The sequence below is a fragment of the Somniosus microcephalus genome, chromosome 14 (assembly GCF_052327205.1).
Source record: "Somniosus microcephalus isolate GS21.2 chromosome 14, FLI_Smic_1.0, whole genome shotgun sequence".
NCBI lineage: Eukaryota > Metazoa > Chordata > Chondrichthyes > Squaliformes > Somniosidae > Somniosus > Somniosus microcephalus.
This window is the reverse complement of record NC_141000.1, coordinates 41,279,191-41,567,548: the sequence shown is the minus strand read 5'-3', so window position 1 is coordinate 41,567,548 and position 288,358 is coordinate 41,279,191.

Here is a 288,358-nt window from a genome sequence, read left to right as displayed (position 1 = left end):
TAACTGCAAACTCCAAACTATAAACTCCAATCTCCAATCTCCTAACTCCTAACTCCAAACTCCAAACTCCAAACTCCAAACTACAAACTCCAATCTCCTAACTCCTAACTCCAAACTCCAACCTCCTAACTCCAAACTCCAAACTCCAAACTCTAAACTCCTAACTCCAAACTCCAAACTTCAAACTCCTAACTCCAAACTCCAAACTCCAATCTCCTAACTCCAAACTCCAAACTCCAAACTCCAATCTCCTAACCCCTAACTCCAAACTCCAAACTCCAATCTCCTAACTCCTAACTCCAAACTCCAAACTCCAAACTCCAACTCCAAACTCCTAACTCCTAACTCCAAACTCCAAACTCTAAACTCCAAACTCCAAACTCCAAACTCTTAACTCCAAACTCCAAACTCTAAACTCCAAACTCTAAACTCCAAACTCCAAACTCTAAACTCCAAACTCCAAACTCCTAACTCTAAACTACAAACTCCAAACTCCTAACTCTAAACTCCAAACTCCAAACTCCAAACTCCAATCTCCAACTCCTAACTCCAAACTCCAAACTCCAAACTCTAAACTCCAATCTCCTAACCCCTAACTCCAAACTCCAAACTCCTAACTCCAAACTCCAAACTCCAATCTCCAAACTCGTAACTCCAAACTCCAAACTCCAAACTCCAAACTCCAATCTCCTAACTCCTAACTCCAAACTCCAAACTCTAAACTCCAAACTCCAAACTCCAAACTCTGAACTCCATACTCCAAACTCTAAACTCCAAACTCTAAACTCCAAACTCCAAACTCTAAACTCCAAACTCCAAACTCCTAACTCTAAACTCTAAACTCCAAACTCCTAACTCTAAACTCCAAACTCCAAACTCCAAATTCTAAACTCTAAACTCCAAACTCCAAACTCTAAACTCTAAACTCCAAACTCCAAACTCCAAACTCTTATCTCCAAACTCTGAACTCCAAACTCCAAGCTCCTAACTCCAAACTCCAAACTCTAATCTCCAAACTCCAAACTCCAAACTCTAAACTCCAAACTCTAAACTCCAAACTCCAAACTCTAAACTCCAAACTCCAAACTCCAAACTCTAAACTCCAAACTCCAAACTCCTAACTCTAAACTCCAATCTCCTAACTCCTAACTCCTAACTCCAAACTCCAAACTCTAAACTCTAAACTCCAATCTGCTAACTCCAAACTCTAAACTCCAAACTCCAAACTCTAAACTCCAAACTCTGAACTCCTAACTCCTAACTCCAAACTCCAAACTCCAAACTCTAAACTCTAAACTCTAAACTCCAATCTGCTAACTCCAAACTCTAAACTCCAAACTCCAAACTCTAAACTCCAAACGCTAAACTCCAAACTCCAAACTCCAAACTTCAAACTCTAAACTCTAAACTCCGAACTCCAAACTCCAAACTCCTAACTCCAAACTCCAAACTCCAAACTCTTAATTCCTAACTCCAAACTCCAAACTCCAATCTCCTAACTCCTAACTCCAAACTCCAAACTCCTAACTCCAAACTCCAATCTCCAAACTCCAAACTCCAATCTCCTAACCCCTAACTCCAAACTCCAAACTCCTAACTCCAAACTCCACACTCCAAACTCCAAACTCCAGTCTCCAATCTCCTAACTCCTAACACCAAACTCCAAACTCCAAACTTCTAACTCCAAACTCCAAACTCCAATCTCCTAACTCCTAACTCCAAACTCCAACCTCCTAACTCCAAACTCCAAACTCCAAACTCCAAACTCTAAACTCCAATCTCCTAACTCCTAACTCCAAACTCCAAACTCCAAACTCCTAACTCCAAACTCCAAACTCCAAACTCCAAACACTTAATTCCTAACTCCAAACTCCAAACTCCAATCTCCTAAGTCCTAACTCCAAACTCCAAATTCCTAACTCCAAACTCCAATCTCCAAACTCCAAACTCCAATCTCCTAACCCCTAACTCCAAACTCCAAACTCCTAACTCCAAACTCCACACTCCAAAATCCAAACTCCAATCTCCAATCTCCTAACTCCTAACACCAATCTCCAAACTCCAAACTTCTAACTCAAAACTCCAATCTCCTAACTCCTAACTCCAAACTCCAACCTCCTAACTCCAAACTCCAAACTCCAAACTCCAAACTCCAATCTCCTAACTCCTAACTCCAAACTCCAAATTCCAAACTCCAAACTCTAAACTACAAACTCCAAACTCCAATCTCCTAACTCCTAACTCCAAACTCCAAACTCCAATCTCCTAACTCCTAACTGCAAACTCCAAACTCCGAACTCCAATCTCCAATCTCCTAACTCCTAACTCCAAACTTCAAACTCCTAACTCCAAACTCCAAACTCCAATCTCCTAACTCCTAACTCCAAACTCCAAACTCCAAACTCCAAACTCCTAACTCCAAACTCTAAACTCCAAACTCCAAAATCTGAACTCCAAACTCCAAACTCTAAACTCCACAATCTAAACTCCAAACTCCAAACTCTAAACTCCAATCTCCAAACTCCAAACTCCAAACTCCAAACTCCAATCTCCTAACTCCTAACTGCAAACTCCAAACTCCGAACTCCAATCTCCAATCTCCTAACTCCTAACTCCAAACTTCAAACTCCAAACTCCAAACTACAAACTCCAATCTCCTAACTCCTAACTCCAAACTCCAACCTCCTAACTCCAAACTCCAAACTCCAAACTCTAAACTCCTAACTCCAAACTCCAAACATCAAACTCCTAACTCCAAACTCCAAACTCCAATCTCCTAACTCCAAACTCCAAACTCCAAACTCCAAACTCCAATCTCCTAACCCCTAACTCCAAACTCCAAACTCCAATCTCCTAACTCCTAACTCCAAACTCCAAACTCCAAACTCCAACTCCAATCTCCTAACTCCTAACTCCAAACTCCAAACTCTAAACTCCAAACTCCAAACTCCAAACTCTGAACTCCAAACTCCAAACTCTAAACTCCAAACTCTAAACTCCAAACTCCAAACTCCTAACTCTAAACTCCAATCTCCTAACTCCTAACTCCTAACTCCAAACTCCAAACTCTAAACTCTAAACTCTGAACTCCAATCTGTTAACTTCAAACTCTAAACTCCAAACTCCAAACTCTAAACTCCAAACTCTAAACTCCTAACTCCTAACTCCAAACTCCAAACTCCAAACTCCAAACTCCAAACTCCAATCTCCTAACTCTAAACTCCAATCTCCTAACTCCTAACTCCTAACTCCAAACTCCAAACTCTAAACTCTAAACTCTAAACTCCAATCTGCTAACTCCAAACTCTAACCTCCAAACTCCAAACTCTAAACTCCAAACTCTAAACTCCTAACTCCTAACTCCAAACTCCAAACTCCAAACTCCAAACTCCTAACTCCTAAATCCAAACTCCAAACTCCAAACTCCAATCTCCTAACCCCTAACTCCAAACTCCAAACTCCTAACTCCAAACTCCAAACTCCAATCTCCTAACTCCGAACTCCAAACTCCAAACTCCAAACTCCTAACTCCTAACTCCAAACTCTAAACTCCAAACTCCAAACTCCAAACTCTGAACTCCTAACTCCAAACTCCAACCTCATAACTCCAAACTCCAAACTCCAAACTCCAATCTCCGAACTCCAAACTCCAAACTCCAACCTCATAACTCCAAACTCCAAACTCCAAACTCCAACCTCCAAACTCCAAACTCCAAACTCCTCACTCCTAACTCCAAACTCCTAACTCCAAACTCCAAACTCCTCACTCCAAACTCCAAACTCCAATCTCCTAACTCCTAACTCCAACCTCATAACTCCAAACTCCAAACTCCAAACTCCAATCTCCGAACTCCTAACTCCAAACTCCAACCTCATAACTCCAAACTCCAAACTCGAAACTCCAAACTCTAAATTCCTAACTCCAAACTCCAAACTCCTAACTCCAAACTCCAAACTCCAAACTCCAATCTCCTGACTCCTAACTCCAAACTCCAAACTCCAAACTCCAAACTCCTTACTCCAAACTCCAAACTCCAATCTCCTAACCCCTAACTCCAAACTCCAAACTCCAAACTCCAAACTCCAAACTCCAGTCTGCAATCTCCTAACTCCAAACTCCAAACTCCAAACTCCAAACTCCAATCTCCTAACTCCAAACTCCAACCTCCTAACTCCAAACTCTAAACTCTAAACTACTAACTCCAAACTCCAAACTCCAAACTCCAATCTCCAAACTCCAAACTCCAATCTCCTAACTCCTTACTCCAAACTCCAAACTCCAAACTCCAATCTCCTAAACCCTAACTCCAAACTCCAAACTCCAAACTCCTAACTGCAAACTCCAAACTATAAACTCCAATCTCCAATCTCCTAACTCCTAACTCCAAACTCCAAACTCCAAACTCCAAACTACAAACTCCAATCTCCTAACTCCTAACTCCAAACTCCAACCTCCTAACTCCAAACTCCAAACTCCAAACTCTAAACTCCTAACTCCAAACTCCAAACTTCAAACTCCTAACTCCAAACTCCAAACTCCAATCTCCTAACTCCAAACTCCAAACTCCAAACTCCAATCTCCTAACCCCTAACTCCAAACTCCAAACTCCAATCTCCTAACTCCTAACTCCAAACTCCAAACTCCAAACTCCAACTCCAATCTCCTAACTCCTAACTCCAAACTCCAAACTCTAAACTCCAAACTCCAAACTCCAAACTCTGAACTCCAAACTCCAAACTCTAAACTCCAACCTCTAAACTCCAAACTCCAAACTCTAAACTCCAAACTCCAAACTCCTAACTCTAAACTCCAAACTCCAAACTCCTAACTCTAAACTCCAAACTCCAAACTCCAAACTCCAATCTCCTAACTCCTAACTCCAAACTCCAAACTCCAAACTCTAAACTCCAATCTCCTAACCCCTAACTCCAAACTCCAAACTCCTAACTCCAAACTCCAAACTCCAATCTCCAAACTCGTAACTCCAAACTCCAAACTCCAATCTCCTAACTCCTAACTCCAAACTCCAAACTCTAAACTCCAAACTCCAAACTCTCAACTCCAAACTCCAAACTCTAAACTCCAAACTCTAAACTCCAAACTCCAAACTCTAAACTCCAAACTCCAAACTCCTAACTCTAAACTCTAAACTCCAAACTCCTAACTCTAAACTCCAAACTCCAAACTCCAAATTCTAAACTCTAAACTCCAAACTCCAAACTCTAAACTCTAAACTCCAAACTCCAAACTCCAAACTCTGAACTCCAAACTCCAAGCTCCTATCTCCAAACTCCAAACTGCAAACTCTAATCTCCAAACTCCAAACTCCAAACTCTAAACTCCAAACTCTAAACTCCAAACTCCAAACTCTAAACTCCAAACTCCAAACTCCAAACTCTAAACTCCAAACTCCAAACTCCTAACTCTAAACTCCAATCTCCTAACTCCTAACTCCTAACTCCAAACTCCAAACTCTAAACTCTAAACTCCAATCTGCTAACTCCAAACTCTAAACTCCAAACTCCAAACTCTAAACTCCAAACTCTAAACTCCTAACTCCTAACTCCAAACTCCAAACTCCAAACTCCTAACTCTAAACTCTAAACTCCAAACTCCTAACTCTAAACTCCAAACTCCAAACTCCAAATTCTAAACTCTAAACTCCAAACTCTAAACTCCAAACGCTAAACTCCAAACTCCAAATTCCAAACTTCAAACTCTAAACTCTAAACTCCTAACTCCAAACTCCAAACTCCAAACTCCTAACTCCAAACTCCAAACTCCAAACTCTTAATTCCTAACTCCAAACTCCAAACTCCAATCTCCTAACTCCTAACTCCAAACTCCAAACTCCTAACTCCAAACTCCAATCTCCAAACTCCAAACTCCAATCTCCTAACCCCTAACTCCAAACTCCAAACTCCTAACTCCAAACTCCACACTTCAAACTCCAAACTCCAATCTCCAATCTCCTAACTCCTAACACCAAACTCCAAACTCCAAACTTCTAACTCCAAACTCCAATCTCCTAACTCCTAACTCCAAACTCCAACCTCCTAACTCCAAACTCCAAACTCCAAACTCCAAACTCTAAACTCCAATCTCCTAACTCCTAACTCCAAACTCCAAACTCCAAACTCCTAACTCCAAACTCCAAACTCCAAACTCCAAACACTTAATTCCTAACTCCAAACTCCAAACTCCAATCTCCTAACTCCTAACTCCAAACTCCAAACTCCTAACTCCAAACTCCAATCTCCAAACTCCAAACTCCAATCTCCTAACCCCTAACTCCAAACTCCAAACTCCTAACTCCAAACTCCACACTCCAAAATCCAAACTCCAATCTCCAATCTCCTAACTCCTAACACCAATCTCCAAACTCCAAACTTCTAACTCAAAACTCCAATCTCCTAACTCCTAACTCCAAACTCCAACCTCCTAACTCCAAACTCCAAACTCCAAACTCCAAACTCCAATCTCCTAACTCCTAACTCCAAACTCCAAATTCCATACTCCAAACTCTAAACTACAAACTCCAAACTCCAATCTCCTAACTCCTAACTCCAAACTCCAAACTCCAATCTCCTAACCCCTAACTCCAAACTCCAAACTCCTAACTCCAAACTCCAAACTCCAATCTCCTAACTCCTAACTCCAAACTCCAAACTCCAAACTCCTAACTCCAAACTCTAAACTCCAAACTCCAAACTCTGAACTCCAAACTCCAAACTCTAAACTCCACAATCTAAACTCCAAACTCCAAACTCTAAACTCCAATCTCCAAACTCCAAACTCCAAACTCCAAACTCCAATCTCCTAACTCCTAACTGCAAACTCCAAACTCCGAACTCCAATCTCCAATCTCCTAACTCCTAACTCCAAACTCCAAACTCCAAACTCCAAACTACAAACTCCAATCTCCTAACTCCTAACTCCAAACTCCAACCTCCTAACTCCAAACTCCAAACTCCAAACTCTAAACTCCTAACTCCAAGCTCCAAACTTCAAACTCCTAACTCCAAACTCCAAACTCCAATCTCCTAACTCCAAACTCCAAACTCCAAACTCCAAGCTCCAATCTCCTAACCCCTAACTCCAAACTCCAACTCCAATCTCCTAACTCCTAATTCCAAACTCCAAACTCTAAACTCCAAACTCCAAACTCCAAACTCTGAACTCCAAACTCCAAACTCTAAACTCCAAACTCTAAACTCCAAACTCCAAACTCTAAACTCCAAACTCCAAACTCCTAACTCTAAACTCCAAACTCCAAACTCCTAACTCTAAACTCCAAACTCCAAACTCCAAACTCCAATCTCCTAACCCCTAACTCCAAACTCCAAACTCCTAACTCCAAACTCCAAACTCCAATCTCCAAACTCGTAACTCCAAACTCCAAACTCCAAACTCCAAACTCCAATCTCCTAACTCCTAACTCCAAACTCCAAACTCTAAACTCCAAACTCCAAACTCCAAATTCTAAACTCTAAACTCCAAACTCCAAACTCTAAACTCTAAACTCCAAACTCCAAACTCCAAACTCTTATCTCCAAACTCTGAACTCCAAACTCCAAGCTCCTAACTCCAAACTCCAAACTCCAAACTCTAATCTCCAAACTCCAAACTCCAAACTCTAAACTCCAAACTCTAAACTCCAAACTCCAAACTCTAAACTCCAAACTCCAAACTCCAAACCCTAAACTCCAAACTCCAAACTCCTAACTCTAAACTCCAATCTCCTAACTCCTAACTCCTAACTCCAAACTCCAAACTCTAAACTCTAAACTCCAATCTGCTAACTCCAAACTCTAAACTCCAAACTCCAAACTCTAAACTCCAAACTCTAAACTCCTAACTCCTAACTCCAAACTCCAAACTCCAAACTCTAAACTCTAAACTCTAAACTCCAATCTGCTAACTCCAAACTCTAAACTCCAAACTCCAAACTCTAAACTCCAAACGCTAAACTCCAAACTCCAAACTCCAAACTTCAAACTCTAAACTCTAAACTCCTAACTCCAAACTCCAAACTCCTAACTCCAAACTCCAAACTCCAAACTCTTAATTCCTAACTCCAAACTCCAAACTCCAATCTCCTAACTCCTAACTCCAAACTCCAAACTCCTAACTCCAAACTCCAATCTCCAAACTCCAAACTCCAATCTCCTAACCCCTAACTCCAAACTCCAAACTCCTAACTCCAAACTCCACACTCCAAACTCCAAACTCCAATCTCCAATCTCCTAACTCCTAACACCAAACTCCAAACTCCAAACTTCTAACTCCAAACTCCAAACTCCAATCTCCTAACTCCTAACTCCAAACTCCAACCTCCTAACTCCAAACTCCAAACTCCAAACTCCAAACTCTAAACTCCAATCTCCTAACTCCTAACTCCAAACTCCAAACTCCAAACTCCTAACTCCAAACTCCAAACTCCAAACTCCAAACACTTAATTCCTAACTCCAAACTCCAAACTCCAATCTCCTAACTCCTAACTCCAAACTCCAAACTCCTAACTCCAAACTCCAATCTCCAAACTCCAAACTCCAATCTCCTAACCCCTAACTCCAAACTCCAAACTCCTAACTCCAAACTCCACACTCCAAAATCCAAACTCCAATCTCCAAACTCCTAACTCCTAACACCAATCTCCAAACTCCAAACTTCTAACTCAAAACTCCAATCTCCCATCTCCTAACTCCAAACTCCAACCTCCTAACTCCAAACTCCAAACTCCAAACTCCAAACTCCAATCTCCTAACTCCTAACTCCAAACTCCAAATTCCAAACTCCAAACTCTAAACTACAAACTCCAAACTCCAATCTCCTAACTCCTAACTCCAAACTCCAAACTCCAATCTCCTAACCCCTAACTCCAAACTCCAAACTCCTAACTCCAAACTCCAAACTCCAATCTCCTAACTCCTAACTCCAAACTCCAAACTCCAAACTCCAAACTCCTAACTCCAAACTCTAAACTCCAAACTCCAAACTCTGAACTCCAAACTCCAAACTCTAAACTCCACAATCTAAACTCCAAACTCCAAACTCTAAACTCCAATCTCCAAACTCCAAACTCCAAACTCCAAACTCCAATCTCCTAACTCCTAACTGCAAACTCCAAACTCCGAACTCCAATCTCCAATCTCCTAACTCCTAACTCCAAACTTCAAACTCCAAACTCCAAACTACAAACTCCAATCTCCTAACTCCTAACTCCAACCTCCTAACTCCAAACTCCAAACTCCAAACTCTAAACTCCTAACTCCAAACTCCAAACATCAAACTCCTAACTCCAAACTCCAAACTCCAATCTCCTAACTCCAAACTCCAAACTCCAAACTCCAAACTCCAATCTCCTAACCCCTAACTCCAAACTCCAAACTCCAATCTCCTAACTCCTAACTCCAAACTCCAAACTCCAAACTCCAACTCCAATCTCCTAACTCCTAACTCCAAACTCCAAACTCTAAACTCCAAACTCCAAACTCCAAACTCTGAACTCCAAACTCCAAACTCTAAACTCCAAACTCTAAACTCCAAACTCCAAACTCCTAACTCTAAACTCCAATCTCCTAACTCCTAACTCCTAACTCCAAACTCCAAACTCTAAACTCTAAACTCTGAACTCCAATCTGCTAACTCCAAACTCTAAACTCCAAACTCCAAACTCTAAACTCCAAACTCTAAACTCCTAACTCCTAACTCCAAACTCCAAACTCCAAACTCCAAACTCCAAACTCCAATCTCCTAACTCTAAACTCCAATCTCCTAACTCCTAACTCCTAACTCCAAACTCCAAACTCTAAACTCTAAACTCTAAACTCCAATCTGCTAACTCCAAACTCTAAACTCCAAACTCCAAACTCTAAACTCCAAACTCTAAACTCCTAACTCCTAACTCCAAACTCCAAACTCCAAACTCCAAACTCCAATCTCCTAACTCCTAAATCCAAACTCCAAACTCCAAACTCCAATCTCCTAACCCCTAACTCCAAACTCCAAACTCCTAACTCCAAACTCCAAACTCCAATCTCCTAACTCCGAACTCCAAACTCCAAACTCCAAACTCCTAACTCCTAACTCCAAACTCTAAACTCCAAACTCCAAACTCCAAACTCTGAACTCCTAACTCCAAACTCCAACCTCATAACTCCAAACTCCAAACTCCAAACTCCAATCTCCGAACTCCAAACTCCAAACTCCAACCTCATAACTCCAAACTCCAAACTCCAAACTCCAACCTCCAAACTCCAAACTCCAAACTCCTCACTCCTAACTCCAAACTCCTAACTCCAAACTCCAAACTCCTCACTCCAAACTCCAAACTCCAATCTCCTAACTCCTAACTCCAACCTCATAACTCCAAACTCCAAACTCCAAACTCCAATCTCCGAACTCCTAACTCCAAGCTCCAACCTCATAACTCCAAACTCCAAACTCGAAACTCCTAACTCTAAATTCCTAACTCCAAACTCCAAACTCCTAACTCCAAACTCCAAACTCCAAACTCCAATCTCCTGACTCCTAACTCCAAACTCCAAACTCCAAACTCCAAACTCCTTACTCCAAACTCCAAACTCCAATCTCCTAACCCCTAACTCCAAACTCCAAACTCCAATCTCCTAACTCCAAACTCCAACCTCCTAACTCCAAACTCTAAACTCTAAACTACTAACTCCAAACTCCAAACTCCAAACTCCAATCTCCAAACTCCAAACTCCAATCTCCTAACTCCTTACTCCAAACTCCAAACTCCAAACTCCAAACTCCAATCTCCTAAACCCTAACTCCAAACTCCAAACTCCAAACTCCTAACTGCAAACTCCAAACTATAAACTCCAATCTCCAATCTCCTAACTCCAAACTCCAAACTCCAAACTCCAAACTCCAAACTCCAATCTCCTAACTCCTAACTCCAAACTCCAACCTCCTAACTCCAAACTCCAAACTCCAAACTCTAAACTCCTAACTCCAAACTCCAAACTTCAAACTCCTAACTCCAAACTCCAAACTCCAATCTCCTAACTCCAAACTCCAAACTCCAAACTCCAATCTCCTAACCCCTAACTCCAAACTCCAAACTCCAATCTCCTAACTCCTAACTCCAAACTCCAAACTCCAAACTCCAACTCCAATCTCCTAACTCCTAACTCCAAACTCCAAACTCTAAACTCCAAACTCCAAACTCCAAACTCTGAACTCCAAACTCCAAACTCTAAACTCCAAACTCCAAACTCCAAACTCCTTACTCCAAACTCCAAACTCCAATCTCCTAACCCCTAACTCCAAACTCCAAACTCCAAACTCCAAACTCCAAACTCCAGTCTGCAATCTCCTAACTCCAAACTCCAAACTCCTAACTCCAAACTCCAAACTCCAAACTCCAATCTCCTAACTCCAACCTCCTAACTCCAAACTCTAAACTCTAAACTACTAACTCCAAACTCCAAACTCCAAACTCCAATCTCCAAACTCCAAACTCCAATCTCCTAACTCCTTACTCCAAACTCCAAACTCCAAACTCCAAACTCCAATCTCCTAAACCCTAACTCCAAACTCCAAACTCCAAACTCCTAACTGCAAACTCCAAACTATAAACTCCAATCTCCAATCTCCTAACTCCTAACTCCAAACTCCAAACTCCAAACTCCAAACTACAAACTCCAATCTCCTAACTCCTAACTCCAAACTCCAACCTCCTAACTCCAAACTCCAAACTCCAAACTCTAAACTCCTAACTCCAAACTCCAAACTTCAAACTCCTAACTCCAAACTCCAAACTCCAATCTCCTAACTCCAAACTCCAAACTCCAAACTCCAATCTCCTAACCCCTAACTCCAAACTCCAAACTCCAATCTCCTAACTCCTAACTCCAAACTCCAAACTCCAAACTCCAACTCCAATCTCCTAACTCCTAACTCCAAACTCCAAACTCTAAACTCCAAACTCCAAACTCCAAACTCTGAACTCCAAACTCCAAACTCTAAACTCCAACCTCTAAACTCCAAACTCCAAACTCTAAACTCCAAACTCCAAACTCCTAACTCTAAACTCCAAACTCCAAACTCCTAACTCTAAACTCCAAACTCCAAACTCCAAACTCCAATCTCCTAACTCCTAACTCCAAACTCCAAACTCCAAACTCTAAGCTCCAATCTCCTAACCCCTAACTCCAAACTCCAAACTCCTAACTCCAAACTCCAAACTCCAATCTCCAAACTCGTAACTCCAAACTCCAAACTCCAATCTCCTAACTCCTAACTCCAAACTCCAAACTCTAAACTCCAAACTCCAAACTCTGAACTCCAAACTCCAAACTCTAAACTCCAAACTCTAAACTCCAAACTCCAAACTCTAAACTCCAAACTCCAAACTCCTAACTCTAAACTCTAAACTCCAAACTCCTAACTCTAAACTCCAAACTCCAAACTCCAAATTCTAAACTCTAAACTCCAAACTCCAAACTCTAAACTCTAAACTCCAAACTCCAAACTCCAAACTCTGAACTCCAAACTCCAAGCTCCTATCTCCAAACTCCAAACTCCAAACTCTAATCTCCAAACTCCAAACTCCAAACTCTAAACTCCAAACTCTAAACTCCAAACTCCAAACTCTAAACTCCAAACTCCAAACTCCAAACTCTAAACTCCAAACTCCAAACTCCTAACTCTAAACTCCAATCTCCTAACTCCTAACTCCTAACTCCAAACTCCAAACTCTAAACTCTAAACTCCAATCTGCTAACTCCAAACTCTAAACTCCAAACTCCAAACTCTAAACTCCAAACTCTAAACTCCTAACTCCTAACTCCAAACTCCAAACTCCAAACTCTAAACTCTAAACTCTAAACTCCAATCTGCTAACTCCAAACTCTAAACTCCAAACTCCAAACTCTAAACTCCAAACGCTAAACTCCAAACTCCAAACTCCAAACTTCAAACTCTAAACTCTAAACTCCTAACTCCAAACTCCAAACTCCAAACTCCTAACTCCAAACTCCAAACTCCAAACTCTTAATTCCTAACTCCAAACTCCAAACTCCAATCTCCTAACTCCTAACTCCAAACTCCAAACTCCTAACTCCAAACTCCAATCTCCAAACTCCAAACTCCAATCTCCTAACCCCTAACTCCAAACTCCAAACTCCTAACTCCAAACTCCACACTTCAAACTCCAAACTCCAATCTCCAATCTCCTAACTCCTAACACCAAACTCCAAACTCCAAACTTCTAACTCCAAACTCCAATCTCCTAACTCCTAACTCCAAACTCCAACCTCCTAACTCCAAACTCCAAACTCCAAACTCCAAACTCTAAACTCCAATCTCCTAACTCCTAACTCCAAACTCCAAACTCCAAACTCCAAACTCCAAACTCCAAACACTTAATTCCTAACTCCAAACTCCAAACTCCAATCTCCTAACTCCTAACTCCAAACTCCAAACTCCTAACTCCAAACTCCAATCTCCAAACTCCAAACTCCAATCTCCTAACCCCTAACTCCAAACTCCAAACTCCTAACTCCAAACTCCACACTCCAAAATCCAAACTCCAATCTCCAATCTCCTAACTCCTAACACCAATCTCCAAACTCCAAACTTCTAACTCAAAACTCCAATCTCCTAACTCCTAACTCCAAACTCCAACCTCCTAACTCCAAACTCCAAACTCCAAACTCCAAACTCCAATCTCCTAACTCCTAACTCCAAACTTCAAATTCCAAACTCCAAACTCTAAACTACAAACTCCAAACTCCAATCTCCTAACTCCTAACTCCAAACTCCAAACTCCAATCTCCTAACCCCTAACTCCAAACTCCAAACTCCTAACTCCAAACTCCAAACTCCAAACTCCAATCTCCTAACTCCTAACTCCAAACTCCAAACTCCAAACTCCTAACTCCAAACTCTAAACTCCAAACTCCAAACTCTGAACTCCAAACTCCAAACTCTAAACTCCACAATCTAAACTCCAAACTCCAAACTCTAAACTCCAATCTCCAAACTCCAAACTCCAAACTCCAAACTCCAATCTCCTAACTCCTAACTGCAAACTCCAAACTCCGAACTCCAATCTCCAATCTCCTAACTCCTAACTCCAAACTCCAAACTCCAAACTCCAAACTACAAACTCCAATCTCCTAACTCCTAACTCCAAACTCCAACCTCCTAACTCCAAACTCCAAACTCCAAACTCTAAACTCCTAATTCCAAACTCCAAACTTCAAACTCCTAACTCCAAACTCCAAACTCCAATCTCCTAACTCCAAACTCCAAACTCCAAACTCCAAACTCCAATCTCCTAACCCCTAACTCCAAACTCCAACTCCAATCTCCTAACTCCTAATTCCAAACTCCAAACTCTAAACTCCAAACTCCAAACTCCAAACTCTGAACTCCAAACTCCAAACTCTAAACTCCAAACTCTAAACTCCAAACTCCAAACTCTAAACTCCAAACTCCAAACTCCTAACTCTAAACTCCAAACTCCAAACTCCTAACTCTAAACTCCAAACTCCAAACTCCAAACTCCAATCTCCTAACCCCTAACTCCAAACTCCAAACTCCTAACTCCAAACTCCAAACTCCAATCTCCAAACTCGTAACTCCAAACTCCAAACTCCAAACTCCAAACTCCAATCTCCTAACTCCTAACTCCAAACTCCAAACTCTAAACTCCAAACTCCAAACTCCAAACTCTGAACTCCAAACTCCAAACTCTAAACTCCAAACTCTAAACTCCAAACTCCAAACTCTAAACTCCAAACTCCAAACTCCTAACTCTAAACTCTAAACTCCAAACTCCTAACTCTAAACTCCAAACTCCAAACTCCAAATTCTAAACTCAAAACTCCAAACTCCAAACTCTAAACTCTAAACTCCAAACTCCAAACTCCAAACTCTTATCTCCATACTCTGAACTCCAAACTCCAAACTCCTAACTCCAAACTCCAAACTCCAAACTCTAAACTCCAAACTCCAAACTCCAAACTCTAAACTCCAAACTCTAAACTCCAAACTCCAAACTCTAAACTCCAAACTCCAAACTCCAAACTCTAAACTCCAAACTCCAAACTCTTAACTCTAAACTGCAATCTCCTAACTCCTAACTCCTAACTCCAAACTCCAAACTCTAAACTCTAAACTCCAATCTGCTAACTCCAAACTCTAAACTCCAAACTCCAAACTCTAAACTCCAAACTCTAAACTCCTAACTCCTAACTCCAAACTCCAAACTCCAAACTCTAAACTCTAAACTCTAAACTCCAATCTGCTAACTCCAAACTCTAAACTCCAAACTCCAAACTCTAAACTCCAAACTCTAAACTCCAAACTCCAAACTCCAAACTTCAAACTCTAAACTCTAAACTCCTAACTCCAAACTCCAAACTTCAAACTCCTAACTCCAAACTCCAAACTCCAATCTCCTAACTCCAAACTCCAAACTCCAAACTCCAATCTCCTAACCCCTAACTCCAAACTCCAAACTCCAATCTCCTAACTCCTAACTCCAAACTCCAAACTCCAAACTCCAACTCCAATCTCCTAACTCCTAACTCCAACCTCATAACTCCAAACTCCAAACTCCAAACTCCAAACTCTGAACTCCAAACTCCAAACTCTAAACTCCAAACTCTAAACTCCAAACTCCAAACTCTAAACTCCAAACTCCAAACTCCTAACTCTAAACACCAAACTCCAAACTCCTAACTCTAAACTCCAAACTCCAAACTCCAAACTCCAATCTCCTAACTCCTAACTCCAAACTCCAAACTCCAAACTCTAAACTCCAATCTCCTAACCCCTAACTCCAAACTCCAAACTCCTAACTCCAAACTCCAAACTCCAATCTCCAAACTCGCAACTCCAAACTCCAAACTCCAAACTCCAAACTCCAATCTCCTAACTCCTAACTCCAAACTCCAAACTCTAAACTCCAAACTCCAAACTCCAAACTCTGAACTCCAAACTCCAAACTCTAAACTCCAAACTCTAAACTCCAAACTCCAAACTCTAAACTCCAAACTCCAAACTCCTAACTCTAAACTCTAAACTCCAAACTCCTAACTCTAAACTCCAAACTCCAAACTCCAAATTCTAAACTCTAAACTCCAAACTCCAAACTCTAAACTCTAAACTCCAAACTCCAAACTCCAAACTCTTATCTCCAAACTCTGAACTCCAAACTCCAAGCTCCTAACTCCAAACTCCAAACTCCAAACTCTAAGCTCCAAACTCCAAACTCCAAACTCTAAACTCCAAACTCTAAACTCCAAACTCCAAACTCTAAACTCCAAACTCCAAACTCCAAACTCTAAACTCCAAACTCCAAACTCCTAACTCTAAACTCCAATCTCCTAACTCCTAACTCCTAACTCCAAACTCCAAACTCTAAACTCTAAACTCCAATCTGCTAACTCCAAACTCTAAACTCCAAACTCCAAACTCTAAACTCCAAACTCTAAACTCCTAACTCCTAACTCCAAACTCCAAACTCCAAACTCCAAACTCTAAACTCCAAACGCTAAACTCCAAACTCCAAACTCCAAACTTCAAACTCTAAACTCTAAACTCCTAACTCCAAACTCCAAACTCCAAACTCCTAACTCCAAACTCCAAACTCCAAACTCCTAACTCCAAACTCCACACTCCAAAATCCAAACTCCAATCTCCAATCTCCTAACTCCTAACACCAATCTCCAAACTCCAAACTTCTAACTCAAAACTCCAATCTCCTAACTCCTAACTCCAAACTCCAAACTCCAAACTCCAATCTCCTAACTCCTAACTCCAAACTCCAAACTCCAATCTCCTAACCCCTAACTCCAAACTCCAAACTCCTAACTCCAAACTCCAAACTCCAATCTCCTAACTCCTAACTCCAAACTCCAAACTCCAAACTCCAAACACCTAACTCCAAACTCTAAACTCCAAACTCCAAACTCTGAACTCCAAACTCCAAACTCTAAACTCCACAATCTAAACTCCAAACTCCAAACACTAAACTCCAATCTCCAAACTCCAAACTCCAAACTCCAAACTCCAATCTCCTAACTCCTAACTGCAAACTCCAAACTCCGAACTCCAATCTCCAATCTCCTAACTCCTAACTCCAAACTCCAAACTCCAAACTCCAAACTACAAACTCCAATCTCCTAACTCCTAACTCCAAACTCCAACCTCCTAACTCCAAACTCCAAACTCCAAACTCTAAACTCCTAACTCCAAACTCCAAACTTCAAACTCCTAACTCCAAACTCCAAACTCCAATCTCCTAACTCCAAACTCCAAACTCCAAACTCCAAACTCCAATCTCCTAACCCCTAACTCCAAACTGCAACTCCAATCTCCTAACTCCTAACTCCAAACTCCAAACTCTAAACTCCAAACTCCAAACTCCAAACTCTGAACTCCAAACTCCAAACTCTAAACTCCAAACTCTAAACTCCAAACTCCAAACTCTAAACTCCAAACTCCAAACTCCTAACTCCAAACTCCTAACTCCAAACTCCAAACTCCAATCTCCTAACTCCTAACTCCAAACTCCAAACTCCAAACTCCAATCTCCTAACCCCTAACTCCAAACTCCAAACTCCTAACTCCAAACTCCAAACTCCAATCTCCTAACTCCAAACTCCAAACTCCAAACTCCAAACTCCAATCTCCTAACCCCTAACTCCAAACTCCAACTCCAATCTCCTAACTCCTAACTCCAAACTCCAAACTCTAAACTCCAAACTCCAAACTCTGAACTCCAAACTCCAAACTCTAAACTCCAAACTCTAAACTCCAAACTCCAAACTCTAAACTCCTAACTCCAAACTCCAAACTCCAAACTCCTAACTCCAAACTCCAAACTCCAATCTCCTAACTCCTAACTCCAAACTCCAAACACCAAACTCCAATCTCCTAACCCCTAACTCCAAACTCCAAACTCCTAACTCCAAACTCCAAACTCCAATCTCCTAACTCCTAACTCCAAACTCCAAACTCCAAACTCCAAACTCCTAACTCCAAACTCTAAACTCCAAACTCCAAACTCTGAACTCCAAACTCCAAACTCTAAACTCCACACTCTAAACTCCAAACTCCAAACTCTAAACTCCAATCTCCAAACTCCAAACTCCAATCTCCTAACTCCTTACTCCAAACTCCAAACTCCAAACTCCAAACTCCAATCTCCTAAACCCTAACTCCAAACTCCAAACTCCAAACTCCTAACTGCAAACTCCAAACTCCAAACTCCAATCTCCAATCTCCTAACTCCTAACTCCAAACTCCAAACTCCAAACTCCAAACTACAAACTCCAATCTCCTAACTCCTAACTCCAAACTCCAACCTCCTAACTCCAAACTCCAAACTCCAAACTCTAAACTCCTAACTCCAAACTCCAAACTTCAAACTCCTAACTCCAAACTACAAACTCCAATCTCCTAACTCCAAACTCCTAACTCCAAACTCCAAACTCCAAACTCTAAACTCCTAACTCCAAACTCCAACATCTTAACTCCAAACTGCAAACTCCAAACTCTAAACTCTAAACTCCAAACTCCAAACTCCAAACTCCAAACTCCTAACTCCAAACTCCAATCTCCTAACTCCTAACTCCAAACTCCAAACTCCTAACTCCAATCTCCTAACCCATAACTCCAAACTCCAAACTCCAAACTCCTAACTCCAACCTCCTAACTCCAAACTCCAAACTCCAAACTCCAAACTCCAAACTCCTAACTCCTAACTCCAAACTCCAACCTCCTAACTCCAAACGCCAAACTCCAAACTCTAAACTCCTAACTCCTAACTCCAAACTCCAACCTCCTAACTCCAAACTCCAAACTCCTAACTCCAAACTCCAAACTCCAAACTCTAAACTCCTAACTCCAAACTCCAAACTCCAATCTCCTAACTCCTAACTCCAAACTCCAAACTCCAAACTCCAAACTCCAGTCTCCAGTCTCCTAACTCCTAACTCCAAACTCCTAACTCCAAACTCCAAACTCCAACCTCCTAACTCCAAACTCCAAACTCCAAACTCTAAACTCCTAACTCCAAACTCCAAACTCCAATCTCCTAACTCCTAACTCCAAACTCCGAACTCCAAACTCCAAACTCCAAACTCCAATCTCCTAACTCCTAACTCCAAACTCCAACATCTTAACTCCAAACTGCAAACTCCAAACTCTAAACTCTAAACTCCAAACTCCAAACTCCTAACTCCAAACTCCAATCTCCTAACTCCTAACTCCAAACTCCAAACTCCTAACTCCAATCTCCTAACCCATAACTCCAAACTCCAAACTCCAAACTCGTAACTCCAACCTCCTAACTCCAAACTCCAAACTACAAACTCTAAACTCTAAACTCCTAACTCCAAACTCTAATCTCCTAACTCCTAACTCCAAACTCCAAACTCCTAACTCCAAACTCCAAACTCCAATCTCCAGTCTCCTAACTCCAAACTCCAAACTCCAAACTCCTAACTCCTAACTCCAAACTCCAAACTCCAATCTCCTAACTCCTAACTCCAAACTCTAAACTCCTAACTCCTAACTCCAAACTCCTAACTCCAAACTCCAAACTCTTAACTCCAAACTCCAAACTCCAATCTCCTAACTCCTACTCCAAACTCCAAACTCCTAACTCCAAACTCCAAACTCCAATCTCCAGTCTCCTAACTCCTAACTCCAAACTCCAATCTCCTAACTCCTAACTCCAAACTCCAACCTCCTAACTCCAAACTCCAAACTTCAAGCTCTAAACTCCTAACTCCTAACTCCAAACTCCAACCTCCTAACTCCAAACTCCAAACTCCTAACTCCAAACTCCAAACTCCAAACTCTAAACTCCTAACTCCAAACTCCAAACTCCAATCTCCTAACTCCTAACTCCAAACTCCAAACTCCAAACTCCAAACTCCAAACTCCAGTCTCCTAACTCCTAACTCCAAACTCCTAACTCCAAACTCCAAACTCCAACCTCCTAACTCCAAACTCCAAACTCCAAACTCTAAACTCCTAACTCCAAACTCCAAACTCCAATCTCCTAACTCCTAACTCCAAACTCCAAACTCCAAACTCCAAACTCCAATCTCCAGTCTCCTAACTCCAAACTCCAAACTCCAAACTCCAATCTCCTAACTCCAAACTCCAAACTCCAAACTCTTAACTCCAACCTCCAAACTCCTCACTCCTAACTCCAAACTTCAAACTCCAAACTCCAAACTCCAATCTCCTAACTCCTAACTCCAAACTCCAAACTCCTAACTCCAAACTCCAAACTCCAAACTCCAATCTCCAGTCTCCTAACTCCTAACTCCAAACTCCAAACTCCAAACTCCTAACTCCTAACTCGAAACTCCAACCTCCTAACTCCAAACTCCAAACTCCAAACTCCAAACTCCAATCTCCTAACTCCTTACTCCAAACTCCAAACTCCAAACTCCAAACTCCAATCTCCTAAACCCTAACTCCAAACTCCAAACTCCAAACTCCTAACTGCAAACTCCAAACTCCAAACTCCAATCTCCAATCTCCTAACTCCTAACTCCAAACTCCAAACTCCAAACTACAAACTCCAATCTCCTAACTCCTAACTCCAAACTCCAACCTCCTAACTCCAAACTCCAAACTCCAAACTCTAAACTCCTAACTCCAAACTCCAAACTCCAAACTCCTAACTCCAAACTCCAAACTCCAATCTCCTAACTCCTAACTCCAAACTCCAAACTCCAAACTCCAATCTCCTAACCCCTAACTCCAAACTCCAAACTCCTAACTCCAAACTCCAAACTCCAATCTCCTAACTCCTAACTCCAAACTCCAAACTCCAAACTCCAAACTCCTAACTCCAAACTCTAAACTCCAAACTCCAAACTCTGAACTCCAAACTCCAAACTCTAAACTCCACACTCTAAACTCCAAACTCCAAACTCTAAACTCCAATCTCCAAACTCCAAACTCCAATCTCCTAACTCCTTACTCCAAACTCCAAACTCCAAACTCCAATCTCCTAAACCCTAACTCCAAACTCCAAACTCCAAACTCCTAACTGCAAACTCCAAACTCCAAACTCCAATCTCCAATCTCCTAAATCCTAACTCCAAACTCCAAACTCCAAACTCCAAACTACAAACTCCAATCTCCTAACTCCTAACTCCAAACTCCAACCTCCTAACTCCAAACTCCAAACTCCAAACTCTAAACTCCTAACTCCAAACTCCAAACTTCAAACTCCTAACTCCAAACTACAAACTCCAATCTCCTAACTCCAAACTCCAAACTCCAAACTCCAAACTCCAATCTCCTAACCCCTAACTCCAAACTCCAAACTCCAATCTCCTAACTCCTAACTCCAAACTCCAAACTCCAAACTCCAACGCCAATCTCCTAACTCCTAACTCCAAACTCCAAACTCTGAACTCCAAACTACAAACTCTAAACTCCAAACTCTAAACTCCAAACTCCAAACTCTAAACTCCAAACTCCAAACTCCTAACTCTAAACTCCAAACTCCAAACTCCTAACTCTAAACTCCAAACTCCAAACTCCAAACTCCAATCTCCTAACTCCTAACTCCAAACTCCAAACTCCAAACTCCAAACTCCAATCTCCTAACACCTAACTCCAAACTCCAAACTCCTAACTCCAAACTCCAAACTCCAATCTCCAAACTCGTAACTCCAAACTCCAAACTCCAAACTCCAAACTCCAATCTCCTAACTCCTAACTCCAAACTCCAAACTCTAAACTCCAAACTCCAAACTCCAAACTCTGAACTCCAAACTCCAAACTCTAAACTCCAAACTCTAAACTCCAAACTCCAAACTCTAAACTCCAAACTCCAAACTCCTAACTCTATACTCCAAACTCCAAACTCCAAACTCTGAACTCCAAACTCCAAACTCTGAACTCCAAACTCCAAACTCTAAACTCCAAACTCTAAACTCCAAACTCCAAACTCTAAACTCCAAACTCCAAACTCCTAACTCTAAACTCTAAACTCCAAACTCCTAACTCTAAACTCCAAACTGCAAACTCCAAATTCTGAACTCTAAACTCCAAACTCCAAACTCTGAACTCTAAACTCCAAACTCCAAACTCCAAACTCTTATCTCCAAACTCTGAACTCCAAACTCCAAACTCCTAACACCAAACTCCAAACTCCAAACTCTAAACTCCAAACTCCAAACTCTAAACTCCAAACTCTAAACTCCAAACTCCAAACTCTAAACTCCAAACTCCAAACTCCAAACTCTAAACTCCAAACTCCAAACTCCTAACTCTAAACTCCAATCGCCTAACTCCTAACTCCTAACTCCAAACTCCAAACTCTAAACTCTAAACTACAATCTGCTAACTCCAAACTCTAAACTCCAAACTCCAAACTCTAAACTCCAAACTCTAAACTCCTAACTCCTAACTCCAAACTCCAATCTCCTAACCCCTAACTCCAAACTCCAAACTCTAAACTCTAAACTCCTAACTCCAAACTCCAATCTCCTAACTCCTAACTCCAAACTCCAAACTCCAAACTCCAAACTCCTAACTCCAAACTCTAAACTCCAAACTCCAAACTCTGAACTCCAAACTCCAAACTCTAAACTCCACACTCTAAACTCCAAACTCCAAACTCTAAACTCCAATCTCCAAACTCCAAACTCCAATCTCCTAACTCCTTACTCCAAACTCCAAACTCCAAACTCCAAACTCCAATCTCCTAAACCCTAACTCCAAACTCCAAACTCCAAACTCCTAACTGCAAACTCCAAACTCCAAACTCCAATCTCCAATCTCCTAACTCCTAACTCCAAACTCCAAACTCCAAACTCCAAACTACAAACTCCAATCTCCTAACTCCTAACTCCAAACTCCAACCTCCTAACTCCAAACTCCAAACTCCAAACTCTAAACTCCTAACTCCAAACTCCAAACTTCAAACTCCTAACTCCAAACTACAAACTCCAATCTCCTAACTCCAAACTCCTAACTCCAAACTCCAAACTCCAAACTCTAAACTCCTAACTCCAAACTCCAACATCTTAACTCCAAACTGCAAACTCCAAACTCTAAACTCTAAACTCCAAACTCCAAACTCCAAACTCCAAACTCCTAACTCCAAACTCCAATCTCCTAACTCCTAACTCCAAACTCCAAACTCCTAACTCCAATCTCCTAACCCATAACTCCAAACTCCAAACTCCAAACTCCTAACTCCAACCTCCTAACTCCAAACTCCAAACTCCAAACTCCAAACTCCAAACTCCTAACTCCTAACTCCAAACTCCAACCTCCTAACTCCAAACGCCAAACTCCAAACTCTAAACTCCTAACTCCTAACTCCAAACTCCAACCTCCTAACTCCAAACTCCAAACTCCTAACTCCAAACTCCAAACTCCAAACTCTAAACTCCTAACTCCAAACTCCAAACTCCAATCTCCTAACTCCTAACTCCAAACTCCAAACTCCAAACTCCAAACTCCAGTCTCCAGTCTCCTAACTCCTAACTCCAAACTCCTAACTCCAAACTCCAAACTCCAACCTCCTAACTCCAAACTCCAAACTCCAAACTCTAAACTCCTAACTCCAAACTCCAAACTCCAATCTCCTAACTCCTAACTCCAAACTCCGAACTCCAAACTCCAAACTCCAAACTCCAATCTCCTAACTCCTAACTCCAAACTCCAACATCTTAACTCCAAACTGCAAACTCCAAACTCTAAACTCTAAACTCCAAACTCCAAACTCCTAACTCCAAACTCCAATCTCCTAACTCCTAACTCCAAACTCCAAACTCCTAACTCCAATCTCCTAACCCATAACTCCAAACTCCAAACTCCAAACTCGTAACTCCAACCTCCTAACTCCAAACTCCAAACTACAAACTCTAAACTCTAAACTCCTAACTCCAAACTCTAATCTCCTAACTCCTAACTCCAAACTCCAAACTCCTAACTCCAAACTCCAAACTCCAATCTCCAGTCTCCTAACTCCAAACTCCAAACTCCAAACTCCTAACTCCTAACTCCAAACTCCAAACTCCAATCTCCTAACTCCTAACTCCAAACTCTAAACTCCTAACTCCTAACTCCAAACTCCTAACTCCAAACTCCAAACTCTTAACTCCAAACTCCAAACTCCAATCTCCTAACTCCTACTCCAAACTCCAAACTCCTAACTCCAAACTCCAAACTCCAATCTCCAGTCTCCTAACTCCTAACTCCAAACTCCAATCTCCTAACTCCTAACTCCAAACTCCAACCTCCTAACTCCAAACTCCAAACTTCAAGCTCTAAACTCCTAACTCCTAACTCCAAACTCCAACCTCCTAACTCCAAACTCCAAACTCCTAACTCCAAACTCCAAACTCCAAACTCTAAACTCCTAACTCCAAACTCCAAACTCCAATCTCCTAACTCCTAACTCCAAACTCCAAACTCCAAACTCCAAACTCCAAACTCCAGTCTCCTAACTCCTAACTCCAAACTCCTAACTCCAAACTCCAAACTCCAACCTCCTAACTCCAAACTCCAAACTCCAAACTCTAAACTCCTAACTCCAAACTCCAAACTCCAATCTCCTAACTCCTAACTCCAAACTCCAAACTCCAAACTCCAAACTCCAATCTCCAGTCTCCTAACTCCAAACTCCAAACTCCAAACTCCAATCTCCTAACTCCAAACTCCAAACTCCAAACTCTTAACTCCAACCTCCAAACTCCTCACTCCTAACTCCAAACTTCAAACTCCAAACTCCAAACTCCAATCTCCTAACTCCTAACTCCAAACTCCAAACTCCTAACTCCAAACTCCAAACTCCAAACTCCAATCTCCAGTCTCCTAACTCCTAACTCCAAACTCCAAACTCCAAACTCCTAACTCCTAACTCGAAACTCCAACCTCCTAACTCCAAACTCCAAACTCCAAACTCCAAACTCCAATCTCCTAACTCCTTACTCCAAACTCCAAACTCCAAACTCCAAACTCCAATCTCCTAAACCCTAACTCCAAACTCCAAACTCCAAACTCCTAACTGCAAACTCCAAACTCCAAACTCCAATCTCCAATCTCCTAACTCCTAACTCCAAACTCCAAACTCCAAACTACAAACTCCAATCTCCTAACTCCTAACTCCAAACTCCAACCTCCTAACTCCAAACTCCAAACTCCAAACTCTAAACTCCTAACTCCAAACTCCAAACTCCAAACTCCTAACTCCAAACTCCAAACTCCAATCTCCTAACTCCTAACTCCAAACTCCAAACTCCAAACTCCAATCTCCTAACCCCTAACTCCAAACTCCAAACTCCTAACTCCAAACTCCAAACTCCAATCTCCTAACTCCTAACTCCAAACTCCAAACTCCAAACTCCAAACTCCTAACTCCAAACTCTAAACTCCAAACTCCAAACTCTGAACTCCAAACTCCAAACTCTAAACTCCACACTCTAAACTCCAAACTCCAAACTCTAAACTCCAATCTCCAAACTCCAAACTCCAATCTCCTAACTCCTTACTCCAAACTCCAAACTCCAAACTCCAATCTCCTAAACCCTAACTCCAAACTCCAAACTCCAAACTCCTAACTGCAAACTCCAAACTCCAATCTCCAATCTCCTAAATCCTAACTCCAAACTCCAAACTCCAAACTCCAAACTACAAACTCCAATCTCCTAACTCCTAACTCCAAACTCCAACCTCCTAACTCCAAACTCCAAACTCCAAACTCTAAACTCCTAACTCCAAACTCCAAACTTCAAACTCCTAACTCCAAACTACAAACTCCAATCTCCTAACTCCAAACTCCAAACTCCAAACTCCAAACTCCAATCTCCTAACCCCTAACTCCAAACTCCAAACTCCAATCTCCTAACTCCTAACTCCAAACTCCAAACTCCAAACTCCAACGCCAATCTCCTAACTCCTAACTCCAAACTCCAAACTCTGAACTCCAAACTACAAACTCTAAACTCCAAACTCTAAACTCCAAACTCCAAACTCTAAACTCCAAACTCCAAACTCCTAACTCTAAACTCCAAACTCCAAACTCCTAACTCTAAACTCCAAACTCCAAACTCCAAACTCCAATCTCCTAACTCCTAACTCCAAACTCCAAACTCCAAACTCCAAACTCCAATCTCCTAACACCTAACTCCAAACTCCAAACTCCTAACTCCAAACTCCAAACTCCAATCTCCAAACTCGTAACTCCAAACTCCAAACTCCAAACTCCAAACTCCAATCTCCTAACTCCTAACTCCAAACTCCAAACTCTAAACTCCAAACTCCAAACTCCAAACTCTGAACTCCAAACTCCAAACTCTAAACTCCAAACTCTAAACTCCAAACTCCAAACTCTAAACTCCAAACTCCAAACTCCTAACTCTATACTCCAAACTCCAAACTCCAAACTCTGAACTCCAAACTCCAAACTCTGAACTCCAAACTCCAAACTCTAAACTCCAAACTCTAAACTCCAAACTCCAAACTCTAAACTCCAAACTCCAAACTCCTAACTCTAAACTCTAAACTCCAAACTCCTAACTCTAAACTCCAAACTGCAAACTCCAAATTCTGAACTCTAAACTCCAAACTCCAAACTCTGAACTCTAAACTCCAAACTCCAAACTCCAAACTCTTATCTCCAAACTCTGAACTCCAAACTCCAAACTCCTAACACCAAACTCCAAACTCCAAACTCTAAACTCCAAACTCCAAACTCTAAACTCCAAACTCTAAACTCCAAACTCCAAACTCTAAACTCCAAACTCCAAACTCCAAACTCTAAACTCCAAACTCCAAACTCCTAACTCTAAACTCCAATCGCCTAACTCCTAACTCCTAACTCCAAACTCCAAACTCTAAACTCTAAACTACAATCTGCTAACTCCAAACTCTAAACTCCAAACTCCAAACTCTAAACTCCAAACTCTAAACTCCTAACTCCTAACTCCAAACTCCAATCTCCTAACCCCTAACTCCAAACTCCAAACTCTAAACTCTAAACTCCTAACTCCAAACTCCAAACTCCTAACTCCAAACTCCAAACTCCAAACTCCCAACTCTTAATTCCTAACTCCAAACTCCAAACTCCAATCTCCTAACTCCTAACTCCAAACTCCAAACTCCTAACTCCAAACTCCAATCTCCAAACTCCAAACTCCAATCTCATAACCCCTAACTCCAAACTCCAAACTCCAAACTCTAAACTCTAAACTCTAAACTCCAATCTGCTAACTCCAAACTCTAAACTCCAAACTCCAAACCCTAAACTCCAAACTCTAAACTCCAAACTCCAAACTCCAAACTTCAAACTCTAAACTCTAAACTCCTAACTCCAAACTCCAAACTCCAAACTCCTAACTCCAAACTCCAAACTCCAAACTCCAAACTCTTAATTCCTAACTCCAAACTCCAAACTCCTAACTCCAAACTCCAAACTCCAAACTCCCAATTCTTAATTCCTAACTCCAAACTCCAAACTCCAATCTCCTAACTCCTAACTCCAAACTCCAAACTCCTAACTCCAAACTCCAATCTCCAAACTCCAAACTCCAATCTACTAACCCCTAACTCCAAACTCCAAACTCCTAACTCCAAACTCCACACTCCAAACTCCAAACTCCAATCTCCAATCTCCTAACTCCTAACACCAAACTCCAAACTCCAAACTTCTAACTCCAAACTCCAAACTCCAATCTCCTAACTCCTAACTCCAAACTCCAACCTCCTAACTCCAAACTCCAAACTCCAAACTCCAAACTCTAAACTCCAATCTCCTAACTCCTAACTCCAAACTCCAAACTCCAAACTCCTAACTCCAAACTCCAAACTCCAAACTCCAAACACTTAATTCCTAACTCCAAACTCCAAACTCCAATCTCCTAACTCCTAACTCCAAACTCCAAACTCCTAACTCCAAACTCCAAACTCCAAACTCCAAACTCTTAATTCCTAACTCCAAACTCCAAACTCCAATCTCCTAACTCCTAACTCCAAACTCGAAACTCCTAACTCCAAACTCCAATCTCCAAACTCCAAACTCCAATCTCCTAACCCCTAACTCCAAACTCCAAACTCCTAACTCCAAACTCCACACTCCAAACTCCAAACTCCAATCTCCAATCTCCTAACTCCAAACTCCAAACTCCTAACTCCAAACTCCAATCTCCAAACTCCAAACTCCAATCTCCTAACCCCTAACTCCAAACTCCAACCTCCTAACTCCAAACTCCATACTCCAAACTCCAAACTCTAAACTCCAATCTCCTAACTCCTAACTCCAAACTCCAAACTCCAAACTCCTAACTCCAATCTCCAAACCCCTAACTCCAAACTCCAAACTCCTAATCCAAACTCCACACTCCAAACTCCAAACTCCAATCTCCAATCTCCTAACTCCTAACACCAAACTCCAAACTCCAAACTTCTAACTCCAAACTCCAAACTCCAATCTCCTAACTCGTAACTCCAAACTCCAACCTCCTAACTCCAAACTCCAAACTCCAAACTCCAAACTCTAAACTCCAATCTCCTAACTCCTAACTCCAAACTCCAAACTCCAAACTCCTAACTCCAAACTCCAAACTCCTAACTCCAAACTCCAAACTCCAATCTCCTAACTCCTAACTCCAATCTCCAATCTCCTAACTCCTAACACCAAACTCCAAACTCCAAACTTCTAACTCCAAACTCCAAACTCCAATCTCCTAACTCCTAACTCCAAACTCCAAACTCCAAACTCCAAACTCTAAACTCCAATCTCCTAACTCCAAACTCCAATCTCCTAATTCCTAACTCCAAACTCCAAACTCCAATCTCCTAACTCCTAACTCCAAACTCCAAACTCCTAACTCCAAACTCCAAACTCCTAACTCCAAACTCCACACTCCAAACTCCAAACTCCAATCTCCAATCTCCTAACTCCTAACACCAAACTCCAAACTCCAAACTTCTAACTCCAAACTCCAAACTCCAATCTCCTAACTCCTAACTCCAAACTCCAAACTCCAAACTCCAAACTCTAAACTCCAATCTCCTAACTCCAAACTCCAATCTCCTAACTCCAAACTCCAAACTCCAAACTCCAAACACTTAATTCCTAACTCCAAACTCCAAACTCCAATCTCCTAACTCCTAACTCCAAACTCCAAACTCCAATCTCCAAACTCCAAACTCCAATCTCCTAACCCCTAACTCCAAACTCCAAACTCCTAACTCCAAACTCCACACTCCAAAATCCAAACTCCAATCTCCAATCTCCTAACTCCTAACACCAAACTCCAAACTCCAAACTTCTAACTCCAAACTCCAAACTCCAATCTCCTAACTCCTAACTCCAAACTCCAACCTCCTAACTCCAAACTCTAAACTACAAACTCCAAACTCCAATCTCCTAACCCCTAACTCCAAACTCCAAACTCCAAACACCTAACTCCAAACTCCAAACCCCAATCTCCAATCTCCTAACTCCTAACTCCTAACTCCAAACTCCTAACTCCAATCTACTAACTCCTAACTCCAAACTCCAAACTCCAAACTCCAATCTCCAAACTCCAAACTCCAATCTCCTAACTCCTTACTCCAAACTCCAAACTCCAAACTCCAAACTCCAATCTCCTAAACCCTAACTCCAAACTCCAAACTCCAAACTCCTAACTGCAAACTCCAAACTCCAAACTCCAATCTCCAATCTCCTAACTCCTAACTCCAAACTCCAAACTCCAAACTACAAACTCCAATCTCCTAACTCCTAACTCCAAACTCCAACCTCCTAACTCCAAACTCCAAACTCCAAACTCTAAACTCCTAACTCCAAACTCCAAACTCCAAACTCCTAACTCCAAACTCCAATCTCCTAACTCCTAACTCCAAACTCCAAACTCCAAACTCCAATCTCCTAACCCCTAACTCCAAACTCCAAACTCCTAACTCCAAACTCCAAACTCCAATCTCCTAACTCCTAACTCCAAACTCCAAACTCCAAACTCCAAACTCTAAACTCCAAACTCCAAACTCTGAACTCCAAACTCCAAACTCTAAACTCCACACTCTAAACTCCAAACTCCAAACTCTAAACTCCAATCTCCAAACTCCAAACTCCAATCTCCTAACTCCTTACTCCAAACTCCAAACTCCAAACTCCAAACTCCAATCTCCTAAACCCTAACTCCAAACTCCAAACTCCAAACTCCTAACTGCAAACTCCAAACTCCAAACTCCAATCTCCAATCTCCTAACTCCTAACTCCAAACTCCAAACTCCAAACTACAAACTCCAATCTCCTAACTCCTAACTCCAAACTCCAACCTCCTAACTCCAAACTCCAAACTCCAAACTCTAAACTCCTAACTCCAAACTCCAAACTTCAAACTCCTAACTCCAAACTACAAACTCCAATCTCCTAACTCCAAACTCCAAACTCCAAACTCCAAACTCCAATCTCCTAACCCCTAACTCCAAACTCCAAACTCCAATCTCCTAACTCCTAACTCCAAACTCCAAACTCCAAACTCCAACGCCAATCTCCTAACTCCTAACTCCAAACTCCAAACTCTAAACTCCAAACTCCAAACTCCAAACTCTGAACTCCAAACTCCAAACTCTAAACTCCAAACTCTAAACTCCAAACTCCAAACTCTAAACTCCAAACTCCAAACTCCTAACTCTAAACTCCAAACTCCAAACTCCTAACTCTAAACTCCAAACTCCAAACTCCAAACTCCAATCTCCTAACTCCTAACTCCAAACTCCAAACTCCAAACTCCAAACTCCAATCTCCTAACCCCTAACTCCAAACTCCAAACTCCTAACTCCAAACTCCAAACTCCAATCTCCAAACTCGTAACTCCAAACTCCAAACTCCAAACTCCAAACTCTAAACTCCAAACTCCAAACTCTGAACTCCAAACTCCAAACTCTAAACTCCACACTCTAAACTCCAAACTCCAAACTCTAAACTCCAATCTCCAAACTCCAAACTCCAATCTCCTAACTCCTTACTCCAAACTCCAAACTCCAAACTCCAAACTCCAATCTCCTAAACCCTAACTCCAAACTCCAAACTCCAAACTCCTAACTGCAAACTCCAAACTCCAAACTCCAATCTCCAATCTCCTAACTCCTAACTCCAAACTCCAAACTCCAAACTCCAAACTACAAACTCCAATCTCCTAACTCCAAACTCCAATCTCCTAACTCCAAACTCCAAACTCCAAACTCTAAACTCCTAACTCCAAACTCCAAACTTCAAACTCCTAACTCCAAACTACAAACTCCAATCTCCTAACTCCAAACTCCAAACTCCAAACTCCAATCTCCTAACCCCTAACTCCAAACTCCAAACTCCAATCTCCTAACTCTTAACTCCAAACTCCAAACTCCAAACTCCAACGCCAATCTCCTAACTCCTAACTCCAAACTCCAAACTCTAAACTCCAAACTCCAAACTCCAAACTCTGAACTCCAAACTCCAAACTCTAAACTCCAAACTCTAAACTCCAAACTCCAAACTCTAAACTCCAAACTCCAAACTCCTAACTCTAAACTCCAAACTCCAAACTCCTAACTCTAAACTCCAAACTCCAAACTCCAAACTCCAATCTCCTAACTCCTAACTCCAAACTCCAAACTCCAAACTCCAAACTCCAATCTCCTAACCCCTAACTCCAAACTCCAAACTCCTAACTCCAAACTCCAAACTCCAATCTCCAAACTCGTAACTCCAAACTCCAAACTCCAAACTCCAAACTCCAATCTCCTAACTCCTAACTCCAAACTCCAAACTCTAAACTCCAAACTCCAAACTCCAAACTCTGAACTCCAAACTCCAAACTCTAAACTCCAAACTCTAAACTCCAAACTCCAAACTCCTAACTCTAAACTCTAAACTCCAAACTCCTAACTCTAAACTCCAAACTCCAAACTCCAAATTCTAAACTCTAAACTCCAAACTCCAAACTCTGAACTCTAAACTCCAAACTCCAAACTCCAAACTCTTATCTCCAAACTCTGAACTCCAAACTCCAAACTCCTAACACCAAACTCCAAACTCCAAACTCTAAACTCCAAACTCCAAACTCCAAACTCTAAACTCCAAACTCTAAACTCCAAACTCCAAACTCTAAACTCCAAACTCCAAACTCCAAACTCTAAACTCCAAACTCCAAACTCCTAACTCTAAACTCCAATCGCCTAACTCCTAACTCCTAACTCCAAACTCCAAACTCTAAACTCTAAACTCCAATCTGCTAACTCCAAACTCTAAACTCCAAACTCCAAACTCTAAACTCCAAACTCTAAACTCCTAACTCCTAACTCCAAACTCCAAACTCCAAACTCTAAACTCTAAACTCTAAACTCCAATCTGCTAACTCCAAACTCTAAACTCCAAACTCCAAACTCTAAACTCCAAACTCTAAACTCCAAACTCCAAACTCCAAACTTCAAACTCTAAACTCTAAACTCCTAACTCCAAACTCCAAACTCCAAACTCCTAACTCCAAACTCCAAACTCCAAACTCCAAACTCTTAATTCCTAACTGCAAACTCCAAACTCCTAACTCCAAACTCCAAACTCCAAACTCCCAACTCTTAATTCCTAACTCCAAACTCCAAACTCCAATCTCCTAACTCCTAACTCCAAACTCCAAACTCCTAACTCCAAACTCCAATCTCCAAACTCCAAACTCCAATCTCCTAACCCTAACTCCAAACTCCAAACTCCAATCTCCTAACTCCTAACTCCAAACTCCAAACTCCAAACTCCAATCTCCTAACCCCTAACTCCAAACTCCAAACTCCTAACTCCAAATTCCAAACTCCAATCTCCTAACTCCTAACTCCAAACTCCAAACTCCAAACTCCTAACTCCAAACTCTAAACTCCAAACTCCAAACTCTGAACTCCAAACTCCAAACTCTAAACTCCACACTCTAAACTCCAAACTCCAAACTCTAAACTCCAATCTCCAAACTCCAAACTCCAATCTCCTAACTCCTTACTCCAAACTCGAAACTCCAAACTCCAAACTCCAATCTCCTAAACCCTAACTCCAAACTCCAAACTCCAAACTCCTAACTGCAAACTCCAAACTCCAAACTCCAATCTCCAATCTCCTCACTCCTAACTCCAAACTCCAAACTCCAAACTCCAAACTACAAACTCCAATCTCCTAACTCCTAACTCCAAACTCCAACCTCCTAACTCCAAACTCCAAACTCCAAACTCTAAACTCCTAACTCCAAACTCCAAACTTCAAACTCCTAACTCCAAACTACAAACTCCAATCTCCTAACTCCAAACTCCAAACTCCAAACTCCAAACTCCAATCTCCTAACCCCTAACTCCAAACTCCAAACTCCAATCTCCTAACTCCTAACTCCAAACTCCAAACTCCAACGCCAATCTCCTAACTCCTAACTCCAAACTCCAAACTCTAAACTCCAAACTCCAAACTCCAAACACTGAACTCCAAACTCCAAACTCTAAACTCCAAACTCTAAACTCCAAACTCCAAACTCTAAACTCCAAACTCCAAACTCCTAACTCTAAACTCCAAACTCCAAACTCCTAACTCTAAACTCCAAACTCCAAACTCCAAACTCCAATCTCCTAACTCCTAACTCCAAACTCCAAACTCCAAACTCCAAACTCCAATCTCCTAACCCCTAACTCCAAACTCCAAACTCCTAACTCCAAACTCCAAACTCCAATCTCCAAACTCGTAACTCCAAACTCCAAACTCCAAACTCCAAACTCCAATCTCCTAACTCCTAACTCCAAACTCCAAACTCTAAACTCCAAACTCCAAACTCCAAACTCTGAACTCCAAACTCCAAACTCTAAACTCCAAACTCTAAACTCCAAACTCCAAACTCTAAACTCCAAACTCCAAACTCCTAACTCTAAACTCTAAACTCCAAACTCCTAACTCTAAACTCCAAACTCCAAACTCCAAATTCTAAACTCTAAACTCCAAACTCCAAACTCTGAACTCTAAACTCCAAACTCCAAACTCCAAACTCTTAACTCCAAACTCCAAACTCTAAACTCCAAACTCCAAACTCCTAACTCTAAACTCTAAACTCCAAACTCCTAACGCTAAACTCCAAACTCCAAACTCCAAATTCTAAACTCTAAACTCCAAACTCCAAACTCTGAACTCCAAACTCCAAACTCCTAACACCAAACTCCAAACTCCAAACTCTAAACTCCAAACTCCAAACTCCAAACTCTAAACTCCAAACTCTAAACTCCAAACTCCAAACTCTAAACTCCAAACTCCAAACTCTAAACTCCAAACACCAAACTCCTAACTCTAAACTCCAATCGCCTAACTCCTAACTCCTAACTCCAAACTCCAAACTCTAAACTCTTAACTCCAATCTGCTAACTCCAAACTCTAAACTCCAAACTCCAAACTCTAAACTCCAAACTCTAAACTCCTAACTCCTAACTCCAAACTCCAAACTCCAAACTCTAAACTCTAAACTCTAAACTCCAATCTGCTAACTCCAAACTCTAAACTCCAAACTCCAAACTCTAAACTCCAAACTCTAAACTCCAAACTCCAAACTCCAAACTTCAAACTCTAAACTCTAAACTCCTAACTCCAAACTCCAAACTCCAAACTCCTAACTCCAAACTCCAAACTCCAAACTCCAAACTCTTAATTCCTAACTCCAAACTCCAAACTCCTAACTCCAAACTCCAAACTCCCAACTCTTAATTCCTAACTCCAAACTCCAAACTCCAATCTCCTAACTCCTAACTCCAAACTCCAAACTCCTAACTCCAAACTCCAATCTCCAAACTCCAAACTCCAATCTCCTAACCCCTAACTCCAAACTCCAAACTCCTAACTCCAAACTCCACACTCCAAACTCCAAACTCCAATCTCCAATCTCCTAACTCCTAACACCAAACTCCAAACTCCAAACTTCTAACTCCAAACTCCAAACTCCAATCTCCTAACTCCTAACTCCAAACTCCAACCTCCTAACTCCAAACTCCAAACTCCAAACTGCAAACTCTAAACTCCAATCTCCTAACTCCTAACTCCAAACTCCAAACTCCAAACTCCTAACTCCAAACTCCAAACTCCAAACTCCAAACACTTAATTCCTAACTCCAAACTCCAAACTCCAATCTCCTAACTCCTAACTCCAAACTCCAAACTCCTAACTCCAAACTCCAATCTCCTAACTCCAAACTCCAAACTCCAAACTCCAAACTCTTAATTCCTAACTCCAAACTCCAAACTCCAATCTCCTAACTCCTAACTCCAAACTCGAAACTCCTAACTCCAAACTCCAATCTCCAAACTCCAAACTCCAATCTCCTAACCCCTAACTCCAAACTCCAAACTCCTAACTCCAAACTCCACACTCCAAACTCCAAACTCCAATCTCCAATCTCCTAACTCCTAACACCAAACTCCAAACTCCAAACTTCTAACTCCAAACTCCAAACTCCAATCTCCTAACTCGTAACTCCAAACTCCAACCTCCTAACTCCAAACTCCAAACTCCAAACTCCAAACTCTAAACTCCAATCTCCTAACTCCTAACTCCAAACTCCAAACTCCAAACTCCTAACTCCAAACTCCAAACTCCAAACTCCAAACACTTAATTCCTAACTCCAAACTCCAATCTCCTAACTCCTAACTCCAAACTCCAAACTCCTAACTCCAAACTCCAAACTCCTAACTCCAAACGCCACACTCCAAACTCCAAACTCCAATCTCCAATCTCCTAACTCCTAACACCAAACTCCAAACTCCAAACTTCTAACTCCAAACTCCAAACTCCAATCTCCTAACTCCTAACTCCAAACTCCAAACTCCAAACTCCAAACTCTAAACTCCAATCTCCTAACTCCTAACTCCAAACTCCAAACTCCAAACTCCTAACTCCAAACTCCAAACTCCAAACTCCAAACACTTAATTCCTAACTCCAAACTCCAAACTCCAATCTCCTAACTCCTAACTCCAAACTCCAAACTCCTAACTCCAAACTCCAATCTCCAAACTCCAAACTCCAATCTCCTAACCCCTAACTCCAAACTCCAAACTCCTAACTCCAAACTCCACACTCCAAAATCCAAACTCCAATCTCCAATCTCCTAACTCCTAACACCAAACTCCAAACTCCAAACTCCAAACTCCAATCTCCTAACTCCTAACACCAAACTCCAACCTCCTAACTCCAAACTCCAAACTCCAAACTCCAAACTCCAATCTCCTAACTCCTAACTCCAAACTCCAAATTCCAAACTCCAAACTCTAAACTACAAACTCCAAACTCCAATCTCCTAACCCCTAACTCCAAACTCCAAACTCCAAACACCTAACTCCAAACTCCAAACACCAATCTCCAATCTCCTAACTCCTAACTCCTAACTCCTAACTCCAATCTCCTAACTCCTAACTCCAAACTCCAAACTCCAAACTCCAATCTCCAAACTCCAAACTCCAATCTCCTAACTCCTTACTCCAAACTCCAAACGCCAAACTCCAAACTCCAATCTCCTAAACCCTAACTCCAAACTCCAAACTCCAAACTCCTAACTGCAAACTCCAAACTCCAAACTCCAATCTCCAATCTCCTAACTCCTAACTCCAAACTCCAAACTCCAAACTACAAACTCCAATCTCCTAACTCCTAACTCCAAACTCCAACCTCCTAACTCCAAACTCCAAACTCCAAACTCTAAACTCCTAACTCCAAAATCCAAACTCCTAACTCCAAACTCCAAACTCCAATCTCCTAACTCCTAACTCCAAACTCCAAACTCCAAACTCCAATCTCCTAACCCCTAACTCCAAACTCCAAACTCCAAACTCCTAACTCCAAACTCCACACTCCAAAATCCAAACTCCAATCTCCAATCTCCTAACTCCTAACACCAAACTCCAAACTCCAAACTCCAAACTCCAATCTCCTAACTCCTAACACCAAACTCCAACCTCCTAACTCCAAACTCCAAACTCCAAACTCCAAACTCCAATCTCCTAACTCCTAACTCCAAACTCCAAATTCCAAACTCCAAACTCTAAACTACAAACTCCAAACTCCAATCTCCTAACCCCTAACTCCAAACTCCAAACTCCAAACACCTAACTCCAAACTCCAAACACCAATCTCCAATCTCCTAACTCCTAACTCCTAACTCCTAACTCCAATCTCCTAACTCCTAACTCCAAACTCCAAACTCCAAACTCCAATCTCCAAACTCCAAACTCCAATCTCCTAACTCCTTACTCCAAACTCCAAACTCCAAACTCCAAACTCCAATCTCCTAAACCCTAACTCCAAACTCCAAACTCCAAACTCCTAACTGCAAACTCCAAACTCCAAACTCCAATCTCCAATCTCCTAACTCCTAACTCCAAACTCCAAACTCCAAACTACAAACTCCAATCTCCTAACTCCTAACTCCAAACTCCAACCTCCTAACTCCAAACTCCAAACTCCAAACTCTAAACTCCTAACTCCAAAATCCAAACTCCTAACTCCAAACTCCAAACTCCAATCTCCTAACTCCTAACTCCAAACTCCAAACTCCAAACTCCAATCTCCTAACCCCTAACTCCAAACTCCAAACTCCTAACTCCAAACTCCAAACTCCAATCTCCTAACTCCTAACTCCAAACTCCAAACTCCAAACTCCAAACTCCTAACTCCAAACTCTAAACTCCAAACTCCGAACTCTGAACTCCAAACTCCAAACTCTAAACTCCACACTCTAAACTCCAAACTCCAAACTCTAAACTCCAATCTCCAAACTCCAAACTCCAATCTCCTAACTCCTTACTCCAAACTCCAAACTCCAAACGCCAAACTCCAATCTCCTAAACCCTAACTCCAAACTCCAAACTCCAAACTCCTAACTGCAAACTCCAAACTCCAAACTCCAATCTCCAATCTCCTAACTCCTAACTCCAAACTCCAAACTCCAAACTACAAACTCCAATCTCCTAACTCCTAACTCCAAACTCCAACCTCCTAACTCCAAACTCCAAACTCCAAACTCTAAACTCCTAACTCCAAACTCCAAACTTCAAACTCCTAACTCCAAACTACAAACTCCAATCTCCTAACTCCAAACTCCAAACTCCAAACTCCAATCTCCTAACCCCTAACTCCAAACTCCAAACTCCAATCTCGTAACTCCTAACTCCAAACTCCAAACTCCAAACTCCAACTCCAATCTCCTAACTCCTAACTCCAAACTCCAAACTCCAAACTCCAAACTCCTAACTCCAACTCTAAACTCCAAACTCCGAACTCTGAACTCCAAACTCCAAACTCTAAACTCAACACTCTAAACTCCAAACTCCAAACTCTAAACTCCAATCTCCAAACTCCAAACTCCAATCTCCTAACTCCTTACTCCAAACTCCAAACTCCAAACTCCAAACTCCAATCTCCTAAACCCTAACTCCAAACTCCAAACTCCAAACTCCTAACTGCAAACTCCAAACTCCAAACTCCAATCTCCAATCTCCTAACTCCTAACTCCAAACTCCAAACTCCAAACTACAAACTCCAATCTCCTAACTCCTAACTCCAAACTCCAACCTCCTAACTCCAAACTCCAAACTCCAAACTCTAAACTCCTAACTCCAAACTCCAAACTTCAAACTCCTAAATCCAAACTACAAACTCCAATCTCCTAACTCCAAACTCCAAACTCCAAACTCCAATCTCCTAACCCCTAACTCCAAACTCCAAACTCCAAACTCCAAACTCTAAACTCCAAACTCCAAACTCTGAACTCCAAACTCCAAACTCTAAACTCCAAACTCCAAACTCTAAACTCCAAACTCCAAACTCCTAACTCTAAACTCCAAACTCCAAACTCCTAACTCTAAACTCCAAACTCCAAACTCCAAACTCCAATCTCCTAACTCCTAACTCCAAACTCCAAACTCCAAACTCCAAACTCCAATCTCCTAACCCCTAACTCCAAACTCCAAACTCCTAACTCCAAACTCCAAACTCCAATCTCCAAACTCGTAACTCCAAACTCCAAACTCCAAACTCCAAACTCCAATCTCCTAACTCCTAACTCCAAACTCTAAACTCCAAACTCCAAACTCCAAACTCTGAACTCCAAACTCCAAACTCTAAACTCCAAACTCCAAACTCTAAACTCCAAACTCCAAACTCCTAACTCTAAACTCTAAACTCCAAACTCCTAACTCTAAACTCCAAACTCCAAACTCCAAATTCTAAACTCTAAACTCCAAACTCCAAACTCTGAACTCTAAACTCCAAACTCCAAACTCCAAACTCTTATCTCCAAACTCTGAACTCCAAACTCCAAACTCCTAACACCAAACTCCAAACTCTAAACTCCAATCTGCTAACTCCAAACTCTAAACTCCAAACTCCAAACTCTAAACTCCAAACTCTGAACACCATACTCCAAACTCCAAACTTCAAACTCTAAACTCTAAACTCCTAACTCCAAACTCCAAACTCCAAACTCCTAACTCCAAACTCCAAACTCCAAACTCCAAACTCTTAATTCCTAACTCCAAACTCCAAACTCCTAACTCCAAACTCCAAACTCCAAACTCCAAACTCTTAATTCCTAACTCCAAACTCCAATCTCCAAACTCCAAACTCCAATCTCCTAACCCCTAACTCCAAACTCCAAACTCCTAACTCCAAACTCCACACTCCAAACTCCAAACTCCAATCTCCAATCTCCTAACTCCTAACACCAAACTCCAAACTCCAAAGTTCTAACTCCAAACTCCAATCTCCTAACTCCTAACTCCAAACTCCAACCTCCTAACTCCAAACTCCAAACTCCAAACTCCAAACTCTAAACTCCAATCTCCTAACTCCTAACTCCAAACTCCAAACTCCTAACTCCAAACTCCAAACTCCAAACTCCAAACACTTAATTCCTAACTCCAAACTCCAAACTCCAATCTCCTAACTCCTAACTCCAAACTCCAAACTCCTAACTCCAAACTCCAATCTCCTAACTCCAAACTCCAAACTCCAAACTCCAAACTCTTAATTCCTAACTCCAAACTCCAAACTCCAATCTCCTAACTCCTAACTCCAAACTCGAAACTCCTAACTCCAAACTCCAAACTCCACACTCCAAACTCCAAACTCCAATCTCCAATCTCCTAACTCCTAACACCAAACTCCAAACTCCAAACTTCTAACTCCAAACTCCAAACTCCAATCTCCTAACTCGTAACTCCAAACTCCAACCTCCTAACTCCAAACTCCAAACTCCAAACTCCAAACTCTAAACTCCAATCTCCTAACTCCTAACTCCAAACTCCAAACTCCAAACTCCTAACTCCAAACTCCAATCTCCAAACTCCAAACACTTAATTCCTAACTCCAAACTCCAAACTCCAATCTCCTAACTCCTAACTCCAAACTCCAAACTCCTAACTCCAAACTCCAAACTCCTAACTCCAAACTCCACACTCCAAACTCCAAACTCCAATCTCCAATGTCCTAACTCCTAACACCAAACTCCAAACTCCAAACTTCTAACTCCAAACTCCAAACTCCAATCTCCTAACTCCTAACTCCAAACTCCAATCTCCTAACTCCTAACTCCAAACTCCAAACTCTAAACTCCAAACTCCAAACTCCTAACTCTAAACTCCAATCTCCTAACTCCTAACTCCTAACTCCAAACTCCAAACTCTAAACTCTAAACTCTAAACTCCAATCTGCTAACTCCAAACTCTAAACTCCAAACTCCAAACTCTAAACTCCAAACTCTAAACTCCTAACTCCTAACTCCAAACTCCAAACTCCAAACTCCAAACTCCAAACTCCAATCTCCTAACTCTAAACTCCAATCTCCTAACTCCTAACTCCTAACTCCAAACTCCAAACTCCAAACTCTAAACTCTAAATCCAAACTCCAATCTGCTAACTCCAAACTCTAAACTCCAAACTCCAAACTCCAAACTCCAAACTCCAAACTCCAAACACTTAATTCCTAACTCCAAACTCCAAACTCCAATCTCCTAACTCCTAACTCCAAACTCCAAACTCCTAACTCCAAACTCCAATCTCCAAACTCCAAACTCCAATCTCCTAACCCCTAACTCCAAACTCCAAACTCCTAACTCCAAACTCCACACTCCAAACTCCAAACTCCAATCTCCAATCTCCTAACTCCTAACACCAAACTCCAAACTCCAAACTTCTAACTCCAAACTCCAAACTCCAATCTCCTAACTCCTAACTCCAAACTCCAATCTCCTAACTCCTAACTCCAAACTCCAAACTCTAAACTCCAAACTCCAAACTCCTAACTCTAAACTCCAATCTCCTAACTCCTAACTCCTAACTCCAAACTCCAAACTCTAAACTCTAAACTCTAAACTCCAATCTGCTAACTCCAAACTCTAAACTCCAAACTCCAAACTCTAAACTCCAAACTCTAAACTCCTAACTCCTAACTCCAAACTCCAAACTCCAAACTCCAAACTCCAAACTCCAATCTCCTAACTCTAAACTCCAATCTCCTAACTCCTAACTCCTAACTCCAAACTCCAAACTCTAAACTCTAAACTCTAAACTCCAATCTGCTAACTCCAAATTCTAAACTCCAAACTCCAAACTCTAAACTCCAAACTCTAAACTCCTAACTCCTAACTCCAAACTCCAAACTCCAAACTCCAAACTCCAAACTCCAATCTCCTAACTCCAAACTCCAAACTCCAAACTCCAATCTCCTAACCCCTAACTCCAAACTCCAAACTCCAAACTCCAAACTCCAATCTCCTAACTCCTAACTCTAAACTCCAAACTCCAAACTCCTAACTCCTAACTCCAAACTCTAAACTCCAAACTCCAAACTCCAAACTCTGAACTCCTAACTCCAAACTCCAACCTCATAACTCCAAACTCCAAACTCCAAACTCCAATCTCCGAACTCCAAACTCCAAACTCCAACCTCATAACTCCAAACTCCAAACTCCAAACTCCAACCTCCAAACTCCAAACTCCAAACTCTTCACTCCTAACTCCAAACTCCTAACTCCAAACTCCAAACTCCTAACTCCAAACTCCAAACTCCAATCTCCTAACTCTTAACTCCAACCTCATAACTCCAAACTCCAAACTCCAATCTCCGAACTCCGAACTCCAAACTCCAACCTCATAACTCCAAACTCCAAACTCGAAACTCCAAACTCTAAATTCTAAATTCCTAACTCCAAACTCCAAACTCCTAACTCCAAACTCCAAACTCCATACTCCAATCTCCTAACTCCTAACTCCAAACTCCAAACTCCAAACTCCTTACTCCAAACTCCAAACTCCAATCTCCTAACCCCTAACTCCAAACTCCAAACTCCAAACTCCAAACTCCAAACTCCAGTCTCCAATCTCCTAACTCCAAACTCCAAACTCCTAACTCCAAACTCCAAACTCCAAACTCCAATCTCCTAACTCCTAACTCCAAACTCCAACCTCCTAACTCCAAACTCTAAACTCTAAACTACTAACTCCAAACTCCAAACTCCAAACTCCAATCTCCAAACTCCAAACTCCAATCTCCTAACTCCTTACTCCAAACTCCAAACTCCAAACTCCAAACTCCAATCTCCTAAACCCTAACTCCAAACTCCAAACTCCAAACTCCTAACTGCAAACTCCAAACTCCAAACTCCAATCTCCAATCTCCTAACTCCTAACTCCAAACTCCAAACTACAAACTCCAATCTCCTAACTCCTAACTCCAAACTCCAACCTCCTAACTCCAAACTCCAAACTCCAAACTCTAAACTCCTAACTCCAAACTCCAAACTTCAAACTCCTAACTCCAAACTCCAAACTCCAATCTCCTAACTCCAAACTCCAAACTCCAAACTCCAATCTCCTAACCCCTAACTCCAAACTCCAAACTCCAATCTCCTAACTCCTAACTCCAAACTCCAAACTCCAAACTCCAACTCCAATCTCCTAACTCCTAACTCCAAACTCCAAACTCTAAACTCCAAACTCCAAACTCTGAACTCCAAACTCCAAACTCTAAACTCCAAACTCTAAACTCCAAACTCCAAACTCTAAACTCCAAACTCCAAACTCCTAACTCTAAACTCCAAACTCCAAACTCCTAACTCTAAACTCCAAACTCCAAACTCCAAACTCCAATCTCCAAACTCCTAACTCCAAACTCCAATCTCCAAACTCCAAACTCCAATCTCCTAACCCCTAACTCCAAACTCCAAACTCCTAACTCCAAACTCCAAACTCCAATCTCCAAACTCGTAACTCCAAACTCCAAACTCCAAACTCCAAACTCCAATCTCCTAACTCCTAACTCCAAACTCCAAACTCTAAACTCCAAACTCCAAACTCCAAACTCTGAACTCCAAACTCCAAACTCTAAACTCCAAACTCTAAACTCCAAACTCCAAACTCTAAACTCCAAACTCCAAACTCTTAACTCTAAACTCTAAACTCCAAACTCCTAACTCTAAACTCCAAACTCCAAACTCCAAATTCTAAACTCTAAACTCCAAACTCCAAACTCTAAACTCTAAACTCCAAACTCCAAACTCCAAACTCTTTTCTCCAAACTCTGAACTCCAAACTCCAAACTCCTAACTCCAAACTCCAAACTCCAAACTCTAAACTCCAAACTCCAAACTCCAAACTCTAAACTCCAAACTCTAAACTCCAAACTCCAAACTCTAAACTCCAAACTCCAAACTCCAAACTCTAAACTCCAAACTCCAAACTCCTAACTCTAAACTCCAATCTCCTAACTCCTAACTCCTAACTCCAAACTCCAAACTCTAAACTCTAAACTCCAATCTGCTAACTCCAAACTCTAAACTCCAAACTCCAAACTCTAAACTCCAAACTCTAAACTCCTAACTCCTAACTCCAAACTCCAAACTCCAAACTCTAAACTCTAAACTCTAAACTCTAATCTGCTAACTCCAAACTCTAAACTCCAAACTCCAAACTCTAAACTCCAAACTCTAAACTCCAAACTCCAAACTCCAAACTTCAAACTCTAAACTCTAAACTCCTAACTCCAAACTCCAAACTCCAAACTCCTAACTCCAAACTCCAAACTCCAAACTCTTAATTCCTAACTCCAAACTCCAAACTCCAATCTCCTAACTCCTAACTCCAAACTCCAAACTCCTAACTCCAAACTCCAATCTCCAAACTCCAAACTCCAATCTCCTAACCCCTAACTCCAAACTCCAAACTCCTAACTCCAAACTCCACACTCCAAACTCCAAACTCCAATCTCCAATCTCCTAACTCCTAACACCAAACTCCAAACTCCAAACTTCTAACTCCAAACTCCAAACTCCAATCTCCTAACTCCTAACTCCAAACTCCAACCTCCTAACTCCAAACTCCAAACTCCAAACTCCAAACTCTAAACTCCAATCTCCTAACTCCTAACTCCAAACTCCAAACTCCAATCTCCGAACTCCAAACTCCAAACTCCAAACTCCAAACAATTAATTCCTAACTCCAAACTCCAAACTCCAATCTCCTAACTCCTAACTCCAAACTCCAAACTCCTAACTCCAAACTCCAATCTCCAAACTCCAAACTCCAATCTCCTAACCCCTAACTCCCAACTCCAAACTCCTAACTCCAAACTCCACACTCCAAAATCCAAACTCCAATCTCCAATCTCCTAACTCCTAACACCAAACTCCAAACTCCAAACTTCTAACTCCTAACTCCAAACTCCAATCTCCTAACTCCTAACTCCAAACTCCAACCTCCTAACTCCAAACTCCAAACTCCAAACTCCAAACTCCAATCTCCTAACTCCTAACTCCAAACTCCAAATTCCAAACTCCAAACTCTAAACTACAAACTCCAAACTCCAATCTCCTAACCCCTAACTCCAAACTCCAAACTCCAAACACCTAACTCCAAACTCCAAACCCCAATCTCCAATCTCCTAACTCCTAACTCCTAACTCCAAACTCCTAACTCCAATCTCCTAACTCCTAACTCCAAACTCCAAACTCCAAACTCCAATCTCCAAACTCCAAACTCCAATCTCCGAACTCCTTACTCCAAACTCCAAACTCCAAACTCCAAACTCCAATCTCCTAAACCCTAACTCCAAACTCCAAACTCCAAACTCCTAACTGCAAACTCCAAACTCCAAACTCCAATCTCCAATCTCCTAACTCCTAACTCCAAACTCCAAACTCCAAACTACAAACTACAAACTCCAATCTCCAACTCCTAACTCCAAACTCCAACCTCCTAACTCCAAACTCCAAACTCCAAACTCTAAACTCCTAACTCCAAACTCCAAACTCCTAACTCCTAACTGCAAACTCCAAACTCCAAACTCCAATCTCCAATCTCCTAACTCCTAACTCCAAACTCCAAACTCCAAACTCCAAACTACAAACTCCAATCTCCTAACTCCTAACTCCAAACTCCAATCTCCTAACTCCTAACTCCAAACTCCAAACTCCAATCTCCTAACCCCTAACTCCAAACTCCAACCTCCTAACTCCAAACTCCAAACTCCAAACTCTAAACTCCTAACTCCAAACTCCAAACTCCTAACTCCTAACTGCAAACTCCAAACTCCAAACTCCAATCTCCAATCTCCTAACTCCTAACTCCAAACTCCAAACTCCAAACTCCAAACTACAAACTCCAATCTCCTAACTCCAAACTCCAAACTCCAATCTCCGAACTCCGAACTCCAAACTCCAACCTCATAACTCCAAACTCCAAACTCGAAACTCCAAACTCTAAACTCTAAATTCCTAACTCCAAACTCCAAACTCCTAACTCCAAACTCCAAACTCCAAACTCCAATCTCCTAACTCCTAACTCCAAACTCCAAACTCCAAACTCCTTACTCCAAACTCCAAACTCCAATCTCCTAACCCCTAACTCCAAACTCCAAACTCCAAACTCCAAACTCCAAACTCCAGTCTCCAATCTCCTAACTCCAAACTCCAAACTCCTAACTCCAAACTCCAAACTCCAAACTCCAATCTCCTAACTCCTAACTCCAAACTCCAACCTCCTAACTCCAAACTCTAAACTCTAAACTAATAACTCCAAACTCCAAACTCCAAACTCCAATCTCCAAACTCCAAACTCCAATCTCCTAACTCCTTACTCCAAACTCCAAACTCCAAACTCCAAACTCCAATCTCCTAAACCCTAACTCCAAACTCCAAACTCCAAACTCCTAACTGCAAACTCCAAACTCCAAACTCCAATCTCCAATCTCCTAACTCCTAACTCCAAACTCCAAACTACAAACTCCAATCTCCTAACTCCTAACTCCAAACTCCAACCTCCTAACTCCAAACTCCAAACTCCAAACTCTAAACTCCTAACTCCAAACTCCAAACTTCAAACTCCTAACTCCAAACTCCAAACTCCAATCTCCTAACTCCAAACTCCAAACTCCAAACTCCAATCTCCTAACCCCTAACTCCAAACTCCAAACTCCAATCTCCTAACTCCTAACTCCAAACTCCAAACTCCAAACTCCAACTCCAATCTCCTAACTCCTAACTCCAAACTCCAAACTCTAAACTCCAAACTCCAAACTCCAAACTCTGAACTCCAAACTCCAAACTCTAAACTCCAAACTCCAAACTCCTAACTCTAAACTCCAAACTCCAAACTCCTAACTCTAAACTCCAAACTCCAAACTCCAAACTCCAATCTCCAAACTCCTAACTCCAAACTCCAATCTCCAAACTCCAAACTCCAATCTCCTAACCCCTAACTCCAAACTCCAAACTCCTAACTCCAAACTCCAAACTCCAATCTCCAAACTCGTAACTCCAAACTCCAAACTCCAAACTCCAAACTCCAATCTCCTAACTCCTAACTCCAAACTCCAAACTCTAAACTCCAAACTCCAAACTCCAAACTCTGAACTCCAAACTCCAAACTCTAAACTCCAAACTCTAAACTCCAAACTCCAAACTCTAAACTCCAAACTCCAAACTCTTAACTCTAAACTCTAAACTCCAAACTCCTAACTCCTAACTCCAAACTCCAAACTCCAAACTCTAAACTCTAAACTCTAAACTCTAATCTGCTAACTCCAAACTCTAAACTCCAAACTCCAAACTCTAAACTCCAAACTCTAAACTCCAAACTCCAAACTCCAAACTTCAAACTCTAAACTCTAAACTCCTAACTCCAAACTCCAAACTCCTAACTCCAAACTCCAAACTCCAAACTCTTAATTCCTAACTCCAAACTCCAAACTCCAATCTCCTAACTCCTAACTCCAAACTCCAAACTCCTAACTCCAAACTCCAATCTCCAAACTCCAAACTCCAATCTCCTAACCCCTAACTCCAAACTCCAAACTCCTAACTCCAAACTCCACACTCCAAACTCCAAACTCCAATCTCCAATCTCCTAACTCCTAACACCAAACTCCAAACTCCAAACTTCTAACTCCAAACTCCAAACTCCAATCTCCTAACTCCTAACTCCAAACTCCAACCTCCTAACTCCAAACTCCAAACTCCAAACTCCAAACTCTAAACTCCAATCTCCTAACTCCTAACTCCAAACTCCAAACTCCAATCTCCGAACTCCAAACTCCAAACTCCAAACTCCAAACACTTAATTCCTAACTCCAAACTCCAAACTCCAATCTCCTAACTCCTAACTCCAAACTCCAAACTCCTAACTCCAAACTCCAATCTCCAAACTCCAAACTCCAATCTCCTAACCCCTAACTCCCAACTCCAAACTCCTAACTGCAAACTCCAAACTCCAAACTCCAATCTCCAATCTCCTAACTCCTAACTCCAAACTCCAAACTCCAAACTACAAACTACAAACTCCAATCTCCTAACTCCTAACTCCAAACTCTAAACTCCTAACTCCAAACTCCAAACTCCTAACTCCTAACTGCAAACTCCAAACTCCAAACTCCAATCTCCAATCTCCTAACTCCTAATTCCAAACTCCAAACTCCAAACTCCAAACTACAAACTCCAATCTCCTAACTCCTAACTCCAAACTCCAATCTCCTAACTCCTAACTCCAAACTCCAAACTCCAATCTCCTAACCCCTAACTCCAAACTCCAAACTCCTAACTCCAAACTCCAAACTCCAATCTCCTAACTCCTAACTCCAAACTCCAAACTCCAAGCTCCAAACTCCTAACTCCAAACTCCAAACTCCAAACTCTAAACTCCACACTCTAAACTCCAAACTCCAAACTCTAAACTCCAATCTCCAAACTCCAAACTCCAATCTCCTAACTCCTTACTCCAAACTCCAAACTCCAAACTCCAAACTCCAATCTCCTAAACCCTAACTCCAAACTCCAAACTCCAAACTCCTAACTGCAAACTCCAAACTCCAAACTCCAATCTCCAATCTCCTAACTCCTAACTCCAAACTCCAAACTCCAAACTCCAAACTACAAACTCCAATCTCCTAACTCCTAACTCCAAACTCCAACCTCCTAACTCCAAACTCCAAACTCCAAACTCTAAACTCCTAACTCCAAACTCCAAACTTCAAACTCCTAACTCCAAACTCCAAACTCCAATCTCCTAACTCCAAACTCCAAACTCCAAACTCCAAACTCCAATCTCCTAACCCCTAACTCCAAACTCCAAACTCCAATCTCCTAACTCCAAACTCCAAACTCCAAACTCCAACTCCAATCTCCTAACTCCTAACTCCAAACTCCAAACTCTAAACTCCAAACTCCAAACTCCAAACTCTGAACTCCAAACTCCAAACTCTAAACTCCAAACTCTAAACTCCAAACTCTAAACTCCAAACTCCAAACTCCTAACTCTAAACTCCAAACTCCAAACTCCTAACTCTAAACTCCAAACTCCAAACTCCAAACTCCAATCTCCTAACTCCTAACTCCAAACTCCAAACTCCAAACTCCAAACTCCAATCTCCTAACCCCTAACTCCAAACTCCAATCTCCTAACTCCTAACTCCAAACTCCTAACTCCAAACTACAAACTCCAATCTCCAAACTCGTAACTCCAAACTCCAAACTCCAAACTCCAAACTCCTAACTCCAAACTCCTAACTCTAAACTCCAAACTCCAAACTCCAAACTCCAATCTCCTAACTCCTAACTCCAAACTCCAAACTCCAAACTCCAAACTCCAATCTCCTAACCCCTAACTCCAAACTCCAATCTCCTAACTCCTAACTCCAAACTCCTAACTCCAAACTACAAACTCCAATCTCCAAACTCGTAACTCCAAACTCCAAACTCCAAACTCCTAACTCCAAACTCCAAACTCTAAACTCCAAACTCCAAACTCCAAACTCTGAACTCCAAACTCCAAACTCTAAACTCCAAACTCTAAACTCCAAACTCTAAACTCCAAACTCCAAACTCCTAACTCTAAACTCTAAACACCAAACTCCTAACTCTAAACTCCAAACTCCAAACTCCAAATTCTAAACTCTAAACTCCAAACTCCAAACTCTAAACTCTAAACTCCAAACTCCAAACTCCAAACTCTTATCTCCAAACTCTGAACTCCAAACTCCAAACTCCTAACTCCAAACTCCAAACTCCAAACTCTAAACTCCAAACTCCAAACTCCAAACTCTAAACTCCAAACTCTAAACTCCAAACTCCAAACTCTAAACTCCAAACTCCAAACTCCAAACTCTAAACTCCAAACTCCAAACTCCTAACTCTAAACTCCAATCTCCTAACTCCTAACTCCTAACTCCAAACTCCAAACTCTAAACTCTAAACTCCAATCTGCTAACTCCAAACTCTAAACTCCAAACTCCAAACTCTAAACTCCAAACTCTAAACTCCAAACTCCAAACTTCAAACTCTAAACTCTAAACTCCTAACTCCAAACTCCAAACTCCAAACTCCAACTCCAAACTCCAAACTCCAAACTCCAACCTCCAAACTCCAAACTCCAAACTCTTCACTCCTAACTCCAAACTCCTAACTCCAAACTCCAAACTCCTAACTCCAAACTCCAAACTCCAATCTCCTAACTCCTAACTCCAACCTCATAACTCCAAACTCCAAACTCCAAACTCCAATCTCCGAACTCCTAACTCCAAACTCCAACCTCATAACTCCAAACTCCAAACTCGAAACTCCAAACTCTAAACTCTAAATTCCTAACTCCAAACTCCAAACTCCTAACTCCAAACTCCAAACTCCAAACTCCAATCTCCTAACTCCTAACTCCAAACTCCAAACTCCAAACTCCTTACTCCAAACTCCAAACTCCAATCTCCTAACCCCTAACTCCAAACTCCAAACTCCAAACTCCAAACTCCAAACTCCAGTCTCCAATCTCCTAACTCCAAACTCCAAACTCCAAACTCCAAACTCCAATCTCCTAACCCCTAACTCCAAACTCCAAACTCCAATCTCCTAACTCCAAACTCCAAACTCCAAACTCCAACTCCAATCTCCTAACTCCTAACTCCAAACTCCAAACTCTAAACTCCAAACTCCAAACTCCAAACTCTGAACTCCAAACTCCAAACTCTAAACTCCAAACTCTAAACTCCAAACTCTAAACTCCAAACTCCAAACTCCTAACTCTAAACTCCAAACTCCAAACTCCTAACTCTAAACTCCAAACTCCAAACTCCAAACTCCAATCTCCTAACTCCTAACTCCAAACTCCAAACTCCAAACTCCAAACTCCAATCTCCTAACCCCTAACTCCAAACTCCAATCTCCTAACTCCTAACTCCAAACTCCTAACTCCAAACTACAAACTCCAATCTCCAAACTCGTAACTCCAAACTCCAAACTCCAAACTCCAAACTCCTAACTCCAAACTCCTAACTCTAAACTCCAAACTCCAAACTCCAAACTCCAATCTCCTAACTCCTAACTCCAAACTCCAAACTCCAAACTCCAAACTCCAATCTCCTAACCCCTAACTCCAAACTCCAATCTCCTAACTCCTAACTCCAAACTCCTAACTCCAAACTACAAACTCCAATCTCCAAACTCGTAACTCCAAACTCCAAACTCCAAACTCCTAACTCCAAACTCCAAACTCTAAACTCCAAACTCCAAACTCCAAACTCTGAACTCCAAACTCCAAACTCTAAACTCCAAACTCTAAACTCCAAACTCTAAACTCCAAACTCCAAACTCCTAACTCTAAACTCTAAACACCAAACTCCTAACTCTAAACTCCAAACTCCAAACTCCAAATTCTAAACTCTAAACTCCAAACTCCAAACTCTAAACTCTAAACTCCAAACTCCAAACTCCAAACTCTTATCTCCAAACTCTGAACTCCAAACTCCAAACTCCTAACTCCAAACTCCAAACTCCAAACTCTAAACTCCAAACTCCAAACTCCAAACTCTAAACTCCAAACTCTAAACTCCAAACTCCAAACTCTAAACTCCAAACTCCAAACTCCAAACTCTAAACTCCAAACTCCAAACTCCTAACTCTAAACTCCAATCTCCTAACTCCTAACTCCTAACTCCAAACTCCAAACTCTAAACTCTAAACTCCAATCTGCTAACTCCAAACTCTAAACTCCAAACTCCAAACTCTAAACTCCAAACTCTAAACTCCTAACTCCTAACTCGAAACTCCAAACTCCAAACTCTAAACTCTAAACTCCAATCTGCTAACTCCAAACTCTAAACTCCAAACTCCAAACTCTAAACTCCAAACTCTAAACTCCAAACTCCAAACTTCAAACTCTAAACTCTAAACTCCTAACTCCAAACTCCAAACTCCAAACTCCAACTCCAAACTCCAAACTCCAAACTCCAACCTCCAAACTCCAAACTCCAAACTCTTCACTCCTAACTCCAAACTCCTAACTCCAAACTCCAAACTCCTAACTCCAAACTCCAAACTCCAATCTCCTAACTCCTAACTCCAACCTCATAACTCCAAACTCCAAACTCCAAACTCCAATCTCCGAACTCCTAACTCCAAACTCCAACCTCATAACTCCAAACTCCAAACTCGAAACTCCAAACTCTAAACTCTAAATTCCTAACTCCAAACTCCAAACTCCTAACTCCAAACTCCAAACTCCAAACTCCAATCTCCTAACTCCTAACTCCAAACTCCAAACTCCAAACTCCTTACTCCAAACTCCAAACTCCAATCTCCTAACCCCTAACTCCAAACTCCAAACTCCAAACTCCAAACTCCAAACTCCAGTCTCCAATCTCCTAACTCCAAACTCCAAACTCCTAACTCCAAACTCCAAACTCCAAACTCCAATCTCCTAACTCCTAACTCCAAACTCCAACCTCCTAACTCCAAACTCTAAACTCTAAACTACTAACTCCAAACTCCAAACTCCAAACTCCAATCTCCAAACTCCAAACTCCAATCTCCTAACTCCTTACTCCAAACTCCAAACTCCAAACTCCAAACTCCAATCTCCTAAACCCTAACTCCAAACTCCAAACTCCAAACTCCTAACTGCAAACTCCAAACTCCAAACTCCAATCTCCAATCTCCTAACTCCTAACTCCAAACTCCAAACTCCAAACTCCAAACTACAAACTCCAATCTCCTAACTCCTAACTCCAAACTCCAACCTCCTAACTCCAAACTCCAAACTCCAAACTCTAAACTCCAAACTCTAAACTCCAAACTCCAAACTCCTAACTCTAAACTCTAAACACCAAACTCCTAACTCTAAACTCCAAACTCCAAACTCCAAATTCTAAACTCTAAACTCCAAACTCCAAACTCTAAACTCTAAACTCCAAACTCCAAACTCCAAACTCTTATCTCCAAACTCTGAACTCCTAACTCCAAACTCCAAACTCCAAACTCCAATCTCCTAACTCCTAACTCCAAACTCCAACCTCCTAACTCCAAACTCTAAACTCTAAACTACTAACTCCAAACTCCAAACTCCAAACTCCAATCTCCAAACTCCAAACTCCAATCTCCTAACTCCTTACTCCAAACTCCAAACTCCAAACTCCAAACTCCAATCTCCTAAACCCTAACTCCAAACTCCAAACTCCAAACTCCTAACTGCAAACTCCAAACTCCAAACTCCAATCTCCAATCTCCTAACTCCTAACTCCAAACTCCAAACTCCAAACTCCAAACTACAAACTCCAATCTCCTAACTCCTAACTCCAAACTCCAACCTCCTAACTCCAAACTCCAAACTCCAAACTCTAAACTCCAAACTCTAAACTCCAAACTCCAAACTCCTAACTCTAAACTCTAAACACCAAACTCCTAACTCTAAACTCCAAACTCCAAACTCCAAATTCTAAACTCTAAACTCCAAACTCCAAACTCTAAACTCTAAACTCCAAACTCCAAACTCCAAACTCTTATCTCCAAACTCTGAACTCCAAACTCCAAACTCCTAACTCCAAACTCCAAACTCCAAACTCTAAACTCCAAACTCCAAACTCCAAACTCTAAACTCCAAACTCTAAACTCCAAACTCCAAACTCTAAACTCCAAACTCCAAACTCCAAACTCTAAACTCCAAACTCCAAACTCCTAACTCTAAACTCCAATCTCCTAACTCCTAACTCCTAACTCCAAACTCCAAACTCTAAACTCTAAACTCCAATCTGCTAACTCCAAACTCTAAACTCCAAACTCCAAACTCTAAACTCCAAACTCTAAACTCCTAACTCCTAACTCGAAACTCCAAACTCCAAACTCTAAACTCTAAACTCCAATCTGCTAACTCCAAACTCTAAACTCCAAACTCCAAACTCTAAACTCCAAACTCTAAACTCCAAACTCCAAACTTCAAACTCTAAACTCTAAACTCCTAACTCCAAACTCCAAACTCCAAACTCCAACTCCAAACTCCAAACTCCAAACTCCAACCTCCAAACTCCAAACTCCAAACTCTTCACTCCTAACTCCAAACTCCTAACTCCAAACTCCAAACTCCTAACTCCAAACTCCAAACTCCAATCTCCTAACTCCTAACTCCAACCTCATAACTCCAAACTCCAAACTCCAAACTCCAATCTCCGAACTCCTAACTCCAAACTCCAACCTCATAACTCCAAACTCCAAACTCGAAACTCCAAACTCTAAACTCTAAATTCCTAACTCCAAACTCCAAACTCCTAACTCCAAACTCCAAACTCCAAACTCCAATCTCCTAACTCCTAACTCCAAACTCCAAACTCCAAACTCCTTACTCCAAACTCCAAACTCCAATCTCCTAACCCCTAACTCCAAACTCCAAACTCCAAACTCCAAACTCCAAACTCCAGTCTCCAATCTCCTAACTCCAAACTCCAAACTCCTAACTCCAAACTCCAAACTCCAAACTCCAATCTCCTAACTCCTAACTCCAAACTCCAACCTCCTAACTCCAAACTCTAAACTCTAAACTACTAACTCCAAACTCCAAACTCCAAACTCCAATCTCCAAACTCCAAACTCCAATCTCCTAACTCCTTACTCCAAACTCCAAACTCCAAACTCCAAACTCCAATCTCCTAAACCCTAACTCCAAACTCCAAACTCCAAACTCCTAACTGCAAACTCCAAACTCCAAACTCCAATCTCCAATCTCCTAACTCCTAACTCCAAACTCCAAACTCCAAACTCCAAACTACAAACTCCAATCTCCTAACTCCTAACTCCAAACTCCAACCTCCTAACTCCAAACTCCAAACTCCAAACTCTAAACTCCTAACTCCAAACTCCAAACTTCAAACTCCTAACTCCAAACTCCAAACTCCAATCTCCTAACTCCAAACTCCAAACTCCAAACTCCAATCTCCTAACCCCTAACTCCAAACTCCAAACTCCAATCTCCTAACTCCTAACTCCAAACTCCAAACTCCAAACTCCAACTCCAATCTCCTAACTCCTAACTCCAAACTGAAAACTCTAAACTCCAAACTCCAAACTCCAAACTCTGAACTCCAAACTCCAAACTCTAAACTCCAAACTCCAAACTCCTAACTCTAAACTCCAAACTCCAAACTCCTAACTCTAAACTCCAAACTCCAAACTCCAAACTCCAATCTCCTAACTCCTAACTCCAAACTCCAAACTCCAAACTCCAATCTCCTAACCCCTAACTCCAAACTCCAAACTCCTAACTCCAAACTCCAAACTCCAATCTCCAAACTCGTAACTCCAAACTCCAAACTCCAAACTCCAAACTCCAATCTCTAAACTCCAAACTCCAAACTCCAAACTCTGAACTCCAAACTCCAAACTCTAAACTCCAAACTCTAAACTCCAAACTCCAAACTCTAAACTCCAAACTCCAAACTCCAAACTCTAAACTCCAAACTCTAAACTCCAAACTCCAAACTCTAAACTCCAAACTCCAAACTCTTAACTCTAAACTCTAAACTCCAAACTCCTAACTCTAAACTCCAAACTCCAAACTCCAAATTCTAAACTCTAAACTCCAAACTCCAAACTCTAAACTCTAAACTCCAAACTCCAAACTCCAAACTCTTTTCTCCAAACTCTGAACTCCAAACTCCAAACTCCTAACTCCAAACTCCAAACTCCAAACTCTAAACTCCAAACTCCAAACTCCAAACTCTAAACTCCAAACTCTAAACTCCAAACTCCAAACTCTAAACTCCAAACTCCAAACTCCAAACTCTAAACTCCAAACTCCAAACTCCTAACTCTAAACTCCAATCTCCTAACTCCTAACTCCTAACTCCAAACTCCAAACTCTAAACTCTAAACTCCAATCTGCTAACTCCAAACTCTAAACTCCAAACTCCAAACTCTAAACTCCAAACTCTAAACTCCTAACTCCTAACTCCAAACTCCAAACTCCAAAATCTAAACTCTAAACTCTAAACTCTAATCTGCTAACTCCAAACTCTAAACTCCAAACTCCAAACTCTAAACTCCAAACTCTAAACTCCAAACTCCAAACTCCAAACTTCAAACTCTAAACTCTAAACTCCTAACTCCAAACTCCAAACTCCAAACTCCTAACTCCAAACTCCAAACTCCAAACTCCAAACTCTTAATTCCTAACTCCAAACTCCAAACTCCAATCTCCTAACTCCTAACTCCAAACTCCAAACTCCTAACTCCAAACTCCAATCTCCAAACTCCAAACTCCAATCTCCTAACCCTTAACTCCAAACTCCAAACTCCTAACTCCAAACTCCACACTCCAAACTCCAAACTCCAATCTCCAATCTCCTAACTCCTAACACCAAACTCCAAACTCCAAACTTCTAACTCCAAACTCCAAACTCCAATCTCCTAACTCCTAACTCCAAACTCCAACCTCCTAACTCCAAACTCCAAACTCCAAACTCCAAACTCCAAACTCCAAACTCCAAACTCCAATCTCCAATCTCCTAACTCCTAACTCCAAACTCCAAACTCCAAACTCCAAACTACAAACTCCAATCTCCTAACTCCAAACTCCAAACTCCTAACTCCAAACTCCAAACTCCAAACTCTAAACTCCTAACTCCAAACTCCAAACTTCAAACTCCTAACTCCAAACTCCAAACTCCAATCTCCTAACTCCAAACTCCAAACTCCAAACTCCAAACTCCAATCTCCTAACCCCTAACTCCAAACTCCAAACTCCAATCTCCTAACTCCAAACTCCAAACTCCAAACTCCAACTCCAATCTCCTAACTCCTAACTCCAAACTCCAAACTCTAAACTCCAAACTCCAAACTCCAAACTCTGAACTCCAAACTCCAAACTCTAAACTCCAAACTCTAAACTCCAAACTCCAAACTCTAAACTCCAAACTCTAAACTCCAAACTCTAAACTCCAAACTCCATACTCCTAACTCTAAACTCCAAACTCCAAACTCCTATCTCTAAACTCCAAACTCCAAACTCCAAACTCCAAACTCCAAACTCCAATCTCCTAACCCCTAACTCCAAACTCCAATCTCCTAACTCCTAACTCCAAACTCCTAACTCCAAACTCCAAACTCCAATCTCCAAACTCGTAACTCCAAACTCCAAACTCCAAACTCCAAACTCCAATCTCCTAACTCCTAACTCCAAACTCCAAACTCTAAACTCCAAACTCCAAACTCCAAACTCTGAACTCCAAACTCCAAACTCTAAACTCCAAACTCCAAACTCCTAACTCTAAACTCCAAACTCCTAACTCTAAACTCCAAACTCCAAACTCCAAATTCTAAACTCTAAACTCCAAACTCCAAACTCTAAACTCTAAACTCCAAACTCCAAACTCCAAACTCTTATCTCCAAACTCTGAACTCCAAACTCCAAACTCCAAACTCCAAACTCCTAACTCCAAACTCCTAACTCTAAACTCCAATCTCCTAACTCCTAACTCCTAACTCCAAACTCCAAACTCTAAACTCTAAACTCCAATCTGCTAACTCCAAACTCTAAACTCCAAACTCCAAACTCTAAACTCCAAACTCTAAACTCCTAACTCCTAACTCCAAACTCCAAACTCCAAACTCTAAACTCTAAACTCCAATCTGCTAACTCCGAACTCTAAACTCCAAACTCCAAACTCTAAACTCCAAACTCTAAACTCCAAACTCCAAACTCTAAACTTCAAACTCTAAACTCTAAATTCCTAACTCCAAACTCCAAACTCCAAACTCCTAACTCCAAACTCCAAACTCCAAACTCTTAATTCCTAACTCCAAACTCCAAACTCCAATCTCCTAACTCCTAACTCCAAACTCCAAACTCCTAACTCCAAACTCCAATCTCCAAACTCCAAACTCCAATCTCCTAACCCCTAACTCCAAACTCCAAACTCCTAACTCCAAACTCCACACTCCAAACTCCAAACTCCAATCTCCAATCTCCTAACTCCTAACACCAAACTCCAAACTCCAATCTTCTAACTCCAAACTCCAAACTCCAATCTCCTAACTCCTAACTCCAAACTCCAAACTCCTAACTCCAAACTCCAAACTCCAAACTCCAAACTCCAATCTCCTAACTCCTAACTCCAAACTCCAAACTCCTAACTCCAAACTCCAATCTCCAAACTCCAAACTCCAATCTCCTAACCCCTAACTCCAAACTCCAAACTCCTAACTCCAAACTCCACACTCCAAAATCCAAACTCCAATCTCCAATCTCCTAACTCCTAACACCAAACTCCAAACTCCAAACTTCTAACTCCAAACTCTAAACTCCAATCTCCTAACTCCTAACTCCAAACTCCAACCTCCTAACTCCAAACTCCAAACTCCAAACTCCAAACTCCAATCTCCTAACTCCTAACTCCAAACTCCAAATTCCAAACTCCAAACTCTAAACTACAAACTCCAAACTCCAATCTCCTAACCCTTAACTCCAAACTCCAAACTCCAAACACCTAACTCCAAACTCCAAACCCCAATCTCCAAACTCCTAACTCCTAACTCCTAACTCCAAACTCCTAACTCCAATCTCCTAACTCCTAACTCCAAACTCCAAACTCCAAACTCCAATCTCCAAACTCCAAACTCCAATCTCCTAACTCCTTACTCCAAACTCCAAACTCCAAACTCCAAACTCCAATCTCCTAAACCCTAACTCCAAACTCCAAACTCCAAACTCCTAACTGCAAACTCCAAACTCCAAACTCCAATCTCCAATCTCCTAACTCCTAACTCCAAACTCCAAACTCCAAACTACAAACTCCAATCTCCTAACTCTTAACTCCAAACTCCAACCTCCTAACTCCAAACTCCAAACTCCAAACTCTAAACTCCAAACTCCAAACTCCAAACTCCAATCTCCTAACTCCTAACTCCAAACTCCAAACTCCAAACTCCAATCTCCTAACCCCTAACTCCAAACTCCAAACTCCTAACTCCAAACTCCAAACTCCAATCTCCTAACTCCAAACTCCAAACTCCAAACTCCAAACTCCTAACTCCAAACTCTAAACTCCAAACTCCAAACTCTGAACTCCAAACTCCAAACTCTAAACTCCACACTCTAAACTCCAAACTCCAAACTCTAAACTCCAAACTCCAAACTCCTAACTCTAAACTCCAAACTCCAAACTCCTAACTCTAAACTCCAAATTCCAAACTCCAAACTCCAATCTCCTAACTCCTAACTCCAAACTCCAAACTCCAATCTCCTAACTCCTAACTCCAAACTCCAAACTCTAAACTCCAAACTCCTAACTCTAAACTCCAATCTCCTAACTCCTAACTCCTAACTCCAAACTCCAAACTCTAAACTCTAAACTCTAAACTCCAATCTGCTAACTCCAAACTCTAAACTCCAAACTCCAAACTCTAAACTCCAAACTCTAAACTCCTAACTCCTAACTCTAAACTCCAAACTCTAAACTCCAAACTCCAAACTCCTAACTCCAAAGTCCAACGTCATAACTCCAAACTCCAAACTCCAAACTCCTATCTCCGAACTCCTAACTCCAAACTCCAACCTCATAACTCCAAACTCCAAACTCCAAACTCCAACCTCCAAACTCCAAACTCCAAACTCCTCACTCCTAACTCCAAACTCCTAACTCCAAACTCCAAACTCCTAACTCCAAACTCCAAACTCCAATCTCCTAACTCCTAACTCCAAACTCCAACCTCATAACTCCAAACTCCAAACTCCAAACTCCAATCTCCGAACTCCTAACTCCAAACTCCAACCTCATAACTCCAAACTCCAAACTCGAAACTCCAAACTCTAAACTCTAAACTCCTAACTCCAAACTCCAAACTCCTAACTCCAAACTCCAAACTCCAAAGTCCAATCTCCTAACTCTTAACTCCAAACTCCAAACTCCAAACTCCTTACTCCAAACTCCAAACTCCAATCTCCTAAACCCTAACTCCAAACTCCAAACTCCAAACTCCAAACTCCAAACTCCAGTCTCCAATCTCCTAACTCCAAACTCCAAACTCCTAACTCCAAACTCCAAACTGCAAACTCCAATCTCCTAACTCCAAACTCCAACCTCCTAACTCCAAACTCTAAACTCTAAACTACTAACTCCAAACTCCAAACTCCAAACTCCAATCTCCAAACTCCAAACTCCAATCTCCTAACTCCTTACTCCAAACTCCAAACTCCAAACTCCAATCTCCTAAACCCTAACTCCAAACTCCAAACTCCATACTCCTAACTGCAAACTCCAAACTCCAAACTCTAAAATCCTAACTCCAAACTCCAAACTCCAAACTCCTAACTCCAAACTCCAAACTCCAATCTCCTAACTCCAAACTCCAAACTCCAAACTCCAATCTCCTAACCCCTAACTCCTAACTCCAAACTCCAAACTCCAAACTCCAACTCCAATCTCCTAACTCCAAACTCCAAACTCTAAACTCCAAACTCCAAACTCCAAACTCTGAACTCCAAACTCCAAACACTAAACTCCAAACTCTAAACTCCAAACTCAAAACTCTAAACTCCAAACTCCAAACTCCTAACTCTAAACTCCAAACTCCAAACTCCTAACTCTAAACTCCAAACTCCAAACTCCAAACTCCAATCTCCTAACTCCTAACTCCAAACTCCAAACTCCAAACTCCAAACTCCAATCTCCTAACCCCTAACTCCAAACTCCAAACTCCTAACTCCAAACTCCAAACTCCAATCTCCTAACTCGTAACTCCAAACTCCAAACTCCAAACTCCAAACTCCAATCTCCTAACTCCTAACTCCAAACTCCAAACTCTAAACTCCAAACTCCAAACTCCAAACTCTGAACTCCAAACTCCAAACTCTAAACTCCAAACTCTAAACTCCAAACTCCAAACTCTAAACTCCAAACTCCAAACTCCTAACTCTAAACTCTAAACTCCAAACTCCTAACTCTAAACTCCAAACTCCAAACTCCAAATTCTAAACCTTAAACTCGAAACTCCAAACTCTAAACTCTAAACTCCAAACTCCAAACTCCAAACTCTTATCTCCAAACTCTGAACTCCAAACTCCAAACTCCTAACTCCAAACTCCAAACTCCAAACTCTAAACTCCAAACTCCAAACTCCAAACTATAAACTCCAAACTCTAAACTCCAAACTCCAAAGTCTAAACTCCAAACTCCAAACTCCAAACTCTAAACTCCAAACTCCAAACTCCTAACTCTAAACTCCAATCTCCTAACTCCTAACTCCTAACTCCAAACTCCAAACTCTAAACTCTAAACTCCAATCTGCTAACTCCAAACTCTAAACTCCAAACTCCAAACTCTAAACTCCAAACTCTAAACTCCTAACTCCTAACTCCAAGCTCCAAACTCCAAACTCTAAACTCTAAACTCTAAACTCCAATCTGCTAACTCCAAACTCTAAACTCCAAACTCTAAACTCCAAACTCCAAACTCCAAACTTCAAACTCTAAACTCTAAACTCCTAACTCCAAACTCCAAACTCCTAACTCCAAACTCCAAACTCCAAACTCTTAATTCCTAACTCCAAACTCCAAACTCCAATCTCCTAACTCCTAACTCCAAACTCCAAACTCCTAACTCCAAACTCCAATCTCCAAACTCCAAACTCCAATCTCCTAACCCCTAACTCCAAACTCCAAACTCCTAACTCCAAACTCCACACTCCAAACTCCAAACTCCAATCTCCAATCTCCTAACTCCTAACACCAAACTCCAAACTCCAAACTTCTAACTCCAAACTCCAAACTCCAATCTCCTAACTCCTAACTCCAAACTCCAACCTCCTAACTCCAAACTCCAAACTCCAAACTCCAAACTCTAAACTCCAATCACCTAACTCCTAACTCCAAACTCCAAACTCCAAACTCTTAACTCCAAACTCCAAACTCCAAACTCCAAACTCTTAACTCCAAACTCCAAACTCCAAACTCCAAACTCTTAATTCCTAACTCCAAACTCCAAACTCCAATCTCCTAACTCCTAACTCCAAACTCCAAACTCCTAACTCCAAACTCCAAACTCCAAACTCCAATCTCCTAACTCCTAACTCCAAACTCCAAACTCCTAACTCCAAACTCCAATCTCCAAACTCCAAACTCCAATCTCCTAACCCCTAACTCCAAACTCCAAACTCCTAACTCCAAACTCCACACTCCAAAATCCAAACTCCAATCTCCAATCTCCTAACTCCTAACACCAAACTCCAAACTCCAAACTTCTAACTCCAAACTCCAAACTCCAATCTCCTAACTCCTAACTCCAAACTCCAAACTCCAAACTCCAAACTCCAATCTCCTAACTCCTAACTCCAAACTCCAAATTCCAAACTCCAAACTCTAAACTACAAACTCCAAACTCCAATCTCCTAACCCCTAACTCCAAACTCCAAACTCCAAACACCTAACTCCAAACTCCAAACTCCAAACTCTTATCTCCAAACTCTGAACTCCAAACTCCAAACTCCTAACTCCAAACTCCAAACTCCAAACTCTAAACTCCAAACTCCAAACTCCAAACTATAAATCCAAACTCTAAACTCCAAACTCCAAAGTCTAAACTCCAAACTCCAAACTCCAAACTCTAAACTCCAAACTCCAAACTCCTAACTCTAAACTCCAATCTCCTAACTCCTAACTCCTAACTCCAAACTCCAAACTCTAAACTCTAAACTCCAATCTGCTAACTCCAAACTCTAAACTCCAAACTCCAAACTCTAAACTCCAATCTCTAAACTCCTAACTCCTAACTCCAAGCTCCAAACTCCAAACTCTAAACTCTAAACTCTAAACTCCAATCTGCTAACTCCAAACTCTAAACTCCAAACTCTAAACTCCAAACTCCAAACTCCAAACTTCAAACTCTAAACTCTAAACTCCTAACTCCAAACTCCAAACTCCTAACTCCAAACTCCAAACTCCAAACTCTTAATTCCTAACTCCAAACTCCAAACTCCAATCTCCTAACTCCTAACTCCAAACTCCAAACTCCTAACTCCAAACTCCAATCTCCAAACTCCAAACTCCAATCTCCTAACCCCTAACTCCAAACTCCAAACTCCTAACTCCAAACTCCACACTCCAAACTCCAAACTCCAATCTCCAATCTCCTAACTCCTAACACCAAACTCCAAACTCCAAACTTCTAACTCCAAACTCCAAACTCCAATCTCCTAACTCCTAACTCCAAACTCCAACCTCCTAACTCCAAACTCCAAACTCCAAACTCCAAACTCTAAACTCCAATCACCTAACTCCTAACTCCAAACTCCAAACTCCAAACTCTTAACTCCAAACTCCAAACTCCAAACTCTTAACTCCAAACTCCAAACTCCAAACTCCAAACTCTTAATTCCTAACTCCAAACTCCAAACTCCAATCTCCTAACTCCTAACTCCAAACTCCAAACTCCTAACTCCAAACTCCAAACTCCAAACTCCAATCTCCTAACTCCTAACTCCAAACTCCAAACTCCTAACTCCAAACTCCAATCTCCAAACTCCAAACTCCAATCTCCTAACCCCTAACTCCAAACTCCAAACTCCTAACTCCAAACTCCACACTCCAAAATCCAAACTCCAATCTCCAATCTCCTAACTCCTAACACCAAACTCCAAACTCCAAACTTCTAACTCCAAACTCCAAACTCCAATCTCCTAACTCCTAACTCCAAACTCCAAACTCCAAACTCCAAACTCCAATCTCCTAACTCCTAACTCCAAACTCCAAATTCCAAACTCCAAACTCTAAACTACAAACTCCAAACTCCAATCTCCTAACCCCTAACTCCAAACTCCAAACTCCAAACACCTAACTCCAAACTCCAAACCCCAATCTCCAAACTCCTAACTCCTAACTCCAAACTCCTAACTCCAATCTCCTAACTCCTAACTCCAAACTCCAAACTCCAAACTCCAATCTCCAAACTCCAAACTCCAATCTCCTAACTCCTTACTCCAAACTCCAAACTCCAAACTCCAAACTCCAATCTCCTAAACCCTAACTCCAAACTCCAAACTCCAAACTCCTAACTGCAAACTCCAAACTCCAAACTCCAATCTCCAATCTCCTAACTCCTAACTCCAAACTCCAAACTACAAACTCCAATCTCCTAACTCCAAACTCCAACCTCCTAACTCCAAACTCCAAACTCCAAACTCTAAACTCCAAACTCCAAACTCCAAACTCCAAACTCCAAACTCCAAACTCCTAACTCTAAACTCCAAACTCCAAACTCCTAACTCTAAACTCCAAATTCCAAACTCCAAACTCCAATCTCCTAACTCCTAACTCCAAACTCCAAACTCCAATCTCCTAACTCCTAACTCCAAACTCCAAACTCTAAACTCCAAACTCCAAACTCCTAACTCTAAACTCCAATCTCCTAACTCCTAACTCCTAACTCCAAACTCCAAACTCTAAACTCTAAACTCCAAACTCTAAACTCCAAACTCTAAACTCCTAACTCCTAACTCTAAACTCCAAACTCTAAACTCCAAACTCCAATCTGCTAACTCCAAACTCTAAACTCCAAACTCCAAACTCTAAACTCCAAACTCTAAACTCCTAACTCTAAACTCCAAACTCTAAACTCCAAACTCCAAACTCCTAACTCCAAACTCCAACGTCATAACTCCAAACTCCAAACTCCAAACTCCTATCTCCGAACTCCTAACTCCAAACTCCAACCTCATAACTCCAAACTCCAAACTCCAAACTCCAACCTCCAAACTCCAAACTCCAAACTCCTCACTCCTAACTCCAAACTCCTAACTCCAAACTCCAAACTCCTAACTCCAAACTCCAAACTCCAATCTCCTAACTCCTAACTCCAAACTCCAACCTCATAACTCCAAACTCCAAACTCCAAACTCCAATCTCCGAACTCCTAACTCCAAACTCCAACCTCATAACTTCAAACTCCAAACTCGAAACTCCAAACTCTAAACTCTAAACTCCTAACTCCAAACTCCAAACTCCTAACTCCAAACTCCAAACTCCAAACTCCAATCTCCTAACTCCTAACTCCAAACTCCAAACTCCAAACTCCTTACTCCAAACTCCAAACTCCAATCTCCTAACCCCTAACTCCAAACTCCAAACTCCAAACTCCAAACTCCAGTCTCCAATCTCCTAACTCCAAACTCCAAACTCCTAACTCCAAACTCCAAACTCCAAACTCCAATCTCCTAACCCCTAACTCCAAACTCCAAACTCCAAACTCCAAACTACAAACTCCAATCTCCTAACTCCTAACTCCAAACTCCAACCTCCTAACTCCAAACTCCAAACTCCAAACTCTAAACTCCTAACTCCAAACTCCAAACTCCAAACTCCTAACTCCAAACTCCAAACTCCAATCTCCTAACTCCAAACTCCAAACTCCAAACTCCAAACTCCAATCTCCTAACCCCTAACTCCAAACTCCAAACTCCAATCTCCTAACTCCTAACTCCAAACTCCAAACTCCAAACTCCAACTCCAATCTCCTAACTCCTAACTCCAAACTCCAAACTCTAAACTCCAAACTCCAAACTCTGAACTCCAAACTCCAAACACTAAACTCCAAACTCTAAACTCCAAACTCCAAACGCTAAACTCCAAACTCCAAACTCCTAACTCTAAACTCCAAACTCCAAACTCCTAACTCTAAACTCCAAACTCCAAACTCCAAACTCCAATTTCCTAACTCCTAACTCCAAACTCCAAACTCCAAACTCCAAACTCCAATCTCCTAACCCCTAACTCCAAACTCCAAACTCCTAACTCCAAACTCCAAACTCCAATCTCCTAACTCATAACTCCAAACTCCAAACTCCAAACTCCAATCTCCTAACTCCTAACTCCAAACTCCAAACTCTAAACTCCAAACTCCAAACTCCAAACTCTGAACTCCAAACTCCAAACTCTAAACTCCAAACTCTAAACTCCAAACTCCAAACTCTAAACTCCAAACTCCAAACTCCTATCTCTAAACTCTAAACTCCAAACTCCTAACTCTAAACTCCAAACTCCAAACTCCAAATTCTAAACTCTAAACTCCAAACTCCAAACTCTAAACTCTAAACTCCAAACTCCAAACTCCAAACTCTAAACTCCAAACTCCAAACTCCAAACTCTAAACTCCAAACTCTAAACTCCAAACTCCAAAGTCTAAACTCCAAACTCCAAACTCCAAACTCTAAACTCCAAACTCCAAACTCCTAACTCTAAACTCCAATCTCCTAACTCCTAACTCCTAACTCCAAACTCCAAACTCTAAACTCTAAACTCCAATCTGCTAACTCCAAACTCTAAACTCCAAACTCCAAACTCTAAACTCCAAACTCTAAACTCCTAACTCCTAACTCCAAACTCCAAACTCCAAACTCTAAACTCTAAACTCTAAACTCCAATCTGCTAACTCCAAACTCTAAACTCCAAACTCTAAACTCCAAACTTCAAACTCTAAACTCTAAACTCCTAACTCCAAACTCCAAACTCCAAACTCCTAACTCCAAACTCCAAACTCCAAACTCTTAATTCCTAACTCCAAACTCCAAACTCCAATCTCCTAACTCCTAACTCCAAACTCCAAACTCCTAACTCCAATCTCCAAACTCCAAACTCCAATCTCCTAACCCCTAACTCCAAACTCCAAACTCCTAACTCCAAACTCCACACTTAAAACTCCAAACTCCAATCTCCAATCTCCTAACTCCTAACACCAAACTCCAAACTCCAAACTTCTAACTCCAAACTCCAAACTCCAATCTCCTAACTCCTAACTCCAAACTCCAACCTCCTAACTCCAAACTCCAAACTCCAAACTCTAAACTCCAATCTCCTAACTCCTCACTCCAAACTCCAAACTCCAAACTCTTAACTCCAAACTCCAAACTCCAAACTCCAAACTCTTAATTCCTAACTCCAAACTCCAAACTCCAATCTCCTAACTCCTAACTCCAAACTCCAAACTCCTAACTCCAAACTCCAATCTCCAAACTCCAAACTCCAATCTCCTAACCCCTAACTCCAAACTCCAAACTCCTAACTCCAAACTCCACACTCCAAACTCCAAACTCCAATCTCCAATCTCCTAACTCCTAACACGAAACTCCAAACTCCAAACTTCTAACTCCAAACTCCAAACTCCAATCTCCTAACTCCTAACTCCAAACTCCAACCTCCTAACTCCAAACTCCAAACTCCAAACTCCAAACTCCAATCTCCTAACTCCTAACTCCAAACTCCAAATTCCAAACTCCAAACTCCAAACTCCTAACTCTAAACTCCAATCTCCTAACTCCTAACTCCTAACTCCAAACTCCAAACTCTAAACTCTAAACTCCAATCTGCTAACTCCAAACTCTAAACTCCAAACTCCAAACTCTAAACTCCAAACTCCAAACTCCAAACTCCAAACTCTAAACTCTAAACTCTAAACTCCAATCTGCTAACTCCAAACTCTAAACTCCAAACTCTAAACTCCAAACTCCAAACTCCAAACTTCAAACTCTAAACTCTAAACTTCTAACTCCAAACTCCAAACTCCAAACTCCTAACTCCAAACTCCAAACTCCAAACTCCAAACTCTTAATTCCTAACTCCAAACTCCAAACTCCAATCTCCTAACTCCTAACTCCAAACTCCAAACTCCTAACTCCAAACTCCAATCTCCAAACTCCAAACTCCAATCTCCTAACCCCTAACTCCAAACTCCAAACTCCTAACTCCAAACTCCACACTCCAAACTCCAAACTCCAATCTCCAATCTCCTAACTCCTAACACCAAACTCCAAACTCCAAACTTCTAACTCCAAACTCCAAACTCCAATCTCCTAACTCCTAACTCCAAACTCCAACCTCCTAACTCCAAACTCCAAACTCCAAACTCTAAACTCCAATCTCCTAACTCCTAACTCCAAACTCCAACCTCCTAACTCCAAACTCCAAACTCCAAACTCTAAACTCCTAACTCCAAACTCCAAACTCCAAACTCCTAACTCCAAACTCCAAACTCCAATCTCCTAACTCCAAACTCCAAACTCCAAACTCCAAACTCCAATCTCCTAACCCCTAACTCCAAAATCCAAACTCCAATCTCCTAACTCCTAACTCCAAACTCCAAACTCCAAACTCCAACTCCAATCTCCTAACTCCTAACTCCAAACTCCAAACTCTAAACTCCAAACTCCAAACTCTGAACTCCAAACTCCAAACACTAAACTCCAAACTCTAAACTCCAAACTCCAAACGCTAAACTCCAAACTCCAAACTCCTAACTCTAAACTCCAAACTCCAAACTCCTAACTCTAAACTCCAAACTCCAAACTCCAAACTCCAATCTCCTAACTCCTAACTCCAAACTCCAAACTCCAAACTCCAAACTCCAATCTCCTAACCCCTAACTCCAAACTCCAAACTCCTAACTCCAAACTCCAAACTCCAATCTCCTAACTCATAACTCCAAACTCCAAACTCCAAACTCCAATCTCCTAACTCCTAACTCCAAACTCCAAACTCTAAACTCCAAACTCCAAACTCCAAACTCTGAACTCCAAACTCCAAACTCTAAACTCCAAACTCTAAACTCCAAACTCCAAACTCTAAACTCCAAACTCCAAACTCCTAACTCTAAACTCTAAACTCCAAACTCCTAACTCTAAACTCCAAACTCCAAACTCCAAATTCTAAACTCTAAACTCCAAACTCCAAACTCTAAACTCTAAACTCCAAACTCCAAACTCCAAACTCTAAACTCCAAACTCCAAACTCCAAACTCTAAACTCCAAACTCTAAACTCCAAACTCCAAAGTCTAAACTCCAAACTCCAAACTCCAAACTCTAAACTCCAAACTCCAAACTCCTAACTCTAAACTCCAATCTCCTAACTCCTAACTCCTAACTCCAAACTCCAAACTCTAAACTCTAAACTCCAATCTGCTAACTCCAAACTCTAAACTCCAAACTCCAAACTCTAAACTCCAAACTCTAAACTCCTAACTCCTAACTCCAAACTCCAAACTCCAAACTCTAAACTCTAAACTCTAAACTCCAATCTGCTAACTCCAAACTCTAAACTCCAAACTCTAAACTCCAAACTCCAAACTCCAAACTTCAAACTCTAAACTCTAAACTCCTAACTCCAAACTCCAAACTCCAAACTCCTAACTCCAAACTCCAAACTCCAAACTCTTAATTCCTAACTCCAAACTCCAAACTCCAATCTCCTAACTCCTAACTCCAAACTCCAAACTCCTAACTCCAATCTCCAAACTCCAAACTCCAATCTCCTAACCCCTAACTCCAAACTCCAAACTCCTAACTCCAAACTCCACACTCCAAACTCCAAACTCCAATCTCCAATCTCCTAACTCCTAACACCAAACTCCAAACTCCAAACTTCTAACTCCAAACTCCAAACTCCAATCTCCTAACTCCTAACTCCAAACTCCAACCTCCTAACTCCAAACTCCAAACTCCAAACTCTAAACTCCAATCTCCTAACTCCTCACTCCAAACTCCAAACTCCAAACTCTTAACTCCAAACTCCAAACTCCAAACTCCAAACTCTTAATTCCTAACTCCAAACTCCAAACTCCAATCTCCTAACTCCTAACTCCAAACTCCAAACTCCTAACTCCAAACTCCAATCTCCAATCTCCAAACTCCAATCTCCTAACCCCTAACTCCAAACTCCAAACTCCTAACTCCAAACTCCACACTCCAAACTCCAAACTCCAATCTCCAATCTCCTAACTCCTAACACGAAACTCCAAACTCCAAACTTCTAACTCCAAACTCCAAACTCCAATCTCCTAACTCCTAACTCCAAACTCCAACCTCCTAACTCCAAACTCCAAACTCCAAACTCCAAACTCCAATCTCCTAACTCCTAACTCCAAACTCCAAATTCCAAACTCCAAACTCCAAACTCCTAACTCTAAACTCCAATCTCCTAACTCCTAACTCCTAACTCCAAACTCCAAACTCTAAACTCTAAACTCCAATCTGCTAACTCCAAACTCTAAACTCCAAACTCCAAACTCTAAACTCCAAACTCCAAACTCCAAACTCCAAACTCTAAACTCTAAACTCTAAACTCCAATCTGCTAACTCCAAACTCTAAACTCCAAACTCTAAACTCCAAACTCCAAACTCCAAACTTCAAACTCTGAACTCTAAACTTCTAACTCCAAACTCCAAACTCCAAACTCCTAACTCCAAACTCCAAATTCCAAACTCCAAACTCCAAACTCCTAACTCTAAACTCCAATCTCCTAACTCCTAACTCCTAACTCCAAACTCCAAACTCTAAACTCTAAACTCCAATCTGCTAACTCCAAACTCTAAACTCCAAACTCCAAACTCTAAACTCCAAACTCCAAACTCCAAACTCCAAACACTAAACTCTAAACTCTAAACTCCAATCTGCTAACTCCAAACTCTAAACTCCAAACTCTAAACTCCAAACTCCAAACTCCAAACTTCAAACTCTAAACTCTAAACTTCTAACTCCAAACTCCAAACTCCAAACTCCTAACTCCAAACTCCAAACTCCAAACTCCAAACTCTTAATTCCTAACTCCAAACTCCAAACTCCAATCTCCTAACTCCTAACTCCAAACTCCAAACTCCTAACTCCAAACTCCAATCTCCAAACTCCAAACTCCAATCTCCTAACCCCTAACTCCAAACTCCAAACTCCTAACTCCAAACTCCACACTCCAAACTCCAAACTCCAATCTCCAATCTCCTAACTCCTAACACCAAACTCCAAACTCCAAACTTCTAACTCCAAACTCCAAACTCCAATCTCCTAACTCCTAACTCCAAACTCCAACCTCCTAACTCCAAACTCCAAACTCCAAACTCTAAACTCCTAACTCCAAACTCCAAACTCCAAACTCCTAACTCCAAACTCCAAACTCCAATCTCCTAACTCCAAACTCCAAACTCCAAACTCCAAACTCCAATCTCCTAACCCCTAACTCCAAACTCCAAACTCCAATCTCCTAACTCCTAACTCCAAACTCCAAACTCCAAACTCCAACTCCAATCTCCTAACTCCTAACTCCAAACTCCAAACTCTAAACTCCAAACTCCAAACTCTGAACTCCAAACTCCAAACACTAAACTCCAAACTCTAAACTCCAAACTCCAAACGCTAAACTCCAAACTCCAAACTCCTAACTCTAAACTCCAAACTCCAAACTCCTAACTCTAAACTCCAAACTCCAAACTCCAAACTCCAATCTCCTAACTCCTAACTCCAAACTCCAAACTCCAAACTCCAAACTCCAATCTCCTAACCCCTAACTCCAAACTCCAAACTCCTAACTCCAAACTCCAAACTCCAATCTCCTAACTCATAACTCCAAACTCCAAACTCCAAACTCCAATCTCCTAACTCCTAACTCCAAACTCCAAACTCTAAACTCCAAACTCCAAACTCCAAACTCTGAACTCCAAACTCCAAACTCTAAACTCCAAACTCTAAACTCCAAACTCCAAACTCTAAACTCCAAACTCCAAACTCCTAACTCTAAACTCTAAACTCCAAACTCCTAACTCTAAACTCCAAACTCCAAACTCCAAATTCTAAACTCTAAACTCCAAACTCCAAACTCTAAACTCCAAACTCCAAACTCCAAACTCTAAACTCCAAACTCTAAACTCCAAACTCCAAAGTCTAAACTCCAAACTCCAAACTCCAAACTCTAAACTCCAAACTCCAAACTCCTAACTCTAAACTCCAATCTCCTAACTCCTAACTCCTAACTCCAAACTCCAAACTCTAAACTCTAAACTCCAATCTGCTAACTCCAAACTCTAAACTCCAAACTCCAAACTCTAAACTCCAAACTCTAAACTCCTAACTCCTAACTCCAAACTCCAAACTCCAAACTCTAAACTCTAAACTCTAAACTCCAATCTGCTAACTCCAAACTCTAAACTCCAAACTCTAAACTCCAAACTCCAAACTCCAAACTTCAAACTCTAAACTCTAAACTCCTAACTCCAAACTCCAAACTCCAAACTCCTAACTCCAAACTCCAAACTCCAAACTCTTAATTCCTAACTCCAAACTCCAAACTCCAATCTCCTAACTCCTAACTCCAAACTCCAAACTCCTAACTCCAATCTCCAAACTCCAAACTCCAATCTCCTAACCCCTAACTCCAAACTCCAAACTCCTAACTCCAAACTCCACACTCCAAACTCCAAACTCCAATCTCCAATCTCCTAACTCCTAACACCAAACTCCAAACTCCAAACTTCTAACTCCAAACTCCAAACTCCAATCTCCTAACTCCTAACTCCAAACTCCAACCTCCTAACTCCAAACTCCAAACTCCAAACTCTAAACTCCAATCTCCTAACTCCTCACTCCAAACTCCAAACTCCAAACTCTTAACTCCAAACTCCAAACTCCAAACTCCAAACTCTTAATTCCTAACTCCAAACTCCAAACTCCAATCTCCTAACTCCTAACTCCAAACTCCAAACTCCTAACTCCAAACTCCAATCTCCAAACTCCAAACTCCAATCTCCTAACCCCTAACTCCAAACTCCAAACTCCTAACTCCAAACTCCACACTCCAAACTCCAAACTCCAATCTCCAATCTCCTAACTCCTAACACGAAACTCCAAACTCCAAACTTCTAACTCCAAACTCCAAACTCCAATCTCCTAACTCCTAACTCCAAACTCCAACCTCCTAACTCCAAACTCCAAACTCCAAACTCCAAACTCCAATCTCCTAACTCCTAACTCCAAACTCCAAATTCCAAACTCCAAACTCCAAACTCCTAACTCTAAACTCCAATCTCCTAACTCCAAACTCCTAACTCCAAACTCCAAACTCTAAACTCTAAACTCCAATCTGCAAACTCCAAACTCTAAACTCCAAACTCCAAACTCTAAACTCCAAACTCCAAACTCCAAACTCCAAACTCTAAACTCTAAACTCTAAACTCCAATCTGCTAACTCCAAACTCTAAACTCCAAACTCTAAACTCCAAACTCCAAACTCCAAACTTCAAACTCTAAACTCTAAACTTCTAACTCCAAACTCCAAACTCCAAACTCCTAACTCCAAACTCCAAACTCCAAACTCCAAACTCTTAATTCCTAACTCCAAACTCCAAACTCCAATCTCCTAACTCCTAACTCCAAACTCCAAACTCCTAACTCCAAACTCCAATCTCCAAACTCCAAACTCCAATCTCCTAACCCCTAACTCCAAACTCCAAACTCCTAACTCCAAACTCCACACTCCAAACTCCAAACTCCAATCTCCAATCTCCTAACTCCTAACACCAAACTCCAAACTCCAAACTTCTAACTCCAAACTCCAAACTCCAATCTCCTAACTCCTAACTCCAAACTCCAACCTCCTAACTCCAAACTCCAAACTCCAAACTCTAAACTCCAATCTCCTAACTCCTCACTCCAAACTCCAAACTCCAAACTCTTAACTCCAAACTCCAAACTCCAAACTCCAAACTCTTAATTCCTAACTCCAAACTCCAAACTCCAATCTCCTAACTCCTAACTCCAAACTCCAAACTCCTAACTCCAAACTCCAATCTCCAAACTCCAAACTCCAATCTCCTAACCCCTAACTCCAAACTCCAAACTCCTAACTCCAAACTCCACACTCCAAACTCCAAACTCCAATCTCCAATCTCCTAACTCCTAACACGAAACTCCAAACTCCAAACTTCTAACTCCAAACTCCAAACTCCAATCTCCTAACTCCTAACTCCAAACTCCAACCTCCTAACTCCAAACTCCAAACTCCAAACTCCAAACTCCAAGCTCCTAACTCCTAACTCCAAACTCCAAATTCCAAACTCCAAACTCCAAACTCCTAACTCTAAACTCCAATCTCCTAACTCCTAACTCCTAACTCCAAACTCCAAACTCTAAACTCTAAACTCCAATCTGCTAACTCCAAACTCTAAACTCCAAACTCCAAACTCTAAACTCCAAACTCCAAACTCCAAACTCCAAACTCTAAACTCTAAACTCTAAACTCCAATCTGCTAACTCCAAACACTAAACTCCAAACTCTAAACTCCAAACTCCAAACTCCAAACTTCAAACTCTAAACTCTAAACTTCTAACTCCAAACTCCAAACTCCAAACTCCTAACTCCAAACTCCAAACTCCAAACTCCAAACTCTTAATTCCTAACTCCAAACTCCAAACTCCAATCTCCTAACTCCTAACTCCAAACTCCAAACTCCTAACTCCAAACTCCAATCTCCAAACTCCAAACTCCAATCTCCTAACCCCTAACTCCAAACTCCAAACTCCTAACTCCAAACTCCACACTCCAAACTCCAAACTCCAATCTCCAATCTCCTAACTCCTAACACCAAACTCCAAACTCCAAACTTCTAAATCCAAACTCCAATCTCCAAACTCCAAACTCTAAACTCCAATCTCCTAACTCCTAACTCCAAACTCCAAACTCCAAACTCTTAACTCCAAACTCCAAACTCCAAACTCCAAACTCTTAATTCCTAACTCCAAACTCCAAACTCCAATCTCCTAACTCCTAACTCCAAACTCCAAACTCCTAACTCCAAACTCCAATCTCCAAACTCCAAACTCCAATCTCCTAACCCCTAACTCCAAACTCCAAACTCCTAACTCCAAACTCCACACTCCAAACTCCAAACTCCAATCTCCAATCTCCTAACTCCTAACACGAAACTCCAAACTCCAAACTTCTAACTCCAATCTCCAAACTCCAATCTCCTAACTCCTAACTCCAAACTCCAACCTCCTAACTCCAAACTCCAAACTCCAAACTCCAAACTCCAATCTCCTAACTCCTAACTCCAAACTCCAAATTCCAAACTCCAAACTCGAAACTACAAACTCCAAACTCCAAACTCCAATCTCCTAACCCCTAACTCCAAACTGCAAACTCCAAACACCTAACTCCAAACTCCAAACCCCAATCTCCAATCTCCTAACTCCTAACTCCTAACTCCAAACTCCTAACTCCAAACTCCAATCTCCTAACTCCTAACTCCAAACTCCAACCTCCTAACTCCAAACTCCAAACTCCAAACTCCAAACTCTAAACTCCTAACTCCAAACTCCAAACTCCAAACTCCTAACTCCAAACTCCAAACTCCAATCTCCTAACTCCTAACTCCAAACTTCAAACTCCAAACTCCTACTCCAAGCTCCAAACACCAAACTCCGAACTCCAAACTCCAAACTCCAAACTCCAAACTCCTAACTCCTAACTCCAAACTCCAACCTCCTAAATCCAAAGTCCAAACTCCAAACTCCAAACTCTAAACTCTAAATTCCTAACTCCAAACTCCAAACTCCAAACTCCAATCTCCTAACTCCTAACTCCAAACTCCAAACTCCTAATTCCAAACTCCAATCTCCAAACTCCAAACTCCAAACTCCTAACCCCTAACTCCAAACTCCAAACCCCTAACTCCAAACTCCACACTCCAAACTCCAAACTCCAATCTCCAATCTCCTAACTCCTAACTCCAAACTCCAACCTCCTACCTCCAAACTCCAAACTCCAAACTCCAAACTCTAAACTCTAAACTCCAATCTCCTAACTCCTAACTCCAAACTCCAAATTCCAAACTCCAAACTCTAAGCTCCAAACTCCAAACTCCAAACTCCAATCTCCTAACCCCTAACTCCAAACTCCAAACTCCAAACACCTAACTCCAAACTCCAAACCCCAATCTCCAATCTCCTAACACCTAACTCCTAACTCCAAACTCCAATCTCCTAACTCCTAACTCCAAACTCCAACCTCCTAACTCCAAACTCCAATCTCCTAACTCCTAACTCCTAACTCCAAACTCCAAACTCCAAACTCTAAACTCGAAACTCCAATCTCCTAACTCCTAACTCCAAACTCCAAACTCCTAACTCCAAACTCCAATCTCTTAACTCCTAACTCCTAACTCCAAACTCCAAACTCCAAACTCCAAACTCCAAACTCTAAACTCAAAACTCCAATCTCCTAACTCCAAACTCCAAACTCCAACCTCCAAACTCCAAACTCCAAACTCCTCACTCCTCACTCCTAACTCCAAACTCCGAACTCATAACTCCTAACTCCAAACTCCAACCTCCTAACTCCAAACTCCAAACTCCAAACTCCTAACTCTAAACTCCAATCTCCTAACTCCTAACTCCTAACTCCAAACTCCAAACTCTAAACTCTAAACTCCAATCTGCTAACTCCAAACTCTAAACTCCAAACTCCAAACTCTAAACTCCAAACTCTAAACTCCTAACTCCTAACTCCAAACTCCAAACTCCAAACTCTAAACTCTAAACTCTAAACTCCAATCTGCTAACTCCAAACTCTAAACTCCAAACTCTAAACTCCAAACTCCAAACTCCAAACTTCAAACTCTAAACTCTAAACTCCTAACTCCAAACTCCAAACTCCTAACTCCAATCTCCAAACTCCAAACTCCAATCTCCTAACTCCTTACTCCAAACTCCTCACTCCTAACTCCAAACTCCTAACTCCTAACTCCTAACTCCAAACTCCAAACTCCAAACTCCAAACTCCAATCTCCTAAACCCTAACACCAAACTCCAAACTCCAAACTCCTAACTGCAAACTCCAAACTCCAATCTCCAATCTCCTAACTCCGAACTCCAAACTCCAAACTCCAAACTACAAACACCAATCTCCTAACTCCAAACTCCTAACTCCAAACTCCAAGCTCCAATCTCCTAACTCCTAACTCCAAACTCCAAACTCCAAACTCCAATCTCCTAACTCCTAACTCCAAACTCCAAACTCCAACCTCATAACTCCAAACTACAAACTCGAAACTCCAAACTCTAAACTCTAAACTCCTATCTCCTAACTCCAAACTCCAAACTCCTAACTCCAAACTCCAAACTCCAATCTCCTAACTCCTAACTCCAAACTCCAAACTCCAAACTCCTTACTCCAAACTCCAAACTCCAATCTCCTAACCCCTAACTCCAAACTCCAAACTCCAAACTCCAATCTCCAATCTCCTAACACCAAACTCCGAACTCCAAACTCCTAACTCCAAACTCCAAACTCCAAACTCCAATCTCCTAACTCCAAACTCCAACCTCCTAACTCCAAACTCTAAACTCTAAACTAATAACTCCAAACTCCAAACCCCAAACTCCAATCTCCAAACTCCAAACTCCAATCTCCTAAATCCTTACTCCAAACTCCAAACCCCAAACTCCAATCTCCAAAACCCTAACTCCAAACTCCAAACTCCAAACTCCTAACTGCAAACTCCAAACTCCAAACTCCAATCTCCAATCTCCAAACTCCTAACTCCAAACTCCAAACTCCAAACTCCAATCTCCAATCTCCTAACTCCTAACTCCAAACTCCAAACTCCAAACTACAAACACCAATCTCCTAACTCCAAACTCCTAACTCCTAACTCCAAACTCCTAACTCCAAACTCCAATCTCCTAACTCCTAACTCCAAACTCCAACCTCCTAACTCCAAACTCCAAACTCCAAACTCCAAACTCTAAACTCCTAACTCCAAACTCCAAACTCCAAACTCCTAACTCCAAACTCCAAACTCCAATCTCCTAACTCCTAACTCCAAACTTCAAACTCCAAACTCCTACTCCAAGCTCCAAACACCAAACTCCGAACTCCAAACTCCAAACTCCAAACTCCAAACTCCTAACTCCTAACTCCAAACTCCAACCTCCTAAATCCAAAGTCCAAACTCCAAACTCCAAACTCTAAACTCTAAATTCCTAACTCCAAACTCCAAACTCCAAACTCCAATCTCCTAACTCCTAACTCCAAACTCCAAACTCCTAATTCCAAACTCCAATCTCCAAACTCCAAACTCCAAACTCCTAACCCCTAACTCCAAACTCCAAACCCCTAACTCCAAACTCCACACTCCAAACTCCAAACTCCAATCTCCAATCTCCTAACTCCTAACTCCAAACTCCAACCTCCTACCTCCAAACTCCAAACTCCAAACTCCAAACTCTAAACTCTAAACTCCAATCTCCTAACTCCTAACTCCAAACTCCAAATTCCAAACTCCAAACTCTAAGCTCCAAACTCCAAACTCCAAACTCCAATCTCCTAACCCCTAACTCCAAACTCCAAACTCCAAACACCTAACTCCAAACTCCAAACCCCAATCTCCAATCTCCTAACACCTAACTCCTAACTCCAAACTCCAATCTCCTAACTCCTAACTCCTAACTCCAAACTCCAAACTCCAAACTCTAAACTCGAAACTCCAATCTCCTAACTCCTAACTCCAAACTCCAAACTCCTAACTCCAAACTCCAATCTCTTAACTCCTAACTCCTAACTCCAAACTCCAAACTCCAAACTCCAAACTCCAAACTCTAAACTCTAAACTCCAATCTCCTAACTCCAAACTCCAAACTCCAACCTCCAAACTCCAAACTCCAAACTCCTCACTCCTCACTCCTAACTCCAAACTCCGAACTCATAACTCCTAACTCCAAACTCCAACCTCCTAACTCCAAACTCCAAACTCCAAACTCCAAACTCCTAACTCTAAACTCCAATCTCCTAACTCCTAACTCCTAACTCCAAACTCCAAACTCTAAACTCTAAACTCCAATCTGCTAACTCCAAACTCTAAACTCCAAACTCCAAACTCTAAACTCCAAACTCTAAACTCCTAACTCCTAACTCCAAACTCCAAACTCCAAACTCTAAACTCTAAACTCTAAACTCCAATCTGCTAACTCCAAACTCTAAACTCCAAACTCTAAACTCCAAACTCCAAACTCCAAACTTCAAACTCTAAACTCTAAACTCCTAACTCCAAACTCCAAACTCCTAACTCCAATCTCCAAACTCCAAACTCCAATCTCCTAACTCCTTACTCCAAACTCCTCACTCCTAACTCCAAACTCCTAACTCCTAACTCCTAACTCCAAACTCCAAACTCCAAACTCCAAACTCCAATCTTCTAAACCCTAACACCAAACTCCAAACTCCAAACTCCTAACTGCAAACTCCAAACTCCAATCTCCAATCTCCTAACTCCTAACTCCAAACTCCAAACTCCAAACTACAAACACCAATCTCCTAACTCCAAACTCCTAACTCCAAACTCCAAGCTCCAATCTCCTAACTCCTAACTCCAAACTCCAAACTCCAAACTCCAATCTCCTAACTCCTAACTCCAAACTCCAAACTCCAACCTCATAACTCCAAACTACAAACTCGAAACTCCAAACTCTAAACTCTAAACTCCTATCTCCTAACTCCAAACTCCAAACTCCTAACTCCAAACTCCAAACTCCAATCTCCTAACTCCTAACTCCAAACTCCAAACTCCAAACTCCTTACTCCAAACTCCAAACTCCAATCTCCTAACCCCTAACTCCAAACTCCAAACTCCAAACTCCAATCTCCAATCTCCTAACACCAAACTCCGAACTCCAAACTCCTAACTCCAAACTCCAAACTCCAAACTCCAATCTCCTAACTCCAAACTCCAACCTCCTAACTCCAAACTCTAAACTCTAAACTAATAACTCCAAACTCCAAACCCCAAACTCCAATCTCCAAACTCCAAACTCCAATCTCCTAAATCCTTACTCCAAACTCCAAACCCCAAACTCCAATCTCCAAAACCCTAACTCCAAACTGCAAACTCCAAACTCCTAACTGCAAACTCCAAACTCCAAACTCCAATCTCCAATCTCCAAACTCCTAACTCCAAACTCCAAACTACAAACTACAAACTCCAATCTCCTAACTCCTAACTCCAAACTCCAACCTCCTAACTCCAAACTCCAATCTCCTAACTCCTAACTCCAAACTCCAAATTCTAAACTCCTAACTCCAAACTCCAAACTCTAAACTCCAAACTCCAAACTCCAAACTCTGAACTCCAAACTCCAAACTCTAAACTCCAAACTCTAAACTCCAAACTCCAAACTCTAAACTCCAAACTCCAAACTCCTAACTCTAAACTCTAAACTCCAAACTCCTAACTCTAAACTCCAAACTCCAAACTCCAAATTCTAAACTCTAAACTCCAAACTCCAAACTCTAAACTCCAAACTCCTAACTCCAAACTCCAAATTCCAAACTCCAAACTCGAAACTACAAACTCCAAACTCCAAACTCCAATCTCCTAACCCCTAACTCCAAACTGCAAACTCCAAACACCTAACTCCAAACTCCAAACCCCAATCTCCAATCTCCTAACTCCTAACTCCTAACTCCAAACTCCTAACTCCAAACTCCAATCTCCTAACTCCTAACTCCAAACTCCAACCTCCTAACTCCAAACTCCAAACTCCAAACTCCAAACTCTAAACTCCTAACTCCAAACTCCAAACTCCAAACTCCTAACTCCAAACTCCAAACTCCAATCTCCTAACTCCTAACTCCAAACTTCAAACTCCAAACTCCTACTCCAAGCTCCAAACACCAAACTCCGAACTCCAAACTCCAAACTCCAAACTCCAAACTCCTAACTCCTAACTCCAAACTCCAACCTCCTAAATCCAAAGTCCAAACTCCAAACTCCAAACTCTAAACTCTAAATTCCTAACTCCAAACTCCAAACTCCAAACTCCAATCTCCTAACTCCTAACTCCAAACTCCAAACTCCTAATTCCAAACTCCAATCTCCAAACTCCAAACTCCAAACTCCTAACCCCTAACTCCAAACTCCAAACCCCTAACTCCAAACTCCACACTCCAAACTCCAAACTCCAATCTCCAATCTCCTAACTCCTAACTCCAAACTCCAACCTCCTACCTCCAAACTCCAAACTCCAAACTCCAAACTCTAAACTCTAAACTCCAATCTCCTAACTCCTAACTCCAAACTCCAAATTCCAAACTCCAAACTCTAAGCTCCAAACTCCAAACTCCAAACTCCAATCTCCTAACCCCTAACTCCAAACTCCAAACTCCAAACACCTAACTCCAAACTCCAAACCCCAATCTCCAATCTCCTAACACCTAACTCCTAACTCCAAACTCCAATCTCCTAACTCCTAACTCCAAACTCCAACCTCCTAACTCCAAACTCCAATCTCCTAACTCCTAACTCCTAACTCCAAACTCCAAACTCCAAACTCTAAACTCGAAACTCCAATCTCCTAACTCCTAACTCCAAACTCCAAACTCCTAACTCCAAACTCCAATCTCTTAACTCCTAACTCCTAACTCCAAACTCCAAACTCCAAACTCCAAACTCCAAACTCTAAACTCTAAACTCCAATCTCCTAACTCCAAACTCCAAACTCCAACCTCCAAACTCCAAACTCCAAACTCCTCACTCCTCACTCCTAACTCCAAACTCCGAACTCATAACTCCTAACTCCAAACTCCAACCTCCTAACTCCAAACTCCTAACTCCTAACTCCTAACTCCAAACTCCAAACTCTAAACTCTAAACTCCAATCTGCTAACTCCAAACTCTAAACTCCAAACTCCAAACTCTAAACTCCAAACTCTAAACTCCTAACTCCTAACTCCAAACTCCAAACTCCAAACTCTAAACTCTAAACTCTAAACTCCAATCTGCTAACTCCAAACTCTAAACTCCAAACTCTAAACTCCAAACTCCAAACTCCAAACTTCAAACTCTAAACTCTAAACTCCTAACTCCAAACTCCAAACTCCTAACTCCAATCTCCAAACTCCAAACTCCAATCTCCTAACTCCTTACTCCAAACTCCTCACTCCTAACTCCAAACTCCTAACTCCTAACTCCTAACTCCAAACTCCAAACTCCAAACTCCAAACTCCAATCTCCTAAACCCTAACACCAAACTCCAAACTCCAAACTCCTAACTGCAAACTCCAAACTCCAATCTCCAATCTCCTAACTCCGAACTCCAAACTCCAAACTCCAAACTACAAACACCAATCTCCTAACTCCAAACTCCTAACTCCAAACTCCAAGCTCCAATCTCCTAACTCCTAACTCCAAACTCCAAACTCCAAACTCCAATCTCCTAACTCCTAACTCCAAACTCCAAACTCCAACCTCATAACTCCAAACTACAAACTCGAAACTCCAAACTCTAAACTCTAAACTCCTATCTCCTAACTCCAAACTCCAAACTCCTAACTCCAAACTCCAAACTCCAATCTCCTAACTCCTAACTCCAAACTCCAAACTCCAAACTCCTTACTCCAAACTCCAAACTCCAATCTCCTAACCCCTAACTCCAAACTCCAAACTCCAAACTCCAATCTCCAATCTCCTAACACCAAACTCCGAACTCCAAACTCCTAACTCCAAACTCCAAACTCCAAACTCCAATCTCCTAACTCCAAACTCCAACCTCCTAACTCCAAACTCTAAACTCTAAACTAATAACTCCAAACTCCAAACCCCAAACTCCAATCTCCAAACTCCAAACTCCAATCTCCTAAATCCTTACTCCAAACTCCAAACCCCAAACTCCAATCTCCAAAACCCTAACTCCAAACTCGAAACTCCAAACTCCTAACTGCAAACTCCAAACTCCAAACTCCAATCTCCAATCTCCAAACTCCTAACTCCAAACTCCAAACTCCAAACTCCAATCTCCAATCTCCTAACTCCTAACTCCAAACTCCAAACTCCAAACTACAAACACCAATCTCCTAACTCCAAACTCCTAACTCCTAACTCCAAACTCCTAACTCCAAACTCCAATCTCCTAACTCCTAACTCCAAACTCCAACCTCCTAACTCCAAACTCCAAACTCCAAACTCCAAACTCTAAACTCCTAACTCCAAACTCCAAACTCCAAACTCCTAACTCCAAACTCCAAACTCCAATCTCCTAACTCCTAACTCCAAACTTCAAACTCCAAACTCCTACTCCAAGCTCCAAACACCAAACTCCGAACTCCAAACTCCAAACTCCAAACTCCAAACTCCTAACTCCTAACTCCAAACTCCAACCTCCTAAATCCAAAGTCCAAACTCCAAACTCCAAACTCTAAACTCTAAATTCCTAACTCCAAACTCCAAACTCCAAACTCCAATCTCCTAACTCCTAACTCCAAACTCCAAACTCCTAATTCCAAACTCCAATCTCCAAACTCCAAACTCCAAACTCCTAACCCCTAACTCCAAACTCCAAACCCCTAACTCCAAACTCCACACTCCAAACTCCAAACTCCAATCTCCAATCTCCTAACTCCTAACTCCAAACTCCAACCTCCTACCTCCAAACTCCAAACTCCAAACTCCAAACTCTAAACTCTAAACTCCAATCTCCTAACTCCTAACTCCAAACTCCAAATTCCAAACTCCAAACTCTAAGCTCCAAACTCCAAACTCCAAACTCCAATCTCCTAACCCCTAACTCCAAACTCCAAACTCCAAACACCTAACTCCAAACTCCAAACCCCAATCTCCAATCTCCTAACACCTAACTCCTAACTCCAAACTCCAATCTCCTAACTCCTAACTCCAAACTCCAACCTCCTAACTCCAAACTCCAATCTCCTAACTCCTAACTCCTAACTCCAAACTCCAAACTCCAAACTCTAAACTCGAAACTCCAATCTCCTAACTCCTAACTCCAAACTCCAAACTCCTAACTCCAAACTCCAATCTCTTAACTCCTAACTCCTAACTCCAAACTCCAAACTCCAAACTCCAAACTCCAAACTCTAAACTCTAAACTCCAATCTCCTAACTCCAAACTCCAAACTCCAACCTCCAAACTCCAAACTCCAAACTCCTCACTCCTCACTCCTAACTCCAAACTCCGAACTCATAACTCCTAACTCCAAACTCCAACCTCCTAACTCCAAACTCCAAACTCCAAACTCCAAACTCCTAACTCTAAACTCCAATCTCCTAACTCCTAACTCCTAACTCCAAACTCCAAACTCTAAACTCTAAACTCCAATCTGCTAACTCCAAACTCTAAACTCCAAACTCCAAACTCTAAACTCCAAACTCTAAACTCCTAACTCCTAACTCCAAACTCCAAACTCCAAACTCTAAACTCTAAACTCTAAACTCCAATCTGCTAACTCCAAACTCTAAACTCCAAACTCTAAACTCCAAACTCCAAACTCCAAACTTCAAACTCTAAACTCTAAACTCCTAACTCCAAACTCCAAACTCCTAACTCCAATCTCCAAACTCCAAACTCCAATCTCCTAACTCCTTACTCCAAACTCCTCACTCCTAACTCCAAACTCCTAACTCCTAACTCCTAACTCCAAACTCCAAACTCCAAACTCCAAACTCCAATCTTCTAAACCCTAACACCAAACTCCAAACTCCAAACTCCTAACTGCAAACTCCAAACTCCAATCTCCAATCTCCTAACTCCTAACTCCAAACTCCAAACTCCAAACTACAAACACCAATCTCCTAACTCCAAACTCCTAACTCCAAACTCCAAGCTCCAATCTCCTAACTCCTAACTCCAAACTCCAAACTCCAAACTCCAATCTCCTAACTCCTAACTCCAAACTCCAAACTCCAACCTCATAACTCCAAACTACAAACTCGAAACTCCAAACTCTAAACTCTAAACTCCTATCTCCTAACTCCAAACTCCAAACTCCTAACTCCAAACTCCAAACTCCAATCTCCTAACTCCTAACTCCAAACTCCAAACTCCAAACTCCTTACTCCAAACTCCAAACTCCAATCTCCTAACCCCTAACTCCAAACTCCAAACTCCAAACTCCAATCTCCAATCTCCTAACACCAAACTCCGAACTCCAAACTCCTAACTCCAAACTCCAAACTCCAAACTCCAATCTCCTAACTCCAAACTCCAACCTCCTAACTCCAAACTCTAAACTCTAAACTAATAACTCCAAACTCCAAACCCCAAACTCCAATCTCCAAACTCCAAACTCCAATCTCCTAAATCCTTACTCCAAACTCCAAACCCCAAACTCCAATCTCCAAAACCCTAACTCCAAACTGCAAACTCCAAACTCCTAACTGCAAACTCCAAACTCCAAACTCCAATCTCCAATCTCCAAACTCCTAACTCCAAACTCCAAACTACAAACTCCAATCTCCTAACTCCTAACTCCAAACTCCAACCTCCTAACTCCAAACTCCAATCTCCTAACTCCTAACTCCAAACTCCAAATTCTAAACTCCTAACTCCAAACTCCAAACTCTAAACTCCAAACTCCAAACTCCAAACTCTGAACTCCAAACTCCAAACTCTAAACTCCAAACTCTAAACTCCAAACTCCAAACTCTAAACTCCAAACTCCAAACTCCTAACTCTAAACTCTAAACTCCAAACTCCTAACTCTAAACTCCAAACTCCAAACTCCAAATTCTAAACTCTAAACTCCAAACTCCAAACTCTAAACTCCAAACTCCTAACTCCAAACTCCAATCTCCTAACTCCTAACTCCAAACTTCAAACTCCAAACTCCTATTCCAAGCTCCAAACACCAAACTCCGAACTCCAAACTCCAAACTCCAAACTCCAAACTCCTAACTCCTAACTCCAAACTCCAACCTCCTAAATCCAAAGTCCAAACTCCAAACTCCAAACTCTAAACTCTAAATTCCTAACTCCAAACTCCAAACTCCAAACTCCAATCTCCTAACTCCTAACTCCAAACTCCAAACTCCTAATTCCAAACTCCAATCTCCAAACTCCAAACTCCAAACTCCTAACCCCTAACTCCAAACTCCAAACCCCTAACTCCAAACTCCACACTCCAAACTCCAAACTCCAATCTCCAATCTCCTAACTCCTAACTCCAAACTCCAACCTCCTACCTCCAAACTCCAAACTCCAAACTCCAAACTCTAAACTCTAAACTCCAATCTCCTAACTCCTAACTCCAAACTCCAAATTCCAAACTCCAAACTCTAAGCTCCAAACTCCAAACTCCAAACTCCAATCTCCTAACCCCTAACTCCAAACTCCAAACTCCAAACACCTAACTCCAAACTCCAAACCCCAATCTCCAATCTCCTAACACCTAACTCCTAACTCCAAACTCCAATCTCCTAACTCCTAACTCCAAACTCCAACCTCCTAACTCCAAACTCCAATCTCCTAACTCCTAACTCCTAACTCCAAACTCCAAACTCCAAACTCTAAACTCGAAACTCCAATCTCCTAACTCCTAACTCCAAACTCCAAACTCCTAACTCCAAACTCCAATCTCTTAACTCCTAACTCCTAACTCCAAACTCCAAACTCCAAACTCCAAACTCCAAACTCTAAACTCTAAACTCCAATCTCCTAACTCCAAACTCCAAACTCCAACCTCCAAACTCCAAACTCCAAACTCCTCACTCCTCACTCCTAACTCCAAACTCCGAACTCATAACTCCTAACTCCAAACTCCAACCTCCTAACTCCAAACTCCAAACTCCAAACTCCAAACTCCTAACTCTAAACTCCAATCTCCTAACTCCTAACTCCTAACTCCAAACTCCAAACTCTAAACTCTAAACTCCAATCTGCTAACTCCAAACTCTAAACTCCAAACTCCAAACTCTAAACTCCAAACTCTAAACTCCTAACTCCTAACTCCAAACTCCAAACTCCAAACTCTAAACTCTAAACTCTAAACTCCAATCTGCTAACTCCAAACTCTAAACTCCAAACTCTAAACTCCAAACTCCAAACTCCAAACTTCAAACTCTAAACTCTAAACTCCTAACTCCAAACTCCAAACTCCTAACTCCAATCTCCAAACTCCAAACTCCAATCTCCTAACTCCTTACTCCAAACTCCTCACTCCTAACTCCAAACTCCTAACTCCTAACTCCTAACTCCAAACTCCAAACTCCAAACTCCAAACTCCAATCTTCTAAACCCTAACACCAAACTCCAAACTCCAAACTCCTAACTGCAAACTCCAAACTCCAATCTCCAATCTCCTAACTCCTAACTCCAAACTCCAAACTCCAAACTACAAACACCAATCTCCTAACTCCAAACTCCTAACTCCAAACTCCAAGCTCCAATCTCCTAACTCCTAACTCCAAACTCCAAACTCCAAACTCCAATCTCCTAACTCCTAACTCCAAACTCCAAACTCCAACCTCATAACTCCAAACTACAAACTCGAAACTCCAAACTCTAAACTCTAAACTCCTATCTCCTAACTCCAAACTCCAAACTCCTAACTCCAAACTCCAAACTCCAATCTCCTAACTCCTAACTCCAAACTCCAAACTCCAAACTCCTTACTCCAAACTCCAAACTCCAATCTCCTAACCCCTAACTCCAAACTCCAAACTCCAAACTCCAATCTCCAATCTCCTAACACCAAACTCCGAACTCCAAACTCCTAACTCCAAACTCCAAACTCCAAACTCCAATCTCCTAACTCCAAACTCCAACCTCCTAACTCCAAACTCTAAACTCTAAACTAATAACTCCAAACTCCAAACCCCAAACTCCAATCTCCAAACTCCAAACTCCAATCTCCTAAATCCTTACTCCAAACTCCAAACCCCAAACTCCAATCTCCAAAACCCTAACTCCAAACTGCAAACTCCAAACTCCTAACTGCAAACTCCAAACTCCAAACTCCAATCTCCAATCTCCAAACTCCTAACTCCAAACTCCAAACTACAAACTCCAATCTCCTAACTCCTAACTCCAAACTCCAACCTCCTAACTCCAAACTCCAATCTCCTAACTCCTAACTCCAAACTCCAAATTCTAAACTCCTAACTCCAAACTCCAAACTCTAAACTCCAAACTCCAAACTCCAAACTCTGAACTCCAAACTCCAAACTCTAAACTCCAAACTCTAAACTCCAAACTCCAAACTCTAAACTCCAAACTCCAAACTCCTAACTCTAAACTCTAAACTCCAAACTCCTAACTCTAAACTCCAAACTCCAAACTCCAAATTCTAAACTCTAAACTCCAAACTCCAAACTCTAAACTCCAAACTCCTAACTCCAAACTCCAATCTCCTAACTCCTAACTCCAAACTTCAAACTCCAAACTCCTATTCCAAGCTCCAAACACCAAACTCCGAACTCCAAACTCCAAACTCCAAACTCCAAACTCCTAACTCCTAACTCCAAACTCCAACCTCCTAAATCCAAAGTCCAAACTCCAAACTCCAAACTCTAAACTCTAAATTCCTAACTCCAAACTCCAAACTCCAAACTCCAATCTCCTAACTCCTAACTCCAAACTCCAAACTCCTAATTCCAAACTCCAATCTCCAAACTCCAAACTCCAAACTCCTAACCCCTAACTCCAAACTCCAAACCCCTAACTCCAAACTCCACACTCCAAACTCCAAACTCCAATCTCCAATCTCCTAACTCCTAACTCCAAACTCCAACCTCCTACCTCCAAACTCCAAACTCCAAACTCCAAACTCTAAACTCTAAACTCCAATCTCCTAACTCCTAACTCCAAACTCCAAATTCCAAACTCCAAACTCTAAGCTCCAAACTCCAAACTCCAAACTCCAATCTCCTAACCCCTAACTCCAAACTCCAAACTCCAAACACCTAACTCCAAACTCCAAACCCCAATCTCCAATCTCCTAACACCTAACTCCTAACTCCAAACTCCAATCTCCTAACTCCTAACTCCAAACTCCAACCTCCTAACTCCAAACTCCAATCTCCTAACTCCTAACTCCTAACTCCAAACTCCAAACTCCAAACTCTAAACTCGAAACTCCAATCTCCTAACTCCTAACTCCAAACTCCAAACTCCTAACTCCAAACTCCAATCTCTTAACTCCTAACTCCTAACTCCAAACTCCAAACTCCAAACTCCAAACTCCAAACTCTAAACTCTAAACTCCAATCTCCTAACTCCAAACTCCAAACTCCAACCTCCAAACTCCAAACTCCAAACTCCTCACTCCTCACTCCTAACTCCAAACTCCGAACTCATAACTCCTAACTCCAAACTCCAACCTCCTAACTCCAAACTCCAAACTCCAAACTCCAAACTCCTAACTCTAAACTCCAATCTCCTAACTCCTAACTCCTAACTCCAAACTCCAAACTCTAAACTCTAAACTCCAATCTGCTAACTCCAAACTCTAAACTCCAAACTCCAAACTCTAAACTCCAAACTCTAAACTCCTAACTCCTAACTCCAAACTCCAAACTCCAAACTCTAAACTCTAAACTCTAAACTCCAATCTGCTAACTCCAAACTCTAAACTCCAAACTCTAAACTCCAAACTCCAAACTCCAAACTTCAAACTCTAAACTCTAAACTCCTAACTCCAAACTCCAAACTCCTAACTCCAATCTCCAAACTCCAAACTCCAATCTCCTAACTCCTTACTCCAAACTCCTCACTCCTAACTCCAAACTCCTAACTCCTAACTCCTAACTCCAAACTCCAAACTCCAAACTCCAAACTCCAATCTTCTAAACCCTAACACCAAACTCCAAACTCCAAACTCCTAACTGCAAACTCCAAACTCCAATCTCCAATCTCCTAACTCCTAACTCCAAACTCCAAACTCCAAACTACAAACACCAATCTCCTAACTCCAAACTCCTAACTCCAAACTCCAAGCTCCAATCTCCTAACTCCTAACTCCAAACTCCAAACTCCAAACTCCAATCTCCTAACTCCTAACTCCAAACTCCAAACTCCAACCTCATAACTCCAAACTACAAACTCGAAACTCCAAACTCTAAACTCTAAACTCCTATCTCCTAACTCCAAACTCCAAACTCCTAACTCCAAACTCCAAACTCCAATCTCCTAACTCCTAACTCCAAACTCCAAACTCCAAACTCCTTACTCCAAACTCCAAACTCCAATCTCCTAACCCCTAACTCCAAACTCCAAACTCCAAACTCCAAACTCCAATCTCCAATCTCCTAACACCAAACTCCGAACTCCAAACTCCTAACTCCAAACTCCAAACTCCAAACTCCAATCTCCTAACTCCAAACTCCAACCTCCTAACTCCAAACTCTAAACTCTAAACTAATAACTCCAAACTCCAAACCCCAAACTCCAATCTCCAAACTCCAAACTCCAATCTCCTAAATCCTTACTCCAAACTCCAAACCCCAAACTCCAATCTCCAAAACCCTAACTCCAAACTGCAAACTCCAAACTCCTAACTGCAAACTCCAAACTCCAAACTCCAATCTCCAATCTCCAAACTCCTAACTCCAAACTCCAAACTACAAACTCCAATCTCCTAACTCCTAACTCCAAACTCCAACCTCCTAACTCCAAACTCCAATCTCCTAACTCCTAACTCCAAACTCCAAATTCTAAACTCCTAACTCCAAACTCCAAACTCTAAACTCCAAACTCCAAACTCCAAACTCTGAACTCCAAACTCCAAACTCTAAACTCCAAACTCTAAACTCCAAACTCCAAACTCTAAACTCCAAACTCCAAACTCCTAACTCTAAACTCTAAACTCCAAACTCCTAACTCTAAACTCCAAACTCCAAACTCCAAATTCTAAACTCTAAACTCCAAACTCCAAACTCTAAACTCCAAACTCCTAACTCCAAACTCCAATCTCCTAACTCCTAACTCCAAACTTCAAACTCCAAACTCCTATTCCAAGCTCCAAACACCAAACTCCGAACTCCAAACTCCAAACTCCAAACTCCAAACTCCTAACTCCTAACTCCAAACTCCAACCTCCTAAATCCAAAGTCCAAACTCCAAACTCCAAACTCTAAACTCTAAATTCCTAACTCCAAACTCCAAACTCCAAACTCCAATCTCCTAACTCCTAACTCCAAACTCCAAACTCCTAATTCCAAACTCCAATCTCCAAACTCCAAACTCCAAACTCCTAACCCCTAACTCCAAACTCCAAACCCCTAACTCCAAACTCCACACTCCAAACTCCAAACTCCAATCTCCAATCTCCTAACTCCTAACTCCAAACTCCAACCTCCTACCTCCAAACTCCAAACTCCAAACTCCAAACTCTAAACTCTAAACTCCAATCTCCTAACTCCTAACTCCAAACTCCAAATTCCAAACTCCAAACTCTAAGCTCCAAACTCCAAACTCCAAACTCCAATCTCCTAACCCCTAACTCCAAACTCCAAACTCCAAACACCTAACTCCAAACTCCAAACCCCAATCTCCAATCTCCTAACACCTAACTCCTAACTCCAAACTCCAATCTCCTAACTCCTAACTCCAAACTCCAACCTCCTAACTCCAAACTCCAATCTCCTAACTCCTAACTCCTAACTCCAAACTCCAAACTCCAAACTCTAAACTCGAAACTCCAATCTCCTAACTCCTAACTCCAAACTCCAAACTCCTAACTCCAAACTCCAATCTCTTAACTCCTAACTCCTAACTCCAAACTCCAAACTCCAAACTCCAAACTCCAAACTCTAAACTCTAAACTCCAATCTCCTAACTCCAAACTCCAAACTCCAACCTCCAAACTCCAAACTCCAAACTCCTCACTCCTCACTCCTAACTCCAAACTCCGAACTCATAACTCCTAACTCCAAACTCCAACCTCCTAACTCCAAACTCCAAACTCCAAACTCCAAACTCCTAACTCTAAACTCCAATCTCCTAACTCCTAACTCCTAACTCCAAACTCCAAACTCTAAACTCTAAACTCCAATCTGCTAACTCCAAACTCTAAACTCCAAACTCCAAACTCTAAACTCCAAACTCTAAACTCCTAACTCCTAACTCCAAACTCCAAACTCCAAACTCTAAACTCTAAACTCTAAACTCCAATCTGCTAACTCCAAACTCTAAACTCCAAACTCTAAACTCCAAACTCCAAACTCCAAACTTCAAACTCTAAACTCTAAACTCCTAACTCCAAACTCCAAACTCCTAACTCCAATCTCCAAACTCCAAACTCCAATCTCCTAACTCCTTACTCCAAACTCCTCACTCCTAACTCCAAACTCCTAACTCCTAACTCCTAACTCCAAACTCCAAACTCCAAACTCCAAACTCCAATCTTCTAAACCCTAACACCAAACTCCAAACTCCAAACTCCTAACTGCAAACTCCAAACTCCAATCTCCAATCTCCTAACTCCTAACTCCAAACTCCAAACTCCAAACTACAAACACCAATCTCCTAACTCCAAACTCCTAACTCCAAACTCCAAGCTCCAATCTCCTAACTCCTAACTCCAAACTCCAAACTCCAAACTCCAATCTCCTAACTCCTAACTCCAAACTCCAAACTCCAACCTCATAACTCCAAACTACAAACTCGAAACTCCAAACACTAAACTCTAAACTCCTATCTCCTAACTCCAAACTCCAAACTCCTAACTCCAAACTCCAAACTCCAATCTCCTAACTCCTAACTCCAAACTCCAAACTCCAAACTCCTTACTCCAAACTCCAAACTCCAATCTCCTAACCCCTAACTCCAAACTCCAAACTCCAAACTCCAATCTCCAATCTCCTAACACCAAACTCCGAACTCCAAACTCCTAACTCCAAACTCCAAACTCCAAACTCCAATCTCCTAACTCCAAACTCCAACCTCCTAACTCCAAACTCCAAACTCTAAACTAATAACTCCAAACTCCAAACCCCAAACTCCAATCTCCAAACTCCAAACTCCAATCTCCTAAATCCTTACTCCAAACTCCAAACCCCAAACTCCAATCTCCAAAACCCTAACTCCAAACTCCAAACTCCAAACTCCTAACTGCAAACTCCAAACTCCAAACTCCAATCTCCAATCTCCAAACTCCTAACTCCAAACTCCAAACTACAAACTACAAACTCCAATCTCCTAACTCCTAACTCCAAACTCCAACCTCCTAACTCCAAACTCCAATCTCCTAACTCCTAACTCCAAACTCCAAACTCTAAACTCCTAACTCCAAACTCCAAACTCTAAACTCCAAACTCCAAACTCCAAACTCTGAACTCCAAACTCCAAACTCTAAACTCCAAACTCTAAACTCCAAACTCCAAACTCTAAACTCCAAACTCCAAACTCCTAACTCTAAACTCTAAACTCCTAACTCTAAACTCCAAACTCCAAACTCCAAATTCTAAACTCTAAACTCCAAACTCCAAACTCTAAACTCCAAACTCCTAACTCCAAACTCCAAACTCCAAACTACAAACACCAATCTCCTAACTCCAAACTCCTAACTCCTAACTCCAAACTCCTAACTCCAAACTCCAATCTCCTAACTCCTAACTCCAAACTCCAACCTCCTAACTCCAAACTCCAAACTCCAAACTCCAAACTCTAAACTCCTAACTCCAAACTCCAAACTCCAAACTCCTAACTCCAAACTCCAAACTCCAATCTCCTAACTCCTAACTCCAAACTTCAAACTCCAAACTCCTACTCCAAGCTCCAAACACCAAACTCCGAACTCCAAACTCCAAACTCCAAACTCCAAACTCCTAACTCCTAACTCCAAACTCCAACCTCCTAAATCCAAAGTCCAAACTCCAAACTCCAAACTCTAAACTCTAAATTCCTAACTCCAAACTCCAAACTCCAAACTCCAATCTCCTAACTCCTAACTCCAAACTCCAAACTCCTAATTCCAAACTCCAATCTCCAAACTCCAAACTCCAAACTCCTAACCCCTAACTCCAAACTCCAAACCCCTAACTCCAAACTCCACACTCCAAACTCCAAACTCCAATCTCCAATCTCCTAACTCCTAACTCCAAACTCCAACCTCCTACCTCCAAACTCCAAACTCCAAACTCCAAACTCTAAACTCTAAACTCCAATCTCCTAACTCCTAACTCCAAACTCCAAATTCCAAACTCCAAACTCTAAGCTCCAAACTCCAAACTCCAAACTCCAATCTCCTAACCCCTAACTCCAAACTCCAAACTCCAAACACCTAACTCCAAACTCCAAACCCCAATCTCCAATCTCCTAACACCTAACTCCTAACTCCAAACTCCAATCTCCTAACTCCTAACTCCAAACTCCAACCTCCTAACTCCAAACTCCAATCTCCTAACTCCTAACTCCTAACTCCAAACTCCAAACTCCAAACTCTAAACTCGAAACTCCAATCTCCTAACTCCTAACTCCAAACTCCAAACTCCTAACTCCAAACTCCAATCTCTTAACTCCTAACTCCTAACTCCAAACTCCAAACTCCAAACTCCAAACTCCAAACTCTAAACTCTAAACTCCAATCTCCTAACTCCAAACTCCAAACTCCAACCTCCAAACTCCAAACTCCAAACTCCTCACTCCTCACTCCTAACTCCAAACTCCGAACTCATAACTCCTAACTCCAAACTCCAACCTCCTAACTCCAAACTCCAAACTCCAAACTCCAAACTCCTAACTCTAAACTCCAATCTCCTAACTCCTAACTCCTAACTCCAAACTCCAAACTCTAAACTCTAAACTCCAATCTGCTAACTCCAAACTCTAAACTCCAAACTCCAAACTCTAAACTCCAAACTCTAAACTCCTAACTCCTAACTCCAAACTCCAAACTCCAAACTCTAAACTCTAAACTCTAAACTCCAATCTGCTAACTCCAAACTCTAAACTCCAAACTCTAAACTCCAAACTCCAAACTCCAAACTTCAAACTCTAAACTCTAAACTCCTAACTCCAAACTCCAAACTCCTAACTCCAATCTCCAAACTCCAAACTCCAATCTCCTAACTCCTTACTCCAAACTCCTCACTCCTAACTCCAAACTCCTAACTCCTAACTCCTAACTCCAAACTCCAAACTCCAAACTCCAAACTCCAATCTTCTAAACCCTAACACCAAACTCCAAACTCCAAACTCCTAACTGCAAACTCCAAACTCCAATCTCCAATCTCCTAACTCCTAACTCCAAACTCCAAACTCCAAACTACAAACACCAATCTCCTAACTCCAAACTCCTAACTCCAAACTCCAAGCTCCAATCTCCTAACTCCTAACTCCAAACTCCAAACTCCAAACTCCAATCTCCTAACTCCTAACTCCAAACTCCAAACTCCAACCTCATAACTCCAAACTACAAACTCGAAACTCCAAACTCTAAACTCTAAACTCCTATCTCCTAACTCCAAACTCCAAACTCCTAACTCCAAACTCCAAACTCCAATCTCCTAACTCCTAACTCCAAACTCCAAACTCCAAACTCCTTACTCCAAACTCCAAACTCCAATCTCCTAACCCCTAACTCCAAACTCCAAACTCCAAACTCCAATCTCCAATCTCCTAACACCAAACTCCGAACTCCAAACTCCTAACTCCAAACTCCAAACTCCAAACTCCAATCTCCTAACTCCAAACTCCAACCTCCTAACTCCAAACTCTAAACTCTAAACTAATAACTCCAAACTCCAAACCCCAAACTCCAATCTCCAAACTCCAAACTCCAATCTCCTAAATCCTTACTCCAAACTCCAAACCCCAAACTCCAATCTCCAAAACCCTAACTCCAAACTCCAAACTCCAAACTCCTAACTGCAAACTCCAAACTCCAAACTCCAATCTCCAATCTCCAAACTCCTAACTCCAAACTCCAAACTACAAACTACAAACTCCAATCTCCTAACTCCTAACTCCAAACTCCAACCTCCTAACTCCAAACTCCAATCTCCTAACTCCTAACTCCAAACTCCAAACTCTAAACTCCTAACTCCAAACTCCAAACTCTAAACTCCAAACTCCAAACTCCAAACTCTGAACTCCAAACTCCAAACTCTAAACTCCAAACTCTAAACTCCAAACTCCAAACTCTAAACTCCAAACTCCAAACTCCTAACTCTAAACTCTAAACTCCAAACTCCTAACTCTAAACTCCAAACTCCAAACTCCAAATTCTAAACTCTAAACTCCAAACTCCAAACTCTAAACTCCAAACTCCAAACTCCAAACTCCTAACTCCAAACTCCACACTCCAAACTCCAAACTCCAATCTCCAATCTCCTAACTCCTAACACCAAACTCCAAACTCCAATCTTCTAACTCCAAACTCCAAACTCCAATCTCCTAACTCCTAACTCCAAACTCCTAACTCCAAACTCCAAACTCCAAACTCCAAACTCCAATCTCCTAACTCCTAACTCCAAACTCCAAACTCCTAACTCCAAACTCCAATCTCCAAACTCCAAACTCCTATCTCCTAACCCCTAACTCCAAACTCCAAACTCCTAACTCCAAACTCCACACTCCAAAATCCAAACTCCAATCTCCAATCTCCTAACTCCTAACACCAAACTCCAAACTCCAAACTTCTAACTCCAAACTCCAAACTCCAATCTCCTAACTCCTAACTCCAAACTCCAACCTCCTAACTCCAAACTCCAAACTCCAAACTCCAAACTCCAATCTCCTAACTCCTAACTCCAAACTCCAAATTCCAAACTCCAAACTCTAAACTACAAACTCCAAACTCCAATCTCCTAACCCTTAACTCCAAACTCCAAACTCCAAACACCTAACTCCAAACTCCAAACCCCAATCTCCAAACTCCTAACTCCTAACTCCTAACTCCAAACTCCTAACTCCAATCTCCTAACTCCTAACTCCAAACTACAAACTCCAAACTCCAATCTCCAAACTCCAAACTCCAATCTCCTAACTCCTTACTCCAAACTCCAAACTCCAAACTCCAAACTCCAATCTCCTAAACCCTAACTCCAAACTCCAAACTCCAAACTCCTAACTGCAAACTCCAAACTCCAAACTCCAATCTCCAATCTCCTAACTCCTAACTCCAAACTCCAAACTCCAAACTACAAACTCCAATCTCCTAACTCTTAACTCCAAACTCCAACCTCCTAACTCCAAACTCCAAACTCTAAACTCCAAACTCCAAACTCCAAACTCCAAACTCCAAACTCCAATCTCCTAACTCCTAACTCCAAACTCCAAACTCCAAACTCCAATCTCCTAACCCCTAACTCCAAACTCCAAACTCCTAACTCCAAACTCCAAACTCCAATCTCCTAACTCCAAACTCCAAACTCCAAACTCCAAACTCCTAACTCCAAACTCTAAACTCCAAACTCCAAACTCTGAACTCCAAACTCCAAACTCTAAACTCCACACTCTAAACTCCAAACTCCAAACTCTAAACTCCAAACTCCAAACTCCTAACTCTAAACTCCAAACTCCAAACTCCTAACTCTAAACTCCAAATTCCAAACTCCAAACTCCAATCTCCTAACTCCTAACTCCAAACTCCAAACTCCAATCTCCTAACTCCTAACTCCAAACTCCAAACTCTAAACTCCAAACTCCAAACTCCTAACTCCAAACTCCAATCTCCTAACTCCTAACTCCTAACTCCAAACTCCAAACTCTAAACTCTAAACTCTAAACTCCAATCTGCTAACTCCAAACTCTAAACTCCAAACTCCAAACTCTAAACTCCAAACTCTAAACTCCTAACTCCTAACTCTAAACTCCAAACTCTAAACTCCAAACTCCAAACTCCTAACTCCAAAGTCCAACGTCATAACTCCAAACTCCAAACTCCAAACTCCTATCTCCGAACTCCTAACTCCAAACTCCAACCTCATAACTCCAAACTCCAAACTCCAACCTCCAACCTCCAAACTCCAAACTCCAAACTCCTCACTCCTAACTCCAAACTCCTAACTCCAAACTCCAAACTCCTAACTCCAAACTCCAAACTCCAATCTCCTAACTCCTAACTCCAAACTCCAACCTCATAACTCCAAACTCCAAACTCCAATCTCCGAACTCCTAACTCCAAACTCCAACCTCATAACTCCAAACTCCAAACTCGAAACTCCAAACTCTAAACTCTAAACTCCTAACTCCAAACTCCAAACTCCTAACTCCAAACTCCAAACTCCAAAGTCCAATCTCCTAACTCCTAACTCCAAACTCCAAACTCCAAACTCCTTACTCCAAACTCCAAACTCCAATCTCCTAACCCCTAACTCCAAACTCCAAACTCCAAACTCCAAACTCCAGTCTCCAATCTCCTAACTCCAAACTCCAAACTCCTAACTCCAAACTCCAAACTCCAAACTCCAATCTCCTAACTCCAAACTCCAACCTCCTAACTCCAAACTCTAAACTCTAAACTACTAACTCCAAACTCCAAACTCCAAACTCCAATCTCCAAACTCCAAACTCCAATCTCGTAACTCCTTACTCCAAACTCCAAACTCCAAACTCCAATCTCCTAAACCCTAACTCCAAACTCCAAACTCCAAACTCCTAACTGCAAACTCCAAACTCCAAACTCCAATCTCCAATCTCCTAACTCCTAACTCCAAACTCCAACCTCCTAACTCCAAACTCCAAACTCCAAACTCTAAACTCCTAACTCCAAACTCCAAACTCCAAACTCCTAACTCCAAACTCCAAACTCCAATCTCCTAACTCCAAACTCCAAACTCCAAACTCCAAACTCCAATCTCCTAACCCCTAACTCCAAACTCCAAACTCCAATCTCCTAACTCCTAACTCCAAACTCCAAACTGCAAACTCCAACTCCAATCTCCTAACTCCTAACTCCAAACTCTAAACTCCAAACTCCAAACTCCAAACTCTGAACTCCAAACTCCAAACACTAAACTCCAAACTCTAAACTCCAAACTCCAAACTCTAAACTCCAAACTCCAAACTCCTAACTCTAAACTCCAAACTCCAAACTCCTAACTCTAAACTCCAAACTCCAAACTCCAAACTCCAATCTCCTAACTCCTAACTCCAAACTCCAAACTCCAAACTCCAATCTCCTAACCCCTAACTCCAAACTCCAAACTCCTAACTCCAAACTCCAAACTCCAATCTCCTAACTCGTAACTCCAAACTCCAAACTCCAAACTCCAATCTCCTAACTCCTAACTCCAAACTCCAAACTCTAAACTCCAAACTCCAAACTCCAAACTCTGAACTCCAAACTCCAAACTCTAAACTCCAAACTCTAAACTCCAAACTCCAAACTCTAAACTCCAAACTCCAAACTCCTAACTCTAAACTCTAAACTCCAAACTCCTAACTCTAAACTCCAAACTCCAAACTCCAAATTCTAAACCTTAAACTCGAAACTCCAAACTCTAAACTCTAAACTCCAAACTCCAAACTCCAAACGCTTATCTCCAAACTCTGAACTCCAAACTCCAAACTCCTAACTCCAAACTCCAAACTCCAAACTCTAAACTCCAAACTCCAAACTCCAAACTATAAACTCCAAACTCTAAACTCCAAACTCCAAAGTCTAAACTCCAAACTCCAAACTCCAAACTCTAAACTCCAAACTCCAAACTCCTAACTCTAAACTCCAATCTCCTAACTCCTAACTCCTAACTCCAAACTCCAAACTCTAAACTCTAAACTCCAATCTGCTAACTCCAAACTCTAAACTCCAAACTCCAAACTCTAAACTCCAAACTCTAAACTCCTAACTCCTAACTCCAAGCTCCAAACTCCAAACTCTAAACTCTAAACTCTAAACTCCAATCTGCTAACTCCAAACTCTAAACTCCAAACTCTAAACTCCAAACTCCAAACTCCAAACTTCAAACTCTAAACTCTAAACTCCTAACTCCAAACTCCAAACTCCTAACTCCAAACTCCAAACTCCAAACTCTTAATTCCTAACTCCAAACTCCAAACTCCAATCTCCTAACTCCTAACTCCAAACTCCAAACTCCTAACTCCAAACTCCAATCTCCAAACTCCAAACTCCAATCTCCTAACCCCTAACTCCAAACTCCAAACTCCTAACTCCAAACTCCACACTCCAAACTCCAAACTCCAATCTCCAATCTCCTAACTCCTAACACCAAACTCCAAACTCCAAACTTCTAACTCCAAACTCCAAACTCCAATCTCCTAACTCCTAACTCCAAACTCCAACCTCCTAACTCCAAACTCCAAACTCCAAACTCCAAACTCTAAACTCCAATCACCTAACTCCTAACTCCAAACTCCAAACTCCAAACTCTTAACTCCAAACTCCAAACTCCAAACTCCAAACTCTTAACTCCAAACTCCAAACTCCAAACTCCAAACTCTTAATTCCTAACTCCAAACTCCAAACTCCAATCTCCTAACTCCTAACTCCAAACTCCAAACTCCTAACTCCAAACTCCAAACTCCAAACTCCAATCTCCTAACTCCTAACTCCAAACTCCAAACTCCTAACTCCAAACTCCAATCTCCAAACTCCAATCTCCTAACCCCTAACTCCAAACTCCAAACTCCTAACTCCAAACTCCACACTCCAAAATCCAAACTCCAATCTCCAATCTCCTAACTCCTAACACCAAACTCCAAACTCCAAACTTCTAACTCCAAACTCCAAACTCCAATCTCCTAACTCCTAACTCCAAACTCCAAACTCCAAACTCCAAACTCCAATCTCCTAACTCCTAACTCCAAACTCCAAATTCCAAACTCCAAACTCTAAACTACAAACTCCAAACTCCAATCTCCTAACCCCTAACTCCAAACTCCAAACTCCAAACACCTAACTCCAAACTCCAAACCCCAATCTCCAAACTCCTAACTCCTAACTCCTAACTCCAAACTCCTAACTCCAATCTCCTAACTCCTAACTCCAAACTCCAAACTCCAAACTCCAATCTCCAAACTCCAAACTCCAATCTCCTAACTCCTTACTCCAAACTCCAAACTCCAAACTCCAAACTCCAATCTCCTAAACCCTAACTCCAAACTCCAAACTCCAAACTGCTAACTGCAAACTCCAAACTCCAAACTCCAATCTCCAATCTCCTAACTCCTAACTCCAAACTCCAAACTCCAAACTACAAACTCCAATCTCCTAACTCCTAACTCCAAACTCCAACCTCCTAACTCCAAACTCCAAACTCTAAACTCCAAACTCCAAACTCCAAACTCCAAACTCCAAACTCCAATCTCCTAACCCCTAACTCCAAACTCCAAACTCCTAACTCCAAACTCCAAACTCCAATCTCCTAACTCCTAACTCCAAACTCCAAACTCCAAACTCCTAACTCCAAACTCTAAACTCCAAGCTCCAAACTCTGAACTCCAAACTCCAAACTCTAAACTCCACACTCTAAACTCCAAACTCCAAACTCTAAACTCCAAACTCCAAACTCCTAACTCTAAACTCCAAACTCCAAACTCCTAACTCTAAACTCCAAATTCCAAACTCCAAACTCCAATCTCCTAACTCCTAACTCCAAACTCCAAACTCCAATCTCCTAACTCCTAACTCCAAACTCCAAACTCTAAACACCAAACTCCAAACTCCTAACTCTAAACTCCAATCTCCTAACTCCTAACTCCTAACTCCAAACTCCAAACTCTAAACTCTAAACTCCAAACTCTAAACTCCAAACTCTAAACTCCTAACTCCTAACTCTAAACTCCAAACTCTAAACTCCAAACTCCAATCTGCTAACTCCAAACTCTAAACTCCAAACTCCAAACTCTAAACTCCAAACTCTAAACTCCTAACTCTAAACTCCAAACTCTAAACTCCAAACTCCAAACTCCTAACTCCAAACTCCAACGTCATAACTCCAAACTCCAAACTCCAAACTCCTATCTCCGAACTCCTAACTCCAAACTCCAACCTCATAACTCCAAACTCCAAACTCCAAACTCCAACCTCCAAACTCCAAACTCCTCACTCCTAACTCCAAACTCCTAACTCCAAACTCCAAACTCCTAACTCCAAACTCCAAACTCCAATCTCCTAACTCCTAACTCCAAACTCCAACCTCATAACTCCAAACTCCAAACTCCAAACTCCAATCTCCGAACTCCTAACTCCAAACTCCAACCTCATAACTCCAAACTCCAAACTCGAAACTCCAAACTCTAAACTCTAAACTCCTAACTCCAAACTCCATACTCCTAACTCCAAACTCCAAACTCCAAACTCCAATCTCCTAACTCCTAACTCCAAACTCCAAACTCCAAACTCCTTACTCCAAACTCCAAACTCCAATCTCCTAACCCCTAACTCCAAACTCCAAACTCCAAACTCCAAACTCCAGTCTCCAATCTCCTAACTCCAAACTCCAAACTCCTAACTCCAAACTCCAAACTCCAAACTCCAATCTCCTAACCCCTAACTCCAAACTCCAAACTCCAAACTCCAAACTACAAACTCCAATCTCCTAACTCCTAACTCAAAACTCCAACCTCCTAACTCCAAACTCCAAACTCCAAACTCTAAACTCCTAACTCCAAACTCCAAACTCCAAACTCCTAACTCCAAACTCCAAACTCCAATCTCCTAACTCCAAACTCCAAACTCCAAACTCCAAACTCCAATCTCCTAACCCCTAACTCCAAACTCCAAACTCCAATCTCCTAACTCCTAACTCCAAACTCCAAACTCCGAACTCCAACTCCAATCTCCTAACTCCTAACTCCAAACTCCAAACTCTAAACTCCAAACTCCAAACTCTGAACTCCAAACTCCAAACACTAAACTCCAAACTCTAAACTCCAAACTCCAAACGCTAAACTCCAAACTCCAAACTCCTAACTCTAAACTCCAAACTCCAAACTCCTAACTCTAAACTCCAAACTCCAAACTCCAAACTCCAATCTCCTAACTCCTAACTCCAAACTCCAAACTCCAAACTCCAAACTCCAATCTCCTAACCCCTAACTCCAAACTCCAAACTCCTAACTCCAAACTCCAAACTCCAATCTCCTAACTCGTAACTCCAAACTCCAAACTCCAAACTCCAATCTCCTAACTCCTAACTCCAAACTCCAAACTCTAAACTCCAAACTCCAAACTCCAAACTCTGATCTCCAAACTCCAAACTCTAAACTCCAAACTCTAAACTCCAAACTCCAAACTCTAAACTCCAAACTCCAAACTCCTAACTCTAAACTCTAAACTCCAAACTCCTAACTCTAAACTCCAAACTCCAAACTCCAAATTCTAAACTCTAAACTCCAAACTCCAAACTCTAAACTCTAAACTCCAAACTCCAAACTCCAAACTCTTATCTCCAAACTCTGAACTCCAAACTCCAAACTCCTAACTCCAAACTCCAAACTCCAAACTCTAAACTCCAAACTCCAAACTCCAAACTCTAAACTCCAAACTCTAAACTCCAAACTCCAAAGTCTAAACTCCAAACTCCAAACTCCAAACTCTAAACTCCAAACTCCAAACTCCTAACTCTAAACTCCAATCTCCTAACTCCTAACTCCTAACTCCAAACTCCAAACTCTAAACTCTAAACTCCAATCTGCTAACTCCAAACTCTAAACTCCAAACTCCAAACTCTAAACTCCAAACTCTAAACTCCTAACTCCTAACTCCAAACTCCAAACTCCAAACTCTAAACTCTAAACTCCAAACTCTAAACTCCAAACTCTAAACTCCTAACTCCTAACTCTAAACTCCAAACTCTAAACTCCAAACTCCAATCTGCTAACTCCAAACTCTAAACTCCAAACTCCAAACTCTAAACTCCAAACTCTAAACTCCTAACTCTAAACTCCAAACTCTAAACTCCAAACTCCAAACTCCTAACTCCAAACTCCAACGTCATAACTCCAAACTCCAAACTCCAAACTCCTATCTCCGAACTCCTAACTCCAAACTCCAACCTCATAACTCCAAACTCCAAACTCCAAACTCCAACCTCCAAACTCCAAACTCCAAACTCCTCACTCCTAACTCCAAACTCCTAACTCCAAACTCCAAACTCCTAACTCCAAACTCCAAACTCCAATCTCCTAACTCCTAACTCCAAACTCCAACCTCATAACTCCAAACTCCAAACTCCAAACTCCAATCTCCGAACTCCTAACTCCAAACTCCAACCTCATAACTCCAAACTCCAAACTCGAAACTCCAAACTCTAAACTCTAAACTCCTAACTCCAAACTCCATACTCCTAACTCCAAACTCCAAACTCCAAACTCCAATCTCCTAACTCCTAACTCCAAACTCCAAACTCCAAACTCCTTACTCCAAACTCCAAACTCCAATCTCCTAACCCCTAACTCCAAACTCCAAACTCCAAACTCCAAACTCCAGTCTCCAATCTCCTAACTCCAAACTCCAAACTCCTAACTCCAAACTCCAAACTCCAAACTCCAATCTCCTAACCCCTAACTCCAAACTCCAAACTCCAAACTCCAAACTACAAACTCCAATCTCCTAACTCCTAACTCAAAACTCCAACCTCCTAACTCCAAACTCCAAACTCCAAACTCTAAACTCCTAACTCCAAACTCCAAACTCCAAACTCCTAACTCCAAACTCCAAACTCCAATCTCCTAACTCCAAACTCCAAACTCCAAACTCCAAACTCCAATCTCCTAACCCCTAACTCCAAACTCCAAACTCCAATCTCCTAACTCCTAACTCCAAACTCCAAACTCCGAACTCCAACTCCAATCTCCTAACTCCTAACTCCAAACTCCAAACTCTAAACTCCAAACTCCAAACTCTGAACTCCAAACTCCAAACACTAAACTCCAAACTCTAAACTCCAAACTCCAAACGCTAAACTCCAAACTCCAAACTCCTAACTCTAAACTCCAAACTCCAAACTCCTAACTCTAAACTCCAAACTCCAAACTCCAAACTCCAATCTCCTAACTCCTAACTCCAAACTCCAAACTCCAAACTCCAAACTCCAATCTCCTAACCCCTAACTCCAAACTCCAAACTCCTAACTCCAAACTCCAAACTCCAATCTCCTAACTCGTAACTCCAAACTCCAAACTCCAAACTCCAATCTCCTAACTCCTAACTCCAAACTCCAAACTCTAAACTCCAAACTCCAAACTCCAAACTCTGATCTCCAAACTCCAAACTCTAAACTCCAAACTCTACACTCCAAACTCCAAACTCTAAACTCCAAACTCCAAACTCCTAACTCTAAACTCTAAACTCCAAACTCCTAACTCTAAACTCCAAACTCCAAACTCCAAATTCTAAACTCTAAACTCCAAACTCCAAACTCTAAACTCTAAACTCCAAACTCCAAACTCCAAACTCTTATCTCCAAACTCTGAACTCCAAACTCCAAACTCCTAACTCCAAACTCCAAACTCCAAACTCTAAACTCCAAACTCCAAACTCCAAACTCTAAACTCCAAACTCTAAACTCCAAACTCCAAAGTCTAAACTCCAAACTCCAAACTCCAAACTCTAAACTCCAAACTCCAAACTCCTAACTCTAAACTCCAATCTCCTAACTCCTAACTCCTAACTCCAAACTCCAAACTCTAAACTCTAAACTCCAATCTGCTAACTCCAAACTCTAAACTCCAAACTCCAAACTCTAAACTCCAAACTCTAAACTCCTAACTCCTAACTCCAAACTCCAAACTCTAAACTCTAAACTCTAAACTCCAATCTGCTAACTCCAAACTCTAAACTCCAAACTCTAAACTCCAAACTCCAAACTCCAAACTTCAAACTCTAAACTCTGAACTCCTAACTCCAAACCCCAAACTCCAAACTCCTAACTCCAAACTCCAAACTCCAAACTCTTAATTCCTAACTCCAAACTCCAAACTCCAATCTCCTAACTCCTAACTCCAAACTCCAAACTCCTAACTCCAATCTCCAAACTCCAAACTCCAATCTCCTAACCCCTAACTCCAAACTCCAAACTCCTAACTCCAAACTCCACACTCCAAACTCCAAACTCCAATCTCCAATCTCCTAACTCCTAACACCAAACTCCAAACTCCAAACTTCTAACTCCAAACTCCAAACTCCAATCTCCTAACTCCTAACTCCAAACTCCAACCTCCTAACTCCAAACTCCAAACTCCAAACTCTAAACTCCAATCTCCTAACTCCTCACTCCAAACTCCAAACTCCAAACTCTTAACTCCAAACTCCAAACTCCAAACTCCAAACTCTTAATTCCTAACTCCAAACTCCAAACTCCAATCTCCTAACTCCTAACTCCAAACTCCAAACTCCTAACTCCAAACTCCAATCTCCAAACTCCAAACTCCAATCTCCTAACCCCTAACTCCAAACTCCAAACTCCTAACTCCAAACTCCACACTCCAAACTCCAAACTCCAATCTCCAATCTCCTAACTCCTAACACGAAACGCCAAACTCCAAACTTCTAACTCCAAACTCCAAACTCCAATCTCCTAACTCCTAACTCCAAACTCCAACCTCCTAACTCCAAACTCTAAACTCTAAACTCCAAACTCCAAACTCCAAACTCTTATCTCCAAACTCTGAACTCCAAACTCCAAACTCCTAACTCCAAACTCCAAACTCCAAACTCTAAACTCCAAACTCCAAACTCCAAACTCTAAACTCCAAACTCTAAACTCCAAACTCCAAAGTCTAAACTCCAAACTCCAAACTCCAAACTCTAAACTCCAAACTCCAAACTCCTAACTCTAAACTCCAATCTCCTAACTCCTAACTCCTAACTCCAAACTCCAAACTCTAAACTCTAAACTCCAATCTGCTAACTCCAAACTCTAAACTCCAAACTCCAAACTCTAAACTCCAAACTCTAAACTCCTAACTCCTAACTCCAAACTCCAAACTCCAAACTCTAAACTCTAAACTCCAAACTCTAAACTCCAAACTCTAAACTCCTAACTCCTAACTCTAAACTCCAAACTCTAAACTCCAAACTCCAATCTGCTAACTCCAAACTCTAAACTCCAAACTCCAAACTCTAAACTCCAAACTCTAAACTCCTAACTCTAAACTCCAAACTCTAAACTCCAAACTCCAAACTCCTAACTCCAAACTCCAACGTCATAACTCCAAACTCCAAACTCCAAACTCCTATCTCCGAACTCCTAACTCCAAACTCCAACCTCATAACTCCAAACTCCAAACTCCAAACTCCAACCTCCAAACTCCAAACTCCAAACTCCTCACTCCTAACTCCAAACTCCTAACTCCAAACTCCAAACTCCTAACTCCAAACTCCAAACTCCAATCTCCTAACTCCTAACTCCAAACTCCAACCTCATAACTCCAAACTCCAAACTCCAAACTCCAATCTCCGAACTCCTAACTCCAAACTCCAACCTCATAACTCCAAACTCCAAACTCGAAACTCCAAACTCTAAACTCTAAACTCCTAACTCCAAACTCCATACTCCTAACTCCAAACTCCAAACTCCAAACTCCAATCTCCTAACTCCTAACTCCAAACTCCAAACTCCAAACTCCTTACTCCAAACTCCAAACTCCAATCTCCTAACCCCTAACTCCAAACTCCAAACTCCAAACTCCAAACTCCAGTCTCCAATCTCCTAACTCCAAACTCCAAACTCCTAACTCCAAACTCCAAACTCCAAACTCCAATCTCCTAACCCCTAACTCCAAACTCCAAACTCCAAACTCCAAACTACAAACTCCAATCTCCTAACTCCTAACTCAAAACTCCAACCTCCTAACTCCAAACTCCAAACTCCAAACTCTAAACTCCTAACTCCAAACTCCAAACTCCAAACTCCTAACTCCAAACTCCAAACTCCAATCTCCTAACTCCAAACTCCAAACTCCAAACTCCAAACTCCAATCTCCTAACCCCTAACTCCAAACTCCAAACTCCAATCTCCTAACTCCTAACTCCAAACTCCAAACTCCGAACTCCAACTCCAATCTCCTAACTCCTAACTCCAAACTCCAAACTCTAAACTCCAAACTCCAAACTCTGAACTCCAAACTCCAAACACTAAACTCCAAACTCTAAACTCCAAACTCCAAACGCTAAACTCCAAACTCCAAACTCCTAACTCTAAACTCCAAACTCCAAACTCCTAACTCTAAACTCCAAACTCCAAACTCCAAACTCCAATCTCCTAACTCCTAACTCCAAACTCCAAACTCCAAACTCCAAACTCCAATCTCCTAACCCCTAACTCCAAACTCCAAACTCCTAACTCCAAACTCCAAACTCCAATCTCCTAACTCGTAACTCCAAACTCCAAACTCCAAACTCCAATCTCCTAACTCCTAACTCCAAACTCCAAACTCTAAACTCCAAACTCCAAACTCCAAACTCTGATCTCCAAACTCCAAACTCTAAACTCCAAACTCTAAACTCCAAACTCCAAACTCTAAACTCCAAACTCCAAACTCCTAACTCTAAACTCTAAACTCCAAACTCCTAACTCTAAACTCCAAACTCCAAACTCCAAATTCTAAACTCTAAACTCCAAACTCCAAACTCTAAACTCTAAACTCCAAACTCCAAACTCCAAACTCTTATCTCCAAACTCTGAACTCCAAACTCCAAACTCCTAACTCCAAACTCCAAACTCCAAACTCTAAACTCCAAACTCCAAACTCCAAACTCTAAACTCCAAACTCTAAACTCCAAACTCCAAAGTCTAAACTCCAAACTCCAAACTCCAAACTCTAAACTCCAAACTCCAAACTCCTAACTCTAAACTCCAATCTCCTAACTCCTAACTCCTAACTCCAAACTCCAAACTCTAAACTCTAAACTCCAATCTGCTAACTCCAAACTCTAAACTCCAAACTCCAAACTCTAAACTCCAAACTCTAAACTCCTAACTCCTAACTCCAAACTCCAAACTCCAAACTCTAAACTCTAAACTCTAAACTCCAATCTGCTAACTCCAAACTCTAAACTCCAAACTCTAAACTCCAAACTCCAAACTCCAAACTTCAAACTCTAAACTCTAAACTCCTAACTCCAAACCCCAAACTCCAAACTCCTAACTCCAAACTCCAAACTCCAAACTCTTAATTCCTAACTCCAAACTCCAAACTCCAATCTCCTAACTCCTAACTCCAAACTCCAAACTCCTAACTCCAATCTCCAAACTCCAAACTCCAATCTCCTAACCCCTAACTCCAAACTCCAAACTCCTAACTCCAAACTCCACACTCCAAACTCCAAACTCCAATCTCCAATCTCCTAACTCCTAACACCAAACTCCAAACTCCAAACTTCTAACTCCAAACTCCAAACTCCAATCTCCTAACTCCTAACTCCAAACTCCAACCTCCTAACTCCAAACTCCAAACTCCAAACTCTAAACTCCAATCTCCTAACTCCTCACTCCAAACTCCAAACTCCAAACTCTTAACTCCAAACTCCAAACTCCAAACTCCAAACTCTTAATTCCTAACTCCAAACTCCAAACTCCAATCTCCTAACTCCTAACTCCAAACTCCAAACCCCTAACTCCAAACTCCAATCTCCAAACTCCAAACTCCAATCTCCTAACCCCTAACTCCAAACTCCAAACTCCTAACTCCAAACTCCACACTCCAAACTCCAAACTCCAATCTCCAATCTCCTAACTCCTAACACGAAACGCCAAACTCCAAACTTCTAACTCCAAACTCCAAACTCCAATCTCCTAACTCCTAACTCCAAACTCCAACCTCCTAACTCCAAACTCCAAACTCCAAACTCCAAACTCCAATCTCCTAACTCCTAACTCCAAACTCCAAATTCCAAACTCCAAACTCCAAACTCCTAACTCTAAACTCCAATCTCCTAACTCCTAACTCCTAACTCCAAACTCCAAACTCTAAACTCTAAACTCCAATCTGCTAACTCCAAACTCTAAACTCCAAACTCCAAACTCTAAACTCCAAACTCCAAACTCCAAACTCCAAACTCTAAACTCTAAACTCTAAACTCCAATCTGCTAACTCCAAACTCTAAACTCCAAACTCTAAACTCCAAACTCCAAACTCCAAACTTCAAACTCTAAACTCTAAACTTCTAACTCCAAACTCCAAACTCCAAACTCCTAACTCCAAACTCCAAACTCCAAACTCCAAACTCTTAATTCCTAACTCCAAACTCCAAACTCCAATCTCCTAACTCCTAACTCCAAACTCCAAACTCCTAACTCCAAACTCCAATCTCCAAACTCCAAACTCCAATCTCCTAACCCCTAACTCCAAACTCCAAACTCCAAACTCCACACTCCAAACTCCAAACTCCAATCTCCAATCTCCTAACTCCTAACACCAAACTCCAAACTCCAAACTTCTAAATCCAAACTCCAATCTCCAAACTCCAAACTCTAAACTCCAATCTCCTAAATCCTAACTCCAAACTCCAAACTCCAAACTCTTAACTCCAAACACCAAACTCCAAACTCCAAACTCTTAATTCCTAACTCCACACTCCAAACTCCAAACTCCAATCTCCAATCTCCTAACTCCTAACACGAAACTCCAAACTCCAAACTTCTAACTCCAATCTCCAAACTCCAATCTCCTAACTCCTAACTCCAAACTCCAACCTCCTAACTCCAAACTCCAAACTCCAAACTCCAAACTCCAATCTCCTAACTCCTAACTCCAAACTCCAAATTCCAAACTCCAAACTCGAAACTACAAACTCCAAACTCCAAACTCCAATCTCCTAACCCCTAACTCCAAACTGCAAACTCCAAACACCTAACTCCAAACTCCAAACCCCAATCTCCAATCTCCTAACTCCTAACTCCAAACTCCTAACTCCGAACTCCAATCTCCTAACTCCTAACTCCAAACTCCAACCTCCTAACTCCAAACTCCAAACTCCAAACTCCAAACTCTAAACTCCTAACTCCAAACTCCAAACTCCAAACTCCTAACTCCAAACTCCAATCTCCTAACTCCTAACTCCTAACTCCTAACTCCAAACTCCAAACTCCAAACTCCAAACTCTAAACTCTAAACTCCAATCTCTTAACTCCTAACTCCAAACTCCTAACTCCAAACTCCAATCTCTTAACTCCTAACTCCTAACTCCAAACTCCAAACTCCAAACTCCAAACTCCAAACTCTAAACTCTACACTCCAATCTCCTAACTCCAAACTCCAAACTCCAACCTCCAAACTCCAAACTCCATACTCCTCACTCCTCACTCCTAACTCCAAACTCATAACTCCTAACTCCAAACTCCTAACTCCTAACTCCTAACTCCAATCTCCGAACTCCTAACTCCAAACTCCAACCTCATAACTCCAAACGCCAAACTCCAAACTCCAAACTCTAAACTCTAAACTCCTAACTGCTAACTCCAAACTCCAAACTCCAAACTCCTTTCTCCAAACTCCAAACTCCAATCTCCTAACCCCTAACTCCAAACTCCAATCTCTTAACTCCAAACTCCAATCTCCAATCTCCTAACTCCAAACTCCAAACTCCAAACTCCTAACTCCAAACTCCAAACTCCAATCTCCTAACACCTAACTCCAAACTCCAACCTCCTAACTCCAAACTCTAAACTCTAAACTCCTAACTCCAAACTCCAAACTCCAATCTCCAAACTCCAAACTCCAATCTCCTAACTCCTTACTCCAAACTCCAAACTCCAAACTCCAAACTCCAATCTCCTAAACCCTAACTCCAAACTCCAAACTCCAAACTCCTAACTGCAAACTCCAAACTCCAAACTCCAATCTCCAATCTCCTAACTCCAAACTCCAAACTCCAAACTACAAACTCCAACCTCCTAACTCCAAACTCCAAACTCCAAACTCCAAACTACAAACTCCAATCTCCTAACTCCTAACTCCAAACTCGAATCTCCTAACTCCAAACTCCAAACTCTAAACTCCTAACTCCAAACTCCAAACTCCAAACTTCTAACTCCAAACTCCAAACTCCAATCTCCTAACTCCTAACTCCAAACTTCAAACTCCAAACTCCTACTCCAAGCTCCAAACACCAAACTCCGAACTCCAAACTCCAAACTCCAAACTCCAAACTCCTAACTCCTAACTCCAAACTCCAACCTCCTAAATCCAAAGTCCAAACTCCAAACTCCAAACTCTAAACTCTAAATTCCTAACTCCAAACTCCAAACTCCAAACTCCAATCTCCTAACTCCTAACTCCAAACTCCAATCTCCTAATTCCAAACTCCAATCTCCAAACTCCAAACTCCAAACTCCTAACCCCTAACTCCAAACTCCAAACCCCTAACTCCAAACTCCACACTCCAAACTCCAAACTCCAATCTCCAATCTCCTAACTCCTAACTCCAAACTCCAACCTCCTACCTCCAAACTCCGAACTCCAAACTCCAAACTCTAAACTCTAAACTCCAATCTCCTAACTCCTAACTCCAAACTCCAAATTCCAAACTCCAAACTCTAAGCTCCAAACTCCAAACTCCAAACTCCAATCTCCTAACCCCTAACTCCAAACTCCAAACTCCAAACACCTAACTCCAAACTCCAAACCCCAATCTCCTAACACCTAACTCCTAACTCCAAACTCCAATCTCCTAACTCCTAACTCCAAACTCCAACCTCCTAAATCCAAACTCCAATCTCCTAACTCCTAACTCCTAACTCCAAACTCCAAACTCCAAACTCTAAACTCGAAACTCCAATCTCCTAACTCCTAACTCCAAACTCCAAACTCCTAACTCCAAACTCCAATCTCTTAACTCCTAACTCCTAACTCCAAACTCCAAACTCCAAACTCCAAACTCCAAACTCTAAACTCTAAACTCCAATCTCCTAACTCCAAACTCCAAACTCCAACCTCCAACCTCCAAACTCCAAACTCCTCACTCCTCACTCCTAACTCCAAACTCCGAACTCATAACTCCTAACTCCAAACTCCAACCTCCTAACTCCAAACTCCAAACTCCAAACTCCAAACTCCTAACTCTAAACTCCAATCTCCTAACTCCTAACTCCTAACTCCAAACTCCAAACTCTAAACTCTAAACTCCAATCTGCTAACTCCAAACTCTAAACTCCAAACTCCAAACTCTAAACTCCAAACTCTAAACTCCTAACTCCTAACTCCAAACTCCAAACTCCAAACTCTAAACTCTAAACTCTAAACTCCAATCTGCTAACTCCAAACTCTAAACTCCAAACTCTAAACTCCAAACTCCAAACTCCAAACTTCAAACTCTAAACTCTAAACTCCTAACTCCAAACTCCTAACTCCAATCTCCAAACTCCAAACTCCAATCTCCTAACTCCTTACTCCAAACTCCTCACTCCTAACTCCAAACTCCTAACTCCTAACTCCTAACTCCAAACTCCAAACTCCAAACTCCAAACTCCAATCTCCTAAACCCTAACACCAAACTCCAAACTCCAAACTCCTAACTGCAAACTCCAAACTCCAATCTCCAATCTCCTAACTCCTAACTCCAAACTCCAAACTCCAAACTACAAACACCAATCTCCTAACTCCAAACTCCTAACTCCAAACTCCAAACTCCAATCTCCTAACTCCTAACTCCAAACTCCAAACTCCAAACTCCAATCTCCTAACTCCTAACTCCAAACTCCAAACTCCAACCTCATAACTCCAAACTACAAACTCGAAACTCCAAACTCTAAACTCTAAACTCCTATCTCCTAACTCCAAACTCCAAACTCCAAACTCCAACCTCATAACTCCAAACTCCAAACTCCAAACTCCTTTCTCCAAACTCCAAACTCCAATCTCCTAACCCCTAACTCCAAACTCCAATCTCTTAACTCCAAACTCCAATCTCCAATCTCCTAACTCCAAACTCCAAACTCCAAACTCCTAACTCCAAACTCCAAACTCCAATCTCCTAACACCTAACTCCAAACTCCAACCTCCTAACTCCAAACTCTAAACTCTAAACTCCTAACTCCAAACTCCAAACTCCAATCTCCAAACTCCAAACTCCAATCTCCTAACTCCTTACTCCAAACTCCAAACTCCAAACTCCAAACTCCAATCTCCTAAACCCTAACTCCAAACTCCAAACTCCAAACTCCTAACTGCAAACTCCAAACTCCAAACTCCAATCTCCAATCTCCTAACTCCAAACTCCAAACTCCAAACTACAAACTCCAACCTCCTAACTCCAAACTCCAAACTACAAACTCCAAACTACAAACTCCAATCTCCTAACTCCTAACTCCAAACTCGAATCTCCTAACTCCAAACTCCAAACTCTAAACTCCTAACTCCAAACTCCAAACTCCAAACTTCTAACTCCAAACTCCAAACTCCAATCTCCTAACTCCTAACTCCAAACTTCAAACTCCAAACTCCTACTCCAAGCTCCAAACACCAAACTCCGAACTCCAAACTCCAAACTCCAAACTCCAAACTCCTAACTCCTAACTCCAAACTCCAACCTCCTAAATCCAAAGTCCAAACTCCAAACTCCAAACTCTAAACTCTAAATTCCTAACTCCAAACTCCAAACTCCAAACTCCAATCTCCTAACTCCTAACTCCAAACTCCAATCTCCTAATTCCAAACTCCAATCTCCAAACTCCAAACTCCAAACTCCTAACCCCTAACTCCAAACTCCAAACCCCTAACTCCAAACTCCACACTCCAAACTCCAAACTCCAATCTCCAATCTCCTAACTCCTAACTCCAAACTCCAACCTCCTACCTCCAAACTCCGAACTCCAAACTCCAAACTCTAAACTCTAAACTCCAATCTCCTAACTCCTAACTCCAAACTCCAAATTCCAAACTCCAAACTCTAAGCTCCAAACTCCAAACTCCAAACTCCAATCTCCTAACCCCTAACTCCAAACTCCAAACTCCAAACACCTAACTCCAAACTCCAAACCCCAATCTCCTAACACCTAACTCCTAACTCCAAACTCCAATCTCCTAACTCCTAACTCCAAACTCCAACCTCCTAACTCCAAACTCCAATCTCCTAACTCCTAACTCCTAACTCCAAACTCCAAACTCCAAACTCTAAACTCGAAACTCCAATCTCCTAACTCCTAACTCCAAACTCCAAACTCCTAACTCCAAACTCCAATCTCTTAACTCCTAACTCCTAACTCCAAACTCCAAACTCCAAACTCCAAACTCCAAACTCTAAACTCTAAACTCCAATCTCCTAACTCCAAACTCCAAACTCCAACCTCCAACCTCCAAACTCCAAACTCCTCACTCCTCACTCCTAACTCCAAACTCCGAACTCATAACTCCTAACTCCAAACTCCAACCTCCTAACTCCAAACTCCAAACTCCAAACTCCAAACTCCTAACTCTAAACTCCAATCTCCTAACTCCTAACTCCTAACTCCAAACTCCAAACTCTAAACTCTAAACTCCAATCTGCTAACTCCAAACTCTAAACTCCAAACTCCAAACTCTAAACTCCAAACTCTAAACTCCTAACTCCTAACTCCAAACTCCAAACTCCAAACTCTAAACTCTAAACTCTAAACTCCAATCTGCTAACTCCAAACTCTAAACTCCAAACTCTAAACTCCAAACTCCAAACTCCAAACTTCAAACTCTAAACTCTAAACTCCTAACTCCAAACTCCTAACTCCAATCTCCAAACTCCAAACTCCAATCTCCTAACTCCTTACTCCAAACTCCTCACTCCTAACTCCAAACTCCTAACTCCTAACTCCTAACTCCAAACTCCAAACTCCAAACTCCAAACTCCAATCTCCTAAACCCTAACACCAAACTCCAAACTCCAAACTCCTAACTGCAAACTCCAAACTCCAATCTCCAATCTCCTAACTCCTAACTCCAAACTCCAAACTCCAAACTACAAACACCAATCTCCTAACTCCAAACTCCTAACTCCAAACTCCAAACTCCAATCTCCTAACTCCTAACTCCAAACTCCAAACTCCAAACTCCAATCTCCTAACTCCTAACTCCAAACTCCAAACTCCAACCTCATAACTCCAAACTACAAACTCGAAACTCCAAACTCTAAACTCTAAACTCCTATCTCCTAACTCCAAACTCCAAACTCCTAACTCCAAACTCCAAACTCCAATCACCTAACTCCTAACTCCAAACTCCAAACTCCAAACTCCTTACTCCAAACTCCAAACTCCAATCTCCTAACCCCTAACTCCAAACTCCAAACTCCAAACTCCAATCTCCAATCTCCTAACACCAAACTCCGAACTCCAAACTCCTAACTCCAAACTCCAAACTCCAAACTCCAATCTCCTAACTCCAAACTCCAACCTCCTAACTCCAAACTCTAAACTCTAAACTAATAACTCCAAACTCCAAACCCCAAACTCCAATCTCCAAACTCCAAACTCCAATCTCCTAAATCCTTACTCCAAACTCCAAACCCCAAACTCCAATCTCCAAAACCCTAACTCCAAACTCCAAACTCCAAACTCCTAACTGCAAACTCCAAACTCCAAACTCCAATCTCCAATCTCCAAACTCCTAACTCCAAACTCCAAACTACAAACTACAAACTCCAATCTCCTAACTCCTAACTCCAAACTCCAACCTCCTAACTCCAAACTCCAAACTCTAAACTCCTAACTCCAAACACCAAACTCCAACCTCCTAACTCCAAACTCCAAACTCCAATCTCCTAACTCCTAACTCCAAACTCCAAACTCCAAACTCCAAACTCCAATCTCCTAACCCCTAACTCCAAACTCCAAACTCCTAACTCCAAACTCCAAACTCCAATCTCCTAACTCCTAACTCCAAACTCCAAACTCCAAACTCCAAACTCCAATCTCCTAAATCCTAACTCCAAACTCCAAACTCTAAACTCCAAACTCCAAACTCTAAACTCCAAACTCCAAACTCTAAACTCCAAACTCTAAACTCCAAACTCCAAACTCTAAACTCCAAACTCCAAACTCCTAACTCTAAACTCCAAACTCCAAACTCCTAACTCTAAACTCCAAAGTCCAAACTCCAATCTCCTAACTCCTAACTCCAAACTCCAAACTCCAAACTCCAAACTCCAATCTCCTAACCCCTAACTCCAAACTCCAAACTCCTAACTCCAAACTCCTAACTCCAAACTCCAAACTCCAATCTCCTATCTCCTAACTCCAAACTCCAAACTCCAATCTCCTAACTCCTAACTCCAAACTCCAAACTCTAAACTCCAAACTCCAAACTCCAAACTCTGAACTCCAAACTCCAAACTCTAAACTCCAAACTCTAAACTCCAAACTCCAAACTCTAAACTCCAAACTCCAAACTCCAAACTCCGAACTCTAAACTCCAAACTCCAATCTCCAAACTCTAAACTCTAAACTCCAAACTCCAAACTCTAAACTCTAAACTCCAAACTCCAAACTCCAAACTCTTATCTCCAAATTCTGAACACCAAACTCCAAACTCCTAACTCTAAACTCCAAACTCTAAACTCCAAACTCCAAACTCCAAACTCTAAACTCCAAACTCCAAACTCCAAACTCTAAACTCCAAACTCTAAACTCCAAACTGCAAACTCTAAACTCCAAACTCCAAACTCCTAACTCTAAACTCCAATCTCCTAACTCCTAACTCCTAACTCCAAACTCCAAACTCTAAACTCTAAACTCCAATCTGCTAACTCCAAACTCTAAACTCCAAACTCTAAACTCCTAACTCCAAACTCCAAACTCCAAACTCCTAACTCCAATCTCCTAACTCCTAACTCCAAACTCCAAACTCCTAACTCCAAACTCCAATCTCCAAACTCCAAACTCCAATCTCCTAACCCCTAACTCCAAACTCCAAACTCCTAACACCAAACTCCACACTCCAAACTCCAAACTCCAATCTCCAATCTCCTAACTCCTAACTCCAAACTCCAAACTCCAAACTTCGAACTCCAAACTCCAAACTCCAATCTCCTAACTCCTAACTCCAAACTCCAACCTCCTAACTCCAAACTCCAAACTACAAACTCCAATCTCCAAACTCCAATCTCCTAACCCCTAACTCCAAACTCCAAACCCCAATCTCCAATGTCCTAACTCCTAACTCCTAACTCCAAACTCCTAACTCCAAACTCCAATCTCCTAACTCCTAACTCCAAACTCCAAACTCCAACCTCCTAACTCCAAACTCCAAACTCCAAACTCTAAACTCTAAACTCCTAACTCCAAACTCCAAACTCCAATCTCCTAACTCCTAACTCCTAACTCCAAACTCCAAACTCCAAACTCCAAACTCTAAACTCCAATCTCCTAACTCCTAACTCCAAACTCCAAACTCCTAACTCCAAACTCCAATCTCTTAACTCCTAACTCCAAACTCCAAACTCCAAACTCTAAACTCCAATCTCCGAACTCCAAACTCCAAACTCCAACCTCCAAACTCCAAACTCCAAACTCCTCACTCCTAACTCCAAACTCTGAACTCATAACTCCTAACTCCAAACTCCTAACTCCAAACTCCAAACTCCTAACTCCAAACTCCAAACTCCAATCTCCTAACCCCTAACTCCAAACTCCAACCTCATAACTCCAAACTCCAAACTCCAAACTCCAACCTCCAAACTCCAAACTCCAAACTCCTCACTCCTAACTCCAAACTCCTAACCCCTAACTCCAAACTCCAAACTCCTAACTCCAAACTCCAAACTCCAATCTCCTAACTCCTAACTCCAAACTCCAACCTCATAACTCCAAACTCCAAACTCCAAACTCCAATCTCCGAACTCCTAACTCCAAACTCCGACCTCATAACTCCAAACTCCAAACTCGAAACTCCAAACTCTAAACTCTAAACTCCTAACTCCTAACTCCAAACTCCAAACTCCTAACTCCTAACTCCAAACTCCATTCTCCTAACTCCAAACTCTAAACTCTAAACTCCTATCTCCTAACTCCAAACTCCAAACTCCTAACTCCAAACTCCAAACTCCAATCTCCTAACTCCTAACTCCAAACTCCAAACTCCAAACTCCTTACTCCAAACTCCAAACTCCAATCTCCTAACCCCTAACTCCAAACTCCAAACTCCAAACTCCAATCTCCAATCTCGTAACACCAAACTCCGAACTCCAAACTCCTAACTCCAAACTCCAAACTCCAAACTCCAATCTCCTAACTCCAAACTCCAACCTCCTAACTCCAAACTCTAAACTCTAAACTAATAACTCCAAACTCCAAACCCCAAACTCCAATCTCCAAACTCCAAACTCCAATCTCCTAAATCCTTACTCCAAACTCCAAACCCCAAACTCCAATCTCCAAAACCCTAACTCCAAACTCCAAACTCCAAACTCCTAACTGCAAACTCCAAACTCCAAACTCCAATCTCCAATCTCCAAACTCCTAACTCCAAACTACAAACTACAAACTACAAACTCCAATCTCCTAACTCCTAACTCCAAACTCCAACCTCCTAACTCCAAACTCCAAACTCTAAACTCCTAACTCCAAACACCAAACTCCAACCTCCTAACTCCAAACTCCAAACTCCAATCTCCTAACTCCTAACTCCAAACTCCAAACTCCAAACTCCAAACTCCAATCTCCTAACCCCTAACTCCAAACTCCAAACTCCTAACTCCAAACTCCAAACTCCAATCTCCTAACTCCTAACTCCAAACTCCAAACTCCAAACTCCAAACTCCAATCTCCTAAATCCTAACTCCAAACTCCAAACTCTAAACTCCAAACTCCAAACTCTAAACTCCAAACTCCAAACTCTTAACTCCAAACTCTAAACTCCAAACTCCAAACTCTAAACTCCAAACTCCAAACTCCTAACTCTAAACTCCAAACTCCAAACTCCTAACTCTAAACTCCAAAGTCCAAACTCCAATCTCCTAACTCCTAACTCCAAACTCCAAACTCCAAACTCCAAACTCCAATCTCCTAACCCCTAACTCCAAACTCCAAACTCCTAACTCCAAACTCCTAACTCCAAACTCCAAACTCCAATCTCCTATCTCCTAACTCCAAACTCCAAACTCCAATCTCCTAACTCCTAACTCCAAACTCCAAACTCTAAACTCCAAACTCCAAACTCCAAACTCTGAACTCCAAACTCCAAACTCTAAACTCCAAACTCTAAACTCCAAACTCCAAACTCTAAACTCCAAACTCCAAACTCCAAACTCCGAACTCTAAACTCCAAACTCCAATCTCCAAACTCTAAACTCTAAACTCCAAACTCCAAACTCTAAACTCTAAACTCCAAACTCCAAACTCCAAACTCTTATCTCCAAATTCTGAACACCAAACTCCAAACTCCTAACTCTAAACTCCAAACTCTAAACTCCAAACTCCAAACTCCAAACTCTAAACTCCAAACTCCAAACTCCAAACTCTAAACTCCAAACTCTAAACTCCAAACTGCAAACTCTAAACTCCAAACTCCAAACTCCTAACTCTAAACTCCAATCTCCTAACTCCTAACTCCTAACTCCAAACTCCAAACTCCAAACTCTAAACTCTAAACTCCAATCTGCTAACTCCAAACTCTAAACTCCAAACTCTAAACTCCTAACTCCAAACTCCAAACTCCAAACTCCTAACTCCAATCTCCTAACTCCTAACTCCAAACTCCAAACTCCTAACTCCAAACTCCAATCTCCAAACTCCAAACTCCAATCTCCTAACCCCTAACTCCAAACTCCAAACTCCTAACACCAAACTCCACACTCCAAACTCCAAACTCCAATCTCCAATCTCCTAACTCCTAACTCCAAACTCCAAACTCCAAACTTCTAACTCCAAACTCCAAACTCCAATCTCCTAACTCCTAACTCCAAACTCCAACCTCCTAACTCCAAACTCCAAACTACAAACTCCAATCTCCAAACTCCAATCTCCTAACCCCTAACTCCAAACTCCAAACCCCAATCTCCAATGTCCTAACTCCTAACTCCTAACTCCAAACTCCTAACTCCAAACTCCAATCTCCTAACTCCTAACTCCAAACTCCAAACTCCAACCTCCTAACTCCAAACTCCAAACTCCAAACTCTAAACTCTAAACTCCTAACTCCAAACTCCAAACTCCAATCTCCTAACTCCTAACTCCTAACTCCAAACTCCAAACTCCAAACTCCAAACTCTAAACTCCAATCTCCTAACTCCTAACTCCAAACTCCAAACTCCTAACTCCAAACTCCAATCTCTTAACTCCTAACTCCAAACTCCAAACTCCAAACTCTAAACTCCAATCTCCTAACTCCAAACTCCAAACTCCAACCTCCAAACTCCAAACTCCAAACTCCTCACTCCTAACTCCAAACTCTGAACTCATAACTCCTAACTCCAAACTCCTAACTCCAAACTCCAAACTCCTAACTCCAAACTCCAAACTCCAATCTCCTAACTCCTAACTCCAAACTCCAACCTCATAACTCCAAACTCCAAACTCCAAACTCCAACCTCCAAACTCCAAACTCCAAACTCCTCACTCCTAACTCCAAACTCCTAACCCCTAACTCCAAACTCCAAACTCCTAACTCCAAACTCCAAACTCCAATCTCCTAACTCCTAACTCCAAACTCCAACCTCATAACTCCAAACTCCAAACTCCAAACTCCAATCTCCGAACTCCTAACTCCAAACTCCGACCTCATAACTCCAAACTCCAAACTCGAAACTCCAAACTCTAAACTCTAAACTCCTAACTCCTAACTCCAAACTCCAAACTCCTAACTCCTAACTCCAATCTCCTAACTCCTTACTCCAAACTCCAAACTCCAAACTCCAAACTCCAATCTCCTAAACCCTAACTCCAAACTCCAAACTCCAAACGCCTAACTGCAAATCCAAACTCCAAACTCCAATCTCCAATCTCCTAACTCCTAACTCCAAATCCCAAACTCCAAACTCCAAACTACAAACTCCAATCTCCTAACTCCTAACTCCAAACTCCAACCTCCTAACTCCAAACTCCAAACTCCAAACTCTAAACTCCTAACTCCTAACTCCAAACTCCAAACTCCAAACTCCAAACTCCAATCTCCTAACCGCTAACTCCAAACTCCAAACTCCAAACTCCTCACTCCAAACTCCAAACTCCAATCTCCTAACTCCTAACTCCAAACTCCAAACTCCAAACTCCAAACTCCAATCTCCTAACCGCTAACTCCAAACTCCAAACTCCTACTCCAAACTCCAAACACCAAACTCCGAACTCCAAACTCCAAACTCCAAACTCCAAACTACTAACTCCAAACTCCAACCTCCTAACTCCAAAGTCCAAACTCCAAACTCCAAACTCTAAACTCTAAATTCCTAACTCCAAACTCCAAACTCCAAACTCCAATCTCCTAAACCCTAACTCCAAACTCCAAACTCCAAACTCCTAACTGCAAACTCCAAACTCCAAACTCCGAACTCCAAACTCCAAACTCCAAACTCCAATCTCGTAACTCCAAACTCCAACCTCTTAACTGCAAACTCCAAACTCCAAACTCTAAACGCTAAACTCCTAACTCCAAACTCCTAACTCCAAACTCCAAACTCCAAACTCCAATCTCCTCACTCCAAACTCCAAACTCCTAACTCCAAACTCCAAACTCCAAACTCCAATCACCTAAACCCTAACTCCAAACTACAAACTCCAAACTCCGAACTCCAAACTCCAATCTCCTAACTCCTAACTCCAAACTCCGAACTCCAAACTCCAATCTCCTAACTCCTAACTCCAAACCCCAAACTCCAATCTCCTAACTCCTAACTCCAAACTCCAATCTCCAGTCTCCTAACTCCAAACTCCAAACTCCAAACTCCAAACTCCAATCTCCTAACTCCAAACTCCAAACTCCAAACTTCTAACTCCACACTCCAACCTCCAAACTCCTCACTCCTAACTCCAAACTCCAAACTCCGAACTCCAATCTCCAAACTCCTAACTCCAAACTCCAAACTCCAAACTCCAAACTCCAATCTCCTAACTCCTAACTCCAAACTCCTAATTCCAAATTCCAATCTCCTAACTCCTAACTCCAAACTCCAAACTCCTAACTCCAAACTCCAAACTCCAATCTCCAGTCTCCTAACTCCTAACTCCAAACTCCAAACTCCAATCTCCTAACTCCTAACTCCAAACTCCAACCTCCTAACTCCAAACTCCAAACTCCAATCTCCAGTCTCCTAACTCCTAACTCCAAACTCCAAACTCCAATCTCCTAACTCCTAACTCCAAACTCCAACCTCCTAACTCCAAACTCCAAACTCCAAACTCCAAACTCTAAACTCCTAACTCCAATCTCCTAACTCCAAACTCCAAACTCCAATCTCCTAACTCCTAACTCCAAACTCCAAACTCCAAACTCCAAACTCCAATCTCCAGTCTCCTAACTCCTAACTCCAAACTCCAAAATCCAAACTCCAAACTCTAAACTCTAAACTCCAATCTCCTAACTCCTAACTCCAAACTCCAAATTCCAAACTCCAAACTCTAAACTACAAACTCCAAACTCCAAACTCCAATCTCCTAACCCCTAACTCCAAACTCCAAACTCCAAACACCTAACTCCAAACTCCAAACCCCAATCTCCAATCTCCTAACTCCTAACTCCTAACTCCAATCTCTTAACTCCTAACTCCAAACTCCAAACTCCAAACTCCAAACTCTAAACTCCAATCTCCTAACTCCAAACTCCAAACTCCAACCTCCAAACTCCAAACTCCAAACTCCTCACTCCTCACTCCTAACTCCAAACTCTGAACTCATAACTCCTAACTCCAAACTCCTAACTCCAAACTCCAAACTCCTAACTCCAAACTCCAAACTCCAATCTCCTAACTCCTAACTCCAAACTCCAACCTCATAACTCCAAACTCCAAACTCCAAACTCCAACCTCCAAACTCCAAACTCCAAACTCCTCACTCCTAACTCCAAACTCCTAACCCCTAACTCCAAACTCCAAACTCCTAACTCCAAACTCCAAACTCCAATCTCCTAACTCCTAACTCCAAACTCCAACCTCATAACTCCAAACTCCAAACTCCAAACTCCAATCTCCGAACTCCTAACTCCAAACTCCGACCTCATAACTCCAAACTCCAAACTCGAAACTCCAAACTCTAAACTCTAAACTCCTAACTCCTAACTCCAAACTCCAACCTCCTAACTCCAAACTCCAAACTCCAATCTCCAGTCTCCTAACTCCTAACTCCAAACTCCAAACTCCAATCTCCTAACTCCTAACTCCAAACTCCAACCTCCTAACTCCAAACTCCAAACTCCAAACTCCAAACTCTAAACTCCTAACTCCAATCTCCTAACTCCAAACTCCAAACTCCAATCTCCTAACTCCTAACTCCAAACTCCAAACTCCAAACTCCAAACTCCAATCTCCAGTCTCCTAACTCCTAACTCCAAACTCCAAAATCCAAACTCCAAACTCTAAACTCTAAACTCCAATCTCCTAACTCCTAACTCCAAACTCCAAATTCCAAACTCCAAACTCTAAACTACAAACTCCAAACTCCAAACTCCAATCTCCTAACCCCTAACTCCAAACTCCAAACTCCAAACACCTAACTCCAAACTCCAAACCCCAATCTCCAATCTCCTAACTCCTAACTCCTAACTCCAATCTCTTAACTCCTAACTCCAAACTCCAAACTCCAAACTCCAAACTCTAAACTCCAATCTCCTAACTCCAAACTCCAAACTCCAACCTCCAAACTCCAAACTCCAAACTCCTCACTCCTCACTCCTAACTCCAAACTCTGAACTCATAACTCCTAACTCCAAACTCCTAACTCCAAACTCCAAACTCCTAACTCCAAACTCCAAACTCCAATCTCCTAACTCCTAACTCCAAACTCCAACCTCATAACTCCAAACTCCAAACTCCAAACTCCAACCTCCAAACTCCAAACTCCAAACTCCTCACTCCTAACTCCAAACTCCTAACCCCTAACTCCAAACTCCAAACTCCTAACTCCAAACTCCAAACTCCAATCTCCTAACTCCTAACTCCAAACTCCAACCTCATAACTCCAAACTCCAAACTCCAAACTCCAATCTCCGAACTCCTAACTCCAAACTCCGACCTCATAACTCCAAACTCCAAACTCGAAACTCCAAACTCTAAACTCTAAACTCCTAACTCCTAACTCCAAACTCCAAACTCCTAACTCCTAACTCCAAACTCCATTCTCCTAACTCCAAACTCTAAACTCTAAACTCCTAACTCCAAACTCCAAACTCCAAACTCCAATCTCCAAACTCCAAACTCCAATCTCCTAACTCCTTACTCCAAACTCCAAACTCCAAACTCCAAACTCCAATCTCCTAAACCCTAACTCCAAACTCCAAACTCCAAACGCCTAACTGCAAATCCAAACTCCAAACTCCAATCTCCAATCTCCTAACTCCTAACTCCAAATCCCAAACTCCAAACTCCAAACTACAAACTCCAATCTCCTAACTCCTAACTCCAAACTCCAACCTCCTAACTCCAAACTCCAAACTCCAAACTCCAAACTCCAATCTCCTAGCCCCTAACTCCAAACTCCAAACTCCTACTCCAAACTCCAAACACCAAACTCCGAACTCCAAACTCCAAACTCCTAACTACTAACTCCAAACTCCAACCTCCTAACTCCAAAGTCCAAACTCCAAACTCCAAACTCTAAACTCTAAATTCCTAACTCCAAACTCCAAACTCCAAACTCCAAACTCCAATCTCCTAAACCCTAACTCCAAACTCCAAACTCCAAACTCCTAACTGCAAACTCCAAACTCCAAACTCCGAACTCCAAACTCCAAACTCCAAACTCCAATCTCGTAACTCCAAACTCCAACCTCTTAACTGCAAACTCCAAACTCCAAACTCTAAACTCTAAACTCGTAACTCCAAACTCCTAACTCCAAACTCCAAACTCCAATCTCCTAACTCCAAACTCCAAACTCCAAACTCCGAACTCCAAACTCCAATCTCCTAACTCCTAACTCCAAACTCCGAACTCCAAACTCCAAACTCCAATCTCCTAACTCCTAACTCCAAACTCCAAACTCCAAACTCCTAACTCCAAACTCCAATCTCCAGTCTCCTAACTCCAAACTCCAAACTCCAAACTCCAAACTCCAATCTCCTAACTCCAAACTCCAAACTCCTAACTCCACACTCCAACCTCCAAACTCCTCACTCCTAACTCCAAACTCCGAACTCCGAACTCCAATCTCCAAACTCTTAACTCCAAACTCCAAACTCCAAACTCCAAACTCCAATCTCCTAACTCCTAACTCCAAACTCCTAATTCCAAACTCCAATCTCCTAACTCCTAACTCCAAACTCCAAACTCCTAACTCCAAACTCCAAACTCCAAACTCCAATCTCCAGTCTCCTAACTCCAAACTCCAATCTCCTAACTCCTAACTCCAAACTCCAACCTCATAACTCCAAACTCCAAACTCCAAACTCCAATCTCCGAACTCCTAACTCCAAACTCCGACCTCATAACTCCAAACTCCAAACTCGAAACTCCAAACTCTAAACTCTAAACTCCTAACTCCTAACTCCAAACTCCAAACTCCTAACTCCAAACTCCATTCTCCTAACTCCAAACTCTAAACTCTAAACTCCTAACTCCAAACTCCAAACTCCAAACTCCAATCTCCAAACTGCAAATCCAAACTCCAAACTCCAATCTCCAATCTCCTAACTCCTAACTCCAAACCCCAAACTCCAAACTCCAAACTACAAACTCCAATCTCCTAACTCCTAACTCCAAACTCCAACCTCCTAACTCCAAACTCCAAACTCCAAACTCTAAACTCCTAACTCCAAACTCCAAACTCCAAACTCCTCACTCCAAACTCCAAACTCCAATCTCCTAACTCCTAACTCCAAACTCCAAACTCCAAACTCCAAACTCCAATCTCCTAACCGCTAACTCCAAACTCCAAACTCCAAACTCCAAACTACTAACTCCAAACTCCAACCTCCTAACTCCAAAGTCCAAACTCCAAACTCCAAACTCTAAACTCTAAATTCCTAACTCCAAACTCCAAACTCCAAACTCCAAACTCCAATCTCCTAAACCCTAACTCCAAACTCCAAACTCCAAACTCCTAACTGCAAACTCCAAACTCCAAACTCCGAACTCCAAACTCCAAACTCCAAACTCCAATCTCGTAACTCCAAACTCCAACCTCTTAACTGCAAACTCCAAACTCCAAACTCTAAACTCTAAACTCCTAACTCCAAACTCGAAACTCCTAACTCCAAACTCCAAACTCCAAACTCCAATCTCCTCACTCCAAACTCCAAACTCCTAACTCCAAACTCCAAACTCCAAACTCCAATCTCCTAAACCCTAACTCCAAACTACAAACTCCAAACTCCGAACTCCAAACTCCAATCTCCTAACTCCTAACTCCAAACTCCGAACTCCAAACTCCAAACTCCAATCTCCTAACTCCTAACTCCAAACTCCAAACTCCAATCTCCTAACTCCTAACTCCAAACTCCAATCTCCAGTCTCCTAACTCCAAACTCCAAACTCCAAACTCCAAACTCCAATCTCCTAACTCCAAACTCCAAACTCCAAACTTCTAACTCCACACTCCAACCTCCAAACTCCTCACTCCTAACTCCAAACTCCAAACTCCGAACTCCAATCTCCAAACTCCTAACTCCAAACTCCAAACTCCAAACTCCAAACTCCAATCTCCTAACTCCTAACTCCAAACTCCTAATTCCAAACTCCAATCTCCTAACTCCTAACTCCAAACTCCAAACTCCTAACTCCAAACTCCATACTCCAATCTCCAGTCTCCTAACTCCTAACTCCAAACTCCAAACTCCAAACTCCTAACTCCAAACTCCAAACTCCAATCTCCTAACTCCTAACTCCAAACTCCAACCTCCTAACTCCAAACTCCAAACTCCAAACTCCAAACTCTAAACTCCTAACTCCAAACTCCAATCTCCTAACTCCAAACTCCAAACTCCAATCTCCTAACTCCTAACTCCAAACTCCAAACTCCAAACTCCAAACTCCAATCTCCAGTCTCCTAACTCCTAACTCCAAACTCCAAAATCCAAACTCCAAACTCTAAACTCTAAACTCCAATCTCCTAACTCCTAACTCCAAACTCCAAATTCCAAACTCCAAACTCTAAACTACAAACTCCAAACTCCAAACTCCAATCTCCTAACCCCTAACTCCAAACTCCAAACTCCAAACACCTAACTCCAAACTCCAAACCCCAATCTCCAATCTCCTAACTCCTAACTCCTAACTCCAAACTCCTATCTCCAAACTCCAAACTCCAATCTCCTAACTCCTAACTCCAAACTTCAACCTCCTAACTCCAAACTCCAAACTCCAAACTCTAAACTCTAAACTCCTAACTCCAAACTCCAAACTGCAAACTCCTAACTCCTAACTCCAAACGCCAATCTCATAACTCCTAACTCCTAACTCCAAACTCCAAACTCCAAACTCTAAACTCCAATCTCCTAACTCCTAACTCCAAACTCCTAACTCCAAACTCCAAACACCAATCTCTTAACTCCTAACTCATAACTCCAAACTCCAAACTCCAAACTCCAAACTCTAAACTCTAAACTCCAATCTCCTAACTCCAAACTCCAAACTCCAACCTCCAAACTCCAAACTCCAAACTCCTCACTCCTAACTCCAAACTCCGAACTCATAACTCCTAACTCCAAACTCCAAACTCCTAACTCCAAACTCCAAACTCCAATCCCCTAACTCCTAACTCCAAACTCCAACCTCATAACTCCGAACTCCAAGCTCCAAACTCCTCACTCCTAACTCCAAACTCCTAACTCCTAACTTCAAACTCCTAACTCCAAATTCCAAACTCCAATCTCCTAACTCCTAACTCCAACCTCATAACTCCAAACTCCAAACTCCAAACTCCAATCTCCGAACTCCTAACTCCAAACTCCAACCTCATAACTCCAAACTCCAAACTCCAAACTATAAACTCTAAACTCCTAACTCCTAACTCCAAACACCAAACTCCTAACTCCAAACTCCAAACTCCAAACTCCAATCTCCTAACTCGTAACTCCAAACTCCAAACTCCTTACTCCAAACTCCAAACTCCAAACTCCAATCTCCTAACCCCTAACTCCAAACTCCAAACTCCTAACTCCAAACTCCAAACTCCAATCTCCAATCTCCTAACTATAAACTCCAAATTCCAAACTCCTAACTCCAAACTCCAAACTCCAATCTCCTAACTCCTAACTCCAAACTCCAACCTCCTAACTCCAAACTCCAAACTCCAAACTCTAAACTCCTAACTCCAAACTCCAAACTCCAAACTCCAATCTCCTAACTCCTTACTCCAAACTCCAAACTCCAAACTCCAAACTCCAATCTCCTAAACCCTAACTCCTAACTCCAAACTCCAAACTCCTAACTGCAAACTCCAAACTCCAAACTCCAATCTCCAATCTCCTAACTCCAAACTCCAAACTCCAAATTCCAAACTACATACTCCAATCTCCTAACTCCTAACTCCAAACTCCAACCTCCTAACTCCAAACTCCAAACTCCAAACTCTAAACTCCTAACTCCAAACTCCAAACTACAAACTCCAATCTCCTAACTCCTAACTCCAAACTCCAACCTCCTAACTCCAAACTCCAAACTCCAAACTCTAAACTCCTAACTCCAAACTCCAAACTCCTAACTCCAAACTCCAAACTCCAATCTCCTAACTCCTAACTCCAAACTCCAAACTCCAATCTCCTAAACCCTAACTCCAAACTCCAAACTCCAAACTCCTAACTGCAAATCCAAACTCCAAACTCCAATCTCCAATCTCCTAACTCCTAACTCCAAACCCCAAACTCCAAACTCCAAACTACAAACTCCAATCTCCTAACTCCTAACTCCAAACTCCAACCTCCTAACTCCAAACTCCAAACTCCAAACTCTAAACTCCTAACTCCAAACTCCAAACTCCAAACTCCTCACTCCAAACTCCAAACTCCAATCTCCTAACTCCTAACTCCAAACTCCAAACTCCAAACTCCAAACTCCAATCTCCTAACCCCTAACTCCAAACTCCAAACTCCTACTCCAAACTCCAAACACCAAACTCCGAACTCCAAACTCCAAACTCCAAACTCCAAACTCCTAACTACTAACTCCAAACTCCAACCTCCTAACTCCAAAGTCCAAACTCCAAACTCCAAACTCTAAACTCTAAATTCCTAACTCCAAACTCCAAACTCCAAACTCCAATCTCCTAAACCCTAACTCCAAACTCCAAACTCCAAACTCCTAACTGCAAACTCCAAACTCCAAACTCCGAACTCCAAACTCCAAACTCCAAACTCCAATCTCGTAACTCCAAACTCCAACCTCTTAACTGCAAACTCCAAACTCCAAACTCTAAACTCTAAACTCCTAACTCCAAACTCCAAACTCCTAACTCCAAACTCCAAACTCCAAACTCCAATCTCCTCACTCCAAACTCCAAACTCCTATCTCCAAACTCCAAACTCCAAACTCCAATCTCCTAACCCCTAACTCCAAACTCCAAACTCCGAACTCCAAACTCCAATCTCCTAACTCCTAACTCCAAACTCCGAACTCCAAACTCCAAACTCCAATCTCCTAACTCCTAACTCCAAACTCCAAACTCCAATCTCCTAACTCCTAACTCCAATCTCCAGTCTCCTAACTCCAAACTCCAAACTCCAAACTCCAAACTCCAATCTCCTAACTCCAAACTCCAAACTCCAAACTCCTAACTCCATACTCCAACCTCCAAACTCCTCACTCCTAACTCCAAACTCCGAACTCCAATCTCCAAACTCCTAACTCCAAACTCCAAACTCCAAACTCCAAACTCCAATCTCCTAACTCCAAACTCCTAATTCCAAACTCCAATCTCCTAACTCCTAACTCCAAACTCCAAACTCCTAACTCCAAACTCCAAACTCCAAACTCCAATCTCCAGTCTCCTAACTCCTAACTCCAAACTCCAAACTCCTAACTCCAAACTCCAAACTCCAATCTCCTAACTCCTAACTCCAAACTCCTAACTCCAAACTCCAAACTCCTAACTCCAAACTCCAAACTCCAAACTCCAATCTCCAGTCTCCTAACTCCTAACTCCAAACTCCAAACTCCTAACTCCAAACTCCAAACTCCAACCTCCTAACTCCAAACTCCAAACTCCAATCTCCTAACTCCAAACTCCAAACTCCAATCTCCTAACTCCTAACTCCAAACTCCAAACTCCAAACTCCAAACTCCAATCTCCAGTCTCCTAACTCCTAACTCCAAACTCCAAAATCCAAACTCCAAACTCTAAACTCTAAACTCCAATCTCCTAACTCCTAACTCCAAACTCCAAATTCCAAACTCCAAACTCTAAACTACAAACTCCAAACTCCAAACTCCAATCTCCTAACCCCTAACTCCAAACTCCAAACTCCAAACACCTAACTCCAAACTCCAAACCCCAATCTCCAATCTCCTAACTCCTAACTCCTAACTCCAAACTCCTATCTCCAAACTCCAAACTCCAATCTCCTAACTCCTAACTCCAAACTTCAACCTCCTAACTCCAAACTCCAAACTCCAAACTCTAAACTCTAAACTCCTAACTCCAAACTCCAAACTGCAAACTCCTAACTCCTAACACCAAACGCCAATCTCATAACTCCTAACTCCTAACTCCAAACTCCAAACTCCAAACTCTAAACACCAATCTCCTAACTCCTAACTCCAAACTCCTAACTCCAAACTCCAAACTCCAATCTCTTAACTCCTAACTCCAAACTCCAAACTCCGAACTCATAACTCTAAACTCCAATCTCCTAACTCCAAACTCCAAACTCCAACCTCCAAACTCCAAACTCCAAACTCCTCACTCCTAACTCCAAACTCCGAACTCATAACTCCTAACTCCAAACTCCAAACTCCTAACTCCAAACTCCAATCTCCTAACTCCTAACTCCAAACTCCAATATCATAACTCCAAACTCCAAGCTCCAAACTCCTCACTCCTAACTCCAAACTCCTAACTCCTAACTTCAAACTCATAACTCCAAATTCCAAACACCAATCTCCTAACTCCTAACTCCAACCTCATAACTCCAAACTCCAAACTCCAAACTCCAATCTCCGAACTCCTAACTCCAAACTCCAACCTCATAACTCCAAACTCCAAACTCCAAACTCCAAACTCTAAACTCTAAACTCCTAACTCCTAACTCCAAACACCAAACTCCTAACTCCAAACTCCAAACTCCAAACTCCAATCTCCTAACTCGTAACTCCAAACTCCAAACTCCTTACTCCAAACTCCAAACTCCAAACTCCAATCTCCTAACCCCTAACTCCAAACTCCAAACTCCTAACTCCAAACTCCAATCTCCAATCTCCTAACTATAAACTCCAAATTCCAAACTCCTAACTCCAAACTCCAAACTCCAATCTCCTAACTCCTAACTCCAAACTCCAACCTCCTAACTCCAAACTCCAAACTCCAAACTCTAAACTCCTAACTCCAAACTCCAAACTCCAAACTCCAAACTCCAAACTCCAATCTCCTAACTCCTTACTCCAAACTCCAAACTCCAAACTCCAATCTCCTAAACCCTAACTCCTAACTCCAAACTCCAAACTCCTAACTGCAAACTCCAAACTCCAAACTCCAATCTCCAATCTCCTAACTCCTAACTCCAAACTCCAAACTCCAAATTCCAAACTACAAACTCCAATCTCCTAACTCCTAACTCCAAACTCCAACCTCCTAACTCCAAACTCCAAACTCCAAACTCTAAACTCCTAACTCCAAACTCCAAACTCCTAACTCCAAACTCCAAACTCCAAACTCCAATCTCCTAACTCCTAACTCCTAACTCCAAACTCCAAACTCCAAACTCTAAACTCTAAACTCCAATCTCCTAACTCTTAACTCCAAACTCCAAACTCCAACCTCCAAACTCCAAACTCCAAACTCCTCACTCCTAACTCCAAACTCCTAACTCATAACTCCAAACTCCAAACTCCTAACTCCAAACTCCAAACTCCAATCTCCTAACTCCTAACTCCAAACTCCAACCTCATAACTCCAAAATCCAAGCTCCAAACTCCTCACTCCTAACTCCAAACTCCTAACTCCTAACTCCTAACTCCAAACTCCTAACTCCAAATTCCAAACTCCAATCTCCTAACTCCTAACTCCAACCTCATAACTCCAAACTCCAAACTCCAAACTCCAATCTCCGAACTCCTAACTCCAAACTCCAACCTCATAACTCCAAACTCCAAACTCTAAACTCTAAACTCCTAACTCCTAACTCCAAACTCCTAACTCCAAACTCCAAACTCCAAACTCCAATCTCCTAACCCCTAACTCCAAACTTCAAACTCCTAACTCCAAACTCCAAACTCCAATCTCCAATCTCCTAACTACAAACTCCAAATTCCAAACTCCTAACTCCAAACTCCAAACACCAATCTCCTAACTCCTAACTCCAAACTCCAACCTCCCAACTCCAAACTCCAAACTCTAAACTCTAAACTCCTAACTCCAAACTCCAAACTCAAAACTCCAAACTCCAAACTCCAATCTCCTAACTCCTTACTCCAAACTCCAAACTCCGAACTCCAAACTCCAATCTCCTAAACCCTAACTCCTAACTCCAAACTCCAAACTCCTAACTGCAAACTCCAAACTCCAAACTCCAATCTCCTAACTCCTAACTCCAAACTCCAAACTCCAAATTCCAAACTACAAACTACAATCTCCTAACTCCTAACTCCAAACTCCAACCTCCTAACTCCAAACTCCAAACTCCAAACTCTAAACTCCTAACTCCAAACTCCAAACTCCTAACTCCAAACTCCAAACTCCAATCTCCTAACTCCTAACTCCAAACTCCAAACTCCAAACTCCAATCTCCAATCTCCTAACCCCTAACTCCAAACTCCAAACTCCTAACTCCTAACCCAAACTCCAAACACCAAACTCCGAACTCCAAACTCCAAACTCCAAACTCCAGTCTCCTAACTCCTAACTCCAAACTCCAACCTCCTAACTCCAAACTCCAAACTCCAAACTCCAAACTCTAAACTCTAAATTCCTAACTCCAAACTCCATACTCCAAACTCCAAACTCCAATCTCCTAAACCCTAACTCCAAACTCCAAACTCCTAACTGCAAACTCCAAACTCCAATCTCCAATCTCCTAACTCCTTACTCCAAACTCCAAACTCCAAACTCCTAACTGCAAACTCCAAACTCCAATCTCCTAACTCCTTACTCCAAACTCCAAACTCCAAACTCCTAACTCCAAACACCAAACTCCTAACTCCAAACTCCAAACTCCAATCTCCTAACTCGTAACTCCAAACTCCGAACTCCAAACTCCAAACTCCAATCTCCTGACTCCTAACTCCAAACTCCAAACTCCAATCTCCTAACTCCTAACTCCAAACTCCAATCTCCAGTCTCCTAACTCCAAACTCCAAACTCCAAACTCCACACTCCAACCTCCAAACTCCTCACTGCTAACTCCAAACTCCAAACTCCGAACTCCAAACTCCAATCTCCAATCTCCTAACTATAAACTCCAAATTCCAAACTCCTAACTCCAAACTCCAAACTCCAATCTCCTAACTCCTAACTCCAAACTCCAACCTCCTAACTCCAAACTCCAAACTCCAAACTCTAAACTCCTAACTCCAAACTCCAAACTCCAAACTCCAAACTCCAATCTCCTAACTCCTTACTCCAAACTCCAAACTCCAAACTCCAATCTCCTAAACCCTAACTCCTAACTCCAAACTCCAAACTCCTAACTGCAAACTCCAAACTCCAAACTCCAATCTCCAATCTCCTAACTCCTAACTCCAAACTCCAAACTCCAAATTCCAAACTACAAACTCCAATCTCCTAACTCCTAACTCCAAACTCCAACCTCCTAACTCCAAACTCCAAACTCCAAACTCTAAACTCCTAACTCCAAACTCCAAACTCCTAACTCCAAACTCCAAACTCCAAACTCCAATCTCCTAACTCCTAACTCCTAACTCCAAACTCCAAACTCCAAACTCTAAACTCTAAACTCCAATCTCCTAACTCTTAACTCCAAACTCCAAACTCCAACCTCCAAACTCCAAACTCCAAACTCCTCACTCCTAACTCCAAACTCCTAACTCATAACTCCAAACTCCAAACTCCTAACTCCAAACTCCAAACTCCAATCTCCTAACTCCTAACTCCAAACTCCAACCTCATAACTCCAAAATCCAAGCTCCAAACTCCTCACTCCTAACTCCAAACTCCTAACTCCTAACTCCTAACTCCAAACTCCTAACTCCAAATTCCAAACTCCAATCTCCTAACTCCTAACTCCAACCTCATAACTCCAAACTCCAAACTCCAAACTCCAATCTCCGAACTCCTAACTCCAAACTCCAACCTCATAACTCCAAACTCCAAACTCTAAACTCTAAACTCCTAACTCCTAACTCCAAACTCCTAACTCCAAACTCCAAACTCCAAACTCCAATCTCCTAACCCCTAACTCCAAACTTCAAACTCCTAACTCCAAACTCCAAACTCCAATCTCCAATCTCCTAACTACAAACTCCAAATTCCAAACTCCTAACTCCAAACACCAATCTCCTAACTCCTAACTCCAAACTCCAACCTCCCAACTCCAAACTCCAAACTCTAAACTCTAAACTCCTAACTCCAAACTCCAAACTCAAAACTCCAAACTCCAAACTCCAATCTCCTAACTCCTTACTCCAAACTCCAAACTCCGAACTCCAAACTCCAATCTCCTAAACCCTAACTCCTAACTCCAAACTCCAAACTCCTAACTGCAAACTCCAAACTCCAAACTCCAATCTCCTAACTCCTAACTCCAAACTCCAAACTCCAAATTCCAAACTACAAACTACAATCTCCTAACTCCTAACTCCAAACTCCAACCTCCTAACTCCAAACTCCAAACTCCAAACTCTAAACTCCTAACTCCAAACTCCAAACTCCTAACTCCAAACTCCAAACTCCAATCTCCTAACTCCTAACTCCAAACTCCAAACTCCAAACTCCAATCTCCAATCTCCTAACCCCTAACTCCAAACTCCAAACTCCTAACTCCTAACCCAAACTCCAAACACCAAACTCCGAACTCCAAACTCCAAACTCCAAACTCCAGTCTCCTAACTCCTAACTCCAAACTCCAACCTCCTAACTCCAAACTCCAAACTCCAAACTCCAAACTCTAAACTCTAAATTCCTAACTCCAAACTCCATACTCCAAACTCCAAACTCCAATCTCCTAAACCCTAACTCCAAACTCCAAACTCCTAACTGCAAACTCCAAACTCCAATCTCCAATCTCCTAACTCCTTACTCCAAACTCCAAACTCCAAACTCCTAACTGCAAACTCCAAACTCCAATCTCCTAACTCCTTACTCCAAACTCCAAACTCCAAACTCCTAACTCCAAACACCAAACTCCTAACTCCAAACTCCAAACTCCAATCTCCTAACTCGTAACTCCAAACTCCGAACTCCAAACTCCAAACTCCAATCTCCTGACTCCTAACTCCAAACTCCAAACTCCAATCTCCTAACTCCTAACTCCAAACTCCAATCTCCAGTCTCCTAACTCCAAACTCCAAACTCCAAACTCCACACTCCAACCTCCAAACTCCTCACTGCTAACTCCAAACTCCAAACTCCGAACTCCAAACTCCAAACTCCTAACTCCTAACTCCAAACTCCAAACTCCAATCTCCAAACTCCAATCTCCTAACTCCTAACTCCAAACTCCTAATTCCAAACTCCAATCTCCTAACTCCTAACTCCAAACTCCAAACTCCTAACTCCAAACTCCAAACTCCAAACTCCAATCTCCAGTCTCCTAACTCCTAACTCCAAACTCCAAACTCCGAACTCCTAACTCCAAACTCCAAACTCCAATCTCCTAACTCCTAACTCCAAACTCCAACCTCCTAACTCCAAACTCCAAACTCCAAACTCTAAACTCCTAACTCCAAACTCCAAACTCCTAACTCCAAACTCCAAACTCCAATCTCCTAACTCCTAACTCCAAACTCCAAACTCCAAACTCCAATCTCCAGTCTCCTAACTCCTAACTCCAAACTCCAAACTCCAAACTCCAAACTCTAAACTCCAATCTCCTAACTCCTAACTCCAAACTCCAAATTCCAAACTCCAAACTCTAAACTACAAACTCCAAACTCCATCTCCTAACCCCTAACTCCAAACTCCAAACTCCAAACACCTAACTCCAAACTCCTATCTCCAAACTCCAAACTCCAATCTCCTAACTCCTAACTCCAAACTCCAACCTCCTAACTCCAAACTCCAAACTCCAAACTCCAAACTCTAAACTCTAAACTCCTAACTCCAAACTCCAAACTCCAAACGCCAATCTCCTAACTCCTAACTCCAAACTCCAAACTCCAAACTCTAAACTCCAATCTCCTAACTCCTAACTCCAAACTCCTAACTCCAAACTCCAATCTCTTAACTCCTAACTCCTAACTCCAAACTCCAAACTCCAAACTCCAAACTCCAAACTCTAAACTCTAAACTCCAACCTCCTAACTCCTAACTCCAAACTCCAAACTCCAACCACCAAACTCCAAACTCCTCACTCCTAACTCCAAACTCCTAACTCATAACTCCTAACTCCAAACTCCAAACTCCTAAGTCCAAACTCCAAACTCCAATCTCCTAACTCCTAACTCCAAACTCCAACCTCATAACTCCAAACTCCAAACTCCAATCTCCAACCTCCAAACTCCAAACTCCAAGCTCCTCACTCCTAACTCCAAACTCCTAACTCCTAACTCCTATCTCCAAACTCCAAACTCCTAACTCCAAATTCCAAACTCCAATCTCCTAACTCCTAACTCCAACCTCATAACTCCAAACTCCAAACTCCAAATTCCAATCTCCGAACTCCTAACTCCAAACTCCAACCTCATAACTCCAAACTCCAAACTCCAAACTCCAAACTCTAAACTCTAAACTCCTAACTCCAAACTCCAAACTCCTAACTCCAAACTCCAAACTCCAAACTCCAATCTCCTAACTCCTAACTCCAAACTCCAAACTCCAAACTCCTTACTCCAAACTCCAAACTCCAAACTCCAATCTCCTAACCACTAACTCCAAACTCCAAACTCCTAACTCCAAACTCCAAACTCCAATCTCCAATCTCCTAACGACAAACTCCAAATTCCAAACTCCTAACTCCAAACTCCAAACTCCAATCTCCGAACTCCTAACTCCAAACTCCAACCTCCTAACTCCAAACTCCAAACTCTAAACTCTAAACTCCTAACTCTAAACTCCAAACTCCAAACTCCTAACTCCAAACTCCAAACTCCAATCTCCTAAACCCTAACTCCTAACTCCAAACGGCAAACTCCTAACTGCAAACTCCAAACTCCAAACTCCAATCTCCAATCTCCTAACTCCTAACTCCAAACTCCATACTCCAAACTCCAAACTACAAACTCCAATCTCCTAACTCCAAACTCCAAACTCCAACGTCCTAACTCCAAACTCCAAACTCCAAACTCTAAACTCCTAACTCCAAACTCCAAACTCCTTCCTCCAATCTCCTAACTCCTAACTCCAAACTCCAAACTCCAAACTCCAAACTCCAATCTCCAAACCCCTAACTCCAAACTCCAAACTCCAAACTCCAATCTCCTAACTCCTACTCCAAACTCCAAACAAAACTCCGAACTCCAAACTCCAAACTCCAAACTCCAGTCTCCTAACTCCTAACTCCAAACTCCAACCTCCTAACTCCAAACTCCAAACTCCAATCTCCTAAACCCTAACTCCTAACTCCAAACGGCAAACTCCTAACTGCAAACTCCAAACTCCAAACTCCAATCTCCAATCTCCTAACTCCTAACTCCAAACTCCATACTCCAAACTCCAAACTACAAACTCCAATCTCCTAACTCCAAACTCCAAACTCCAACGTCCTAACTCCAAACTCCAAACTCCAAACTCTAAACTCCTAACTCCAAACTCCAAACTCCTTCCTCCAATCTCCTAACTCCTAACTCCAAACTCCAAACTCCAAACTCCAAACTCCAATCTCCAAACCCCTAACTCCAAACTCCAAACTCCAAACTCCAATCTCCTAACTCCTACTCCAAACTCCAAACAAAACTCCGAACTCCAAACTCCAAACTCCAAACTCCAGTCTCCTAACTCCTAACTCCAAACTCCAACCTCCTAACTCCAAACTCCAAACTCCAAACTCTAAACTCTAAATTCCTAACTCCAAACTCCAAACTCCAAACTCCAAACTCCAATCTCCTAAACCCTAACTCCAAACTCCAAACTCCTAACTGCAATCTCCAAACTCCAATCTCCAATCTCCTAACTCCTTACTCCAAACTCCAAACTCCAAACTCCTAACTCCAAACTCCAAACTCCAAACTCCAAACTCCAAACTCCAATCTCCTAAACCCTAACTCCAAACTCCAAACTCCAAACGCCTAACTGCAAATCCAAACTCCAAACTCCAATCTCCAATCTCCTAACTCCTAACTCCAAATCCCAAACTCCAAACTCCAAACTACAAACTCCAATCTCCTAACTCCTAACTCCAAACTCCAACCTCCTAACTCCAAACTCCAAACTCTAAACTCCTAACTCCAAACTCCAAACTCCAAACTCCTCACTCCAAACTCCAAACTCCAATCTCCTAACTCCTAACTCCAAACTCCAAACTCCAAACTCCAAACTCCAATCTCCTAACCCCTAACTCCAAACTCCAAACTCCTACTCCAAACTCCAAACACCAAACTCCGAACTCCAAACTCCAAACTCCAAACTCCAAACTCCTAACTACTAACTCCAAACTCCAACCTCCTAACTCCAAAGTCCAAACTCCAAACTCCAAACTCTAAACTCTAAATTCCTAACTCCAAACTCCAAACTCCAAACTCCAATCTCCTAAACCCTAACTCCAAACTCCAAACTCCAAACTCCTAACTGCAAACTCCAAACTCCAAACTCCGAACTCCAAACTCCAAACTCCAAACTCCAATCTCGTAACTCCAAACTCCAACCTCTTAACTGCAAACTCCAAACTCCAAACTCTAAACTCTAAACTCGTAACTCCAAACTCCTAACTCCAAACTCCAAACTCCTAACTCCAAACTCCAAACTCCAAACTCCGAACTCCAAACTCCAATCTCCTAACTCCTAACTCCGAACTCCAAACTCCAAACTCCAATCTCCTAACTCCTAACTCCAAACTCCAAACTCCAATCTCCTAACTCCTAACTCCAAACTCCAATCTCCAGTCTCCTAACTCCAAACTCCAAACTCCAAACTCCAAACTCCAATCTCCTAACTCCAAACTCCAAACTCCTAACTCCACACTCCAACCTCCAAACTCCTCACTCCTAACTCCAAACTCCGAACTCCGAACTCCAATCTCCAAACTCCAAACTCCAAACTCCAAACTCCAAACTCCAATCTCCTAACTCCTAACTCCAAACTCCTAATTCCAAACTCCAATCTCCTAACTCCTAACTCCAAACTCCAAACTCCTAACTCCAAACTCCAAACTCCAAACTCCAATCTCCAGTCTCCTAACTCCAAACTCCAATCTCCTAACTCCTAACTCCAAACTCCAACCTCATACCTCCAAACTCCAAACTCCAAACTCCAATCTCCGAACTCCTAACTCCAAACTCCGACCTCATAACTCCAAACTCCAAACTCGAAACTACAAACTCTAAACTCTAAACTCCTAACTCCTAACTCCAAACTCCAAACTCCTAACTCCTAACTCCAAACTCCATTCTCCTAACTCCAAACTCTAAACTCTAAACTCCTAACTCCAAACTCCAAACTCCAAACTCCAATCTCCAAACTGCAAATCCAAACTCCAAACTCCAATCTCCAATCTCCTAACTCCTAACTCCAAACCCCAAACTCCAAACTCCAAACTACAAACTCCAATCTCCTAACTCCTAACTCCAAACTCCAACCTCCTAACTCCAAACTCCAAACTCCAAACTCTAAACTCCTAACTCCAAACTCCAAACTCCAAACTCCTCACTCCAAACTCCAAACTCCAATCTCCTAACTCCTAACTCCAAACTCCAAACTCCAAACTCCAAACTCCAATCTCCTAACCGCTAACTCCAAACTCCAAACTCCTACTCCAAACTCCAAACACCAAACTCCGAACTCCAAACTCCAAACTCCAAACTCCAAACTACTAACTCCAAACTCCAACCTCCTAACTCCAAAGTCCAAACTCCAAACTCCAAACTCTAAACTCTAAATTCCTAACTCCAAACTCCAAACTCCAAACTCCAAACTCCAATCTCCTAAACCCTAACTCCAAACTCCAAACTGCAAACTCCTAACTGCAAACTCCAAACTCCAAACTCCGAACTCCAAACTCCAAACTCCAAACTCCAATCTCGTAACTCCAAACTCCAACCTCTTAACTGCAAACTCCAAACTCCAAACTCTAAACTCTAAACTCCTAACTCCAAACTCGAAACTCCTAACTCCAAACTCCAAACTCCAAACTCCAATCTCCTCACTCCAAACTCCAAACTCCTAACTCCAAACTCCTAAACCCTAACTCCAAACTACAAACTCCAAACTCCGAACTCCAAACTCCAATCTCCTAACTCCTAACTCCAAACTCCGAACTCCAAACTCCAAACTCCAATCTCCTAAACCCTAACTCCAAACTCCAAACTCCAAACTCCTAACTGCAAACTCCAAACTCCAAACTCCGAACTCCAAACTCCAAACTCCAAACTCCAATCTCGTAACTCCAAACTCCAACCTCTTAACTGCAAACTCCAAACTCCAAACTCTAAACTCTAAACTCCTAACTCCAAACTCGAAACTCCTAACTCCAAACTCCAAACTCCAAACTCCAATCTCCTCACTCCAAACTCCAAACTCCTAACTCCAAACTCCAAACTCCAAACTCCAATCTCCTAAACCCTAACTCCAAACTACAAACTCCAAACTCCGAACTCCAAACTCCAATCTCCTAACTCCTATCTCCAAACTCCGAACTCCAAACTCCAAACTCCAATCTCCTAACTCCTAACTCCAAACTCCAAACTCCAATCTCCTAACTCCTAACTCCAAACTCCAATCTCCAGTCTCCTAACTCCAAACTCCAAACTCCAAACTCCAAACTCCAATCTCCTAACTCCAAACTCCAAACTCCAAACTTCTAACTCCACACTCCAACCTCCAAACTCCTCACTCCTAACTCCAAACTCCAAACTCCGAACTCCAATCTCCAAACTCCTAACTCCAAACTCCAAACTCCAAACTCCAAACTCCAATCTCCTAACTCCTAACTCCAAACTCCTAATTCCAAACTCCAATCTCCTAACTCCTAACTCCAAACTCCAAACTCCTAACTCCAAACTCCAAACTCCAATCTCCAGTCTCCTAACTCCTAACTCCAAACTCCAAACTCCAAACTCCTAACTCCAAACTCCAAACTCCAATCTCCTAACTCCTAACTCCAAACTCCAACCTCCTAACTCCAAACTCCTCACTCCTAACTCCAAACTCCAAACTCCGAACTCCAAACTCCTAACTCCAAACTCCAAACTCCAAACTCCAAACTCCAATCTCCTAACTCCTAACTCCAAACTCCTAATTCCAAACTCCAATCTCCTAACTCCTAACTCCAAACTCCAAACTCCTAACTCCAAACTCCAAACTCCAATCTCCAGTCTCCTAACTCCTAACTCCAAACTCCAAACTCCAAACTCCTAACTCCAAACTCCAAACTCCAATCTCCTAACTCCTAACTCCAAACTCCAACCTCCTAACTCCAAACTCCAAACTCCAAACTCCAAACTCTAAACTCCTAACTCCAAACTCCAATCTCCTAACTCCAAACTCCAAACTCCAATCTCCTAACTCCAAACTCCAAACTCCAAACTCCAATCTCCAGTCTCCTAACTCCAAACTCCAATCTCCTAACTCCTAACTCCAAACTCCAACCTCATACCTCCAAACTCCAAACTCCAAACTCCAATCTCCGAACTCCTAACTCCAAACTCCGACCTCATAACTCCAAACTCCAAACTCGAAACTCCAAACTCTAAACTCTAAACTCCTAACTCCTAACTCCAAACTCCAAACTCCTAACTCCTAACTCCAAACTCCATTCTCCTAACTCCAAACTCTAAACTCTAAACTCCTAACTCCAAACTCCAAACTCCAAACTCCAATCTCCAAACTGCAAATCCAAACTCCAAACTCCAATCTCCAATCTCCTAACTCCTAACTCCAAACCCCAAACTCCAAACTCCAAACTACAAACTCCAATCTCCTAACTCCTAACTCCAAACTCCAACCTCCTAACTCCAAACTCCAAACTCCAAACTCTAAACTCCTAACTCCAAACTCCAAACTCCAAACTCCTCACTCCAAACTCCAAACTCCAATCTCCTAACTCCTAACTCCAAACTCCAAACTCCAAACTCCAAACTCCAATCTCCTAACCGCTAACTCCAAACTCCAAACTCCTACTCCAAACTCCAAACACCAAACTCCGAACTCCAAACTCCAAACTCCAAACTCCAAACTACTAACTCCAAACTCCAACCTCCTAACTCCAAAGTCCAAACTCCAAACTCCAAACTCTAAACTCTAAATTCCTAACTCCAAACTCCAAACTCCAAACTCCAAACTCCAATCTCCTAAACCCTAACTCCGAACTCCAAACTGCAAACTCCTAACTGCAAACTCCAAACTCCGAACTCCAAACTCCAAACTCCAAACTCCAATCTCGTAACTCCAAACTCCAACCTCTTAACTGCAAACTCCAAACTCCAAACTCTAAACTCTAAACTCCTAACTCCAAACTCGAAACTCCTAACTCCAAACTCCAAACTCCAAACTCCAATCTCCTCACTCCAAACTCCAAACTCCTAACTCCAAACTCCTAAACCCTAACTCCAAACTACAAACTCCAAACTCCGAACTCCAAACTCCAATCTCCTAACTCCTAACTCCAAACTCCGAACTCCAAACTCCAAACTCCAATCTCCTAAACCCTAACTCCAAACTCCAAACTCCAAACTCCTAACTGCAAACTCCAAACTCCAAACTCCGAACTCCAAACTCCAAACTCCAAACTCCAATCTCGTAACTCCAAACTCCAACCTCTTAACTGCAAACTCCAAACTCCAAACTCTAAACTCTAAACTCCTAACTCCAAACTCGAAACTCCTAACTCCAAACTCCAAACTCCAAACTCCAATCTCCTCACTCCAAACTCCAAACTCCTAACTCCAAACTCCAAACTCCAAACTCCAATCTCCTAAACCCTAACTCCAAACTACAAACTCCAAACTCCGAACTCCAAACTCCAATCTCCTAACTCCTATCTCCAAACTCCGAACTCCAAACTCCAAACTCCAATCTCCTAACTCCTAACTCCAAACTCCAAACTCCAATCTCCTAACTCCTAACTCCAAACTCCAATCTCCAGTCTCCTAACTCCAAACTCCAAACTCCAAACTCCAAACTCCAATCTCCTAACTCCAAACTCCAAACTCCAAACTTCTAACTCCACACTCCAACCTCCAAACTCCTCACTCCTAACTCCAAACTCCAAACTCCGAACTCCAATCTCCAAACTCCTAACTCCAAACTCCAAACTCCAAACTCCAAACTCCAATCTCCTAACTCCTAACTCCAAACTCCTAATTCCAAACTCCAATCTCCTAACTCCTAACTCCAAACTCCAAACTCCTAACTCCAAACTCCAAACTCCAATCTCCAGTCTCCTAACTCCTAACTCCAAACTCCAAACTCCAAACTCCTAACTCCAAACTCCAAACTCCAATCTCCTAACTCCTAACTCCAAACTCCAACCTCCTAACTCCAAACTCCTCACTCCTAACTCCAAACTCCAAACTCCGAACTCCAAACTCCTAACTCCAAACTCCAAACTCCAAACTCCAAACTCCAATCTCCTAACTCCTAACTCCAAACTCCTAATTCCAAACTCCAATCTCCTAACTCCTAACTCCAAACTCCAAACTCCTAACTCCAAACTCCAAACTCCAATCTCCAGTCTCCTAACTCCTAACTCCAAACTCCAAACTCCAAACTCCTAACTCCAAACTCCAAACTCCAATCTCCTAACTCCTAACTCCAAACTCCAACCTCCTAACTCCAAACTCCAAACTCCAAACTCCAAACTCTAAACTCCTAACTCCAAACTCCAATCTCCTAACTCCAAACTCCAAACTCCAATCTCCTAACTCCTAACTCCAAACTCCAAACTCCAAACTCCAATCTCCAGTCTCCTAACTCCTAACTCCAAACTCCAAAATCCAAACTCCAAACTCTAAACTCTAAACTCCAATCTCCTAACTCCTAACTCCAAACTCCTAACTCCAAACTCCAATCTCCTAACTCCAAACTCCAAACTCCAATCTCCTAACTCCTAACTCCAAACTCCAAACTCCAAACTCCAAACTCCAATCTCCAGTCTCCTAACTCCTAACTCCAAACTCCAAAATCCAAACTCCAAACTCTAAACTCTAAACTCCAATCTCCTAACTCCTAACTCCAAACTCCAAATTCCAAACTCCAAACTCCGAACTCCAAACTCCAAACTCCAATCTCCTGACTCCTAACTCCAAACTCCAAACTCCAATCTCCTAACTCCTAACTCCAAACTCCAATCTCCAGTCTCCTAACTCCAAACTCCAAACTCCAAACTCCACACTCCAACCTCCAAACTCCTCACTGCTAACTCCAAACTACAAACTCCGAACTCCAAACTCCAAACTCCTAACTCCTAACTCCAAACTCCAAACTCCAATCTCCAAACTCCAATCTCCTAACTCCTAACTCCAAACTCCTAATTCCAAACTCCAATCTCCTAACTCCTAACTCCAAACTCCAAACTCCTAACTCCAAACTCCAAACTCCAAACTCCAATCTCCAGTCTCCTAACTCCTAACTCCAAACTCCAAACTCCGAACTCCTAACTCCAAACTCCAAACTCCAATCTCCTAACTCCTAACTCCAAACTCCAACCTCCTAACTCCAAACTCCAAACTCCAAACTCTAAACTCCTAACTCCAAACTCCAAACTCCTAACTCCAAACTCCAAACTCCAATCTCCTAACTCCTAACTCCAAACTCCAAACTCCAAACTCCAATCTCCAGTCTCCTAACTCCTAACTCCAAACTCCAAACTCCAAACTCCAAACTCTAAACTCCAATCTCCTAACTCCTAACTCCAAACTCCAAATTCCAAACTCCAAACTCTAAACTACAAACTCCAAACTCCATCTCCTAACCCCTAACTCCAAACTCCAAACTCCAAACACCTAACTCCAAACTCCTATCTCCAAACTCCAAACTCCAATCTCCTAACTCCTAACTCCAAACTCCAACCTCCTAACTCCTAACTCCAAACTCCAAACTCCAAACTCCAAACTCTAAACTCCTAACTCCAAACTCCAATCTCCTAACTCCAAACTCCAAACTCCAATCTCCTAACTCCAAACTCCAAACTCCAAACTCCAATCTCCAGTCTCCTAACTCCAAACTCCAATCTCCTAACTCCTAACTCCAAACTCCAACCTCATACCTCCAAACTCCAAACTCCAAACTCCAATCTCCGAACTCCTAACTCCAAACTCCGACCTCATAACTCCAAACTCCAAACTCGAAACTCCAAACTCTAAACTCTAAACTCCTAACTCCTAACTCCAAACTCCAAACTCCTAACTCCTAACTCCAAACTCCATTCTCCTAACTCCAAACTCTAAACTCTAAACTCCTAACTCCAAACTCCAAACTCCAAACTCCAATCTCCAAACTGCAAATCCAAACTCCAAACTCCAATCTCCAATCTCCTAACTCCTAACTCCAAACCCCAAACTCCAAACTCCAAACTACAAACTCCAATCTCCTAACTCCTAACTCCAAACTCCAACCTCCTAACTCCAAACTCCAAACTCCAAACTCTAAACTCCTAACTCCAAACTCCAAACTCCAAACTCCTCACTCCAAACTCCAAACTCCAATCTCCTAACTCCTAACTCCAAACTCCAAACTCCAAACTCCAAACTCCAATCTCCTAACCGCTAACTCCAAACTCCAAACTCCTACTCCAAACTCCAAACACCAAACTCCGAACTCCAAACTCCAAACTCCAAACTCCAAACTACTAACTCCAAACTCCAACCTCCTAACTCCAAAGTCCAAACTCCAAACTCCAAACTCTAAACTCTAAATTCCTAACTCCAAACTCCAAACTCCAAACTCCAAACTCCAATCTCCTAAACCCTAACTCCAAACTCCAAACTGCAAACTCCTAACTGCAAACTCCAAACTCCGAACTCCAAACTCCAAACTCCAAACTCCAATCTCGTAACTCCAAACTCCAACCTCTTAACTGCAAACTCCAAACTCCAAACTCTAAACTCTAAACTCCTAACTCCAAACTCGAAACTCCTAACTCCAAACTCCAAACTCCAAACTCCAATCTCCTCACTCCAAACTCCAAACTCCTAACTCCAAACTCCTAAACCCTAACTCCAAACTACAAACTCCAAACTCCGAACTCCAAACTCCAATCTCCTAACTCCTAACTCCAAACTCCGAACTCCAAACTCCAAACTCCAATCTCCTAAACCCTAACTCCAAACTCCAAACTCCAAACTCCTAACTGCAAACTCCAAACTCCAAACTCCGAACTCCAAACTCCAAACTCCAAACTCCAATCTCGTAACTCCAAACTCCAACCTCTTAACTGCAAACTCCAAACTCCAAACTCTAAACTCTAAACTCCTAACTCCAAACTCGAAACTCCTAACTCCAAACTCCAAACTCCAAACTCCAATCTCCTCACTCCAAACTCCAAACTCCTAACTCCAAACTCCAAACTCCAAACTCCAATCTCCTAAACCCTAACTCCAAACTACAAACTCCAAACTCCGAACTCCAAACTCCAATCTCCTAACTCCTATCTCCAAACTCCGAACTCCAAACTCCAAACTCCAATCTCCTAACTCCTAACTCCAAACTCCAAACTCCAATCTCCTAACTCCTAACTCCAAACTCCAATCTCCAGTCTCCTAACTCCAAACTCCAAACTCCAAACTCCAAACTCCAATCTCCTAACTCCAAACTCCAAACTCCAAACTTCTAACTCCACACTCCAACCTCCAAACTCCTCACTCCTAACTCCAAACTCCAAACTCCGAACTCCAATCTCCAAACTCCTAACTCCAAACTCCAAACTCCAAACTCCAAACTCCAATCTCCTAACTCCTAACTCCAAACTCCTAATTCCAAACTCCAATCTCCTAACTCCTAACTCCAAACTCCAAACTCCTAACTCCAAACTCCAAACTCCAATCTCCAGTCTCCTAACTCCTAACTCCAAACTCCAAACTCCAAACTCCTAACTCCAAACTCCAAACTCCAATCTCCTAACTCCTAACTCCAAACTCCAACCTCCTAACTCCAAACTCCTCACTCCTAACTCCAAACTCCAAACTCCGAACTCCAAACTCCTAACTCCAAACTCCAAACTCCAAACTCCAAACTCCAATCTCCTAACTCCTAACTCCAAACTCCTAATTCCAAACTCCAATCTCCTAACTCCTAACTCCAAACTCCAAACTCCTAACTCCAAACTCCAAACTCCAATCTCCAGTCTCCTAACTCCTAACTCCAAACTCCAAACTCCAAACTCCTAACTCCAAACTCCAAACTCCAATCTCCTAACTCCTAACTCCAAACTCCAACCTCCTAACTCCAAACTCCAAACTCCAAACTCCAAACTCTAAACTCCTAACTCCAAACTCCAATCTCCTAACTCCAAACTCCAAACTCCAATCTCCTAACTCCTAACTCCAAACTCCAAACTCCAAACTCCAAACTCCAATCTCCAGTCTCCTAACTCCTAACTCCAAACTCCAAAATCCAAACTCCAAACTCTAAACTCTAAACTCCAATCTCCTAACTCCTAACTCCAAACTCCTAACTCCAAACTCCAATCTCCTAACTCCAAACTCCAAACTCCAATCTCCTAACTCCTAACTCCAAACTCCAAACTCCAAACTCCAAACTCCAATCTCCAGTCTCCTAACTCCTAACTCCAAACTCCAAAATCCAAACTCCAAACTCTAAACTCTAAACTCCAATCTCCTAACTCCTAACTCCAAACTCCAAATTCCAAACTCCAAACTCCGAACTCCAAACTCCAAACTCCAATCTCCTGACTCCTAACTCCAAACTCCAAACTCCAATCTCCTAACTCCTAACTCCAAACTCCAATCTCCAGTCTCCTAACTCCAAACTCCAAACTCCAAACTCCACACTCCAACCTCCAAACTCCTCACTGCTAACTCCAAACTACAAACTCCGAACTCCAAACTCCAAACTCCTAACTCCTAACTCCAAACTCCAAACTCCAATCTCCAAACTCCAATCTCCTAACTCCTAACTCCAAACTCCTAATTCCAAACTCCAATCTCCTAACTCCTAACTCCAAACTCCAAACTCCTAACTCCAAACTCCAAACTCCAAACTCCAATCTCCAGTCTCCTAACTCCTAACTCCAAACTCCAAACTCCGAACTCCTAACTCCAAACTCCAAACTCCAATCTCCTAACTCCTAACTCCAAACTCCAACCTCCTAACTCCAAACTCCAAACTCCAAACTCTAAACTCCTAACTCCAAACTCCAAACTCCTAACTCCAAACTCCAAACTCCAATCTCCTAACTCCTAACTCCAAACTCCAAACTCCAAACTCCAATCTCCAGTCTCCTAACTCCTAACTCCAAACTCCAAACTCCAAACTCCAAACTCTAAACTCCAATCTCCTAACTCCTAACTCCAAACTCCAAATTCCAAACTCCAAACTCTAAACTACAAACTCCAAACTCCATCTCCTAACCCCTAACTCCAAACTCCAAACTCCAAACACCTAACTCCAAACTCCTATCTCCAAACTCCAAACTCCAATCTCCTAACTCCTAACTCCAAACTCCAACCTCCTAACTCCAAACTCCAAACTCCAAACTCCAAACTCTAAACTCTAAACTCCTAACTCCAAACTCCAAACTCCAAACGCCAATCTCCTAACTCCTAACTCCAAACTCCAAACTCCAAACTCTAAACTCCAATCTCCTAACTCCTAACTCCAAACTCCTAACTCCAAACTCCAATCTCTTAACTCCTAACTCCTAACTCCAAACTCCAAACTCCAAACTCCAAACTCCAAACTCTAAACTCTAAACTCCAACCTCCTAACTCCTAACTCCAAACTCCAAACTCCAACCACCAAACTCCAAACTCCTCACTCCTAACTCCAAACTCCTAACTCATAACTCCTAACTCCAAACTCCAAACTCCTAAGTCCAAACTCCAAACTCCAATCTCCTAACTCCTAACTCCAAACTCCAACCTCATAACTCCAAACTCCAAACTCCAATCTCCAACCTCCAAACTCCAAACTCCAAGCTCCTCACTCCTAAATCCAAACTCCTAACTCCTAACTCCTATCTCCAAACTCCAAACTCCTAACTCCAAATTCCAAACTCCAATCTCCTAACTCCTAACTCCAACCTCATAACTCCAAACTCCAAACTCCAAATTCCAATCTCCGAACTCCTAACTCCAAACTCCAACCTCATAACTCCAAACTCCAAACTCCAAACTCCAAACTCTAAACTCTAAACTCCTAACTCCAAACTCCAAACTCCTAACTCCAAACTCCAAACTCCAAACTCCAATCTCCTAACTCCTAACTCCAAACTCCAAACTCCAAACTCCTTACTCCAAACTCCAAACTCCAAACTCCAATCTCCTAACCACTAACTCCAAACTCCAAACTCCTAACTCCAAACTCCAAACTCCAATCTCCAATCTCCTAACGACAAACTCCAAATTCCAAACTCCTAACTCCAAACTCCAAACTCCAATCTCCGAACTCCTAACTCCAAACTCCAACCTCCTAACTCCAAACTCCAAACTCTAAACTCTAAACTCCTAACTCTAAACTCCAAACTCCAAACTCCTAACTCCAAACTCCAAACTCCAATCTCCTAAACCCTAACTCCTAACTCCAAACGGCAAACTCCTAACTGCAAACTCCAAACTCCAAACTCCAATCTCCAATCTCCTAACTCCTAACTCCAAACTCCATACTCCAAACTCCAAACTACAAACTCCAATCTCCTAACTCCAAACTCCAAACTCCAACGTCCTAACTCCAAACTCCAAACTCTAAACTCCTAACTCCAAACTCCAAACTCCTTCCTCCAATCTCCTAACTCCTAACTCCAAACTCCAAACTCCAAACTCCAAACTCCAATCTCCAAACCCCTAACTCCAAACTCCAAACTCCAAACTCCAATCTCCTAACTCCTACTCCAAACTCCAAACAAAACTCCGAACTCCAAACTCCAAACTCCAAACTCCAGTCTCCTAACTCCTAACTCCAAACTCCAACCTCCTAACTCCAAACTCCAAACTCCAATCTCCTAAACCCTAACTCCTAACTCCAAACGGCAAACTCCTAACTGCAAACTCCAAACTCCAAACTCCAATCTCCAATCTCCTAACTCCTAACTCCAAACTCCATACTCCAAACTCCAAACTACAAACTCCAATCTCCTAACTCCAAACTCCAAACTCCAACGTCCTAACTCCAAACTCCAAACTCCAAACTCTAAACTCCTAACTCCAAACTCCAAACTCCTTCCTCCAATCTCCTAACTCCTAACTCCAAACTCCAAACTCCAAACTCCAAACTCCAATCTCCAAACCCCTAACTCCAAACTCCAAACTCCAAACTCCAATCTCCTAACTCCTACTCCAAACTCCAAACAAAACTCCGAACTCCAAACTCCAAACTCCAAACTCCAGTCTCCTAACTCCTAACTCCAAACTCCAACCTCCTAACTCCAAACTCCAAACTCCAAACTCTAAACTCTAAATTCCTAACTCCAAACTCCAAACTCCAAACTCCAAACTCCAATCTCCTAAACCCTAACTCCAAACTCCAAACTCCTAACTGCAATCTCCAAACTCCAATCTCCAATCTCCTAACTACTTACTCCAAACTCCAAACTCCAAACTCCTAACTCCAAACTCCAAACTCCAAACTCCAAACTCCAAACTCCAATCTCCTAAACCCTAACTCCAAACTCCAAACTCCAAACGCCTAACTGCAAATCCAAACTCCAAACTCCAATCTCCAATCTCCTAACTCCTAACTCCAAATCCCAAACTCCAAACTCCAAACTACAAACTCCAATCTCCTAACTCCTAACTCCAAACTCCAACCTCCTAACTCCAAACTCCAAACTCTAAACTCCTAACTCCAAACTCCAAACTCCAAACTCCTCACTCCAAACTCCAAACTCCAATCTCCTAACTCCTAACTCCAAACTCCAAACTCCAAACTCCAAACTCCAATCTCCTAACCCCTAACTCCAAACTCCAAACTCCTACTCCAAACTCCAAACACCAAACTCCGAACTCCAAACTCCAAACTCCAAACTCCAAACTCCTAACTACTAACTCCAAACTCCAACCTCCTAACTCCAAAGTCCAAACTCCAAACTCCAAACTCTAAACTCTAAATTCCTAACTCCAAACTCCAAACTCCAAACTCCAATCTCCTAAACCCTAACTCCAAACTCCAAACTCCAAACTCCTAACTGCAAACTCCAAACTCCAAACTCCGAACTCCAAACTCCAAACTCCAAACTCCAATCTCGTAACTCCAAACTCCAACCTCTTAACTGCAAACTCCAAACTCCAAACTCTAAACTCTAAACTCGTAACTCCAAACTCCTAACTCCAAACTCCAAACTCCAAACTCCTAACTCCAAACTCCAAACTCCAAACTCCGAACTCCAAACTCCAATCTCCTAACTCCTAACTCCGAACTCCAAACTCCAAACTCCAATCTCCTAACTCCTAACTCCAAACTCCAAACTCCAATCTCCTAACTCCTAACTCCAAACTCCAACCTCCTAACTCCAAACTCCAAACTCCAATCTCCTAAACCCTAACTCCTAACTCCAAACGGCAAACTCCTAACTGCAAACTACAAACTCCAAACTCCAATCTCCAATCTCCTAACTCCTAACTCCAAACTCCATACTCCAAACTCCAAACTACAAACTCCAATCTCCTAACTCCAAACTCCAAACTCCAACGTCCTAACTCCAAACTCCAAACTCCAAACTCTAAACTCCTAACTCCAAACTCCAAACTCCTTCCTCCAATCTCCTAACTCCTAACTCCAAACTCCAAACTCCAAACTCCAAACTCCAATCTCCAAACCCCTAACTCCAAACTCCAAACTCCAAACTCCAATCTCCTAACTCCTACTCCAAACTCCAAACAAAACTCCGAACTCCAAACTCCAAACTCCAAACTCCAGTCTCCTAACTCCTAACTCCAAACTCCAACCTCCTAACTCCAAACTCCAAACTCCAAACTCTAAACTCTAAATTCCTAACTCCAAACTCCAAACTCCAAACTCCAAACTCCAATCTCCTAAACCCTAACTCCAAACTCCAAACTCCTAACTGCAATCTCCAAACTCCAATCTCCAATCTCCTAACTCCTTACTCCAAACTCCAAACTCCAAACTCCTAACTCCAAACTCCAAACTCCAAACTCCAAACTCCAAACTCCAATCTCCTAAACCCTAACTCCAAACTCCAAACTCCAAACGCCTAACTGCAAATCCAAACTCCAAACTCCAATCTCCAATCTCCTAACTCCTAACTCCAAATCCCAAACTCCAAACTCCAAACTACAAACTCCAATCTCCTAACTCCTAACTCCAAACTCCAACCTCCTAACTCCAAACTCCAAACTCTAAACTCCTAACTCCAAACTCCAAACTCCAAACTCCTCACTCCAAACTCCAAACTCCAATCTCCTAACTCCTAACTCCAAACTCCAAACTCCAAACTCCAAACTCCAATCTCCTAACCCCTAACTCCAAACTCCAAACTCCTACTCCAAACTCCAAACACCAAACTCCGAACTCCAAACTCCAAACTCCAAACTCCAAACTCCTAACTACTAACTCCAAACTCCAACCTCCTAACTCCAAAGTCCAAACTCCAAACTCCAAACTCTAAACTCTAAATTCCTAACTCCAAACTCCAAACTCCAAACTCCAATCTCCTAAACCCTAACTCCAAACTCCAAACTCCAAACTCCTAACTGCAAACTCCAAACTCCAAACTCCGAACTCCAAACTCCAAACTCCAAACTCCAATCTCGTAACTCCAAACTCCAACCTCTTAACTGCAAACTCCAAACTCCAAACTCTAAACTCTAAACTCGTAACTCCAAACTCCTAACTCCAAACTCCAAACTCCAAACTCCTAACTCCAAACTCCAAACTCCAAACTCCGAACTCCAAACTCCAATCTCCTAACTCCTAACTCCGAACTCCAAACTCCAAACTCCAATCTCCTAACTCCTAACTCCAAACTCCAAACTCCAATCTCCTAACTCCTAACTCCAAACTCCAATCTCCAGTCTCCTAACTCCAAACTCCAAACTCCAAACTCCAAACTCCAATCTCCTAACTCCAAACTCCAAACTCCTAACTCCACACTCCAACCTCCAAACTCCTCACTCCTAACTCCAAACTCCGAACTCCGAACTCCAATCTCCAAACTCCAAACTCCAAACTCCAAACTCCAAACTCCAATCTCCTAACTCCTAACTCCAAACTCCTAATTCCAAACTCCAATCTCCTAACTCCTAACTCCAAACTCCAAACTCCTAACTCCAAACTCCAAACTCCAAACTCCAATCTCCAGTCTCCTAACTCCAAACTCCAATCTCCTAACTCCTAACTCCAAACTCCAACCTCATAACTCCAAACTCCAAACTCCAAACTCCAATCTCCGAACTCCTAACTCCAAACTCCGACCTCATAACTCCAAACTCCAAACTCGAAACTCCAAACTCTAAACTCTAAACTCCTAACTCCTAACTCCAAACTCCAAACTCCTAACTCCTAACTCCAAACTCCATTCTCCTAACTCCAAACTCTAAACTCTAAACTCCTAACTCCAAACTCCAAACTCCAAACTCCAATCTCCAAACTGCAAATCCAAACTCCAAACTCCAATCTCCAATCTCCTAACTCCTAACTCCAAACCCCAAACTCCAAACTCCAAACTACAAACTCCAATCTCCTAACTCCTAACTCCAAACTCCAACCTCCTAACTCCAAACTCCAAACTCCAAACTCTAAACTCCTAACTCCAAACTCCAAACTCCAAACTCCTCACTCCAAACTCCAAACTCCAATCTCCTAACTCCTAACTCCAAACTCCAAACTCCAAACTCCAAACTCCAATCTCCTAACCGCTAACTCCAAACTCCAAACTCCTACTCCAAACTCCAAACACCAAACTCCGAACTCCAAACTCCAAACTCCAAACTCCAAACTACTAACTCCAAACTCCAACCTCCTAACTCCAAAGTCCAAACTCCAAACTCCAAACTCTAAACTCTAAATTCCTAACTCCAAACTCCAAACTCCAAACTCCAAACTCCAATCTCCTAAACCCTAACTCCAAACTCCAAACTGCAAACTCCTAACTGCAAACTCCAAACTCCAAACTCCGAACTCCAAACTCCAAACTCCAAACTCCAATCTCGTAACTCCAAACTCCAACCTCTTAACTGCAAACTCCAAACTCCAAACTCTAAACTCTAAACTCCTAACTCCAAACTCGAAACTCCTAACTCCAAACTCCAAACTCCAAACTCCAATCTCCTCACTCCAAACTCCAAACTCCTAACTCCAAACTCCTAAACCCTAACTCCAAACTACAAACTCCAAACTCCGAACTCCAAACTCCAATCTCCTAACTCCTAACTCCAAACTCCGAACTCCAAACTCCAAACTCCAATCTCCTAAACCCTAACTCCAAACTCCAAACTCCAAACTCCTAACTGCAAACTCCAAACTCCAAACTCCGAACTCCAAACTCCAAACTCCAAACTCCAATCTCGTAACTCCAAACTCCAACCTCTTAACTGCAAACTCCAAACTCCAAACTCTAAACTCTAAACTCCTAACTCCAAACTCGAAACTCCTAACTCCAAACTCCAAACTCCAAACTCCAATCTCCTCACTCCAAACTCCAAACTCCTAACTCCAAACTCCAAACTCCAAACTCCAATCTCCTAAACCCTAACTCCAAACTACAAACTCCAAACTCCGAACTCCAAACTCCAATCTCCTAACTCCTATCTCCAAACTCCGAACTCCAAACTCCAAACTCCAATCTCCTAACTCCTAACTCCAAACTCCAAACTCCAATCTCCTAACTCCTAACTCCAAACTCCAATCTCCAGTCTCCTAACTCCAAACTCCAAACTCCAAACTCCAATCTCCTAACTCCAAACTCCAAACTCCAAACTTCTAACTCCACACTCCAACCTCCAAACTCCTCACTCCTAACTCCAAACTCCAAACTCCGAACTCCAATCTCCAAACTCCTAACTCCAAACTCCAAACTCCAAACTCCAAACTCCAATCTCCTAACTCCTAACTCCAAACTCCTAATTCCAAACTCCAATCTCCTAACTCCTAACTCCAAACTCCAAACTCCTAACTCCAAACTCCAAACTCCAATCTCCAGTCTCCTAACTCCTAACTCCAAACTCCAAACTCCAAACTCCTAACTCCAAACTCCAAACTCCAATCTCCTAACTCCTAACTCCAAACTCCAACCTCCTAACTCCAAACTCCTCACTCCTAACTCCAAACTCCAAACTCCGAACTCCAATCTCCAAACTCCTAACTCCAAACTCCAAACTCCAAACTCCAAACTCCAATCTCCTAACTCCTAACTCCAAACTCCTAATTCCAAACTCCAATCTCCTAACTCCTAACTCCAAACTCCAAACTCCTAACTCCAAACTCCAAACTCCAATCTCCAGTCTCCTAACTCCTAACTCCAAACTCCAAACTCCAAACTCCTAACTCCAAACTCCAAACTCCAATCTCCTAACTCCTAACTCCAAACTCCAACCTCCTAACTCCAAACTCCAAACTCCAAACTCCAAACTCTAAACTCCTAACTCCAAACTCCAATCTCCTAACTCCAAACTCCAAACTCCAATCTCCTAACTCCTAACTCCAAACTCCAAACTCCAAACTCCAAACTCCAATCTCCAGTCTCCTAACTCCTAACTCCAAACTCCAAAATCCAAACTCCAAACTCTAAACTCTAAACTCCAATCTCCTAACTCCTAACTCCAAACTCCAAATTCCAAACTCCAAACTCTAAACTACAAACTCCAAACTCCAAACTCCAATCTCCTAACCCCTAACTCCAAACTCCAAACTCCAAACACCTAACTCCAAACTCCAAACCCCAATCTCCAATCTCCTAACTCCTAACTCCTAACTCCAAACTCCTATCTCCAAACTCCAAACTCCAATCTCCTAACTCCTAACTCCAAACTTCAACCTCCTAACTCCAAACTCCAAACTCCAAACTCTAAACTCTAAACTCCTAACTCCAAACTCCAAACTGCAAACTCCTAACTCCTAACTCCAAACGCCAATCTCATAACTCCTAACTCCTAACTCCAAACTCCAAACTCCAAACTCTAAACTCCAATCTCCTAACTCCTAACTCCAAACTCCTAACTCCAAACTCCAAACACCAATCTCTTAACTCCTAACTCCTAACTCCAAACTCCAAACTCCAAACTCTAAACTCTAAACTCCAATCTCCTAACTCCAAACTCCAAACTCCAACCTCCAAACTCCAAACTCCAAACTCCTCACTCCTAACTCCAAACTCCGAACTCATAACTCCTAACTCCAAACTCCAAACTCCTAACTCCAAACTCCAAACTCCAATCCCCTAACTCCTAACTCCAAACTCCAACCTCATAACTCCGAACTCCAAGCTCCAAACTCCTCACTCCTAACTCCAAACTCCTAACTCCTAACTTCAAACTCCTAACTCCAAATTCCAAACTCCAATCTCCTAACTCCTAACTCCAACCTCATAACTCCAAACTCCAAACTCCAAACTCCAATCTCCGAACTCCTAACTCCAAACTCCAACCTCATAACTCCAAACTCCAAACTCCAAACTATAAACTCTAAACTCCTAACTCCTAACTCCAAACACCAAACTCCTAACTCCAAACTCCAAACTCCAAACTCCAATCTCCTAACTCGTAACTCCAAACTCCAAACTCCTTACTCCAAACTCCAAACTCCAAACTCCAATCTCCTAACCCCTAACTCCAAACTCCAAACTCCTAACTCCAAACTCCAAACTCCAATCTCCAATCTCCTAACTATAAACTCCAAATTCCAAACTCCTAACTCCAAACTCCAAACTCCAATCTCCTAACTCCTAACTCCAAACTCCAACCTCCTAACTCCAAACTCCAAACTCCAAACTCTAAACTCCTAACTCCAAACTCCAAACTCCAAACTCCAAACTCCAATCTCCTAACTCCTTACTCCAAACTCCAAACTCCAATCTCCTAAACCCTAACTCCTAACTCCAAACTCCAAACTCCTAACTGCAAACTCCAAACTCCAATCTCCAATCTCCTAACTCCTAACTCCAAACTCCAAACTCCAAATTCCAAACTACATACTCCAATCTCCTAACTCCTAACTCCAAACTCCAACCTCCTAACTCCAAACTCCAAACTCCAAACTCTAAACTCCTAACTCCAAACTCCAAACTCGTAACTACAAACTACAAACTCCAATCTCCTAACTCCTAACTCCAAACACCAACCTCCTAACTCCAAACTCCAAACTCCAAACTCTAAACTCCTAACTCCAAACTCCAAACTCTAAACTCCAATCTCCTAACTCCTAACTCCAAACTCCAAACTCCAATCTCCTAAACCCTAACTCCAAACTCCAAACTCCAAACTCCTAACTGCAAATCCAAACTCCAAACTCCAATCTCCAATCTCCTAACTCCTAACTCCAAACCCCAAACTCCAAACTCCAAACTACAAACTCCAATCTCCTAACTCCTAACTCCAAACTCCAACCTCCTAACTCCAAACTCCAAACTCCAAACTCTAAACTCCTAACTCCAAACTCCAAACTCCAAACTCCTCACTCCAAACTCCAAACTCCAATCTCCTAACTCCTAACTCCAAACTCCAAACTCCAAACTCCAAACTCCAATCTCCTAACCCCTAACTCCAAACTCCAAACTCCTACTCCAAACTCCAAACACCAAACTCCGAACTCCAAACTCCAAACTCCAAACTCCAAACTCCTAACTACTAACTCCAAACTCCAACCTCCTAACTCCAAAGTCCAAACTCCAAACTCCAAACTCTAAACTCTAAATTCCTAACTCCAAACTCCAAACTCCAAACTCCAATCTCCTAAACCCTAACTCCAAACTCCAAACTCCAAACTCCTAACAGCAAACTCCAAACTCCAAACTCCGAACTCCAAACTCCAAACTCCAAACTCCAATCTCGTAACTCCAAACTCCAACCTCTTAACTGCAAACTCCAAACTCCAAACTCTAAACTCTAAACTCCTAACTCCAAACTCCAAACTCCTAACTCCAAACTCCAAACTCCAAACTCCAATCTCCTCACTCCAAACTCCAAACTCCTAACTCCAAACTCCAAACTCCAAACTCCAATCTCCTAACCCCTAACTCCAAACTCCAAACTCCGAACTCCAAACTCCAATCTCCTAACTCCTAACTCCAAACTCCGAACTCCAAACTCCAAACTCCAATCTCCTAACTCCTAACTCCAAACTCCAAACTCCAATCTCCTAACTCCTAACTCCAATCTCCAGTCTCCTAACTCCAAACTCCAAACTCCAAACTACAAACTCCAATCTCCTAACTCCAAACTCCACACTCCAAACTCCAAACTCCAATCTCCAATCTCCTAACTCCTAACACCAAACTCCAAACTCCAAACTTCTAACTCCAAACTCCAAACTCCAATCTCCTAACTCCTAACTCCAAACTCCAATCTCCTAACTCCTAACTCCAAACTCCAAACTCTAAACTCTGAACTCTAAACTCCAATCTCCTAACTCCAAACTCCAAACTCCAAACTCCTAACTCCATACTCCAACCTCCAAACTCCTCACTCCTAACTCCAAACTCCGAACTCCAATCTCCAAACTCCTAACTCCAAACTCCAAACTCCTAACTCCAAACTCCTAATTCCAAACTCCAATCTCCTAACTCCTAACTCCAAACTCCAAACTCCTAACTCCAAACTCCAAACTCCAAACTCCAATCTCCAGTCTCCTAACTCCTAACTCCAAACTCCAAACTCCAAACTCCTAACTCCAAACTCCAAACTCCAATCTCCTAACTCCTAACTCCAAACTCCAACCTCCTAACTCCAAACTCCAAACTCCAAACTCCAAACTCTAAACTCCTAGCTCCAAACTCCAATCTCCTAACTCCAAACTCCAAACTCCAATTTCCTAACTCCTAACTCCAAACTCCAAACTCCAAACTCCAAACTCCAATCTCCAGTCTCCTAACTCCTAACTCCAAACTCCAAAATCCAAACTCCAAACTCTAAACTCTAAACTCCAATCTCCTAACTCCTAACTCCAAACTCCAAATTCCAAACTCCAAACTCTAAACTACAAACTCCAAACTCCAAACTCCAATCTCCTAACCCCTAACTCCAAACTCCAAACTCCAAACACCTAACTCCAAACTCCAAACCCCAATCTCCAATCTCCTAACTCCTAACTCCTAACTCCAAACTCCTATCTCCAAACTCCAAACTCCAATCTCCTAACTCCTAACTCCAAACTTCAACCTCCTAACTCCAAACTCCAAACTCCAAACTCTAAACTCTAAACTCCTAACTCCAAACTCCAAACTGCAAACTCCTAACTCCTAACACCAAACGCCAATCTCATAACTCCTAACTCCTAACTCCAAACTCCAAACTCCAAACTCTAAACTCCAATCTCCTAACTCCTAACTCCAAACTCCTAACTCCAAACTCCAAACTCCAATCTCTTAACTCCTAACTCCAAACTCCAAACTCCAAACTCCAAACTCCAAACTCTAAACTCTAAACTCCAATCTCCTAACTCCAAACTCCAAACTCCAACCTCCAAACTCCAAACTCCAAACTCCTCACTCCTAACTCCAAACTCCGAACTCATAACTCCTAACTCCAAACTCCAAACTCCTAACTCCAAACTCCAATCTCCTAACTCCTAACTCCAAACTCCAACATCATAACTCCAAACTCCAAGCTCCAAACTCCTCACTCCTAACTCCAAACTCCTAACTCCTAACTTCAAACTCATAACTCCAAATTCCAAACACCAATCTCCTAACTCCTAACTCCAACCTCATAACTCCAAACTCCAAACTCCGAACTCCAATCTCCGAACTCCTAACTCCAAACTCCAACCTCATAACTCCAAACTCCAAACTCCAAACTCCAAACTCTAAACTCTAAACTCCTAACTCCTAACTCCAAACACCAAACTCCTAACTCCAAACTCCAAACTCCAAACTCCAATCTCCTAACTCGTAACTCCAAACTCCAAACTCCTTACTCCAAACTCCAAACTCCAAACTCCAATCTCCTAACCCCTAACTCCAAACTCCAAACTCCTAACTCCAAACTCCAAACTCCAATCTCCAATCTCCTAACTATAAACTCCAAATTCCAAACTCCTAACTCCAAACTCCAAACTCCAATCTCCTAACTCCTAACTCCAATCTCCAACCTCCTAACTCCAAACTCCCAACTCCAAACTCTAAACTCCTAACTCCAAACTCCAAACTCCAAACTCCAAACTCCAAACTCCAATCTCCTAACTCCTTACTCCAAACTCCAAACTCCAAACTCCAATCTCCTAAACCCTAACTCCTAACTCCAAACTCCAAACTCCTAACTGCAAACTCCAAACTCCAAACTCCAATCTCCAATCTCCTAACTCCTAACTCCAAACTCCAAACTCCAAATTCCAAACTACAAACTCCAATCTCCTAACTCCTAACTCCAAACTCCAACCTCCTAACTCCAAACTCCAAACTCCAAACTCTAAACTCCAAACTCCTAACTCCAAACTCCAAACTCCAATCTCCTAACTCCTAACTCCTAACTCCAAACTCCAAACTCCAAACTCTAAACTCTAAACTCCAATCTCCTAACTCTTAACTCCAAACTCCAAACTCCAACCTCCAAACTTCAAACTCCAAACTCCTCACTCCTAACTCCAAACTCCTAACTCATAACTCCAAACTCCAAACTCCTAACTCCAAACTCCAAACTCCAATCTCCTAACTCCTAACTCCAAACTCCAACCTCATAACTCCAAAATCCAAGCTCCAAACTCCTCACTCCTAACTCCAAACTCCTAACTCCTAACTCCTAACTCCAAACTCCTAACTCCAAATTCCAAACTCCAATCTCCTAACTCCTAACTCCAAACTCATAACTCCAAACTCCAAACTCCAAACTCCAATCTCCGAACTCCTAACTCCAAACTCCAACCTCATAACTCCAAACTCCAAACTCTAAACTCTAAACTCCTAACTCCTAACTCCAAACTCCAAACTCCTAACTCCAAACTCCAAACTCCAAACTCCAATCTCCTAACCCCTAACTCCAAACTTCAAACTCCTAACTCCAAACTCCAAACTCCAATTTCCAATCTCCTAACTACAAACTCCAAATTCCAAACTCCTAACTCCAAACTCCAAACACCAATCTCCTAACTCCTAACTCCAACCTCCCAACTCCAAACTCCAAACTCTAAACTCTAAACTCCTAACTCCAAACTCCAAACTCAAAACTCCAAACTCCAAACTCCAATCTCCTAACTCCTTACTCCAAACTCCAAACTCCGAACTCCAAACTCCAATCTCCTAAACCCTAACTCCTAACTCCAAACTCCAAACTCCTAACTGCAAACTCCAAACTCCAAACTCCAATCTCCAATCTCCTAACTCCTAACTCCAAACTCCAAACTCCAAATTCCAAACTACAAACTACAATCTCCTAACTCCTAACTCCAAACTCCAACCTCCTAACTCCAAACTCCAAACTCCAAACTCTAAACTCCTAACTCCAAACTCCAAACTCCTAACTCCAAACTCCAAACTCCAATCTCCTAACTCCTAACTCCAAACTCCAAACTCCAAACTCCAATCTCCAATCTCCTAACCCCTAACTCCAAACTCCAAACTCCTAACTCCTAACCCAAACTCCAAACACCAAACTCCGAACTCCAAACTCCAAACTCCAAACTCCAGTCTCCTAACTCCTAACTCCAAACTCCAACCTCCTAACTCCAAACTCCAAACTCCAAACTCCAAACTCTAAACTCTAAATTCCTAACTCCAAACTCCAACCTCCTAACTCCAAACTCCAGTCTCCTAACTCCTAACTCCAAACTCCAACCTCCTAACTCCAAACTCCAAACTCCAAACTCTAAACTCTAAATTCCTAACTCCAAACTCCATACTCCAAACTCCAAACTCCAATCTCCTAAACCCTAACTCCAAACTCCAAACTCCTAACTGCAAACTCCAAACTCCAATCTCCAATCTCCTAACTCCTTACTCCAAACTCCAAACTCCTAACAGCAAACTCCAAACTCCAATCTCCTAACTCCTTACTCCAAACTCCAAACTCCAAACTCCTAACTCCAAACACCAAACTCCTAACTCCAAACTGCAAACTCCAATCTCCTAACTCGTAACTCCAAACTCCGAACTCCAAACTCCAAACTCCAATCTCCTGACTCCTAACTCCAAACTCCAAACTCCAATCTCCTAACTCCTAACTCCAAACTCCAATCTCCAGTCTCCTAACTCCAAACTCCAAACTCCAAACTCCACACTCCAACCTCCAAACTCCTCACTGCTAACTCCAAACTCCAAACTCCGAACTCCAAACTCCAAACTCCTAACTCCTAACTCCAAACTCCAAACTCCAATCTCCAAACTCCAATCTCCTAACTCCTAAATCCAAACTCCTAATTCCAAACTCCAATCTCCTAACTCCTAACTCCAAACTCCTAACTCCAAACTCCAAACTCCAAACTCCAATCTCCAGTCTCCTAACTCCTAACTCCAAACTCCAAACTCCGAACTCCTAACTCCAAACTCCAAACTCCAATCTCCTAACTCCTAACTCCAAACTCCAACCTTCTAACTCCAAACTCCAAACTCCAAACTCTAAACTCCTAACTCCAAACTCCAAACTCCTAACTCCAAACTCCAAACTCCAATCTCCTAACTCCTAACTCCAAACTCCAAACTCCAAACTCCAATCTCCAGTCTCCTAACTCCTAACTCCAAACTCCAAACTCCAAACTCCAAACTCTAAACTCCAATCTCCTAACTCCTAACTCCAAACTCCAAATTCCAAACTCCAAACTCTAAACTACAAACTCCAAACTCCATCTCCTAACCCCTAACTCCAAACTCCAAACTCCAAACACCTAACTCCAAACTCCTATCTCCAAACTCCAAACTCCAATCTCCTAACTCCTAACTCCAAACTCCAACCTCCTAACTCCAAACTCCAAACTCCAAACTCTAAACTCTAAACTCCTAACTCCAAACTCCAAACTCCTAACTCCTAACTCCAAACGCCAATCTCCTAACTCCAAACTCCAAACTCCAAACTCCAAACTCTAAACTCCAATCTCCTAACTCCTAACTCCAAACTCCTAACTCCAAACTCCAATCTCTTAACTCCTAACTCCTAACTCCAAACTCCAAACTCCAAACTCCAAACTCCAAACTCTAAACTCTAAACTCCAACCTCCTAACTCCTAACTCCAAACTCCAAACTCCAAACACCAAACTCCAAACTCCTCACTCCTAACTCCAAACTCCTAACTCATAACTCCTAACTCCAAACTCCAAACTCCTAAGTCCAAACTCCAAACTCCAATCTCCTAACTCCTAACTCCAAACTCCAACCTCATAACTCCAAACTCCAAACTCCAATCTCCAACCTCCAAACTCCAAACTCCAAGCTCCTCACTCCTAACTCCAAACTCCTAACTCCTAACTCCTATCTCCAAACTCCAAACTCCTAACTCCAAATTCCAAACTCCAATCTCCTAACTCCTAACTCCAACCTCATAACTCCAAACTCCAAACTCCAAATTCCAATCTCCGAACTCCTAACTCCAAACTCCAACCTCATAACTCCAAACTCCAAACTCCAAACTCCAAACTCTAAACTCTAAACTCCTAACTCCAAACTCCAAACTCCTAACTCCAAACTCCAAACTCCAAACTCCAATCTCCTAACTCCTAACTCCAAACTCCAAACTCCAAACTCCTTACTCCAAACTCCAAACTCCAAACTCCAATCTCCTAACCACTAACTCCAAACTCCAAACTCCTAACTCCAAACTCCAAACTCCAATCTCCAATCTCCTAACGACAAACTCCAAATTCCAAACTCCTAACTCCAAACTCCAAACTCCAATCTCCGAACTCCTAACTCCAAACTCCAACCTCCTAACTCCAAACTCCAAACTCTAAACTCTAAACTCCTAACTCTAAACTCCAAACTCCAAACTCCTAACTCCAAACTCCAAACTCCAATCTCCTAAACCCTAACTCCTAACTCCAAACGGCAAACTCCTAACTGCAAACTCCAAACTCCAAACTCCAATCTCCAATCTCCTAACTCCTAACTCCAAACTCCATACTCCAAACTCCAAACTACAAACTCCAATCTCCTAACTCCAAACTCCAAACTCCAACGTCCTAACTCCAAACTCCAAACTCCAAACTCTAAACTCCTAACTCCAAACTCCAAACTCCTTCCTCCAATCTCCTAACTCCTAACTCCAAACTCCAAACTCCAAACTCCAAACTCCAATCTCCAAACCCCTAACTCCAAACTCCAAACTCCAAACTCCAATCTCCTAACTCCTACTCCAAACTCCAAACAAAACTCCGAACTCCAAACTCCAAACTCCAAACTCCAGTCTCCTAACTCCTAACTCCAAACTCCAACCTCCTAACTCCAAACTCCAAACTCCAAACTCTAAACTCTAAATTCCTAACTCCAAACTCCAAACTCCAAACTCCAAACTCCAATCTCCTAAACCCTAACTCCAAACTCCAAACTCCTAACTGCAAACTCCAAACTCCAATCTCCAATCTCCTAACTCCTTACTCCAAACTCCAAACTCCAAACTCCTAACTCCAAACTCCAAACTCCAAACTCCAATCTCCTAACTCCAAACTCCAACCTCTTAACTCCAACCTCCACACTCCAAACTCCAAACTCCTCACTCCTAACTCCAAACACCTAACTCATAACTCCTAACTCCAAACTCCAAATTCCTAACTCCAAACTCCAAACTCCAATCTCCTAACTCCTAACTCCAAACTCCAACCTCATAACTCCAAACTCCAAACTCCAAACTCCAACCTCCAAGCTCCAAACTCCAAACTCCTCACTGCTAACTCCAAACTCCTAACTCCTAACTCCTAACTCCAAACTGCAAACTCCTAACTCCAAACTCCAAACTCCAATCTCCTAACTCCTAACTCCAAACTCCAACCTCATAACTCCAAACTCCAAACTCCAAACTCCAATCTCCGAACTCGTAACTCCAAACTCCAAACTCCTTACTCCAAACTCCAAACTCCAATCTCCTAACCCCTAACTCCAAACTCCAAACTCTAAACTCCAAACTCCAAACTCCAAACTCCTAACTCCAAACTCCAAACTCCAAACTCCAATCTCCTAACTCCTAACTCCAAACTCCAAACTCTAAACTCTAAACTCCTAACTCCAAACTCCAAGCTCCAAACTCCAAACTCCTAACTCCAAACTCCAAACTCCAAACTCCAATCTCCTAACTCGTTACTCCAACTCCAAACTCCAAACTCCAAACTCCAATCTCCTAAACCCTAAGTCCAAACTCCAAACTCCAAACTCCTAACTGCAAACTCCAAACTCCAAACTCCAACCTTCAATCTCCTAACTCCTAACTCCAAACTCCAAGCTCCAAACTCCAAACTCCAATCTCCTAACTCCTAACTCCAAACTCCAACCTCCTAACTCCAAACTCCAAACTCCAAACTCTAAACTCCTAACTCCAGACTCCAATCTCCTAACTCCAAACTCCAAACTCCAATCTCCTAACTCCTAACTCCAAACTCCAAACTCCAAACTCCAAACTCCAATCTCCTAACCCCTAACTCCAAACTCCAAACTCCAATCTCCAAACTCCTACTCCAAACTCCAAACACCAAACTCCGAACTCCAAAATCCAAACTCCAAACTCCAATCTCCAAACTCCTAACTCCAAACTCCAAACTCCAAACTCCAAACTCCAATCTCCAGTCTCCTAACTCCTAACTCCAAACTCCAAACTCCTAACTCCAAACTCCAAACTCCAATCTCCTAACTCCTAACTCCAAACTCCAAACGCTAAACTCCTAACTACTAACTCCTAACTCCAAACTCCAAACTCCAATCTCCTAACTCCTAACTCCAAACTCCAAACTCCTAACCCCAACTCCAACCTCCTAACTCCAAACTCCAAACTCCAAACTCTAAACTCTAAACTCCTAACTCCAAACTCCTAACTCCAAACTCCAATCTCCTAACTCCTAACTCCAAACTCCAAACTCCAATCTCCAGTCTCCTAACTCCTAACTCCAAACTCCTAACTCCTTACTCCAAACTCCAAACTCCAATCTCCTAACTCCTAACTCCAAACTCCAACCTCCTAACTCCAAACTCCAACTCCAAACTCTAAACTCCTAACTCCTAACTCCAAACTCCAAACTCCTAACTCCAAACTCCAAACTCCAATCTCCTAACTCCTAACTCCAAACTCCAAACTCCAAACTCCAAACTCCAATCTCCAATCTCCTAACTCCTAACTCCAAACTCCTAACTCCAAACTCCAAACTCCAATCTCCTAACTCCTAACTCCAAACTCCAACCTCCTAACTCTAAACTCCAAACTCCAAACTCTAAACTCCTAACTCCAAACTCCAATCTCCTAACTCCTAACTCCAAACTCCAATCTCCTAACTCCTAACTCCAAACTCTAAACTCCTAACTCCTAACTCCAAACTCCTAACTCCAAACACCAAACTCCAAACTCCAAACTCCAAACTCCAATCTCCAGTCTCCTAACTCCTAACTCCTAACTCCAAACTCCAATCTCCTAACTCCTAACTCCAAACTCTAAACTCCTAACTCCTAACTCCAAACTCCTAACTCCAAACACCAAACTCCAAACTCCAAACTCCAAACTCCAATCTCCAGTCTCCTAACTCCTAACTCCAAACTCCAAACTCCTAACTCCAAACTCCAATCTCCTAACTCCTAACTCCAAACTCCAACCTCCTAACTCCAAACTCCAAACTCCAAACTCCCAACTCGGAACTCCTAACTCCAAACTCCAACCTCCTAACTCCAAACTCCAAACTCCAAACTCCAAACTCCAAACTCCAATCTCCTAACTCGAACCTCCTAACTCCAAACTCCAAACTCTAAACTCTAAACTCCTAACTCCAAACTCCAAACTCCAAACTCCTAACGCCAAACTCCAAACTCCAATCTCCTATCTCCTTACTCCAAACTCCAAACTCCAAACTCCAAACTCCAATCTCCTAATCCCTAACTCCAAACTCCAAACTCCAAACTCCAAACTCCAATCTCCTAACTCCTTACTCCAACTCCAAACTCCAAACTCCAATCTCCTAAACCCTAACTCCAAACTCCAAACTCCAAACTCCTAACTGCAAACTCCAAACTCCAAACTCCAATCTTCAATCTCCTAACTCCTAACTCCAAACTCCAAACTCCAAACTCCAATCTCCTAACTCCTAACTCCAAACTCCAACCTCCTAACTCCAAACTCCAAACTCTAAACTCCTAACTCCTAACTCCAAACTCCTAACTCCAAACTCCAATCTCCGAACTCCTAACTCCAAACTCCAAACTCCAAACTCCAAACTCCAATCTCCTAACCCCTAACTCCAAACTCCAAACTCCAATCTCCAAACTCCTACTCCAAACTCCAAACACCAAACTCCGAACTCCAAAATCCAAACTCCAAACTCCAATCTCCTAACTCCTAACTCCAAAATCCAACCACCTAACTCCAAACTCCAAACTCCAAACTCTAAACTCTAAATTCCTAACTCCAAACTCCAAACTCCAAACTCCAAACTCCAATCTCCTAACTCCAAACTCCAAACTCCAAACTCCTAACTGCAAACTCCAAACTCCAATCTCCAATCTCCTAACTCCTTACTCCAAACTCCAAACTCCAAACTCCTAACTCCAAACTCCAAACTCCAATCTCCTACCTCCTAACTCCAAACTCGAACATCTTAACTCCAAACTCCAAACTCCAAACTCTAAACTCTAAACTCCTAACTCCAAACTCCAAACTCCAAACTCCAAACTCCAAACTCCAAACTCCAATCTCCTAACTCCTAACTCCAAACTCCAAACTCCAAACTCCTAACTCCAAACTCCAAACTCTAAACTCCTAACTCCTAACTCCAAACTCCTAACTCCAAACTCCAATCTCCGAACTCCTAACTCCAAACTCCAAACTCCAAACTCCAAACTCCAATCTCCTAACCCCTAACTCCAAACTCCAAACTCCAATCTCCAAACTCCTACTCCAAACTCCAAACACCAAACTCCGAACTCCAATATCCAAACTCCAAACTCCAATCTCCTAACTCCTAACTCCAAAATCCAACCTCCTAACTCCAAACTCCAAACTCCAAACTCTAAACTCTAAATTCCTAACTCCAAACTCCAAACTCCAAACTCCAAACTCCAATCTCCTAACTCCAAACTCCAAACTCCAAACTCCTAACTGCAAACTCCAAACTCCAATCTCCAATCTCCTAACTCCTTACTCCAAACTCCAAACTCCTAACTCCAAACTCCAAACTCCAATCTCCTACCTCCTAACTCCAAACTCCAACATCTTAACTCCAAACTCCAAACTCTAAACTCTACACTCCTAACTCCAAACTCCAAACTCCTAACTCCAAACTCCAAACTCCGAACTCCAAACTCCAAACTCCAAACTCCAAACTCCTAACTCCAAACTCCAAACTCCAACCTCCAATCTCCTAACTCCTAACTCCAAACTCCGAACTCCAAACTCCAATCTCCTAACACCAAACTCCAAACTCCTAACTCCAAACTCCAAACTCCTAACTCCACACTCCAACCTCCAAACTCCTCACTCCTAACTCCAAACTCCAAACTCCAAACTCCTAACTCCTAACTCCAAACTCCTAACTCCAAACTCCAATCTCCTAACTCCTAACTCCAAACTCCAAACTCCAAACTCCTAACTCCAAACTCCAAACTCCAAACTCCAATCTCCAGTCTCCTAACTCCTAACTCCAAACTCCAAACTCCAAACTCCAAACTCCAATCTCCTAACTCCTAACTCCAAACTCCTAACTCCAAACTCCAAACTCCTAACTCCAAACTCCAAACTCCAATCTCCTAACTCCTAACTCCAAACTCCAACCTCATAACTCCAAACTCCAAACTCCAAACTCCAATCTCCGAACTCGTAACTCCAAACTCCAACCTCATAACTCCAAACTCCAAACTCCAAAGTCCAAACTCTAAACTCCAAACTCCAATCTCCTAACTCCTAACTCCAAACTCCAACCTCATAACTCCAAACTCCAAACTCCAAACTCCAATCTCCTAACTCCTAACTCCAAACTCCAAACTCCAAACTCCTTACTCCAAACTCCAAACTCCAATCTCCTAACCCCTAACTCCAAACTCCAAACTCTAAACTCCAAACTCCAAACTCCAAACTCCTAACTCCAAACTCCAAACTCCAAACTCCAATCTCCTAACTCCTAACTCCAAACTCCAAACTCTAAACTCTAAACTCCTAACTCCAAACTCCAAGCTCCAAACTCCAAACTCCTAACTCCAAACTCCAAACTCCAAACTCCAATCTCCTAACTCCTTACTCCAACTCCAAACTCCAAACTCCAAACTCCAATCTCCTAAACCCTAACTCCAAACTCCAAACTACAAACTCCTAACTGCAAACTCCAAACTCCAAACTCCAACCTTCAATCTCCTAACTCCTAACTCCAAACTCCAAGCTCCAAACTCCAAACTCAAATCTCCTAACTCCTAACTCCAAACTCCAACCTCCTAACTCCAAACTCCAAACTCCAAACTCTAAACTCCTAACTCCAGAGTCCAATCTCCTAACTCGAAACTCCAAACTCCAATCTCCTAACTCCTAACTCCAAACTCCAAACTCCAATCTCCTAACCCCTAACTCCAAACTCCAAACTCCAATCTCCAAACTCCTACTCCAAACTCCAAACACCAAACTCCGAACTCCAAAATCCAAACTCCAAACTCCAATCTCCAAACTCCTAACTCCAAACTCCAACCTCCTAACTCCAAACTCCAAACTCCAAACTCTAAACTCTAAATTCCTAACTCCAAACTCCAAACTCCAATCTCCAGTCTCCTAACTCCTAACTCCAAACTCCAAACTCCTAACTCCAAACTCCAAACTCCAATCTCCTAACTCCTAACTCCAAACTCCAACCTCCTAACTCCAAACTCCAAACTCCAAACTCTAAACTCCTAACTACTAACTCCTACCTCCAAACTCCAAACTCCAATCTCCTAACTCCTAACTCCAAACTCCTAACCCCAACTCCAACCTCCTAACTCCAAACTCCAAACTCCAAACTCTAAACTCTAAACTCCTAACTCCAAACTCCTAACTCCAAACTCCAATCTCCTAACTCCTAACTCCAAACTCCAAACTCCAATCTCCAGTCTCCTAACTCCTAACTCCAAACTCCAAACTCCTAACTCCTAACTCCAAACTCCAAACTCCAAACTCCTAACTCCAAACTCCAAACTCCAAACTCCTAACTCCTAACTCCAAACTCCAAACTCCAATCTCTTAACTCCAATCTCCAATTTCCTAACTCCTAACTCCAAACTCCTAACTCCAAACTCCAAACTCCAATCTCCTAACTCCTAACTCCAAACTCCAATCTCCTAACTCCTAACTCCAAACTCTAAACTCCTAACTCCTAACTCCAAACTCCTAACTCCAAACTCCAAACTCCAAACTCCAAACTCCAAACTCCAATCTCCAGTCTCCTAACTCCTAACTCCAAACTCCAAACTCCTAACTCCAAACTCCAATCTCCTAACTCCTAACTCCAAACTCCAACCTCCTAACTCCAAACTCCAAACTCCCAACTCGTAACTCCTAACTCCAAACTCCAACCTCCTAACTCCAAACTCCAAACTCCAAACTCCAAACTCCAAACTCCTATCTCCTAACTCGAACCTCCTAACTCCAAACTCCAAACTCCAAACTCCAAACTCCAAACTCCTATCTCCTAACTCGAACCTCCTAACTCCAAACTCCAAACTCTAAACTCTAAACTCCTAACTCCAAACTCCAAACTCCTAACGCCAAACTCCAAACTCCAATCTCCTATCTCCTTACTCCAAACTCCAAACTCCAAACTCCAAACTCCAATCTCCTAATCCCTAACTCCAAACTCCAAACTCCAAACTCCAAACTCCAATCTCCTAACTCCTTACTCCAACTCCAAACTCCAAACTCCAATCTCCTAAACCCTAACTCCAAACTCCAAACTCCAAACTCCTAACTGCAAACTCCAAACTCCAATCTTCAATCTCCTAACTCCTAACTCCAAACTCCAAACTCCAAACTCCTAACTCCAAACTCCAACCTCCTAACTCCAAACTCCAAACTCCAAACTCTAAACTCCTAACTCCTAACTCCAAACTCCTAACTCCAAACTCCAATCTCCGAACTCCTAACTCCAAACTCCAAACTCCAAACTCCAATCTCCTAACCCCTAACTCCAAACTCCAAACTCCAATCTCCAAACTCCTACTCCAAACTCCAAACACCAAACTCCGAACTCCAAAATCCAAACTCCAAACTCCAATCTCCTAACTCCTAACTCCAAAATCCAACCTCCTAACTCCAAACTCCAAACTCCAAACTCTAAACTCTAAATTCCTAACTCCAAACTCCAAACTCCAAACTCCAAACTCCAATCTCCAAACTCCAAACTCCAAACTCCAAACTCCTAACTGCAAACTCCAAACTCCAATCTCCAATCTCCTAACTCCTTACTCCAAACTCCAAACTCCAAACTCCAATCTCCTAACTCCTAACTCCAAACTCCAAACTCCAAACTCCTAACTCCAAACTCCAAACTCCAAACTCCAATCTCCTAACCCCTAACTCCAAACTCCAAACTCCAAACTCCTAAATCCAAACTCCAAACTCCAATCTCCTAACTCTACACTCCTAACTCCAAACTCCAAACTCCTAACTCCAAACTCCAAACTCCAAACTCCGAACTCCAAACTCCAAACTCCAAACTCCAAACTCCTAACTCCAAACTCCAAACTCCAAACTCCAATCTCCTAACACCTAACTCCAAACTCCGAACTCCAAACTCCAAACTCCAATCTCCTAACACCAAACTCCAAACTCCAAACTCCTAACTCCAAACTCCAAACTCCAAACTCCAATCTCCAAACTCCAAACTCCAATCTCCGAACTCGTAACTCCAAACTCCAACCTCATAACTCCAAACTCCAAACTCCAAAGTCCAAACTCTAAACTCCAAACTCCAATCTCCTAACTCCTAACTCCAAACTCCAACCTCATAACTCCAAACTCCAAACTCCAAACTCCAATCTCCTAACTCCAAACTCCAAACTCCAAACTCCTTACTCCAAACTCCAAACTCCAATCTCCTAACCCCTAACTCCAAACTCCAAACTCTAAACTCCAAACTCCAAACTCCAAACTCCTAACTCCAAACTCCAAACTCCAAACTCCAATCTCCTAACTCCTAACTCCAAACTCCAAACTCTAAACTCTAAACTCCTAACTCCAAACTCCAAGCTCCAAACTCCAAACTCCTAACTCCAAACTCCAAACTCCAAACTCCAATCTCCTAACTCCTTACTCCAACTCCAAACTCCAAACTCCAAACTCCAATCTCCTAAACCCTAACTCCAAACTCCAAACTACAAACTCCTAACTGCAAACTCCAAACTCCAAACTCCAACCTTCAATCTCCTAACTCCTAACTCCAAACTCCAAGCTCCAAACTCCAAACTCAAATCTCCTAACTCCTAACTCCAAACTCCAACCTCCTAACTCCAAACTCCAAACTCCAAACTCTAAACTCCTAACTCCAGACTCCAATCTCCTAACTCGAAACTCCAAACTCCAATCTCCTAACTCCTAACTCCAAACTCCAAACTCCAATCTCCTAACCCCTAACTCCAAACTCCAAACTCCAATCTCCAAACTCCTACTCCAAACTCCAAACACCAAACTCCGAACTCCAAAATCCAAACTCCAAACTCCAATCTCCAAACTCCTAACTCCAAACTCCAACCTCCTAACTCCAAACTCCAAACTCCAAACTCTAAACTCTAAATTCCTAACTCCAAACTCCAAACTCCAATCTCCAGTCTCCTAACTCCTAACTCCAAACTCCAAACTCCTAACTCCAAACTCCAAACTCCAATCTCCTAACTCCTAACTCCAAACTCCAACCTCCTAACTCCAAACTCCAAACTCCAAACTCTAAACTCCTAACTACTAACTCCTAACTCCAAACTCCAAACTCCAATCTCCTAACTCCTAACTCCAAACTCCTAACCCCAACTCCAACCTCCTAACTCCAAACTCCAAACTCCAAACTCTAAACTCTAAACTCCTAACTCCAAACTCCTAACTCCAAACTCCAATCTCCTAACTCCTAACTCCAAACTCCAAACTCCAATCTCCAGTCTCCTAACTCGTAACTCCAAACTCCAAACTCCTAACTCCTAACTCCAAACTCCAAACTCCTAACTCCAAACTCCAAACTCCAAACTCCTAACTCCTAACTCCAAACTCCAAACTCCAATCTCTTAACTCCAATCTCCAATCTCCTAACTCCTAACTCCAAACTCCTAACTCCAAACTCCAAACTCCAATCTCCTAACTCCTAACTCCAAACTCCAATCTCCTAACTCCTAACTCCAAACTCTAAACTCCTAACTCCTAACTCCAAACTCCTAACTCCAAACTCCAAACTCCAAACTCCAAACTCCAAACTCCAATCTCCAGTCTCCTAACTCCTAACTCCAAACTCCAAACTCCTAACTCCAAACTCCAATCTCCTAACTCCTAACTCCAAACTCCAACCTCCTAACTCCAAACTCCAAACTCCCAACTCGTAACTCCTAACTCCAAACTCCAACCTCCTAACTCCAAACTCCAAACTCCAAACTCCAAACTCCAAACTCCTATCTCCTAACTAGAACCTCCTAACTCCAAACTCCAAACTCCAAACTCCAAACTCCAAACTCCTATCTCCTAACTCGAACCTCCTAACTCCAAACTCCAAACTCTAAACTCTAAACTCCTAACTCCAAACTCCAAACTCCTAACGCCAAACTCCAAACTCCAATCTCCTATCTCCTTACTCCAAACTCCAAACTCCAAACTCCAAACTCCAATCTCCTAATCCCTAACTCCAAACTCCAAACTCCAAACTCCAAACTCCAATCTCCTAACTCCTTACTCCAACTCCAAACTCCAAACTCCAATCTCCTAAACCCTAACTCCAAACTCCAAACTCCAAACTCCTAACTGCAAACTCCAAACTCCAAACTCCAATCTTCAATCTCCTAACTCCTAACTCCAAACTCCAAACTCCAAACTCCAAACTCCAATCTCCTAACTCCTAACTCCAAACTCCAACCTCCTAACTCCAAACTCCAAACTCCAAACTCTAAACTCCTAACTCCTAACTCCAAACTCCTAACTCCAAACTCCAATCTCCGAACTCCTAACTCCAAACTCCAAACTCCAAACTCCAATCTCCTAACCCCTAACTCCAAACTCCAAACTCCAATCTCCAAACTCCTACTCCAAACTCCAAACACCAAACTCCGAACTCCAAAATCCAAACTCCAAACTCCAATCTCCTAACTCCTAACTCCAAAATCCAACCTCCTAACTCCAAACTACAAACTCCAAACTCTAAACTCTAAATTCCTAACTCCAAACTCCAAACTCCAAACTCCAAACTCCAATCTCCTAACTCCAAACTCCAAACTCCAAACTCCTAACTGCAAACTCCAAACTCCAATCTCCAATCTCCTAACTCCTTACTCCAAACTCCAAACTCCAAACTCCTAACTCCAAACTTCAAACTCCAATCTCCTACCTCCTAACTCCAAACTCCAACATCTTAACTCCAAACTCCAAACTCCAAACTCTAAACTCTAAACTCCTAACTCCAAACTCCAAACTCCAAACTCCAAACTCCAAACTCCAATCTCCTAACTCCTAACTCCAAACTCCAAACTCCAAACTCCTAACTCCAAACTCCAAACTCCAAACTCCAATCTCCTAACCCCTAACTCCAAACTCCAAACTCCAAACTCCTAAATCCAAACTCCAAACTCCAATCTCCTAACTCTACACTCCTAACTCCAAACTCCAAACTCCTAACTCCAAACTCCAAACTCCAAACTCCGAACTCCAAACTCCAAACTCCAAACTCCAAACTCCTAACTCCAAACTCCAAACTCCAAACTCCAATCTCCTAACTCCTAACTCCAAACTCCGAACTCCAAACTCCAAACTCCAATCTCCTAACACCAAACTCCAAACTCCAAACTCCTAACTCCAAACTCCAAACTCCAAACTCCAATTTCCAAACTCCAAACTCCAATCTCCTAACTCCAAACTCCTAACTCCACACTCCAACCTCCAAACTCCTCACTCCTAACTCCAAACTCCAAACTCCAAACTCCTAACTCCAAACTCCTAACTCCGAACTCCAACCTCCAATCTCCTAACTCCTAACTCCAAACTCCGAACTCCAAACTCCAAACTCCAATCTCCGAACTCCAAACTCCAAACTCCAAACTCCGAACTCCAAACTCCAAACTCCAAACTCCAATCTCCAAACTCCAAACTCCAATCTCCTAACTCCAAACTCCTAACTCCACACTCCAACCTCCAAACTCCTCACTCCTAACTCCAAACTCCAAACTCCAAACTCCTAACTCCTAACTCCAAACTCCAAACTCCTAACTCCTAACTCCAAACTCCAAACTCCAAACTCCAAACTCCTAACTCCTAACTCCAAACTCCAATCTCCTAACTCCTAACTCCAAACTCCAATCTCCAGTCTCCTAACTCCAATACTCCAAACTCCAAACTCCAAACTCCAATCTCCTAACTCCAAACTCCAAACTCCTAACTCCACACTCCAACCTCCAAACTCCTCACTCCTAACTCCAAACTCCAAACTCCAAACTCCTAACTCCAAACTCCTAACTCCAAACTCCAATCTCCTAACTCCTAACTCCAAACTCCAAACTCCAAACTCCTAACTCCAAACTCCAAACTCCAAACTCCAATCTCCAGTCTCCTAACTCCTAACTCCAAACTCCAAACTCCAAACTCCAAACTCCAATCTCCTAACTCCTAACTCCAAACTCCTAACTCCAAACTCCAAACTCCTAACTCCAAACTCCAAACTCCAATCTCCTAACTCCTAACTCCAAACTCCAACCTCATAACTCCAAACTCCAAACTCCAAACTCCAATCTCCGAACTCGTAACTCCAAACTCCAACCTCATAACTCCAAACTCCAAACTCCAAAGTCCAAACTCTAAACTCCAAACTCCAATCTCCTAACTCCTAACTCCAAACTCCAACCTCATAACTCCAAACTCCAAACTCCAAACTCCAATCTCCTAACTCCTAACTCCAAACTCCAAACTCCAAACTCCTTACACCAAACTCCAAACTCCAATCTCCTAACCCCTAACTCCAAACTCCAAACTCTAAACTCCAAACTCCAAACTCCTAACTCCAAACTCAAAACTCCAAACTCCAATCTCCTAACTCCTAACTCCAAACTCCAAACTCTAAACTCTAAACTCCTAACTCCAAACTCCAAGCTCCAAACTCCAAACTCCTAACTCCAAACTCCAAACTCCAAACTCCAATCTCCTAACTCCTTACTCCAACTCCAAACTCCAACCTTCAATCCCCTAACTCCTAACTCCAAACTCCAAGCTCCAAACTCCAAACTCCAATCTCCTAACTCCTAACTCCAAACTCCAACCTCCTAACTCCAAACTCCAAACTCCAAACTTTAAACTCCTAACTCCAGTCTCCAATCTCCTAACTCCAAACTCCAAACTCCAATCTCCTAACTCCTAACTCCAAACGCCAAACTCCAAACTCCAAACTCCAATCTCCTAACCCCTAACTCCAAACTCCAAACTCCAATCTCCAAACTCCTACTCCAAACTCCAAACACCAAACTCCGAACTCCAAAATCCAAACTCCAAACTCCAATCTCCAAACTCCTAACTCCAAACTCCAACCTCCTAACTCCAAACTCCAAACTCCAAACTCTAAACTCTAAGTTCCTAACTCCAAACTCCAAACTCCAATCTCCTAAACCCTAACTCCAAACTCCAAACTCCAAACTCCAATCTCCAGTCTCCTAACTCCTAACTCCAAACTCCAAACTCCTAACTCCAAACTCCAAACTCCAATCTCCTAACTCCTAACTCCAAACTCCAACCTCCTAACTCCAAACTCCAAACTCCAAACTCTAAACTCCTAACTACTAACTCCTAACTCCAAACTCCAAACTCCAATCTCCTAACTCCTAACTCCAAACTCCAAACTCCTAACCCCAACTCCAACCTCCTAACTCCAAACTCCAAACTCCAAACTCTAAACTCTAAACTCCTAACTCCAAACTCCTAACTCCAAACTCCAATCTCCTAACTCCTAACTCCAAACTCCAAACTCCAATCTCCAGTCTCCTAACTCCTAACTCCAAACTCCAAACTCCTAACTCCTAACTCCAAACTCCAAACTCCAATCTCCTAACTCCTAACTCCAAACTCCTAACTCCAAACTCCAAACTCCTAACTCCAAACTCCAAACTCCAATCTCCTAACTCCTAACTCCAAACTCCAACCTCATAACTCCAAACTCCAAACTCCAAACTCCAATCTCCGAACTCGTAACTCCAAACTCCAACCTCATAACTCCAAACTCCAAACTCCAAAGTCCAAACTCTAAACTCCAAACTCCAATCTCCTAACTCCTAACTCCAAACTCCAACCTCATAACTCCAAACTCCAAACTCCAAACTCCAATCTCCTAACTCCTAACTCCAAACTCCAAACTCCAAACTCCTTACACCAAACTCCAAACTCCAATCTCCTAACCCCTAACTCCAAACTCCAAACTCTAAACTCCAAACTCCAAACTCCAAACTCCTAACTCCAAACTCAAAACTCCAAACTCCAATCTCCTAACTCCTAACTCCAAACTCCAAACTCTAAACTCTAAACTCCTAACTCCAAACTCCAAGCTCCAAACTCCAAACTCCTAACTCCAAACTCCAAACTCCAAACTCCAATCTCCTAACTCCTTACTCCAAACTCCAACCTTCAATCTCCTAACTCCTAACTCCAAACTCCAAGCTCCAAACTCCAAACTCCAATCTCCTAACTCCTAACTCCAAACTCCAACCTCCTAACTCCAAACTCCAAACTCCAAACTTTAAACTCCTAACTCCAGTCTCCAATCTCCTAACTCCAAACTCCAAACTCCAATCTCCTAACTCCTAACTCCAAACGCCAAACTCCAAACTCCAAACTCCAATCTCCTAACCCCTAACTCCAAACTCCAAACTCCAATCTCCAAACTCCTACTCCAAACTCCTAACTCCACACTCCAACCTCCAAACTCCTCACTCCTAACTCCAAACTCCAAACTCCTAACTCCTAACTCCAAACTCCAAACTCCTAACTCCTAACTCCAAACTCCAAACTCCAAACTCCAAACTCCTAACTCCAAACTCCAAACTCCTAAGTCCAAACTCCAAACTCCAATCTCCTAACTCCTAACTCCAAACTCCAACCTCATAACTCCAAACTCCAAACTCCAATCTCCAACCTCCAAACTCCAAACTCCAAGCTCCTCACTCCTAACTCCAAACTCCTAACTCCTAACTCCTATCTCCAAACTCCAAACTCCTAACTCCAAATTCCAAACTCCAATCTCCTAACTCCTAACTCCAACCTCATAACTCCAAACTCCAAACTCCAAATTCCAATCTCCGAACTCCTAACTCCAAACTCCAACCTCATAACTCCAAACTCCAAACTCCAAACTCCAAACTCTAAACTCTAAACTCCTAACTCCAAACTCCAAACTCCTAACTCCAAACTCCAAACTCCAAACTCCAATCTCCTAACTCCTAACTCCAAACTCCAAACTCCAAACTCCTTACTCCAAACTCCAAACTCCAAACTCCAATCTCCTAACCACTAACTCCAAACTCCAAACTCCTAACTCCAAACTCCAATCTCCAATCTCCTAACGACAAACTCCAAATTCCAAACTCCTAACTCCAAACTCCAAACTCCAATCTCCGAACTCCTAACTCCAAACTCCAACCTCCTAACTCCAAACTCCAAACTCTAAACTCTAAACTCCTAACTCTAAACTCCAAACTCCAAACTCCTAACTCCAAACTCCAAACTCCAATCTCCTAAACCCTAACTCCTAACTCCAAACGGCAAACTCCTAACTGCAAACTCCAAACTCCAATCTCCAATCTCCTAACTCCTAACTCCAAACTCCATACTCCAAACTCCAAACAACAAACTCCAATCTCCTAACTCCAAACTCCAAACTCCAACGTCCTAACTCCAAACTCCAAACTCCAAACTCTATACTCCTAACTCCAAACTCCAAACTCCTTCCTCCAATCTCCTAACTCCTAACTCCAAACTCCAAACTCCAAACTCCAAACTCCAATCTCCAAACCCCTAACTCCAAACTCCAAACTCCAAACTCCAATCTCCTAACTCCTACTCCAAACTCCAAACAAAACTCCGAACTCCAAACTCCAAACTCCAAACTCCAGTCTCCTAACTCCTAACTCCAAACTCCAACCTCCTAACTCCAAACTCCAAACTCCAAACTCTAAACTCTAAATTCCTAACTCCAAACTCCAAACTCCAAACTCCAATCTCCTAAACCCTAACTCCAAACTCCAAACTCCTAACTGCAAACTCCAAACTCCAATCTCCAATCTCCTAACTCCTTACTCCAAACTCCAAACTCCAAACTCCTAACTCCAAACTCCAAACTCCAAACTCCAAACTCCAAACTCCAATCTCCTAAACCCTAACTCCAAACTCCAAACTCCAAACGCCTAACTGCAAATCCAAACTCCAAACTCCAATCTCCAATCTCCTAACTCCTAACTCCAAATCCCAAACTCCAAACTCCAAACTACAAACTCCAATATCCTAACTCCTAACTCCAAACTCCAACCTCCTAACTCCAAACTCCAAACTCTAAACTCCTAACTCCATACTCCAAACTCCAAACTCCTCACTCCAAACTCCAAACTCCAATCTCCTAACTCCTAACTCCAAACTCCAAACTCCAAACTCCAAACTCCAATCTCCTAACCCCTAACTCCAAACTCCAAACTCCTACTCCAAACTCCAAACACCAAACTCCGAACTCCAAACTCCAAACTCCAAACTCCAAACTCCTAACTACTAACTCCAAACTCCAACCTCCTAACTCCAAAGTCCAAACTCCAAACTCCAAACTCTAAACTCTAAATTCCTAACTCCAAACTCCAAACTCCAAACTCCAAACTCCAATCTCCTAAACCCTAACTCCAAACTCCAAACTCCAAACTCCTAACTGCAAAGTCCAAACTCCAAACTCCGAACTCCAAACTCCAAACTCCAAACTCCAATCTCGTAACTCCAAACTCCAACCTCTTAACTGCAAACTCCAAACTCCAAACTCTAAACTCTAAACTCGTAACTCCAAACTCCTAACTCCAAACTCCAAACTCCTAACTCCAAACTCCAAACTCCAAACTCCGAACTCCAAACTCCAATCTCCTAACTCCTAACTCCAAACTCCGAACTCCAAACTCCAAACTCCAATCTCCTAACTCCTAACTCCAAACTCCAAACTCCAATCTCCTAACTCCTAACTCCAAACTCCAATCTCCAGTCTCCTAACTCCAAACTCCAAACTCCAAACTCCAAACTCCAATCTCCTAACTCCAAACTCCAAACTCCTAACTCCACACTCCAACCTCCAAACTCCTCACTCCTAACTCCAAACTCCGAACTCCGAACTCCAATCTCCAAACTCCTAACTCCAAACTCCAAACTCCAAACTCCTAACTCCTAACTCCAAACTCCTAATTCCAAACTCCAATCTCCTAACTCCTAACTCCAAACTCCAAACTCCTAACTCCAAACTCCAAACTCCAAACTCCAATCTCCAGTCTCCTAACTCCAAACTCCAATCTCCTAACTCCTAACTCCAAACTCCAACCTCATAACTCCAAACTCCAAACTCCAAACTCCAATCTCCGAACTCCTAACTCCAAACTCCGACCTCATAACTCCAAACTCCAAACTCGAAACTCTAAACTCTAAACTCCTAACTCCAAACTCCAAACTCCAAACTCCTAACTCCTAACTCCTAACTCCATTCTCCTAACTCCAAACTCTAAACTCTAAACTCCTAACTCCAAACTCCAAACTCCAAACTCCAATCTCCAAACTGCAAATCCAAACTCCAAACTCCAATCTCCAATCTCCTAACTCCTAACTCCAAACCCCAAACTCCAAACTCCAAACTACAAACTCCAATCTCCTAACTCCTAACTCCAAACTCCAACCTCCTAACTCCAAACTCCAAACTCCAAACTCTAAACTCCTAACTCCAAACTCCAAACTCCAAACTCCTCACTCCAAACTCCAAACTCCAATCTCCTAACTCCTAACTCCAAACTCCAAACTCCAAACTCCAAACTCCAATCTCCTAACCGCTAACTCCAAACTCCAAACTCCTACTCCAAACTCCAAACACCAAACTCCGAACTCCAAACTCCAAACTCCAAACTCCAAACTACTAACTCCAAACTCCAACCTCCTAACTCCAAAGTCCAAACTCCAAACTCCAAACTCTAAACTCTAAATTCCTAACTCCAAACTCCAAACTCCAAACTCCAAACTCCAATCTCCTAAACCCTAACTCCAAACTCCAAACTCCAAACTCCTAACTGCAAACTCCAAACTCCAAACTCCGAACTCCAAACTCCAAACTCCAAACTCCAATCTCGTAACTCCAAACTCCAACCTCTTAACTGCAAACTCCAAACTCCAAACTCTAAACTCTAAACTCCTAACTCCAAACTCGAAACTCCTAACTCCAAACTCCAAACTCCAAACTCCAATCTCCTCACTCCAAACTCCAAACTCCTAACTCCAAACTCCAAACTCCAAACTCCAATCTCCTAAACCCTAACTCCAAACTACAAACTCCAAACTCCGAACTCCAAACTCCAATCTCCTAACTCCTAACTCCAAACTCCGAACTCCAAACTCCAAACTCCAATCTCCTAAACCCTAACTCCAAACTCCAAACTCCAAACTCCTAACTGCAAACTCCAAACTCCAAACTCCGAACTCCAAACTCCAAACTCCAAACTCCAATCTCGTAACTCCAAACTCCAACCTCTTAACTGCAAACTCCAAACTCTAAACTCTAAACTCCTAACTCCAAACTCGAAACTCCTAACTCCAAACTCCAAACTCCAAACTCCAATCTCCTCACTCCAAACTCCAAACTCCTAACTCCAAACTCCAAACTCCAAACTCCAATCTCCTAAACCCTAACTCCAAACTACAAACTACAAACTCCGAACTCCAAACTCCAATCTCCTAACTCCTAACTCCAAACTCCGAACTCCAAACTCCAAACTCCAATCTCCTAACTCCTAACTCCAAACTCCAAACTCCAATCTCCTAACTCCTAACTCCAAACTCCAATCTCCAGTCTCCTAACTCCAAACTCCAAACTCCAAACTCCAAACTCCAATCTCCTAACTCCAAACTCCAAACTTCTAACTCCACACTCCAACCTCCAAACTCCTCACTCCTAACTCCAAACTCCAAACTCCGAACTCCAATCTCCAAACTCCTAACTCCAAACTCCAAACTCCAAACTCCAAACTCCAATCTCCTAACTCCTAACTCCAAACTCCTAATTCCAAACTCCAATCTCCTAACTCCTAACTCCAAACTCCAAACTCCAAACTCCAATCTCCAGTCTCCTAACTCCTAACTCCAAACTCCAAACTCCAAACTCCTAACTCCAAACTCCAAACTCCAATCTCCTAACTCCTAACTCCAAACTCCAACCTCCTAACTCCAAACTCCAAACTCCAAACTCCAAACTCCTAACTCCAAACTCCAATCTCCTAACTCCAAACTCCAAACTCCAATCTCCTAACTCCTAACTCCAAACTCCAAACTCCAAACTCCAAACTCCAATCTCCAGTCTCCTAACTCCTAACTCCAAACTCCAAAATCCAAACTCCAAACTCTAAACTCTAAACTCCAATCTCCTAACTCCTAAATCCAAACTCCAAATTCCAAACTCCAAACTCTAAACTACAAACTCCAAACTCCAAACTCCAATCTCCTAACCCCTAACTCCAAACTCCAAACTCCAAACACCTAACTCCAAACTCCAAACCCCAATCTCCAATCTCCTAACTCCTAACTCCTAACTCCAAACTCCTATCTCCAAACTCCAAACTCCAATCTCCTAACTCGTAACTCCAAACTTCAACCTCCTAACTCCAAACTCCAAACTCCAAACTCTAAACTCTAAACTCCTAACTCCAAACTCCAAACTGCAAACTCCTAACTCCTAACTCCAAACGCCAATCTCATAACTCCTAACTCCTAACTCCAAACTCCAAACTCCAAACTCTAAACTCCAATCTCCTAACTCCTAACTCCAAACTCCTAACTCCAAACTCCAAACACCAATCTCTTAACTTCTAACTCCTAACTCCAAACTCCAAACTCCAAACTCCAAACTCTAAACTCTAAACTCCAATCTCCTAACTCCAAACTCCAAACTCCAACCTCCAAACTCCAAACTCCAAACTCCTCACTCCTAACTCCAAACTCCGAACTCATAACTCCTAACTCCAAACTCCAAACTCCTAACTCCAAACTCCAAACTCCAATCCCGTAACTCCTAACTCCAAACTCCAACCTCATAACTCCGAACTCCAAGCTCCAAACTCCTCACTCCTAACTCCAAACTCCTAACTCCTAACTTCAAACTCCTAACTCCAAATTCCAAACTCCAATCTCCTAACTCCTAACTCCAACCTCATAACTCCAAACTCCAAACTCCAAACTCCAATCTCCGAACTCCTAACTCCAAACTCCAACCTCATAACTCCAAACTCCAAACTCCAAACTATAAACTCTAAACTCCTAACTCCTAACTCCAAACACCAAACTCCTAACTCCAAACTCCAAACTCCAAACTCCAATCTCCTAACTCGTAACTCCAAACTCCAAACTCCTTACTCCAAACTCCAAACTACAAACTCCAATCTCCTAACTCCTAACTCCAAACTCCAACCTCCTAACTCCAAACTCCAAACTCCAAACTCTAAACTCCTAACTCCAAACTCCAAACTCCAAACTCCTCACTCCAAACTCCAAACTTCAATCTCCTAACTCCTAACTCCAAACTCCAAACTCCAAACTCCAAACTCCAATCTCCTAACCGCTAACTCCAAACTCCAAACTCCTACTCTAAACTCCAAACACCAAACTCCGAACTCCAAACTCCAAACTCCAAACTCCAACCTACTAACTCCAAACTCCAACCTCCTAACTCCAAAGTCCAAACTCCAAACTCCAAACTCTAAACTCTAAATTCCTAACTCCAAACTCCAAACTCCAAACTCCGAACTCCAAACTCCAAACTCCAAACTCCAATCTCGTAACTCCAAACTCCAACCTCTTAACTGCAAACACCAAACTCCAAACTCTAAACTCTAAACTCCTAACTCCAAACTCGAAACTCCTAACTCCAAACTCCAAACTCCAAACTCCAATCTCCTCACTCCAAACTCCAAACTCCTAACTCCAAACTCCAAACTCCAAACTCCAATCTCCTAAACCCTAACTCCAAACTACAAACTCCAAACTCCGAACTCCAAACTCCAATCTCCTAACTCCTAACTCCAAACTCCGAACTCCAAACTCCAAACTCCAATCTCGTAACTCCTAACTCCAAACTCCAAACTCCAATCTCCTAACTCCTAACTCCAAACTCCAATCTCCAGTCTCCTAACTCCAAACTCCAAACTCCAAACTCCAAACTCCAATCTCCTAACTCCAAACTCCAAACTCCAAACTTCTAACTCCACACTCCAACCTCCAAACTCCTCACTCCTAACTCCAAACTCCAAACTCCGAACTCCAATCTCCAAACTCCTAACTCCAAACTCCAAACTCCAAACTCCAAACTCCAATCTCCTAACTCCTAACTCCAAACTCCTAATTCCAAACTCCAATCTCCTAACTCCTAACTCCAAACTCCAAACTCCAAACTCCAATCTCCAGTCTCCTAACTCCTAACTCCAAACTCCAAACTCCAAACTCCGAACTCCAAACTCCAAACTCCAATCTCCTAACTCCTAACTCCAAACTCCAACCTCCTAACTCCAAACTCCAAACTCCAAACTCCAAACTCTAAACTCCTAACTCCAAACTCCAATCTCCTAACTCCAAACTCCAAACTCCAATCTCCTAACTCCTAACTCCAAACTCCAAACTCCAAACTCCAAACTCCAATCTCCAGTCTCCTAACTCCTAACTCCAAACTCCAAAATCCAAACTCCAAACTCTAAACTCTAAACTCCAATCTCCTAACTCCTAACTCCAAACTCCAAATTCCAAACTCCAAACTCTAAACTACAAACTCCAAACTCCAAACTCCAATCTCCTAACCCCTAACTCCAAACTCCAAACTCCAAACACCTAACTCCAAACTCCAAACCCCAATCTCCAATCTCCTAACTCCTAACTCCAAACTCCTATCTCCAAACTCCAAACTCCAATCTCCTAACTCCTAACTCCAAACTTCAACCTCCTAACTCCAAACTCCAAACTCCAAACTCTAAACTCTAAACTCCTAACTCCAAACTCCAAACTGCAAACTCCTAACTCCTAACTCCAAACGCCAATCTCATAACTCCTAACTCCTAACTCCAAACTCCAAACTCCAAACTCTAAACTCCAATCTCCTAACTCCTAACTCCAAACTCTTAACTCCAAACTCCAAACACCAATCTCTTAACTCCTAACTCCTAACTCCAAACTCCAAACTCCAAACTCCAAACTCTAAACTCTAAACTCCAATCTCCTAACTCCAAACTCCAAACTCCAACCTCCAAACTCCAAACTCCAAACTCCTCACTCCTAACTCCAAACTCCGAACTCATAACTCCTAACTCCAAACTCCAAACTCCTAACTCCAAACTCCAAACTCCAATCCCCTAACTCCTAACTCCAAACTCCAACCTCATAACTCCGAACTCCAAGCTCCAAACTCCTCACTCCTAACTCCAAACTCCTAACTCCTAACTTCAAACTCCTAACTCCAAATTCCAAACTCCAATCTCCTAACTCCTAACTCCAACCTCATAACTCCAAACTCCAAACTCCAAACTCCAATCTCCGAACTCCTAACTCCAAACTCCAACCTCATAACTCCAAACTCCAAACTCCAAACTATAAACTCTAAACTCCTAACTCCTAACTCCAAACACCAAACTCCTAACTCCAAACTCCAAACTCCAAACTCCAATCTCCTAACTCGTAACTCCAAACTCCAAACTCCTTACTCCAAACTCCAAACTACAAACTCCAATCTCCTAACTCCTAACTCCAAACTCCAACCTCCTAACTCCAAACTCCAAACTCCAAACTCTAAACTCCTAACTCCAAACTCCAAACTCCAAACTCCTCACTCCAAACTCCAAACTTCAATCTCCTAACTCCTAACTCCAAACTCCAAACTCCAAACTCCAAACTCCAATCTCCTAACCGCTAACTCCAAACTCCAAACTCCTACTCTAAACTCCAAACACCAAACTCCGAACTCCAAACTCCAAACTCCAAACTCCAAACTACTAACTCCAAACTCCAACCTCCTAACTCCAAAGTCCAAACTCCAAACTCCAAACTCTAAACTCTAAATTCCTAACTCCAAACTCCAAACTCCAAACTCCAAACTCCAATCTCCTAAACCCTAACTCCAAACTCCTAACTGCAAACTCCAAACTCCAAACTCCGAACTCCAAACTCCAAACTCCAAACTCCAATCTCGTAACTCCAAACTCCAACCTCTTAACTGCAAACTCCAAACTCCAAACTCTAAACTCTAAACTCCTAACTCCAAACTCGAAACTCCTAACTCCAAACTCCAAACTCCAAACTCCAATCTCCTCACTCCAAACTCCAAACTCTTAACTCCAAACTCCAAACTCCAAACTCCAATCTCCTAAACCCTAACTCCAAACTACAAACTCCAAACTCCGAACTCCAAACTCCAATCTCCTAACTCCTAACTCCAAACTCCGAACTCCAAACTCCAAACTCCAATCTCCTAAACCCTAACTCCAAACTCCAAACTCCAAACTCCTAACTGCAAACTCCAAACTCCAAACTCCGAACTCCAAACTCCAAACTCCAAACTCCAATCTCGTAACTCCAAACTCCAACCTCTTAACTGCAAACTCCAAACTCCAAACTCTAAACTCTAAACTCCTAACTCCAAACTCGAAACTCCTAACTCCAAACTCCAAACTCCAAACTCCAATCTCCTCACTCCAAACTCCAAACTCCTAACTCCAAACTCCAAACTCCAAACTCCAATCTCCTAAACCCTAACTCCAAACTACAAACTCCAAACTCCGAACTCCAAACTCCAATCTCCTAACTCCTAACTCCAAACTCCGAACTCCAAACTCCAAACTCCAATCTCCTAACTCCTAACTCCAAACTCCAAACTCCAATCTCCTAACTCCTAACTCCAAACTCCAATCTCCAGTCTCCTAACTCCAAACTCCAAACTCCAAACTCCAAACTCCAATCTCCTAACTCCAAACTCCAAACTCCAAACTTCTAACTCCACACTCCAACCTCCAAACTCCTCACTCCTAACTCCAAACTCCAAACTCCAAACTCCAAACTCCAATCTCCTAACTCCTAACTCCAAACTCCTAATTCCAAACTCCAATCTCCTAACTCCTAACTCCAAACTCCAAACTCCTAACTCCAAACTCCAAACTCCAATCTCCAGTCTCCTAACTCCTAACTCCAAACTCCAAACTCCAAACTCCTAACTCCAAACTCCAAACTCCAATCTCCTAACTCCTAACTCCAAACTCCAACCTCCTAACTCCAAACTCCAAACTCCAAACTCCAAACTCTAAACTCCTAACTCCAAACTCCAATCTCCTAACTCCAAACTCCAAACTCCAATCTCCTAACTCCAAACTCCAAACTCCAAACTCCAAACTCCAATCTCCAGTCTCCTAACTCCTAACTCCAAACTCCAAAATCCAAACTCCAAACTCTAAACTCTAAACTCCAATCTCCTAACTCCTAACTCCAAACTCCAAATTCCAAACTCCAAACTCTAAACTATAAACTCCAAACTCCAAACTCCAATCTCCTAACCCCTAACTCCAAACTCCAAACTCCAAACACCTAACTCCAAACTCCAAACCCCAATCTCCAATCTCCTAACTCCTAACTCCTAACTCCAAACTCCTATCTCCAAACTCCAAACTCCAATCTCCTAACTCCTAACTCCAAACTTCAACCTCCTAACTCCAAACTCCAAACTCCAAACTCTAAACTCTAAACTCCTAACTCCAAACTCCAAACTGCAAACTCCTAACTCCTAACTCCAAACGCCAATCTCATAACTCCTAACTCCTAACTCCAAACTCCAAACTCCAAACTCTAAACTCCAATCTCCTAACTCCTAACTCCAAACTCCTAACTCCAAACTCCAAACACCAATCTCTTAACTCCTAACTCCTAACTCCAAACTCCAAACTCCAAACTCCAAACTCTAAACTCTAAACTCCAATCTCCTAACTCCAAACTCCAAACTCCAACCTCCAAACTCCAAACTCCAAACTCCTCACTCCAAACTCCAAACTCCAATCCCCTAACTCCTAACTCCAAACTCCAACCTCATAACTCCGAACTCCAAGCTCCAAACTCCTCACTCCTAACTCCAAACTCCTAACTCCTAACTTCAAACTCCTAACTCCAAATTCCAAACTCCAATCTCCTAACTCCTAACTCCAACCTCATAACTCCAAACTCCAAACTCCAAACTCCAATCTCCGAACTCCTAACTCCAAACTCCAACCTCTTAACTGCAAACTCCAAACTCCAAACTCTAAACTCTAAACTCCTAACTCCAAACTCGAAACTCCTAACTCCAAACTCCAAACTCCAAACTCCAATCTCCTCACTCCAAACTCCAAACTCTTAACTCCAAACTCCAAACTCCAAACTCCAATCTCCTAAACCCTAACTCCAAACTACAAACTCCAAACTCCGAACTCCAAACTCCAATCTCCTAACTCCTAACTCCAAACTCCGAACTCCAAACTCCAAACTCCAATCTCCTAAACCCTAACTCCAAACTCCAAACTCCAAACTCCTAACTGCAAACTCCAAACTCCAAACTCCGAACTCCAAACTCCAAACTCCAAACTCCAATCTCGTAACTCCAAACTCCAACCTCTTAACTGCAAACTCCAAACTCCAAACTCTAAACTCTAAACTCCTAACTCCAAACTCGAAACTCCTAACTCCAAACTCCAAACTCCAAACTCCAATCTCCTCACTCCAAACTCCAAACTCCAAACTCCAAACTCCAAACTCCAATCTCCTAAACCCTAACTCCAAACTACAAACTCCAAACTCCGAACTCCAAACTCCAATCTCCTAACTCCTAACTCCAAACTCCGAACTCCAAACTCCAAACTCCAATCTCCTAACTCCTAACTCCAAACTCCAAACTCCAATCTCCTAACTCCTAACTCCAAACTCCAATCTCCAGTCTCCTAACTCCAAACTCCAAACTCCAAACTCCAATCTCCTAACTCCAAACTCCAAACTCCAAACTCCAAACTTCTAACTCCACACTCCAACCTCCAAACTCCTCACTCCTAACTCCAAACTCCAAACTCCAAACTCCAAACTCCAATCTCCTAACTCCTAACTCCAAACTCCTAATTCCAAACTCCAATCTCCTAACTCCTAACTCCAAACTCCAAACTCCTAACTCCAAACTCCAAACTCCAATCTCCAGTCTCCTAACTCCTAACTCCAAACTCCAAACTCCAAACTCCTAACTCCAAACTCCAAACTCCAATCTCCTAACTCCTAACTCCAAATTCCAACCTCCTAACTCCAAACTCCAAACTCCAAACTCCAAACTCTAAACTCCTAACTCCAAACTCCAATCTCCTAACTCCAAACTCCAAACTCCAATCTCCTAACTCCTAACTCCAAACTCCAAACTCCAAACTCCAAACTCCAATCTCCAGTCTCCTAACTCCTAACTCCAAACTCCAAAATCCAAACTCCAAACTCTAAACTCTAAACTCCAATCTCCTAACTCCTAACTCCAAACTCCAAATTCCAAACTCCAAACTCTAAACTACAAACTCCAAACTCCAAACTCCAATCTCCTAACCCCTAACTCCAAACTCCAAACTCCAAACACCTAACTCCAAACTCCAAACCCCAATCTCCAATCTCCTAACTCCTAACTCCTAACTCCAAACTCCTATCTCCAAACTCCAAACTCCAATCTCCTAACTCCTAACTCCAAACTTCAACCTCCTAACTCCAAACTCCAAACTCCAAACTCTAAACTCCAATGTCCTAACTCCTAACTCCAAACTCCTAACTCCAAACTCCAAACACCAATCTCTTAACTCCTAACTCCTAACTCCAAACTCCAAACTCCAAACTCCAAACTCTAAACTCTAAACTCCAATCTCCTAACTCCAAACTCCAAACTCCAACCTCCAAACTCCAAACTCCAAACTCCTCACTCCTAACTCCAAACTCCGAACTCATAACTCCTAACTCCAAACTCCAAACTCCTAACTCCAAACTCCAAACTCCAATCCCCTAACTCCTAACTCCAAACTCCAACCTCATAACTCCGAACTCCAAGCTCCAAACTCCTCACTCCTAACTCCAAACTCCTAACTCCTAACTTCAAACTCCTAACTCCAAATTCCAAACTCCAATCTCCTAACTCCTAACTCCAACCTCATAACTCCAAACTCCAAACTCCAAACTCCAATCTCCGAACTCCTAACTCCAAACTCCAACCTCATAACTCCAAACTCCAAACTCCAAACTATAAACTCTAAACTCCTAACTCCTAACTCCAAACACCAAACTCCTAACTCCAAACTCCAAACTCCAAACTCCAATCTCCTAACTCGTAACTCCAAACTCCAAACTCCTTACTCCAAACTCCAAACTCCAAACTCCAATCTCCTAACCCCTAACTCCAAACTCCAAACTCCTAACTCCAAACTCCAAACTCCAATCTCCAATCTCCTAACTATAAACTCCAAATTCCAAACTCCTAACTCCAAACTCCAAACTCCAATCTCCTAACTCCTAACTCCAAACTCCAACCTCCTAACTCCAAACTCCAAACTCCAAACTCTAAACTCCTAACTCCAAACTCCAAACTCCAAACTCCAAACTCCAATCTCCTAACTCCTTACTCCAAACTCCAAACTCCAAACTCCAATCTCCTAAACCCTAACTCCTAACTCCAAACTCCAAACTCCTAACTGCAAACTCCAAACTCCAAACTCCAATCTCCAATCTCCTAACTCCTAACTCCAAACTCCAAACTCCAAATTCCAAACTACATACTCCAATCTCCTAACTCCTAACTCCAAACTCCAACCTCCTAACTCCAAACTCCAAACTCCAAACTCTAAACTCCTAACTCCAAACTCCAAACTCGTAACTCCAAACTACAAACTCCAATCTCCTAACTCCTAACTCCAAACTCCAACCTCCTAACTCCAAACTCCAAACTCCAAACTCTAAACTCCTAACTCCAAACTCCAAACTCCTAACTCCAAACTCCAAACTCCAATCTCCTAACTCCTAACTCCAAACTCCAAACTCCAATCTCCTAAACCCTAACTCCAAACTCCAAACTCCAAACTCCTAACTGCAAATCCAAACTCCAAACTCCAATCTCCAATCTCCTAACTCCTAACTCCAAACCCCAAACTCCAAACTCCAAACTACAAACTCCAATCTCCTAACTCCTAACTCCAAACTCCAACCTCCTAACTCCAAACTCCAAACTCCAAACTCTAAACTCCTAACTCCAAACTCCAAACTCCAAACTCCTCACTCCAAACTCCAAACTCCAATCTCCTAACTCCTAACTCCAAACTCCAAACTCCAAACTCCAAACTCCAATCTCCTAACCCCTAACTCCAAACTCCAAACTCCTACTCCAAACTCCAAACACCAAACTCCGAACTCCAAACTCCAAACTCCAAACTCCAAACTCCTAACTACTAACTCCAAACTCCAACCTCCTAACTCCAAAGTCCAAACTCCAAACTCCAAACTCTAAACTCTAAATTCCTAACTCCAAACTCCAAACTCCAAACTCCAAACTCCAATCTCCTAAACCCTAACTCCAAACTCCAAACTCCAAACTCCTAACTGCAAACTCCAAACTCCAAACTCCGAACTCCAAACTCCAAACTCCAAACTCCAATCTCGTAACTCCAAACTCCAACCTCTTAACTGCAAACTCCAAACTCCAAACTCTAAACTCTAAACTCCTAACTCCAAACTCCAAACTCCTAACTCCAAACTCCAAACTCCAAACTCCAATCTCCTCACTCCAAACTCCAAACTCCTAACTGCAAACTCCAAACTCCAAACTCCAATCTCCTAAACCCTAACTCCAAACTACAAAATCCAAACTCCGAACTCCAAACTCCAATCTCCTAACTCCTAACTCCAAACTCCGAACTCCAAACTCCAAACTCCAATCTCCTAAACACTAACTCCAAACTCCAAACTCCAAACTCCTAACTGCAAACTCCAAACTCCAAACTCCGAACTCCAAACTCCAAACTCCAAACTCCAATCTCGTAACTCCAAACTCCAACCTCTTAACTGCAAACTCCAAACTCCAAACTCTAAACTCTAAACTCCTAACTCCAAACTCGAAACTCCTAACTCCAAACTCCAAACTCCAAACTCCAATCTCCTCACTCCAAACTCCAAACTCCTAACTCCAAACTCCAAACTCCAAACTCCAATCTCCTAAACCCTAACTCCAAATTACAAACTCCAAACTCCGAACTCCAAACTCCAATCTCCTAACTCCTAACTCCGAACTCCAAACTCCAAACTCCAATCTCCTAACTCCTAACTCCAAACTCCAATCTCCAGTCTCCTAACTCCAAACTCCAAACTCCAAACTCCAAACTCCAATCTCCTAACTCCAAACTCCAAACTCCAAACTTCTAACTCCACACTCCAACCTCCAAACTCCTCACTCCTAACTCCAAACTCCAAACTCCGAACTCCAATCTCCAAACTCCTAACTCCAAACTCCAAACTCCAAACTCCAAACTCCAATCTCCTAACTCCTAACTCCAAACTCCTAATTCCAAACTCCAATCTCCTAACTCCTAACTCCAAACTCCAAACTCCTAACTCCAAACTCCAAACTCCAATCTCCAGTCTCCTAACTCCTAACTCCAAACTCCAAACTCCAAACTCCTAACTCCAAACTCCAAACTCCAATCTCCTAACTCCTAACTCCAAACTCCAACCTCCTAACTCCAAACTCCAAACTCCAAACTCCAAACTCTAAACTCCTAACTCCAAACTCCAATCTCCTAACTCCAAACTCCAAACTCCAATCTCCTAACTCCTAACTCCAAACTCCAAACTCCAAACTCCAAACTCCAATCTCCAAACTCCAAACTCCAAAATCCAAACTCCAAACTCTAAACTCTAAACTCCAATCTCCTAACTCCTAACTCCAAACTCCAAATTCCAAACTCCAAACTCTAAACTACAAACTCCAAACTCCAAACTCCAATCTCCTAACCCCTAACTCCAAACTCCAAACTCCAAACACCTAACTCCAAACTCCAAACCCCAATCTCCAATCTCCTAACTCCTAACTCCTAACTCCAAACTCCTATCTCCAAACTCCAAACTCCAATCTCCTAACTCCTAACTCCAAACTTCAACCTCCTAACTCCAAACTCCAAACTCCAAACTCTAAACTCTAAACTCCTAACTCCAAACTCCAAACTGCAAACTCCTAACTCCTAACTCCAAACGCCAATCTCATAACTCCTAACTCCTAACTCCAAACTCCAAACTCCAAACTCTAAACTCCAATCTCCTAACTCCTAACTCCAAACTCCTAACTCCAAACTCCAAACACCAATCTCTTAACTCCTAACTCCTAACTCCAAACTCCAAACTCCAAACTCCAAACTCTAAACTCTAAACTCCAATCTCCTAACTCCAAACTCCAAACTCCAACCTCCAAACTCCAAACTCCAAACTCCTCACTCCTAACTCCAAACTCCGAACTCATAACTCCTAACTCCAAACTCCAAACTCCTAACTCCAAACTCCAAACTCCAATCCCCTAACTCCTAACTCCAAACTCCAACCTCATAACTCCGAACTCCAAGCTCCAAACTCCTCACTCCTAACTCCAAACTCCTAACTCCTAACTTCAAACTCCTAACTCCAAATTCCAAACTCCAATCTCCTAACTCCTAACTCCAACCTCATAACTCCAAACTCCAAACTCCAAACTCCAATCTCCGAACTCCTAACTCCAAACTCCAACCTCATAACTCCAAACTCCAAACTCCAAACTCTAAACTCTAAACTCCTAACTCCTAACTCCAAACACCAAACTCCTAACTCCAAACTCCAAACTCCAAACTCCAATCTCCTAACTCGTAACTCCAAACTCCAAACTCCTTACTCCAAACTCCAAACTCCAAACTCCAATCTCCTAACCCCTAATTCCAAACTCCAAACTCCTAACTCCAAACTCCAAACTCCAATCTCCAATCTCCTAACTATAAACTCCAAATTCCAAACTCCTAACTCCAAACTCCAAACTCCAATCTCCTAACTCCTAACTCCAACCTCCTAACTCCAAACTCCAAACTCCAAACTCTAAACTCCTAACTCCAAACTCCAAACTCCAAACTCCAATCTCCTAACTCCTTACTCCAAACTCCAAACTCCAAACTCCAAACTCCAATCTCCTAAACCCTAACTCCTAACTCCAAACTCCAAACTCCTAACTGCAAACTCCAAACTCCAAACTCCAATCTCCAATCTCCTAACTCCTAACTCCAAACTCCAAACTCCAAATTCCAAACTACATACTCCAATCTCCTAACTCCTAACTCCAAACTCCAACCTCCTAACTCCAAACTCCAAACTCCAAACTCTAAACTCCTAACTCCAAACTCCAAACTCGTAACTCCAAACTACAAACTCCAATCTCCTAACTCCTAACTCCAAACTCCAACCTCCTAACTCCAAACTCCAAACTCCAAACTCTAAACTCCTAACTCCAAACTCCAAACTCCTAACTCCAAACTCCAAACTCCAATCTCCTAACTCCTAACTCCAAACTCCAAACTCCAATCTCCTAAACCCTAACTCCAAACTCCAAACTCCAAACTCCTAACTGCAAATCCAAACTCCAAACTCCAATCTCCAATCTCCTAACTCCTAACTCCAAACCCCAAACTCCAAACTCCAAACTACAAACTCCAATCTCCTAACTCCTAACTCCAAACTCCAACCTCCTAACTCCAAACTCCAAACTCCAAACTCTAAACTCCTAACTCCAAACTCCAAACTCCAAACTCCTCACTCCAAACTCCAAACTCCAATCTCCTAACTCCTAACTCCAAACTCCAAACTCCAAACTCCAAACTCCAATCTCCTAACCCCTAACTCCAAACTCCAAACTCCTACTCCAAACTCCAAACACCAAACTCCGAACTCCAAACTCCAAACTCCAAACTCCAAACTCCTAACTACTAACTCCAAACTCCAACCTCCTAACTCCAAAGTCCAAACTCCAAACTCCAAACTCTAAACTCTAAATTCCTAACTCCAAACTCCAAACTCCAAACTCCAAACTCCAATCTCCTAAACCCTAACTCCAAACTCCAAACTCCAAACTCCTAACTGCAAACTCCAAACTCCAAACTCCGAACTCCAAACTCCAAACTCCAAACTCCAAACTCCAATCTCGTAACTCCAAACTCCAACCTCTTAACTGCAAACTCCAAACTCCAAACTCTAAACTCTAAACTCCTAACTCCAAACTCCAAACTCCTAACTCCAAACTCCAAACTCCAAACTCCAATCTCCTCACTCCAAACTCCAAACTCCTAACTCCAAACTCCAAACTCCAAACTCCAATCTCCTAACTCCTAACTCCAAACTCCAAACTCCGAACTCCAAACTCCAATCTCCTAACTCCTAACTCCAAACTCCGAACTCCAAACTCCAAACTCCAATCTCCTAACTCCTAACTCCAAACTCCAAACTCCAATCTCCTAACTCCTAACTCCAATCTCCAGTCTCCTAACTCCAAACTCCAAACTCCAAACTCCAAACTCCAATCTCCTAACTCCAAACTCCAAACTCCTAACTCCATACTCCAACCTCCAAACTCCTCACTCCTAACTCCAAACTCCGAACTCCAATCTCCAAACTCCTAACTCCAAACTCCAAACTCCAAACTCCAAACTCCAATCTCCTAACTCCAAACTCCTAATTCCAAACTCCAATCTCCTAACTCCTAACTCCAAACTCCAAACTCCTAACTCCAAACTCCAAACTCCAAACTCCAATCTCCAGTCTCCTAACTCCTAACTCCAAACTCCAAAATCCAAACTCCAAACTCCAAACTCCAAACTCCAATCTCCAGTCTCCTAACTCCTAACTCCAAACTCCAAACTCCAAACTCCTAACTCCAAACTCCAAACTCCAATCTCCTAACTCCTAACTCCAAACTCCAACCTCATAACTCCAAACTCCAAACTCCGAACTCCAATCTCCGAACTCCTAACTCCAAACTCCAACCTCATAACTCCAAACTCCAAACTCCAAACTATAAACTCTAAACTCCTAACTCCTAACTCCAAACACCAAACTCCTAACTCCAAACTCCAAACTCCAAACTCCAATCTCCTAACTCGTAACTCCAAACTCCAAACTCCTTACTCCAAACTCCAAACTCCAAACTCCAATCTCCTAACCCCTAACTCCAAACTCCAAACTCCTAACTCCAAACTCCAAACTCCAATCTCCAATCTCCTAACTATAAACTCCAAATTCCAAACTCCTAACTCCAAACTCCAAACTCCAATCTCCTAACTCCTAACTCCAAACTCCAACCTCCTAACTCCAAACTCCAAACTCCAAACTCTAAACTCCTAACTCCAAACTCCAAACTCCAAACTCCAAACTCCAATCTCCTAACTCCTTACTCCAAACTCCAAACTCCAAACTCCAAACTCCAATCTCCTAAACCCTAACTCCTAACTCCAAACTCCAAACTCCTAACTGCAAACTCCAAACTCCAAACTCCAATCTCCAATCTCCTAACTCCTAACTCCAAACTCCAAACTCCAAATTCCAAACTACATACTCCAATCTCCTAACTCCTAACTCCAAACTCCAACCTCCTAACTCCAAACTCCAAACTCCAAACTCTAAACTCCTAACTCCAAACTCCAAACTCGTAACTCCAAACTACAAACTCCAATCTCCTAACTCCTAACTCCAAACTCCAACCTCCTAACTCCAAACTCCAAACTCCAAACTCTAAACTCCTAACTCCAAACTCCAAACTCCTAACTCCAAACTCCAAACTCCAATCTCCTAACTCCTAACTCCAAACTCCAAACTCCAATCTCCTAAACCCTAACTCCAAACTCCAAACTCCAAACTCCTAACTGCAAATCCAAACTCCAAACTCCAATCTCCAATCTCCTAACTCCTAACTCCAAACCCCAAACTCCAAACTCCAAACTACAAACTCCAATCTCCTAACTCCTAACTCCAAACTCCAACCTCCTAACTCCAAACTCCAAACTCCAAACTCTAAACTCCTAACTCCAAACTCCAAACTCCAAACTCCTCACTCCAAACTCCAAACTCCAATCTCCTAACTCCTAACTCCAAACTCCAAACTCCAAACTCCAAACTCCAATCTCCTAACCCCTAACTCCGAACTCCAAACTCCTACTCCAAACTCCAAACACCAAACTCCGAACTCCAAACTCCAAACTCCAAACTCCAAACTCCTAACTACTAACTCCAAACTCCAACCTCCTAACTCCAAAGTCCAAACTCCAAACTCCAAACTCTAAACTCTAAATTCCTAACTCCAAACTCCAAACTCCAAACTCCAAACTCCAATCTCCTAAACCCTAACTCCAAACTCCAAACTCCAAACTCCTAACTGCAAACTCCAAACTCCAAACTCCGAACTCCAAACTCCAAACTCCAAACTCCAATCTCGTAACTCCAAACTCCAACCTCTTAACTGCAAACTCCAAACTCCAAACTCTAAACTCTAAACTCCTAACTCCAAAGTCCAAACTCCTAACTCCAAACTCCAAACTCCAAACTCCAATCTCCTCACTCCAAACTCCAAACTCCAAACTCCAAACTCCAAACTCCAATCTCCTAACCCCTAACTCCAAACTCCAAACTCCGAACTCCAAACTCCAATCTCCTAACTCCTAACTCCAAACTCCGAACTCCAAACTCCAAACTCCAATCTCCTAACTCCTAACTCCAAACTCCAAACTCCAATCTCCTAACTCCTAACTCCAATCTCCAGTCTCCTAACTCCAAACTCCAAACTCCAAACTCCAAACTCCAATCTCCTAACTCCAAACTCCAAACTCCAAACTCCTAACTCCATACTCCAACCTCCAAACTCCTCACTCCTAACTCCAAACTCCGAACTCCAATCTCCAAACTCCTAACTCCAAACTCCAAACTCCAAACTCCAAACTCCAATCTCCTAACTCCTAACTCCAAACTCCAAACTCCTAACTCCAAACTCCAAACTCCAAACTCCAATCTCCAGTCTCCTAACTCCTAACTCCAAACTCCAAACTCCAAACTCCTAACTCCAAACTCCAAACTCCAATCTCCTAACTCCTAACTCCAAACTCCAACCTCCTAACTCCAAACTCCAAACTCCAAACTCCAAACTCTAAACTCCTAACTCCAAACTCCAATCTCCTAACTCCAAACTCCAAACTCCAATCTCCTAACTCCTAACTCCAAACTCCAAACTCCAAACTCCAAACTCCAATCTCCAGTCTCCTAACTCCTAACTCCAAACTCCAAAATCCAAACTCCAAACTCTAAACTCTAAACTCCAATCTCCTAACTCCTAACTCCAAACTCCAAATTCCAAACTCCAAACTCTAAACTACAAACTCCAAACACCAAACTCCAATCTCCTAACCCCTAACTCCAAACTCCAAACTCCAAACACCTAACTCCAAACTCCAAACCCCAATCTCCAATCTCCTAACTCCTAACTCCTAACTCCAAACTCCTATCTCCAAACTCCAAACTCCAATCTCCTAACTCCTAACTCCAAACTTCAACCTCCTAACTCAAAACTCCAAACTCCAAACTCTAAACTCTAAACTCCTAACTCCAAACTCCAAACTGCAAACTCCTAACTCCTAACACCAAACGCCAATCTCATAACTCCTAACTCCAAACTCCAAACTCCAAACTCTAAACTCCAATCTCCTAACTCCTAACTCCAAACTCCTAACTCCAAACTCCAAACTCCAATCTCTTAACTCCTAACTCCAAACTCCAAACTCCAAACTCCAAACTCCAAACTCTAAACTCTAAACTCCAATCTCCTAACTCCAAACTCCAAACTCCAACCTCCAAACTCCAAACTCCAAACTCCTCACTCCTAACTCCAAACTCCGAACTCATAACTCCTAACTCCAAACTCCAAACTCCTAACTCCAAACTCCAATCTCCTAACTCCTAACTCCAAACTCCAACATCATAACTCCAAACTCCAAGCTCCAAACTCCTCACTCCTAACTCCAAACTCCTAACTCCTAACTTCAAACTCATAACTCCAAATTCCAAACACCAATCTCCTAACTCCTAACTCCAACCTCATAACTCCAAACTCCAAACTCCAAACTCCAATCTCCGAACTCCTAACTCCAAACTCCAACCTCATAACTCCAAACTCCAAACTCCAAACTCCAAACCCTAAACTCTAAACTCCTAACTCCTAACTCCAAACACCAAACTCCTAACTCCAAACTCCAAACTCCAAACTCCAATCTCCTAACTCGTAACTCCAAACTCCAAACTCCTTACTCCAAACTCCAAACTCCAAACTCCAATCTCCTAACCCCTAACTCCAAACTCCAAACTCCTAACTCCAAACTCCAAACTCCAATCTCCAATCTCCTAACTATAAACTCCAAATTCCAAACTCCTAACTCCAAACTCCAAACTCCAATCTCCTAACTCCTAACTCCAAACTCCAACCTCCTAACTCCAAACTCCAAACTCTAAACTCCTAACTCCAAACTCCAAACTCCAAACTCCAAACTCCAAACTCCAATCTCCTAACTCCAAACTCCAAACTCCAAACTCCAATCTCCTAAACCCTAACTCCTAACTCCAAACTCCTAACTGCAAACTCCAAACTCCAAACTCCAATCTCCAATCTCCTAACTCCTAACTCCAAACTCCAAACTCCAAATTCCAAACTACAAACTCCAATCTCCTAACTCCTAACTCCAAACTCCAACCTCCTAACTCCAAACTCCAAACTCCAAACTCTAAACTCCTAACTCCAAACTCCAAACTCCTAACTCCAAACTCCAAACTCCAATCTCCTAACTCCTAACTCCTAACTCCAAACTCCAAACTCCAAACTCTAAACTCTAAACTCCAATCTCCTAACTCTTAACTCCAAACTCCAAACTCCAACCTCCAAACTCCAAACTCCAAACTCCTCACTCCTAACTCCAAACTCCTAACTCATAACTCCAAACTCCAAACTCCTAACTCCAAACTCCAAACTCCAATCTCCTAACTCCTAACTCCAAACTCCAACCTCATAACTCCAAAATCCAAGCTCCAAACTCCTCACTCCTAACTCCAAACTCCTAACTCCTAACTCCTAACTCCAAATTCCAAACTCCAATCTCCTAACTCCTAACTCCAACCTCATAACTCCAAACTCCAAACTCCAAACTCCAATCTCCGAACTCCTAACTCCAAACTCCAACCTCATAACTCCAAACTCCAAACTCTAAACTCTAAACTCCTAACTCCTAACTCCAAACTCCAAACTCCTAACTCCAAACTCCAAACTCCAAACTCCAATCTCCTAACCCCTAACTCCAAACTTCAAACTCCTAACTCCAAACTCCAAACTCCAATCTCCAATCTCCTAACTACAAACTCCAAATTCCAAACTCCTAACTCCAAACTCCAAACACCAATCTCCTAACTCCTAACTCCAACCTCCCAACTCCAAACTCCAAACTCTAAACTCTAAACTCCTAACTCCAAACTCCAAACTCAAAACTCCAAACTCCAAACTCCAATCTCCTAACTCCTTACTCCAAACTCCAAACTCCGAACTCCAAACTCCAATCTCCTAAACCCTAACTCCTAACTCCAAACTCCAAACTCCTAACTGCAAACTCCAAACTCCAAACTCCAATCTCCAATCTTTTAACTCCTAACTCCAAACTCCAAACTCCAAATTCCAAACTACAAACTACAATCTCCTAACTCCTAACTCCAAACTCCAACCTCCTAACTCCAAACTCCAAACTCCAAACTCTAAACTCCTAACTCCAAACTCCTAACTCCAAACTCCAAACTCCAATCTCCTAACTCCTAACTCCAAACTCCAAACTCCAAACTCCAATCTCCAATCTCCTAACCCCTAACTCCAAACTCCAAACTCCTAACTCCTAACCCAAACTCCAAACACCAAACTCCGAACTCCAAACTCCAAACTCCAAACTCCAGTCTCCTAACTCCTAACTCCAAACTCCAACCTCCTAACTCCAAACTCCAAACTCCAAACTCCAAACTCTAAACTCTAAATTCCTAACTCCAAACTCCATACTCCAAACTCCAAACTCCAATCTCCTAAACCCTAACTCCAAACTCCAAACTCCTAACTGCAAACTCCAAACTCCAATCTCCAATCTCCTAACTCCTTACTCCAAACTCCAAACTCCAAACTCCTAACTGCAAACTCCAAACTCCAATCTCCTAACTCCTTACTCCAAACTCCAAACTCCAAACTCCTAACTCCAAACACCAAACTCCTAACTCCAAACTCCAAACTCCAATCTCCTAACTCGTAACTCCAAACTCCGAACTCCAAACTCCAAACTCCAATCTCCTGACTCCTAACTCCAAACTCCAAACTCCAATCTCCTAACTCCTAACTCCAAACTCCAATCTCCAGTCTCCTAACTCCAAACTCCAAACTCCAAACTCCACACTCCAACCTCCAAACTCCTCACTGCTAACTCCAAACTCCAAACTCCGAACTCCAAACTCCAAACTCCTAACTCCTAACTCCAAACTCCAAACTCCAATCTCCAAACTCCAATCTCCTAACTCCTAACTCCAAACTCCTAATTCCAAACTCCAATCTCCTAACTCCTAACTCCAAACTCCAAACTCCTAACTCCAAACTCCAAACTCCAAACTCCAATCTCCAGTCTCCTAACTCCTAACTCCAAACTCCAAACTCCGAACTCCTAACTCCAAACTCCAAACTCCAATCTCCTAACTCCTAACTCCAAACTCCAACCTCCTAACTCCAAACTCCAAACTCCAAACTCTAAACTCCTAACTCCAAACTCCAAACTCCTAACTCCAAACTCCAAACTCCAATCTCCTAACTCCTAACTCCAAACTCCAAAATCCAAACTCCAATCTCCAGTCTCCTAACTCCTAACTCCAAACTCCAAACTCCAAACTCCAAACTCTAAACTCCAATCTCCTAACTCCTAACTCCAAACTCCAAATTCCAAACTCCAAACTCTAAACTACAAACTCCAAACTCCATCTCCTAACCCCTAACTCCAAACTCCAAACTCCAAACACCTAACTCCAAACTCCTATCTCCAAACTCCAAACTCCAATCTCCTAACTCCTAACTCCAAACTCCAACCTCCTAACTCCAAACTCCAAACTCCAAACTCCAAACTCTAAACTCTAAACTCCTAACTCCAAACTCCAAACTCCTAACTCCTAATTCCAAACGCCAATCTCCTAACTCCTAACTCCAAACTCCAAACTCCAAACTCCAAACTCTAAACTCCAATCTCCTAACTCCTAACTCCTAACTCCAAACTCCAATCTCTTAACTCCTAACTCCTAACTCCAAACTCCAAACTCCAAACTCCAAACTCCAAACTCTAAACTCTAAACTCCAACCTCCTAACTCCTAACTCCAAACTCCTAACTCCTAACCCAAACTCCAAACACCAAACTCCGAACTCCAAACTCCAAACTCCAAACTCCAGTCTCCTAACTCCTAACTCCAAACTCCAACCTCCTAACTCCAAACTCCAAACTCCAAACTCCAAACTCTAAACTCTAAATTCCTAACTCCAAACTCCATACTCCAAACTCCAAACTCCAATCTCCTAAACCCTAACTCCAAACTCCAAACTCCTAACTGCAAACTCCAAACTCCAATCTCCAATCTCCTAACTCCTTACTCCAAACTCCAAACTCCAAACTCCTAACTGCAAACTCCAAACTCCAATCTCCTAACTCCTTACTCCAAACTCCAAACTCCAAACTCCTGACTCCAAACACCAAACTCCTAACTCCAAACTCCAAACTCCAATCTCCTAACTCGTAACTCCAAACTCCGAACTCCAAACTCCAAACTCCAATCTCCTGACTCCTAACTCCAAACTCCAAACTCCAATCTCCTAACTCCTAACTCCAAACTCCAATCTCCAGTCTCCTAACTCCAAACTCCAAACTCCAAACTCCACACTCCAACCTCCAAACTCCTCACTGCTAACTCCAAACTCCAAACTCCGAACTCCAAACTCCAAACTCCTAACTCCTAACTCCAAACTCCAAACTCCAATCTCCAAACTCCAATCTCCTAACTCCTAACTCCAAACTCCTAATTCCAAACTCCAATCTCCTAACTCCTAACTCCAAACTCCAAACTCCTAACTCCAAACTCCAAACTCCAAACTCCAATCTCCAGTCTCCTAACTCCTAACTCCAAACTCCAAACTCCGAACTCCTAACTCCAAACTCCAAACTCCAATCTCCTAACTCCTAACTCCAAACTCCAACCTCCTAACTCCAAACTCCAAACTCTAAACTCCTAACTCCAAACTCCAAACTCCTAACTCCAAACTCCAAACTCCAATCTCCTAACTCCTAACTCCAAACTCCAAACTCCAAACTCCAATCTCCAGTCTCCTAACTCCTAACTCCAAACTCCAAACTCCAAACTCCAAACTCTAAACTCCAATCTCCTAACTCCTAACTCCAAACTCCAAATTCCAAACTCCAAACTCTAAACTACAAACTCCAAACTCCATCTCCTAACCCCTAACTCCAAACTCCAAACTCCAAACACCTAACTCCAAACTCCTATCTCCAAACTCCAAACTCCAATCTCCTAACTCCTAACTCCAAACTCCAACCTCCTAACTCCAAACTCCAAACTCCAAACTCCAAACTCTAAACTCTAAACTCCTAACTCCAAACTCCAAACTCCTAACTCCTAACTCCAAACGCCAATCTCCTAACTCCTAACTCCAAACTCCAAACTCCAAACTCTAAACTCCAATCTCCTAACTCCTAACTCCAAACTCCTAACTCCAAACTCCAATCTCTTAACTCCTAACTCCTAACTCCAAACTCCAAACTCCAAACTCCAAACTCCAAACTCTAAACTCTAAACTCCAACCTCCTAACTCCTAACTCCAAACTCCAAACTCCAACCACCAAACTCCAAACTCCTCACTCCTAACTCCAAACTCCTAACTCATAACTCCTAACTCCAAACTCCAAACTCCTAAGTCCAAACTCCAAACTCCAATCTCCTAACTCCTAACTCCAAACTCCAACCTCATAACTCCAAACTCCAAACTCCAATCTCCAACCTCCAAACTCCAAACTCCAAGCTCCTCACTCCTAACTCCAAACTCCTAACTCCTAACTCCTATCTCCAAACTCCAAACTCCTAACTCCAAATTCCAAACTCCAATCTCCTAACTCCTAACTCCAACCTCATAACTCCAAACTCCAAACTCCAAATTCCAATCTCCGAACTCCTAACTCCAAACTCCAACCTCATAACTCCAAACTCCAAACTCCAAACTCCAAACTCTAAACTCTAAACTCCTAACTCCAAACTCCAAACTCCTAACTCCAAACTCCAAACTCCAAACTCCAATCTCCTAACTCCTAACTCCAAACTCCAAACTCCAAACTCCTTACTCCAAACTCCAAACTCCAAACTCCAATCTCCTAACCACTAACTCCAAACTCCAAACTCCTAACTCCAAACTCCAAACTCCAATCTCCAATCTCCTAACGACAAACTCCAAATTCCAAACTCCTAACTCCAAACTCCAAACTCCAATCTCCGAACTCCTAACTCCAAACTCCAACCTCCTAACTCCAAACTCCAAACTCTAAACTCTAAACTCCTAACTCTAAACTCCAAACTCCAAACTCCTAACTCCAAACTCCAAACTCCAATCTCCTAAACCCTAACTCCTAACTCCAAACGGCAAACTCCTAACTGCAAACTCCAAACTCCAAACTCCAATCTCCAATCTCCTAACTCCTAACTCCAAACTCCATACTCCAAACTCCAAACTACAAACTCCAATCTCCTAACTCCAAACTCCAAACTCCAACGTCCTAACTCCAAACTCCAAACTCCAAACTCTAAACTCCTAACTCCAAACTCCAAACTCCTTCCTCCAATCTCCTAACTCCTAACTCCAAACTCCAAACTCCAAACTCCAAACTCCAATCTCCAAACCCCTAACTCCAAACTCCAAACTCCAAACTCCAATCTCCTAACTCCTACTCCAAACTCCAAACAAAACTCCGAACTCCAAACTCCAAACTCCAAACTCCAGTCTCCTAACTCCTAACTCCAAACTCCAACCTCCTAACTCCAAACTCCAAACTCCAAACTCTAAACTCTAAATTCCTAACTCCAAACTCCAAACTCCAAACTCCAAACTCCAATCTCCTAAACCCTAACTCCAAACTCCAAACTCCTAACTGCAAACTCCAAACTCCAATCTCCAATCTCCTAACTCCTTACTCCAAACTCCAAACTCCAAACTCCTAACTCCAAACTCCAAACTCCAAACTCCAATCTCCTAACTCCAAACTCCAACCTCTTAACTCCAACCTCCACACTCCAAACTCCAAACTCCTCACTCCTAACTCCAAACACCTAACTCATAACTCCTAACTCCAAACTCCAAATTCCTAACTCCAAACTCCAAACTCCAATCTCCTAACTCCTAACTCCAAACTCCAACCTCATAACTCCAAACTCCAAACTCCAAACTCCAACCTCCAAGCTCCAAACTCCAAACTCCTCACTGCTAACTCCAAACTCCTAACTCCTAACTCCTAACTCCAAACTGCAAACTCCTAACTCCAAACTCCAAACTCCAATCTCCTAACTCCTAACTCCAAACTCCAACCTCATAACTCCAAACTCCAAACTCCAAACTCCAATCTCCGAACTCGTAACTCCAAACTCCAAACTCCAAACTCCTTACTCCAAACTCCAAACTCCAATCTCCTAACCCCTAACTCCAAACTCCAAACTCTAAACTCCAAACTCCAAACTCCAAACTCCTAACTCCAAACTCCAAACTCCAAACTCCAATCTCCTAACTCCTAACTCCAAACTCCAAACTCTAAACTCTAAACTCCTAACTCCAAACTCCAAGCTCCAAACTCCAAACTCCTAACTCCAAACTCCAAACTCCAAACTCCAATCTCCTAACTCGTTACTCCAACTCCAAACTCCAAACTCCAATCTCCTAAACCCTAAGTCCAAACTCCAAACTCCAAACTCCTAACTGCAAACTCCAAACTCCAAACTCCAACCTTCAATCTCCTAACTCCTAACTCCAAACTCCAAGCTCCAAACTCCAAACTCCAATCTCCTAACTCCTAACTCCAAACTCCAACCTCCTAACTCCAAACTCCAAACTCCAAACTCTAAACTCCTAACTCCAGACTCCAATCTCCTAACTCCAAACTCCAAACTCCAATCTCCTAACTCCTAACTCCAAACTCCAAACTCCAAACTCCAAACTCCAATCTCCTAACCCCTAACTCCAAACTCCAAACTCCAATCTCCAAACTCCTACTCCAAACTCCAAACACCAAACTCCGAACTCCAAAATCCAAACTCCAAACTCCAATCTCCAAACTCCTAACTCCAAACTCCAACCTCCTAACTCCAAACTCCAAACTCCAAACTCTAAACTCTAAATTCCTAACTCCAAACTCCAAACTCCAAACTCCAATCTCCTAAACCCTAACTCCAAACTCCAAACTCCAAACTCCAATCTCCAGTCTCCTAACTCCTAACTCCAAACTCCAAACTCCTAACTCCAAACTCCAAACTCCAATCTCCTAACTCCTAACTCCAAACTCCAAACGCTAAACTCCTAACTACTAACTCCTAACTCCAAACTCCAAACTCCAATCTCCTAACTCCTAACTCCAAACTCCAAACTCCTAACCCCAACTCCAACCTCCTAACTCCAAACTCCAAACTCCAAACTCTAAACTCTAAACTCCTAACTCCAAACTCCTAACTCCAAACTCCAATCTCCTAACTCCTAACTCCAAACTCCAAACTCCAATCTCCAGTCTCCTAACTCCTAACTCCAAACTCCTAACTCCTTACTCCAAACTCCAAACTCCAATCTCCTAACTCCTAACTCCAAACTCCAACCTCCTAACTCCAAACTCCAACTCCAAACTCTAAACTCCTAACTCCTAACTCCAAACTCCAAACTCCTAACTCCAAACTCCAAACTCCAATCTCCTAACTCCTAACTCCAAACTCCAAACTCCAAACTCCAAACTCCAATCTCCAATCTCCTAACTCCTAACTCCAAACTCCTAACTCCAAACTCCAAACTCCAATCTCCTAACTCCTAACTCCAAACTCCAACCTCCTAACTCCAAACTCCAAACTCCAAACTCTAAACTCCTAACTCCAAACTCCAATCTCCTAACTCCTAACTCCAAACTCCAATCTCCTAACTCCTAACTCCAAACTCTAAACTCCTAACTCCTAACTCCAAACTCCTAACTCCAAACACCAAACTCCAAACTCCAAACTCCAAACTCCAATCTCCAGTCTCCTAACTCCTAACTCCTAACTCCAAACTCCAATCTCCTAACTCCTAACTCCAAACTCTAAACTCCTAACTCCTAACTCCAAACTCCTAACTCCAAACACCAAACTCCAAACTCCAAACTCCAAACTCCAATCTCCAGTCTCCTAACTCCTAACTCCAAACTCCTAACTCCAAACTCCAATCTCCTAACTCCTAACTCCAAACTCCAACCTCCTAACTCCAAACTCCAAACTCCAAACTCCCAACTCGTAACTCCTAACTCCAAACTCCAACCTCCTAACTCCAAACTCCAAACTCCAAACTCCAAACTCCAAACTCCAATCTCCTAACTCGAACCTCCTAACTCCAAACTCCAAACTCTAAACTCTAAACTCCTAACTCCAAACTCCAAACTCCAAACTCCTAACGCCAAACTCCAAAATCCAATCTCCTATCTCCTTACTCCAAACTCCAAACTCCAAACTCCAAACTCCAATCTCCTAATCCCTAACTCCAAACTCCAAACTCCAAACTCCAAACTCCCATCTCCTAACTCCTTACTCCAACTCCAAACTCCAAACTCCAATCTCCTAAACCCTAACTCCAAACTCCTAACTGCAAACTCCAAACTCCAAACTCCAATCTTCAATCTCCTAACTCCTAACTCCAAACTCCAAACTCCAAACTCCAATCTCCTAACTCCAAACTCCAACCTCCTAACTCCAAACTCCAAACTCCAAACTCTAAACTCCTAACTCCTAACTCCAAACTCCTAACTCCAAACTCCAATATCCGAACTCCTAACTCCAAACTCCAAACTCCAAACTCCAAACTCCAATCTCCTAACCCCTAACTCCAAACTCCAAACTCCAATCTCCAAACTCCTACTCCAAACTCCAAACACCAAACTCCGAACTCCAAAATCCAAACTCCAAACTCCAATCTCCTAACTCCTAACTCCAAAATCCAACCACCTAACTCCAAACTCCAAACTCCAAACTCTAAACTCTAAATTCCTAACTCCAAACTCCAAACTCCAAACTCCAATCTCCTAACTCCAAACTCCAAACTCCAAACTCCTAACTGCAAACTCCAAATTCCAATCTCCAATCTCCTAACTCCTTACTCCAAACTCCAAACTCCAAACTCCTAACTCCAAACTCCAAACTCCAATCTCCTACCTCCTAACTCCAAACTCCAACATCTTAACTCCAAACTCCAAACTCCAAACTCTAAACTCTAAACTCCTAACTCCAAACTCCAAACTCCAAACTCCAAACTCCAAACTCCAATCTCCTAACTCCTAACTCCAAACTCCAAACTCCAAACTCCTAACTCCAAACTCCAAACTCTAAACTCCTAACTCCTAACTCCAAACTCCTAACTCCAAACTCCAATCTCCGAACTCCTAACTCCAAACTCCAAACTCCAAACTCCAAACTCCAATCTCCTAACCCCTAACTCCAAACTCCAAACTCCAATCTCCAAACTCCTACTCCAAACTCCAAACACCAAACTCCGAACTCCAAAATCCAAACTCCAAACTCCAATCTCCTAACTCCTAACTCCAAAATCCAACCTCCTAACTCCAAACTCCAAACTCCAAACTCTAAACTCTAAATTCCTAACTCCAAACTCCAAACTCCAAACTCCAAACTCCAATCTCCTAACTCCAAACTCCAAACTCCAAACTCTTAACTGCAAACTCCAAACTCCAATCTCCAATCTCCTAACTCCTTACTCCAAACTCCAAACTCCTAACTCCAAACTCCAAACTCCAATCTCCTACCTCCTAACTCCAAACTCCAACATCTTAACTCCAAACTCCAAACTCCAAACTCTAAACTCTACACTCCTAACTCCAAACTCCAAACTCCTAACTCCAAACTCCAAACTCCAAACTCCGAACTCCAAACTCCAAACTCCAAACTCCAAACTCCTTACTCCAAACTCCAAACTCCAACCTCCAATCTCCTAACTCCTAACTCCAAACTCCGAACTCCAAACTCCAAACTCCAATCTCCTAACACCAAACTCCAAACTCCTAACTCCAAACTCCAAACTCCAAACTCCAATCTCCTAACTCCAAACTCCTAACTCCACACTCCAACCTCCAAACTCCTCACTCCTAACTCCAAACTCCAAACTCCAAACTCCTAACTCCTAACTCCAAACTCCAAACTCCTAACTCCGAACTCCAACCTCCAATCTCCTAACTCCTAACTCCAAACTCCGAACTCCAAACTCCAAACTCCAATCTCCGAACTCCAAACTCCAAACTCCAAACTCCGAACTCCAAACTCCAAACTCCAAACTCCAATCTCCAAACTCCAAACTCCAATCTCCTAACTCCAAACTCCTAACTCCACACTCCAACCTCCAAACTCCTCACTCCTAACTCCAAACTCCAAACTCCAAACTCCTAACTCCTAACTCCAAACTCCAAACTCCTAACTCCTAACTCCAAACTCCAAACTCCTAACTCCTAACTCCAAACTCCAATCTCCTAACTCCTAACTCCAAACTCCAATCTCCAGTCTCCTAACTCCAATACTCCAAACTCCAAACTCCAAACTCCAATCTCCTAACTCCAAACTCCAAACTCCTAACTCCACACTCCAACCTCCAAACTCCTCACTCCTAACTCCAAACTCCAAACTCCAAACTCCTAACTCCTAACTCCAAACTCCTAACTCCAAACTCCAATCTCCTAACTCCTAACTCCAAACTCCAAACTCCAAACTCCTAACTCCAAACTCCAAACTCCAAACTCCAATCTCCAGTCTCCTAACTCCTAACTCCAAACTCCAAACTCCAAACTCCAAACTCCAATCTCCTAACTCCTAACTCCAAACTCCTAACTCCAAACTCCAAACTCCTAACTCCAAACTCCAAACTCCAATCTCCTAACTCCTAACTCCAAACTCCAACCTCATAACTCCAAACTCCAAACTCCAATCTCCGAACTCGTAACTCCAAACTCCAACCTCATAACTCCAAACTCCAAACTCCAAAGTCCAAACTCTAAACTCCAAACTCCAATCTCCTAACTCCTAACTCCAAACTCCAACCTCATAACTCCAAACTCCAAACTCCAAACTCCAATCTCCTAACTCCTAACTCCAAACTCCAAACTCCAAACTCCTTACTCCAAACTCCAAACTCCAATCTCCTAACCCCTAACTCCAAACTCCAAACTCTAAACTCCAAACTCCAAACTCCAAACTCCTAACTCCAAACTCCAAACTCCAAACTCCAATCTCCTAACTCCTAACTCCAAACTCCAAACTCTAAACTCTAAACTCCTAACTCCAAACTCCAAACTCTAAACTCTAAACTCTAAACTCCAAACTCCAAACTCCAAACTCCTAACTCCAAACTCCAAACTCCAAACTCCAATCTCCTAACTCCTTACTCCAAACTCCAAACTCCAAACTCCTAACTCCAAACACCAAACTCCTAACTCCAAACTCCAAACTCCAATCTCCTAACTCGTAACTCCAAACTCCGAACTCCAAACTCCAAACTCCAATCTCCTGACTCCTAACTCCAAACTCCAAACTCCAATCTCCTAACTCCTAACTCCAAACTCCAATCTCCAGTCTCCTAACTCCAAACTCCAAACTCCAAACTCCACACTCCAACCTCCAAACTCCTCACTGCTAACTCCAAACTCCAAACTCCGAACTCCAAACTCCAAACTCCTAACTCCTAACTCCAAACTCCAAACTCCAATCTCCAAACTCCAATCTCCTAACTCCTAACTCCAAACTCCTAATTCCAAACTCCAATCTCCTAACTCCTAACTCCAAACTCCAAACTCCTAACTCCAAACTCCAAACTCCAAACTCCAATCTCCAGTCTCCTAACTCCTAACTCCAAACTCCAAACTCCGAACTCCTAACTCCAAACTCCAAACTCCAATCTCCTAACTCCTAACTCCAAACTCCAACCTCCTAACTCCAAACTCCAAACTCCAAACTCTAAACTCCTAACTCCAAACTCCAAACTCCTAACTCCAAACTCCAAACTCCAATCTCCTAACTCCTAACTCCAAACTCCAAACTCCAAACTCCAATCTCCAGTCTCCTAACTCCTAACTCCAAACTCCAAACTCCAAACTCCAAACTCTAAACTCCAATCTCCTAACTCCTAACTCCAAACTCCAAATTCCAAACTCCAAACTCTAAACTACAAACTCCAAACTCCATCTCCTAACCCCTAACTCCAAACTCCAAACTCCAAACACCTAACTCCAAATCCTATCTCCAAACTCCAAACTCCAATCTCCTAACTCCTAACTCCAAACTCCAACCTCCTAACTCCAAACTCCAAACTCCTAACTCCAAACGCCAATCTCCTAACTCCTAACTCCAAACTCCAAACTCCAAACTCCAAACTCTAAACTCCAATCTCCTAACTCCTAACTCCAAACTCCTAACTCCAAACTCCAATCTCTTAACTCCTAACTCCTAACTCCAAACTCCAAACTCCAAACTCCAAACTCCAAACTCTAAACTCTAAACTCCAACCTCCTAACTCCTAACTCCAAACTCCAAACTCCAACCACCAAACTCCAAACTCCTCACTCCTAACTCCAAACTCCTAACTCATAACTCCTAACTCCAAACTCCAAACTCCTAAGTCCAAACTCCAAACTCCAATCTCCTAACTCCTAACTCCAAACTCCAACCTCATAACTCCAAACTCCAAACTCCAATCTCCAACCTCCAAACTCCAAACTCCAAGCTCCTCACTCCTAACTCCAAACTCCTAACTCCTAACTCCTATCTCCAAACTCCAAACTCCTAACTCCAAATTCCAAACTCCAATCTCCTAACTCCTAACTCCAACCTCATAACTCCAAACTCCAAACTCCAAATTCCAATCTCCGAACTCCTAACTCCAAACTCCAACCTCATAACTCCAAACTCCAAACTCCAAACTCTAAACTCTAAACTCCTAACTCCAAACTCCAAACTCCTAACTCCAAACTCCAAACTCCAAACTCCAATCTCCTAACTCCTAACTCCAAACTCCAAACTCCAAACTCCTTACTCCAAACTCCAAACTCCAAACTCCAATCTCCTAACCACTAACTCCAAACTCCAAACTCCTAACTCCAAACTCCAAACTCCAATCTCCAATCTCCTAACGACAAACTCCAAATTCCAAACTCCTAACTCCAAACTCCAAACTCCAATCTCCGAACTCCTAACTCCAAACTCCAACCTCCTAACTCCAAACTCCAAACTCTAAACTCTAAACTCCTAACTCTAAACTCCAAACTCCAAACTCCTAACTCCAAACTCCAAACTCCAATCTCCTAAACCCTAACTCCTAACTCCAAACGGCAAACTCCTAACTGCAAACTCCAAACTCCAAATTCCAATCTCCAATCTCCTAACTCCTAACTCCAAACTCCATACTCCAAACTCCAAACTACAAACTCGAATCTCCTAACTCCAAACTCCAAACTCCAACGTCCTAACTCCAAACTCCAAACTCCAAACTCTAAACTCCTAACTCCAAACTCCAAACTCCTTCCTCCAATCTCCTAACTCCTAACTCCAAACTCCAAACTCCAAACTCCAAACTCCAATCTCCAAACCCCTAACTCCAAACTCCAAACTCCAAACTCCAATCTCCTAACTCCTACTCCAAACTCCAAACAAAACTCCGAACTCCAAACTCCAAACTCCAAACTCCAGTCTCCTAACTCCTAACTCCAAACTCCAACCTCCTAACTCCAAACTCCAAACTCCAAACTCTAAACTCTAAATTCCTAACTCCAAACTCCAAACTCCAAACTCCAAACTCCAATCTCCTAAACCCTAACTCCAAACTCCAAACTCCTAACTGCAAACTCCAAACTCCAATCTCCAATCTCCTAACTCCTTACTCCAAACTCCAAACTCCAAACTCCTAACTCCAAACTCCAAACTCCAAACTCCAATCTCCTAACTCCAAACTCCAACCTCTTAACTCCAACCTCCACACTCCAAACTCCAAACTCCTCACTCCTAACTCCAAACACCTAACTCATAACTCCTAACTCCAAACTCCAAATTCCTAACTCCATACTCCAAACTCCAATCTCCTAACTCCTAACTCCAAACTCCAACCTCATAACTCCAAACTCCAAACTCCAAACTCCAACCTCCAAGCTCCAAACTCCAAACTCCTCACTGCTAACTCCAAACTCCTAACTCCTAACTCCTAACTCCAAACTGCAAACTCCTAACTCCAAACTCCAAACTCCAATCTCCTAACTCCTAACTCCAATCTCCAACCTCATAACTCCAAACTCCAAACTCCAAACTCCAATCTCCGAACTCGTAACTCCAAACTCCAAACTCCAAACTCCTTACTCCAAACTCCAAACTCCAATCTCCTAACCCCTAACTCCAAACTCAAAACTCTAAACTCCAAACTCCAAACTCCAAACTCCTAACTCCAAACTCCAAACTCCAAACTCCAATCTCCTAACTCCTAACTCCAAACTCCAAACTCTAAACTCTAAACTCCTAACTCCAAACTCCAAGCTCCAAACTCCAAACTCCTAACTCCAAACTCCAAACTCCAAACTCCAATCTCCTAACTCGTTACTCCAACTCCAAACTCCAAACTCCAAACTCCAATCTCCTAAACCCTAAGTCCAAACTCCAAACTCCAAACTCCTAACTGCAAACTCCAAACTCCAAACTCCAACCTTCAATCTCCTAACTCCTAACTCCAAACTCCAAGCTCCAAACTCCAAACTCCAATCTCCTAACTCCTAACTCCAAACTCCAACCTCCTAACTCCAAACTCCAAACTCCAAACTCTAAACTCCTAACTCCAGACTCCAATCTCCTAACTCCAAACTCCAAACTCCAATCTCCTAACTCCTAACTCCAAACTCCAAACTCCAAACTCCAAACTCCAATCTCCTAACCCCTAACTCCAAACTCCAAACTCCAATCTCCAAACTCCTACTCCAAACTCCAAACACCAAACTCCGAACTCCAAAATCCAAACTCCAAACTCCAATCTCCAAACTCCTAACTCCAAACTCCAACCTCCTAACTCCAAACTCCAAACTCCAACCTCATAACTCCAAACTCCAAACTCCAATCTCCAACCTCCAAACTCCAAACTCCAATCTCCTAAACCCTAACTCCAAACTCCAAACTCCAAACTCCTAACTGCAAACTCCAAACTCCAAACTCCAATCTTCAATCTCCTAACTCCTAACTCCAAACTCCAAACTCCAAACTCCAAACTCCAATCTCCTAACTCCAAACTCCAACCTCCTAACTCCAAACTCCAAACTCCAAACTCTAAACTCCAACTCCTAACTCCAAACTCCTAACTCCAAACTCCAATCTCCGAACTCCTAACTCCAAACTCCAAACTCCAAACTCCAAACTCCAATCTCCTAACCCCTAACTCCAAACTCCAAACTCCAATCTCCAAACTCCTACTCCAAACTCCAAACACCAAACTCCGAACTCCAAAATCCAAACTCCAAACTCCAATCTCCTAACTCCTAACTCCAAAATCCAACCTCCTAACTCCAAACTCCAAACTCCAAACTCCAAACTCTAAACTCTAAATTCCTAACTCCAAACTCCAAACTCCAAACTCCAAACTCCAATCTCCTCACTCCAAACTCCAAACTCCTAACTGCAAACTCCAAACTCCAAACTCCAATCTCCTAACCCCTAACTCCAAACTCCAAACTCCAAACTCCAAACTCCTAAATCCAAACTCCAATCTCCTAACTCCTACCTCCAAACTCCAAACTCCTTCCTCCACACTCCAAACTCCAAACTCCAACCTCCAAACTCTACACTCCTAACTCCAAACTCCAAACTCCTAACTCCAAACTCCAAACTCCAAACTCCGAACTCCAAACTCCAAACTCCAAACTCCAAACTCCTAACTCCAAACTCCAAACTCCAACCTCCAATCTCCTAACTCCTAACTCCAAACTCCGAACTCCAAACTCCAAACTCCAATCTCCTAACACCAAACTCCAAACTCCAAACTCCTAACTCCAAACTCCAAACTCCAAACTCCAATCTCCAAACTCCAAACTCCAATCTGCTAACTCCAAACTCCTAACTCCACACTCCAACCTCCAAACTCCTCACTCCTAACTCCAAACTCCAAACTCCAAACTCTTAACTCCTAACTCCAAACTCCAAACTCCTAACTCCGAACTCCAACCTCCAATCTCCTAACTCCTAACTCCAAACTCCGAACTCCAAACTCCAAATTCCAATCTCCGAACTCCAAACTCCAAACTCCAAACTCCGAACTCCAAACTCCAAACTCCAAACTCCAATCTCCAAACTCCAAACTCCAATCTCCTAACTCCAAACTCCTAACTCCACACTCCAACCTCCAAACTCCTCACTCCTAACTCCAAACTCCAAACTCCTAACTCCTAACTCCAAACTCCAAACTCCTAACTCCTAACTCCAAACTCCAAACTCCAAACTCCAAACTCCTAACTCCAAACTCCAAACTCCAAATTCCAAACTCCAATCTCCTAACTCCTAACTCCAACCTCATAACTCCAAACTCCAAACTCCAAATTCCAATCTCCGAACTCCTAACTCCAAACTCCAACCTCATAACTCCAACCTCCTAACTCCAAACTCCAAACTCCAACCTCATAACTCCAAACTCCAAACTCCAATCTCCAACCTCCAAACTCCAAACTCCAATCTCCTAAACCCTAACTCCAAACTCCAAACTCCAAACTCCTAACTGCAAACTCCAAACTCCAAACTCCAATCTTCAATCTCCTAACTCCTAACTCCAAACTCCAAACTCCAAACTCCAAACTCCAATCTCCTAACTCCTAACTCCAAACTCCAACCTCCTAACTCCAAACTCCAAACTCCAAACTCTAAACTCCAACTCCTAACTCCAAACTCCTAACTCCAAACTCCAATCTCCGAACTCCTAACTCCAAACTCCAAACTCCAAACTCCAAACTCCAATCTCCTAACCCCTAACTCCAAACTCCAAACTCCAATCTCCAAACTCCTACTCGAAACTCCAAACACCAAACTCCGAACTCCAAAATCCAAACTCCAAACTCCAATCTCCTAACTCCTAACTCCAAAATCCAACCTCCTAACTCCAAACTCCAAACTCCAAACTCCAAACTCTAAACTCTAAATTCCTAACTCCAAACTCCAAACTCCAAACTCCAAACTCCAATCTCCTCACTCCAAACTCCAAACTCCTAACTGCAAACTCCAAACTCCAAACTCCAATCTCCTAACCCCTAACTCCAAACTCCAAACTCCAAACTCCAAACTCCTAAATCCAAACTCCAATCTCCTAACTCCTACCTCCAAACTCCAAACTCCTTCCTCCACACTCCAAACTCCAAACTCCAACCTCCAAACTCTACACTCCTAACTCCAAACTCCAAACTCCTAACTCCAAACTCCAAACTCCAAACTCCGAACTCCAAACTCCAAACTCCAAACTCCAAACTCCTAACTCCAAACTCCAAACTCCAACCTCCAATCTCCTAACTCCTAACTCCAAACTCCGAACTCCAAACTCCAAACTCCAATCTCCTAACACCAAACTCCAAACTCCAAACTCCTAACTCCAAACTCCAAACTCCAAACTCCAATCTCCAAACTCCAAACTCCAATCTGCTAACTCCAAACTCCTAACTCCACACTCCAACCTCCAAACTCCTCACTCCTAACTCCAAACTCCAAACTCCAAACTCTTAACTCCTAACTCCAAACTCCAAACTCCTAACTCCGAACTCCAACCTCCAATCTCCTAACTCCTAACTCCAAACTCCGAACTCCAAACTCCAAATTCCAATCTCCGAACTCCAAACTCCAAACTCCAAACTCCGAACTCCAAACTCCAAACTCCAAACTCCAATCTCCAAACTCCAAACTCCAATCTCCTAACTCCAAACTCCTAACTCCACACTCCAACCTCCAAACTCCTCACTCCTAACTCCAAACTCCAAACTCCTAACTCCTAACTCCAAACTCCAAACTCCTAACTCCTAACTCCAAACTCCAAACTCCAAACTCCAAACTCCTAACTCCAAACTCCAAACTCCAAATTCCAAACTCCAATCTCCTAACTCCTAACTCCAACCTCATAACTCCAAACTCCAAACTCCAAATTCCAATCTCCGAACTCCTAACTCCAAACTCCAACCTCATAACTCCAAACTCCAAACTCCAAACTCCAAACTCTAAACTCCTAACTCCAAACTCCAAACTCCTAACTCCAAACTCCAAACTCCAATCTCCTAACTCCTAACTCCAAACTCCAAACTCCAAACTCCTTACTCCAAACTCCAAACTCCAAACTCCAATCTCCTAACCACTAACTCCAAACTCCAAACTCCTAACTCCAAACTCCAAACTCCAATCTCCAATCTCCTAACGACAAACTCCAAATTCCAAACTCCTAACTCCAAACTCCAAACTCCAATCTCCGAACTCCTAACTCCAAACTCCAACCTCCTAACTCCAAACTCCAAACTCTAAACTCTAAACTCCTAACTCTAAACTCCAAACTCCAAACTCCTAACTCCAAACTCCAAACTCCAATCTCCTAAACCCTAACTCCTAACTCCAAACGGCAAACTCCTAACTGCAAACTCCAAACTCCAAACTCCAATCTCCAATCTCCTAACTCCTTACTCCAAACTCCATACTCCAAACTCCAAACAACAAACTCCAATCTCCTAACTCCAAACTCCAAACTCCAACGTCCTAACTCCAAACTCCAAACTCCAAACTCTAAACTCCTAACTCCAAACTCCAAACTCCTTCCTCCAATCTCCTAACTCCTAACTCCAAACTCCAAACTCCAAACTCCAAACCCCTAACTCCAAACTCCAAACTCCAAACTCCAATCTCCTAACTCCTACTCCAAACTCCAAACAAAACTCCGAACTCCAAACTCCAAACTCCAAACTCCAGTCTCCTAACTCCTAACTCCAAACTCCAACCTCCTAACTCCAAACTCCAAACTCCAAACTCTAAACTCTAAATTCCTAACTCCAAACTCCAAACTCCAAACTCCAATCTCCTAAACCCTAACTCCAAACTCCAAACTCCTAACTGCAAACTCCAAACTCCAATCTCCAATCTCCTAACTCCTTACTCCAAACTCCAAACTCCAAACTCCTAACTCCAAACTCCAAACTCCAAACTCCAAACTCCAAACTCCAAACTCCAATCTCCTAAACCCTAACTCCAAACTCCAAACTCCAAACGCCTAACTGCAAATCCAAACTCCAAACTCCAATCTCCAATCTCCTAACTCCTAACTCCAAATCCCAAACTCCAAACTCCAAACTACAAACTCCAATATCCTAACTCCTAACTCCAAACTCCAACCTCCTAACTCCAAACTCCAAACTCTAAACTCCTAACTCCAAACTCCAAACTCCAAACTCCTCACTCGAAACTCCAAACTCCAATCTCCTAACTCCTAACTCCAAACTCCAAACTCCAAACTCCAAACTCCAATCTCCTAACCCCTAACTCCAAACTCCAAACTCCTACTCCAAACTCCAAACACCAAACTCCGAACTCCAAACTCGAAACTCCAAACTCCAAACTCCTAACTACTAACTCCAAACTCCAACCTCCTAACTCCAAAGTCCAAACTCCAAACTCCAAACTCTAAACTCTAAATTCCTAACTCCAAACTCCAAACTCCAAACTCCAAACTCCAATCTCCTAAACCCTAACTCCAAACTCCAAACTCCAAACTCCTAACTGCAAACTCCAAACTCCAAACTCCGAACTCCAAACTCCAAACTCCAAACTCCAATCTCGTAACTCCAAACTCCAACCTCTTAACTGCAAACTCCAAACTCCAAACTCTAAACTCTAAACTCGTAACTCCAAACTCCTAACTCCAAACTCCAAACTCCAAACTCCTAACTCCAAACTCCAAACTCCAAACTCCAAACTCCAAACTCCAATCTCCTAACTCCTAACTCCAAACTCCGAACTCCAAACTCCAATCTCCTAACTCCTAACTCCAAACTCCAAACTCCAATCTCCTAACTCCTAACTCCAAACTCCAATCTCCAGTCTCCTAACTCCAAACTCCAAACTCCAAACTCCAAACTCCAATCTCCTAACTCCAAACTCCAAACTCCTAACTCCACACTCCAACCTCCAAACTCCTCACTCCTAACTCCAAACTCCGAACTCCGAACTCCAATCTCCAAACTCCTAACTCCAAACTCCAAACTCCAAACTCCTAACTCCTAACTCCAAACTCCTAATTCCAAACTCCAATCTCCTAACTCCTAACTCCAAACTCCAAACTCCTAACTCCAAACTCCAAACTCCAAACTCCAATCTCCAGTCTCCTAACTCCAAACTCCAATCTCCTAACTCCTAACTCCAAACTCCAACCTCATAACTCCAAACTCCAAACTCCAAACTCCAATCTCCGAACTCCTAACTCCAAACTCCGACCTCATAACTCCAAACTCCAAACTCGAAACTCCAAACTCTAAACTCTAAACTCCTAACTCCTAACTCCAAACTCCAAACTCCTAACTCCTAACTCCAAACTCCATTCTCCTAACTCCAAACTCTAAACTCTAAACTCCTAACTCCAAACTCCAAACTCCAAACTCCAATCTCCAAACTGCAAATCCAAACTCCAAACTCCAATCTCCAATCTCCTAACTCCTAACTCCAAACCCCAAACTCCAAACTCCAAACTACAAACTCCAATCTCCTAACTCCTAACTCCAAACTCCAACCTCCTAACTCCAAACTCCAAACTCCAAACTCTAAACTCCTAACTCCAAACTCCAAACTCCAAACTCCTCACTCCAAACTCCAAACTCCAATCTCCTAACTCCTAACTCCAAACTCCAAACTCCAAACTCCAAACTCCAATCTCCTAACCGCTAACTCCAAACTCCAAACTCCTACTCCAAACTCCAAACACCAAACTCCGAACTCCAAACTCCAAACTCCAAACTCCAAACTAATAACTCCAAACTCCAACCTCCTAACTCCAAAGTCCAAACTCCAAACTCCAAACTCTAAACTCTAAATTCCTAACTCCAAACTCCAAACTCCAAACTCCAAACTCCAATCTCCTAAACCCTAACTCCAAACTCCAAACTCCAAACTCCTAACTGCAAACTCCAAACTCCGAACTCCAAACTCCAAACTCCAAACTCCAATCTCGTAACTCCAAACTCCAACCTCTTAACTGCAAACTCCAAACTCCAAACTCTAAACTCTAAACTCCTAACTCCAAACTCGAAACTCCTAACTCCAAACTCCAAACTCCAAACTCCAATCTCCTCACTCCAAACTCCAAACTCCTAACTCCAAACTCCAAACTCCAAACTCCAATCTCCTAAACCCTAACTCCAAACTACAAACTCCAAACTCCGAACTCCAAACTCCAATCTCCTAACTCCTAACTCCAAACTCCGAACTCCAAACTCCAAACTCCAATCTCCTAAACCCTAACTCCAAACTCCAAACTCCAAACTCCTAACTGCAAACTCCAAACTCCAAACTCCGAACTCCAAACTCCAAACTCCAAACTCCAATCTCGTAACTCCAAACTCCAACCTCTTAACTGCAAACTCCAAACTCCAAACTCTAAACTCTAAACTCCTAACTCCAAACTCGAAACTCCTAACTCCAAACTCCAAACTCCAAACTCCAATCTCCTCACTCCAAACTCCAAACTCCTAACTCCAAACTCCAAACTCCAAACTCCAATCTCCTAAACCCTAACTCCAAACTACAAACTCCAAACTCCGAACTCCAAACTCCAATCTCCTAACTCCTAACTCCAAACTCCGAACTCCAAACTCCAAACTCCAATCTCCTAACTCCTAACTCCAAACTCCAAACTCCAATCTCCTAACTCCTAACTCCAAACTCCAATCTCCAGTCTCCTAACTCCAAACTCCAAACTCCAAACTCCAAACTCCAATCTCCTAACTCCAAACTCCAAACTCCAAACTTCTAACTCCACACTCCAACCTCCAAACTCCTCACTCCTAACTCCAAACTCCAAACTCCGAACTCCAATCTCCAAACTCCTAACTCCAAACTCCAAACTCCAAACTCCAAACTCCAATCTCCTAACTCCTAACTCCAAACTCCTAATTCCAAACTCCAATCTCCTAACTCCTAACTCCAAACTCCAAACTCCTAACTCCAAACTCCAAACTCCAATCTCCAGTCTCCTAACTCCCACCTCCAAACTCCAAACTCCAAACTCCTAACTCCAAACTCCAAACTCCAATCTCCTAACTCCTAACTCCAAACTCCAACCTCCTAACTCCAAACTCCAAACTCCAAACTCCAAACTCTAAACTCCTAACTCCAAACTCCAATCTCCTAACTCCAAACTCCAAACTCCAATCTCCTAACTCCTAACTCCAAACTCCAAACTCCAAACTCCAAACTCCAATCTCCAGTCTCCTAACTCCTAACTCCAAACTCCAAAATCCAAACTCCAAACTCTAAACTCCAGACTCCAATCTCCTAACTCCTAACTCCAAACTCCAAATTCCAAACTCCAAACTCTAAACTACAAACTCCAAACTCCAAACTCCAATCTCCTAACCCCTAACTCCAAACTCCAAACTCCAAACACCTAACTCCAAACTCCAAACCCCAATCTCCAATCTCCTAACTCCTAACTCCTAACTCCAAACTCCTATCTCCAAACTCCAAACTCCAATCTCCTAACTCCTAACTCCAAACTTCAACCTCCTAACTCCAAACTCCAAACTCCAAACTCTAAACTCTAAACTCCTAACTCCAAACTCCAAACTGCAAACTCCTAACTCCTAACTCCAAACGCCAATCTCATAACTCCTAACTCCTAACTCCAAACTCCAAACTCCAAACTCTAAACTCCAATCTCCTAACTCCTAACTCCAAACTCCTAACTCCAAACTCCAAACACCAATCTCTTAACTCCTAACTCCTAACTCCAAACTCCAAACGCCAAACTCCAAACTCTAAACTCTAAACTCCAATCTCCTAACTCCAAACTCCAAACTCCAACCTCCAAACTCCAAACTCCAAACTCCTCACTCCTAACTCCAAACTCCGAACTCATAACTCCTAACTCCAAACTCCAAACTCCTAACTCCAAACTCCAAACTCCAATCCCCTAACTCCTAACTCCAAACTCCAACCTCATAACTCCGAACTCCAAGCTCCAAACTCCTCACTCCTAACTCCAAACTCCTAACTCCTAACTTCAAACTCCTAACTCCAAATTCCAAACTCCAATCTCCTAACTCCTAACTCCAACCTCATAACTCCAAACTCCAAACTCCAATCTCCGAACTCCTAACTCCAAACTCCAACCTCATAACTCCAAACTCCAAACTCCAAACTATAAACTCTAAACTCCTAACTCCTAACTCCAAACACCAAACTCCTAACTCCAAACTCCAAACTCCAAACTCCAATCTCCTAACTCGTAACTCCAAACTCCAAACTCCTTACTCCAAACTCCAAACTACAAACTCCAATCTCCTAACTCCTAACTCCAAACTCCAACCTCCTAACTCCAAACTCCAAACTCCAAACTCTAAACTCCTAACTCCAAACTCCAAACTCCAAACTCCTCACTCCAAACTCCAAACTTCAATCTCCTAACTCCTAACTCCAAACTCCAAACTCCAAACTCCAAACTCCAATCTCCTAACCGCTAACTCCAAACTCCAAACTCCTACTCCAAACTCCAAACACCAAACTCCGAACTCCAAACTCCAAACTCCAAACTCCAAACTACTAACTCCAAACTCCAACCTCCTAACTCCAAAGTCCAAACTCCAAACTCCAAACTCTAAACTCTAAATTCCTAACTCCAAACTCCAAACTCCAAACTCCAAACTCCAATCTCCTAAACCCTAACTCCAAACTCCAAACTCCAAACTCCTAACTGCAAACTCCAAACTCCAAACTCCGAACTCCAAACTCCAAACTCCAAACTCCAATCTCGTAACTCCAAACTCCAACCTCTTAACTGCAAACTCCAAACTCCAAACTCTAAACTCTAAACTCCTAACTCCAAACTCGAAACTCCTAACTCCAAACTCCAAACTCCAAACTCCAATCTCCTCACTCCAAACTCCAAACTCCTAACTCCAAACTCCAAACTCCAAACTCCAATCTCCTAAACCCTAACTCCAAACTACAAACTCCAAACTCCGAACTCCAAACTCCAATCTCCTAACTCCTAACTCCAAACTCCGAACTCCAAACTCCAAACTCCAATCTCCTAACTCCTAACTCCAAACTCCAAACTCCAATCTCCTAACTCCTAACTCCAAACTCCAATCTCCAGTCTCCTAACTCCAAACTCCAAACTCCAAACTCCAAACTCCAATCTCCTAACTCCAAACTCCAAACTCCAAACTTCTAACTCCACACTCCAACCTCCAAACTCCTCACTCCTAACTCCAAACTCCAAACTCCGAACTCCAATCTACAAACTCCTAACTCCAAACTCCAAACTCCAAACTCCAAACTCCAATCTCCTAACTCCTAACTCCAAACTCCTAATTCCAAACTCCAATCTCCTAACTCCTAACTCCAAACTCCAAACTCCTAACTCCAAACTCCAAACTCCAATCTCCAGTCTCCTAACTCCTAACTCCAAACTCCAAACTCCAAACTCCAAACTCCAAACTCCAATCTCCTAACTCCTAACTCCAAACTCCAACCTCCTAACTCCAAACTCCAAACTCCAAACTCCAAACTCTAAACTCCTAACTCCAAACTCCAATCTCCTAACTCCAAACTCCAATCTCCAGTCTCCTAACTCCTAACTCCAAACTCCAAAATCCAAACTCCAAACTCTAAACTCTAAACTCCAATCTCCTAACTCCTAACTCCAAACTCCAAATTCCAAACTCCAAACTCTAAACTACAAACTCCAAACTCCAAACTCCAATCTCCTAACCCCTAACTCCAAACTCCAAACTCCAAACACCTAACTCCAAACTCCAAACCCCAATCTCCAATCTCCTAACTCCTAACTCCTAACTCCAAACTCCTATCTCCAAACTCCAAACTCCAATCTCCTAACTCCTAACTCCAAACTTCAACCTCCTAACTCCAAACTCCAAACTCCAAACTCTAAACTCTAAACTCCTAACTCCAAACTCCAAACTGCAAACTCCTAACTCCTAACTCCAAACGCCAATCTCATAACTCCTAACTCCTAACTCCAAACTCCAAACTCCAAACTCTAAACTCCAATCTCCTAACTCCTAACTCCAAACTCCTAACTCCAAACTCCAAACACCAATCTCTTAACTCCTAACTCCTAACTCCAAACTCCAAACTCCAAACTCCAAACTCTAAACTCTAAACTCCAATCTCCTAACTCCAAACTCCAAACTCCAACCTCCAAACTCCAAACTCCAAACTCCTCACTCCTAACTCCAAACTCCGAACTCATAACTCCTAACTCCAAACTCCAAACTCCTAACTCCAAACTCCAAACTCCAATCCCCTAACTCCTAACTCCAAACTCCAACCTCATAACTCCGAACTCCAAGCTCCAAACTCCTCACTCCTAACTCCAAACTCCTAACTCCTAACTTCAAACTCCTAACTCCAAATTCCAAACTCCAATCTCCTAACTCCTAACTCCAACCTCATAACTCCAAACTCCAAACTCCAAACTCCAATCTCCGAACTCCTAACTCCAAACTCCAACCTCATAACTCCAAACTCCAAACTCCAAACTATAAACTCTAAACTCCTAACTCCTAACTCCAAACACCAAACTCCTAACTCCAAACTCCAAACTCCAAACTCCAATCTCCTAACTCGTAACTCCAAACTCCAAACTCCTTACTCCAAACTCCAAACTACAAACTCCAATCTCCTAACTCCTAACTCCAAACTCCAACCTCCTAACTCCAAACTCCAAACTCCAAACTCTAAACCCCTAACTCCAAACTCCAAACTCCAAACTCCTCACTCCAAACTCCAAACTTCAATCTCCTAACTCCTAACTCCAAACTCCAAACTCCAAACTCCAAACTCCAATCTCCTAACCGCTAACTCCAAACTCCAAACTCCTACTCCAAACTCCAAACACCAAACTCCGAACTCCAAACTCCAAACTCCAAACTCCAAACTACTAACTCCAAACTCCAACCTCCTAACTCCAAAGTCCAAACTCCAAACTCCAAACTCTAAACTCTAAATTCCTAACTCCAAACTCCAAACTCCAAACTCCAAACTCCAATCTCCTAAACCCTAACTCCAAACTCCAAACTCCAAACTCCTAACTGCAAACTCCAAACTCCAAACTCCGAACTCCAAACTCCAAACTCCAAACTCCAATCTCGTAACTCCAAACTCCAACCTCTTAACTGCAAACTCCAAACTCCAAACTCTAAACTCTAAACTCCTAACTCCAAACTCGAAACTCCTAACTCCAAACTCCAAACTCCAATCTCCTCACTCCAAACTCCAAACTCTTAACTCCAAACTCCAAACTCCAAACTCCAATCTCCTAAACCCTAACTCCAAACTACAAACTCCAAACTCCGAACTCCAAACTCCAATCTCCTAACTCCTAACTCCAAACTCCGAACTCCAAACTCCAAACTCCAATCTCCTAAACCCTAACTCCAAACTCCTAACTCCAAACTCCTAACTGCAAACTCCAAACTCCAAACTCCGAACTCCAAACTCCAAACTCCAAACTCCAATCTCGTAACTCCAAACTCCAACCTCTTAACTGCAAACTCCAAACTCCAAACTCTAAACTCTAAACTCCTAACTCCAAACTCGAAACTCCTAACTCCAAACTCCAAACTCCAATCTCCTCACTCCAAACTCCAAACTCCTAACTCCAAACTCCAAACTCCAATCTCCTAAACCCTAACTCCAAACTACAAACTCCAAACTCCGAACTCCAAACTCCAATCTCCTAACTCCTAACTCCAAACACCGAACTCCAAACTCCAAACTCCAATCTCCTAACTCCTAACTCCAAACTCCAAACTCCAATCTCCTAACTCCTAACTCCAAAGTCCAATCTCCAGTCTCCTAACTCCAAACTCCAAACTCCAAACTCCAAACTCCAATCTCCTAACTCCAAACTCCAAACTCCAAACTTCTAACTCCACACTCCAACCTCCAAACTCCTCACTCCTAACTCCAAACTCCAAACTCCGAACTCCAATCTCCAAACTCCTAACTCCAAACTCCAAACTCCAAACTCCAAACTCCAATCTCCTAACTCCTAACTCCAAACTCCTAATTCCAAACTCCAATCTCCTAACTCCTAACTCCAAACTCCAAACTCCTAACTCCAAACTCCAAACTCCAATCTCCAGTCTCCTAACTCCTAACTCCAAACTCCAAACTCCAAACTCCGAACTCCAAACTCCAATCTCCTAACTCCTAACTCCAAACTCCAACCTCCTAACTCCAAACTCCAAACTCCAAACTCCAAACTCTAAACTCCTAACTCCAAACTCCAATCTCCTAACTCCAAACTCCAAACTCCAATCTCCTAACTCCTAACTCCAAACTCCAAACTCCAATCTCCAGTCTCCTAACTCCTAACTCCAAACTCCAAAATCCAAACTCCAAACTCTAAACTCTAAACTCCAATCTCCTAACTCCTAACTCCAAACTCCAAATTCCAAACTCCAAACTCTAAACTACAAACTCCAAACTCCAAACTCCAATCTCCTAACCCCTAACTCCAAACTCCAAACTCCAAACACCTAACTCCAAACTCCAAACCCCAATCTCCAATCTCCTAACTCCTAACTCCTAACTCCAAACTCCTATCTCCAAACTCCAAACTCCAATCTCCTAACTCCTAACTCCAAACTTCAACCTCCTAACTCCAAACTCCAAACTCCAAACTCTAAACTCTAAACTCCTAACTCCAAACTCCAAACTGCAAACTCCTAACTCCTAACTCCAAACGCCAATCTCATAACTCCTAACTCCTAACTCCAAACTCCAAACTCCAAACTCTAAACTCCAATCTCCTAACTCCTAACTCCAAACTCCTAACTCCAAACTCCAAACACCAATCTCTTAACTCCTAACTCCTAACTCCAAACTCCAAACTCCAAACTCCAAACTCTAAACTCTAAACTCCAATCTCCTAACTCCAAACTCCAAACTCCAACCTCCAAACTCCAAACTCCAAACTCCTCACTCCTAACTCCAAACTCCGAACTCATAACTCCTAACTCCAAACTCCAAACTCCTAACTCCAAACTCCAAACTCCAATCCCCTAACTCCTAACTCCAAACTCCAACCTCATAACTCCGAACTCCAAGCTCCAAACTCCTCACTCCTAACTCCAAACTCCTAACTCCTAACTTCAAACTCCTAACTCCAAATTCCAAACTCCAATCTCCTAACTCCTAACTCCAACCTCATAACTCCAAACTCCAAACTCCAAACTCCAATCTCCGAACTCCTAACTCCAAACTCCAACCTCATAACTCCAAACTCCAAACTCCAAACTATAAACTCTAAACTCCTAACTCCTAACTCCAAACACCAAACTCCTAACTCCAAACTCCAAACTCCAAACTCCAATCTCCTAACTCGTAACTCCAAACTCCTTACTCCAAACTCCAAACTCCAAACTCCAATCTCCTAACCCCTAACTCCAAACTCCAAACTCCTAACTCCAAACTCCAAACTCCAATCTCCAATCTCCTAACTATAAACTCCAAATTCCAAACTCCTAACTCCAAACTCCAAACTCCAATCTCCTAACTCCTAACTCCAAACTCCAACCTCCTAACTCCAAACTCCAAACTCCAAACTCTAAACTCCTAACTCCAAACTCCAAACTCCAAACTCCAAACTCCAATCTCCTAACTCCTTACTCCAAACTCCAAACTCCAAACTCCAATCTCCTAAACCCTAACTCCTAACTCCAAACTCCAAACTCCTAACTGCAAACTCCAAACTCCAAACTCCAATCTCCAATCTCCTAACTCCTAACTCCAAACTCCAAATTCCAAGCTACATACTCCAATCTCCTAACTCCTAACTCCAAACTCCAACCTCCTAACTCCAAACTCCAAACTCCAAACTCTAAACTCCTAACTCCAAACTCCAAACTCGTAACTCCAAACTACAAACTCCAATCTCCTAACTCCTAACTCCAAACTCCAACCTCCTAACTCCAAACTCCAAACTCCAAACTCTAAACTCCTAACTCCAAACTCCAAACTCCTAACTCCAAACTCCAAACTCCAATCTCCTAACTCCTAACTCCAAACTCCAAACTCCAATCTCCTAAACCCTAACTCCAAACTCCAAACTCCAAACTCCTAACTGCAAATCCAAACTCCAAACTCCAATCTCCAATCTCCTAACTCCTAACTCCAAACCCCAAACTCCAAACTCCAAACTACAAACTCCAATCTCCTAACTCCTAACTCCAAACTCCAACCTCCTAACTCCAAACTCCAAACTCCAAACTCTAAACTCCTAACTCCAAACTCCAAACTCCAAACTCCTCACTCCAAACTCCAAACTCCAATCTCCTAACTCCTAACTCCAAACTCCAAACTCCAAACTCCAAACTCCAATCTCCTAACCCCTAACTCCAAACTCCAAACTCCTACTCCAAACTCCAAACACCAAACTCCGAACTCCAAACTCCAAACTCCAAACTCCAAACTCCTAACTACTAACTCCAAACTCCAACCTCCTAACTCCAAAGTCCAAACTCCAAACTCCAAACTCTAAACTCTAAATTCCTAACTCCAAACTCCAAACTCCAAACTCCAAACTCCAATCTCCTAAACCCTAACTCCAAACTCCAAACTCCAAACTCCTAACTGCAAACTCCAAACTCCAAACTCCGAACTCCAAACTCCAAACTCCAAACTCCAATCTCGTAACTCCAAACTCCAACCTCTTAACTGCAAACTCCAAACTCCAAACTCTAAACTCTAAACTCCTAACTCCAAACTCCAAACTCCTAACTCCAAACTCCAAACTCCAAACTCCAATCTCCTCACTCCAAACTCCTAACTCCAAACTCCAAACTCCAAACTCCAATCTCCTAAACCCTAACTCCAAACTACAAACTCCAAACTCCGAACTCCAAACTCCAATCTCCTAACTCCTAACTCCAAACTCCGAACTCCAAACTCCAAACTCCAATCTCCTAAACCCTAACTCCAAACTCCAAACTCCAAACTCCTAACTGCAAACTCCAAACTCCAAACTCCGAACTCCAAACTCCAAACTCCAAACTCCAATCTCGTAACTCCAAACTCCAACCTCTTAACTGCAAACTCCAAACTCCAAACTCTAAACTCTAAACTCCTAACTCCAAACTCGAAACTCCTAACTCCAAACTCCAAACTCCAAACTCCAATCTCCTCACTCCAAACTCCAAACTCCTAACTCCAAACTCCAAACTCCAATCTCCTAAACCCTAACTCCAAACTACAAACTCCAAACTCCGAACTCCAAACTCCAATCTCCTAACTCCTAACTCCAAACTCCGAACTCCAAACTCCAAACTCCAATCTCCTAACTCCTAACTCCAAACTCCAATCTCCAGTCTCCTAACTCCAAACTCCAAACTCCAAACTCCAAACTCCAATCTCCTAACTCCAAACTCCAAACTCCAAACTTCTAACTCCACACTCCAACCTCCAAACTCCTCACTCCTAACTCCAAACTCCAAACTCCGAACTCCAATCTCCAAACTCCTAACTCCAAACTCCAAACTCCAAACTCCAAACTCCAATCTCCTAACTCCTAACTCCAAACTCCTAATTCCAAACTCCAATCTCCTAACTCCTAACTCCAAACTCCAAACTCCTAACTCCAAACTCCAAACTCCAATCTCCAGTCTCCTAACTCCTAACTCCAAACTCCAAACTCCAAACTCCTAACTCCAAACTCCAAACTCCAATCTCCTAACTCCTAACTCCAAACTCCAACCTCCTAACTCCAAACTCCAAACTCTAAACTCCTAACTCCAAACTCCAATCTCCTAACTCCAAACTCCAAACTCCAATCTCCTAACTCCTAACTCCAAACTCCAAACTCCAAACTCCAAACTCCAATCTCCAGTCTCCTAACTCATAACTCCAAACTCCAAAATCCAAACTCCGAACTCTAAACTCTAAACTCCAATCTCCTAACTCCTAACTCCAAACTCCAAATTCCAAACTCCAAACTCTAAACTACAAACTCCAAACTCCAAACTCCAATCTCCTAACCCCTAACTCCAAACTCCAAACTCCAAACACCTAACTCCAAACTCCAAACCCCAATCTCCAATCTCCTAACTCCTAACTCCTAACTCCAAACTCCTATCTCCAAACTCCAAACTCCAATCTCCTAACTCCTAACTCCAAACTTCAACCTCCTAACTCCAAACTCCAAACTCCAAACTCTAAACTCTAAACTACTAACTCCAAACTCCAAACTGCAAACTCCTAACTCCTAACTCCAAACGCCAATCTCATAACTCCTAACTCCTAACTCCAAACTCCAAACTCTAAACTCCAATCTCCTAACTCCTAACTCCAAACTCCTAACTCCAAACTCCAAACACCAATCTCTTAACTCCTAACTCCTAACTCCAAACTCCAAACTCCAAACTCCAAACTCTAAACTCTAAACTCCAATCTCCTAACTCCAAACTCCAAACTCCAACCTCCAAACTCCAAACTCCTCACTCCTAACTCCAAACTCCGAACTCATAACTCCTAACTCCAAACTCCAAACTCCTAACTCCAAACTCCAAACTCCAATCCCCTAACTCCTAACTCCAAACTCCAACCTCATAACTCCGAACTCCAAGCTCCAAACTCCTCACTCCTAACTCCAAACTCCTAACTCCTAACTTCAAACTCCTAACTCCAAATTCCAAACTCCAATCTCCTAACTCCTAACTCCAACCTCATAACTCCAAACTCCAAACTCCAAACTCCAATCTCCGAACTCCTAACTCCAAACTCCAACCTCATAACTCCAAACTCCAAACTCCAAACTATAAACTCAATACTCCTAACTCCTAACTCCAAACACCAAACTCCTAACTCCAAACTCCAAACTCCAAACTCCAATCTCCTAACTCGTAACTCCAAACTCCAAACTCCTTACTCCAAACTCCAAACTCCAAACTCCAATCTCCTAACCCCTAACTCCAAACTCCAAACTCCTAACTCCAAACTCCAAACTCCAATCTCCAATCTCCTAACTATAAACTCCAAATTCCAAACTCCTAACTCCAAACTCCAATCTCCTAACTCCTAACTCCAAACTCCAACCTCCTAACTCCAAACTCCAAACTCCAAACTCTAAACTCCTAACTCCAAACTCCAAACTCCAAACTCCAAACTCCAATCTCCTAACTCCTTACTCCAAACTCCAAACTCCAAACTCCAAACTCCAATCTCCTAAACCCTAACTCCTAACTCCAAACTCCAAACTCCTAACTGCAAACTCCAAACTCCAAACTCCAATCTCCTAACTCCTAACTCCAAACTCCAAACTCCAAATTCCAAACTACATACTCCAATCTCCTAACTCCTAACTCCAAACTCCAACCTCCTAACTCCAAACTCCAAACTCCAAACTCTAAACTCCTAACTCCAAACTCCAAACTCGTAACTCCAAACTACAAACTCCAATCTCCTAACTCCTAACTCCAAACTCCAACCTCCTAACTCCAAACTCCAATCTCCAGTCTCCTAACTCCAAACTCCAAACTCCAAACTCCAAACTCCAATCTCCTAACTCCAAACTCCAAACTCCAAACTTCTAACTCCACACTCCAACCTCCAAACTCCTCACTCCTAACTCCAAACTCCAAACTCCGAACTCCAATCTCCAAACTCCTAACTCCAAACTCCAAACTCCAAACTCCAAACTCCAATCTCCTAACTCCTAACTCCAAACTCCTAATTCCAAACTCCAATCTCCTAACTCCTAACTCCAAACTCCAAACTCCTAACTCCAAACTCCAAACTCCAATCTCCAGTCTCCTAACTCCTAACTCCAAACTCCAAACTCCAAACTCCTAACTCCAAACTCCAAACTCCAATCTCCTAACTCCTAACTCCAAACTCCAACCTCCTAACTCCAAACTCCAAACTCTAAACTCCTAACTCCAAACTCCAATCTCCTAACTCCAAACTCCAAACTCCAATCTCCTAACTCCTAACTCCAAACTCCAAACTCCAAACTCCAAACTCCAATCTCCAGTCTCCTAACTCATAACTCCAAACTCCAAAATCCAAACTCCGAACTCTAAACTCTAAACTCCAATCTCCTAACTCCTAACTCCAAACTCCAAATTCCAAACTCCAAACTCTAAACTACAAACTCCAAACTCCAAACTCCAATCTCCTAACCCCTAACTCCAAACTCCAAACTCCAAACACCTAACTCCAAACTCCAAACCCCAATCTCCAATCTCCTAACTCCTAACTCCTAACTCCAAACTCCTATCTCCAAACTCCAAACTCCAATCTCCTAACTCCTAACTCCAAACTTCAACCTCCTAACTCCAAACTCCAAACTCCAAACTCTAAACTCTAAACTACTAACTCCAAACTCCAAACTGCAAACTCCTAACTCCTAACTCCAAACGCCAATCTCATAACTCCTAACTCCTAACTCCAAACTCCAAACTCTAAACTCCAATCTCCTAACTCCTAACTCCAAACTCCTAACTCCAAACTCCAAACACCAATCTCTTAACTCCTAACTCCTAACTCCAAACTCCAAACTCCAAACTCCAAACTCTAAACTCTAAACACCAATCTCCTAACTCCAAACTCCAAACTCCAACCTCCAAACTCCAAACTCCTCACTCCTAACTCCAAACTCCGAACTCATAACTCCTAACTCCAAACTCCAAACTCCTAACTCCAAACTCCAAACTCCAATCCCCTAACTCCTAACTCCAAACTCCAACCTCATAACTCCGAACTCCAAGCTCCAAACTCCTCACTCCTAACTCCAAACTCCTAACTCCTAACTTCAAACTCCTAACTCCAAATTCCAAACTCCAATCTCCTAACTCCTAACTCCAACCTCATAACTCCAAACTCCAAACTCCAAACTCCAATCTCCGAACTCCTAACTCCAAACTCCAACCTCATAACTCCAAACTCCAAACTCCAAACTATAAACTCAATACTCCTAACTCCTAACTCCAAACACCAAACTCCTAACTCCAAACTCCAAACTCCAAACTCCAATCTCCTAACTCGTAACTCCAAACTCCAAACTCCTTACTCCAAACTCCAAACTCCAAACTCCAATCTCCTAACCCCTAACTCCAAACTCCAAACTCCTAACTCCAAACTCCAAACTCCAATCTCCAATCTCCTAACTATAAACTCCAAATTCCAAACTCCTAACTCCAAACTCCAATCTCCTAACTCCTAACTCCAAACTCCAACCTCCTAACTCCAAACTCCAAACTCCAAACTCTAAACTCCTAACTCCAAACTCCAAACTCCAAACTCCAAACTCCAATCTCCTAACTCCTTACTCCAAACTCCAAACTCCAAACTCCAAACTCCAATCTCCTAAACCCTAACTCCTAACTCCAAACTCCAAACTCCTAACTGCAAACTCCAAACTCCAAACTCCAATCTCCTAACTCCTAACTCCAAACTCCAAACTCCAAATTCCAAACTACATACTCCAATCTCCTAACTCCTAACTCCAAACTCCAACCTCCTAACTCCAAACTCCAAACTCCAAACTCTAAACTCCTAACTCCAAACTCCAAACTCGTAACTCCAAACTACAAACTCCAATCTCCTAACTCCTAACTCCAAACTCCAACCTCCTAACTCCAAACTCCAAACTCCAAACTCTAAACTCCTAACTCCAAACTCCAAACTCCTAACTCCAAACTCCAAACTCCAATCTCCTAACTCCTAACTCCAAACTCCAAACTCCAATCTCCTAAACCCTAACTCCAAACTCCAAACTCCAAACTCCTAACTGCAAATCCAAACTCCAAACTCCAATCTCCAATCTCCTAACTCCTAACTCCAAACCCCAAACTCCAAACTCCAAACTACAAACTCCAATCTCCTAACTCCTAACTCCAAACTCCAACCTCCTAACTCCAAACTCCAAACTCCAAACTCTAAACTCCTAACTCCAAACTCCAAACTCCAAACTCCTCACTCCAAACTCCAAACTCCAATCTCCTAACTCCTAACTCCAAACTCCAAACTCCAAACTCCAAACTCCAATCCCCTAACCCCTAACTCCAAACTCCAAACTCCTAACTCCATACTCCAACCTCCAAACTCCTCACTCCTAACTCCAAACTCCGAACTCCAATCTCCAAACTCCTAACTCCAAACTCCAAACTCCAAACTCCAAACTCCAATCTCCTAACTCCAAACTCCTAATTCCAAACTCCAATCTCCTAACTCCTAACTCCAAACTCCAAACTCCTAACTCCAAACTCCAAACTCCAAACTCCAATCTCCAGTCTCCTAACTCCTAACTCCAAACTCCAAAATCCAAACTCCAAACTCCAAACTCCAAACTCCAATCTCCAGTCTCCTAACTCCAAACCCCAAACTCCAAACTCCAAACTACAAACTCCAATCTCCTAACTCCTAACTCCAAACTCCAACCTCCTAACTCCAAACTCCAAACTCCAAACTCCTAACTCCAAACTCCAAACTCCAAACTCCTCACTCCAAACTCCAAACTCCAATCTCCTAACTCCTAACTCCAAACTCCAAACTCCAAACTCCAAACTCCAATCTCCTAACCCCTAACTCCAAACTCCAAACTCCTACTCCAAACTCCAAACACCAAACTCCGAACTCCAAACTCCAAACTCCAAACTCCAAACTCCTAACTACTAACTCCAAACTCCAACCTCCTAACTCCAAAGTCCAAACTCCAAACTCCAAACTCTAAACTCTAAATTCCTAACTCCAAACTCCAAACTCCAAACTCCAAACTCCAATCTCCTAAACCCTAACTCCAAACTCCAAACTCCAAACTCCTAACTGCAAACTCCAAACTCCAAACTCCGAACTCCAAACTCCAAACTCCAAACTCCAATCTCGTAACTCCAAACTCCAACCTCTTAACTGCAAACTCCAAACTCCAAACTCTAAACTCTAAACTCCTAACTCCAAACTCCAAACTCCTAACTCCAAACTCCAAACTCCAAACTCCAATCTCCTCACTCCAAACTCCAAACTCCTAACTCCAAACTCCAAACTCCAAACTCCAATCTCCTAACCCCTAACTCCAAACTCCAAACTCCGAACTCCAAACTCCAATCTCCTAACTCCTAACTCCAAACTCCGAACTCCAAACTCCAAACTCCAATCTCCTAACTCCTAACTCCAAACTCCAAACTCCAATCTCCTAACTCCTAACTCCAATCTCCAGTCTCCTAACTCCAAACTCCAAACTCCAAACTCCAAACTCCAATCTCCTAACTCCAAACTCCAAACTCCAAACTCCTAACTCCATACTCCAACCTCCAAACTCCTCACTCCTAACTCCAAACTCCGAACTCCAATCTCCAAACTCCTAACTCCAAACTCCAAACTCCAAACTCCAAACTCCAATCTCCTAACTCCAAACTCCTAATTCCAAACTCCAATCTCCTAACTCCTAACTCCAAACTCCAAACTCCTAACTCCAAACTCCAAACTCCAAACTCCAATCTCCAGTCTCCTAACTCCTAACTCCAAACTCCAAAATCCAAACTCCAAACTCCAAACTCCAAACTCCAATCTCCAGTCTCCTAACTCCTAACTCCAAACTCCAAACTCCAAACTCCTAACTCCAAACTCCAATCTCCTAACTCCTAACTCCAAACTCCAACCTCATAACTCCAAACTCCAAACTCCAAACTCCAATCTCCGAACTCCTAACTCCAAACTCCAACCTCATAACTCCAAACTCCAAACTATAAACTCTAAACTCCTAACTCCTAACTCCAAACACCAAACTCCTAACTCCAAACTCCAAACTCCAAACTCCAATCTCCTAACTCGTAACTCCAAACTCCAAACTCCTTACTCCAAACTCCAAACTCCAAACTCCAATCTCCTAACCCCTAACTCCAAACTCCAAACTCCTAACTCCAAACTCCAAACTCCAATCTCCAATCTCCTAACTATAAACTCCAAATTCCAAACTCCTAACTCCAAACTCCAAACTCCAATCTCCTAACTCCTAACTCCAAACTCCAACCTCCTAACTCCAAACTCCAAACTCCAAACTCTAAACTCCTAACTCCAAACTCCAAACTCCAAACTCCAAACTCCAATCTCCTAACTCCTTACTCCAAACTCCAAACTCCAAACTCCAAACTCCAATCTCCTAAACCCTAACTCCTAACTCCAAACTCCAAACTCCTAACTGCAAACTCCAAACTCCAAACTCCAATCTCCAATCTCCTAACTCCTAACTCCAAACTCCAAACTCCAAATTCCAAACTACATACTCCAATCTCCTAACTCCTAACTCCAAACTCCAACCTCCTAACTCCAAACTCCAAACTCCAAACTCTAAACTCCTAACTCCAAACTCCAAACTCGTAACTCCAAACTACAAACTCCAATCTCCTAACTCCTAACTCCAAACTCCAACCTCCTAACTCCAAACTCCAAACTCCAAACTCTAAACTCCTAACTCCAAACTCCAAACTCCTAACTCCAAACTCCAAACTCCAATCTCCTAACTCCTAACTCCAAACTCCAAACTCCAATCTCCTAAACCCTAACTCCAAACTCCAAACTCCAAACTCCTAACTGCAAATCCAAACTCCAAACTCCAATCTCCAATCTCCTAACTCCTAACTCCAAACCCCAAACTCCAAACTCCAAACTACAAACTCCAATCTCCTAACTCCTAACTCCAAACTCCAACCTCCTAACTCCAAACTCCAAACTCCAAACTCTAAACTCCTAACTCCAAACTCCAAACTCCAAACTCCTCACTCCAAACTCCAAACTCCAATCTCCTAACTCCTAACTCCAAACTCCAAACTCCAAACTCCAATCTCCTAACCCCTAACTCCAAACTCCAAACTCCTACTCCAAACTCCAAACACCAAACTCCGAACTCCAAACTCCAAACTCCAAACTCCAAACTCCTAACTACTAACTCCAAACTCCAACCTCCTAACTCCAAATTCCAAACTCCAAACTCCAAACTCTAAACTCTAAATTCCTAACTCCAAACTCCAAACTCCAAACTCCAAACTCCAATCTCCTAAACCCTAACTCCAAACTCCAAACTCCAAACTCCTAACTGCAAACTCCAAACTCCAAACTCCGAACTCCAAACTCCAAACTCCAAACTCCAATCTCGTAACTCCAAACTCCAACCTCTTAACTGCAAACTCCAAACTCCAAACTCTAAACTCTAAACTCCTAACTCCAAACTCCAAACTCCTAACTCCAAACTCCAAACTCCAAACTCCAATCTCCTCACTCCAAACTCCAAACTCCAAACTCCAAACTCCAAACTCCAATCTCCTAACCCCTAACTCCAAACTCCAAACTCCGAACTCCAAACTCCAATCTCCTAACTCCTAACTCCAAACTCCGAACTCCAAACTCCAAACTCCAATCTCCTAACTCCTAACTCCAAACTCCAAACTCCAATCTCCTAACTCCTAACTCCAATCTCCAGTCTCCTAACTCCAAACTCCAAACTCCAAACTCCAATCTCCTAACTCCAAACTCCAAACTCCAAACTCCTAACTCCATACTCCAACCTCCAAACTCCTCACTCCTAACTCCAAACTCCGAACTCCAATCTCCAAACTCCTAACTCCAAACTCCAAACTCCAAACTCCAAACTCCAATCTCCTAACTCCAAACTCCTAATTCCAAACTCCAATCTCCTAACTCCTAACTCCAAACTCCAAACTCCTAACTCCAAACTCCAAACTCCAAACTCCAATCTCCAGTCTCCTAACTCCTAACTCCAAACTCCAAACTCCAAACTCCTAACTCCAAACTCCAAACTCCAAACTCTAAACTCCTAACTCCAAACTCCAAACTCCAAACTCCTCACTCCAAACTCCAAACTCCAATCTCCTAACTCCTAACTCCAAACTCCAAACTCCAAACTCCAATCTCCTAACCCCTAACTCCAAACTCCAAACTCCTACTCCAAACTCCAAACACCAAACTCCGAACTCCAAACTCCAAACTCCAAACTCCAAACTCCTAACTACTAACTCCAAACTCCAACCTCCTAACTCCAAAGTCCAAACTCCAAACTCCAAACTCTAAACTCTAAATTCCTAACTCCAAACTCCAAACTCCAAACTCCAAACTCCAATCTCCTAAACCCTAACTCCAAACTCCAAACTCCAAACTCCTAACTGCAAACTCCAAACTCCAAACTCCGAACTCCAAACTCCAAACTCCAATCTCGTAACTCCAAACTCCAACCTCTTAACTGCAAACTCCAAACTCCAAACTCTAAACTCTAAACTCCTAACTCCAAACTCCAAACTCCTAACTCCAAACTCCAAACTCCAAACTCCAATCTCCTCACTCCAAACTCCAAACTCCAAACTCCAAACTCCAAACTCCAATCTCCTAACCCCTAACTCCAAACTCCAAACTCCGAACTCCAAACTCCAATCTCCTAACTCCTAACTCCAAACTCCGAACTCCAAACTCCAAACTCCAATCTCCTAACTCCTAACTCCAAACTCCAAACTCCAATCTCCTAACTCCTAACTCCAATCTCCAGTCTCCTAACTCCAAACTCCAAACTCCAAACTCCAAACTCCAATCTCCTAACTCCAAACTCCAAACTCCAAACTCCTAACTCCATACTCCAACCTCCAAACTCCTCACTCCTAACTCCAAACTCCGAACTCCAATCTCCAAACTCCTAACTCCAAACTCCAAACTCCAAACTCCAAACTCCAAACTCCAATCTCCTAACTCCAAACTCCTAATTCCAAACTCCAATCTCCTAACTCCTAACTCCAAACTCCAAACTCCTAACTCCAAACTCCAAACTCCAAACTCCAATCTCCAGTCTCCTAACTCCTAACTCCAAACTCCAAACTCCAAACTCCTAACTCCAAACTCCAAACTCCAATCTCCTAACTCCTAACTCCAAACTCCAACCTCCTAACTCCAAACTCCAAACTCCAAACTCCAAACTCTAAACTCCTAACTCCAAACTCCAATCTCCTAACTCCAAACTCCAAACTCCAATCTCCTAACTCCTAACTCCAAACTCCAAACTCCAAACTCCAAACTCCAATCTCCAGTCTCCTAACTCCTAACTCCAAACTCCAAAATCCAAACTCTAAACTACAAACTCCAAACACCAAACTCCAATCTCCTAACCCCTAACTCCAAACTCCAAACTCCAAACACCTAACTCCAAACTCCAAACCCCAATCTCCAATCTCCTAACTCCTAACTCCTAACTCCAAACTCCTATCTCCAAACTCCAAACTCCAATCTCCTAACTCCTAACTCCAAACTTCAACCTCCTAACTCCAAACTCCAAACTCCAAACTCTAAACTCTAAACTCCTAACTCCAAACTCCAAACTGCAAACTCCTAACTCCTAACACCAAACGCCAATCTCATAACTCCTAACTCCTAACTCCAAACTCCAAACTCCAAACTCTAAACTCCAATCTCCTAACTCCTAACTCCAAACTCCTAACTCCAAACTCCAAACTCCAATCTCTTAACTCCTAACTCCAAACTCCAAACTCCAAACTCCAAACTCCAAACTCTAAACTCTAAACTCCAATCTCCTAACTCCAAACTCCAAACTCCAACCTCCAAACTCCAAACTCCAAACTCCTCACTCCTAACTCCAAACTCCGAACTCATAACTCCTAACTCCAAACTCCAAACTCCTAACTCCAAACTCCAATCTCCTAACTCCTAACTCCAAACTCCAACATCATAACTCCAAACTCCAAGCTCCAAACTCCTCACTCCTAACTCCAAACTCCTAACTCCTAACTTCAAACTCATAACTCCAAATTCCAAACACCAATCTCCTAACTCCTAACTCCAACCTCATAACTCCAAACTCCAAACTCCAAACTCCAATCTCCGAACTCCTAACTCCAAACTCCAACCTCATAACTCCAAACTCCAAACTCCAAACCCTAAACTCTAAACTCCTAACTCCTAACTCCAAACACCAAACTCCTAACTCCAAACTCCAAACTCCAAACTCCAATCTCCTAACTCGTAACTCCAAACTCCAAACTCCTTACTCCAAACTCCAAACTCCAAACTCCAATCTCCTAACCCCTAACTCCAAACTCCAAACTCCTAACTCCAAACTCCAAACTCCAATCTCCAATCTCCTAACTATAAACTCCAAATTCCAAACTCCTAACTCCAAACTCCAAACTCCAATCTCCTAACTCCTAACTCCAAACTCCAACCTCCTAACTCCAAACTCCAAACTCTAAACTCCTAACTCCAAACTCCAAACTCCAAACTCCAAACTCCAAACTCCAATCTCCTAACTCCAAACTCCAAACTCCAAACTCCAATCTCCTAAACCCTAACTCCTAACTCCAAACTCCAAACTCCTAACTGCAAACTCCAAACTCCAAACTCCAATCTCCAATCTCCTAACTCCTAACTCCAAACTCCTAACTCCAAACTCCAAACTCCTAACTCCAAACTCCAAACTCCAATCTCCTAACTCCTAACTCCTAACTCCAAACTCCAAACTCCAAACTCTAAACTCTAAACTCCAATCTCCTAACTCTTAACTCCAAACTCCAAACTCCAACCTCCAAACTCCAAACTCCAAACTCCTCACTCCTAACTCCAAACTCCTAACTCATAACTCCAAACTCCAAACTCCTAACTCCAAACTCCAAACTCCAATCTCCTAACTCCTAACTCCAAACTCATAACTCCAAAATCCAAGCTCCAAACTCCTCACTCCTAACTCCAAACTCCTAACTCCTAACTCCTAACTCCAAACTCCTAACTCCAAATTCCAAACTCCAATCTCCTAACTCCTAACTCCAACCTCATAACTCCAAACTCCAAACTCCAAACTCCAATCTCCGAACTCCTAACTCCAAACTCCAACCTCATAACTCCAAACTCCAAACTCTAAACTCTAAACTCCTAACTCCTAACTCCAAACTCCAAACTCCTAACTCCAAACTCCAAACTCCAAACTCCAATCTCCTAACCCCTAACTCCAAACTTCAAACTCCTAACTCCAAACTCCAAACTCCAATCTCCAATCTCCTAACTACAAACTCCAAATTCCAAACTCCTAACTCCAAACTCCAAACACCAATCTCCTAACTCCAACCTCCCAACTCCAAACTCCAAACTCTAAACTCTAAACTCCTAACTCCAAACTCCAAACTCAAAACTCCAAACTCCAAACTCCAATCTCCTAACTCCTTACTCCAAACTCCAAACTCCGAACTCCAAACTCCAATCTCCTAAACCCTAACTCCTAACTCCAAACTCCAAACTCCTAACTGCAAACTCCAAACTCCAAACTCCAATCTCCAATCTCCTAACTCCTAACTCCAAACTCCAAACTCCAAATTCCAAACTACAAACTACAATCTCCTAACTCCTAACTCCAAACTCCAACCTCCTAACTCCAAACTCCAAACTCCAAACTCTAAACTCCTAACTCCAAACTCCAAACTCCTAACTCCAAACTCCAAACTCCAATCTCCTAACTCCTAACTCCAAACTCCAAACTCCAAACTCCAATCTCCAATCTCCTAACCCCTAACTCCAAACTCCAAACTCCTAACTCCTAACCCAAACTCCAAACACCAAACTCCGAACTCCAAACTCCAAACTCCAAACTCCAGTCTCCTAACTCCTAACTCCAAACTCCAACCTCCTAACTCCAAACTCCAAACTCCAAACTCCAAACTCTAAACTCTAAATTCCTAACTCCAAACTCCATACTCCAAACTCCAAACTCCAATCTCCTAAACCCTAACTCCAAACTCCAAACTCCTAACTGCAAACTCCAAACTCCAATCTCCAATCTCCTAACTCCTTACTCCAAACTCCAAACTCCAAACTCCTAACTGCAAACTCCAAACTCCAATCTCCTAACTCCTTACTCCAAACTCCAAACTCCAAACTCCTAACTCCAAACACCAAACTCCTAACTCCAAACTCCAAACTCCAATCTCCTAACTCGTAACTCCAAACTCCGAACTCCAAACTCCAAACTCCAATCTCCTGACTCCTAACTCCAAACTCCAAACTCCAATCTCCTAACTCCTAACTCCAAACTCCAATCTCCAGTCTCCTAACTCCAAACTCCAAACTCCAAACTCCACACTCCAACCTCCAAACTGCTCACTGCTAACTCCAAACTCCAAACTCCGAACTCCAAACTCCAAACTCCTAACTCCTAACTCCAAACGCCAAACTCCAATCTCCAAACTCCAATCTCCTAACTCCTAACTCCAAACTCCTAATTCCAAACTCCAATCTCCTAACTCCTAACTCCAAACTCCAAACTCCTAACTCCAAACTCCAAACTCCAAACTCCAATCTCCAGTCTCCTAACTCCTAACTCCAAACTCCAAACTCCGAACTCCTAACTCCAAACTCCAAACTCCAATCTCCTAACTCCTAACTCCAAACTCCAACCTCCTAACTCCAAACTCCAAACTCCAAACTCTAAACTCCTAACTCCAAACTCCAAACTCCTAACTCCAAACTCCAAACTCCAATCTCCTAACTCCTAACTCCAAACTCCAAACTCCAAACTCCAATCTCCAGTCTCCTAACTCCTAACTCCAAACTCCGAACTCCAAACTCCAAACTCTAAACTCCAATCTCCTAACTCCTAACTCCAAACTCCAAATTCCAAACTCCAAACTCTAAACTACAAACTCCAAACTCCATCTCCTAACCCCTAACTCCAAACTCCAAACTCCAAACACCTAACTCCAAACTCCTATCTCCAAACTCCAAACTCCAATCTCCTAACTCCTAACTCCAAACTCCAACCTCCTAACTCCAAACTCCAAACTCCAAACTCCAAACTCTAAACTCTAAACTCCTAACTCCAAACTCCAAACTCCTAACTCCTAACTCCAAACGCCAATCTCCTAACTCCTAACTCCAAACTCCAAACTCCAAACTCCAAACTCTAAACTCCAATCTCCTAACTCCTAACTCCAAACTCCTAACTCCAAACTCCAATCTCTTAACTCCTAACTCCTAACTCCAAACTCCAAACTCCAAACTCCAAACTCCAAACTCTAAACTCTAAACTCCAACCTCCTAACTCCTAACTCCAAACTCCAAACTCCAACCACCAAACTCCAAACTCCTCACTCCTAACTCCAAACTCCTAACTCATAACTCCTAACTCCAAACTCCAAACTCCTAAGTCCAAACTCCAAACTCCAATCTCCTAACTCCTAACTCCAAACTCCAACCTCATAACTCCAAACTCCAAACTCCAATCTCCAACCTCCAAACTCCAAACTCCAAGCTCCTCACTCCTAACTCCAAACTCCTAACTCCTAACTCCTATCTCCAAACTCCAAACTCCTAACTCCAAATTCCAAACTCCAATCTCCTAACTCCTAACTCCAACCTCATAACTCCAAACTCCAAACTCCAAATTCCAATCTCCGAACTCCTAACTCCAAACTCCAACCTCATAACTCCAAACTCCAAACTCCAAACTCCAAACTCTAAACTCTAAACTCCTAACTCCAAACTCCAAACTCCTAACTCCAAACTCCAAACTCCAAACTCCAATCTCCTAACTCCTAACTCCAAACTCCAAACTCCAAACTCCTTACTCCAAACTCCAAACTCCAAACTCCAATCTCCTAACCACTAACTCCAAACTCCAAACTCCTAACTCCAAACTCCAAACTCCAATCTCCAATCTCCTAACGACAAACTCCAAATTCCAAACTCCTAACTCCAAACTCCAAACTCCAATCTCCGAACTCCTAACTCCAAACTCCAACCTCCTAACTCCAAACTCCAAACTCTAAACTCTAAACTCCTAACTCTAAACTCCAAACTCCAAACTCCTAACTCCAAACTCCAAACTCCAATCTCCTAAACCCTAACTCCTAACTCCAAACGGCAAACTCCTAACTGCAAACTCCAAACTCCAAAATCCAATCTCCAATCTCCTAACTCCTAACTCCAAACTCCATACTCCAAACTCCAAACTACAAACTCCAATCTCCTAACTCCAAACTCCAAACTCCAACGTCCTAACTCCAAACTCCAAACTCCAAACTCTAAACTCCTAACTCCAAACTCCAAACTCCTTCCTCCAATCTCCTAACTCCTAACTCCAAACTCCAAACTCCAAACTCCAAACTCCAATCTCCAAACCCCTAACTCCAAACTCCAAACTCCAAACTCCAATCTCCTAACTCCTACTCCAAACTCCAAACAAAACTCCGAACTCCAAACTCCAAACTCCAAACTCCAGTCTCCTAACTCCTAACTCCAAACTCCAACCTCCTAACTCCAAACTCCAAACTCCAAACTCTAAACTCTAAATTCCTAACTCCAAACTCCAAACTCCAAACTCCAAACTCCAATCTCCTAAACCCTAACTCCAAACTCCAAACTCCTAACTGCAAACTCCAAACTCCAATCTCCAATCTCCTAACTCCTTACTCCAAACTCCAAACTCCAAACTCCTAACTCCAAACTCCAAACTCCAAACTCCAATCTCCTAACTCCAAACTCCAACCTCTTAACTCCAACCTCCACACTCCAAACTCCAAACTCCTCACTCCTAACTCCAAACACCTAACTCATAACTCCTAACTCCAAACTCCAAATTCCTAACTCCAAACTCCAAACTCCAATCTCCTAACTCCTAACTCCAAACTCCAACCTCATAACTCCAAACTCCAAACTCCAACCTCCAAGCTCCAAACTCCAAACTCCTCACTGCTAACTCCAAACTCCTAACTCCTAACTCCTAACTCCAAACTGCAAACTCCTAACTCCAAACTCCAAACTCCAATCTCCTAACTCCTAACTCCAAACTCCAACCTCATAACTCCAAACTCCAAACTCCAAACTCCAATCTCCGAACTCGTAACTCCAAACTCCAAACTCCAAACTCCTTACTCCAAACTCCAAACTCCAATCTCCTAACCCCTAACTCCAAACTCCAAACTCTAAACTCCAAACTCCAAACTCCAAACTCCTAACTCCAAACTCCAAACTCCAAACTCCAATCTCCTAACTCCTAACTCCAAACTCCAAACTCTAAACTCTAAACTCCTAACTCCAAACTCCAAGCTCCAAACTCCAAACTCCTAACTCCAAACTCCAAACTCCAAACTCCAATCTCCTAACTCGTTACTCCAACTCCAAACTCCAAACTCCAAACTCCAATCTCCTAAACCCTAAGTCCAAACTCCAAACTCCAAACTCCTAACTGCAAACTCCAAACTCCAAACTCCAACCTTCAATCTCCTAACTCCTAACTCCAAACTCCAAGCTCCAAACTCCAAACTCCAATCTCCTAACTCCTAACTCCAAACTCCAACCTCCTAACTCCAAACTCCAAACTCCAAACTCTAAACTCCTAACTCCAGACTCCAATCTCCTAACTCCAAACTCCAAACTCCAATCTCCTAACTCCTAACTCCAAACTCCAAACTCCAAACTCCAAACTCCAATCTCCTAACCCCTAACTCCAAACTCCAAACTCCAATCTCCAAACTCCTACTCCAAACTCCAAACACCAAACTCCGAACTCCAAAATCCAAACTCCAAACTCCAATCTCCAAACTCCTAACTCCAAACTCCAACCTCCTAACTCCAAACTCCAAACTCCAAACTCTAAACTCTAAATTCCTAACTCCAAACTCCAAACTCCAAACTCCAATCTCCTAAACCCTAACTCCAAACTCCAAACTCCAAACTCCAATCTCCAGTCTCCTAACTCGTAACTCCAAACTCCAAACTCCTAACTCCAAACTCCAAACTCCAATCTCCTAACTCCTAACTCCAAACTCCAAACGCTAAACTCCTAACTACTAACTCCTAACTCCAAACTCCAAACTCCAATCTCCTAACTCCTAACTCCAAACTCCAAACTCCTAACCCCAACTCCAACCTCCTAACTCCAAACTCCAAACTCCAAACTCTAAACTCTAAACTCCTAACTCCAAACTCCTAACTCCAAACTCCAATCTCCTAACTCCTAACTCCAAACTCCAAACTCCAATCTCCAGTCTCCTAACTCCTAACTCCAAACTCCTAACTCCTTACTCCAAACTCCAAACTCCAATCTCCTAACTCCTAACTCCAAACTCCAACCTCCTAACTCCAAACTCCAACTCCAAACTCTAAACTCCTAACTCCTAACTCCAAACTCCAAACTCCTAACTCCAAACTCCAAACTCCAATCTCCTAACTCCTAACTCCAAACTCCAAACTCCAAACTCCAAACTCCAATCTCCAATCTCCTAACTCCTAACTCCAAACTCCTAACTCCAAACTCCAAACTCCAATCTCCTAACTCCTAACTCCAAACTCCAACCTCCTAACTCCAAACTCCAAACTCCAAACTCTAAACTCCTAACTCCAAACTCCAATCTCCTAACTCCTAACTCCAAACTCCAATCTCCTAACTCCTAACTCCAAACTCTAAACTCCTAACTCCTAACTCCAAACTCCTAACTCCAAACACCAAACTCCAAACTCCAAACTCCAAACTCCAATCTCCAGTCTCCTAACTCCTAACTCCTAACTCCAAACTCCAATCTCCTAACTCCTAACTCCAAACTCTAAACTCCTAACTCCTAACTCCAAACTCCTAACTCCAAACACCAAACTCCAAACTCCAAACTCCAAACTCCAATCTCCAGTCTCCTAACTCCTAACTCCAAACTCCTAACTCCAAACTCCAATCTCCTAACTCCTAACTCCAAACTCCAACCTCCTATCTCCAAACTCCAAACTCCAAACTCCAAACTCGTAACTCCTAACTCCAAACTCCAACCTCCTAACTCCAAACTCCAAACTCCAAACTCCAAACTCCAAACTCCAATCTCCTAACTCGAACCTCCTAACTCCAAACTCCAAACTCTAAACTCTAAACTCCTAACTCCAAACTCCAAACTCCTAACGCCAAACTCCAAACTCCAATCTCCTATCTCCTTACTCCAAACTCCAAACTCCAAACTCCAAACTCCAATCTCCTAATCCCTAACTCCAAACTCCAAACTCCAAACTCCAAACTCCCATCTCCTAACTCCTTACTCCAACTCCAAACTCCAAACTCCAATCTCCTAAACCCTAACCCCAAACTCCAAACTCCAAACTCCTAACTGCAAACTCCAAACTCCAAACTCCAATCTTCAATCTCCTAACTCCTAACTCCAAACTCCAAACTCCAAACTCCAATCTCCTAACTCCTAACTCCAAACTCCAACCTCCTAACTCCAAACTCCAAACTCCAAACTCTAAACTCCTAACTCCTAACTCCAAACTCCTAACTCCAAACTCCAATCTCCGAACTCCTAACTCCAAACTCCAAACTCCAAACTCCAAACTCCAATCTCCTAACCCCTAACTCCAAACTCCAAACTCCAATCTCCAAACTCCTACTCCAAACTCCAAACACCAAACTCCGAACTCCAAAATCCAAACTCCAAACTCCAATCTCCTAACTCCTAACTCCAAAATCCAACCACCTAACTCCAAACTCCAAACTCCAAACTCTAAACTCTAAATTCCTAACTCCAAACTCCAAACTCCAAACTCCAAACTCCAATCTCCTAACTCCAAACTCCAAACTCCAAACTCCTAACTGCAAACTCCAAACTCCAATCTCCAATCTCCTAACTCCTTACTCCAAACTCCAAACTCCAAACTCCTAACTCCAAACTCCAAACTCCAATCTCCTACCTCCTAACTCCAAACTCCAACATCTTAACTCCAAACTCCAAACTCCAAACTCTAAACTCTAAACTCCTAACTCCAAACTCCAAACTCCAAACTCCAAACTCCAAACTCCAATCTCCTAACTCCTAACTCCAAACTCCAAACTCCAAACTCCAAACTCCAAACTCTAAACTCCTAACTCCTAACTCCAAACTCCTAACTCCAAACTCCAATCTCCGAACTCCTAACTCCAAACTCCAAACTCCAAACTCCAAACTCCAATCTCCTAACCCCTAACTCCAAACTCCAAACTCCAATCTCCAAACTCCTACTCCAAACTCCAAACACCAAACTCCGAACTCCAAAATCCAAACTCCAAACTCCAATCTCCTAACTCCTAACTCCAAAATCCAACCTCCTAACTCCAAACTCCAAACTCCAAACTCTAAACTCTAAATTCCTAACTCCAAACTCCAAACTCCAAACTCCAAACTCCAATCTCCTAACTCCAAACTCCAAACTCCAAACTCTTAACTGCAAACTCCAAACTCCAATCTCCAATCTCCTAACTCCTTACTCCAAACTCCAAACTCCTAACTCCAAACTCCAAACTCCAATCTCCTACCTCCTAACTCCAAACTCCAACATCTTAACTCCAAACTCCAAACTCCAAACTCTAAACTCTACACTCCTAACTCCAAACTCCAAACTCCTAACTCCAAACTCCAAACTCCAAACTCCGAACTCCAAACTCCAAACTCCAAACTCCAAACTCCTAACTCCAAACTCCAAACTCCAACCTCCAATCTCCTAACTCCTAACTCCAAACTCCGAACTCCAAACTCCAAACTCCAATCTCCTAACACCAAACTCCAAACTCCAAACTCCTAACTCCAAACTCCAAACTCCAAACTCCAATCTCCTAACTCCAAACTCCTAACTCCACACTCCAACCTCCAAACTCCTCACTCCTAACTCCAAACTCCAAACTCCAAACTCCTAACTCCTAACTCCAAACTCCAAACTCCTAACTCCGAACTCCAACCTCCAATCTCCTAACTCCTAACTCCAAACTCCGAACTCCAAACTCCAAACTCCAATCTCCGAACTCCAAACTCCAAACTCCAAACTCCGAACTCCAAACTCCAAACTCCAAACTCCAATCTCCAAACTCCAAACTCCAATCTCCTAACTCCAAACTCCTAACTCCACACTCCAACCTCCAAACTCCTCACTCCTAACTCCAAACTCCAAACTCCAAACTCCTAACTCCTAACTCCAAACTCCTAACTCCTAACTCCAAACTCCAAACTCCTAACTCCTAACTCCAAACTCCAATCTCCTAACTCCTAACTCCAAACTCCAAACTCCAAACTCCAAACTCCAAACCCCTAACTCCAAACTCCAAACTCCAAACTCCAATCTCCTAACTCCTACTCCAAACTCCAAACAAAACTCCGAACTCCAAACTCCAAACTCCAAACTCCAGTCTCCTAACTCGTAACTCCAAACTCCAACCTCCTAACTCCAAACTCCAAACTCCAAACTCTAAACTCTAAATTCCTAACTCCAAACTCCAAACTCCAAACTCCAAACTCCAATCTCCTAAACCCTAACTCCAAACTCCAAACTCCTAACTGCAAACTCCAAACTCCAATCTCCAATCTCCTAACTCCTTACTCCAAACTCCAAACTCCAAACTCCTAACTCCAAACTCCAAACTCCAAACTCCAATCTCCTAACTCCAAACTCCAACCTCTTAACTCCAACCTCCACACTCCAAACTCCAAACTCCTAACTCCTAACTCCAAACACCTAACTCATAACTCCTAACTCCAAACTCCAAATTCCTAACTCCAAACTCCAAACTCCAATCTCCTAACTCCTAACTCCAAACTCCAACCTCATAACTCCAAACTCCAAACTCCAACCTCCAAGCTCCAAACTCCAAACTCCTCACTGCTAACTCCAAACTCCTAACTCCTAACTCCTAACTCCAAACTGCAAACTCCTAACTCCAAACTCCAAACTCCAATCTCCTAACTCCTAACTCCAAACTCCAACCTCATAACTCCAAACTCCAAACTCCAAACTCCAATCTCCGAACTCGTAACTCCAAACTCCAAACTCCAAACTCCTTACTCCAAACTCCAAACTCCAATCTCCTAACCCCTAACTCCAAACTCCAAACTCTAAACTCCAAACTCCAAACTCCAAACTCCTAACTCCAAACTCCAAACTCCAAACTCCAATCTCCTAACTCCTAACTCCAAACTCCAAACTCTAAACTCTAAACTCCTAACTCCAAACTCCAAGCTCCAAACTCCAAACTCCTAACTCCAAACTCCAAACTCCAAACTCCAATCTCCTAACTCGTTACTCCAACTCCAAACTCCAAACTCCAAACTCCAATCTCCTAAACCCTAAGTCCAAACTCCAAACTCCAAACTCCTAACTGCAAACTCCAAACTCCAAACTCCAACCTTCAATCTCCTAACTCCTAACTCCAAACTCCAAGCTCCAAACTCCAAACTCCAATCTCCTAACTCCTAACTCCAAACTCCAACCTCCTAACTCCAAACTCCAAACTCCAAACTCTAAACTCCTAACTCCAGACTCCAATCTCCTAACTCCAAACTCCAAACTCCAATCTCCTAACTCCTAACTCCAAACTCCAAACTCCAAACTCCAAACTCCAATCTCCTAACCCCTAACTCCAAACTCCAAACTCCAATCTCCAAACTCCTACTCCAAACTCCAAACACCAAACTCCGAACTCCAAAATCCAAACTCCAAACTCCAATCTCCAAACTCCTAACTCCAAACTCCAACCTCCTAACTCCAAACTCCAAACTCCAAACTCTAAACTCTAAATTCCTAACTCCAAACTCCAAACTCCAAACTCCAATCTCCTAAACCCTAACTCCAAACTCCAAACTCCAAACTCCAATCTCCAGTCTCCTAACTCCTAACTCCAAACTCCAAACTCCTAACTCCAAACTCCAAACTCCAATCTCCTAACTCCTAACTCCAAACTCCAAACGCTAAACTCCTAACTACTAACTCCTAACTCCAAACTCCAATCTCCTAACTCCTAACTCCAAACTCCAAACTCCTAACCCCAACTCCAACCTCCTAACTCCAAACTCCAAACTCCAAACTCTAAACTCTAAACTCCTAACTCCAAACTCCTAACTCCAAACTCCAATCTCCTAACTCCTAACTCCAAACTCCAATCTCCTAACTCCTAACTCCAAACTCTAAACTCCTAACTCCTAACTCCAAACTCCTAACTCCAAACACCAAACTCCAAACTCCAAACTCCAAACTCCAATCTCCAGTCTCCTAACTCCTAACTCCTAACTCCAAACTCCAATCTCCTAACTCCTAACTCCAAACTCTAAACTCCTAACTCCTAACTCCAAACTCCTAACTCCAAACACCAAACTCCAAACTCCAAACTCCAAACTCCAATCTCCAGTCTCCTAACTCCTAACTCCAAACTCCTAACTCCAAACTCCAATCTCCTAACTCCTAACTCCAAACTCCAACCTCCTATCTCCAAACTCCAAACTCCAAACTCCCAACTCGTAACTCCTAACTCCAAACTCCAACCTCCTAACTCCAAACTCCAAACTCCAAACTCCAAACTCCAAACTCCAATCTCCTAACTCGAACCTCCTAACTCCAAACTCCAAACTCTAAACTCTAAACTCCTAACTCCAAACTCCAAACTCCAAACTCCTAACGCCAAACTCCAAACTCCAATCTCCTATCTCCTTACTCCAAACTCCAAACTCCAAACTCCAAACTCCAATCTCCTAATCCCTAACTCCAAACTCCAAACTCCAAACTCCAAACTCCCATCTCCTAACTCCTTACTCCAACTCCAAACTCCAAACTCCAATCTCCTAAACCCTAACCCCAAACTCCAAACTCCAAACTCCTAACTGCAAACTCCAAACTCCAAACTCCAATCTTCAATCTCCTAACTCCTAACTCCAAACTCCAAACTCCAAACTCCAATCTCCTAACTCCTAACTCCAAACTCCAACCTCCTAACTCCAAACTCCAAACTCCAAACTCTAAACTCCTAACTCCTAACTCCAAACTCCTAACTCCAAACTCCAATCTCCGAACTCCTAACTCCAAACTCCAAACTCCAAACTCCAAACTCCAATCTCCTAACCCCTAACTCCAAACTCCAAACTCCAATCTCCAAACTCCTACTCCAAACTCCAAACACCAAACTCCGAACTCCAAAATCCAAACTCCAAACTCCAATCTCCTAACTCCTAACTCCAAAATCCAACCACCTAACTCCAAACTCCAAACTCCAAACTCTAAACTCTAAATTCCTAACTCCAAACTCCAAACTCCAAACTCCAAACTCCAATCTCCTAACTCCAAACTCCAAACTCCAAACTCCTAACTGCAAACTCCAAACTCCAATCTCCAATCTCCTAACTCCTTACTCCAAACTCCAAACTCCAAACTCCTAACTCCAAACTCCAAACTCCAATCTCCTACCTCCTAACTCCAAACTCCAACATCTTAACTCCAAACTCCAAACTCCAAACTCTAAACTCTAAACTCCTAACTCCAAACTCCAAACTCCAAACTCCAAACTCCAAACTCCAATCTCCTAACTCCTAACTCCAAACTCCAAACTCCAAACTCCAAACTCCAAACTCTAAACTCCTAACTCCTAACTCCAAACTCCTAACTCCAAACTCCAATCTCCGAACTCCTAACTCCAAACTCCAAACTCCAAACTCCAAACTCCAATCTCCTAACCCCTAACTCCAAACTCCAAACTCCAATCTCCAAACTCCTACTCCAAACTCCAAACACCAAACTCCGAACTCCAAAATCCAAACTCCAAACTCCAATCTCCTAACTCCTAACTCCAAAATCCAACCTCCTAACTCCAAACTCCAAACTCCAAACTCTAAACTCTAAATTCCTAACTCCAAACTCCAAACTCCAAACTCCAAACTCCAATCTCCTAACTCCAAACTCCAAACTCCAAACTCTTAACTGCAAACTCCAAACTCCAATCTCCAATCTCCTAACTCCTTACTCCAAACTCCAAACTCCTAACTCCAAACTCCAAACTCCAATCTCCTACCTCCTAACTCCAAACTCCAACATCTTAACTCCAAACTCCAAACTCCAAACTCTAAACTCTACACTCCTAACTCCAAACTCCAAACTCCTAACTCCAAACTCCAAACTCCAAACTCCGAACTCCAAACTCCAAACTCCAAACTCCAAACTCCTAACTCCAAACTCCAAACTCCAACCTCCAATCTCCTAACTCCTAACTCCAAACTCCGAACTCCAAACTCCAAACTCCAATCTCCTAACACCAAACTCCAAACTCCAAACTCCTAACTCCAAACTCCAAACTCCAAACTCCAATCTCCTAACTCCAAACTCCTAACTCCACACTCCAACCTCCAAACTCCTCACTCCTAACTCCAAACTCCAAACTCCAAACTCCTAACTCCTAACTCCAAACTCCAAACTCCTAACTCCGAACTCCAACCTCCAATCTCCTAACTCCTAACTCCAAACTCCGAACTCCAAACTCCAAACTCCAATCTCCGAACTCCAAACTCCAAACTCCAAACTCCGAACTCCAAACTCCAAACTCCAAACTCCAATCTCCAAACTCCAAACTCCAATCTCCTAACTCCAAACTCCTAACTCCACACTCCAACCTCCAAACTCCTCACTCCTAACTCCAAACTCCAAACTCCAAACTCCTAACTCCTAACTCCAAACTCCAAACTCCTAACTCCTAACTCCAAACTCCAAACTCCTAACTCCTAACTCCAAACTCCAATCTCCTAACTCCTAACTCCAAACTCCAAACTCCAAACTCCAAACTCCAAACCCCTAACTCCAAACTCCAAACTCCAAACTCCAATCTCCTAACTCCTACTCCAAACTCCAAACAAAACTCCGAACTCCAAACTCCAAACTCCAAACTCCAGTCTCCTAACTCGTAACTCCAAACTCCAACCTCCTAACTCCAAACTCCAAACTCCAAACTCTAAACTCTAAATTCCTAACTCCAAACTCCAAACTCCAAACTCCAAACTCCAATCTCCTAAACCCTAACTCCAAACTCCAAACTCCTAACTGCAAACTCCAAACTCCAATCTCCAATCTCCTAACTCCTTACTCCAAACTCCAAACTCCAAACTCCTAACTCCAAACTCCAAACTCCAAACTCCAATCTCCTAACTCCAAACTCCAACCTCTTAACTCCAACCTCCACACTCCAAACTCCAAACTCCTAACTCCTAACTCCAAACACCTAACTCATAACTCCTAACTCCAAACTCCAAATTCCTAACTCCAAACTCCAAACTCCAATCTCCTAACTCCTAACTCCAAACTCCAACCTCATAACTCCAAACTCCAAACTCCAACCTCCAAGCTCCAAACTCCAAACTCCTCACTGCTAACTCCAAACTCCTAACTCCTAACTCCTAACTCCAAACTGCAAACTCCTAACTCCAAACTCCAAACTCCAATCTCCTAACTCCTAACTCCAAACTCCAACCTCATAACTCCAAACTCCAAACTCCAATCTCCGAACTCGTAACTCCAAACTCCAAACTCCAAACTCGTTACTCCAAACTCCAAACTCCAATCTCCTAACCCCTAACTCCAAACTCCAAACTCTGAACTCCAAACTCCAAACTCCAAACTCCTAACTCCAAACTCCAAACTCCAAACTCCAATCTCCTAACTCCTAACTCCAAACTCCAAACTCTAAACTCTAAACTCCTAACTCCAAACTCCAAGCTCCAAACTCCAAACTCCTAACTCCAAACTCCAAACTCCAAACTCCAATCTCCTAACTCGTTACTCCAACTCCAAACTCCAAACTCCAAACTCCAATCTCCTAAACCCTAAGTCCAAACTCCAAACTCCAAACTCCTAACTGCAAACTCCAAACTCCAAACTCCAACCTTCAATCTCCTAACTCCTAACTCCAAACTCCAAGCTCCAAACTCCAAACTCCAATCTCCTAACTCCTAACTCCAAACTCCAACCTCCTAACTCCAAACTCCAAACTCCAAACTCTAAACTCCTAACTCCAGACTCCAATCTCCTAACTCCAAACTCCAAACTCCAATCTCCTAACTCCTAACTCCAAACTCCAAACTCCAAACTCCAAACTCCAATCTCCTAACCCCTAACTCCAAACTCCAAACTCCAATCTCCAAACTCCTACTCCAAACTCCAAACACCAAACTCCGAACTCCAAAATCCAAACTCCAAACTCCAATCTCCAAACTCCTAACTCCAAACTCCAACCTCCTAACTCCAAACTCCAAACTCCTAACTCCAAACTCCAACCTCCTAACTCCAAACTCCAAACTCCAAACTCTAAACTCCTAACTCCTAACTCCAAACTCCTAACTCCAAACTCCAATCTCCGAACTCCTAACTCCAAACTCCAAACTCCAAACTCCAAACTCCAATCTCCTAACCCCTAACTCCAAACTCCAAACTCCAATCTCCAAACTCCTACTCCAAACTCCAAACACCAAACTCCGAACTCCAAAATCCAAACTCCAAACTCCAATCTCCTAACTCCTAACTCCAAAATCCAACCACCTAACTCCAAACTCCAAACTCCAAACTCTAAACTCTAAATTCCTAACTCCAAACTCCAAACTCCAAACTCCAAACTCCAATCTCCTAACTCCAAACTCCAAACTCCAAACTCCTAACTGCAAACTCCAAACTCCAATCTCCAATCTCCTAACTCCTTACTCCAAACTCCAAACTCCAAACTCCTAACTCCAAACTCCAAACTCCAATCTCCTACCTCCTAACTCCAAACTCCAACATCTTAACTCCAAACTCCAAACTCCAAACTCTAAACTCTAAACTCCTAACTCCAAACTCCAAACTCCAAACTCCAAACTCCAAACTCCAATCTCCTAACTCCTAACTCCAAACTCCAAACTCCAAACTCCAAACTCCAAACTCTAAACTCCTAACTCCTAACTCCAAACTCCTAACTCCAAACTCCAATCTCCGAACTCCTAACTCCAAACTCCAAACTCCAAACTCCAAACTCCAATCTCCTAACCCCTAACTCCAAACTCCAAACTCCAATCTCCAAACTCCTACTCCAAACTCCAAACACCAAACTCCGAACTCCAAAATCCAAACTCCAAACTCCAATCTCCTAACTCCTAACTCCAAAATCCAACCTCCTAACTCCAAACTCCAAACTCCAAACTCTAAACTCTAAATTCCTAACTCCAAACTCCAAACTCCAAACTCCAAACTCCAATCTCCTAACTCCAAACTCCAAACTCCAAACTCTTAACTGCAAACTCCAAACTCCAATCTCCAATCTCCTAACTCCTTACTCCAAACTCCAAACTCCTAACTCCAAACTCCAAACTCCAATCTCCTACCTCCTAACTCCAAACTCCAACATCTTAACTCCAAACTCCAAACTCCAAACTCTAAACTCTACACTCCTAACTCCAAACTCCAAACTCCTAACTCCAAACTCCAAACTCCAAACTCCGAACTCCAAACTCCAAACTCCAAACTCCAAACTCCTAACTCCAAACTCCAAACTCCAACCTCCAATCTCCTAACTCCTAACTCCAAACTCCGAACTCCAAACTCCAAACTCCAATCTCCTAACACCAAACTCCAAACTCCAAACTCCTAACTCCAAACTCCAAACTCCAAACTCCAATCTCCTAACTCCAAACTCCTAACTCCACACTCCAACCTCCAAACTCCTCACTCCTAACTCCAAACTCCAAACTCCAAACTCCTAACTCCTAACTCCAAACTCCAAACTCCTAACTCCGAACTCCAACCTCCAATCTCCTAACTCCTAACTCCAAACTCCGAACTCCAAACTCCAAACTCCAATCTCCGAACTCCAAACTCCAAACTCCAAACTCCGAACTCCAAACTCCAAACTCCAAACTCCAATCTCCAAACTCCAAACTCCAATCTCCTAACTCCAAACTCCTAACTCCACACTCCAACCTCCAAACTCCTCACTCCTAACTCCAAACTCCAAACTCCAAACTCCTAACTCCTAACTCCAAACTCCAAACTCCTAACTCCTAACTCCAAACTCCAAACTCCTAACTCCTAACTCCAAACTCCAATCTCCTAACTCCTAACTCCAAACTCCAAACTCCAAACTCCAAACTCCAAACCCCTAACTCCAAACTCCAAACTCCAAACTCCAATCTCCTAACTCCTACTCCAAACTCCAAACAAAACTCCGAACTCCAAACTCCAAACTCCAAACTCCAGTCTCCTAACTCGTAACTCCAAACTCCAACCTCCTAACTCCAAACTCCAAACTCCAAACTCTAAACTCTAAATTCCTAACTCCAAACTCCAAACTCCAAACTCCAAACTCCAATCTCCTAAACCCTAACTCCAAACTCCAAACTCCTAACTGCAAACTCCAAACTCCAATCTCCAATCTCCTAACTCCTTACTCCAAACTCCAAACTCCAAACTCCTAACTCCAAACTCCAAACTCCAAACTCCAATCTCCTAACTCCAAACTCCAACCTCTTAACTCCAACCTCCACACTCCAAACTCCAAACTCCTAACTCCTAACTCCAAACACCTAACTCATAACTCCTAACTCCAAACTCCAAATTCCTAACTCCAAACTCCAAACTCCAATCTCCTAACTCCTAACTCCAAACTCCAACCTCATAACTCCAAACTCCAAACTCCAACCTCCAAGCTCCAAACTCCAAACTCCTCACTGCTAACTCCAAACTCCTAACTCCTAACTCCTAACTCCAAACTGCAAACTCCTAACTCCAAACTCCAAACTCCAATCTCCTAACTCCTAACTCCAAACTCCAACCTCATAACTCCAAACTCCAAACTCCAATCTCCGAACTCGTAACTCCAAACTCCAAACTCCAAACTCGTTACTCCAAACTCCAAACTCCAATCTCCTAACCCCTAACTCCAAACTCCAAACTCTGAACTCCAAACTCCAAACTCCAAACTCCTAACTCCAAACTCCAAACTCCAAACTCCAATCTCCTAACTCCTAACTCCAAACTCCAAACTCTAAACTCTAAACTCCTAACTCCAAACTCCAAGCTCCAAACTCCAAACTCCTAACTCCAAACTCCAAACTCCAAACTCCAATCTCCTAACTCGTTACTCCAACTCCAAACTCCAAACTCCAAACTCCAATCTCCTAAACCCTAAGTCCAAACTCCAAACTCCAAACTCCTAACTGCAAACTCCAAACTCCAAACTCCAACCTTCAATCTCCTAACTCCTAACTCCAAACTCCAAGCTCCAAACTCCAAACTCCAATCTCCTAACTCCTAACTCCAAACTCCAACCTCCTAACTCCAAACTCCAAACTCCAAACTCTAAACTCCTAACTCCAGACTCCAATCTCCTAACTCCAAACTCCAAACTCCAATCTCCTAACTCCTAACTCCAAACTCCAAACTCCAAACTCCAAACTCCAATCTCCTAACCCCTAACTCCAAACTCCAAACTCCAATCTCCAAACTCCTACTCCAAACTCCAAACACCAAACTCCGAACTCCAAAATCCAAACTCCAAACTCCAATCTCCAAACTCCTAACTCCAAACTCCAACCTCCTAACTCCAAACTCCAAACTCCAAACTCTAAACTCTAAATTCCTAACTCCAAACTCCAAACTCCAAACTCCAATCTCCTAAACCCTAACTCCAAACTCCAAACTCCAAACTCCAATCTCCAGTCTCCTAACTCCTAACTCCAAACTCCAAACTCCTAACTCCAAACTCCAAACTCCAATCTCCTAACTCCTAACTCCAAACGCTAAACTCCTAACTACTAACTCCTAACTCCAAACTCCAATCTCCTAACTCCTAACTCCAAACTCCAAACTCCTAACCCCAACTCCAACCTCCTAACTCCAAACTCCAAACTCCAAACTCTAAACTCTAAACTCCTATCTCCAAACTCCTAACTCCAAACTCCAATCTCCTAACTCCTAACTCCAAACTCCAAACTCCAATCTCCAGTCTCCTAACTCCTAACTCCAAACTCCTAACTCCTTACTCCAAACTCCAAACTCCAATCTCCTAACTCCTAACTCCAAACTCCAACCTCCTAACTCCAAACTCCAACTCCAAACTCTAAACTCCTAACTCCTAACTCCAAACTCCAAACTCCTAACTCCAAACTCCAAACTCCAATCTCCTAACACCTAACTCCAAACTCCAAACTCCAAACTCCAAACTCCAATCTCCAATCTCCTAACTCCTAACTCCAAACTCCTAACTCCAAACTCCAAACTCCAATCTCCTAACTCCTAACTCCAAACTCCAACCTCCTAACTCCAAACTCCAAACTCCAAACTCTAAACTCCTAACTCCAAACTCCAATCTCCTAACTCCTAACTCCAAACTCCAATCTCCTAACTCCTAACTCCAAACTCTAAACTCCTAACTCCTAACTCCAAACTCCTAACTCCAAACACCAAACTCCAAACTCCAAACTCCAAACTCCAATCTCCAGTCTCCTAACTCCTAACTCCTAACTCCAAACTCCAATCTCCTAACTCCTAACTCCAAACTCTAAACTCCTAACTCCTAACTCCAAACTCCTAACTCCAAACACCAAACTCCAAACTCCAAACTCCAAACTCCCATCTCCTAACTCCTTACTCCAACTCCAAACTCCAAACTCCAATCTCCTAAACCCTAACTCCAAACTCCAAACTCCAAACTCCTAACTGCAAACTCCAAACTCCAAACTCCAATCTTCAATCTCCTAACTCCTAACTCCAAACTCCAAACTCCAAACTCCAATCTCCTAACTCGTAACTCCAAACTCCAACCTCCTAACTCCAAACTCCAAACTCCAAACTCTAAACTCCTAACTCCTAACTCCAAACTCCTAACTCCAAACTCCAATCTCCGAACTCCTAACTCCAAACTCCAAACTCCAAACTCCAAACTCCAATCTCCTAACCCCTAACTCCAAACTCCAAACTCCAATCTCCAAACTCCTACTCCAAACTCCAAACACCAAACTCCGAACTCCAAAATCCAAACTCCAAACTCCAATCTCCTAACTCCTAACTCCAAAATCCAACCACCTAACTCCAAACTCCAAACTCCAAACTCTAAACTCTAAATTCCTAACTCCAAACTCCAAACTCCAAACTCCAAACTCCAATCTCCTAACTCCAAACTCCAAACTCCAAACTCCTAACTGCAAACTCCAAACTCCAATCTCCAATCTCCTAACTCCTTACTCCAAACTCCAAACTCCAAACTCCTAACTCCAAACTCCAAACTCCAATCTCCTACCTCCTAACTCCAAACTCCAACATCTTAACTCCAAACTCCAAACTCCAAACTCTAAACTCTAAACTCCTAACTCCAAACTCCAAACTCCAAACTCCAAACTCCAAACTCCAAACTCCAATCTCCTAACTCCTAACTCCAAACTCCAAACTCCTAACTCCAAACTCCAAACTCTAAACTCCTAACTCCTAACTCCAAACTCCTAACTCCAAACTCCAATCTCCGAACTCCTAACTCCAAACTCCAAACTCCAAACTCCAAACTCCAATCTCCTAACCCCTAACTCCAAACTCCAAACTCCAATCTCCAAACTCCTACTCCAAACTCCAAACACCAAACTCCGAACTCCAAAATCCAAACTCCAAACTCCAATCTCCTAACTCCTAACTCCAAAATCCAACCTCCTAACTCCAAACTCCAAACTCCAAACTCTAAACTCTAAATTCCTAACTCCAAACTCCAAACTCCAAACTCCAAACTCCAATCTCCTAACTCCAAACTCCAAACTCCAAACTCTTAACTGCAAACTCCAAACTCCAATCTCCAATCTCCTAACTCCTTACTCCAAACTCCAAACTCCTAACTCCAAACTCCAAACTCCAATCTCCTACCTCCTAACTCCAAACTCCAACATCTTAACTCCAAACTCCAAACTCCAAACTCTAAACTCTACACTCCTAACTCCAAACTCCAAACTCCTAACTCCAAACTCCAAACTCCAAACTCCGAACTCCAAACTCCAAACTCCAAACTCCAAACTCCTAACTCCAAACTCCAAACTCCAACCTCCAATCTCCTAACTCCTAACTCCAAACTCCGAACTCCAAACTCCAAACTCCAATCTCCTAACACCAAACTCCAAACTCCAAACTCCTAACTCCAAACTCCAAACTCCAAACTCCAATCTCCTAACTCCAAACTCCTAACTCCAAACTCCAACATCTTAACTCCAAACTCCAAACTCCAAACTCTAAACTCTAAACTCCTAACTCCAAACTCCAAACTCCAAACTCCAAACTCCAAACTCCAAACTCCAATCTCCTAACTCCTAACTCCAAACTCCAAACTCCTAACTCCAAACTCCAAACTCTAAACTCCTAACTCCTAACTCGAAACTCCTAACTCCAAACTCCAATCTCCGAACTCCTAACTCCAAACTCCAAACTCCAAACTCCAAACTCCAATCTCCTAACCCCTAACTCCAAACTCCAAACTCCAATCTCCAAACTCCTACTCCAAACTCCAAACACCAAACTCCGAACTCCAAAATCCAAACTCCTAACTCCAATCTCCTAACTCCTAACTCCAAAATCCAACCTCCTAACTCCAAACTCCAAACTCCAAACTCTAAACTCTAAATTCCTAACTCCAAACTCCAAACTCCAAACTCCAAACTCCAATCTCCTAACTCCAAACTCCAAACTCCAAACTCTTAACTGCAAACTCCAAACTCCAATCTCCAATCTCCGAACTCCTTACTCCAAACTCCAAACTCCTAACTCCAAACTCCAAACTCCAATCTCCTACCTCCTAACTCCAAACTCCAACATCTTAACTCCAAACTCCAAACTCCAAACTCTAAACTCTACACTCCTAACTCCAAACTCCAAACTCCTAACTCCAAACTCCAAACTCTGAACTCCAAACTCCAAACTCCAAACTCCAAACTCCTAACTCCAAACTCCAAACTCCAACCTCCAATCTCCTAACTCCTAACTCCAAACTCCGAACTCCAAACTCCAAACTCCAATCTCCTAACACCAAACTCCAAACTCCAAACTCCTAACTCCAAACTCCAAACTCCAAACTCCAATCTCCTAACTCCAAACTCCTAACTCCACACTCCAACCTCCAAACTCCTCACTCCTAACTCCAAACTCCAAACTCCAAACTCCTAACTCCTAACTCCAAACTCCAAACTCCTAACTCCGAACTCCAACCTCCAATCTCCTAACTCCTAACTCCAAACTCCGAACTCCAAACTCCAAACTCCAATCTCCGAACTCCAAACTCCAAACTCCAAACTCCGAACTCCAAACTCCAAACTCCAAACTCCAATCTCCAAACTCCAAACTCCAATCTCCTAACTCCAAACTCCTAACTCCACACTCCAACCTCCAAACTCCTCACTCCTAACTCCAAACTCCAAACTCCAAACTCCTAACTCCTAACTCCAAACTCCAAACTCCTAACTCCTAACTCCAAACTCCAAACTCCTAACTCCTAACTCCAAACTCCAATCTCCAGTCTCCTAACTCCAATACTCCAAACTCCAAACTCCAAACTCCAATCTCCTAACTCCAAACTCCAAACTCCTAACTCCACACTCCAATCTCCTAACTCCTAACTCCAAACTCCAAACTCCAAACTCCTAACTCCAAACTCCAAACTCCAAACTCCAATCTCCAGTCTCCTAACTCCTAACTCCAAACTCCAAACTCCAAACTCCAAACTCCAATCTCCTAACTCCTAACTCCAAACTCCTAACTCCAAACTCCAAACTCCTAACTCCAAACTCCAAACTCCAATCTCCTAACTCCTAACTCCAAACTCCAACCTCATAACTCCAAACTCCAAACTCCAATCTCCGAACTCGTAACTCCAAACTCCAACCTCATAACTCCAAACTCCAAACTCCAAAGTCCAAACTCTAAACTCCAAACTCCAATCTCCTAACTCCTAACTCCAAACTCCAACCTCATAACTCCAAACTCCAAACTCCAAACTCCAATCTCCTAACTCCTAACTCCAAACTCCAAACTCCAAACTCCTTACTCCAAACTCCAAACTCCAATCTCCTAACCCCTAACTCCAAACTCCAAACTCTAAACTCCAAACTCCAAACTCCAAACTCCTAACTCCAAACTCCAAACTCCAATCTCCTAACTCCTAACTCCAAACTCCAAACTCTAAACTCTAAACTCCTAACTCCAAACTCCAAACTCTAAACTCTAAACTCTAAACTCCAAACTCCAAACTCCAAACTCCTAACTCCAAACTCCAAACTCCAAACTCCAATCTCCTAACTCCTTACTCCAAACTCCAAACTCCAAACTCCTAACTCCAAACACCAAACTCCTAACTCCAAACTCCAAACTCCAATCTCCTAACTCGTAACTCCAAACTCCGAACTCCAAACTCCAAACTCCAATCTCCTGACTCCTAACTCCAAACTCCAAACTCCAATCTCCTAACTCCTAACTCCAAACTCCAATCTCCATTCTCCTAACTCCAAACTCCAAACTCCAAACTCCACACTCCAACCTCCAAACTCCTCACTGCTAACTCCAAACTCCAAACTCCGAACTCCAAACTCCAAACTCCTAACTCCTAACTCCAAACTCCAAACTCCAATCTCCAAACTCCAATCTCCTAACTCCTAACTCCAAACTCCTAATTCCAAACTCCAATCTCCTAACTCCTAACTCCAAACTCCAAACTCCTAACTCCAAACTCCAAACTCCAAACTCCAATCTCCAGTCTCCTAACTCCTAACTCCAAACTCCAAACTCCGAACTCCTAACTCCAAACTCCAATCTCCTAACTCCTAACTCCAAACTCCAACCTCCTAACTCCAAACTCCAAACTCCAAACTCTAAACTCCTAACTCCAAACTCCAAACTCCTAACTCCAAACTCCAAACTCCAATCTCCTAACTCCTAACTCCAAACTCCAAACTCCAAACTCCAATCTCCAGTCTCCTAACTCCTAACTCCAAACTCCAAACTCCAAACTCCAAACTCTAAACTCCAATCTCCTAACTCCTAACTCCAAACTCCAAATTCCAAACTCCAAACTCTAAACTACAAACTCCAAACTCCATCTCCTAACCCCTAACTCCAAACTCCAAACTCCAAACACCTAACTCCAAACTCCTATCTCCAAACTCCAAACTCCAATCTCCTAACTCCTAACTCCAAACTCCAACCTCCTAACTCCAAACTCCAAACTCCAAACTCCAAACTCTAAACTCTAAACTCCTAACTCCAAACTCCAAACTCCTAACTCCTAACTCCAAACGCCAATCTCCTAACTCCTAACTCCAAACTCCAAACTCCAAACTCCAAACTCTAAACTCCAATCTCCTAACTCCTAACTCCAAACTCCTAACTCCAAACTCCAATCTCTTAACTCCTAACTCCTAACTCCAAACTCCAAACTCCAAACTCCAAACTCCAAACTCTAAACTCTAAACTCCAACCTCCTAACTCCTAACTCCAAACTCCAAACTCCAACCACCAAACTCCAAACTCCTCACTCCTAACTCCAAACTCCTAACTCATAACTCCTAACTCCAAACTCCAAACTCCTAAGTCCAAACTCCAAACTCCAATCTCCTAACTCCTAACTCCAAACTCCAACCTCATAACTCCAAACTCCAACCTCCAATCTCCAACCTCCAAACTCCAAACTCCAAGCTCCTCACTCCTAACTCCAAACTCCTAACTCCTAACTCCTATCTCCAAACTGCAAACTCCTAACTCCAAATTCCAAACTCCAATCTCCTAACTCCTAACTCCAACCTCATAACTCCAAACTCCAAACTCCAAATTCCAATCTCCGAACTCCTAACTCCAAACTCCAACCTCATAACTCCAAACTCCAAACTCCAAACTCCAAACTCTAAACTCTAAACTCCTAACTCCAAACTCCAAACTCCTAACTCCAAACTCCAAACTCCAAACTCCAATCTCCTAACTCCTAACTCCAAACTCCAAACTCCAAACTCCTTACTCCAAACTCCAAACTCCAAACTCCAATCTCCTAACCACTAACTCCAAACTCCAAACTCCTAACTCCAAACTCCAAACTCCAATCTCCAATCTCCTAACGACAAACTCCAAATTCCAAACTCCTAACTCCAAACTCCAAACTCCAATCTCCGAACTCCTAACTCCAAACTCCAACCTCCTAACTCCAAACTCCAAACTCTAAACTCTAAACTCCTAACTCTAAACTCCAAACTCCAAACTCCTAACTCCAAACTCCAAACTCCAATCTCCTAAACCCTAACTCCTAACTCCAAACGGCAAACTCCTAACTGCAAACTCCAAACTCCAAACTCCAATCTCCAATCTCCTAACTCCTAACTCCAAACTCCATACTCCAAACTCCAAACTACAAACTCCAATCTCCTAACTCCAAACTCCAAACTCCAACGTCCTAACTCCAAACTCCAAACTCCAAACTCTAAACTCCTAACTCCAAACTCCAAACTCCTTCCTCCAATCTCCTAACTCCTAACTCCAAACTCCAAACTCCAAACTCCAAACTCCAATCTCCAAACCCCTAACTCCAAACTCCAAACTCCAAACTCCAATCTCCTAACTCCTACTCCAAACTCCAAACAAAACTCCGAACTCCAAACTCCAAACTCCAAACTCCAGTCTCCTAACTCCTAACTCCAAACTCCAACCTCCTAACTCCAAACTCCAAACTCCAAACTCTAAACTCTAAATTCCTAACTCCAAACTCCAAACTCCAAACTCCAAACTCCAATCTCCTAAACCCTAACTCCAAACTCCAAACTCCTAACTGCAAACTCCAAACTCCAATCTCCAATCTCCTAACTCCTTACTCCAAAGTCCAAACTCCAAACTCCTAACTCCAAACTCCAAACTCCAAACTCCAATCTCCTAACTCCAAACTCCAACCTCTTAACTCCAACCTCCACACTCCAAACTCCAAACTCCTCACTCCTAACTCCAAACACCTAACTCATAACTCCTAACTCCAAACTCCAAATTCCTAACTCCAAACTCCAAACTCCAATCTCCTAACTCCTAACTCCAAACTCCAACCTCATAACTCCAAACTCCAAACTCCAAACTCCAACCTCCAAGCTCCAAACTCCAAACTCCTCACTGCTAACTCCAAACTCCTAACTCCTAACTCCTAACTCCAAACTGCAAACTCCTAACTCCAAACTCCAAACTCCAATCTCCTAACTCCTAACTCCAAACTCCAACCTCATAACTCCAAACTCCAAACTCCAAACTCCAATCTCCGAACTCGTAACTCCAAACTCCAAACTCCAAACTCCTTACTCCAAACTCCAAACTCCAATCTCCTAACCCCTAACTCCAAACTCCAAACTCTAAACTCCAAACTCCAAACTCCAAACTCCTAACTCCAAACTCCAAACTCCAAACTCCAATCTCCTAACTCCTAACTCCAAACTCCAAACTCTAAACTCTAAACTCCTAACTCCAAACTCCAAGCTCCAAACTCCAAACTCCTAACTCCAAACTCCAAACTCCAAACTCCAATCTCCTAACTCGTTACTCCAACTCCAAACTCCAAACTCCAAACTCCAATCTCCTAAACCCTAAGTCCAAACTCCAAACTCCAAACTCCTAACTGCAAACTCCAAACTCCAAACTCCAACCTTCAATCTCCTAACTCCTAACTCCAAACTCCAAGCTCCAAACTCCAAACTCCAATCTCCTAACTCCTAACTCCAAACTCCAACCTCCTAACTCCAAACTCCAAACTCCAAACTCTAAACTCCTAACTCCAGACTCCAATCTCCTAACTCCAAACTCCAAACTCCAATCTCCTAACTCCTAACTCCAAACTCCAAACTCCAAACTCCAAACTCCAATCTCCTAACCCCTAACTCCAAACTCCAAACTCCAATCTCCAAACTCCTACTCCAAACTCCAAACACCAAACTCCGAACTCCAAAATCCAAACTCCAAACTCCAATCTCCAAACTCCTAACTCCAAACTCCAACCTCCTAACTCCAAACTCCAAACTCCAAACTCTAAACTCTAAATTCCTAACTCCAAACTCCAAACTCCAAACTCCAATCTCCTAAACCCTAACTCCAAACTCCAAACTCCAAACTCCAATCTCCAGTCTCCTAACTCCTAACTCCAAACTCCAAACTCCTAACTCCAAACTCCAAACTCCAATCTCCTAACTCCTAACTCCAAACTCCAAACGCTAAACTCCTAACTACTAACTCCTAACTCCAAACTCCAAACTCCAATCTCCTAACTCCTAACTCCAAACTCCAAACTCCTAACCCCAACTCCAACCTCCTAACTCCAAACTCCAAACTCCAAACTCTAAACTCTAAACTCCTAACTCCAAACTCCTAACTCCAAACTCCAATCTCCTAACTCCAAACTCCAAACTCCAATCTCCAGTCTCCTAACTCCTAACTCCAAACTCCTAACTCCTTACTCCAAACTCCAAACTCCAATCTCCTAACTCCTAACTCCAAACTCCAACCTCCTAACTCCAAACTCCAACTCCAAACTCTAAACTCCTAACTCCTAACTCCAAACTCCAAACTCCTAACTCCAAACTCCAAACTCCAATCTCCTAACTCCTAACTCCAAACTCCAAACTCCAAACTCCAAACTCCAATCTCCAATCTCCTAACTCCTAACTCCAAACTCCTAACTCCAAACTCCAAACTCCAATCTCCTAACTCCTAACTCCAAACTCCAACCTCCTAACTCCAAACTCCAAACTCCAAACTCTAAACTCCTAACTCCAAACTCCAATCTCCTAACTCCTAACTCCAAACTCCAATCTCCTAACTCCTAACTCCAAACTCTAAACTCCTAACTCCTAACTCCAAACTCCTAACTCCAAACACCAAACTCCAAAATCCAAACTCCAAACTCCAATCTCCAGTCTCCTAACTCCTAACTCCTAACTCCAAACTCCAATCTCCTAACTCCTAACTCCAAACTCTAAACTCCTAACTCCTAACTCCAAACACCAAACTCCAAACTCCAAACTCCAAACTCCAATCTCCAGTCTCCTAACTCCTAACTCCAAACTCCTAACTCCAAACTCCAATCTCCTAACTCCTAACTCCAAACTCCAACCTCCTAACTCCAAACTCCAAACTCCAAACTCCCAACTCGTAACTCCTAACTCCAAACTCCAACCTCCTAACTCCAAACTCCAAACTCCAAACTCCAAACTCCAAACTCCAATCTCCTAACTCGAACCTCCTAACTCCAAACTCCAAACTCTAAACTCTAAACTCCTAACTCCAAACTCCAAACTCCAAACTCCTAACGCCAAACTCCAAACTCCAATCTCCTATCTCCTTACTCCAAACTCCAAACTCCAAACTCCAAACTCCAATCTCCTAATCCCTAACTCCAAACTCCAAACTCCAAACTCCAAACTCCCATCTCCTAACTCCTTACTCCAACTCCAAACTCCGAACTCCAATCTCCTAAACCCTAACTCCAAACTCCAAACTCCAAACTCCTAACTGCAAACTCCAAACTCCAAACTCCAATCTTCAATCTCCTAACTCCTAACTCCAAACTCCAAACTCCAAACTCCAATCTCCTAACTCCTAACTCCAAACTCCTACCTCCTAACTCCAAACTCCAAACTCCAAACTCTAAACTCCTAACTCCTAACTCCAAACTCCTAACTCCAAACTCCAATCTCCGAACTCCTAACTCCAAACTCCAAACTCCAAACTCCAAACTCCAATCTCCTAACCCCTAACTCCAAACTCCAAACTCCAATCTCCAAACTCCTACTCCAAACTCCAAACACCAAACTCCGAACTCCAAAATCCAAACTCCAAACTCCAATCTCCTAACTCCTAACTCCAAAATCCAACCACCTAACTCCAAACTCCAAACTCCAAACTCTAAACTCTAAATTCCTAACTCCAAACTCCAAACTCCAAACTCCAAACTCCAATCTCCTAACTCCAAACTCCAAACTCCAAACTCCTAACTGCAAACTCCAAACTCCAATCTCCAATCTCCTAACTCCTTACTCCAAACTCCAAACTCCAAACTCCTAACTCCAAACTCCAAACTCCAATCTCCTACCTCCTAACTCCAAACTCCAACATCTTAACTCCAAACTCCAAACTCCAAACTCTAAACTCTAAACTCCTAACTCCAAACTCCAAACTCCAAACTCCAAACTCCAAACTCCAAACTCCAATCTCCTAACTCCTAACTCCAAACTCCAAACTCCAAACTCCTAACTCCAAACTCCAAACTCTAAACTCCTAACTCCTAACTCCAAACTCCTAACTCCAAACTCCAATCTCCGAACTCCTAACTCCAAACTCCAAACTCCAAACTCCAAACTCCAATCTCCTAACCCCTAACTCCAAACTCCAAACTCCAATCTCCAAACTCCTACTCCAAACTCCAAACACCAAACTCCGAACTCCAAAATCCAAACTCCAAACTCCAATCTCCTAACTCCTAACTCCAAAATCCAACCTCCTAACTCCAAACTCCAAACTCCAAACTCTAAACTCTAAATTCCTAACTCCAAACTCCAAACTCCAAACTCCAAACTCCAATCTCCTAACTCCAAACTCCAAACTCCAAACTCCTAACTGCAAACTCCAAACTCCAATCTCCAATCTCCTAACTCCTTACTCCAAACTCCAAACTCCTAACTCCAAACTCCAAACTCCAATCTCCTACCTCCTAACTCCAAACTCCAACATCTTAACTCCAAACTCCAAACTCCAAACTCTAAACTCTACACTCCTAACTCCAAACTCCAAACTCCTAACTCCAAACTCCAAACTCCAAACTCCGAACTCCAAACTCCAAACTCCAAACTCCAAACTCCTAACTCCAAACTCCAAACTCCAACCTCCTATCTCCTAACTCCTAACTCCAAACTCCGAACTCCAAACTCCAAACTCCAATCTCCTAACACCAAACTCCAAACTCCAAACTCCTAACTCCAAACTCCAAACTCCAAACTCCAATCTCCTAACTCCAAACTCCTAACTCCACACTCCAACCTCCAAACTCCTCACTCCTAACTCCAAACTCCAAACTCCAAACTCCTAACTCCTAACTCCAAACTCCAAACTCCTAACTCCGAACTCCAACCTCCAATCTCCTAACACCTAACTCCAAACTCCGAACTCCAAACTCCAAACTCCAATCTCCGAACTCCAAACTCCAAACTCCAAACTCCGAACTCCAAACTCCAAACTCCAAACTCCAATCTCCAAACTCCAAACTCCAATCTCCTAACTCCAAACTCCTAACTCCACACTCCAACCTCCAAACTCCTCACTCCTAACTCCAAACTCCAAACTCCAAACTCCTAACTCCTAACTCCAAACTCCAAACTCCTAACTCCTAACTCCAAACTCCAAACTCCTAACTCCTAACTCCAAACTCCAATCTCCTAACTCCTAACTCCAAACTCCAATCTCCAGTCTCCTAACTCCAATACTCCAAACTCCAAACTCCAAACTCCAATCTCCTAACTCCAAACTCCAAACTCCTAACTCCACACTCCAACCTCCAAACTCCTCACTCCTAACTCCAAACTCCAAACTCCAAACTCCTAACTCCTAACTCCAAACTCCTAACTCCAAACTCCAATCTCCTAACTCCTAACTCCAAACTCCAAACTCCAAACTCCTAACTCCAAACTCCAAACTCCAAACTCCAATCTCCAGTCTCCTAACTCCTAACTCCAAACTCCAAACTCCAAACTCCAATCTCCTAACTCCTAACTCCAAACTCCTAACTCCAAACTCCAAACTCCTAACTCCAAACTCCAAACTCCAATCTCCTAACTCCTAACTCCAAACTCCAACCTCATAACTCCAAACTCCAAACTCCAAACTCCAATCTCCGAACTCGTAACTCCAAACTCCAACCTCATAACTCCAAACTCCAAACTCCAAAGTCCAAACTCTAAACTCCAAACTCCAATCTCCTAACTCCTAACTCCAAACTCCAACCTCATAACTCCAAAGTCCAAACTCCAAACTCCAATCTCCTAACTCCTAACTCCAAACTCCAAACTCCAAACTCCTTACTCCAAACTCCAAACTCCAATCTCCTAACCCCTAACTCCAAACTCCAAACTCTAAACTCCAAACTCCAATCTCCTAACTCCTAACTCCAAACTCCAAACTCTAAACTCTAAACTCCTAACTCCAAACTCCAAGCTCCAAACTCCAAACTCCTAACTCCAAACTCCAAACTCCAAACTCCAATCTCCTAACTCCTTACTCCAACTCCAAACTCCAAACTCCAAACTCCAATCTCCTAAACCCTAACTCCAAACTACAAACTACAAACTCCTAACTGCAAACTCCAAACTCCAAACTCCAACCTTCAATCTCCTAACTCCTAACTCCAAACTCCAAGCTCCAAACTCCAAACTCAAATCTCCTAACTCCTAACTCCAAACTCCAACCTCCTAACTCCAAACTCCAAACTCCAAACTCTAAACTCCTAACTCCAGACTCCAATCTCCTAACTCGAAACTCCAAACTCCAATCTCCGAACTCCTAACTCCAAACTCCAAACTCCAAACTCCAAACTCCAATCTCCTAACCCCTAACTCCAAACTCCAAACTCCAATCTCCAAACTCCTACTCCAAACTCCAAACACCAAACTCCGAACTCCAAAATCCAAACTCCAAACTCCAATCTCCAAACTCCTAACTCCAAACTCCAACCTCCTAACTCCAAACTCCAAACTCCAAACTCTAAACTCTAAATTCCTAACTCCAAACTCCAAACTCCAAACTCCAATCTCCTAAACCCTAACTCCAAACTCCAAACTCCAATCTCCAGTCTCCTAACTCCTAACTCCAAACTCCAAACTCCTAACTCCAAACTCCAAACTCCAATCTCCTAACTCCAAACTCCAACCTCCTAACTCCAAACTCCAAACTCCAAACTCTAAACTCCTAACTACTAACTCCTAACTCCAAACTCCAAACTCCAATCTCCTAACTCCTAACTCCAAACTCCTAACCCCAACTCCAACCTCCTAACTCCAAACTCCAAACTCCAAACTCTAAACTCTAAACTCCTAACTCCAAACTCCTAACTCCAAACTCCAATCTCCTAACTCCTAACTCCAAACTCCAAACTCCAATCTCCAGTCTCCTAACTCCTAACTCCAAACTCCAAACTCCTAACTCCTAACTCCAAACTCCAAACTCCAAACTCCTAACTCCAAACTCCAAACTCCAAACTCCTAACTCCAAACTCCAAACTCCAATCTCTTAACTCCAATCTCCAATCTCCTAACTCCTAACTCCAAACTCCTAACTCCAAACTCCAAACTCCAATCTCCTAACTCCTAACTCCAAACTCCAATCTCCTAACTCCTAACTCCAAACTCTAAACTCCTAACTCCTAACTCCAAACTCCAAACTCCAAACTCCAAACTCCAAACTCCAATCTCCAGTCTCCTAACTCCTAACTCCAAACTCCAAACTCCTAACTCCAAACTCCAATCTCCTAACTCCTAACTCCAACCTCCTAACTCCAAACTCCAAACTCCAAACTCCCAACTCGTAACTCCTAACTCCAAACTCCAACCTCCTAACTCCAAACTCCAAACTCCAAACTCCAAACTCCAAACTCCTATCTCCTAACTCGAACCTCCTAACTCCAAACTCCAAACTCTAAACTCTAAACTCCTAACTCCAAACTCCAAACTCCTAACGCCAAACTCCAAACTCCAATCTCCTATCTCCTTACTCCAAACTCCAAACACCAAACTCCAAACTCCAATCTCCTAATCCCTAACTCCAAACTCCAAACTCCAAACTCCAAACTCCAATCTCCTAACTCCTTACTCCAACTCCAAACTCCAAACTCCAATCTCCTAAACCCTAACTCCAAACTCCAAACTCCAAACTCCTAACTGCAAACTCCAAACTCCAAACTCCAATCTTCAATCTCCTAACTCCTAACTCCAAACTCCAAACTCCAAACTCCAAACTCCAATCTCCTAACTCCTAACTCCAAACTCCAACCTCCTAACTCCAAACTCCAAACTCCAAACTCTAAACTCCTAACTCCTAACTCCAAACTCCTAACTCCAAACTCCAATCTCCGAACTCCTAACTCCAAACTCCAAACTCCAAACTCCAATCTCCTAACCCCTAACTCCAAACTCCAAACTCCAATCTCCAAACTCCTACTCCAAACTCCAAACACCAAACTCCGAACTCCAAAATCCAAACTCCAAACTCCAATCTCCTAACTCCTAACTCCAAAATCCAACCTCCTAACTCCAAACTCCAAACTCCAAACTCTAAACTCTAAATTCCTAACTCCAAACTCCAAACTCCAAACTCCAAACTCCAATCTCCTAACTCCAAACTCCAAACTCCAAACTCCTAACTGCAAACTCCAAACTCCAATCTCCAATCTCCTAACTCCTTACTCCAAACTCCAAACTCCAAACTCCTAACTCCAAACTCCAAACTCCAATCTCCTACCTCCTAACTCCAAACTCCAACATCTTAACTCCAAACTCCAAACTCCAAACTCTAAACTCTAAACTCCTAACTCCAAACTCCAAACTCCAAACTCCAAACTCCAAACTCCAATCTCCTAACTCCTAACTCCAAACTCCAAACTCCAAACTCCTAACTCCAAACTCCAATCTCCAAACTCCAATCTCCTAACCCCTAACTCCAAACTCCAAACTCCAAACTCCTAAATCCAAACTCCAAACTCCAATCTCCTAACTCTACACTCCTAACTCCAAACTCCAAACTCCTAACTCCAAACTCCAAACTCCAAACTCCGAACTCCAAACTCCAAACTCCAAACTCCAAACTCCTAACTCCAAACTCCAAACTCCAACCTCCAATCTCCTAACTCCTAACTCCAAACTCCGAACTCCAAACTCCAAACTCCAATCTCCTAACACCAAACTCCAAACTCCAAACTCCTAACTCCAAACTCCAAACTCCAAACTCCAATCTCCAAACTCCAAACTCCAATCTCCTAACTCCAAACTCCTAACTCCACACTCCAACCTCCAAACTCCTCACTCCTAACTCCAAACTCCAAACTCCAAACTCCTAACTCCAAACTCCAAACTCCGAACTCCAACCTCCAATCTCCTAACTCCTAACTCCAAACTCCGAACTCCAAACTCCAAACTCCAATCTCCGAACTCCAAACTCCAAACTCCAAACTCCGAACTCCAAACTCCAAACTCCAACCTCCAATCTCCAAACTCCAAACTCCAATCTCCTAACTCCAAACTCCTAACTCCACACTCCAACCTCCAAACTCCTCACTCCTAACTCCAAACTCCAAACTCCAAACTCCTAACTCCTAACTCCAAACTCCAAACTCCTAACTCCTAACTCCAAACTCCAAACTCCAAACTCCTAACTCCTAACTCCAAACTCCAATCTCCTAACTCCTAACTCCAAACTCCAATCTCCAGTCTCCTAACTCCAATACTCCAAACTCCAAACTCCAAACTCCAATCTCCTAACTCCAAACTCCAAACTCCTAACTCCACACTCCAACCTCCAAACTCCTCACTCCTAACTCCAAACTCCAAACTCCAAACTCCTAACTCCAAACTCCTAACTCCAAACTCCAATCTCCTAACTCCTAACTCCAAACTCCAAACTCCAAACTCCTAACTCCAAACTCCAAACTCCAAACTCCAATCTCCAGTCTCCTAACTCCTAACTCCAAACTCCAAACTCCAAACTCCAAACTCCAATCTCCTAACTCCTAACTCCAAACTCCTAACTCCAAACTCCAAACTCCTAACTCCAAACTCCAAACTCCAATCTCCTAACTCCTAACTCCAAACTCCAACCTCATAACTCCAAACTCCAAACTCCAAACTCCAATCTCCGAACTCGTAACTCCAAACTCCAACCTCATAACTCCAAACTCCAAACTCCAAAGTCCAAACTCTAAACTCCAAACTCCAATCTCCTAACTCCTAACTCCAAACTCCAACCTCATAACTCCAAACTCCAAACTCCAAACTCCAATCTCCTAACTCCTAACTCCAAACTCCAAACTCCAAACTCCTTACACCAAACTCCAAACTCCAATCTCCTAACCCCTAACTCCAAACTCCAAACTCTAAACTCCAAACTCCAAACTCCAAACTCCTAACTCCAAACTCAAAACTCCAAACTCCAATCTCCTAACTCCTAACTCCAAACTCCAAACTCTAAACTCTAAACTCCTAACTCCAAACTCCAAGCTCCAAACTCCAAACTCCTAACTCCAAACTCCAAACTCCAAACTCCAATCTCCTAACTCCTTACTCCAACTCCAAACTCCAACCTTCAATCTCCTAACTCCTAACTCCAAACTCCAAGCTCCAAACTCCAAACTCCAATCTCCTAACTCCTAACTCCAAACTCCAACCTCCTAACTCCAAACTCCAAACTCCAAACTTTAAACTCCTAACTCCAGTCTCCAATCTCCTAACTCCAAACTCCAAACTCCAATCTCCTAACTCCTAACTCCAAACGCCAAACTCCAAACTCCAAACTCCAATCTCCTAACCCCTAACTCCAAACTCCAAACTCCAATCTCCAAACTCCTACTCCAAACTCCAAACACCAAACTCCGAACTCCAAAATCCAAACTCCAAACTCCAATCTCCAAACTCCTAACTCCAAACTCCAACCTCCTAACTCCAAACTCCAAACTCCAAACTCTAAACTCTAAGTTCCTAACTCCAAACTCCAAACTCCAATCTCCTAAACCCTAACTCCAAACTCCAAACTCCAAACTCCAATCTCCAGTCTCCTAACTCCTAACTCCAAACTCCAAACTCCTAAATCCAAACTCCAAACTCCAATCTCCTAACTCCTAACTCCAAACTCCAACCTCCTAACTCCAAACTCCAAACTCCAAACTCTAAACTCCTAACTACTAACTCCTAACTCCAAACTCCAAACTCCAATCTCCTAACTCCTAACTCCAAACTCCAAACTCGTAACCCCAACTCCAACCTCCTAACTCCAAACTCCAAACTCCAAACTCTAAACTCTAAACTCCTAACTCCAAACTCCTAACTCCAAACTCCAATCTCCTAACTCCTAACTCCAAACTCCAAACTCCAATCTCCAGTCTCCTAACTCCTAACTCCAAACTCCAAACTCCTAACTCCTAACTCCAAACTCCAAACTCCAATCTCCTAACTCCTAACTCCAAACTCCAACCTCCTAACTCCAAACTCCAAACTCCAAACTCTAAACTCCTAACTCCTAACTCCAAACTCCAAACTCCTAACTCCAAACTCCAAACTCCTAACTCCTAACTCCAAACTCCAAACTCCAAACTCCAAACTCCAATCTCCAATCTCCTAACTCCAAACTCCAAACTCCTAACTCCAAACTCCAAACTCCAATCTCCTAACTCCTAACTCCAAACTCCAACCTCCTAACTCCAAACTCCAAACTCCAAACTCTAAACTCCTAACTACTCACTCCTAACTCCAAACTCCAAACTCCAATCTCCTAACTCCTAACTCCAAACTCCAAACTCCTAACCCCAACTCCAACCTCCTAACTCCAAACTCCAAACTCCAAACTCTAAACTCTAAACTCCTAACTCCAAACTCCTAACTCCAAACTCCAATCTCCTAACTCCTAACTCCAAACTCCAAACTCCAATCTCCTAACTCCTAACTCCAAACTCCAACCTCCTAACTCCAAACTCCAAACTCCAAACTCTAAACTCCTAACTCCAGTCTCCAATCTCCTAACTCCAAACTCCAAACTCCAATCTCCTAACTCCTAACTCCAAACTCCAAACTCCAAACTCCAAACTCCAATCTCCTAACCCCTAACTCCAAACTCCAAACTCCAATCTCCAAACTCCTACTCCAAACTCCAAACACCAAACTCCGAACTCCAAAATCCAAACTCCAAACTCCAATCTCCAAACTCCTAACTCCAAACTCCAACCTCCAAACTCCAAACTCCAAACTCCAAACTCTAAACTCTAAATTCCTAACTCCAAACTCCAAACTCCAAACTCCAATCTCCTAAACCCTAACTCCAAACTCCAAACTCCAAACTCCAATCTCCAGTCTCCTAACTCCTAACTCCAAACTCCAAACTCCTAACTCCAAACTCCAAACTCCAATCTCCTAACTCCTAACTCCAAACTCCAACCTCCTAACTCCAAACTCCAAACTCCAAACTCTAAACTCCTAACTACTAACTCCTAACTCCAAACTCCAAACTCCAATCTCCTAACTCCTAACTCCAAACTCCAAACTCCTAACCCCAACTCCAACCTCCTAACTCCAAACTCCAAACTCTAAACTCTAAACTCCTAACTCCAAACTCCTAACTCCAAACTCCAATCTCCTAACTCCTAACTCCAAACTCCAAACTCCAATCTCCAGTCTCCTAACTCCTAACTCCAAACTCCAAACTCCTAACTCCTAACTCCAAACTCCAAACTCCAATCTCCTAACTCCTAACTCCAAACTCCAACCTCCTAACTCCAAACTCCAAACTCCAAACTCTAAACTCCTAACTCCTAACTCCAAACTCCAAACTCCTAACTCCAAACTCCAAACTCCAATCTCCTAACTCCTAACTCCAAACTCCGAACTCCAAACTCCAAACTCCAATCTCCAATCTCCTAACTCCTAACTCCAAACTCCTAACTCCAAACTCCAAACTCCAATCTCCTATCTCCTAACTCCAAACTCCAACCTCCTAACTCCAAACTCCAAACTCCAAACTCTAAACTCCTAACTCCAAACTCCAATCTCCTAACTCCTAACTCCAAACTCCAAACTCCTAACTCCAAACTCCAAACTCCAATCTCCAGTCTCCTAACTCCTAACTCCAAACTCCAAACTCCTAACTCCTAACTCCAAACTCCAATCTCCTAACTCCTAACTCCAAACTCTAAACTCCTAACTCCTAACTCCAAACTCCTAACTCCAAACTCCAAACTCCAAACTCCAAACTCCAAACTCCAACCTCCAGTCTCCTAACTCCTAACTCCAAACTCCAAACTCCTAACTCCAAACTCCAATCTCCTAACTCCTAACTCCAAACTCCAACCTCCTATCTCCAAACTCCAAACTCCAAACTCCCAACTCGTAACTCCTAACTCCAAACTCCAACCTCCAAACTGCAAACTCCAAACTCCAATCTCCTAACTCGAACCTCCTAACTCCAAACTCCAAACTCTAAACTCTAAACTCCTAACTCCAAACTCCAAACTCCTAACTCCAAACTCCAAACTCCAATCTCCTATCTCCTTACTCCAAACTCCAAACTCCAAACTCCAAACTCCAATCTCCTAATCCCTAACTCCTAACTGCAAACTCCAAACTCCAAACTCCAATCTTCAATCTCCTAACTCCTAACTCCAAACTCCAAACTCCAAACTCCAAACTCCAATCTCCTAACTCCTAACTCCAAACTCCAACCTCCTAACTCCAAACTCCAAACTCCAAACTCTAAACTCCTAACTCCTAACTCCAAACTCCTAACTCCAAACTCCAATCTCCGAACTCCTAACTCCAAACTCCAAACTCCAAACTCCAAACTCCAATCTCCTAACCCCTAACTCCAAACTCCAAACTCCAATCTCCAAACTCCTACTCCAAACTCCAAACACCAAACTCCGAACTCCAAAATCCAAACTCCAAACTCCAATCTCCTAACTCCTAACTCCAAAATCCAACCTCCTAACTCCAAACTCCAAACTCCAAACTCCAAACTCTAAACTCTAAATTCCTAACTCCAAACTCCAAACTCCAATCTCCAAACTCCAAACTCCAATCTCCTAACTCCAAACTCCTAACTCCACACTCCAACCTCCAAACTCCTCACTCCTAACTCCAAACTCCAAACTCCAAACTCCTAACTCCTAACTCCAAACTCCAAACTGCTAACTCCGAACTCCAACCTCCAATCTCCTAACTCCTAACTCCAAACTCCGAACTCCAAACTCCAAACTCCAATCTCCGAACTCCAAACTCCAAACTCCAAACTCCGAACTCCAAACTCCAAACTCCAAACTCCAATCTCCAAACTCCAAACTCCAATCTCCTAACTCCAAAGTCCTAACTCCACACTCCAACCTCCAAACTCCTCACTCCTAACTCCAAACTCCAAACTCCTAACTGCTAACTCCAAACTCCAAACTCCTAACTCCTAACTCCAAACTCCAAACTCCAAACTCCAAACTCCTAACTCCTAACTCCAAACTCCAATCTCCTAACTCCTAACTCCAAACTCCAATCTCCAGTCTCCTAACTCCAATACTCCAAACTCCAAACTCCAATCTCCTAACTCCAAACTCCAAACTCCTAACTCCACACTCCAACCTCCAAACTCCTCACTCCTAACTCCAAACTCCAAACTCCAAACTCCTAACTCCTAACTCCAAACTCCTAACTCCAAACTCCAATCTCCTAACTCCTAACTCCAAACTCCAAACTCCAAACTCCTAACTCCAAACTCCAAACTCCAATCTCCAGTCTCCTAACTCCTAACTCCAAACTCCAAACTCCAAACTCCAATCTCCTAACTCCTAACTCCAAACTCCTAACTCCAAACTCCAAACTCCTAACTCCAAACTCCAAACTCCAATCTCCTAACTCCTAACTCCAAACTCCAACCTCATAACTCCAAACTCCAAACTCCAAACTCCAATCTCCGAACTCGTAACTCCAAACTCCAACCTCATAACTCCAAACTCCAAACTCCAAAGTCCAAACTCTAAACTCCAAACTCCAATCTCCTAACTCCTAACTCCAAACTCCAACCTCATAACTCCAAACTCCAAACTCCAAACTCCAATCTCCTAACTCCTAACTCCAAACTCCAAACTCCAAACTCCTTACTCCAAACTCCAAACTCCAATCTCCTAACCCCTAACTCCAAACTCCAAACTCTAAACTCCAAACTCCAAACTCCAAACTCCTAACTCCAAACTCAAAACTCCAAACTCCAATCTCCTAACTCCTAACTCCAAACTCCAAACTCTAAACTCTAAACTCCTAACTCCAAACTCCAAGCTCCAAACTCCAAACTCCTAACTCCAAACTCCAAACTCCAAACTCCAATCTCCTAACTCCTTACTCCAACTCCAAACTCCAACCTTCAATCTCCTAACTCCTAACTCCAAACTCCAAGCTCCAAACTCCAAACTCCAATCTCCTAACTCCTAACTCCAAACTCCAACCTCCTAACTCCAAACTCCAAACTCCAAACTCTAAACTCCTAACTCCAGTCTCCAATCTCCTAACTCCAAACTCCAAACTCCAATCTCCTAACTCCTAACTCCAAACTCCAAACTCCAAACTCCAAACTCCAATCTCCTAACCCCTAACTCCAAACTCCAAACTCCAATCTCCAAACTCCTACTCCAAACTCCAAACACCAAACTCCGAACTCCAAAATCCAAACTCCAAACTCCAATCTCCAAACTCCTAACTCCAAACTCCAACCTCCTAACTCCAAACTCCAAACTCCAAACTCTAAACTCTAAATTCCTAACTCCAAACTCCAAACTCCAAACTCCAATCTCCTAAACCCTAACTCCAAACTCCAAACTCCAAACTCCAATCTCCAGTCTCCTAACTCCTAACTCCAAACTCCAAACTCCTAACTCCAAACTCCAAACTCCAATCTCCTAACTCCTAACTCCAAACTCCAACCTCCTAACTCCAAACTCCAAACTCCAAACTCTAAACTCCTAACTACTAACTCCTAACTCCAAACTCCAAACTCCAATCTCCTAACTCCTAACTCCAAACTCCAAACTCCTAACCCCAACTCCAACCTCCTAACTCCAAACTCCAAACTCCAAACTCTAAACTCTAAACTCCTAACTCCAAACTCCTAACTCCAAACTCCTAACTCCTAACTCCAAACTCCAAACTCCAATCTCCAGTCTCCTAACTCCTAACTCCAAACTCCAAACTCCTAACTCCTAACTCCAAACTCCAAACTCCAATCTCCTAACTCCTAACTCCAAACTCCAACCTCCTAACTCCAAACTCCAAACTCCAAACTCTAAACTCCTAACTCCTAACTCCAAACTCCAAACTCCTAACTCCAAACTCCAAACTCCAATCTCCTAACTCCTAACTCCAAACTCCAAACTCCAAACTCCAAACTCCAATCTCCAATCTCCTAACTCCTAACTCCAAACTCCTAACTCCAAACTCCAAACTCCAATCTCCTATCTCCTAACTCCAAACTCCAACCTCCTAACTCCAAACTCCAAACTCCAAACTCTAAACTCCTAACTCCAACCTCCAATCTCCTAACTCCTAACTCCAAACTCCAAACTCCTAACTCCAAACTCCAAACTCCAATCTCCAGTCTCCTAACTCCTAACTCCAAACTCCAAACTCCTAACTCCAAACTCCAATCTCCTAACTCCTAACTCCAAACTCTAAACTCCTAACTCCTAACTCCAAACTCCTAACTCCAAACTCCAAACTCCAAACTCCAAACTCCAAACTCCAACCTCCAGTCTCCTAACTCCTAACTCCAAACTCCAAACTCCTAAATCCAAACTCCAATCTCCTAACTCCTACCTCCAAACTCCAAACTCCTTCCTCCACACTCCAAACTCCAAACTCCAACCTCCAAACTCTACACTCCTAACTCCAAACTCCAAACTCCTAACTCCAAACTCCAAACTCCAAACTCCGAACTCCAAACTCCAAACTCCAAACTCCAAACTCCTAACTCCAAACTCCAAACTCCAACCTCCAATCTCCTAACTCCTAACTCCAAACTCCGAACTCCAAACTCCAAACTCCAATCTCCTAACACCAAACTCCAAACTCCAAACTCCTAACTCCAAACTCCAAACTCCAATCTCCAAACTCCAAACTCCAATCTCCTAACTCCAAACTCCTAACTCCACACTCCAACCTCCAAACTCCTCACTCCTAACTCCAAACTCCAAACTCCAAACTCCTAACTCCTAACTCCAAACTCCAAACTCCTAACTCCGAACTCCAACCTCCAATCTCCTAACTCCTAACTCCAAACTCCGAACTCCAAACTCCAAACTCCAATCTCCGAACTCCAAACTCCAAACTCCAAACTCCGAACTCCAAACTCCAAACTCCAAACTCCAATCTCCAAACTCCAAACTCCAATCTCCTAACTCCAAAATCCTAACTCCACACTCCAACCTCCAAACTCCTCACTCCTAACTCCAAACTCCAAACTCCAAACTCCTAACTCCAAACTCCAAACTCCTAACTCCTAACTCCAAACTCCAAACTCCAAACTCCAAACTCCTAACTCCTAACTCCAAACTCCAATCTCCTAACTCCTAACTCCAAACTCCAATCTCCAGTCTCCTAACTCCAATACTCCAAACTCCAAACTCCAAACTCCAATCTCCTAACTCCAAACTCCAAACTCCTAACTCCACACTCCAACCTCCAAACTCCTCACTCCTAACTCCAAACTCCAAACTCCAAACTCCTAACTCCTAACTCCAAACTCCTAACTCCAAACTCCAATCTCCTAACTCCTAACTCCAAACTCCAAACTCCAAACTCCGAACTCCAAACTCCAAACTCCAAACTCCAATCTCCAGTCTCCTAACTCCTAACTCCAAACTCCAAACTCCAAACTCCAATCTCCTAACTCCTAACTCCAAACTCCTAACTCCAAACTCCAAACTCCTAACTCCAAACTCCAAACTCCAATCTCCTAACTCCTAACTCCAAACTCCAAAATCCAAACTCCAAACTCCAAACTCCAATCTCCAGTCTCCTAACTCCTAACTCCAAACTCCAAACTCCTAACACCAAACTCCAAACTCCAATCTCCTAACTCCTAACTCCAAACTCCAACCTCCTAACTCCAAACTCCAAACTCTAAACTCCTAACTCCTAACTCCTAACTCCAAACTCCAAACTCCAATCTCCTAACTCCTAACTCCAAACTCCAAACTCCAAACTCCAATCTCCAGTCTCCTAACTCCAAACTCCAAACTCCTAACCCCTAACTCCAACCTCCTAACTCCAAACTCCAAACACCAAACTCTAAACTCCTAACTCCAAACTCCTAACTCCAAACTCCAATCTCCTAACTCCTAACTCCAAACTCCAAACTCCTAACTCCAAACTCCAAACTCCAATCTCCAGTCTCCTAACTCCTAACTCCAAACTCCAATCTCCTAACTCCTAACTCCAAACTCCAACCTCCTAACTCCAAACTCCAAACTCCAAACTCTAAATTCCTAACTCCTAACTCCAAACTCCATCCTCCTAACTCCAAACTCCAAACTCCAAACTCCAAACTCTAAACTCTAAATTCCTAACTCCAAACTCCAAACTCCAAACTCCAAACTCCAATCTCCTAAACCCTAACTCCAAACTCCAAACTCCAAACTCCTAACTGCAAACTCCAAACTCCAATCTCCAATCTCCTAACTCCTTACTCCAAACTCCAAACTCCAAACTCCTAACTCCAAACTCCAAACTCCAATCTCCTAACTCCTAACTCCAAACTCCAAACTCCAAACTCCGAACTCCAAACTCCAAACTCCAAACTCCAATCTCCAGTCTCCTAACTCCTAACTCCAAACTCCAAACTCCAAACTCCAAACTCCAATCTCCTAACTCTTAACTCCAAACTCCTAACTCCAAACTCCAAACTCCTAACTCCAAACTCCAAACTCCAATCTCCTAACTCCTAACTCCAAACTCCAAAATCCAAACTCCAAACTCCAAACTCCAATCTCCAGTCTCCTAACTCCTAACTCCAAACTCCAAACTCCTAACACCAAACTCCAAACTCCAATCTCCTAACTCCTAACTCCAAACTCCAACCTCCTAACTCCAAACTCCAAACTCTAAACTCCTAACTCCAAACTCCAATCTCCAGTCTCCTAACTCCTAACTCCAAACTCCAAACTCCAAACTCCAAACTCCAATCTCCTAACTCTTAACTCCAAACTCCTAACTCCAAACTCCAAACTCCTAACTCCAAACTCCAAACTCCAATCTCCTAACTCCTAACTCCAAACTCCAAAATCCAAACTCCAAACTCCAAACTCCAATCTCCAGTCTCCTAACTCCTAACTCCAAACTCCAAACTCCTAACACCAAACTCCAAACTCCAATCTCCTAACTCCTAACTCCAAACTCCAACCTCCTAACTCCAAACTCCAAACTCTAAACTCCTAACTCCTAACTCCTAACTCCAAACTCCAAACTCCAATCTCCTAACTCCTAACTCCAAACTCCAAACTCCAAACTCCAATCTCCAGTCTCCTAACTCCAAACTCCAAACTCCTAACCCCTAACTCCAACCTCCTAACTCCAAACTCCAAACACCAAACTCTAAACTCCTAACTCCAAACTCCTAACTCCAAACTCCAATCTCCTAACTCCTAACTCCAAACTCCAAACTCCTAACTCCAAACTCCAAACTCCAATCTCCAGTCTCCTAACTCCTAACTCCAAACTCCAATCTCCTAACTCCTAACTCCAAACTCCAACCTCCTAACTCCAAACTCCAAACTCCAAACTCTAAATTCCTAACTCCTAACTCCAAACTCCATCCTCCTAACTCCAAACTCCAAACTCCAAACTCTAAACTCTAAATTCCTAACTCCAAACTCCAAACTCCAAACTCCAAACTCCAATCTCCTAAACCCTAACTCCAAACTCCAAACTCCAAACTCCTAACTGCAAACTCCAAACTCCAATCTCCAATCTCCTAACTCCTTACTCCAAACTCCAAACTCCTAACTCCAAACTCCAAACTCCAAACTCCAATCTCCTAACTCCTAACTCCAAACTCCAACATCTTAACTCCAAACTGCAAACTCCAAACTCTAAACTCTAAACTCCTAACTCCAATCTCCAGTCTCCTAACTCCTAACTCCAAACTCCAAACTCCTAACACCAAACTCGAAACTCCAATCTCCTAACTCCTAACTCCAAACTCCAACCTCCTAACTCCAAACTCCAAACTCCAAACTCTAAACTCCTAACTCCTAACTCCTAACTCCAAACTCCAAACTCCAATCTCCTAACTCCTAACTCCAAACTCCAAACTCCAAACTCCAATCTCCAGTCTCCTAACTCCAAACTCCAAACTCCTAACCCCTAACTCCAACCTCCTAACTCCAAACTCCAAACTCTAAACTTCTAACTCCAAACTCCAATCTCCAATCTCCTAACTCCTAACTGCAAACTCCAAACTCCTAACTCCAAACTCCAAACTCCAATCTCCAGTCTCCTAACTCCTAACTCCAAACTCCAAACTCCTAACTCCTAACTCCAAACTCCAAACTCCAATCTCCTAACTCCTAACTCCAAACTCCAACCTCCTAACTCCAAACTCCAAACTCCAAACTCTAAACTCCTAACTCCTAACTCCAAACTCCAACCTCCTGTCTCCTAACTCCAAACTCCAAACTCCAATCTCCTAACTCCTAACTCCAAACTCCAAACTCCAAACTCCAATCTCCAGTCTCCTAACTCCAAACTCCAAACTCCTAACCCCTAACTCCAACCTCCTAACTCGAAACTCCAAACTCTAAACTCCTAACTCCAAACTCCAATCTCCAATCTCCTAACTCCTAACTCCAAACTCCAAACTCCTAACTCCAAACTCCAAACTCCAATCTCCAGTCTCCTAACTCCTAACTCCAAACTCCAAACTCCTAACTCCTAACTCCAAACTCCAAACTCCAATCTCCTAACTCTTAACTCCAAACTCCAACCTCCTAACTCCAAACTCCAAACTCCAAACTCTAAACTCCTAACTCCTAACTCCAAACTCCAACCTCCTGTCTCCTAACTCCAAACTCCAAACTCCAAACTCCAATCTCCTAACTCCTAACTCCAAACTCCAAACTCCAAACTCCTAACTCCAAACTCCAAACTCCAATCTCCAGTCTCCTAAGTCCTAACTCCAAACTCCAAACTCCAAACTCCAAACTCCAATCTCCTAACTCCTAACTCCAAACTCCTAACTCCAAACTCCAAACTCCTAACTCCAAACTCCAAACTCCAATCTCCTAACTCCTAACTCCAAACTCCAAAATCCAAACTCCAAACTCCAAACTCCAATCTCCAGTCTCCTAACTCCTAACTCCAAACTCCAAACTCCTAACTCCTAACTCCAAACTCCAAACTCCAACCTCCTAACTCCAAACTCCAAACTCTAAACTCCTAACTCCTAACTCCTAACTCCAAACTCCAAACTCCAATCTCCTAACTCCTAACTCCAAACTCCAAACTCCAAACTCCAATCTCCAGTCTCCTAACTCCAAACTCCAAACTCCTAACCCCTAACTCCAACCT